At 42.1% G+C, this 288,358-nt stretch overlaps 1 protein-coding gene across 2 annotated transcripts; it reads left to right on the top strand.

Moving 5' to 3' along the window:
• Positions 1–85,099: 85,099 nt before the first annotated feature.
• Positions 85,100–218,242, top strand: LOC126251869 (sialin-like). 2 transcript variants are annotated; one of them, XM_049952556.1, is made up of 12 exons: positions 85,100–85,293; positions 99,038–99,201; positions 117,870–118,035; positions 127,044–127,249; positions 144,090–144,323; positions 158,613–158,697; positions 170,050–170,267; positions 178,710–178,862; positions 187,779–187,911; positions 200,954–201,195; positions 207,635–207,755; positions 217,201–218,242. In XM_049952556.1, the coding sequence occupies exons 3-12, from the start codon at positions 117,951–117,953 to the stop codon at positions 217,290–217,292; spliced, it is 1,569 nt and encodes a 522-aa protein (XP_049808513.1). In that variant the 5' UTR covers positions 85,100–85,293; positions 99,038–99,201; positions 117,870–117,950; the 3' UTR covers positions 217,293–218,242. The 2 variants fall into 2 exon arrangements, with proteins under 2 accessions (XP_049808513.1, XP_049808514.1); XM_049952557.1 differs by lacking the exon at positions 99,038–99,201.
• Positions 218,243–288,358: the final 70,116 nt, after the last annotated feature.

Raw genomic sequence — 288,358 nt, 5'->3', positions numbered from 1 at the left:
GTAGTGTATTTTGTCTTCTCTTGTCTGATTATTTTATTATAAACTTTACGTGTTTCTAGAAAGTTTTGGTGATTCTCCTCATTCTTATTCGAGCTGTATTTTGCGAAAGCTTTTTTGCATAATTCAACTGCCTTTTCACATTCTATATTCCTCCACGGATGTTTGGGTTTCTTCTTTAACGGTATTTGTTCCTTGGCTATTTCCGTGATTTTTGTCTTGAATTTTTCCCATTTGTTTGCAGGAGAATTTTCCCATTTTTTAAAAATATTATTAATATCTTTGTGAGTGTCATCTATTTTGAGTTAAAGATCTGAATCACATCCGCGTATGATTAAATATTTATTTTAATTATATTACTGAATTTAAATGGCCACAGGATAAATGTAAACATGCAGAAAAAGAAGCAGGCAAAAGGGAATATAGATGTGTATAAAATAAGATTGAAACAGTGCAAAATGGATAAGTAAGCCTGTAGAAGGAGGCATAACCATGGGGAAAAGAGATGTCGCCTAAAGGAAATTTAAAGATAGATTTGGAGAAAAGAAGCATCTATGAATATCACTACTTCAGATGGTAAGCCAGTACTAAGCAAATAAGGAAGTCTGAAATGTGTGAGCGATGTACTGAAGGGCCACGCAAAGCAAATTAACCTGAAGGCTCTATTATAATAAGGAAGAAAAAAGTTTTGCAACGGAGGCGCAAGATACACGAGACAGGTGGAATGCCCTTATACTTCGAGAAGAATGTAATAATTCCAAACCCAAGACAGGTATTTATAAATGTAAATGATACCGAAAATCATTTAATAAGTCATGGGAGCAAAATTATGACACGAAAATTGATAGAAGTCGACCTCTGGGAATATCAGTCTTGATTCCAGAGAAATGTAAGAATGAGTGAGATACATTACAAAAAAGGAAACGTCTGTAGTGTAGCATTTATAGATTTAAAGACAGTTTTTTTTTTGTTTTTTAAATCCAAAGGGACCAAACTGCTGAGGTCATCGGTATGTACACTTACACACCCGTTAAACTAACTTAAAGTAACTTATGATAAGAACAACACACACACCCATGCCAGAAGGAGGACTCGAACCTCCGGCAGGAGGGGCCGCGCAATCCGTGATATGACGCCTTAAACCACGCGGCCACTCCGCGCGGCAGAGAAAGGTTTTGACGACGTTGACTGGCATATACTCTTTGAAATTGCGAAAGTTACAGCTATAAATTACAGGAAGTGAAAAGTTATTTACAAACCTTACCGCAGCTAGAAGAGTTTAAGGATACGTAAGAGAAGCTGTGGTTCATGTCATCAGTCTGCCCGCGATGTTATTCGCTCTGTGCATTCAGCAAGCGGCGAAAGAAACCAATGTCTCCCCGTCTTAATCAGGTACCTTGGGGGCGGGTTTGAATGAAGTGAGGTTCTCCAGTCATTCCCGTGCTTACCCGCTTCTTTAACGTTTACCCTGAAAGTGTTACCAGCGGTCGTGTTCTGTAGGCGAAAGATAACTGGACTCAGAACTTCAACTTTATAGGGACCAATAAAACGTGGCAACATTTTCTAAGAAATCTTATCCATGGTCTTACTCTGGACCAAAAAACTTCACAAATACTGGGTCTCCGACTTTCGGCGAAGTAGGTCGCCTTCCCCGATTGTACCTTTCAGCCTCCATGCGATGAGCAAGCTGAATACTTTCTTCGTAATCTGAGTCTACTTTCTCGGAAAGTGAATCATTGATATTCCACATTAGTGATGAGCGAATTAATCGCATATGCTAACATTAATTTAGCGGGGGTGGTTTTGTACGCTTCGTGGACTGCGGAGTTGAAGGCAAAGTTCACCCAACCCAGGGACTTGTCGCAGTTACATTGAGAGTTACCATGAAAAACAATCAATTTATATTTCAAACTCCTATTTACTCTTTCGGCACAGGAAGGCTGCAAATAGTAAGGGGCAGTAGTGACGTGGAAAATGCCGTTTCTGAACTAAAACCTGTGTAATTCTTAGACGTAAACGCAGGAGCATTATCGCTTACAAGGACCTTAGGCGGCCCAAACCAGGATTGATGCTGCTGCTGCTGATGATGATTATGTGGTTAAAGGGACTAAACTAATGGGTCATCAGTCCCTCCATTTCATGAGAAAAATGTGTAAAAATGTGGGGACTTGGCTGCTCCAACTACATAAGCAAGTACAATAGTTTAAAAAGGGCGTGACAGTAGTTGTAACACGATGGGGAAAAAATTGAGATAACCTAGGCAGCTTTGTGCACAAGACGGTGAGGGTGGAAGAAAGGAACCTGCAGTAGCATGGGGGATACCCGTCGCAGTGGAGGCTCTCTCCCCCACAACCACCCCTAACACTGAAAGTGGGCGAGTACTATAGTTCGGTGAAAAATCCGCGCTCTCTTAGGAGATGCAACACTTTGCTAGTGGCTATCTCGTCATCTGAGGTAGTGAGGTGGGCAAGCTGAGAGCAGCACGCAACAAGAACGTGCGCTGTCGTCGGTAGACTACCCCAGCTGCAGAGAAGAGGATCCACCCGATGCAGAAGGAACCCTTGTGTGAGTTTCGTGTGGTCGATGTCTAGTCGGCACAGCTCAGTGGCATCTTTCCGAGATGCCTGGAAAGATGTATGCCACACCTTAGAGGACCCCTCAATCGCTCTTAACTTGTTTTGGGTCGTAATAGCCTGCCATTCCAATTCCAAGAGCCTCAAAGTATTGCATCAAAGTCGTAATTCTAAGTCTGTGCCCGGTATTCTAATGTCAAGATTATCTCCTGAAGTTGTGTCGCTGACCAGACGGTCGGCGAATTCATTTCCAGCGATGCCTATGAGGCTCGGTGTTCAGATGAAGGTCACTGGCTTTACAGACCTGTAGAGGTCAACCAGTAGGTTCTGGATGTTGACAATTAAAATATTTTTGGAATAAAACATGCATATGCCTTTTAAGCAACTCAGGGAATCGCTACAGATCAGAAAGTTCGTCGTGGCCGGGGATTTGACGTACCACAAAGCCTGAGATGTAGCCATCAACTCTGCAGATCACACAAAGCAGGTATTCAGTAAAATGTGCTTCTCATGTCCCCTTGATGTGCACTTGATGTGCAAAAGAGTAACCAACCCTGTCGTTGACTTTAGATCCATCCGTGTAGATGCATAACGAAGTAGAATAATCGTGAAGCATCGAACGAAACAGTTGTCGGAGAGGGGTAGGATCAGCGCTCTTCTTAGTCCACAAAAGAGATCTATCCATATAGAGGACAGGGTACAGATCACAGGAGGCTGTTGGAGGTCCTTTAGTAGAGTATCAAGCCAGATCCTAGCTGATCTACCCAGTTTTGGGCGATACGTAAACAGTCTGAAATGTTGGTTGTGGAACAGAGTTGAGTGACATGGGTATGTAGGCATCTGACAGATTGTGACTGCATAATTGGTCCAGAAGCTAATGCCATCTAACCTGCACCCCAGCTTCCACCAGGAGGCTGGCATCAGGATTAGCATGGAAGGCCCCCATTGCCACAGCGCTTTATAATATCTCAGAAGAAATATATAGTCCGCGTCCCACAAGAAGTCACTAAGAAAACACAGAACATTTAGCTTCTTCATCCAAGTTGCCTTGAGCCGGCGGACATGTAGCAGCCAAGTTAGCTTTGTTGTCAAAATACCCAAGAATTGAAAAGCTTCCACTACTTCAAGTAACTGGTCACCAAAATAAACTTGTGACTGCGGGTGCACATTCCGGAATAGGCAAAAATGCACAACTCGTGATTTTGAGAAGATTGATAGCCATGGTTCAGGGCCCGGTCATGTACTCTCAAGACGGCCCCCTGAAATTGGCGCTCAGTGGTGTGCAGTGATGTGGATGCATAGTGTAGGCAAAGATCACCCACATGCAGCGACGCAGTGACTGTGGGGCCCACTGCATATATGATACCACTGATGGCCATAGCGATCTGCGTTACGCTCAGAATCGATCCCTGAGGGACTCGAGTTTTCTCTATATATTGGTTGCTGGGAGTCGAACCTATCCGGACCCGAAAAAGTCAGACAGAAATTCTGGATAAAAATGGGTAAACTGCCCCAGGAACCCCACTTGTGCAGTATAAATAGTATGTGATGTCGCTAGGTAGTATCGAATGCCTTCTGTATGTCAAAGGACACAGCAGTCAGATATTGGCGATGCGCGAAAGCATTGAGAACTGCAGATTCTAGATGAATCAGATGGTCTGCGGTGGACCAGAAAGCCCGAAAGCCGCTTTGGAATTATGATATATGCACTCCACTTTCAATGCACCAACAAAGACGGCGGTTGACCATACGTTCGAATAGTTCACACAACCCATTTGTCAGACAGATTGAATGGTTGGTAGTTAAAATATGTTGGTCCTTTCCCGGTTTCAGAACAGAAATAATAACTTCTCACCACTGAGAGAGAAATTATTCTTCCTGCCAAATACAACTGGAAGCCGAACGTTATGTTTCATGTTGTCGGTACGAAGATGTTTCAGCGTTTGGTTGTGGTTTTTGTTGGGTCCAGGCGCCGATCTCGACACATTGCCAAAGCGCTACGAAACTCTCATTAGCTAAAAGGGACGCTATGACAGAAAACCGTGTGCATAGAAGGACAGCGGGTGGCGCTCGGCGAGGCGTTTCTGGGTAAGGTGTGGAATCGCATAGATGAGACATATTCCTCCCAACACACCTGCTTCCTTTTTCTTTATTAAATACTGCGCTTTCACCCGGAGTCTCTTTAATCCTAATAAATTATCTATAGAGGAATGGCCCTTGTGCCTTTGAAGCTTCCTGTGGCGTTTCCTGATTGCTACGGCTATATCTTCACACCTCCATGGCACCGACGGTCGTCGGAATGAGCCGAAGGAGTAGGTTATCGTTGCTGCAGCAGCATGAATAATATTGTCAATAGTATCCTGTACCACTTTGTCGATATCTATCGTACCACTGGCTTCAAAAATGGCTGTAGAGGAGGAAGTCTGCCAGTCAGCTTTCTGAAGCGACCAACATTGAGCATGCTTCTATTGCCTGTGAGCAGAGAGCGAGAGAACGACAGGAAAGTGATCGCTGTCGCAAAGATCGCCATTGACGCGCCTCTGAATCAGGAATAAGATACTCGGGCTGCAAACTGAGATCAATAGATGAGTATGTTCAGTGGGCTGTACTGAAATGTGTTGCAGTTCCAGTGTTGAATAGACAGACGTCCATTTCTGAAAGGAGGTGTTCTACCCTTCCTCTGCGATACAGTGTCGCCGTCCGACAGAGGATTATGGGCCTTTAAGTCCCTCAGTGGGAGGATGGGTGAAGGCAGTTGTTCCTCTAACAGTGTTAATGGAAAGATTTGCCTGGGGATAGCCTGTATAAACATTACTGTCATCCGAACTGACAGACGCTATCGGCCACGGCCTCTAGTTCAGTGATAAGAGGTAGTTGCCCACTGAAAATACCAGAGCGATGAGGGTACAAACTCCACCAGACGCTCTCTAGTCATTCACGCTATTGCTACATTAACGTTTGTAGTTTTTCAGAGCAGGTAGTTGTGTTGCCGTGAACCGTGTTTCCTGAAGTGCTATGCCACTTACGTAATAAATATCCAGTAAATGACGGAGTTCGGTCGGATGGTGATAATAGCCATTACAGTTCCATTGAACGAGCATTGGAGACAGGTCTGAAAAAGTGACGAATTGAAACTATGGGTCTGATTACTTCGATACCAGGTCGCAGTCCTGCTGATTATATGATAATTCATCGAGGTGCATAGGTTCGAACTTTACAGGGGCGAGGAGCGGAACATCCGATGACTCAAAGTGGTTTATCTTTCTGTTTATCCTTGGCCTTGTGAGATTTCGATTTCTGTGAAGATTTCTCCGTTTTTTCAGGAGCGAAGTGGACTGTATTTTTCTTTGGCCCTCAGCCTGCGGCTGCTGGTCTTTGTCTTAAGAGGGTGGCCCTTGACAGGTGTCCTCGTCTGTGACGAGTCCAGAGGATGATTAGGCACCTCTGGCCACACTAGTGATATGGGAACGACCGGGGCTACTGGGGTACGGGGTGTTGGGAGCTGATATTCCCTCCTCCAACTTTGCAGCACGCCCTGGAATACGACCAGGGCCAGGAGACACTGAATTGTGTGAAGCTGGGACTGTGACACAACAGTCGCAAAATTTGAGACCATATCAGTTAGATGAAGTCTTTCAGACTTTTTCTTTGCATATTGATAAGACAGGCGGTCAAATGTTTTATACTCTTGAATTTACTTCTTCTTGAACACTGAGCAACGCGGTGAATGAAGAGTGTGAAATTCCAGACAGTTGACACATTGAGAGGACTGGTCACAAGGGCTGCCCACACGGGATGCCCGTCCACATGCTTGAGAGACAGCCTCATTAGAACAGCAGGAGGATGTGTGTTGAACCTTTGGCACTTAAAACATATCATCACAGGAGGAAAATAAGGCCTGAAATCACACCTGTAAACCATGACCTTAACCTTCCGAGGCAAAATGTTGCTATTGAAGGTGAATCCCTTCCGGATGTGGCGAACAGAATGGACTCCACACCTTGTCAGATTAGTATGCAGATTTTCATCAATTTGTAGCGTTAGGTCCCAATGGAAGATAACACCTTGAGTTCTATTGAGCTTGTTATGAGGAGAAATAATGACTGATATATCTCCCAAGTTTGCACAGGCCTGAAGTGCCTGAGATTGGTTGGCATGCGATGTTTTGATAAGCGAAGATCCATTTTTCATATTTTCTATTGCTGCAACCTCTCCAAACTGATCAATATTTTCAACGAAATGCAGTCGCTTCGTTGTAGCGGAATATTCCGCTGTCAGTTCGGGAACAAACCAAGAACTCGGCAGACTATCCACTTTCACTTCTCCTTACCTGGCTCTCGTCTTGAGGCGTGGTCACAGACGGAAATACCATAGGATTGTGACCTTCTGCATTAAAATCACTGTTCCTGACTGTTGAGATGGCCGTGTTGGCACGGCCACCATTAAGTTTGATGTGTTTCAGTGCAGATCGTCTGCACTGATGCCACTCACTCTTTTCGGAGGCTCTCCCAGTGGATGCCACCCCTTCAAGGCAGACAGTAGCCACTGCCTGGCGCCCCAGTACCCCAAAGTTAATAGGCACCTACTCATTGACTGACACAGGGAGGTTACAGATCAGGCATCGACAGTGCGATCCCTGCGTTGTCAGCGAGCTACCACCGAGACGGTACAAGACAATCCGACCACGACAGACTGGCTACCACGCTGGATTTCGGATGCAGAGGTAGATCCATTGATTGGCAGGTACAAAACATAACAGCGCACAGTGAAGAGCTAATGCACCACAAGAATACGTCCTTCCCCAAATGGCGCGCACTTCTGTAAAATTTGGGAAGTGGAGGTCAAACTCAAAATGGGAACCAGTAAGTAAAAATCCAAAAAAGGTGAGGGGAAAAAGCATTAAAACGAAAAGAGCGAAAACCTTCAGAAGTCCAAAGTATAGTCAAAATACCAAGGTAAAAACGTGACGAAATAAAAATACTTCTATTAGTCACTTCTCACGACAGGATCTGTCCTAACCTTCGACATGCCAGGGGGAGGGGGGGGGGGGTCGCAAACCAGGAGAAAACCTCTTTAAGACGCTGAATGGCCGTTCCATTGGTTTCTTTGGTAATTCTCTGGCTAGGGAAGAGACAGACGAAACGACTAAAGGCGTCTACTATCACTAAGATATACCTATTTCCCCCTTGAGTCCAGGGTAACGGTCCTCAGTAACCTGCAAATAATCTGTTCATAGCACCGCACTCTCCATTAAGTGACGAGACCTGTACGGTATTTTGACTAGGCTTAGAAATCTTACAATCCCTACAATGGGCGATCAATTTTCTGATAGCCGAATACAAGATAGGCCATGTTAGGTGTTCTTTATCCTTTTCGATCGTTTTGTACATCTCCAGGTACTCTTCACACAATGACCAATGAAAATAATGAAAGACGCAGGGGCTAACTGCTTGGGCAGCCAAATTTTTGGACCGAGCGAGGTGGCGCAGAGGTTAGCACACTGGACTCGCATTCGGGAGGACGACGGTTCAATCCCGTCTCCAGCCATCCTGATTTAGGTTTTCCGTGATTTCCCTACATCGTTTCAGGCAAATGCCGGGATGGTTCCTTTGAAAGGGCACGGCCGATTTCCTTCCCCATCCTTCCCTAACCCGAGCTTGCGCTCCGTCTCTAATGACCTCGTTGTCGACGGGACGTTAAACAACACTAACCTAACCAAATTTTTGATTCATTACGGGTACGATAGCATAATACTCCTTTACTTAAACGGTACTTGACGACTTTCCTTCCTTTACCTGTCTCCCGATTTCCCCGTCTGCGTTCGTCCTCCTCCTGCTTGAGGGGCAAATCCTGGAAAAGACTGGGGGTCTCTGTCAACACAGTGGTACTGAATGCCTTGCGATGACTTTCTAGAACTTCAGGCTCAGATTTCTCAACTTCGAACAGTGTCAGGCCAGCGCCTCTCAGATACTCCAATACTTGTCTCAGGTGGTCGAGGTGTTTACTGTAAACAATGACATCTAAATAATTATACACCACTTTAAACTAACTCTCCAAAAACTGAATCCAACAGACGGGACAGGATGCGGCACTTGTGGCTAATATGAAGGGAACTGGGTTAAACTCATACAAGTTCATATCGATAGATAAGGCCTTAATAGGTTTAGATTTTTCAGATAAAGTTTCCTGACAGTACGCCTGATTTAAGTCTAGTACAGTAAAGTATCAAGCTCCACTACGCCAGGAAAAACAATTATGTAAGTCCAGCGAGGGTATCGACACCAGAAGAACATTGTTTAATGCCCGGTAAGTCGATAACCCTCCCCTCCCCTCTTACGAACAAGAAAAATTAGTGTCGCAAAGGATGACTTGAAGGGTCTAAGTACCCTGTCTTCCAACACCTGATTAATCATCTTTTTACGGTATGGCGACAGCCGCACTGGTACCTCATCGGTCAGCTGAATATCTTATTCGATGTTATAAGTCACTTCCAATCGCTCGAGCAACACATCAAGAAACTGTTCTAACAGTTTCAAAACTTATTGTGAATTGACTGCTTCCAAGTGATCTAGCTGAAACTGTTTCCCAAACCAGCAACATTATTCACGTGCTGACCTACGTTCACAAACCTATATTTAAGTTCAGGACAATATAAAAAAAGAAACCTTTTCCTGCGTAATCCAACATACACTGTGACCTAGTTGTAAAGTAGCAACCCAAAATCAGGTTCATAGAAAGGCCTGTAGCGACTGTTAAATCCAATGGGCGGGTAATATCTTGAATCCTAACTTAACTCATACTTTCCTAACTAATAACAGACTCTCCATTTGCAGTGGGGCATTGCTGTTTGAGCGACTTCAATTGGGGGAAACCTGCATAGATGTTTATGCCGTTGGAAACACTGTTAATTTATTAGGGAACAACTACTTCCAGAACCCAAGAGGCTGCACACCCACTCTCGGTTAACGGCGGCGAACGTGAAGGGAAGAGCTCTATTCACGCCACTTATTACAACTTTTAGACGCTCTCCCCTTCTTTCGCCAATTCTGTCAATTATTCGTAATGACCGAGTAGGACCGAATTTTGGAATCTTTTGCAAAATGACCCGGCTGGTGGCAACGGAAACAGTTCTCTGATCGAAGAAACACCTGCTGTCTGTTCTCTTGCTTTGCCCTAGCAGAACTTGTGTCCCTTTCATGCTCGCTTTTCATTCAGCAACTGAAATTTACAGTTGAGATTAATCCATCAACTTCTTTGAAATTATTTGGCCTACCTCAATAACCACCATCTAACGGTCATGTGGACGTATTCCTTCCAAAATATTATTAATCGTTTCCACTTCAGTAGTTTCAAGACAAAGAGCCACAGTAGCGCTAAGATAACTTTCCACATTAGAGGCAAAACTCTCATTATAATGCTGCACCCTGAAATAATGCTCATTTATCAACTCACTCCTACTTCTGTTTGACAGATTTCTACAAATGATGCTTTTATTCAAGTTCTCTATTGAAACTTACTAACAGCCTGGGTAACCAAACCACTTAATCTACTAGACGTCTACTAGATGAGTAGAATAAAAATAAATAATAAATACCTTTTATCATAGAATAAAGTACAAGGGAATGAGAGTTACGAAGCACATCAACTTGTGATTGTAAGTTAACCTACCACCACTAAAACTGTATCATTTCTGACCTTGATTAAATTGACAACACGTCAATCCCTGCTAGTAGTTTTGCTATTGGATTAGGTAACTTATTAAAACAAGACCACGCCCCTTCGTCACCACTCTTCTGCACATAGCTGCGCTCACAGGTCAAATTCACACCATCATCCGAAGATTGCTGCCCCAGGAAGCCGACGCTTAAGGTTTGCAGTTGGGGTACTTCATCTCGTCACCTGTCTAGCGTTACTGCGTTTTCTTATTCACATTACCTTGGAATAGATTCCTGATTATATTACCCAAATGACTAAGCTGAGGGCGGCGCGTGGTAGCCGGGCGGTCTTGGGTGTCTTGCCACTGTTCGCGCGGCTCTACCGCCCCCCCCCCCTCCCCCCCCCAACCTCCCGACGGAGGTTCGAGTCATCCCTTGGGCATGGGTGTGTGTGTTGTTCTTAGCGTAAGTTAGTTTAAGTTAGATTAAGTAGTACGTAAACCTAGGGACCGATGACCTCAGCAGCTAAGCTGAGCCTTAATACGAGTTATCTGCTTAAGGGTGGGATAACTATCTTGGAAGAATTCAATATTGACTTGCACCGCAAAGTGCTGTTCGGAACATAGGGTAGCTGTTGATCTACCTCGCTATCGCTCTATTTAGGCAGCTGAACCGCACAATCTAAGGCGCCGCGAAGCCTGTTTACAAATTCTACGACGCTTCCTTCTCTGTCCTAGTCCCTGATTCTTAATTCATACAGGAGAAATTCCTTTCTCAAATGAGATACGGTAGTCACATCTCGTGCATCCATATTTACCGATGATAACCTGAAGCATACCACACACACAGTACCAATAAGTACAGTTTGCTTAACAATATTCCTTAAAATATTTTACTAAAATGCCAAATTTTCTTTAACGCGAAACCACGCTCTTGCTACCATATGGCACCGAGTGAATTGTTTCGCATGGTAAGCAAGATATCTGGAGTGGTAAGGTCCGGTAGCCCGAAAACAAATTAAAAATTCTCATAAGATTTTTTATTTAAACCCAGACATGTGTTGCAAGGAAATTTGACATGTTACAACAACCAAATGTTGTTGTTGTGGTCCTCAGTGCAGAGACTGGTTTGATGCAGCTCTCCATGCTACTCTATCCTGTGCAAGGTTTTTTATCTCCCAGTACCTACTGCACCCTACATCCTTCTGAATCTGTTTAGTGTATTCATCTCTTGGTCTCCCTCTACGATTCTAACCCTCCACGCTGCCCTCCAATACTAAATTGGTGATCCCTCGATGCCTCAGAATATGCCATATCAACCGATCCCTTCTCCTAGTCAAGTTGTGCCACAAATTTCTCTTCTCTCCAATTCTATTCAATACCTCCTCATTAGTTATGTGATCTACCCATCTAATCTTCAGCATTATTCTGTAGCACCACATTTCGAAAGCTTCTATTCTCTTCTTGTCTAAACTATTTATCGTTAACGTCTCACTTCCATACATGGCTACATTCCATACAAATACTTTCAGGAACGACTTCCTGACACTTAAATCTATACTCGATGTTAACAAATTTTTCTTCTTCAGAAACGCTTTCCTTGCCATTGGCAGTCGACATTTTATATCCTCTTTACTTCGACCATCATCAGTTATTTTCCTCCCCAAATAGCAGAACTCATCTATTACTTTAAGCATCTCATTTCCTAATCTAATTCCCGCAGCATCACCCGATTTAATTCGACTACATTTCATTATCTTCGTTTTGCTCTTGTTGATGTTCATCTTATATCCTCCTTTCAAGACACTGTCCATCCCTTTCAGCTGCTCTTGCAGGTCCTTTCTGTCTCTGGCAGAATTACAATGTCATCGGCGATCCTCAAAGTTTTTATTTCTTCTCCGTGGATTTTAATTCCTACTTCGAATTTTTCTTTTGTTTCCTTTACTGCTTGGTCAATATACAGATTGAATAACATCGGGGATAGACTACAACCCTGTCTCACTCCCTTTCGAACCACTGCTTCCCTTTCATGCCCCTCGACTCTTATAACTGCCATCTTGTTTCTGTACAAATTGTAAATTGCCTTTTTCTCTCTGTATTTAACCACTGCAACCTTCAGAATCTGAAAGAGAGTATTCCAGTCAACATTGTCAAAAGCTTTCTCTAAGTCTACAAATGCTAGAAAAGTAGGTTTGCCTTTCCTTAATCTTTCTTCTAAGATAGGTCGTAAGGTTAGTATTGCCTCACGTGTTCCAATATTTCCACGAAATCCAAACTGATCTTCCCCGAGGTCGGTTTCTACCAGTTTTTCCATTCGTCTGTAAAGAATTCGTGTTAGTATTTTGCAGCCATGGCTTATTAAACTGATAGTTCGGTAATTTTCACATCTGTCAACACCTGCTTTCTTTGGGATTGGAATTATTATATTCTTCTTGAAGTCTGAGGGTATTTCGCCTGTCTCATACGTGTTGCCCACTAGATGGTAGAGTTTTGTTAGGCCTGGCTCTCCAAAGGCTGTCAGTAGTTCTAATGGAATGTTGTCTATTCCCGAGGCCTTCTTTCGACTTAGTTCTTTCAGTGCTCTGTCAAACTCTTCACGCACTATCATATCTCCTATTTCATTTTCATATACATTCTCTTCCATTTCTATAACATTGTCCTCAAGAGCATCGCACTTGTATAGACCCTCCATATACTAACAATCAAATAGTGCAACATATAAAATTCTATGCCTTTTGCAAAATTAAAAGAAGGATTATAATAAGTTTACTTTTATTTACACCAAATCTGACCTGGTACCACAATAAATCATATAGAAAAAGTGCTTCAGCTTCTTGTAACTTGAATCTTAATTGACTCGAAATGTATACTGACTGAATTAAAATGAACCGAAAGAGTCACGGAGAAGTGAAGATAAATGGTTTACTCCCTTTTTTGACAGGGATTACAGGTAATAAACCAACATTTGACCAACATGAGATATGTATTTTACATTATGAAGATTGTACGAGTAATCTATCTTTTCAAGTGAAAACTCTAGATGGAATAGATACAAATGGATTCTTCCGCCACCACACGAACCGGCGAAACAGAGTACAGGAAAGAGACTGACACTTATAAACAACAGAGTCAACCGTTCTTGATACCACAACTCACTAATTACTATAATAAATATTTAGTCAAGTTCTCCATGACATATCAGTTGAGAACAATTAGTAATAACTTTAGCTGACTCACTGCAATTAGTTCAGTCCGTGAAGTCTAGAGTTTGTTTCACATTAAACAATAATACCAATAGTTCACAGAGAAGGTGCAGATCAATTAACTGTAGCCGCAACCGGCGTGTGGCTATTATCTGAACAAGAGCAGGTGCCAACCAGATATCATGAGACACAGTGTTCAATCTTTCAAACGCAAATCCTCACCGGTAACAACGGCCGGCGTGCAGTCACTCTGATGCAGTTGCAGTCCGGACGTTTAACATGGTCTTCAAGCCAGCAACGGACCAACTCCAAAACGATCAGGGGCATGTATAGTAGAAAAACAAATTACTTTGGTACAACGGATTCGATCCGAGCAGACCATTGCTCACAATGAGAAATCTGGAAAAGGTATTGAATTTCAGGGAGAGGGCCGGCCGCGGTGGTCTAGCGGTTCTAGGCGCTCAGTCCGGAATCGCGCGACTGCTACGGTCGCAGGTTCGAATCCTGCCTCGGGCATGGATGTGTGTGATGTCCTTAGGTTAGTTAGGTTTAAGTAGTTCTAAGTTCTAGGGGACTGATGACCACAGATGTTAAGTCCCATAGTGCTCAAAGCCATTTGAACCATTTTTTTTTTTTCAGGGAGAGGTAACGAAAATTATGTACTTTGACGATGGTATCGTAATTTTGTCAGAGAGGGAAAATGATGTGGAAGAGCACTTGAAAGGAATCGACAGTGTTGTGAAACGAGGTTATATGATGAACATCAAGAAAAGTAAAACAAAGGTAATAGAATGCAGTCGAATAAATCAGGCGATGTTGAGGGAATTGTATTAGAAAATGGAACACTGGAGGTGGCAATTGAGTTCTGCAATTTGAACAGCAAAATAACTGATGATGGGTGAAGTAGAGATGATATAAAATGAAGACTGGTTGCACCAAGGAAACCATTTCTGAAAAAGAGGAATCTGTTAACATCTAACATAAATTTAAGTGTTAGGAAGTCTTTTATTAAGGTGTTTGTATGGTGTGTAGCCTTTTATAGTAGTGAAACGTGCACGATAAGCAGTTCAGACAAGAATTATGTATAAACTTTTGAAATGTGCTGCATAAGAATGTTGAAGTGTAGATTGGTAGATCGAGTAACTAATGAAGAGGTCCTGTTGTTCTTGTTATGGTCTTTCCAAAGATTTGTTTGATACAGACCTGCACACTATTCTATTCTGTGCAATACTCTTCATCTCCGAATAACTGCTGGAAGCTACATCCATTAAACCTGTTTAATGCATTCATCTCTTACTCTCTGTCCATAATTTTTGCCCTCCCCCCTCCCTCTACCCACACGCCCAGTGGCACACTGACAATTCCTTGATGCCTCAGAACGAGTCCCAACAACAGATTCCTTCTTTTCGTCAAGTTGTACTGTACATTTCTTTTCTCCCTAATTCGATTCAGTAGCTCTTCATTAGTTACGCGATCTACCTATCTAATCTTCAGCCTTCTTCTACAACACCACGTTTCAAAAGCGTCTGTTTTCGTGTTCTTTTCTTGTCTGAACCTCTTAGAATCCACTTATCACTTTAGTGCTAGGCTAAAAACCAGACAAATACATTTCTAACACTTACATTTTTATTTGATGTTAACAAATTACTCTTTTCCGGAAATGATTTTCTTGCTGTTGAAAGTCTGCATTTTATATCCTCTCTACTTTGGCCATGATCTGTTATTTTGCTGCCCAAATAGCAAGACTGAACTACTACTTTCAGTGTGTCACTTGCTTAACTAACCTCCGCAGCATCGCCCGATTTAATAAGACTATAGTCCATTATCCTAGTTTTACTTCAGTTGACGCTCTGTTTTAATATCTTTCGAATACACTGCCCTTACCGTTAACCTTACAGGTTATTTCGCTGTATCATTATGAGTCTAACTGCAGCAACGATATATGGTATGTACCAGTATCTGCCAAGTAATTTTAAATATTAGGTAGTAAATAAACTTTTTCTTTAAGTAACGTTCAAATCTTATGGAAAACTGCAAAATGTGTGTTTGTTTGTCATCTGTTTCGTGTGGGGCGCAGCAAATAAATAAGTGGCAACCGAATGTGATCTTCACCCATATACGAGATAGTGGCGTCGCAAAACAGTTTTCAACGAACTGTCGGCCCCGGGAAAGAACAAGATGCCACATACTACACTTACTTGCTATGTTCACTATTTTTAACAACGTGAACTTGTGAAAAAATGTAATACGAAACGATTTATTTTCAGTTCTGATTGAGCTTTTTATCAATCAATAACTCTACAAACCATAAATACTTCAACATATTAAGTAATTGTTTAAAGTTTTACATGGCAAAGAATGTATAATGTTCTTAGTAATAAGTCCTTGAAAGTGTTTAAGTGAATACAAACGTGTTTGCGAAGCTATTTTATCACAAGTTACTATTGGAATTACTTTGAGAGGCATATACCGAAGCATTCTTAATATCCATCAAGCATATAAAGTCAAACTAATAATTTGTGGTAAAGCTCAAGAACTGATGGACTACGATCTCTGGCCTTATGAAATTACAACTGCGTGAAACCGACGAGGAGTTTTTGAAATTAGAAAGGATAGAAACTGAATATAATAAGGCACCACGGAAAGATAGGATAACGACAGAAACGTTGAAGGCAGAGATGGAACGCTTCAGAAAGAGATATACAATGTCATAAGTGAAGTAAGGAGAAACGAGGAGATCCCAAAAGAGCGGAAGTCAGCTACCATTATCCCGCTGCACTAAAAAAACAGAAAAAGGAATTGTAGTAGGTAATTATAGAGGTATTCCTCTGCTGAGAATACCGTACAAAGAGTTATCATTCATAATTCTTGAAATGTTGAGGCCTTTTGCTGAAGAGATTGTTGGAGAGTATCAGGCAGGTTTTCATGCAGAAAGGTCAACCGGGGACCAATTTTCACCATGACACAATGAAACTTATCTTAATAACAATAATAAGATTGTTATTACTTATTAAACTTTTTACTCACTGTCAGTATTCTCAAAATGGTTCATTCTCTTTCCTCATCTCAAATGTAATCAGTAAATCAATATAAAAATCTTGTCACAAACCTCAGTTACAAAAGAATGTATCTGCCTTATACAGTCATAAATTGATTTTTTTCTATTTAAAACTCTTTTACGTACTGTGAAGCACATCTACAATAATTGATCTAAGAAATGCTACATTGCAAAATTTTACGAGCTTGTCTAACTACTGGGAAGGGAAGTAGATGAAAAAGGAGAAAAAGTGTTCGTTTTGTTGAACACAGCATGCTAACTGTTTCTATTGAAATAAAAATGTTATTACGGAGTCAGTCATCTGCCTGTCATCTCACTGTCAGTATTCTCAAAATGGTTCATTCTCTTTCCTCATCTCAAATGTAATCAGTAAATCAATATAAAAATCTTGTCACAAACCTCAGTTACAAAAGAATGTATCTGCCTTATACAGTCATAAATTGATTTTTTTCTATTTAAAACTCTTTTACGTACTGTGAAGCGCATCTACAATAATTGATCTAAGAAATGCTACATTGCAAAATTTTACGAGCTTGTCTAACTACTGGGAAGGGAAGTAGATGAAAAAGGAGAAAAAGTGTTCGTTTTGTTGAACACAGCATGCTAACTGTTTCTATTGAAATAAAAATGTTATTACGGAGTCAGTCATCTGCCTGTCAAACGTAAGTAAAATCCGCGGCCACAAGGAGTTCTAATCTACGTATGTACTAACAAAGAAATAATATCTAAGAAGCATCTGCCTAATGTGCTGTGCTATACAATGAATAGTTGATGTACAAAGACTACCACTAAACATCGTGGAACCAACAGCGATCATGTGAAACAAAGTGGTGTTGATCTGCTGAGGAAAACAACTGTAAAATTACGAACATAAACACAGGTAAAATCTCTCATAACCAGAGTGAACAAACAGTCTTCTACAGGCAAAAAAATCGTTTGGAATATCACGAAAAATCAAATGTAGCATCCTCTCCAACACTTATCAATAACCTCCTTTCTCAATGGATACGAAATCCGTTTCTCAGGCAACAAAATTACTAAATATTAATAGTAAGAAAATCACAAGTTCCTTAACCATATTGCCATCTTCCGAGGCATCATCAATACATGGCTTAAAAATATATCACATCAAGCTACTCCACAACATCATGTCATATCCACTATCAAAATTCCTCAAATACGTCATCATTCATCTTCAGATCAACTAAACAAACATTGTTTCTTGCCTTGTTTCTTAAATTTTATGATGGTTACTGAACAATCTTGGTTTTGGGGTATAAGCCCATTTTCAAGTACATTACTTGAATCTGTAATTTACTTCAAAATGGGCTTATAACCTGAAACATAGGTTGCGCACTAACCATAATAATATTAATGAAACAGTGTTTGTGTAATTAATTTACAATGTTTCACCAAGAACCCCAAGTTGATTCAATTAAAATCATCTTCAGATCAATGACTTTGCTCAGAAATGCTGCCTTTGCCATAATGTGACTCAGTAGTCCTTGCATAAAATAGCTAATTCTTCCAGCATTTTAGCAACTCCTTCAAAGAAATGTTAAATGAACTGCACAAACGTCCAATCTCATTTACCATTAACGAAAAATCTACTGTATAACACCGTCTCCCCATAAGAAAAAATTATTAACTTGTTCTCGTACCTGTGATACCATTTTTTAATGTGTTTATCATTTGATTGATCCCCATTTCATTTTATTTTGTTCTCCTGGTTCTATCTTTAAAAATAAATTGCATGACGCATAGTCTGTGAAATGTAATCTTCAACAGTGAAGTAAATTGTATCAAGACATGCACGCGAGGCAGAAATACAAGAAATTATTCACTCTGCATCATCAAAAAAATCAAAATCTACTCTCTAAGGCTTCCACTTACATCTACAAGATAAATAAGATGCATGTGTACGGACTGAAGTAAAAATTTATTTTAATTCTACATATGTACAAATGTTCCAAAATGTTATAGACAAATAGTCTTGCTGGCTGCATTCTCAACTTGTGTGGACTGTATAAAAACAGTAAAAGCAGACATCATTCGGAAACTTTTTACATTGGAAATGTGGTGTATGACAAGGTTGCGTTTAGTCTGGAATGATTCCACCTCAAAAGCATTGTGATGAGAACTTCGACGAATGAGATAAGAACCGTTGTAAGTTAAAAAGAATTTGCTGAAGGTGTGTTTACCTTTGTGTGATATGCGGTGTGAACGAACTAAGACTTTTTCATCTACCTGGAAATTTATGTCTCTGCCTTTTGTCTTTTGATGTGGTTTTCTTTTGTCTGCTGTTGCTTGATGTTTGCTAGTGCAATGTCTATTATTTGGTGATGTCGTAAGCATCGTGGCTTGGTACAGTTTCTGTAGTTCTGTATGGTGGTAGTTTGTTTTTGAACTCTAAGAAAGTAGAAGTAGAATCGTTTGGTAAAGAATTCATGATATTCTGAATAATATTGGTGTATTTGTTCCATTCTCTGTGTTTCTTGTGACAGTAAAGTTTGCACATTTCCCAGTTTCCTTCATGATTCTTAGCTGGATTAGATGAGGCATGGTAGCGGGATATAAAAATTGACTTAATCTTCCTACTGTTCAAGGTGCGAATCCAAAAACTTGATCTAAATTGAGGCCCATTGTCAGAGAAAACAGTTTCAACATGACCCACTTCTCCTAAGAAGTTCTTAACAAATGCCACTCAGACAGTTTTCGCAGTTGCTTTCTTCAATGCTATGAAAGAAACGAACTTGGTAGTAAGCTCTATAGCTACAAAAATGTACGAATAACATTGTCTGATAGTTGTAACAGGTTCATACAGGTCTACGGTTGCTAAATGATATGGTTAACAGGAACGATAGGGTATAACTGAGCAAAGTATGAAGTAGTTGATGTTTTAGTCTTTTGCCATAATTTACATTTCGCTAGAACTCATCGAATCAGTTTTTCCATGTTGAAGTATGTAAAAAAATTTCCGTGCTCCCTAGTGTGCATAACTTAGACGAATGTACCGTATAAGTTTGTTACCTAAATATTCGGGAGTACCAATAAGCCATGTAATACTATCAGGTTTCAGACGTTTGAAAAGAATGTCGTTTCTTACCGTGTAAAAGAGTCTAGCTGAAGAGTAGGTTTCGTCACGCCACTTAATGTTTCTATATATCGGATCTTTGCCCTGTTCCCTTGAAATGTCACTTAAAGCTGATGAAACGTGATTTTAGAATGCTACATGTTGTATGTGCAACACATTGAAATTGGATTGACAAACAATCGCCGCGCGGAGTGACCACGCGGTCTATGGGGGGCGTCATGTCACGGATTGCGCGACTCCTCCCGCCGGAAGTTCGAGTCCTCCCTCAGGCATGGATGTGTGTGTTGTTCTTAGCATAAGTTAGTTTAAGTAGTGTGTAAGTCTAGGGACCGATGACCTCATCAGTTTTGTCCCTTAGGAACTCACACACATTTGAACATCTGACAAAAAATCTGTAGATGAGCCACTTTGTGTTTCTCCAGGAGATAGTGATAAAGCATTAGGTACATTTTCTACACCGGGAATCTATACTATGATAAAGCTAAATTCTTGCCCATCTTATTTATCGCTCATGAGAATCTTGGGCTGTTATGAGAAATTGTAACGCTCGGTGGTCTGTGTAAACTTTAGTGAGTCTTATGGCTAAGAAAAGTCGAAATTTAATGAAACTCCGAATTACTGCCAATTCCTCGAGCTCAGTGATGGAATAATTACGTTCAGAAGGTCATAATACTCGACTTGCAAATGCGATACTTTTTTGAACAGTAACCCACATTCTTTAATCTCTTGGAATAGATATACGCCACCTGCCGTCTTTGAACTGTCAGTAGCCAAACAAAAGTCGCGAAAAAGGTCGGGGTATGAAGGTAATGGTGCACCTAGCAAAGCCTGATTTAAAGTGTCAAATTCCTTTTGAGCACGTTCTTCGCAGCACCAGTTTGCATTTTTACCACTAAGCTGACATAACTGTGGAGTGTCAAGAGCCTTGTAACGAACGAAACGACTGAAGAAATTTATGAGGCCAAGAAAACATCTCACTTGGCGTTTAGTTGTTGGAGTAACAATATCTCGAATGGCCTGAAATTTGTGTGGATAAGGTTTAATTCCAGACGTTGAAATCATATGTCCTAAAAATTTAAATGAAGTCTTTCCACATTCTTATTTATTCAGATTCACGGTAATCCAGTGTTTTGAAAACAAACCTAACATTGAGTTTAAAGTACTATTGTGTTGGTTCCACGTTTTCTCCGCAATGAGTATGTGATCGACTTATGCAGTGATTCTGTTCTATAATTCTTTAGGTAGAATGGAGTTCAATCCTCTGATAAATGCTGCTGAAGAAATATTCAAGATGAAAGAGAGTTTGCGAAATTGGTAACACATTCGAAAGCAAAGAAATGCTGTATTTGTGACGGTTTGGATGCAGTTCAATTTGTCAAAACTGGACTTCAAATCAAGAATAGAAAATACGGTGATACCACAAACTTTCTGTAACAATTCGTCTAAGGTTTGTGATTTGTCTATTTCTGGTACAATGTTCTCATTTATTTGTCTCGAATCCAGAACAAGTTTGAGAAATTCGTCTTTCTTCTGTACGATGTGTTGTGGACTGTTGTAATGGCTCGCTGCTGTTTCAATGATGCCTTGCTGAAGCACGGATGCAATCCCCTCTTTTTCTTCATCTTTATAAATGAATGAAATAGTGTAATGTCTCCCTACAAAAGGATGGTGCGGTTTCACTTGAAATTCGTAAAGAAAACCCCTAATGGTTCCCGGAATGCTGACAAAAAAAAAGGTCAAATGGTTCTGTACACTATGGGACTTAACATCTGAGGTCATCAGTCCCGTAGAACTTAGAACTACTTAAACCTAACTAACCTATGGACATCACACACATCCATGCCCGAGGCAGGATTCGAACCTGCGACCGTAGCGGTCGCGCTGTTCCAGACTGAAGCGCCTAGAACCGTTCGGCCACCCCGGCCAGCTGTAGTCGAAAACATGAGCATGCGTTTGAAGAATCTTCTATAATTGTTATTTGTCGTGGTGAGACGGGGTTTTGCAACTGTCTACTTTAGTCTGTATTACCTCCAAGTACTACTGACGGCCTTGGGAGAGCCAGTCCTGACAAAACTCTACCATCTGGTGAGCAAGATGTATGAGACAGGCGAAATACCCTCAGACTTCAAGAAGAATATAATAATTCCAATCCCAAAGAAAGCAGGTGTTGACAGATGTGAAAATTACCGAACAATCAGTTTAATAAGCCACAGCTGCAAAATACTAACGCGAATTCTTTACAGACGAATGGAAAAACTAGTAGAAGCCAACCTTGGGGAAAATCAGTTTGGATTCCGTAGAAATATTGGAACACGTGAGGCAATACTGACCCTACGACTTATCTTAGATGAAAGATTAAGGAAAGGCAAACCTATGTTTCTAGCATTTGTAGACTTAGAGAAAGCTTTTGACAATGTTGACTGGAATATTCTCTTTCAAATTCTATAGGTGGCAGGGGTAAAATACAGGGAGCGAAAGGCTATTTACAATTCGTACAGAAACCAGATGGCAGTTATAAGAGTCGAGGGACATGAAAGGGAAGCAGCGGTTGGGAAGAGAGTGAGATAGGGTTGTAGCCTCTCCCCGATGTTATTCAATCTGTATATTGAGCAAGCAGTAAAGGAAACAAAAGAAAAATTTGGAGTAGGTATTAAAATCCATGGAGAAGAAATAAAAACTTTGAGGTTCGCCGATGACATTGTAATTCTGTCAGAGACAGCAAAGGACTTGGAAGAGCAGTTGAACGGAATGGACAGTGTCTTGAAAGGAGGATATAAGATGAACATCAACAAAAGCAAAACGAGGATAATGGAATGTAGTCGAATTAAGTCGGATGATGCTGAGGGAATTACATTAGGAAATGAGACACTTAAAGTAGTAAAGGAGTTTTGCTATTTGGGGAGCAAAATAACTGATGATGGTCGAAGTAAAGAGGATATAAAATGTTGACTGGAAATGGCAAGGAAAGCGTTTCTGAAGAAGAGAAATTTGTTAACATCGAGTATAGATTTAAGTGTCAGGAAGTCGTTTCTGAAAGTATTTGTATGGAGTGTAGCCATGTAAGGAAGTAAAACATGGACGATAAATAGTTTAGACAAGAAGAGAATAGAAGCTTTCGAAATGTGGTGCTACAGAAGAATGCTGAACATTAGATGGGTAGATCACATAACTGATGAGGAGGTATTGAATAGAATTGGGGAGAAGAGGAGTTTGTGGCACAACTTGACAAGAAGAAGGGACCGATTGGTAGGACATGTTCTGAGGCATCAAGGGATCACAAATTTAGCATTGGAGGGCAGCGTGGAGGGTAAAAATCGTAGAGGGAGACCAAGAGATGAATACATTAAGCAGATTCAGAAGGATGTAGGTTGCAGTAAGTACTGGGAGACGAAGAAGCTTGCGCAGGATAGAGTAGCATGGAGAGCTGCATCAAACCAGTCTCAGGACTGAAGACCATAACAACAACAACCTCCAACACATTTGTTGGCTATTCATCATGAGCAAGAAAATTGTGTTATTTAACTGTGTTGTATACCAACCAATGCTTTTGCTTGAAGTTGAGAAATGTAGTCTGTTGATGTCTATAAGCTTTGTTCAAATGTTTTATGAAATCTGAACGTCGCTGTCGTACAGTGATACGAAAGAATTATTGAAATCCGATACTGGTTTGTCTTTGTTCAGAAAATCATACCCAGTATTTCTTCTGTTGTAAATAGAGGAACGATGAGAAAATTTGCGAAAAAAGTGTGACTTTCTATCATGAATACCAGATGTGTTTATGGTTTGACATCAACTCATTTTCCTGCAACAGCACCTTTTATTTTAATTTTTTTATTTTATTATTATGAATTCCTTTAACTCCTTATGTGGTGCATAGGGCTGCATCACCATTTTGTTTTGTCTTCTGCTAGTATTTTCATTTCTGACCATCCTATTCCTTTTTGCTAACCTTCTGCTTCAACTAATCGTCTCCACGTCATTTGGGGCCTGCCTCGCCTCCGTCGTCCATGAGGGATCCAAAAAAGTGCTTCTTTCGCAATATGTTCATTTGGTTTCCTAAGTGTATGTCCTAACTATCTCCTCTTCCTGCTTCTTATTTGCAGCTCAACTGGCTTCTGGCTGGTTCATTCCCAGAATGTTTCGTTAGAGATAACATTTGGCCAACGTACCGCCAGGATGTTCCTCAGACAGCTGTTGTTGAATGTCTGCAGCTTATGGACTAGCTGCTTTGTCACTCTCCATGTGTCACATCCATACAGAAGCATAGATACATTACTTTCAAATATCCGCAATTTGGTCCTCAATGTTATTTCCTTCGATCTCCAGATAGAGCGGAGAGTTGTAAAAGCGCCTTTGGCTTTGTTGATGCGGCTGTTTATGTCCTCTGTTGCACCACTGCATGGTGTAATCATGCTTCCATGGTAGCAAAACTTACCCATTCTTTCGATTACCTGGCTTCCAAGCTAAAAATCAGCGGTGTTATTATTTGCCTGCACGTCTTTTGTCATTAATTTTCAAACCGATTTTCTTCGCCACAGAGTTCAGATCTTTTAGTTTCTCTTTCACGTCGTTGAGGCTGTGGGATAGAAGGCAATGGTCATCTGCAAAATCTAGATCTTCTAGATGTGTTACATTGCTCCATTTTATTCCTCTCACTTTATCCAATGCTTGCGCCATTACAAGATTCAGTACTATGTTAAATAATATCGGTGAGAGAATTCACCCTTGCTTAGCTCCTGTTTTCACTGCTATTGGATCCGAAAGCAGACCTTGATGTTGAGCGTCGCACGTGTAGTTTTCGTACATTAGAGCAATTATTTTCTTGGGAATTCCAAAAGTTTGCAGTGAGCTCCATATTTTTGTTCTAATTATACTGTCGAAGGCCTTTTTAAAGTCTACAAACAGCATGTAAAGCGGCGATTGGTATCCATATGAATGTATTATTCTCAAGGTATGGTTCAAATGGCTCTGAGCACTATGGGACTCAACTGCTGTGGTCATCAGTCCCCTAGAACTTAGAACTACTTAAACCTAACCAACCTAGGAACATCACACACATCCATGCCCGAGGCAGGATTCGAACCTGCGACCGTAGCAGTCGCACGTCTCAAGGTATTTATCTGGTCAATGCAAGAGCGACCTTACCTGACTGCTGCTTGTTCTCTTCTTAGTTTCTTGTCTATATATGCTTTTATCCTATTTAGGATTATTCGCGAGACGATATTGATTGGGATTGACAGCAGGGTGATGCCTCTCCAATTATTACAAACCGATAGGTCTCCTTTCTTGGAGAGCTTGATGAGCAAGCCTCTGTTCCAACCATTCGTTACGTTTTCATTCATACATATGGCTGTCAGCAGTGGTTACAAAATTTCTGCTGTAATAGAGGGATCTACTTTAAGTAATTCTGGACTGATGTTGTCCAGGCCCGGAGCTTTTCAAATGGTTCAAATGGCTCTGAGCACTATGGGACTTAACTACTGAGGTCATCAGTCCCCTAGAACTTAGAACTACTTAAACCTAACTAACCTAAGGACATCACACACATCCATGCCCGAGCCAGGATTCGAACCCGCGACAGTAGCGGTCACGCGGTTCCAAACTGAAGCGCTTAGAACCTCACGGCCACACCGGCCGGCGGAGCTTTTCCCTCATTTATTTGTTGGACTGCTTTAGCGATTTATTCTTTGCGTTGCAGTTCTACGTTAATTGACATATCCCGTGGGAGTCCTTCCCCATTCACATTCAGTTGAGTTACATTGTCATCTGTAGTTTCACGGTTATTTCCACCTCTGCACTTGGTCTTCTCGATTTGTGAGTAGTTTTCCTTACTTGTCCTTGATTGGCATATCACCCCATTATTTGACAGTTCCCTTGTGATGCTATATAGTGTCTTGTTATTGTCTCTGTTACTGCCGCCTCCGCCTTAGCACCGTGATTATTGAAGAAGGTTCTCTTATCTTTTCTCAAACTCCTCTTCGACATCTTATTTAACATGCAGCGCTCCTGCTGGATTTATTCTTTTACTTCCCTTATCTGGGCGCAATTTAGCCGGAGATATGCCTTCCTCCTCTGCTGTATTGCATCCCAAGTATGGTCAGAGATCCAGTCTTGTCTGCCGTGGTCCTTTGTTTCCAGAATTTCTTCAGCAGTCCGTGCATGGGTTGTTTTCACTGCATCCTATTGACCCTCAATGTCATTCTCTTCGATTCCTCCGCTAAGCGCTTCGAAACGAGTTCTCAGTTGGATCGAGAACTCCTTTGGGACTTTTGTATCGTCTAACTTTCCAAAATTAAACTTAAACCTCTTTGCCCTCAGTGTCTCTTGTGTGCAGATATTTTTAGATGGACTGTTGCTAGCATAAGGTGGTGGTCGCTACCGATATCTGCTCCTTTTTTATTCCTCACATCTTGGAGTGATCTTCGCCATCTCCTGCTGATTGCAAAGTGGTCTATCTGTTTCTCTGTTCTGCCGTCTGATGAAACCCGCGACGCTTTGTGACACCGTTTATGGGGGTAAATGGAACCTCCAACGATCATGTTAAACGTGCCGCACAAGTCTGTGAGACGTTCTCCATTGTCATTTCTGGTGCCCATCCCATGTTGTCCGACAACCTGCTCTATCCTATGGTTGTCATTCCCAATTTTTGCATTACAGTCACCCATCAGCAGGAGGATATCTCTTTTCCGTACTTTTGCAGTGCTCTTGGAGTCTGCTATACAACTTGTCTTTCTCTTCATCCTGTCAATTTTGCGTAATGGTAAAGTAGGACAAGATTCGTGTAAATTACATTTGTTGAATTCTGAATCGGTGATAACTGTGATGGGAGAGCCTGAGTCTAAAACTACGTTTAAAGTGTGTATGTTCCTGTTTGTATACTGATGACTGGGTGGTACAAGTGTTTCAGTGGTTCTTCTTTCTCTCGTAATTGCAAACCTCTAATATCTTCTAAACAGATCATATTTTCAATAATATTGTCTGAATGAGTAGTATCCTGTGTTGTCTCGTCGAGCGCGTCTTCTGGCGCCTGCACTTCTAGTCATTGTCTATCTCCACTGTCGTGTCTCTGTGCGTTAGCTGACGAAATTTCAAGTATCTGTACTGTTCTTTATTGTTCCAGATTACTCGGATAATGCTGCTGTGGATGAAAACAGCTATCTGGTTTATTTAAAGATATACGAGGGCGGTTCAGAAAGTAACCTCCGATTGGTCACAGTGCGGGTTGTGGGGGGAGTAGCGACGCCATCTGTGCGTTCACGCACTCAACAGGTCAGTCGGCATCAAGCCGTGGTCGAGTGAACGTCGTACCTGCGCTAGTTTAGTTTTTGTGGCAGTTTGAAATGTGTGCTGCAATAGAAAACCCCGCCAAATGTGAAGTGCGTGCTGTCATAAGGTTTTTTACAGCCAAAGGATATTCTGCAGCAGCTATTCATCGTGAGCTTTGTGCCGTGTACGGACCAAGAGTTATGAGTGAAGGAGTTGTCGGTGAATGGGTACGTTTATTTAAAAGTGGACGAGAAAACGTTCATGATGAAGAGAGGAGTGGTAGACCATCATTGGTGACTGACGAACTCGTTCAGACAGTTGATGCAAAAGTTCGTGAAAATCAACGTTTCTCAATGTCGGAGTTGTCTACTGGTTTTCCACAGATTTCTAAGACTCTCTTGTACGAGATAGTGACAGCAAGATTGGGTTACCGTAAGTTCTGTGCACGATGGGTGCCCAAAATTCTTACCGACCACCACAAAACTCAAAGAATGGCCTCTGCATTAGACTTTCTGTCACGTTATGAGGACGAAGGAGAACCATTGTTAAACAGAATCGTGACCGGTGACGAAACCTGGATTAAGTACGTGAACCCTGAGACAAAAGAACAATCAAAGATGTGGGCACATTCAAATTCGCCTACCAAACCAAGAAAAGCCTCGCAAGATTTTTCTGCCAGAAAACTGATGGCAACGGTGTTTTGGGATGCCAAAGGGGTGTTGTTGGTTGAATTCATGGAACGTGGTACGACCATTAATCAAGACGTGTACTGTGAAACAATAAAAAAGTTACGACGGGCTATACAGAACAAACGCCGTGGTATGCTGACTTCCGGTATCGTTTTTTTGCACGATAACGCCCGTCCTCACTCTGCTCGCAGAACAATGGCCCTTCTTGAGTCCTTCAAGTGGGACGTTATCAACCATCCACCTTACAGCCCAGACCTGGCGCCAAGTGATTATCACCTCTTCATGCATTTGAAGAAATGGCTCGGGTCACAGCGGTTTGATGACGACGAAGAGCTCAAAGATGCGGTCACAGGCTGGCTCCAGGCACAAGCGGGTGATTTTTATGCAGAAGGAATTTCAAAGCTTGTGAAGAGATACGATAAGTGCCTCAATCGCTATGGAGACTATGTAGAAAAATAGTGCAAAGATGTAGTTGTAAGATGTATATATTAAAATATTTTTATTTAACTTGGTGTATTTTTTTAAATCAACCGGAGGTTACTTTCTGAACGGCCCTCGTATTTTGTTGGTTACTAAAGTTTCCTCTACTCCAGTTTACGTTATTCTTGTTTCCATAACTGTTATTTTGATTCTGACAGCGTTGTCTGCTGTCGTGTGAGTTCTGATGGTGTGGTCGTTTTCTGTGATTGCACAAACTGCTGTTTCTCTGTACGTCGTTATTTCCTGAATTATTATTGTGTGTGTATGTGTGTGTGTGTGTGTGTGTGTGTGTGTGTGTGTGTGTGCGTGCGTGTGTGTGTGTGTGACTGTGATCATGACTGTTGATGTGAGGAATGGTTCATGTTGCCTCTTGTGTTGAATGTCTGCTGGTTGTTGCGATGAAAATTATGATTCTGATGGTAATTGTTCTGATATGCTCCATTAAAGTTATAGTTGTTATAATTTTTGTTTCGAAATCGTCTGTCGTTGCCAGAATGGTTTCGTCTGTTGTCATTAAATGGCCCTGACTGACCTCTGTCTTTTCTGTCTCCATAGTTCCGGTATTTGTATGAAAAACTATTATTCCTATACTGAGTTTAGAACTCCTGAATCTCCAATAATTGCAAAATGTTTCGGAATGGGTGAATATTGTCTTTCTGGCATCCTGTCAGTAGCGAAATGCGTAATGTTCTTGAAAGTTTCGAAATGCAAAGTTGGATTAACGAAGGTGGACTGTAAGTTTCTAACAAATATTGGTTTTGTTGTACCATGTGTTCAAAAAATTGTGTGAGCGTTTCAAATTGCGAGTTTTCAGAGTCTGATAAATTTAGAAAATTTGACATCATGCTATGTTGTCTCAGACCAACATGCTGCAAGGAATGCGCTCTGAAATTCTTCAACTGAAAAACATTGTCGTGCAATCGGTCTCATTGTCATTGCTTGTTCTTCTTCCAAAAAACTGCAAATAAATTCTAATTTATGTTGACTGGCCAATTAGGTGGTAATGAAAAACTAAGCTGCTGGACCCAGTCTTAACGGGTGTAAGTTGTTTGCTCCATTTCGAAAAACTTTAAATTTCCTTACTGATAAAATGTGTTTGTAGCCAAAGCTGTCGTATCTGTGTATCGTTAGAATTTTGTCTATTGGAGTAAGTGCGAGAATGTTCGTGCGTTTGCACAAAGTCTCTTTCTCTCAAAGATTTGCTTAAATGTTGCTGTCGAATATTTTCCATTTTGCATTCGTTATAGTTTTCTCTGTGGTTGTGACTACAATCCTGAGAAGTTAATCTCTTTTTAATTTCTGCAAGATGAGTGAGAATTTTGTTCAGTACTTGCTTGTGCTGTGTGTCAAGTGCCATCTGTCCTTGTTTGCCGGCCGCGGTGGCCAGCGCGGTTCTAGGCGCTGCAGTCCGGAACCGCGGGACTGCTACGGTCGCAGGTTCGAATCCTGCCTCGGGCATGGATGTGTGTGATGTCCTTAGGTTAGTTAGGTTTAAGTAGTTCTAAGTTCTAGGGGACTGATGACCTAATATGTTAAGTCCCATAGTGCTCAGAGCCATTTGAACCATTTTTTGTCCTTGTTTAAAATTTCCTAACAATTGCTATTCCTTTATTTCTGTAAAGTGTACCAGTTGGGTTCCATCTGACAGGTTATCGCCATTTAACTGTAACTGAATTACTGTACTTGAAAGGTCATCAAGCTGAGCTTTCCGTGTCTCGCACTGCTCCTTCGTTCTGGTATCGATCATTTTTGTGTCTGTTTCTGTTGTATCTTTTCTGAATGTGTGTATGACTTCTTTTGTAAAAGAGGTTACGACTGCACTAGGAATTACCTTTTTGATCTTAGCAATGATTAAAGCTTTGACTTGGCGGTAAGTGTTAGTGATTGCTTTAATCATTTTGTCTACCTCAGCCTATGTTTGTGAAAAACGTTCTATGTGTGTTGCTGTTATTTCCTCGATCCTAGAAGTTACATTCTGAATTTCTGTTTTAATTTTTTGGGTTAAATTCCTTTCAAGCAATTCTGTGCTTTCTTTTTGGAGTTTTGCTAGTTGCTTTTGACTAGATTTGAGTAAAATGTCAAATTGCTTTGCCATTGTTTTGTTATTTTCTTGTAATAACTGCTGAAGCGGAAGAACAAGGTCGTTGTTCTGCGAAGAGTTCGTAATGTTTGTTATGTGATGAACCGATATTATGAATGTAGTATTTGAAAAATTTTGCATTGTTGAAGTGTCTGTGGCTTTCAAAGGAGCTGAATTCGCAACATTTAATCTCGAATTTTGATTACCCTCAGAGAAGGGAATGTTCAGATTTGCAAAACCGTTGTTATCTGGATTCCGAATCGTGTCTGATTCATGAGTGTCGGTATTAATTGTACTTTGACTTCCGGACAGGACGTAACAGCTTCCTGCATTATTGCATCTAAATTAAAGTGGCTGTTATTAGCATCTACGTGATCTGAAATCACATTATTGTTATGTATGAATGCATGGTTTCGCGACGATATGAATAATATTTTTTTTTCTCGGGCTTCCAGCCGCGTCAGGTGGTTAAAATCCCACGATTACTACTTGCAATGTTGCTCGTCGTGTTAGCAAAAAAATTAATACAATGTTCAGATCAAATCAAATGATCAAAAATATAACAGTCAGCTCCTCTAATAGCTGGAAAGAAATACAATTTTGTTAGTAAACGGCGCAGGTATAAAGCACAATTATTATTATGAATAACGTAAGACCATAGCAGTACACTTACCTGATTTCACAAAAAAAAACCTTCCTGACGCCCTATTCTTGCAGGAAAGTTGACATGTGGAAGTTATCTTAATAGAATGATAAGATTGTTGTTATATGTTGGAAGTTTCGCTCGCTGTGAGTGTAAGCTACCTGTAAGCTTACGTAAACTTTGAACATAAGAGTTCGCTAACTTTTAACATAAGAATTCGACTGCGAGAATGTATTGTCAAATTTGACTGCGAGAAGGCAACTTGAATGTACATATTTGGTTCCTTGTCTGTTTAAACATTCGCAATGGCAAGAATACTGTCTGAATTCAACACTGTGACTCATTAAACTTTTAAACTGATAAATTGGCCCTGGAAAAACGCAATATTCCCTTTTTTTATCATTTAATCTTGGCTTACGTTTTGCATCGTAGAAACACCTTGACACTGCTCTCGTCTTGAAAGCGTGTCGCATTTGCTGAGCTACAACTAACTACTGAGGTATGGCTGGTGCAATGCGCTCTCTTTTATAACAACTCTTATTTTAGTATGGACTTTGGATGCGGACAGTGATTTGAGATAAATTATAACATCAAATGTAATTAGTTTTCTGATTAGAAAAGTACTACATTGAAAAATTATCTCTTTTACTGCTTCACAAACATTAATACACAAAAAATACAGCTATTAAGTGGACAGACGTAAGCAGTCTTTAACATCAAATGAGATCTTTTCCGAAATGCGACTTGTAAAAAGACATTAAATATTCAACGGTTATTCCTAGCCCCAGATTCAAATTGAAAATTATTCGTGGCTGTTTACCTTTACTCCAGTCTCTGGAGGTCTGAATCAAGAATGCGTAACTACAAGCTGCCGCAATAAAATGCAAAATCTGAAATGAATTACCTTAAGCCAAATCCTCTTCTAGTACTCATCAAAATAATCATAATAAAATATTCTACTCAAAATGTTTCAGTCTCTTTCCTCATCTCAAATAATTAATCAGTAAATCAACATGTTTTACTGGAAGTTTGGAAGGTAGGAGGTGAGGAACTGGCGGAAGTAAAGCTGTGAGGCCGGGCCGTGAGTCGTGCCTGGGTAGCTCAGTTGGTAGAGCACTTTCCCGCGAAAGGCAAAGGTCCCGAGTTCGAGTCTCGGTCCGGCACTCAGTTTTAATCTGCCAGGAAGTTTCTTAACATGTTTCACTTCCTCAGAATATAACTGCAGCCGTACCACTTGGCTTATGACACATCGCTGCTAACAATTGTGTCTTCTCATCTCAGGATTAAAAGCGCTCATCATCTCCCGCGCATCTTACAGCGCACAGATGGTCTAACCAAGCCTCCAGACGACACAGCATCTCTGATGACACTGCGTGCTTATAATTTCAAGCAGTACAGAGACGTTCATGACAACCAAATACTAGAGAAATGTCCAAAGTGATCTACAGCCCCCTATCAACAAATCTGGGAGAAGTGCTGGGAATTCAGGAACTGGTTCCTGGAAACATTTGTACATTTCTCAAAGGCTTATGATAGTACACACAGATTAAATATGTACATCTTGAGGCAGCCTGGCATACCAAGGAAGTTAATGAACTTGGTGAAGGTTTGTGCAGCGGGGACAAAATCCAAGGTGAAATATCAGGGGGAACTATCCAAGGAATTCAGCATCAGAATAGGTGTGAGACAAGGTGATGCCATTTCACCGTTGGTTTCCAATTTGGGCTTGGGAAAAGTAATTCTGGAAATGAAAAGAGAAGGCAAAGAAGAGAAACTAAGTGGAAGGACACAGCTGTTCGGATATGTAGAAGAAATTGCAGCCACAGGGCTGTCAGAGAAAGAGATGGCAGAGACTGTAGAGGACTTATCAGAGAATATCAGTGAGACTGGACTGAGAGGTAATACGAACAAGACGGAATGATAGAAGTATCTAAAGACGCCCCTAATAATGACACATTAGAGGTTGGAATATGGAACATAGCCTAAGTGAAAATTTTAAATACCTTGACACATCTTTCAATGGGCATAATAACCTAAAATAAGAAATTAATCACCGCACTGTCAATGAGTCAAAAAATTATTTCAATATGAGGCAGACAATGTCAATAAAATGTCGTAATTAACAGCAAACCTAAAGCCTATAACGCATTGATAATATCAGTTTTGTTATGGGATAGAAATCTTAAGCATCACAAAAAAGATGTAGGGAACCGCTCGATCTTTGAACGGAAAATCATGGGAAAGATTTTTGGATCAATCTGCGAAGAGAACGCCTGGAGAAGAAGAAAGAACCAGGAACTGCACCACCCCATGAAACAGCCAAACATCGTGCAGAAAATGGAGCCGCGGAGAATATCCCTGGCAGGGCACGTTACCAGGAGACCAGAGGAGTGCCATGGTACAGCTGTGCTTGCGGGAAAACCTGATGGAACCCGTCCGCTTGGAAGACCAAGGAAGCATTGGGAGGGTGAACTACAGAAGGATCTGCAGCATCTGTGTGTCCGTCAGGACTGGATCCAAAGCGCACAAGATCGCCATCTATGGAGGAACACTGTAAGGTTGGCGGGTCATCTTGATGGTTTGTGGTCGCCAATATGTATGTATGTATGTATGTAGAATGGATAGCCACAAGAGAGTGCTCGAGAGTGCATTTGCTATGAAGTGATTATACTGCGCACGGGATTAAATTAAAAAATGCAGTTATCTAGATGGACTTATTCCCTTTATCAGTGATTGTGCTGAGTGATACCCCGCATTAGGAATTATCTTTCGTTCTCTATCGTTGCGACGGGCTAAGTTTACTACCTGTAAATTTTCAGTTTATGGAAAGACGGGTCTATCCTTTGTCCATCGGCAGAAGTTATGAGATTTACACGTTACAAGTAGTCGATATATAGTTACAGGACTTAACATCAGAACTTTATTTTACGTGAACGTTGATACTGCACGTGTAAAGGCATATTGCAAACAGATACGCGGCATGGTTCGAATACCTGTGGTTGATATAGGAACCGAATCAACTGCGCTTATTAATCGCCACACGTTACGTGATCATATTGATTATACCTCTCTACGAATTAGTACCCACAATGTGACCCCAGAAAAGAGCTTCTTTTAGTACTAGGTGTTGAACTTTAATGACGATCCTGTCTTCTGATTTAGACTTGATTGTGGTTTAGAACATTATGAATTACCTTACAGAAAAAGATATATTGACAAATAGCAAGGATTCAGAAAACATCGTTCTTGTGAGACACAACTAGCTCTTTATTCTCATGAAGCAATGAGTGCTATCGACAGGAGATGTCAAATTGATTCCACATATTTAGATTCCCAGAAGGCTTTTGGCACCGTTCCTCACAGCGTCCTTTGATGAAATTGCGTGCCTTTTGAGTATCGCTTCAGTTGAGCAACTAGATTCGTGAGTTCCTGTGAGAAGGGTCACTGTTCGGTGTAACTTATGGTCAGTCATCAAGTAAAACAGAAGTAATATCTGGCGTTCCCCAGGGAAATGTTATAGGCGTTTTGCTGTTCCTGATCTACATAAACGACAAAGGAGACAATCTGAGCAGCATCTCAGATTGCCTGCAGATGATGCTGTCATTTATCGTCTTGTTAAGTCATCAGACGATCAAAACCAATTGCAAAACGATTTAGACAAGATATTTGTGTGGGGCGAAAAGTGACAGTTTACTCTAAATGCCGGCTGGTGTGGCGGAGCGGTTCTAGGCATTTCAGTCTGGAACCGCAGGTTCGAATACTGCCTCGGGCATGGATATGTGTGATGTCCTTAGGTTAGTTAGGTTTAAGTAGTTCTAATTTCTAGGGTACTGATGACCTCAGATGTTGAGTCCCATAGTGCTCAGAGCCATTTTAACCATTTTTTGACTCTAAATAATGAAATGTGTGAAGTCATCCACATGAGTACTAAAAGAAATCCGCTAAATTTCGGTTAGACGATAAATCACATAAATATAAAGGCTCTCAAGTCAACTATGTACTTAGGGATTACAATTACGAATAACTTAAAATGGAACGTTCACACAGACAATGGTGTGTAGAAAGCAAACCAAAGACTGCGATTTATTGGCAGAACACTTAAAAAGTGCAACAGCTGTACTAAAGAGGTTTCTTACACCAAGCTTGTGGGTCCTCTTCTGGAGTATTGCTGCATCATATGGGACTGGCGAGGGACATCGAGAAATTTCAAAGAAGGGCAGCTCGTTTTGATATCGTGAAGTAGGGGAGAGAGTGCCGCGGATATGATACATGTATTGTGGAGGCAAACATTAAAACAAAGGCGTTTTTCGTTGCGGAAAGGAGATCCTTGTGAAATTTCAATCACCAGCTTTCTCCTCCGATTCCGAAAATATTCTGTTAGCGACCACCTACATGTGAAGAAATCAGCGTGGCCCTCATTATATAACGTAAAAGCCGTTGCCTACACAAACAGGAATCGGAATAAAAGCAGTACATCGTTTTTAAGATCCGTATATTCAGGAGACCAGAAGCATCGGTAAGTCAACTGCACATGAAGCATCCGTCAGTGTTTTCCGGGGACACTGGACAGAGCCGGACAAAATGGCTGAAAGGATTTGACCGAGTCGCCAAATGCTGTTGGTGGGATAATAGTATGTGACATATTCGACAAATGTGCGCTTTTACGGAGACGGCATAGCCCGTCAGTGGTTCGAGAACAACGAAGAGAAGCTCAACAGCAGATACCAATTCCATGCTGAACTGAAGAAAACGTTTGGTGACGACCAGTAGCAAGTCCGCTTAGCGGAAGTACAATTGAAGAACAGCGCCCAACGTTATGGGAAAACGACACAGTCGCACATACATAGTGTTTTAGCTCTACGTCTCTAAATATAGCAGAAAATCCAAAGAGATTCTGATCATGTGCAAAGCACAGCAACTGCAAGTCGCAATCATTATCTTCTCTGCGCGTTTCCAATGGTAATATTACCGGTGGCAGGAGACTAAAGCGAGTAGCTGAACACATATTTCTGAAAGTCTTTCAGGAGGAAGACGAAACAAATACTTAAGAATCTGAATTAAAAACAACTATCAACCTGAGTAACTTAGAAACAGATATCCTTGGTGTAGCGAAGCAAGCTTAAATCACTTAATAAAGGCAAGTCTTCCAGTCCAGACTGTATAACACTTATGTTCGATTCAGAATATATTGATACAACAGCTTCATACTTGCCGGCATATACAACAGCTCATTCCTCGAAAGATCCGTACCTAATGACTGGAAAGTTCCACAGGCCACACCCACACTCAAGAAAGGAAGTATGAGTAATCCGATGAATTACAGACCTTTAACACTGACGCCGATTTGAAGAAGATTGCGGAACGTACACTGTTTTCGAACATTATGAATTACTTAGAAAATAAAAACAACGGTCTGTTAACACACAGTCAGCACGGATTCAAAAAATATCGTTCTTGTAAGACACAACTACCTCTTTCTTCGCACGAAGTGATGAGTGATATCGACGAGATATCTTAAATTGATTCCATATTTATAATTTCCAAAAGCTTTTGAAACCGTTTCTTACAAGTGAGTTCTAATCAAATTGCTTGCCTATGCAGTATCGTCTCAGGTGTGCGACTGTATTTATAAGTCCCTGTCAGAAAGGAAAGTCATCGAGTAAAACAGAAGTGATATCTGGCGTTCCCCAAGGAAATGTTGTAGGATCCCTGCTGCTCCTAATCTATATAAATGATTTAGGAGACAATCTGAACAGCCCTCTTAGGTAATTTGCTAATGATGCTGTCATTTACCATCTAGAAGAGTCATCATAAGATAAAAACAAATTGCAAAATGACTTACACACGATACCGGAACGGTGCGAAAAGAGGCTGTTGACTCTAAATAACAAAAATTGTGAAGTCATTCATATGAGTAGGGGAGACAGGGGATAGTTGGCATAGGTTTTGGTTTTTGATTTTTCTCGTATTTTATTGCGCAACATTTGCAGAGATTCTGGTGAATGTGGTGGAGAGCTTAAATTTTTAACTACAAAATCATGTAGGACCCATTAACTAAATACGTATTTAGGTAGTCTCAAACACCCTTTTCCATGCCAACTAACCCCAGGTGTAGAGTTAGTTGACATACATCTAGTGGTAAAATGGAAATGAGCGTCTGACGTCACTGGCCGGGAGGCCCCTTTCGGGGCAGGTCCGGCCGCCTTGGTGCAGGTCTTATTACATTCGACGCTGCATTGGGCGGCCTGCGTGCCGGATGGGGATGAAATGATGATGAAGACAACATAGTGCCCAGTCCCTGAGCGGAGAAAATCCCCGACCCAGCCGGGAATCGAACCCGGGCCCCTTAGGACGGCAGTCCGTCACGCTGACCCTTTCTTCTTCTTCTTCTTCTTCTTCTTCTTCTTTTTAGCATTCAGCTGTCCGGGCGGACACACCTAATTGTGAGCTGACATAACCTGATATGGACAGGAAATTTAGACGCCACACAGCAGTTTTTCAGGACAAATATTTTATCAGAGCTTGGGTTAACGCTCTTTTCAGTGAATAAATTCTTCAGAACCTAAATTCCACACGAAGAAATAATTTGGGAACAAAAATAAATTCTGCTTAAATGTATAAGCAACAGTATGAACTTGTTGTGTGAACAAACAAGGCATAATTCAAGAAAAAGTTCTGCTTATTAATATATCTACCTGTAGGAATTGAAATAAAATTAGTTCAATGCTTTAAATCAACCTCGAATGTAGGAGTTGGACGCTTGTTTATTTGTACAGATTGGTCGATTTTTCGCACTATTTTACGTTGGTCGTACCAAAATGAATTATTCCCGTCTGGCTATCTTCAGGTTTTCCCCTTTTTGACCGTGGTGGACAAGTGATATTAGTCACCGGCGGTTACGACAGTCTTCCCACTTTATTGACGTGCATGATACTTCACCGAAGCAAAGCCGTGTAAATATATTCGGGGTGATCAGCACGACCTCAAGGGGCATTCTTTATTTGTCTTGTTCATTGTTATCTATTGGTATATCTACGCCAGTTGACACCATACCTGTTTTATACCAACTAGCTCAAATGGGATATCGAAATCAAAATGGATACCACATAAGCTTATGACACATGACTGCAAACACAGTAAACCACTCTTTTCAAAACCGCCAGCATTCGATCTTCATGTTCATCAGAACAAAAAATTTACGTACAAGAACTTTACTAACCCGTCAGAGAAACGACGAAACAGGAGTCCTTCCTTCATGACGTTTCCAACTAGACTGAAGATAGGGTGGGTGGTGCTCCTCTGTTCCCCACTAACAGGAGGGCAGCTTTCTAGTTAAACTGTATCAGGTAGTAGAAGCTGTGTGCCAATTAACCCTTTACACCAACTAACCCCGGTATCCTCAACTGAAAGAAGTACTTTAATTTTAGATTATACGATAAATCACACAAATCTGAAGCCTGCCACTTCAAATAACGAACAGTTCAACTAAAGAGCACTTAGAAGATGCAACAGGCCTACGAAGGAGACTGCCAACAATACACTTGTCCATCCTCTGCTAGAGTACTGTTGTGCAGTATGGGATCCTTACCAAATAGGACTGACGGAGGACATCGAAAAAGTCCAGATAAGGGCTACTCGTTTTGTACTATCGCGAAACAGGCGAGAGAGTATCGTGGATATGATAAGCGAGTTGGGGTCGCAATCATTAAAATGAAGGCGTTTTTCGTTGGAACGAGATCTTTTCGGGAAATTTCAGTCCCAACTTTCTCCTCTGACGTCGATTTACATAGGCAGAAAAGATCAGGTTAATAAAATAAGAGGAAGGGAACGGTAGAGAAATAGTGTGGAGGTCGTCCGATAAGTCTTCTGGCTGGCACTTAAGTGCGGATGGCAGAGAAGTCATGTAGATGCCGATATGTCACATAGTGAGTCCTGACGTGACAAAATCCGACAAAAAGCCATACCTGATTAAAGGAGTCGCAGAAGACATGTAGCAGGCTCTTCCGGGAAAGGGTGTCACAGCGATTGAGGAATTCAAATAAAATGGTTCAAATGGCTCTGAGCACTATGGGACTAAACATCTATGGTCATCAGTGATTGAGGAATTCGTCAGGTGGTGCCAGTAAATCGAGGAAATGAAGCAGAAAAGCCCCGGACAAAGGAGGTATGAGCGACTGGTGAATGTGATCTCTATGGCAGTTTTGGAAGACCACCATGAGCTTGCTTTTCTCGTACACCATATAGCAAGAGAAGAAATACAGCAGTGTATCGCAGCCGGAAATGTTGTACCGAGTACACAATAGCAATCCTGAATGTCGGCCCGATACATCAGGCGGTAGAAGAGAATGTTGAAGAGGTGTATGAGTCTTTAGCAACATCTCCACCACCAGCCGAATGTGCCAGGAAGAGTGAGTTCGTTCAACTTCGATGACACTGCAGCCGTCAAACGACAACCTAACACCCAGTCTACGTAGCTACAACCAACGCCTATGCCAAGTGGATGCTACGTCGGAAACATGCATCTGGAGGCATGAGGACAATACACATCAGCGTGTTTTCGCTGTGGACGCTCTGGACACGTACGCTACTGTAGAGAAAGAAGGCGATGCGTCGATGACTACTTTCATCGCTAGACATCAACCGTCAAACGCTAGTCAGCTGCTGGCGATAATTGTCGACAAAGCGCATTGGCGAACTCTCCAGAACACCGCAGATGTTCTCCATTGTCCTACAGGGGAACCAGTCTCTCACCTATCGGCCGACTTCAGGAAAATTAAGTGAGGAGATCATCTATGGGGGTGAAGCTGTCACAGATGAAAATACTCCATGCACGACACCAAGATGTCAGGAAATCTCATCCACTTCACCATCGACGGCCAACCTGCCTGAACGATCAGGTGCTTCCATATCTCTACTATCGTGTGCTTATCAGCGCCAGGTAAAGAAGATAACGTTTCACGATATGAAAGCGATTGTCGCAAATGGGAAATACGTCTAGCCGACAGGAATATTTATTGCAAGAATAACTGTCAATAACAGAACACAGCCCTTCGAAATTGTTGTTCTGACAGAATGTAGTCATGATGATAATCTCAGGTAGGACTCCTTGCAGGCATCACAAGCAGTTACAGACTGTGGGTGATCAGAAATCCAGATTAACGAAGCTATTCCATCAAGCACATAGAACAAAGATTGGTCTGGATGGTTTTTTGCCATCGGAGACGCTGTTATCCTGCAGCCATCAAAAAGACAAATTACAGTCGTCGATCGAGATGCTCAGTTAAATTTTGAAGCTTTTGTCCATTGCAAAAAGCTACTCTGGTTCACAAGAGAAATCTACATACCAGCGACGATCATAAGCATCATAGGAGGTCAAGGAAAACTTTGGATCACTAATTCTCACAGGCAGCCACAAATAATCCCTTCAGGTATTGCCGGCCGGGGTGGCCGAGCGGTTCTAGGCGCTACAGTCTGGAACCGCGTGACCGCTACAGTCGCAGGTTCGAATCCTGTCTCGGGCATGGATGTGTGTGATGTCCTTAGGTTAGTTAGGTTTAAGTAGTTCTAAGTTCTAGGGGACTGATGACCTCAGAAGTTAAGTCCTATAGTGCTCAGAGCCATTTGAACCTTAAGGTATTAGTGGAAGAACAGCCGAATCAATCCAGGAGGGACAGCTCAATTCCATCGGCGAAGAATCGTGTTTTTCTGCCACTACAGACATTGCAGTAAAGGAAGCTACTGTCAAACTACCAATAGGCTCTGGCCTGACCGAGGAACAACGTCAGCGCCTCTTAGCCATTCTGCAACAATTTTCGGATCATTTCACACCTGGGATGGAGGAAAGACAGACAAAGTGACCATCGGTGAAACACTTTATCAACTCTGGGAATCATCCACCAACTAGTCAGCACTTGCATAGTGTGTCACTGGCTGTATGACGCGTAATTCGGGAGGAAGTGGAGATGATCCCGCTGGATGGCATCATTGAATCTTCAGAGAGTCCTTGATCCTCTCACGATGTTCTTGTGAAGAAGGAGGACTGTACACGACGCTTCTGCGTCGACTACCGACTGATCAAAATCCTGAAGAACGATGTGTCTATGCATTGCCGTGCATTGTCCATAGATTAAGAGTACTTGAAAAGAGCAAAATATTTCTCATCTAAGTGAATGCAAGCAGGCTAATGCCAAAGAAGCTACGAGGCTGACCGTGAATTGCCGGCCGGAGTGGCCGAGCGGCTCTAGGCGCTACAGTCTGGAACTGCACGACCGCTACGGTCACAGGTTAGAATCCTGCCTCGGGCTTGGCTGTGTGTGATGTCCTTAGGTTAGTTAGGTTTAAGTAGTTCTAAGTTCTAGGGGACTGATGACCTCAGAAATTAAGTCCCATAGTGCTCAGAGCCATTTGAACCATTTGTTGACTGTGAATTGTCTGGTCTGTTTTCATAACCCCTGATGGCTTCAATGAATTTAAAGTTATGCTATTTGTACTGTGTAACATTCCAGTCACTTTTTAACACATGACGGAGCACGTCCTTTAACACCTTAAATGGATGACATGTCTTTGCTATCTGGATGACATCGCCATTTTTTCAGAGACATTTGGTGAACGTCTAAGCCATTAGGAGACCTTTTTTTGGGGTGTGTTCAGACTACAAGCCTCTACCTGAACCCAAAGAAGTGCCTCTTCATGGCCCAAGAAATAAAAATCTTAGGGAACATAATTAATGGCGATGGAGTCCATCCCAGTCCAGACTCCTCAGCACATTCATGATGTGAGAAGTTTCTTTGGAATGTGCACGTATCATCAGTGATTGATAAAGAACTTCTGTAGCAAGGCATGTCCCTTGCACAATCTAATGGAGGTAGAGGCCAAATTTTCCTGGACTGATGTGCAAAAAAGATCTTTCTGTGTCCTTAAGGAAATGCTAACATCTTCTTCAGTCCTAGCATTGTATGACGAGAATCCCAAGACAGAACTTCAAACCGATGGCAGGGGTTTCGGGATAGGGGCAGTTCTATTACAAATTCAGCAATGTGCTGAAAAGATAACTACTCTACAATTGAGAAAGAGTGCCTTGGCCACCAACAAGTTCCAGCCGTATTTATTTGGTAAACCATTCACGATTTTGATGGACCACCATGGTCTGTGGTGGCAGACTAGCCTGAAGAAACCGTCAAGTCGACTGGTGAGATGGGCACTGAGGCTTCATGCAAGGACGCTGACTACCTTTTAAGGAATGCTTTGGTAGATCACTGCTCAACAGAAAGAAGATCCAGCATGGCTGAAAACTATAAAAGCTTTGAAGAAGAGGGAACCGACCAAAGGCGAATTCCACTTAATAAATGGAGCATTGTATAAGAAGCACTTTGATCCAGTGGGGTGAAATGGTTGGTCGTCATTCCAGCACATCTACAACCAGTTATCCTGAAGTATTTCCATGATGCTCCATCGTCTGGTGACCTGGGATTTGTGAAGATTCCAGACAAGATCACTGGCCAGGTCTCTACTGATCCTTTAGGTAATATGCGAGGCACTATAAGGAATGTCAACAATAGAAACACGTGCCACAGTTATCTCTGGGGCATCTGGTGCCAATCTCTCCTGCAGCAGCGCCATTCCATCTCACTGGATTCGACCTCTTGGGGAGGTTCCTGAAGAGGACAAATGAGAATCGTCTGCACTGACCACCTTGACTGCTTAGCTGTCACCTTAACTGCTTAGCTGTCACTAAAGCTGAGCAGGTTGCCGAAGATCCGGAAATTGTAAAACCCCTTGTAAAACACATCATTCTAAGTATGTGCATATTATGTGATGATCTCTGATGGTGGAAAACTCTTGTAGTGAAGACTACCATCAGAGATAATTCCACATTAGCTGCATTACCGATAGAACGACAAATACGTACCATCCACAGACCAATGGCCTCACAGAACGCTTTAATAAGACGTTGGCAGGTACGCTGTCGATTTACACTGACGTCGAACAGAGAGATTGAGATACAATACTGTCCGTCATGACATCTGGATCCAACATTGTAAAGCAGTACGTTATAGGCTTCAACACCATTTTTTCTGCTCCACTGTCGAGAGGCCGATGGGACAGTGGATAAACTACTTGCGTTTCAACTGGGCAATTGTTAGGGTGGCTGTGTAAGGCACCTCGTCACCAAGCCTGAAGAAACAAGGCATCTGGCTCTCATGTAAGCGCTGGACATAAAGGCGACTGGCCATGAACACTGTAATCTAAGGAACTGGCCAATGAAGTAGAGCCTGGGAGACTTGATTTGAATTTTTACGCATTTGCGGGAAGTATTACTATCTGAAAAACTTCTAAAGTGCTCCTTGGGGCCGTACGTATCTTTTGTCGATTGTCGGACATTACATATGAATTCGAGGATTATGACCATTAAGAAGACAAAATCACAGAGAGATCGTCCATGTCCTCCGTACGACGAGGCGCAGACGGACGATGGGAGGTTCGAGGAAAGTGTAGACTCATTCGACGACCAACGAGCTTCTACGCGAGAAGCTGCCTTCAGTGCACATCGCAGTGAAGAGTGTGTAACAACAAGATCCAAACGTGAGGATTCGGAAGCCCGCCATAGAGAGGATCATTGCTAAGATGTAGATCCAGGATGCTGTAGTCGGCTCCAACAGCCCCTGCTGGAACAGCAGGTCGCTGTTACTCCAGGAAACGGAGCAATGCCACAAGTTTTACTGCCAGCAGTGTGCGTAGTGTTTAGCATGGCGTGCTGCGGTCGCCAGTTCATATGCAACCACCAGGAATTATTTGTTATTTGGAATTTAGCATTTCTGGAAAGTTCTTGAAATATCTTATGTTTGTATATCCTGGAATATTCGATGTCTGTGTAAGTATCAGCATTCTGGAATAGTCTGTGGTTGTACAAATAGCTTCACTCTCCACTCAGGAGATCAGTTGTGTCATGGTTGTACGTTGATGTTAGTAATAAACGTGCTTTCAGTTTTAAGTGTTCAACTTCGTTGACGGCTCTGCCTTCGAATTTGGGCTTGACTGTGGTTCAGACGTGACACTGTTGTCTTCACTTTAATCGTCTTTGTAGAGCCCCTCTATATCTTTCTTCCACACTTCTTTGCTTAATACTGGCTTGGTATCCAAGCTCTTGATATTTATTCAATTGATTCTCTTTTCTCCAAAGGTTTCGTTAATTTACCTGTAAGCGGTATTTGTCTTTCCCTAGTTATACGTGCTTTTGCAGTCTTGTATTTGTCCTCTAGCCATTCCTACTTAGCCATTATGCACTGTTTGCCAATCTTATTTTCGCGTCTGTGTTTCCTTTCGTCTGCCTCATCTGGTGCATTTTTTTTATATTTTCTTCTTTCGATAGCTAAATTCAAATACACCATCGGTTATCCAAGGATTTCTATTAGGATCATCTGCTGATCTTACTATTCGTCTGTTCTTGTATTCCCTTCCTCTGTTTCAGTAAAACGTATGCTCCCCCTGAAACCGTCAATAATGTTGGGCTCTCAATTTTATCCAGGTCCCAGTTACTTAATTTCTAGTCTTTTTGAACATTCATGAGTTTTAACGTAACGTTCATAACCAATAAATTATGGTCAGACACCACATCTACTCCTGGATGTTTCTTACAGCTTAAAATGTAGTTCCGAAATCTGTGTCTCACCATTACACAATCAGTCAGAAACCTTCCAATGTCTCGAGGTCTCTTCCACAGATAGGGCAACTCGGGGCAGAACGGGACACGTGGCTATGTCTCTAAATGGAAGGGAAGGTGCGTCAGCCATTTTAATTTGTTTTGGAGTGCGATTTGGAAGTGAAAAGTTGTCCTTCATGTTTCCAGTTGTGTTTTTATAGCTTTTGGTGAATTTCAACGCAAGATAGGCCATCAATTGTTAAGCGTACGCCCCTTAAATAACTTGTAATCTTAACTTGCACACCAGTGCAGTATTTTAGTTACATAATACGTTTAAATTCGTGAGTTATTACATCCCATAAAAGTTGTTAACCTGAAATTTGCTTCTGAGGCGGAACGGGACGGGACAGACTGGGATAGTGTCCCATTTGCCCTGTCATTTTTTAATGCAAAGATATCGAACTATATATGTATTTTTTATATTTTTCAGGCGATGTGCATTTCAGATAGAAATTGGATATTAAATCAATGGGAACGGCTGTTTCAGCCGTTCTATCTTCTGAAATAGGAGTTTTGATAGCATCTAAGGAGTTTAAGTACACAGATCGACGTTGCGAAGATATATCCATGAAGCTAAGAATAATCTCAACTACAAAATTTACAAATCAGATGGGAAATTTGAAAAGGTGTTCACTGTAGAACAAAAAGACGAGCTGATAGCATACCTGATGTCAATTAAAGGCAGACGTTTTAGTTCAACTGTGAAATTCGCGTTGTCAAACAATTAAGGTATCAGGTAGCAGAAGGAAATGGTTTACCACGCAACTTTGAAAAAACAAACTTGTCTAGCTGGGCAGGACTGGGTTATAGGATTTGTTACTAGACATCCTATCTTATGTACTCGCAAGTCAGAAAACACATCTGGTGCATGAGCGATGGGATTCAATAAAGTAACAATAACTTGGTATTAAGCATAAAAAAATAATTGTACATTTATCAAAATGAGGTTAAAATATTTTTTTATTGCAACGGTTTTTACAAGATTACGTACTCCTTAGTTTAAACTGTTCTTTAAACAACTTTACGGCTCCGTTTTAAGATGATACTCCTAATAATTTCAATGTGTATGCGATATTTCAGACAACTTTCTTACATTATTCTGAAACCGAGTGTTAGCAATGATTACATTATACCCTGTTCTACCATGCTAGTTCCTCTTTCGTTCCTTGTCCTCAGGCTACATTATCATAATATTTTTCCTTCTCTTGCTTTCCTATTATTGAATTTCAGTCCCCGTCAGACCTAAATTTTCTTGTCGCTTAATCCTTAACTATTTGAAAAATTTCTTCTATCTCATCATACATGCTTTCAATCTCTTCATCATCTGCTGAGCCAACCGGCAAATGAACTTCTACCACCGTGCTACCGTGTTGGGTGTTGGCTTCATGTCTATCTTGGTTACGCTTATGCGCTCATTATGCTGCTCTTAGTAGCTTAGCCGCATACCTACTTTCGTATTCATTATTAGGAGAAAGAAAACTGGCGTTCTACGGATCGGAGCGTGGAACGTCAGATCCCTTAATCGCGCAAGTAGGTTAGAAAATTTAAAAAGGGAAATGGATAGGTTAAAGTTAGATATAGTGGGAATTAGTGAAGTCCGGTGGCAGGAGAAACAAGGCTTCTGGTCAGGTGACTACAGGGTTATAAATACGAAATCAAATACGGGTAATGCAGGAGTAGGTTTAATAACGAATAAAAAAAATAGGAGCGCGGGTAAGCTACTACAAACAGCATAGTGAACGCATTATTGTGGCCAAGATAGACACGAAGCCCATGCCTACTACAGTAGTACAAGTTTATATGCCAACTAGCTCTGCAGATTATGAAGAAATTGATGAAATGTATGATGAGATAAAAGAAATTATTCGGGTAGTGAAGGGAGACGAAAATTTAATAGTCATGGGTAACTGGAATTCAACAGTAGGAAAAGGAAGAGAAGGAAACATAGTAGGAGAATATGGATTAGGGCTAAGAAATGAAAGAAGAAGCCGCCTGGTAGAATTTTGCATACAGCATAACTTAATCATAGCCAACACTTGGTTCAAGAATCATTAAAGAAGGTTGTATACATGGAAGAACCCTGGAGATACTAGAAAGTTTCAGATAGGTTATATAATGGTAAGAGAGAGATTTAGGAACCAGGTTTTAAATTGTAAGACATTTCCAGGGGCAGATGTGGACTCTGACCACAATGTATTGGTAATGAACTGTAGATTAAAACTGAAGAAACTGCAAAAAGGTGGGAATTTAAGGAGATGGGACCTGGATAAGCTGACTAAACCAGAGGTTGTACAGAGTTTCAGGGAGAGCATAAGGGAACAATTGACAGGAATGGGGGAAGAAGTACAGTAGAAAAAGAATGAGTAGCTTTGAGGAATGAGATAGTGAAGGCAGCAGAGGATGAAGTAGGTAAAAAGACGAGGGCTAGTAGAAATCCTTGGGTAACAGAAGAGATGAAAGGAGAAAATACAAAAATGCAATAAATGAAGCAGGCAAAAAGGAATACAAACGTCTCAAAAATGAGATCGACAGGAAGTGCAAAATGGCTAAGCAGGGATGGCTAGAGGACAAATGTAAGGATGTAGAGGCTTATCTCACGAGGGGAAAGATAGATACTGCCTACAGGAAAATTAAAGAGACGTTCTGAGAAAAGAGAACCACTTGTAGGAATATCAAGAGCTCAGATGGAAACCCAGTTCTAAGCAAAGAAGGGAAAGCAGAAAGGAGGAAAGAGTACACTCCTGGAAATGGAAAAAAGAACACATTGACACCGGTGTGTCAGACCCACCATACTTGCTCCGGACACTGCGAGAGGGCTGTACAAGCAATGATCACACGCACGGCACAGCGGACACACCAGGAACCGCGGTGTTGGCCGTCGAATGGCGCTAGCTGCGCAGCATTTGTGCACCGCCGCCGTCAGTGTCAGCCAGTTTGCCGTGGCATACGGAGCTCCATCGCAGTCTTTAACACTGGTAGCATGCCGCGACAGCGTGGACGTGAACCGTATGTGCAGTTGACGGACTTTGAGCGAGGGCGTATAGTGGGCATGCGGGAGGCCGGGTGGACGTACCGCCGAATTGCTCAACACGTGGGGCGTGAGGTCTCCACAGTACATCGATGTTGTCGCCAGTGGTCGGCGGAAGGTGCACGTGCCCGTCGACCTGGGACCGGACCGCAGCGACGCACGGATGCACGCCAAGACCGTAGGATCCTACGCAGTGCCGTAGGGGACCGCACCGCCACTTCCCAGCAAATTAGGGACACTGTTGCTCCTGGGGTATCGGCGAGGACCATTCGCAACCGTCTCCATGAAGCTGGCCTACGGTCCCGCACACCGTTAGGCCGTCTTCCGCTCACGCCCCAACATCGTGCAGCCCGCCTCCAGTGGTGTCGCGACAGGCGTGAATGGAGGGACGAATGGAGACGTGTCGTCTTCAGCGATGAGAGTCGCTTCTGCCTTGGTGCCAATGATGGTCGTATGCGTGTTTGGCGCCGTGCAGGTGAGCGCCACAATCAGGACTGCATACGACCGAGGCACACAGGGCCAACACCCGGCATCATGGTGTGGGGAGCGATCTCCTACACTGGCCGTACACCACTGGTGATCGTCGAGGGGACACTGAATAGTGCACGGTACATCCAAACCGTCATCGAACCCATCGTTCTACCATTCCTAGACCGGCAAGGGAACTTGCTGTTCCATCAGGACAATGCACGTCCGCATGTATCCCGTGCCACCTAACGTGCTCTAGAAGGTGTAAGTCAACTACCCTGGCCAGCAAGATCTCCGGATCTGTCCCCCATTGAGCATGTATGGGACTGGATGAAGCGTCGTCTCACGCGGTCTGCACGTCCAGCACGAACGCTGGTCCAACTGAGGCGCCAGGTGGAAATGGCATGGCAAGCCGTTCCACAGGACTACATCCAGCATCTCTACGATCGTCTCCATGGGAGAATAGCAGCCTGCATTGCTGCGAAAGGTGGATATACACTGTACTAGTGCCGACATTGTGCATGCTCTGTTGCCTGTGTCTATGTGCCTGTGGTTCTGTCAGTGTGATCATGTGATGTATCTGACCCCAGGAATGTGTCAATAAAGTTTCCCCTTCCTGGGACAATGAATTCACGGTGTTCTTATTTCAATTTCCAGGAGTGTATATAGAGGGTCTATACAGGGGCGATGTACTTGAGGACAATATTATGGAAATGGAAGAGGATGTAGGTGAAGATGGAATGGGAGATATGATACTGCGTCAAGAGTGTGACAGAGCACTGAAAGACCTAAGTCGAAGCAAGGCCCCGGGAGTAGGCAACATTCCATTAGAACTACTGACGGCCTTGGGAGTGCCATTCCTGACAGAACTCTACTATCTGGTGAGCAAGATGTATGAGACAGGCGAAGTACCCTCAGACTTCATGAAGAATATAATAATTCCAATCCCAAAGAAAGCAGGTGTTGACTGATATGAAAATACCCGAACTATCAGTTTAATAAGTCACAGCTGCAAAATGCTAACGTGAATTCTTTACAGACGAATGGAAAAACTGGTAGAAGCTGACGTCGGGGAAGATCAGTTTGGATTCCGTAGAAATGTTGGAACACATGAGGCAATACTGACCCTACGACTTATCTTAGAAGGAAGATTAAGGAAAGGCAAACCTACGTTTCTAGCATTTGCAGAGTTAGAGAAAGCTTTTGACAATGTTGACTGGAATACTCTCTTTCAAATTCTGAAGGTGGCAGGGGTAAAATACAGGGAGCGAAAGGCTATTTACAATTTGTACAGAAACCAGATGGTAGTTATAGGAGTCGAAGGGCAGGAAAGGGAAGCAGTCGTTGAGAAGGGAGTGAGACAGGGTTGTAGCCTATCCCTGACGTTATTCAATCTGTATATTGAGCAAGCAGTGTAGGAAACAAATGAAAAATTCGGAGTAGGAATTAAAATCCATGGAGAAGAAATAAAAACTTTGAGGTTCGCCGATGACATTGTAATTCTGTCAGAATTGGAAGAGCAGTTGAACGGAATGGACAGTGTCTTGAAAGGAGGGTATAAGATGAACATCAACAAAAGCAAAACGAGGATAATGAAATGTAGTCGAATTAAGTCGGGTGATACTGAGGGAATTAGATTAGGAAACGAGACACTTAAAGTACTAAAGGAGTTTTTCTATTTGGGGAGCAAAATAACTGATGATGGTCGAAGTAGAGAGGATATAAAATGTAGTCTGGCAATGGCAAGGAAAGCCTTTCTGAAGAAGAGAAATTTGTTAACATCGAGTATTGATTTAAGTGTCAGGAAGTCGTTTCTGAAAGTATTTGTATGGAGTGTAGACATGTATGGAAGTGAAACATGGACGATAAATAGTTTAGACAAAAAGAGAATAGAAGCTTTCGAATTATGGTGCTACAGAAGAATGCTGAAGATTAGATGGGTAGATCACAGAACTAATGAGGAGGTATTGAATAGAAATGGGTAGAAGAGGAGTTTGTGGCACAACTTGACTAGAAGAAGGGATCGGTTGGTAGGACATGTTCTGAGGCATCAAGGGATCACCAATTTAGTACTGGAGGGCAGCGTGGAGGGTAAAAATCGTAGAGGGAGACCAAGAGATGAATACACTAAGCATATTCAGAAGGATGTAGGCTGCAGTAGGTACTGGGATATGAAGAAGCTTGCACAGGATAGGGTAGCATGGAGAGCTAGATCAAACCAGTCTCAGGACTGAAGACCACAACAACAACATGTTAGACCTACTGCAGCACTACCCCTATTTGATTCTGTATGTATAGCTCTGTATTTCATTGACCAAAAGTCCTGTTCCTCCTACCACCTCAGTTCACTAGATCCGTCTATATCTTTCAACCTATCGATTTTCGTTTTTAGCTTCTCTTACCTCCGTAGCCGATTGTAAGATTTAACATTCCACACTCCGACCATAGACTGCCAGATTTGTTTTCCTGATGGCGATATCCTCCTAAGTAGTTCTGCCCAAAGATCCGAATTGGGGACTATTTCATCAGTTTTTTATGCAAGAGGCTGCCATAAACCTTAATCATTCAGAAGAGCTGACAGCCCTCGAGGAACAATAATGGCTATAGGATTCCCCTCACTTTGAGCAGTTTTCAGTACCAGCACAGCACGGCCATGTTGGCTGATGTTACAAGACCAGATCAGTTAATCACCCCGACTATTGCCGCTGAAACTACTGAAAAGGATGCTGGCCCTCTTCAAGACTCATACATTTGTCTGGCCTCTCAACAGATACTCTACTGTTGTGATTGCACCTACGGTATGGCTGTCTGTCTAGCTGAGGCAAGATACATGTTTCACAAGCCGGAAGGGGGAGGAGGGAAGGATGAAGTAGTTGATACTGAATCGAAATGGGAGGAAAATTTATGAGACATCTTGACTAAAAGAAGGGATTGTTTGAGATAAGGTCCTGAGGTTGTATCGAATATTCGAGTTTGTAACGGTAGCAACTGCGGGCGAATAAAATTGTAGAAGGAGGCGAAGGTGTCAGTAAAGTAAACAGTTGAAATAAATATAGGCGTCTGTAATTATTCGGAGATGAAGAGGCTTGCACAGCATAAGCTAGTGCCATCTGCTTGAAGACTATAAAAACAACAACAATGATCAAGCCAAGTGGATAGCAGGAGTTGGGGAATAAAGCTTGAAAATATTCATAAAATATATTTATATTCATATGACAATAATGCCTTGCCACAGTGGTAACACCGGTTCCTATCAGATCACCGAAGTTAAGTGCTGTTGGGCTTGGCTAGCACTTGAATGGTCACCCTTTGGGCCTGTCGAGTGATGTTGGCAAGCGGGGTGCACTCAGCCCTTGTGAGGCCACTTGCGGAGCAACTTTATTGAGAAGTAGCGGCACCGGTCACGAAAACTGCCAACGGCTGGGAGAGCGGGGCTGGCCACATGCCCCTCCATGTCCGCATCCGGTGACGCCTAAGGGCTGAGGATGACACGACAGCCGGTCGGTATCGTTGGGACTTTAAGGCCTGTTGGGACGGTGTTAGTTTTTTTTTTAAACAATGTTAAGTTGAAATTAATAACCAGAAATTGGAAATAAGAAAAGGAGTCAAGACGATAGCGAAAATTTTGCTGGATCGCAACAAAATTACGCCATCGATCAATACTCTTGAAATTATAAAAACGAGAGATAAACTTTAGAAAGTCGCTTATTCTATTTTGGAGACGTGTATAAAAGTTCGTTTGCTTAAAGCTTCATATCGGTTCATGCTAATGGAAATGTTAGATTATTTTCAAGCCTTACTGTATTAAATGTTGACTGCAGAACTGAAGGTGAAAAAATGTCTTAGGAAAGCTAAAGTTTTGGGCTGCTTGCGTAAACTGGATGAAAGTTGGATAACTTCAAAAATCGCCATCAAATTGACAGATATAACTGCCTAGGGCTGAGCCAAGGCGGTCCTTATCTCCTTATTTGACAGGCTACTGTGCAGCGTGTGTAGAATTTGCCTCTGTGTAAGCGTAACCGTATGGCCGCATTTTTGCTGAGTTACACTCCATAGATTTAAATATGATGCCATCTTCCGATGTTGACATCTTTTCCGGCCTTCTTTTATTCTGTTTCCTGCTGCAGAATTTTATTTTCTGTTTCCCACGGTTGCATTTTGGACCTACAAATGAAATACAGATGACCAAGTCTACAGTACAAAATGGCGGTGCTCTTCAGGAACTACAAAAATCTCTCTACCGTGTAAAACTGCGTATAGTTTCACCGAGACACCACTGACCTGACTACGAGAGAAGGGCAGAGAAGGTCAAAATAAATTCAAAGAGCTTAGGGTCAGCTTTCAATGGGTTGAGAGAGTAAGTGACGTTAAAAACTTGGCAGTATGAACTCACTTACCAGTTCGGCGTTCCGCTCCCTGTGGCCTGGATGTATGCACTCATTCGGTTGGGAAGGGCGTCGTAAAGCCGTTGTATCTGCGACTCTTCAACTGCGTCACGGACGCTCCAAGGGCGTGCCCATGTCGCCCACATCTGTCGAGAGGGCGCTCCGCGGCCGCTTCGAAGCTGCTGCCTTCTCGTGTGGCGGCCAGCAGGTGAACACGGCAGGCACAAGTTGGACTGCATGGACACCTCTTGTTGGATGTACCAACTTGCCGCGAGCTGGGAATCGTTAACGGATCCTCCATGCAGGATATGATGACTGGATATTAGCCCCTCTGTTTCTCTTGTCTATATTCACTGTCTGGCTTGCTGAGAAGTTGTACAGTGGCAAACTAAGCTGCGGTGGGCTACTGACACTGGCGTTTAATCACCAAGCTGAATGTGCACTGTAAAAACTGTGGCCACTTATCATTAGCTGACGTTAAGAACGTTAAGAGACTCGCTTTATCTTGCGTTGTCTGATGGATGGCCGTCACTATGCGTTAATTCAAGAACATCAGGTGCGTCAGTTGTATTATTTAAACTGAGGTAGTGTCACATTTAACGTGTGTGTTTGTGGGAGGGGGGGGGGGGGCGATTTGAAGGGATTGGTGTAGTTGTTAACTTGATATTTAAACTATATGAGAGGGTTACATGCCGTTATTGTTTCAAGGCAGTGGGAGCGTCAGCTTATTTCTTTCATTTGTTTCTTGCCGTGAGCTTAATAGACTTTGAAGGGTTGCGCAGCCTCCTAAGTTATGGTATTTCCTACTGTTTAAATCGTTGTACATTTGGGGGTCATTTATGAGCTCATTGTAAAATTACTACGGGCTATTATTAGTGTTGTTTTAAACATCGGAATGCAGGCGCAATGTGATAGTTTACGATGTGCTTGTTACACAATATGACGATCCTCCCTATGTGGTGATCAGACGTAGTCGTCCGGAAACTGGACGGCGAGTATGCTAGCCTTCACGATCCCTTGCAGTAAAAAATCTGGCCACTGACACATCCGAATGGCACACAAATGTGGATAATGCACGACTCCAGTAGAAGGCCATATGGAAACCCACAATGAAGTCCCTTTCAAACTTTGTCGGGTGCTAATAACGCTGTCGCAAACGAATATTTGGCATTTTCGTGTCCTTCACAGTGATAATTCAACATCTGCTGCTGTTCATGCCCCATGAATACCCTATAATACCTAGCAACAATACTAAGCATGATCAACACTAACGCACACTGCTGACAATTCTTCCTGTCGTAGAGTATTGTTATATACCCGCCGGTCGTGCGTACGTGTACGATATTACATTGACATCCGACGATGTCTTTTGAATCCTTCACGTTTTACGTCATGGAGTGTAGCCCAGCTGGCAGATACTAGAAAAGTGGTAGTACCATGCAAAAGGTCTGAATTTAGTGAACTTTTATTACGTTATGTATAGATGGTCTGTAGTTTAGAATCCAAGAATCCAAGTTATCGATCTTAAGAACCCTGTGCAGACTAATGAGAACGTAAAAACCGCGAAATTTTGGCACTTTTTCAATGTTTTATCTATAACCGTTTTGCCTTGCATCATACGGCAAAAGCGTTTAGCTATTTCTAGTAGACCGTTAAATTTGCTACAGTTACCGCTAAACGTGGTTTTACAACACACACTTTCCAAAATACCGAACTCGAAACAAGCGGCAAATTTCTTTAATTATCTAAAAAGTGCAAAAAATGCAAGTTATAACATTTTAACTTTAGCTTTACTGCTTTTTAAAGCACAATGGGAGATGCCTCTAGCAGTCCACGTTTATCATTCCCAAGAAGTCCCTCCCCTGTCAGTAGGATGTTCGCTTCAGCTTGGGTTGGAGAACAAGGTGTTCAGGTAGGCCTGTGTCTTTGGAGAACTAGAAGCGGTCAGCACCCTCCACCCAACATCCACCTCCCTATATCACTGTCTGTGCTCTTACTGAGCACGAGGCTTCTTTACTTAGTGTTATGGTCCTAACGCTACACTATGAATTCAGGACTTTCCCTTGTGTATCCCAGTGAAAAATATCATTAAAGCTGAATTCATGACTGATATGAACCTGCTCACCAAATTTCTCAAAGAAATTATTCTCTGCTCCCATGAAGCAGGCCATTTGAACTGTGCTAACAGTGAACACCTGTACTAACAGTCGTGATCAACATAAAAGACAAAATGGATCGTCAGGTACACAAATGCTACTCCACTATCCGCTGTAATGAAAAATTCTGGTCGAGCGTCTCAGCAAATATGACCAGAGAGCAGTTCCTAGTAATGGCCATGAAAGGCTATGGAGAGCTGACATGATTTTGATGTAACGCGTGGTGTACTGTCTCGATGTACTTTGGGTATGCTATGCCTCCCAACACGACAGTGACCAGATAGAGATATTCACTGGCGTAAGTTCAGGAACATCTGAACAACTTGTAAACATGAACCGTTCCTATGTAACAAGGGGTTATACCAATATTCAGAAGCATGGTTCTCTGACCATTCGCCAATCCTTAAAGCTGAGATTTAGCACACGAATAATGGGTATCAACAGCATGAGGAAAATGGTGGGAAAAATTTGACGACGTGAAGTTCAAAGGAAAGAACAAGGCTGTTACTCCAGCATCAGTTTCATGTATCCTGAAAATTGCAAACAAAAGTGTTGCCATCGATCATCTTTCTTCTAACAAGTTCGCAATGCCCACTAATCTGATGTTGACCTGAGAGAATTGTTCAAATTTGAGTTTGCGCCCTTCCAATGCTTCTCTTCACTGAGGACTATAGACGATACGGACAGCACCACAAAGACTGCGCTATGTGCAGCGTTCACTCAGAGAAGAGCTCGTTGGCATGCTTAAAAAGTGAGTTTTATGAAGAGCTGGGAAGAATAGTGGATAGCATTAGTACCATAAATATTAAGATTTTTTTATTTTAGGAGATTTCAACGCCAAATTGGGACAGGGAGTATATGACCGATAGTAGATCCTACAGAGAGGCTGATGCAGACACGGACCGTCACCCAGTAATCGACGAGCTGCAGCTGCAGCTGTGTCATAAAAGAGAGAGGAACAAAACGGTTTAGAGAGACAATCTCATCTTGAGTAGTGTGCCACCAGTATAATATCAGAGTACATAACAAATTTGAAGTCCGGGTCTCAAGCCATAGTAACGAAATAAGTGTTAATTACCGATGGGAAGATATAAAGACCGCTGTAACTGAAGCAGTGAAGAAAATTCTAGGAGAAATAAAACCAAGAAGAAATTGTTCAATAATAAATCTGAACATGCAATGAAGGCGAGAAAGAGAGCTAGGGACACACCCACACTGGACAGAAATTGTGCTGAGAATCCAGAAGCAGTCTAGAACATAAAAAGAGCAAGAAACAGTATTCTGAGGACAGAGAACAGTTAAATTCATTAAAAACATTATTAATGAAATAGAGAGGGTAAATACAATATTTGACAGCAGAAAAATGTTTCAGATGATGAAATACGTGAGGAGATGAAACATTTGAGGAACAGTCAATGAAATTAATGGTTCAAATGGCTCTGAGCACTATGGGACTCAACTGCTGAGGTCATTAGTCCCCTAGAACTTAGAACTAGTTAAACCTAACTAACCTAAGGACATCACAAACATCCATGCCCGTGGCAGGATTCGAACCTGCGACCGTAGCGGTCTTGCGGTTCCAGACTGCAGCGCCTTTAACCGCACGGCCACTTCGGCCGGCTAATGAAATTAATAATAAGGATGGAAATACGCTAAAAGATAAGGAAATGATTATTGACATGTGGAGGGAATATGTTGAGGTTGAATGTTCAAGAACGTGAAAATATCTTCCCAGAAGGAAGTATTGCAGAGGGTGTAGAGTAAGGGAAAATTGAAACAGGATGCAGACAGATAAATTGAGAAATTGAGGAATAATAAGGCACCAAGAGAAGATAACGACAGAGATGTTGAAGGCCGGAGATGAAACACTTCAGAGAGAGATATACAATCTCGTAAGTGAAGTTGGAGAAATGAGTAGATCTCGAAATAGGAGCGAAAGGAGCTGTGGTGATTATAGAGGTATTTCTCTGCTAAGCGTACCATACCAAGTGATATCATTAATAATTCCTGAAAAACTGAAGCCTGTTGATGAAGTTATTGTTGGAGAATACCAGGAAAGTTTTAGGGCAGGACGATCAAACATGGATCAAATTTTCACCACGAGACGGGAGAAGTACTGGGAATTCAACCACCTGTTTCTGGTGACATTTGTAGGTTTCTCAAACGCTTATAATAATGTACACCGATTAAGTATGTACAACGTTTTGAAGGAGCCTGGTTTCCGAAAGAAGTTAATCAACTTCAACGGAGACAAAAGCCAAAGTGAAGTAGCAGTAGAAACTATCGAAGGAATAAGTTAACCAACTTGGTGGAGGTGTGTACAACGGAGACAAAAGTCAAAGTGAAATAGCAGTGGAAACTATCGAAGGAATTTTGGATCGCAACAACTATGAGACAAAGTCACACAATTTCATCATTGCTTTTTTTGGGTCCTCGAGAAAGTAGTTTGGGAAATGAAAAGAGAAGACTAAGGGATAAAGCTACGTGGAAGACCACAGTTATTGGGATATGCAGACGACATTGCAGCTTTAGCGGTCGAAGGAAGAATAGCTGCAGTACGATTGGGCTGAGGGTTAAAATGGAGAAGACTGAATGGATGAAAGTATCCAAAGAAGTCGCTAATAGCGCTCGATAACAAGCGGGGCTATCGGATATAGCCATACGGGAAAATAACTATGGCACTTGGTTCAACAGGCATCATAACCTAAAACGAGAAATTAATCAATATATTGTAAATGGGTCTGAAACTTATTTCACTCTTAAGCGGATAAGGTCATCAATAACATCTGTCAGCTAAGACCAATATTAAAGACTATATTTCAGAGATAGTACAAGTGTTGTTATATGAGACGGAAACCTTAAACACCACAAAAAAGGCGTAAGCGAATCTGTTGATCTTTGAATGGAAAATAATGAGAAAGATCTTTGGATCAACCCACGAAGAGAAGACCTGCGGACGTAGAAAGAACCAGGAGCAGTACGATGTGATGAAATAGCCGAACATCGTACAGAAAATGAAAGCGTGAAGAATAAGCTTGGCAGGGCACATTGTTAGGTGGGCAGGCACTTGCCGGGACAGAGCTATGCTTACGGGAAAACTGGATGGAACTCGTCGAATTGTAAGACCAGGGAGGCGTTAAGAATGAACTAAAGAAGGACCTTCAGCAGCTGGCTGTACATGAGAACTGGATGCAAAGTGCACAAGATTGCCGGCAATGGAGCAACATCGTAAGATCGATGCATGATTTTCAGGGTCCGTGATCGTCAATATGCGTGTGTGATGACTGAGATAGCAGCAAGGGACATGTTGGGTAACCAGGGAATAGAAGATGCCGACGTTCTGATTTCGATAATGTTACCGTAACAGGTGAAGATGTATATGTCCTGCTACTGCTGGGAACGTGCCCTTTCCCCATCATACACTATCTGCTCAAAAGTATCCGCAGTGCTACGTAGTGCAGAATTGACCTCTAAATGCCACGAGAGGTGCTCTCACCAGTGCAAAAGGAGGGGTGTGAGGGGTGGGGGTGGGGGTGGGGGGGTATTGTGTTGACAGCAGAAAAGCGGTAACAGTAGAATGGGTCGGCCAGAAGAGCTCTGTGGCTTGGAACGTGGATGTCATCTGAGTAACAAATTCGTTAGGGACATTTCAACCCATCTGAAGGTTTTGACTGATGGTGATGTGATTGTGAAGTAAAACCGTCAAGGAACAACCACAACTAAACCAAGACCTAGGAGAGCTTATGCACTGACGAAGAGGAACCATCGAGCATTGCGGAGGGTGATAGTAAAAACCACATGAAATCAGCGAAAGGAATTACTCGTATGTTCCAAAGTGCCATCAGTAGTCCAGCTAGCACAATAACTGTGCGTAGGTAGCTGAAAAGAATAGGATATAATGGCCGAGCTGCCCGTTATGGGCCACACATTTCTGTAATTAAACCTTAGCGACGGTTGAGGTGGCGTAAAGAGAGACGCCACTGAACAGTGGATGACAGGTAATTTGGAACGATCAATCGCGCAGCGCCCTGTGGCATTCGGATGGAAGGGTTTGGGTTTGGCGAAAGCCTGGAGAACGTTGCCACCTATCATGTGTAGTACCAACAGCGAAGTACGCGGAGCTGTTTTATGGTATAGGCGTGTTATTTGTGATTAGGAAACGAGGAAGGACATCAAAACAATTTACAGTACTGGGGTACTGCATACAATAGAGGAACGGCTGGAAACCGATGATTGTATAAGCAAGACAAGGCACTCTATTATAATGCAGCTTCTGTGAGCCACTGGTTTGTGGATAATAACATTCCTGAAATGGAGTGGCCTGCCAACAGTCCAGATCTGAACTCACTGGAACACACGCAGGAATTAGAACGTCGACTTCACTCCAGATCCCAATGTCCAACGTTAGCACCCCCTGTGGTTTCGAATGTTGAGGAAGAATGGGCTGCCGCTCCTTCACAGATATTCAGACACCTCGTGAAAAATGTCGTCAGTACATTTCAGGCCGTCACAAAGGCGAAGGGTGGACAAGCTCCACATTAATGTACACTAATAGTTGTCTGGATACTTTTGATGATCGAATGTAACACCTATTTACAGAAGAGTGAAAGGAGTAATTCCTCGAACATTCTATACTCAGCAATATAATGCAAATTGCATCTACAGGATTTTTTTTCTTTCATGCGGAAATTGGTATGTGACAGTACTTCAACCCACTTCAGACAAAATTGGCTCTAAGCACTATGGGACTTAACATCTGAGGTCATCAGTCTGCTAGACTTAGATCTACTTAGACCTAACTAACCTAAGGACATCACAAACATGCATGCCCGAGGAAGGATTCGAACCTGCGACCGTAGCAGCAGCGCGGTCCCGAACTGAAGCGCCTAGAACTGCTCGGCCACAGCGGCCGGCTCCACTTCGGACATGTGGACAGGGAAATCAGCATGTTTTACGAGATAAGCCCTGCCGCGTCTGATTTAGTTGGTATTTTCATCAACCAGACCCAACAATGCGACAAATTCTAGTAGAAGGTTTCTTGTAGTACTGTACGCTGGAGAAATGATCAGAGATACACTGGACGGCCTATGCTACTAATAATTCTATAAATGTAAAGGAAAGTTCAAATTTCTACTAGCGAGACTACCACATATTCCGAACGCCACCCAGTATCATTCTTTTCGTACCTACCTACAAGTACAGAAGGAGCTGGGTTGTTGTTGTTGTGGTCTTCAGTCCAGACTCTGGTTTGATGCAGCTCTCCATGCTACTCTATCCTGTGCAAACGTCTTCATCTCCTAGTACCTACTGCAACCTACATCCTTCTGAATCTGCTTAGTGTATTCATCTCTTGGTCTCCCTCTACAATTTTTACCCTCCACGCTGCCCTCCAGTACTAAACTGGTGATCCCTTGATGCCTCAGAACATGTCCTACCAACCGATCCCTTCTTCTAGTCAAGGCGTGCCACTAATTTCTCTTCTCCCTAGTTCTATTCCATACCTCCTCATTAGTTATGTAATCTACCCATCTAATCTTCAGAATTCTTCTGTAGCATCACATTTCGAAAGCTTCTATTCTCTTCTTGTCCAAACTATTTATCGTCGACGTTTCACTTCCATACATGGCTACACTCCATACAAATACTTTCAGAAACGACTCCCTGACACTTAAATCTATACTCGATGTTAACACATTTCTCTTCTTCAGAAACGCTTTCCTTGCCATTGCCAGTCTACATTTTATATTCTCTCTACTTCGACCGTCCGCAGCTCGTGGTCGTACGGTAGCGTTCTCGCTTCCCGCGCCCGGGTTCGATTCCCGGCAGGGTCAGGGATTTTCTCTGCCTCGTGAAGACTGGGTGTTGTGTGCTGTCCTTAGGTTAGTTAGGTTTAAGTAGTTCTAAGTTCTAGGGGACTGATGACCATAGATGTTAAGTCCCATAGTGCTCAGAGCCATTTGAACCATTTTCTACTTCGACCATCATCAGTTATTTTGCTCCCCAAATAGCAAAACTCATTTACTACTTTAAGCGTCTCATTTCCTAATCTAATACCCTCAGCATCACACGATTTAATTCGACTACATTCCATTATCCTCGTTTTGCTTTTGGTGATGTTCATCTTATATCCTCCTTTCAAGACACTGTCCATTCCGTTCAGCTGCTCTTCCAAGTCCTTTGCTCTCTCTGAGAGAATTACAAATTCATCGGCGAACCTCAAAGTTTTTATTTCTTCTCCAAGAAACCTTTACAATTTGTACAGAAACTAGATGGCAGTTATAAGAGTCGAAGGGCATGAAAGGGAAGCAGTCGTTGAGAACCGAGTGAAACAGGGTTGTAGCCTATCCCCGATGTTATTCAATCTGTATATTGGGCAAGCGGTAAAGGAAACAAAAGAAAAATTCGGAGTGGGAATTAAAATCCATGGGAAGAGCTGGGTAACAAGAAGATTCCAGCGTTTTCATGCTGGACGCTGTCAGTCAAGGGGGGAGGAGAAGAGAGGTGATTCTTACGACGAAAAATGAGCTCAAGATTCGTCAAGAAAATTATATGTACGATACAGTGAACTGAGGCACAGGATCTCAGGCGCCAAGAAAAGACATTCTCATTATCTTTTTTTGTGTCAGACACTTCGTCTTAGAGTAGCACTTGCATCCAACGGCCTCTGTTATTTGTTGGGTGTATTCCCATCTCTGTCCTAAATGCTTCGTCCGTCTTGTGTTATTGTCCTTCCAAGGGAGCAGAATGCTTTAACTTCATCTGTTTTGTGGTCCCCAATTTTTATTTCAGGTTTATCGGTAATCTCATTTCTGTCACTCCTCGTTATTGACGCCTTTGTTTGGTTTACTCTCAGTGCATATTCTGTACTCATTAGACTGTCTCTCCCATTCAATACGTCCTGTGATTCTTTTTCGCTTTCACTGAGGCTAAAAATGTCATCAGCGAATCTTACCATTGAAATCCTTTCACCGTGAATTTCAGTAGCACTCTAGAGTCGTTCTTTTATTCCCGTTATTGATTCTTCGACATTTACATTGAGCATTAGTCGCGAAAGACAACATCCATGTTTGACACCCTTTGTAGTCCGGGCACCTCGTTCTTGGTTTTCGATTCTTACAGTTTCCTCTTGGTTCTTGTACCTACTGTATATTACCCTCCTTTCCCTGTTGCTCACATCCATTTTTCTCATAACATCTTGCGCAATTTTATGTTTTGAACGCTTTCTCTAGTTTGACATATTCTATGAACGGGTCTTGATTTTTCTTCAGTCTTGCTTCCATTATGCGTCACAACATCTGAAGCGCCGTTCTGGTGCCTTCACTCTTCCGAAAGCCAAACTGATTATCATCTAACAGATACTCAGTCTTCTTTTCCAGGTTTTTGTGAATTATTCTTGTTAGTAATTCGGATGGATGGGCCATTACGCTGATTGTACGATAGTTCTCGCACTTACCTGCTCTTGCTATCTTCCGGGTTTTGTGGATGATGTTTCTTCGAAAGTCTGATGGCATGTCTCCAATTTCATAAATTATACACACCCACTTGAAAAGTCGTCTGCTTGCCACTTCCCATAATGATTTCATAAATTCTGAACGAGTGTTATCTATCCCTTGTGTCTTATTTGATCACAAGTCTTCCAAAGCTATATTAAACACTGATTCCTGCACTAGAGCCCCTAGATCATGCTTGTCAACTATCATTTCTTCCCACTCACGTCGTCGGACAAGGCCTGCCCCTTATAGAGGCCTCCAATGTACTCTTTCCACCTATCCACTGTCTCCTCTGCGTTTAATAGTGGAGTTCCATTGCGCTATTTCTGTTGACTCCTTGGACTTCCATTTCACCGAAATTTGTTTTGACTCTTCCATATGCTGAATCAGCCCTGGCGACGATCATTTCTTTTCAAATTTTTGAAATGTTCCCTGCAGCCATTTCGCCTTGGCTTACCTGCACTTTCTTTTCTTTGAAACGTATGTGACATATTTCTGCATTTCTAAGTTTTTGGACATTTTTGTACTTATTTCTCGATCAGTCGAAGTATTTCTTATATTACTCAAAGTTTCTTCGCTGTTACCTTCCTTGCAACTATGTTTATGTGTCCAACTTCGGTGACTGCCCTTTTTACGGATGTCCATTCCCCTTCTGAACTGCCTAATGCGGCATTCGTTATCACAGTATCTACAGCCTCAGGGAACTTCAAACGTATCTCAACATTTCTCAGCATTGCAGTTTCCCACTTCTTCACACACTGATTCTTCTGGACGGTTCTCTTAAACTCCCCCCCCCCCCCCCTTACATCATTGATCACTCTTGGCTACCCCTGACAATATACTGCCTGATTTCGGAATCTCTGGCTGATGATGATACATTCCGGCTTCACGCTTCCAGTATCTCCAGGCCTTTTGCAAGTATACTGTTGTTGCGTAAAGACAAGCGCCTTCACGACGATGAAGAACGGAGGAGCAGAGAGGGCTGTGAGATGACGTCAGCCAATAGCACGCTGACTAGGACAACACCAAGACAAGAGCGGCCTCTGCAGGAAGAGAATACGTATAAGCGCAGCGCCTCATAGCCGCGGCCGGAGTGGACAAAGAGCTGTCTGACAAACGCTACAGCAGTGACTTATGAACTGTATTGACTGTATTGTTTTGCTTGCATTGAAATTGTGTATACCGAAGGACATTGATTATATGCAAGCCGTCATTTGCTTGCGGCACGCAAACTTAAGTATTGTCAATTTAACTTACCGTAATAAACTCCGTCAATACGATTTGCTTGAATTGCTGTCTAGCGATCCGAGAAAACAGCTTCCTAGGCACCCTATATTAAACGAGTGGGCAGGATACTCCATATACCTTCTTCTTTTATGATTTATGAACAGGGTATTCACTATTACTAACTGAAATGTATTGCAGAACTCAGTCTTTCTCCTGTCTTATTCGTACTACCATGCCCATATTCTCCCGTAATTCCTTCAACCATTCCTCCTCGACTATCTGTTCCAGTGCCCCATGACTATAGTGTCTCTTTGCATAACGAATTATCCATTCAATATACTCATACATTTGCCCTATCTCTTCATCTTCTGCTTGTGATGTCGGAATGTATGCTTGAACCAATATAGTTGGCGTTGGTTTGCTGTCAGTTCTGGTGAGAACAGGCTTATCAGTGAAATGTTCACAGTAACTCACTGTCTGTCCTACCTTCCTATTCATAATGGATTCTGCTTCCGCTCTACCATTTTCTGTTGCTGTTTAAATTATCGTATAGTCGTCTCACCAGAAATACACCGAGCGACGTGGCGTGGTGGTTATCCCACTGGACTCGCATTCGGGAGTACGACGGTTCAACCCCTCGTCCGGTCATCCGCGATTTCCCTAAATCGCTTCAGCTAAATGCCGGGATGGTTCCATCGAGAGGGCGCGGCCGACTTCCTTCCCCCTTCTTCCCTAATCCGATGAGACCAGAAATACTTCATTTCATTCCCACTTCGCAGGTCCCCCACTATGTCTAGACTGAGCTAGCTTCCCTACGACATTCCAACTTCCGACATTCCACGCTCCGGCTCGTGGTGTGTTAAGCTTCCATAAGTTACTCAATATTTTCTCATAATTACGTTTGCCTTGGCAGTCCCCACCCACAGATCCGAATGTGGGACTAATACAGAATCTTTTGTGTATGGAGAGATCGTCATACGCTTTTCCAATTACAGGCCACTTGTCATGTGGTAACATTGTGGCCGAGCGGTTCTAGGCGCTTCAGTCCGGAACTGCGCAACTGCTGCGGTCGCAGGTTCGAATCCTGCATCGGACATGGAGGTGTGTGATGTCCTTAGGTTAGTTAGGTTTAAGTAGTTCTAAGTTCTAGGGGACTGATGACCTCAGATGTTAAGTGCCATAGTGCTCAGAGCCATGTTGCAAGACATGTTGCAAAAATATTTTTAATTAGTAAATTATGTAGGAAATTTTCACGATTTGCAAGAAAGGTCCAAGTGCTTTTTGTCTTGTGACGCTAGGAAAAAAGATTCTCAATGAAAAACTGAAAGTACGCCAAAATTTCGAGATTTTTCGCTTGTCTAAAGCTAGCACAGGTCCTCGAGGCCGAAAACTTGGTTTCTACAAAGCAGACCAACCACATACAACACCGTAAAAACTGAGAAAATCCGAACTTTTTCTGAGGTCCAATGTACCTGAGACGGGACTAAAAAGGCGAAGGACTGGGAAGAAGGATAAGGGAACACCATACCGACAGACTGCAGAGAAAGAGGACTGAAGTGGAGTGGCTCCAGAACACGTGATGATATCGACTTCGTGTCCTTCCAGAAGTCATAAACCGCGAGGAGGACGTAGAATTGCTCGACTGACGCTGTCGAATGACAGCAGCTGAAATCCTGACAGATGTTACAGACGGGGTCACCGCTAGCCATCGGGGATGGATTACTGGAAGCTGGGTTGAGCTATAAAGTTAGCATGCGTCGTCAACCATTGTCTCTTTGTCACAGACAACACTGACGCGTGGTTTAAAGTGAAAGTCAACTGAGACAATGAGTGTCTAACGAAACGGCTCTGAATAAAATTGAAGTATTGAGTTTCCCCCAATAATGTGCCCAAATATTTAACTCAGAAACGCAATGAAATAAAATTCAAAGAATTTAGACTCGGAAGAACTTGGCTTACTACCCAGAGTTACCGTAAAGAACGCGTTAGAATTTAGTAAACAAAACCCCAAGGCAACGCAGATTACAAAAATCTAGAGAATACTTTTGAGAATGATGATCAAAAAATAATAATATTGTTCAATGATGTCTACAATAGAAGTGAGCTCACTCATGGCTGCGATGTGACGAGTTCCAGAACGTAAATATAACCTCCTGTCATTGGGCAGCTGTCAGTTTCAAAGCTAACCCTGTGTTTATATTGTACCTTTCATCAATAGGGGACAAACTGATTTATTATGATTGGTTGGAACTTGGAAACTAATGGCGGAAGACATACATTAAATTATCTAAAAAATTGCTACACACACATATTTGGAAGCACACTTCACCCCCCTCCCCCGCAAAAAAAGGAAAGATATTTAGCATTGCTACCAAAAATAAAAGACGAAGGCAGAGTTATGAAACTGTAGCGACAGAGAAATAATGATAAGGCACACAACGAAAATATAAAATTTTGAGTCCTCTTTCTCTAACGACGTTTGTTCAAAAAATGACCGTTTAGTAAGTGAAATTACATTCGAAAACTTTTTTAAATGTCTTCCGAGTCTTTACGGAGAGAAGGCTTATCTGTGTGTGGTAGGTGATGCGCGAAGTCAACAACCAGCCGGCGTCGGCGTAATCACAGTAGATCCGTCACTGGTAATCCGCAACTGTTACATCCTCTTGTATGATGATAAGCCACTTGACGCTGATATTATTCCTCCGTTGTCCTCCTCTGCGTACAGGCTGATCGGAAACAACTGTTCCATAGTGATCGAAGTTTGTATGTGTACGACGATAACACTTCGGGCGCACTGTGTCAAATATACGGCTTTTTGAAAGAGTTCAAAATTCACTTCGGAAGGCAGACAATGAGATTACATTGCGTCTGTGTTGCCACACGAGGCACATTGGCGAATTCACAGTCTGATGAATGAGTTTCAAATGTAGAGAACTGCGTAACTGTTTTTATAGCATCTGTTGATGTTTTAAGGCATGAGTAACTTCATTAAGTTGCATATGAGAGATTTTGGAATACATTAGTTTTCGCAACTCACGCCACAGTAAACAATATAGCCCAACAGACAACAATTATTGCTCACTCACGTGTGCGTTGCCGTTTGAATTCACGGTACTCCACTGGGCTCGGACCACTCTGAACAGTTTAACACTTTGTTTCACAATGGTCATGCCAGTGTTAACTCTAAGTCCAATCGGAAGGTAAGTGTCCAGCAGTATTAGGTATGTTTTATTCGGACGCGAACCCTATCCGTTATTCACTGCAAATACCCGTAACTCTTTTTTACTGTTCGACTTTCTCACTATCGATACGACTCTCGCGCTCTGTTCGTATGGTAGTTTCTTTTTACACATTAAATTTATCAGAATTACCGCAAAGATTACCAAAAACTGAAATAATTGCATGCCCAAAAACCTAAAATAAAATTTTAAGAAGACATTCTTATCTTAGCATAATAAAAGTGATGTGAGACTCCACTTTACATTATACAACAATATATCTGAATCAACAAAAATGTGTATAAAATGAAATGAAGGAAAAAAGTACCACTCATAATTAGCAGTGTGTAATGTTCCCGTTGTTGTTGATTAATTTGTCGTGAGCTGTGATTACCTGATATTTTGTAACTCATCTCTTTCTTCTCATTGAGCGTGAATACTAGGGGGTTCAGACTACTTCTTCATATTCTGCAGCAGATGCTGGAAATATGGAACTTGGCATAACGTGCAACCGCGTAAATAAATACGTCACTTCTCAAATTAAAGTGGCGTATATTATCGCAATATTATGAAGTTCTCTTCTTGATGAAGGGTGCTTTATCGAGAAACATTACGAATTACTTGACCTCAATCTCAATGTAAAATGTCAAGTTGACAAATAAAAATACAACAAAAGAATGAATACATATTTGTTCGCTTTAACTGATTTCCCTATCGTCATTTGTGGCTGTTATTCCAGAACCGATGAGCTTCTGCGACCTGGGCCTTCGGTTCCTGGAACGTGCACAAACGCCCCCACAAGTACCACCTCTGGGAGAGTCGCGTCGTCCCTGCCGATTACTCGCACAAATTATTCACTATAGCAAAGATGACCGACGTGAAACAAAATACAAGGCGTTGTTTATTTTTAGTTTGCTTCACGTTTTATTCAAAACAATCTCCTCACGAGCAATAAACAACTGGAAGCGGTGGAAAAATCGTTCGAGCCAATTCTGATACTCAACCTTTAAAATTGCCTACGTTACCATGGTCGTAGACTTTTGGATATCGGAAATAGTGTCGAAAGCCTTTATTTCACTGCAATTTTCCGTTTTTGGGAAAGATCAAAGTCACACGGAGACAAATGAGACGAATAAGGAGGGCCTTCAAGTACCACGATACATTTCTGATCCAGTAAATCCCTACGATGTTACTTTTAAACTGCGTCTGTGCATTGTCGTGTAACAAATACCATGGTCTATTATTCCGGTGTTCAAGTCAAACTCCAACAGTCCTCACCCATAAACGATATACAACAGGTAGGTAGTGATCTGCATTCAGCATTTGACCTTCTGGAGCGAATTCTTTAGCGATAATTCATTTTGAATCAAAGAAAATAGTGAGCAGAGTCTGCCGGCCCGAGTGGCCGAGCGGTTCTAGGCGCTACAGTCTGGAACCGCGCGACCGCTACGGTCGCAGGTTCGAATCCTGCCTCGGGCATGGATGTGTGTGATGTCCTTAGGTTAGTTAGGTTTAAGTAGTTCTAAGTTCAGGGGACTGATGACCTCAGAAGTTAAGTCCCATAGTGCTCAGAGCCATTTTTGAGCAGAGTCTTGGCACGGCTTCTATGCATGCGCTTTTTCACAGGCTCGGAGATGATGTATCTTTCTATTCCGAGTTTTGGCCCTTTGTGAGTATCTCTTAGTGGAAAGCCATGTTTCATAAGCGATTACTATGCAGGAAATTAAGTCTACTTCCTTGGTGGCCGATCTTTTCATGTCAGTGCAGTGTTCCGTTCTTCAACTGTTTGATCGTCAGTGAGTGAGTGGGGCAGATCTATATTTTGGCGAAATTTTCGGTTAGAATGCGATGCCCAGTTTTTTTTTAGGAATTTAAGTAAGCTCCTCAATTTCCCTGGTGGGTGCACAACGATCGTTTCAAAAAATTTCAACCACTATTTCAACATTTCTTCGATTCGAACTGTCGATGATGCTCCTGGACGTGAATCACCTTCAATGCTCTCTCTACACACGAAACCTTGCATGCCACTTAAAATTGTTTTTACTACTCGTTGCTTCACTACAATAAACAATCTGTATCATTTCAAAAGTGTCTGTGGTGTATTTAGCTCGTTTAAAACAAATCTTAATGTTCCTTTCCCGACCCAGGTTCAAAGCGTACTGTTTAGGTTTAGATTCGAAGGCAGAGGGGGCAGAAAGGAAATGGAAGGGTAGGAACTAACGATATCAGCTGCGTAGGGACTTTATGCGGAATCAGTGGCGACGAGTGAAAATGTGTGCCAGACTGGAGCTCGAACCCGAGATCTCCTACTTACTAGGCAGTTACGTCAACCACTTCGCAGCCCGAACACTCTATTTATAGCCAATGTGTTAGTTATCTCGGCATTCTCCCACCTAGCGCCATCTATCTGCAGTCCCTGTACGTGTCCTCCATGCTCGCTAATTTTAGATTCACGCTGGAGGTCCGACTTAAATGCGCGTCCGCACTGCAGTTTGTGGATTCATTGCTCACTGAGGCGAATCAATTACGTAAGAATGTGTGGTGCATGTTCTTCCGGACATGTCCGACCACCAGCGGGAATCTGAAATTAGTGAACAGTTTTTGATGTTGCCGGGCAACATTCATACAATAATTTTTAAATGAATACACTGCCATTTGACTGTATTGTTGTTAATTTAATTACGACCCAGATTTCGGACTTTTATATGTCCGTTTCAAGTGATCGAGTTCATGTTATTAACATATATTACAGGACATCAAGCTCAAAATTGGCGATGGCATTTCGTGGGGAGCGAATATTTTTCTTAATTTATGGTCAATTTTGAGCCTGATGTCCTGCAATATACACACATCAGAAAAAGTTTTGCATCACCCCGGTTCCGAGAACTCCTGAAGATAGACGTTCACTGTTGATATTGTATTATTGTATTGACTGTTCAGAAATGTCACTAAACCCGCCCAAAGATGTAAAAAACCATGTATGAGCAGCGCCTATTAGACGGAGGGGGTTCGACAGCTGATCAGTTCGTCATTCCACCAGGAAGGAGGTACACGGCTCTGTTCTCTGTAGTTCAACCATGGCTGGACGGTCAATACCACGGTTCGATCGCGTCCACATTGTTACTTTGTGCCAGGAAGGGCTCTCAACAAGGGAAGTGTCCAGGCGTCTCCGAGTGAACCAAAGCGATATTGTTCGGACATGGAGGAGATACAGAGAGATAGCAACTGTCGATGGCATGCGTCGCTCAGTCCGCCCAAGGCGTACTAACGCAGAGGATGACCGCTAGCTACAGATTATGACTCGGAGGAACCCTGACAGCAACGCTACCATGTTGAATAATGATTTTAGTGCAGCCACAGGTCGTCGTGTTACGACTCAAACTGTGTGCAATAGGCTGCGTGATGCGCAACTTCACTCCAGACGTCCATGGCAAGGACCATCTTTCCAACCATGACACCATGCAGTGCGGTTCAGATGGGCCCAAAAACATGCCGAATGGACCGCTCAGGATTGGCATCACGTACTCTTTACCGATGAGTGTCGCATATGCCATCAACCAGATAATCGTCGGAGATGTGTCTCGAGGCAACCCGGTCAGGCTGAACGCCTTAGACACACTGTCCAGCGAGTGCAGCAAGGTGGATGTTCCCTGCTGTTTTGTGGTGGCATTACGTGGGGCCGACGTAGGCGCTAGTGGTCATGGAAGGCGCCGTAACGGCTGTACGATACGTGAATGCCATCCTCCGACCGATAGTGCAACCATATCGGCAGCATATTGGCGAGGCATTCGTCTTCGCGGACGACAATTCGCGCCCTCGTCGTGCACATCTTATGAATGACTTCCTTCAGGATAACGACATCGCTCGACTAGAGTGGCCAGCATGTTCTCCAGGTATGAACCATATCGAAGGTGCCTAGGATAGCTTGAAAAGAACTGTTTATGGACGACGTGACCCACCAGCCACTCTGAGGGATCTACGCCGAATCGCCTTTGAGTAGTGGCACAATCTGGAGAAACAGTGCCTTGATGAACTTGTGGATAGTATGCCACGAGGAAAGCAGGCATGCATCAGTGCAAGAGGACGCGCTACTGGGTATTAGAGGTAACGGTGTATACAGCAATCTGGACCACCAGCCCTGAAGGTCTTGCTGTATAGTGGTACAACATGAAATGTGTGGTTTTCATGAGGGTGTATGTTAATGACATAAACTCAGTCACTTTAAAATGGCATAAAAGGCCGAAACCTGGGTCGTAATTAAAGAAACAACAATACAGTCAAATGAAACTTCCTGGCAGATTAAAACTGTGTGCTGGACCGAGACTTGAACTCGGGAGATTTGCCTTTCGCGGGCAAGTGCTCTACCAACTGAGCTACCCAAGCACGACTCTTGCCCCGTCCTCACAGCTTTAATTCCGTCAGTACCACGTCTCCGACCAAACTTCGCAGAAGCTCTCCTGCATACCTTGCAGAACTAGCACTCCTGGAAGAAAGGATATTGCGGAGACATGGCTTAGCTACAGCCTAGAGGATGTTTCCAGAATGAACTTTTCACTCTGCAGCGGAGTGTGCGCTGATATGAGTCTTCCTGGCAGATTAAAACTGTGTGCCGGACCGAGACTCGAACTCGGGACCTTTGCCTTTCTCGGTCAAGTGCTCTACCAACTGAGCTACCCAAGCACGATTCTTGTCCCGTCCTCACAGCTCTAATTCCGCCAGTACTTCGTCTCCTACCTTCCAAACTTCACGGAAGCCCTCCTGCGTACCTTGCAGAACTAGCACTCTGGACGTCGGTAGAGCACTTGCCCGCGAAAGGCAAAGGTCCCGAGTTCGAGTCTCGGTCCGGCACACAGTTTTAATCTTCCAGAAAGTTTCATATCAGCGCACACTCCGCTACAGAGTGAAAATTTCATTCTGGAAACTTCCCCTAGGCTGTGGCTAAGCCATGTCTCCACAATATCCTTTCTTCAAGGAGTGCTAGTTTTGCGTAATTAATCTCATTTGTTCGCAAAATACAATTAACCAAAGTAAACCAGTGAAAATAGTGGAGCGCGAAAAATTGTGAAGATGGTTTGACAAACCCTCTGCCAGGCACTTAAATGTGATGTGCAGAGTATCCACGTAGATGTAGATATAGATGTAGTAGGCAGGAGACTCCGGGTTCGAATCCTGGTCTGGCATACCTTTGACTCGTCGCCATTGAAACCTTATGAAGTGCCGAATCATTATCGTAGTACCTTTTCTTTCTCCCCCGCCCACCTTCATCTCAGCGTGATGTCTGTTCTTTCGGATACGTTCTATGGAACAGACACCACGCGTTGATATTAAAAGTTTCTGTTATTACGAGCAGTCTGTGATGTTAGCGCTCTTAAATTTAAGCCGGCCGAAGTGGCCGTGCGGTTAAAGGCGCTGCAGTCTGGAACCGCAAGACCGCTACGGTCGCAGGTTCGAATCCTGACTCGGGCATGGATGTTTGTGATGTCCTTAGGTTAGTTAGGTTTAACTAGTTCTAAGTTCTAGGGGACTAATGACCTCAGAAGTTGAGTCCCCTAGTGCTCAGAGCCATTTGAACCATTTCTTAAATTTAATACGTGAGGTAGTCAAAATACTAACCTAATTAATTTATGCATCCGTTTACAGATAGCGATAATAGTTACGCGAATGTAAAATCAGTCACCTTCCGTGTGGGATGGTCTGTGTATAACAAAAACGCACACAACCTTTGCACTCTCCAAAATATTAAATTATGAGACCGTTTTATAATTCATAAGCATCATTCTTCGAGAAGGTAGAGGCAGAGTGACATGTAACACCGCAAGTTTCTTCACAAGTGGCATTCTTAAATCAATATTACAATAAATGTATAAAAAACTTCACTTTGCAACTTCGATACATTTTTAAGCATATAAGCAATCTAAATTTATTTTTATGCCATATATCTCTTTAATTCGTTTTCCTAGCTGATATAATGTTAGGATAAATAGATAACCATGCAACGCCGGGCATTCAGCTGATAAATAAATAAAATTTCATAAAGGACCATAGGTTTAAGAAGTACACTTCTTCATTTGCCAACAGCGTAAATTCTTCCCTAAACAGAAAGAATTGGAAAATTGTCCAGCAGTCGTCCAAAGCTATAGTCACGTCAGATTTTCGATCTTTGAAACCAGAAATAGGTTCGGCAATGTCCGAAACACATTAAAATATTTACGTGTCTCACAGATTGACCACCGCTGACCACTCCTAAATAGAATGACCATCTAGACCGTCCGCCAAAGACTGAACCCGACTGACGACTCGCGCTTCTACAGGGTGTCTCAGACTTTCTGTGTCAAACTGAAACAGGCGATAGAGGTTTCACAACCGATTATGTGCAGATAGGTAACCAATGGTCGGAAACGCATATTTATTGTGCTGTGGTTCTAAACAGCGTACACGGCATAACAACGACTTAGCTCATAGTAAATGTACAAAGTGACGGCCGCCAGTCTCAATGCATGCATGGCAACGGCGCATGTAATTCTGCCGCACTCTCTCAAAGATCCCTGGTGTCTGTTGTACCAGGAGACAGGACAGGCAGCTTGGAACCTAGCAAGCAGGTCTTCATACGTTGCTACGGGTGTTTCATGCAACAGCATCTCGACGTAACCCCAGAGGAAAAACTCCTGGGAACTACACCATTGCCATAAAGAACGTTTGCAAGCACTGGGACCAACGGATTTTGAGCCCCTCGTTCACTTCTTGTAATGGATTATCCACGGCAGTGTTGTAGTGCCGAACGTCGTACAGTTGTTCACGCATGACGCTTCTGTCATCCGTGATAGTGTTTTCAACAGCCGCAACAGCTATGTCTGAAGTGAGGACAACCCATACTCCACCCACATCGGTGGCCACCAGCACTTTTCTCTCTCAACAAATGGGCGGGCATTGTTCAGGATCCCCTAATCTGATTTTATTTGCTGCCTCCCCGTTTGACCACTCCACGTTGCCTTGTGTTCTTGCGAGATGTGGTGCCATAGCTCTTGGAGACAGTACCCCTTATCGTCCGCGAAAGAACGTGGGTTTCAACACTAAGGTGCACCAGTCCATCTCCCTATTTATGGCCGCGAGCACCTGAACAATACGTACCACATCACTGGATTGTAAGGGAAGCTTCTGTACCGTGGCCAGCACTTTCTTCGTAACTCAAACCTTGGACATTTTCCTCTGGGGTTACATTAAAACGTTGGTGTATGAAAGGCCCGTAGAAACGGATGAAGACCTCCTTGCTAGCGTCCAAGTTGCTTTTCTCCTGGTGCAAGAGACATCAGGGAACTTTGAGAGAGAACAGCACAACTTTATGCGCCATTGCCATGAACGCATTGAGACTGTTGGTCGTCACTTTCAACAATTACTATGAGCTACGTTGTTGTTACGCGGTGTACCCTGTGTACGTCCATAAGACAATAAATATACATTTCCGACCATTGGTTCCCAATCTGAAAACTAAGGTTATTTCATGTTTAATCGTCTATAAATAAAATATGATGTTGCCACTTACCATTACAACAGTACCTCTCTTCATTGCGTGCACAAAAAGTTAGGTGAAAACTGCAACAAATTCTAAGCCGTCTTCAGACAATTTGTTCCTCAACACACGGAGCTCACACCTGAAAATATGGCTCCAAGAGACACGTAGTTAACGCTACAGTCATGGTCCACATTAAGAGGCGATACAATATAGGAAGCTGTCCCCTAAGTGTTTTTACTTATTTTCAGGACTCCTATACATAGTCCAGTTTCCGTAATATTGGTTGTACATAGGAATTTCCGATGACTTTATCTCGTAAATACTAAGATTTTCTGATAGTTTTTATGTAGGTCGTCCGGAACAAGTAGATGAATTTTACAATAAATAATCTGCTGTTCGTATACGGCCGAGACTTGCCACTTCTTCATAAATTTCCACAGCCTCGACCTACACTATGTGATCAGAAGTATTCGGACACCCCCAAAAATATACGTTTATCATTTTAGGTGGGTTGTGCTGCCACCTACTGCCAGCTACTCCATATCAGTGACCTCAGTAGTCTTTAGACATCGTGATAGAGCAGAATGGGGCGCTCCGCGGAACTCACAGACTTCAAACGTGGTCAGGTGATTTGGTGTCACTTGTGTCATGCGTCTGTACGCAAGATTTCCACACTCCTAAACATCCCTAGGCCCACTGTTTCCTATGTGATAGTGAAGTACACGTACAGCACAAAAGCGTACAGGTGGACCTTGTCTGTTGACTCAGAGAGACCGAGAACAGTCGAAGAAGGTCGTAATGTGTAATAGGCAGAAATCTCTCCAGACCATCACGCAGGAATTCCAAACTCCACCAGGATCCACTGGAAGTAGTATGACAGTTAAGCGGGAGGTGAGAAAACTTGGATTTCCTGGTCCAGCGGCTGCTGATAAAGCCACACATCACGCCGGTAAATGCCAAACGACAGCTTCCTTGGTGTAAGGAGCGTAAACACCGGGCGATTGAACAGTGGAAAACGTTGTATCGAGTGACGAATCACGGTACACAATGTGGCGATCCGATGTCAGGGTATGGGTATGGCGAATGCCCGCTGAATGTCATTTGCCAGAGTGTGTAGTGCTAACAGTAAAATTCAGTGGCGGTGGTGTTGTGGTGTGTTCGTGTTTTTCATGGAGGGAGCTTGCACCCCTTGTTTTGCGTGGCACTATCACAGTACAGGCCTACATTTATGTTTTAAGCACCTTCTTGCTTTCCAATGTTGAAGAGCAATTCGGGGATGGCGACTGCATCTTTCAACATGATCGAGCACCTGTTCATAATGCACGGCCTATGGCGGAGTGGTTACACGACAATAACATCCCTGTAATTGACTGGGCTGTACAGAGTCCTGACCTGAATCCTATAGAACACATTTGGGATGTTTTGGAACGCCGACTTCGTGCGAGGCCTCACCGACCGACATCGATACCTCTCTTTAGTGCAGCACTCCGTCAAGAATGGGCTGCCGTTCCCCAAGAAACCTTCCAGCAATTGATTGAACGTATGCCTGCGAGAGTAGAAGCTGTCATCAATTCTAAGAGTGGGCCAACACCATACTGAATTCCAGCATTACCGCTGTGACGACATTATCGTTATGCACAGTGGCCAAATTCAACGATAAATTGTGTTAAGAATTCAGAGAAAAGATCGAACATTGCGCTCGGTTATCTTTCATGACCAAAGATTTGTTTTATTACGAGTGTTGCACGTAGGCCCCGCGACCCTAATCCAGAACTGTTAGACGACTTTCAACATCTTTACTCCCTTGTCTTCCTTTTGTGTTCTGAGCCTTAGCAGTTCTATTGAGGAGTTAGAATAGTGATGTTGTTTTGTAATCGCCAACGAGTTAGTATATGTAAATGCAGAGTAAATGTAAACTTCTTCATTGTTATTGCCCCTAAAATCACGATTTCAGAAACTCTGTAATATATCATAACTGGGAGTATTAACCCCTCCACACTCGCATGTCTCTGACTATCTTCAAGCACTATATAGATAAGCACTACATGGGCCACGTGTTTTGTCGTGATTTAACAAGAAAAGCAACAATAGAAAATCGGCACATATTAGAATGGCTAAGTGAAACTGTTCTGCATTTTTTCGAATAAAATAGAATTTTATCTACAGTACCCTGTGGAGCAAATTTCACATGATTATCCCAAAGAGTAGACCAGACAGCTTGCACAGTATTGATTCAAATGGCTCTGAGCATTATGGGACTTAACATCTGAGGTCATCAGTCCCCTAGACTTAGAAACTACGTAAACCTAACTCACCTAAGGACATCACACACATCCATGCCCAGGCAGGATTCGAATCTGTGACTGTAGCGCACAGTATTGACAAACATTTTGTATAAGCAAGAGATGCTGATGCTACTAGTCGCGGACGCAAACAAGGCCATCTTCAGCTTAACCTTGCCCTTTCAAAAGCGTCCTTTGATCACGAGGACGATGACCTTGGGCGGCCACAGGCAGAGCGACACTTCCTTGCTAGAGGCCCTGTCTCGTGGATAAGGCCCGGCTATCGGAACGATCACAGTGGTGGCAGGGCACTAGTTACACCATGTCGCTCTATAAAATTCAGAGATAACAGCTACCAAGCCCCGAAAATATTTTCTTGTGAAACAGAATTACGGAAGGGTTAATTACTCTGCTGTGTGTCACGAGTCCTCAAAGAACCACTGCGTAGCAGCACTGAAGCCATTTCTGTTGCGCGTTTTAAAGCTGCGCTATCAGTTTGCCAGGGCTTTGCAGACACAGTGAGTGAGGAAGAGAACAAAGGAGATGAATAAAATTCTTTCCCTGTCTACTGAGTGATCAGAGTCTTCAAAGATCATAGTGACATACAGGCTACTGCAAAATCTAAGGTTTTCCTGCCGTTTGTTAAAAGTGTAACGGAAAGAATATGGAGGGTCTTGACGAAGCGGAATATTACCGTAATTTACAAGCCCAACAGGAAGATACAGGAATATGGCGAAAGAGGTAATTTATTGAATAACAATAGTTGGTGTAGAGGAAGAAACGAATCCCACACCCACATTGCTGATCCCTATCAAAGTATAATCACCAAAATAAAGGCAGGTATCTCTTTTAAGTTGAACATTTGTTGTAGTATGACTAGCTAAGATTGCACTAAATTATCCTCAGATCTGTATCGTTGCATAAGTAACTTATTGCGTCAGTATCGGAAAGGTACAGCAGAACACTGAATAGTGAGGTGTATTAATTTTACTACGTACAATGAGGTGATGTGGGTAGATCACATAACTAATGAGGAGGTATTGAATAGGATTGGGGAGAAAAGACGTTTCTGGCACAACTTGACTAGAAGAAGGGATCGCTTGGTAGGACAAGTTCGGAGGCGTCAGGGAATCACCAATTTAGTATTGGAGGGCAGCGTGGAGGGTAAAAATCGTAGACGGAGACCAAGAAATGAATACACTAAGCAGATTCAGAAGGATGTAGGTTGCAGTAGGTACTGGGAGATGAAGAAGCTTGCACAGGATAGAGTAGCATGGAGAGCTGCATCAAACCAGTCTCAGGACTGAAGACCACAACAACAACAATGAGGTGATGAATACTAGAAACTACATATAGTCTATACTAGTACGAAATGAAGTACCATAGCACGAGGACAGATAAATTGTTGAGAATCGCAATTACCTGTCAGTTGAATCTATATATAGTAACAAAATACTAAATGGTAGTAGTGCTTACAACCACGTCTTGCAGGAAAAACTAAAATAAATCTTAGATACCTCCGCAAAATATATAGAAATAATTTCAGCCTTCCTAAACCTTTTAGAAGTATCGTTCGTACCCACGAATAAACGCATACATTGTATATGACAGAGCAATAAAAAACATGTGCGAAGGAAAAAAGAGCACACCTCCACTGCAGACTAAAACATTCTTTCTTCTGTACTTCAGTTTCATTTCTACGTGCATTTCATAAACGTGTCGGTCAGTGGCCTTATTGTATCAAAGACCTTGCGAACTTTTAGTCCTCCTGTGCTTTAATCCAGTTTTATTCGTGGTATGGTGGCAACTGGTCTCCCTAATCTTCTCAGTATCACCTTCATGTAACCAACAACAAGCAGCTCTGTACCAGACAGAACTACAGAATAAATTTACGGAATTAACATGCCTCTACCGGTGTGGTTCTACATGTTCTACTTAGAAGCAGAGAAGAAAAGGGAGCTACAATGGTCTGACATGTTATGGTTACGAGACTGTTTTAGCGAAATGTAGGATAGGAAGTTCCAAAATATAGAACACCAGGAATAAAGCAGATAAACCGCTGAAAGTTAAAAATTGTAATTACATTACTTTAAACAGTAAGTGACTTATTCCTGTACATGCAAATATCCATAACCACATAGGAATTTAAAATATATTATCCTGAGGTATTAGTCCCGCCAATAACTCCACCTAATTTGAAGAAAAAAAGAGTAAAAATAACTTTAAAGAACGTAAGCAGCACAATCATAACAAAATGACATACAATGACCTACCACAGTAAACTCACATACTAAATAGGTGATATATTCAAGGAATAGCGGATAACATTGTTTACAAAACGAAAAATTCAGTACAGAAACACATCCCAAAACTGAAACTAAAATCAGACAGATAGCGATAGCCTGTCATCTACCAGCTCAACTCCATGGACTGTGAGAAAATCTACATCGGGATGATTAACAGGACCTTTGAGGCAAAATACAAAGAACTCATCAGGGCATCGAAATACAGCATAAACCACAAAAATATTTGCAGACCACATTATAAAGGAGTAACATAGGCAAAGTGAAATAGGAAAAGATATGAGCACCATGAAAAATCATAAAAACAAATATATCCTTAGTTTTCAAGTAAGCTGGCACATACAAAGAGCACTAACACGTAGCAAAAAGCTACTCACCATACACATATTTGAAAGGAGACACTACGCAAAATCGTTTAAGACGTGACATAAAAAAATTCTTTCTCTCTCTCTCTCTCCCCTTCTTTTCATCTCTGCTTCCTACCACTTTTTCTCCATCTCAATACCGATACAGTCTGGCTTCTCCTACTTTGAATCCACTGTTCACTACCTTTGCTAGTCTTTGACCCTTCCACTTCCCCGATCCACTCCCTACAGCAGTTCTCCATTTAAATCTTCAACCCCCTCACTACTCCCTAATTTAACTTACATACTAAATAAATACATATTAACATAACTAAAACAACATAATACACATTTGACAAACAGTAGATGAAGAGAGCATTTTTACGTTAAGTGAAAAACAAAACTGGCGGCTTAGTTGGTAGCAATATGTACAGGAAACACGCCGTAGGAACAAGCGATAGTGCTACAATAGTACGTCGTGTTTCACATCAAGAACTGCGTAATGTTGCAAATCAACAAGAGAGTACGCGAAAAACGTCAGTACCAGACAAAAGAATACCTCTAAAATGTGCAAGTAGAGAACACTTGATGTAAGGGAAAATCGGACATAAAATGACATAAGAAAATATCTCTGCTCAGTATCTGTTCTTAGATCGCGAATGAAAAGCAAAACTGAAAATACGATTTACTGCTGACACAGATAATGTTTTATATTAATAACTCGAATCATGTATGGTGATATTATTACGCATTTCCTAGTTGCAAAGACGGAATTTTAATACCTTTAATACTAACCTTACGACTTATCTTAGAAGAAAGATTAAGAAAAGGCAAACCTACGTTTCTAGCATTTGTAGACTTAGAGAAAGCTTCTGACAACGTTAATTGGAATACTCTCTTTCAAATTCTGAAGGTGGCAGGGGTAAAATACAGGGAGCGAAAGGCTATTTACAATTTGTACAGAAACCAGATGGCAGTTATAAGAGTCGAGGGGCATGAAAGGGAAGCAGTGGTTGGGAAAGGAGTGAGACAGGGTTGTAGCCTCTCCCCGATGTTATTCAATCTGTATATTGAGCAAGCAGTAAAGGAAACAAAAGAAAAATTCGGAGTAGGTATTAAAATTCATGGAGAAGAAATAAAAACTTTGAGGTTCGCCGATGACATTGTAATTCTGTCAGAGACAACAAAGGACTTGGAAGAGCAGTTGAACGGAATGGACAGTGTCTTGAAAGGAGGATATAAGATGAACATCAACAAAAGCAAAACGAGGATAATGGAATGTAGTCAAATTAAATCGGGTGATGCTGAGGGGATTAGATTAGGAAATGAGACACTTAAAGTAGTAAAGGAGTTTTGCTATTTAGGGAGCAAAATAACTGATGATGGTCGAAGTAGAGAGGATATAAAATGTAGACTGGCAATGGCAAGGAAATCGTTTCTGAAGAAGAGAAATTTGTTAACATCGAGTATAGATTTAAGTGTCAGGAAGTCGTTTCTGAAAGTATTTGTATGGAGTGTAGCCATGTATGGAAGTGAAACATGGACGATAACCAGTTTGGACAAGAAGAGAATAGGAGCTTTTGAAATGTGGTGCTACAGAAGAATGCTGAAGATAAGGTGGGTAGATCACGTAACTAATGAGGAGGTATTGAATAGGATTGGGGATAAGAGAAGTTTGTGGCACAAGTTGACTAGAAGAAGGGATCGGTTGGTAGGACATGTTTTGAGGCATCAAGGGATCACAAATTTAGCATTGGAGGGCAGCGTGGAGGGTAAAAATCGTAGAGGGAGACCAAGAGATCAATACACTAAGCATATTCAGAAGGATGTAGGTTGCAGTAGGTACTGGGAGATGAAGAAGCTTGCACAGGATAGAGTAGCATGGAGAGCTGCATCAAACCAGTCTTCCTCCGCGCACAACGGTACTTCCACGCGATATAATAAGAGCGTTTTAAGTGTACTCATTGATTGTAGGTGACTATAACGTTTATTTGTGTGGATGGTGCCACGGTTGTGTTGTATGTTGATGAGGAAAAGAAGAGGGTGAAAACTGATACTGACCCATTTCCTACTCATCCCGAATAACACCAAGGAGACCGTCGGACTTAAAAACGTCCCTATCTGACGGACGAATCACCAAAATACTCTCTAATTCCACTTCCTTTGAAATATAGTCATAAACCTCTTGAACTGCCCATATATTTAACCCTGGAATACTACTGGTAATCGATTTGAAGAACACATTCCCCTTCAATAACACTCCCTCCTCCCCACTCCCCATTGATGTGGGTGGGAGGGGTGCGCCGTGCTCGCAGCAGTGCCTGGGGGGTGGGGGGGGGGGGTTGACTCTGTGATACCACCGGCAGAAGTGACCTACATCGCTCTTCGATCAGGTAAACCGTATTTCATCCCGAAGATACAGCGTCGAATCGAGGAAAGTATAGATGCACACGTAAATGTTGATTCGCTGAAACAACTAAAGTGTAGTACTTACGAACAAAATTCACTCGTCGATTCGACGAACGTTTGGTAATGAGCGACTAATTTGCAATAGGTATCTGATCGGATGTTAGTTGAAATGAACGTTTTGGTTTCAACTGGATTGTGGTACCTACTCCATAGGTTTTCATTTTCTTTTCAGGTTCTGACGAATTACCCAAAGCCGAGAGTTGTGGATTCAATGGAATCAAATATTGACATATCATCAGCTGATGATTTTGACGAAGACCACAACGTCGAAGAAGAAGACATAGTTTCCGATGACACTATCGACTCTGCATTAGATTGGAATGAAGATACACTCAACGCAACGGTGGCGCAAATTGAAAAGGAACCATCTGCTGGGAAAATCAAGCAGGAGACAAAACAGTCAACTAATCGCTCCGAAAATACTGCCTGAAAAATGAGCAGAACGCAAGTAAAGAGAATGGTTCGAGGAAGAAGAGTTCCTCAGCACCTTTCCAGTCGTCAGCCACAATGTTATCCTCTGGAGACAACTTCCAATACATCTTGGTGCCATCTAAAGGGAGCTAATGTCCAAGACCGAACTGGCCTGGAAAACGAAAAGTCTGCGTGAAACCACTTGTAAACTGGCATCAATGAACGCGGTCCATATTTGCCAAGGACCGACTCCTTCCACTGGACATACGTGTGACACTCTAAATTGTTTTGAGTTATTTTTATCAGTTGACATTCTTCTTCTTTTGTTTATGTGACTATTATTTATATTTAATACTCCTGGCATTTGATCACCAAAATGCAATTTCTTTTGGGCACTTCTTCCAAAGTGTTCCCGGCGGGTGAAAAATATATATCAACGTCCTTATGTTTGTGAGTCTTGGCGATGTGAGCTTTTGTGATTTATTGGAATGGAAAGACCTTGTAAACCGTGAGGTGAGTATTTTTCTTTAAGTTTCCTACAGTAAAGGGTTTGTAATTCTATCGTTACGTCGCTTTTAGTAATTTTCTTGGCCAAACCTAGGTGTGGTAGTGGAATAGACGAAGGTATAGGTGTGGAAGGGTTCGAAATTGGTATAGTATTCTAGGGTTAAATAATATGATCCTCTTCATTGAGTATATTTTTTAATCTGATCTGTCATTTGCCAACAAGGACGAAAGTAGTGAAACGCTGAAAAATCATAAAAATACATACTTAAGTTGCAAAGCCTTGAGTAATAAAAAAGAATACCTTGATATTCCATCCTCTTAGTTGTATTTGCTGCAGAATCCCTTCACCCTGCAAGGAAAATTAGCCATTTTGCTTCAAGTTTGTTTCTTCCTTCTTTAAAAATTTTGAATTTGTTTGATAAAATATCACCGAATTTATATTACCTTTCCGGCATTTCAGTAGGTATGTTCAAGAAGCGGGCTTCTCAGCACTGAGTGTAAGGTGTTCCAGCACTGAGAGTAACAGTCAACAAACATATGCTTCGATTAAACCTCAATACATTTTCCACTCCATTAGCACAAGGACAGCACTTTGACTCAAAAACTGTCAATCTTGAACAGTGAGGGCTATGCTGCCGCCGATAGGAATAATTGATAGATTCGCTCGTACTCTCCTTGGACACAGATTTTAGGCACATTAATCAAAATTGGTTGCAATATGAAAAAATACTTTTCAACGAATGTGTTATTACTACTACTATTAACACTACTAACTTAAACTAATGATAAAATATTAATGTTACTAATTATAAAATAATGTATAAGATAGACAGAGAGGTACTGGAAAGAAGGGTTATTAGAAAAATAATGGGTGAAATAAAAACTGCAGATGGCTGGAAAATAAGTAATGAGGAGATGTACAAAAATATAGAGATTAACCTTTTTCGGACACCTCTACCGAATGGATGGAAATAGACTAACAAAACAAATACTCCTATATTTCCGGAAGAAGAAATTGACAATAGCATGTATTACAGAAGTAAGGAAAGATCTAGAAAGAAACAACATCAAAGAATCAGAAACAGAAGAAAGGAACCGTTTTAAAAATAAAATACTGAATTTGGAAGGTTTTCAAATCAGAAGAAATAAAAAAATCGGGAACGACATGAACAGATGAAAGGAAGAGACTTCATGGGGAGAAAATGAGGGAATACTGGGAAAATAGGAAACAACAGCAAAGGAAGAAGATTAACTGATGTTGTTAACGTGATCCTAGTTGGTCAATACGATTGTAAAAAAAAATAATAATACAATATAAAAGCTAAGTTCATATGTAAAATTTCTAAGCCTTTTAAAATACTAAATTATAAAACAAATAGATCACTTATCTCCAGTCCTTTTCAAAATTAGAAAGAATTTGGAATGAAAAATTATGAGACTATCAAATATCACAAAGAAGGGATGAAAGAAACAATGCGTTGTAATAAACTGATCGGCATTTACAGACGATGTTTCTCTACTACCTGAAAATCTACGTAGTAGATGCAAAAAAATATGAGTCATTCTTGGCACAGACAGTCTGGGTAGCAAGTTTGAGAATTTCTGCAGAGAAAATCAAATTTACCACTAAAATACAAAAAATATCAAAAGCTTACTGACAGATATTGGTCAAGTAGAAGAAGTCAAAAACTTCAAGTATCTATGAGAAGTAATTAAACGATCTAGGTTAAAAAATCGTTCTTGAATGAAAGAATACACAGAATAGAATGGGAAAATGAAATAACAAAGCTGGCCGGGGTGGCACAACGGTTCTAGGCGCTACAGTCTGGAACCGCGCAATCTCTACGGTCGCAGGATCGAATCCTCCCTCGGGTATGGATGTGTGTAATGTCCTTAGGTTAGTTAGGTATAAGTGGTTCTAAGTTCTAGGGGACTGATAACCTCAGCAGTTAAGTCCCATAGTGCTCAGAGCCATTTTTTTTTAAAATAACAAAAAATATTTTTTTCAAAAACAGTGTATTCAAGAAATATAAAAATAATGTATTACGGTTTGGCAGTGAATGCCTTGCAGTGGAATATAAATTAGGGAAATTAGAAATATTAAGAAGAGGAAACATCAGAGAAGTTTTAGACCCAATAGAAAACAAACAATCCTGGAAACTAAGAATCAGTAATGAAATATGTCAAAATATTGAAAAAATAACAGAAACAATAAGAGAGTAGAGAGTAATATTTGGCCATATATAAAGGATGAATGACAAAAGACTGACAAAAGAGAGCTTCAGGTACTTCTGGGAAAAGAAAGTAACTGCAAACTGGGTCGGAGAAATTAGAAAAGATATAGTACTACACAACAAAAAGCAGAAGAAGCAGCAGAAAGAGATGTTTTTAAAAGGAAAGAAATTTAGGATTCCATAGGAGAAGAAGTAACCAGTGTTGTGTTGAGATCTGACGAAATAAAAAAGAAACATGGCCATAATGTGAAAGAATTAGAGGAAAAGAAAAATCGAGAAGGAATTGAAATTGTGTTGTTCCTAGCTGGCAAAAACAAAGGAAAAATAACTTCACAACGAAGGACATTCGGGATGTTTCCTAAATTCTTGTCAGGTAATGGACAGAAGGGATTTCTCAAACGTCTGGTAAGACGTAGTAAGGATACATTTATGTAGTGTGACAAGCGTCTGTAACCGGCGTGTAATGCAAGTTACGTCAGTTAACAGAGTACGTGTGTTACGTCATCCCCAGCGCACTCTCGGCCGTTGACGTCCGCTGCCAGCTCCCGCCTGCTTGCTGAACCAATAGCGTTCCGCGTCGGTCTTGGCTGCTGGTGCTGCTGTTTCTCGACGTCCGTAAAAGACGCGCGACCCGAAGTCAGAGGCGTCTGAGTGCGCTTTCATATAGGAGAAAAGATCTGACCATGTTTCCGTTCTCAGAGTACTTCCGTCTTCATGCAATTATAATTTGCTTATTTCGTGGTTGTGCGTAATTTTGTGCGAACTCTGCATGGGAAACTTCATGACAGTGATACGTACTGTAGCAGACAACAGAAGAATATTATGGTAAGAACCTCCACATGCATTAAATTTTCAGTATATTAAATATACTATTCTTATTGGATGATTTGTGAGTAGGGCCTGCATATTTTTCGTGTGCTGCGAAATCCAATACAAATCCTATATATTAGTGTATGCTGTGTGATATAAATTTATATACAAGCTAGGCGCTGGAATTATGTGATAACTCGAGCTTTTTCTTTTATATCACGTAAAGACAGACACCACTTAAAATGAAAATCACAGTTTCCTTTTTTGGAGGAACTATGAAATCCACATAGACATATAATGATTATAGCAAGGCCTGTAACATACCTGTTGATCAACTTACGCTTCTTTGCTTTCGATATTTACTTCGAAAACACAGAGAAATGATTTAAATGCAAATTTTCCTGCACTTCTTGCCTTCTCACCTCGTTTCTTTATTAATGATTGTGGTATACCGTTTTACACTTATTAAAATGTGAGAGAAAAGTTAAACAGTTTATTTCTAAGAACGTCCTGCAATTAGACACATATTCGGCATAGTGGTACGCCCGTAATTTTGAACGTTCGTATAGAACTAATAATGAACGTGACATAGTGCTACGCATTAACTGTTAAAGTGTGCCTCAGTTTGCGAAGCATGACTCTGTTGTCCAATAGCAACAAATAAGCTCATGTTGTCGTAGTTACTGTAATTGAATCATTGAAGACCAGTCTGCATACAAAAGGGAAGAATGTGTTAGACGAAAACGTTCGGTGCAAGCGGGATAAGAGCGAGTGAAGCCTTGGGAAGTTCTTAAAGAAGGCAACCCGAACTTGGAATGAATACATTTAAATCCAGACCGCATATCAAGAAGCATTAAGTGCAGTTACAGTAAGTGTTTCATGCTGGCAAAAACCAAAAAGTCGTTACGGTTTGCTAGTCGTTCTTCGAGGATGCGAATGAGAATAATGTTACGAAGATTTGTTTTTGTGACTCATAAATCCATGTCTCTGCTAAGGTTATTTGTTGCGGTTTTCGAACTAAAGGAAGTAAAACGTTAGGATCGCGAACAAACGTAAATGAAACTTTCCCTGTGATAGTGTATTTACGTTGTTATTTGACATAGACAAACACGGAGACAGGCTGTCTGTTACGTTAAAACATAAAAATGCTAAGTCAATATCACAAAAGTTCCTTCACTGAAAACTAGTTGATCTTCAGATCAATAAAAACTGTTACTTATTTCAAAGTGTATCAGCCACCAGCCGTGTAACAGGTACTTCCTTGTTTGTAACTGTTATCGCTGTCGATCGCCTTGTATTAAAAAGCAAGTGTGGCAGTATGACCACTATATATATGGCTAACGTTATAAATTATGTAACCATGACGACCCTACCATGTGCTTATAATTATACTATTGGCCATTAAAATTGCTACACCAAGAAGAAATGCAGACGATAAACGAGTATTCATTGGACAAGTATATTACAGTAGAACTGACATGTGACTACATTTTCAAGCAATTTGGGTGCACAGATCTTGAGAAATCAGTACCCAGAACAACCACCTCTGGCCGTAATAACGGCCTTGATACGCCTGGGCATTGAGTCAAACAGAGCCTGGATGGCGTGCCCATGCAGCTTCAACACGATACCACAGTTCATCAAGAGTAGTGACTGGCGTATTGTGACGAGCCAGTTGCTCGGCCACCATTGACCAGCCGTTTTCAATTGGTGAGAGATCTGGAAAATGTGCTGGCCAGGGCAGCAGTAGAACATTTTATTTATCCAGAAAGGCCCGTACAGGACCTGCAACATGCGGTCGTGTATTATCTTGCTGAAATGTAGGGTTTCGCAGGGATCGAATGAAGGGTAGAGCCATGGGTCGTAACACATCTGAAATGTAACGTCCCCTGTCCAAAGTGCCATCAATGCGAACAAGAGGTGACCGAGACGTGTAACCAATGGCACCCCATACCATCACGCCGGGTGATACGCCAGTATGGCCATGACGAATACACGCTTCCAATGTGCGTTCACCGCGATATCGCCAAACACGGATGCGACCATGATGATGCTGTAAACAGAACATGGATTCATCTGAAAAAATGACGTTTTGCCATTCGTGCACCCAGGTTCGTCGTTGAGTACACCATCGCAGGCGCTCCTGTCTGTGATGCAGCGTCAAGGGTAACCGCAGCCATGGTCTCCGATCTGATAGTCCATGCTGCTGCAAACGTCGTCGAACTGTTCGTGCAGATAGTTGTTGTCTTGCAAACGTCCCCATCTGTTGACTCAGGGATCGAGACGTGGATGCACGATCCGTTACAGCCATGCGGATAAGATGCCTGCCATCTCGACTGCTAGTGATACGAGGCCGTTGGGATCCAGTACGGCGTTCCGTATTACCCTCCTGAACCCACCAATTCCATACTCTGCTAACAGTCATTGGATCTCGACCAACGCGAGCAGCGATGTCGCGATACGATAAACCGCAATCGCGATAGGCTACAATCCGACCTTTATCAAAGTCGGAAACGTGATGATAACGCATTTCTCCTCCTTACACGAGGCATCACAACAACGTTTCACCAGGCAACGACGGTCAACTGCTGTTTGTGTATGAGAAACCGGTTTGAAACTTTCGTCATGTCAGCACATTGAAGGTGTTGCCACCGGCGCCAACCTTGTGTGAATGCTCTTGAAAAGCTAATCATTTGCATATCACAGCATCTTCTTCGTGTCGGTTAAATTTCGCGTCTGTAGCACCCCATCTTCGTGGTGTAGCAATTTTAATGGCCAGTAGTGTAGATTGCACCTACTCACAGACCGAGCGAGGTGGCGCAGTGGCTAGACACTGGACTCGCATTCGGGAGGACGACGGTTCAATCCTGCGTCTGGCCATCCTGATTTAGGTTTTCCGTGATTTCCCTAAATCACTCCAGGCAAATGCCGGGATGGTTCCTCTGAAAGGGCACGGCCGACTTCCTTCCCCATCCTTCCCTAATCCGATGACACCGATGACCACGCTGTCTGGTGTCCTTCCCCAAAACAACCAAACCAACCAACCTACTCACAGAGTTCCAGTGTCGGCTGTAATCGTAGTATGACAGCGAAACTTGGTAAACAGCCTAATCCGTTAATGAGGAACCGATTTACGCTGAAAAAAAGTTCCAATTTTGGCAACTTGGTGCAAATCTGGCGCTGTGAGTGCAAGAAAGCCTTGTTGTTGTTGTTGTTGTTGGTGTGGCAACTTGGTGCAAATCTGGCGCTGTGAGTGCAAGAAAGCCTTGTTGTTATTGTTGTGGTCCTCAGTCCAGAGACTGGTTTGATGCAGCTCTCAATGCTACCAAACTTGTCCCCGGTGGGATCAGGTGATCTTTTAGGTCATGAATCTGGAAATCTTCTGGAGATAACATGTTCGTGGAAGGTTGCATCAAGGAGATCTTTCAAAGGGCGAGTGACGTGAGGTGTTGTCCCATCTTGCACGAAACCATGGTTTCTGTACAGTTGCACTCTTCCAAAGCAGGAGCTGAAGCCGTACAAGGAGGTTCTATAACGTGCAGGCGCCATGGTATGTGTGGCAGACGTATTCTCTTCAAAGATGAACTCCTTCGCGCTCCCTGCCCCTTCCCCCTTTCTCTCATCTTTTCAGGCACAGATGAAACAAAAGAAAACTACCTCTTCTTCTTTTCGTAGGCGTTTACGATATTTAGTACGGACTCCACTGTACTCAGGTTAGTTAACTTTGTGGTCAGGTGGCCTTCCTTTCGCCGTAGTCGTGAAGGTTACCTAAGGGAGTGAAACAGTGTGCGCCATCTGTCAGTGAACTGTGTGTTATCGCGTTTTAACTGCTGGTGTATCGTATTTTCTGAGACGGAAAGCGAGAACCAGCCCAGCATTTGCCTAAACGACACTCAAGCTGTCTGATGAACCGGCCATGAAAGTTTCATTATTTTGCGTTTGCTGTATAGTAAGTAGAATCCATGATTAAATTTGTAGGTTATTTGGGTGTAGATAGAGTGCTGCATGTGGCAATGAAACCCTGGTAACAGGTTCATGATAGGAAAGGATCAGCAATCAACACGTGAAAGGGAGACCCATCAGATATCTCGTCGTTTTCACCAAATTACCATTTATTTAAGAAAAACATACTGATCAATTAAATTTCAGATTAATAGCAACATGAAAACCATCAGGATTGTAGTGATATATAAAGTGACAAAATACTGAAATTTACCAATATAAGCAAAAGGAAACAATATTCAATAAACACAAAGCATCTGAGGTTATGGACTGTAAGAATGAAATGTGAATCTCTCAGTAAAGGGAAACTACATTTACCAAATAAGAGCACATTCGATTTTACGAAGAACAGTTAGTAGAGAATTGAACACTCGTCTTTTATGAGCATTATGAAGGTCAGCAGCTTGATTATAATTTACAAAAGTTCATGAATTAATCCCGCTAAACTGCACAGCCTACAACCCTGGCGGCAATCGCTCAATCCAGGTACAGCTCCAAGGGACAAGACAACTATTCAACTTTTGCTAGGTATGACAGGCGACACTGCAAAGCGCTCCCACGGTAATAACTTAGACGCCCGCATCTCGTGGTCGTGCGGTAGCGTTCTCGCTTCCCACGCCCGGGTTCCCGGGTTCGATTCCCGGCGGGGTCAGGGATTTTCTCTGCCTCGTGATGGCTGGGTGTTGTGTGCTGTCCTTAGGTTAGTTAGGTTTAAGTAGTTCTAAGTTCTAGGGGACTGATGACCATAGATGTTAAGTCCCATAGTGCTCAGAGCCATTCCATTCCAATAACTTAGACGTTGGGCGGAATGCCGCCAAGGTCGCGGCTCAGAAGTCACAGCTGCAAACACCCAGGTAGACTCGCGTGTTTCGCAATCAACTGTGAACTAAATAACACGCGTAGCAGTATCCTCAAACAGTAACAGAATATACACTAACAAATGCTGAGACTCGCTTTGGCAAGATAAATACAACGCGTAACCTCAGATAAAATAAATAGTTAAAGCCAAACTAAAATAAATAAACTTATAATGGATTTTGTTGTACACTATAAATAGATACACCTCTGTCTAGGTAAGGTGATAACCGAGAACATGTAACTGATAAGGTACAGGTACAAACAGAGCAGTTGCAGTTAAGCCCCCTGAGGCATGAATATGTTGCTAAAACGCCTTAAGAAACACTAGTTAATGTGAGCTTAAGCAAAGCAGAAAATTTCAGTTAGTATTAGCCCTACGAAATTCAGTTATGGCTAAAGCACGTCAACGTGGGTTAGAATAAATGCATTTTACTAAATCACAATTAGATTTCAAATTCATAGCCAGTACCTGATACAGTACCACGACACTGCCACCGGGTACAGTACCACTCATCAGTTTTACCACTTCAGTTCATAATATCGCACCCCAAGCAGGTGCACACAAGCGGTTTACCAATTAACAGAATCACGTGGCTTCAAAGAAGATGGACTGACAACTATTGGCGCCGGCCGCGGTGGTCTCGCGGTTCTAGGCGCGCAGTCAGGAACCGTGCGACTGCTACGGTCGCAGGTTCGAATCCTGCCTCGGGCATGGATGTGTGTGATGTCCTTAGGTTAGTTAGGTTTAAGTAGTTCTAAGTTCTAGGGGACTGATAACCACAGCAGTTGAGTCCCATAGTGCTCAGAGCCATTTGAACCATTTGACAACTATTGGCCGCTCTCAAATCAAGGCATACTGCGGAACAAACTAATACATATTATTCACTGCACAATAGTACTGCGCCAATTTTTCCTTTTAAACAATAAAACCACAGGGCCAGGATATCAATAGGTAGTATGTTACGGTGCATTCTCCCCACCGTCAATTATCCTTTTACCTCCTTTTCAAATAACAGAAGGAGGCCCCCGTCACCAGAGCTCCAGAGCACGACCTTCGTCTCCTTCTTTAGCGGCTGCCCATCATTGAACTAGTCGCTCGGCGGTCCGCCTAGATACATGCGTTGTCAAATCCAAATCTACCCAACCAAACCCCGCCGCCAGACACTGCTGCTCCAGCCCTCCTCCTCGCGTCACGTGCCGTTCACAACTCACTGCTTTCGCGCTGAGCCTCCACGCCTCAACCAGGAAAACCAAAGATAAGTCACAAGGGAGCTGACTATCGATACCGGTGCACAGAGGTAGTTAGGCCAGCAAACCGGGCCGCCACGGCTCAGCGGCAACAATGGGTTTTTACGCGGTTTTGCGTCGAGTCGAAATGTGCTTGGATGACTGATACGAGTGCGTCATTCGATGCTGCTTCAACTCTGTGCTAGAGTTGATCAACCCCTGTGGATGGCGAAATGTGGCGTGCTAGTCTCTTGGGAGCCCATAACGAGATGATTTCTGTGGGTGAGAGATATGGAGAAGGTGTGCCTGGGGCAACAAACATACGACGTGCATGAGGAATCTAATGAGACTGACTTTTTATGTGCCAGAATTTTAATTTTTTCAAACAGCAGTATTGTCCTCTTCAGAGTAGTTTCCTCCGGCAGCTGTACACCGGCGGGGTCGTTGTTCACAGTTTGCAAAAACAGACATAATGTCTTATGGGATAACAGCAATCAGTGATTTTATAATGTTACTTAAAATCCGTCTTGATTGCAATTTTTTTTATTATTCATATGACCGGTTTCGTTTCATTCAGAACCATCTTCAGATCTGATATTTCATTTACAGGAGTAACCCGTCCAAATCCAGCAACTTTCACATGTGACGTAGCATGTGAAAGTTGCTGGATTTGGACGGGTTACTCCTTTAACTGAAATATCAGATCTGAAGATGGTTCTGAATGAACCGAAACCGGTCATATGAATAATAAAAAAAAAGAAAAATTTGCAATCAAGGCGGATTTTAAGTAACGGTTGTTCACAGTCTTGGTAGCAGTGTTCAAAGGCTTCAACTGGTAAGGCCTATAACATATCGGGTCACATTCTTTTGAATGTTCTTCAGGGTCCCAAAACGATGTTCTTTTAAGACTGAGCCGTACACGGCTCGTGCTCATGCCATTTATTCTTTGTCATCTTCCATTACGGTACCCCGCCGCCTCGTGCTCTTATTCCATTTACTGGTGTCACTAACTTCCTGCCTTACTTGCCCGTGAGCGGCAGCAGCAGCGTGTATCGATAAGTGCACTGTCGTACCATCTCTGGAGCAACCGACAGAAATTTCCGGGTCGCCGTGTGTCTGGCAGTCGGTTGGAGACGGACCAGGAGGTCGGTCGGGACGCAGCAGCAGTGCAGTCGGAGCTCCAGTGAGGTCCGCACAGCCAGTATAATTTTGGGAGGAAACCCATTGTTATAGACAGTTTCAAAATCTCGTAAAACCTTTTATGCTTAGGAAACACTAAATCTCTATCTCGATCACTATTCACTTGATTCTAAGACATATTGCTTAAAACAAGTGCACAATAGCTATTCTAAACACTGCTGAAATGTACACCGATTTTGGACTTCTAAGCAAAAAGCTTGACATACGAGGTGCGTTCACATATTAATTTTTATTTTTTGGTAAGAACTTTATTTGTTAATCTACATCATTGTTATCCTCTTCAAAATATTCCCCATTACATACTATACACTCATGCCAGTGCTTTTTCCAATTCCCGAAACACTTTAGGAACTATTTCTTCGGGATAATTTATACATCTTTTAACTGTGCATTTTTAATCTCATCCATGCTTGTAAAACCGCTGTCCTTTAAGGCCTGCTTTGAAATGTTTATACCACTTGTCTGCCCTTGGTTTACTCATAACAGGATCCTCAAAAGCAATACTTACCATTTCTAAAAATTTCATACACTTTATTCCATTCTTATAACAAAATTTAATACAGGTTCTCTAATTTATTTTTATGGGAAACAAATAATCGTTGATGCCACCAAAACAAATGAAACCTTTCTGACAGCTGACAACAGAATAAATACCCAATATGCATAACATTGAACACATACTTTTGAGGTATGTTTACGAAGAGAGTGGCAAAAAAGTTGTGCAAATCGGAGTAATACAACACACAAAACTATAAATTTCTGCTTACTTTTTAAACACTCTTGTTGCAAAAATTGTTAAGTTTCAATGCAGTCCTTCAAAGAAAACTTCTACCTTTTAGTAGAAACACAAATAAGAACAAGCCTTAAATTATACAGACTGATTACATTATATGGGGCTCGTTTTACGAATAGAAATAGGGGAACATACATTCACATGAACAGGCATTTGGTTCTATGTCTGTAGTGGAATCCTGACTTCCGTTCTTATGTTATTATTTACTCTGTAATGTTGAGTTTCCGAAGAAGCTATCGTTATTTGTATACCTTATGGTCATAATGCATTTCTCTAAAAATAAACGCAGCCGAGACGTATCTGTACACGGCTTCGCCACAGATTTGAAGCGCGCGCCGCAGCAGGGCCGGTACTATGTTGTGAAACAGCCTGTAGAAGCGCCTTGTGACGTAGTTGGGTTGGCAGAGTGGGGACTGGCTCGCTCGCTCTTCAGTTTACCGACAGACTATACCAGAGGGGACGGCCGTTGGTTGGTCGTTCGGTCGCTCGCCTCATCGAGACGTGTATTTGGGTCGGTTCCTTCCTGTGCAGAGATCTCGGTTGTGGTCCCACTGCATGATTGGGTCCGAGTCAATGTCTCCGGGACGTCGTCTGTCCGAAGGAAGTCAGTTCAGTAGGAGACGGAACAGGAGTGCAGTCAGGCACGGGTCAGTGAGTCAGCAGTCAGTTGGAAGGCAGACAGTGCGAGTATGCGCCGGGACCATGGCTGACGCAGACGGAAAGCCGTTGGTGGGTCGATCTGCTGGTCGTCGCATGACGACATGTGGTCTGCTGAGCACTGACACCAGTATCAGTCGGGGAAGAGTTGGCAGCAAGAAATAGTCGGGTCCGTATGGTGTTAGTATTCGCCGGGACCGCTGTCGGCGAAGGTGGGCTGCCGTTGGTCGTTTTCTCGGCCGGTCGTCTCATTCCACGACGTCTTGGATCCTCAGGACGAACACGATTTTCCGAGTTGGGATGTGGTTGGTCCTTGTTGGTTCTTTGGAACTGAGCAGCGACGCAGTCTCCACAGCGTGAAGCCAGGGCGGGGCTTTTGGCGGCGGGCACGCGCTGTTCCATCAGGAGGCGCTAGCTGCGCGAGCGACTTTTCGCTTTCATCCGAAGCACGATCCGCAAGTTGAGTAATTAATTACATGTTCTTCAAACTCGAATGTTACGATTTCTTCGTTATTTGTCGACTGTTGTTTTCTCAGCCCATAGCACGTGTGATAACAAGTCGTGTGTTTTCTTGCCTAGAATCTGCTGCCTTCGGTAGTGACTTTACAGTTGTTCGGATTCTTTTAAACTCGTCTTGGGTGATGTTTGATGCCTTGATCTTGGTGAGGCCCAGTTGAACTTATTGGTATCTCGGATTATTCTTCATCGGCCGATATTTCCATTATCTGTGCAGTTGGATCTGACCGTTGGAAATTGGTCAGATGTTCGGTCTGTCGTGAACCGTCCCTTGGTTGTGTTGCCTTCCAATTAAGAGGTTGTCTGTCTGGCTGCCTGTCTCACCTAAACGTGCGTTAGTGTTACTTCCCAGGCCGACACTTGGAACCTTCTGATCGCCGCTCCTTGTGTTTTACATAGTGATCTCCTTTTAGTCTTAACTGCTCTGTGTGGCCTTCAGCCGAGTTTTAGCTTATTGAAATTGTAGGTTTTTTTAGGACTTAAGCCGTGAAATTGTTTTCTTCATGGTGTGTGGCCTTCACCGGAGTTTTAACCTCTCTTAAACTGAAAATTCAAAAATCTTGTTCTGCCCTTAAGTCATAACATTGCTATTTTTTGGGGTATAAGGCCTTCAGCGGAGTTTGCATGAAACGTTTTAAGCTAAGGCCCTCAGCCTTTTCAAATTGAAAGCTCTTCTTCTTAGGCCTTAAGCCGTAAAGTTGTTTTGACAAGGTGTGTGGCTTTCAGCCGATTTAAATCAAATCAAAGGAGCTCTTTCGTTAAAACCTTGAGAGTTTTTATTCTTGCTTATGTTACTGTGTGTTTTAACTAATAAAATTTATATGTTGAGTGTAACTGACAGCAACTTATTTTGGCCCCTTTCCACAAATATAACCTCACCTGCTCTGTTCTGCTAGTCCAGGGATCTCAAAGAGATTTTTCGATTTCAGGAAAAGAAAAATGTCACAAGGACTCAGATCAGGTGAATAAGAGGGCTGTGGAATAACAGCAGTGCCATTTGAGGTCAAAAATTCCGTGATAGAAGTGGCCATGTGACATGAGGCGTTGTCATGACGCATCCACTTGTCAGCAATTTCCATTCTCATTCGATTCAACCTTTGCCTCAGCCTTTCGAGTACATCTTTCTAAAACACTTTGTCGGTAAAGAGGGAGGAAAGGGCTACATCTAAATGAAAGGAAAAATGCAAATAAAATTGGTGGAAATTAATTTTGAGAAAAGGGTAAAATTAATAAAGAAAGTAAATGTGCGACCGTTACGTTAAGAAGTGCAGGTTATATCAGAACTCGCGAAGTCTGACGCTGGCCGTGAGAAATGTGCTGATTCGGAATTACTTGGTGCCATAGTTAAGCACTTGGATGCCAAAGAAGATGATATTAAACTTCTTATACAGATCTGCCGAGCTTTAGGCAACATCTGCTATGAGAATGATAAAGGAAGGACACTTCTTTTGGAGGCACACTGTTTGCCACCATTAATACAAGTTTTGGAGAAGTTTTCATCTGAGGCTGGTGAAGAGGAAAGAAATTTACGTGCTGTAATTAGATATTTGAGATTTGGGGAAAATTACGGTCGCCAGTCCTATGGACAATTACTATAGTAACTGAAAAAGAAAGGTTATTACACATATAATTAGCACTAGAAGCGTGGCAACTGAAGGTTGACACGTGTAGTGTGAAAACTGGTAGTTTGTCAGAAATAATAAATTTCGCTACACTCTGACTTAATTTAGCAAAAGAATTAATAAAACCGGAAAACTGAAAGTTAATTTAGTGACTGAAATTAATAGTGAGTTTTGTTTCTGAAGCACATCGAAATTCAGTAAAATACGGTTAGTCTTGGGCTACCTCAACAATCATTTCAAAAGCTACTTGAATCTACGCAATTTAGGAATAAGAGATTTAACTTTGAACTTGAATTAAATGATTCTGAACAATTAACAATAGTAAAATTTAGTACGTACCAAGCTGACCTGCAGTCACAGGTAAGCTAAAATACGGTAACAAAACTCGCACTCTTAACTTGTGCTTGTGTATTCTAAATATTGTAGCCAGCTATGAATACCTTAACTGAACTTTGAAATTAAAGCAGTGAAATCGAATGATATTACTTTAATGCTGGCGTTTGAATTTCAACGACACTCGGGTTCATTCCGGAAAAGGAAGGGACCCTGCTTGGTAATGCAATTGGGATAATGAGCAACAAAGGTTCATGCTACGTTGCTGTAATTTAGTGAGAAAAATTTAACAGTTTGAAAAGCTGCGGTCTGCCATACAGTTCTAAACCTTTACGTGGTACTAGTCTTCCTTGTTGGTTGATTGAAGGTTTGAAGTCGTCGATCGAGGAGGTGGCGACAGTCACTCATTGTCGGCCGTCGCTGTTGCAGAAACTGGATGTTGGCGCGCCTTCTTCTCGACACGGTCTCCAGGCGAAACGCGCTCTTGATGTGCGCCAGCTAATGCTTCCCGTGTCAGAAACTAACATAGCAAGTCGAGCGCAATTACATGCTGCCAAACCCCGAAAGCGCGGCAACTCGCGGGAGCGTCACACAACACACCTGCTCAACCGCACTACTCCAGCCAGACTCTGCTCTGCAAGCGCTCCACGCGGCAGAGTTAACACTACCAAAGATCCTAAACACTTTGGTTCTCCACACGACCTATCAATGTAATCGTTCGATAGCATAGTTTTCCCTAGGCAAGACCCAGCGTAAAAATACAAATAATATTTACAAAACAAACCAATTATACCACGACATAAATGCATAAATATATATATACAAATAGTAAAACAATTACGATATATAAAGACACAGAAATGTTATATCTTCGCCCGCATCTCGTGGTCGTGCGGTAGCGTTCTCGCTTCCTACGCCCGGGTTCCCGGGTTCGATTCCCGGCGGGGTCAGGGATTTTCTCTGCTTCGTGATGGCTGGGTGTTGTGTGCTGTCCTTAGGTTAGTTAGGTTTAAGTAGTTCTAAGTTCTAGGGGACTGATGACCATCGATGTTAAGTCCCATAGTGCGCAGAGCCATTTGAACCATTTTTTTTGTTATATCTTCAAGTAACAAAATAAGGAAAAAATTTGCAGTACAATAGATGGAAATAGGAGGATATGCATTTCCGACATTAAGACTTGCTTGATACTTTGTTCTGGAGGTCTGGTATCACAAGAGCAGGTGCACTTCGACGTTTCCGTCGGTTTTTGAAGTTGAAGGTCAGCCTGAGCGAGGTTTACTTTCAACGTGCTCTCGGCCTTCCAAAAATGATTTGTGCAGCGAAAAACTAGTCCTCTTGATAAAGGATGTTCTCTATAAGCCTGTTTCAAGTTTTTAAAGGTCACACTGACAGATTGCCCAAGTTTAAAACAGAACTTGATGATATAATGTTGATCTAAATTTCGGTGTTCTGTTTTCGTAACACACGGCGAAAGCAAAAGCTCAGTGACGGCGCTCTCAAAAATCGGTTGATAGCTGTATGGACCTAAAGCACAGACTGAACAGCTGGAAGGGATGAACATACCGGTCTACACAGGAACAACACTGCCTTGCCAGATCGCTCGCAGTGTTGTCAGTCTTATTACTTTTCTTACTCACCTCAAATTCTGTATCGAGGTTAATCGGGACAGCGTGGACAACACGCAATCTTGCGTTATAAAACTTTCATCCATTTTGGACGGGGAACACTGCGACTGTGATGAATAAAGATTTCTTGAAATTACTGCAACCAGTCGCGTCTTGTTTTGTTCTTCTATTATTTTTGTTATTCCATTACCTGTTTCGAACCGTGTAGCGATTCATCATCTGATGGTACATATTTATTAATTGTCTACAGCAGTTTGTAGGAGCAGTCGCGTAGAGTGATTAGTATATAGTATCCGTTGGTTGGGTGTTAGTGTACACAGTATTCTGGAAAACATAAATAATGTTTTCCAGTGACGTTAATTGTACTGCACTTCACACACTTAGCCACAGGTAACACGATCCACATGCTTTACAAAACGTAAATAATTTATGTTTTGTAAACCAACCAACCAACCAACCTACTGATACTAATCATGCTACACGAGTCCTCCCCCACTACTGCAGACAAATAATAAATATGTACAGTCTGATGATGAATCGCTAGATGGTTCGAAACCGGTAATGAAATAATAAAAAAGTTGAAGAACAAAACAAAAGACGACTCGCTGCAGTATTTTCAAGAAACCATTAGTTTTGTTGAAATATAATGTCGCAGAGGCCTGAAAGATGGGATCTAACCACCGGATTTAAGACGTCAAAAACTAAGACGTCCAAAATAAGGCTATGCACAACAGATGTGACTGTATTATGTACGCACAGGTACCCCATACCATCACAGCAGTTGCTGAGCCTGTACTACGATGACGGATGCAATTTGCTAACACCCGTGCTCGTCAGAACTTGAACACACAGATGAAACCCTTCGTAATACCGTACCAGAACTGGAGCTCTTCTGAAAACAATATGTGATGCCCTCTTATGTCCAGTGTCGCCGCTAGGAGCGCCATTGGAGGTGCGTCTCTTCCTGTGGCCTCCTCAAGGGAATCCGCAGCTACAGCCCCGTGCTGACCGCCCACTGTATTCCAGACGTCGTCTTGCAATGCGTGTGGCTGCTCGTCTTGCTGAAAAGAAGCCCATTTCCTGACTGAAGGTGCGTAACTTGTCTGTACGATCGTGCACGTCCGAGAGAAAAATACACTGCTGGAAAAGAAACCGCAACGCCAAAAAATATTTAATGTAGAGTAATGAAATTTCTGGAATACATTTGTCTAGGTAACATATTTGAGTGATTAACATAGCAAGATCAAAGGCTAATGTAAGCGCGAGATAAACCATTGAAAATTTGAAGTGCTGGTACATTAACAACCGGTGTAACCTCCAGAATGTTAAATGAAAGCACGCAAATGCTCATGCATTGAGTTTTGAAAGTGTCGGATGTCAGTTTGGGGGATGGAGTTCCATGCCTGTTCCAATTGGTCGTTCAATGCAGTGACGGTTAATGCTGTTTGTGGATGGTGTTCGAGTTGTCGTCCGATGATGTCCCATATGTTCTCGATTCGATACGGATGTTGTGACTTACCAGACCAATGTAACATGTCGACACTCTGTAGAGCACGTTGGGTTCAAATGGTTCAAATGGCTCTGAGCACTATGGGACTCAACTTCTGAGGTCATTAGTCCCCTAGAACTTAGAACTAGTTAAACCTAACTAACCTAAGGACATCACAAACATCCATGCCCGAGGCAGGATTCGAACCTGCGACCGTAGCGGTCTTGCGGTTCCAGACTGCAGCGCCTTTAACCGCACGGCCACTTCGGCCGGCCACGTTGGGTTACCATAGCGGTATGTGGACGAGCGTTATCCTGTTGGAAACACTCTGTGGAATGCTGTTCATGAACGGCTGCTCAACAAGTCGAATCACCCGATTGACGTACAGATTTGCAGTCAGATTCCGTGGGATAACGAAGACAGTGCTCTTGCAGTCATAAGAAGTCACCCCCAGACCATAGCTGCAAATACAGATCCAGACAGGTTGGTTGCAGGTCCGCAACTGACCTCCACCGAGGGGGAACCAGCTTTCATTAGAAAACACAACAGACCTCCAACCTGCGCTCCAATTCTAACATTCTGCGTGGTGTCTGTTCTATATCGTGTATCCCTACCACTTCCGCGCAACGACGCTCTGAGCGTGTTTTTTAGGGAATTGACTAGTTTGAACCTGGGACCTGTTGCTGGTAAGGAGACGCCAGACCACACATGACATGTAGAATTCAGAAGAGTTCAATGAGACTAGCGATGATATAACCAAATACTTAATGATTTCAGCGTCAGCTCCGCTGCACTCCCTGTAAAAGAATCTTAATACTAACTAAATTTAGTGGAATGGGTTCAAGGCTTTCCTATTTTTAGTTAGCTGGTAAAATAACGTCGAAAAAGCAGTTAAGTTTACCATTGGAAATTTTATTCTACTCACAAAACATTGTTTATAAATTTCAATATTGATAAAAGGAAATGTTTTAATACAGGATGGTAAAAACCAACTGCGTTCAACAAAAATGTGAACGAATATTCCCTGAATGGGTTTCCAAGTTCTACAATGGATCGAAGGATGACCTATGCCATATCACATCTATAATCTAGGTTTAAATTAAGTTTCACAAAAGAGAAAACTATCAAAATGGTCTACAGTGACCCTCAATTATCTTTAATTACTTATCTAACTTGTCGTAAATTACAGTGGCTGATGTGGTTTCTCAATAACTATATAACAGATAAATCATCGCGTTTCAGATTTTTACTTCAAATGGCAAATGTGAACACCATGAGCTTTAATTGACGATCGACACTAGTATTACGCAAAAAGCGGGTGTAACAGATGAGACTTCTGTAGTTCTGAGTGAAGCTTTATGCGCTGTTATGCGGCATCGCGTGCGTTCATTACCTTGTCGGTGTTCGTCAGGGGGCGACGGGCAGCACAGCTCCACTCACCTCGCCGTCTCCGAAGCAACTCTTCTCCTAACTTCTCCTTACTACAATTTACCGAAGTTGGTTTAAAAAAACTATCTGGCTGTGTTTTCATCAGGGTCTCGATGTTAACCTTAAGCTCCGCCTACAAAAATTCTGTCTATCCAATGAGAAACATTATACTTTTCGTAGTGGGGCAATGTTTTTAAAGTTTGCAACGTAACAGAGACGCGAAAAAGTCTCACGCTAAAACTTGCGGGTGGTGTGGTCCTAGCGGTTAGCTGGCGACGTGGGTGTCCGTCCCTTATCGTAGGGCCTTCTCGCTTAACACGGTTCTGCTCTCGGCTTCTGTTCTCGTTTCTCCCCTCGGAACTGCGTCTGTCTCACGGTGGGAAGGTATGACATGAATTTAGGCATTCTTGTGTTAGTCTGTGGTATTCCATTTGCTCACTCGTTACTCGTATTACTTTGGTTAATTTAATGTCACGATTTATTCGGAGCTATGTGACATACTACTGGATTTGATTATCATGTCAGGGTTTTCATGGAAGGTGTTGGATTTGCCTGACACCTTACACAAGGAGATTTCGTTAGATACTACCGATGTCGCAAATGGTGGTGGTGGAATGCACGCTGCAGGATGTCTTGCTCAGAGCTGTCCTCGAAGTAACCGATTTGTAACAGTTCGTTGTATCGCTATGGTGCCAACTGCTGCTCATATTGCTGCTGCAGATTCAGTAGGATGCACCAGAACTATACGCAGAACATGATGGTCTCCCGTGACCACCATGACCACCACTACTAGTAATCTTGTACAGTAGCTAATTGCTAGTAAGTCTTTCTGCAATATCTCAGGACAAACATCCAACTTCTAGTGGCAATATTGTTACACAACCTCGTTCAAACTCAGTGTGGTGTTGATAATAGCGTGTTTGTCTCCTTAAAGGAATTCTTGACTGGCATCAATTCACCACGTCCAGTCTGAAAGGTGACTGTTACAGCGTGTATTTAAACCGAATCTGATTTGCAGCCTCATAGTGACGCTGCTAGCTCCACTCTTATGCAGCTGGCGCGAAATCTGAATAGACATCAGATGTGGAAACACGCCAACCATTTTTCGTTTATGTCGCACAACTCCTTCTTGGTGACAAACAAGGAACGACAAGGAATGGGATTGTTGCAGATGTCGAAGTGCTCCTGTGTGGTCTGGCATTGTCATGCTGAAGCAGGGGATGATGCATGTGTCGACGAAGGGCTTCTGAGATTACAGCACGCTGTTTCTCACGCACCGACATAGTTACCTTACGCACCGCCATGTTACTTACAAGCTACAATACGGAGCCCTCTGGTCGCAGAGGGTTGCAACTTCCATCAGCGAAGCGGGAAAGTCGACCGAGTAATGTTTGTAACACGTAATAGCTCACCGAATATTGAGAAGGGAATAAAAAATTCGGAGGCATTACTTTTCAGCACGACCTCGTGCTTCGGCCATTTGCTGACAACCTCCACATGTCAAAAAAAGTTTTGCATCACCCCGGTTCTCAGAACTCCTGAATATAGACGTTGACTGGATATTGTATCACAGACACAGTCCCTTTGATTGTTCAGAAATGTCACTAAACCTGCCCAAAGATGTAAACAGCCCTGCATGAGCAGCGCCTATGAGACGGAGGGGGTCCGACAGCCGATCAGTTCCAGTCAATCCACCAGGAAGGAGGTACAAGGTTCGTGTTGTCTGTAGTTCAACCATGCCTAGACGGTCAATACCGCGGTTCGATCGCGTCCGCATTGTTACTTTGTGTCAGGAAGGGCTCTCAACAAGGGAAATGTCCAGGCGTCTTGGAGTGAACCAAAGCGATGTTGTTCGGACATGGAGGAGATACAGAGAGACAGAAAATGTCGATGACATGCCTCGCTCAGGCCGCCCAAGGGCTGCTGCTGCAGTGAATGACTACCTACGGATTATGACTCGGATGAACCCTGACAGCAGCGCCACTATGTTGAATAATGCTTTTCGTGCAGCCACAGGACGACGTATTACGACTCAAACTGTGCGCAATAGGCTGCGTGATGAGGAACTTCACTCCCGGCGTCTATGACGAGGTCCATCTTTGCAACCACGACACCATGCAGCGCGAAACAGACGGGCACAATAACATGCGAATGGACCGCTCAGGATTGGCATCATGTTCTCTTCACCGATGAATATCGCATATGCCTTCAACCAGACAATCGTTGGAGACTTGTTTGGAGGCAACCCAGTCATGCTGAACGCCTTAGACAGACTGTCCAGCGAGGGCAGCAAGGTGGAGGTTCCCTGATGTTTTGGGATAGCATTTCGTGGGGCAGACGTACGCCGCTGCTGGTTAAGGAGGGCGCCGAACGGCTGTACAATACGTGAAAGCAAACCTCCGACCGATAGTGCAACCATTTCGGCAGCGTATTGGCGAGGCATTCGTCTTCATGGACGACAATTCGCGCACCCATCGTGCACAGGATAACGACATTGCTCGACTAGAGTGGCCAACATGTTCTCCAGACATGAACCCTATCAAACATGCCTGGGATAGATTGAAAACGGCTGTTTATCGACGACGTCACCCACCAACCACTCTGAGGGATATACTACGAATCGCCGTTGAGGAGTGGGACAATTGGACCATCAGTGCCTTGATCAACTTGGGGATAGTATGTATGCCACGACGAATACAGGCATGCATCAATGCAAGAGGACGTGTTACTGGGTATTAGAGGCACCGGTGTGTAGAGCAATCTGGACCACCACCTCTGAAGGTCTCGCTGTATGGTAGTACAACACGCAAAGTGTGGTTTTCAAGAGCAGTAAAAAGGGCGGAAATGATGTTTATGTTTATCTCTATTCCAATTTTCTCTACAGGTTCCGAATCTCTCGGAACCGAGGTAATGCAAAACTTTTGTTCATGTGTGTATTATCATGTTACTCCCTGGCTGGACGCCAAAATAATACACTATTTTCGCCCCGCAAATCACTCGATCGCTGCAGCACATTATGCATCAGTCCCGTCTATTTTCAGAATTTTACAGCTTACAAAGACCTTGCGACCAGATAGACATTTATCACTCAATTTGGAATCTGCAAGACTCCTATATGCCGATTTTATTGCTTGCCTTATAGGTCAGGCAATAAATATCCGTTATTACGTTCCATGGCTGTAGCATCACTAGTCCACTTGCAGAGTGATATCTCCCCTTTTGGGCACAGTCCGTTCGGCAGATTCTGTTCTACAGAAATTTTAGCGTACCAAGGTGCCCAGACAATCCTTCTCATGTTCTTCCTCTTGTTGCTAGTCTATAATACGATGTCAAATTGTTTATTTTACTTACATAAGGCGATCAGGCCTTGCTATATATTTTCCGTCTTAAGTTTCTTCTACTAATGTCGTTAGATAGCATCGTCAGCCATGCTCCCCCTTGGTGTTGCAAATGTCTTAAATGCTCCAGTTCCGGCACTTTAACATTATCGTATGGTCTGTCATTAACCACACTTGCATGATCTTGCCACGCGGGGCAGCCGCTCGGTCTACGGTGTCTTGTCCGCGTGGCTCCCCCCGTCGGAGGTTCGAGTCCTCCCTCGGGCATGGGTGTGTGTGTCGTTCTTAGCGTAAGTTAGTTTAAGTTAGATTAAGTAGTGTGTAAGCTTAGGGACCGATGACCTCAGCAGTTTGGTCCCATAAGACTTTACGACAAATTTCCAAATTTTTTTGCATGATCTTCACAGTCCCCGTGTTTAAGAAGATTTGTGTTTGGAATCATGGAGAAATCATCCTTGGAGTCTCTGGTGACTGCTAGAATTTTATGTTTGCTCATGTCTGGTGTTAAATTTCTTCTTTCTTGCCCTTTTGAGCACCACAGACAGAAAAATAAAATCGGGAAAAGCAAAGTCACACTCGGCAGATGTTCACAATAGAACCTTAACTTACAATAGCAAAGACTAAGATAACGTGGATATAGCCTCTGTGAGTAATTGCTGCCTTCTTGGAAAATGTCTGTGGAAAGGTGCTGTCATTTTGACTGCCAGAACTCGAGAGGAATCAATTTGCCATACATCGTCACTGAACTGAATGGAGTATGGCCCAAAGCTATGTTTTATTTAAAGTTCTTTCAACACCAAACAGATATTGCAAATTGTAGTAAACTATACATTTTAGTGAGAAGAAATTGTTTATTCTCTCATTAGTCATGGTTTAGCACATAACATCAATCATGAAATGCGTAAATTTCGGAAAGTATCTGCAATATGGGTGCCACGGCAGCTCACTCCAGAACTGAAAGAGCTACACGTTGGCATCTGTGAAGAACTTTTCCGGTGATCTGAAGCAGGTGTTGACAGCGAGTGATTACCGGATGTCGGGACCACTCAAATAGACGATGGGAGGAAAGAAATTTCGTTCCGATGAAGAGTTAAAGTAGGCGGCACGAGTGGTTGCGCACAAGACCGAAATGGTTTTTTTTTCTTTTTTCAAAGGAATCCCCGGACTTCCTACGCGCTGGAGGAAGTGTGTCGAACGACAGGGAGATAATGTCAAAAAATTATACATTAGTGTTCCACATTTGTTGAATGAAAAAAATTCAAAAATATTTAGTTATTATTAGACTCCTCCTCGTAAAAAAAACTAATTTTTTCGCTCATATTCAAGCCCACGTTCCCTCAGCATGAGTGTCCTAACAACCGATCATTTCTTTTAGACACGTTAATCCGTAAATTTCTTTTCCATCCAATTAGATTTAATTAGGACAAAAAAACACTAGAAAATGAGCTTCATATCGTGTTTGAAAACCTAAAAACCTATAATGTTTCGCAAATGCAACCAATATATACACACGTAAAAGATTTTCAATTCTGTAGTCACAAGTTACTGATATGACACAATTACGGTCGTTCTTCCAATTCATTTCTTTGTAGAGCAGTGGGAACATTTCTTATCGCCTCCTTATGCGAGTGAATGCGTAACATACTAGTATTACTTCTACTACTACTACTACTACTACTCGGCTCTACAGCCCTTGGAGGGCCTTGGCCTGCATCACAATATCCTGCCATTCAATCCGGTCCATGGCTTTCCGTCTCCATCCTCTGACACCCAGCTTTTTCATGTCTTCTTCAATTCCGTCCATCCATCTCTTTCTGGGGCGTCCCTTCCGTCGCCTGCCTCCAGCCTTGCCATCAAAAATCTTCTTACATGTTCTGTCTTCCTCCATTATGACCACGGGTCCCGCCCATCGCAGTCTTCTTATTTTAATGGTAGTGACAATGTCTGGTTCTTCAAAAAGTTGTTCTAATTCTGCATTCGTACGGATGCACCAACCTTCTCGATAGTATATTGGGCCGTATGTTTTACGCAGAACCTTTCTCTCCCAAATGCTAAGGATCCTTTCCTCGTTTGCAGTCATGGTCCATGTCTCGGCAGCATACATAACAACTGGTGTTATAATTGTTTTGTAAATAAGGATTTTAGATTTTCGTGATAGAAGTGAGTTCCTAAGCATGGGTAGTGTGGCAAAGTAGCATCTGTTGCCTGCTGCTATTCCAGCTTTCACCTCGCTGCTGATGTAATTTGTCTGTGTGATAGTCGATCCGAGGTACTTGAAGTCTCTCACTCTTTCAAACTCCTTGTCGGCTATCCTGAGATTTGGTAGGTTTCGTTGGTTGGTCATTGCCATATATTTGGTCTTTTCGACTTTGACTACGACGCCAAGTTCCCTTGCACCTCTCTCCAGTTGTTGATAGGCATCAGCCATCACAGCAGTGTTTAGTGTAGGCCAGGTACTGTAGTGAACGATTAAAAATGGTTCCTCCTCTATTTATCTCTATCTGACTTATGACTCTTTCTAGGCAGAGGTTGAGTAGCAGTGAGGAGATATTGTCACCCCGTTTCAGTCCCTTCTTTACTTCCACTTCTCTGGAGATTTCGCCTTGTATTTTTACTTTACAGTTGGTTTCACTAAGGGTCATCATAGTAAGTTTAACGAGCTTCTTAGGTGTTCCTGCCTATTCCATCACATTCCGCAATGTCACTCTTGAGATATTATCATAGGTTTGTTTAAAATCGATACAAAGCTAATGGATGTTTATTTGATGTTCGTAACATTTTCCAAGTAGCACGCGTAATGTGAGTATTTGGTCAGTTGTTGACTTATTTTTTCTAAAGCCACTCTGATAGTCTCCAATTCTCTCTTACACATATGGAGTAAGCCTCATAGTCAGGACCTTCGAGAACATTTTACATGTAGTATTTAGGAGGGGTATTTTTCCGTAATTCTGGCAGTTTAATTTATCTCTTTTTTTATGTATGAGGCACATAATAGCCGTTTTCCAATCCATAGGCATGCTCACCTTCTGCCAGACGTTCAGTATTACTTTATGTATTGCTTTCCACAATGCTTCCCCACCATATTTGAGAAGTTCCGCCTGGATCTGATCTTCTCCAGCTGTCCTATTATTTTTCAAGGTCTTAATGACTTGTATCACTTCTTCCAGTGTGGGTTCTGGTGTTAAGACCTCTGGTCCATAATAAGTTATTTATTCCACCAGTTCTTCTTGTTCTAACCCTTCTACTTTTGGGTTCAGTAACTTTTGGAAGTATTCTGCCCATCTGTCGCATATTTTATTACTCTCCGTTATCAATTTCTCTTCTTTATATATATATATATATATATATATATATATATATATATATATATATATATATATATATATATATATATATATATATATATATATATTCTTGCTTAATTTGGGAATATATATTTGATGGGACACAATAGCATTTCCCAAGTGCGATTGTGAAGCTGCTAAACTAACTGTCAAACACAAAATTGAAGCTTGCCCATTGAGAATCCTGATTGGTGACCGCTTCGAATTCTTGCACCAAGCGAAACGGCAGTAGAATGCATCAGTAATGTGGACAGTTGGCTGTGGTTATGTTCCTGTAAATTTTGTTGTTACATAATTCAAAGCTACCTTCGATGAAATTAAAAAAAAAAAATGGTTCAAATGGCTCTGAGCACTATGGGACTTAACATCTGAGGTCATCAGTCCCCTAGACCTTAGAACTACTTAAACCTAACTAACCTAAGGACATCACACACGTCAATGCCCGAAGCAGGATTCGAACCTGCAACCGTAGCGGTCGCGCGGTTCCAGACTGTAGCGCCTAGAACCGCTCGTCCACCCCGGCCGGCGTTGAAATTAAAAGCAAAGGTGGTATCATTGAGAGTGTAATAGGAATTCCACTGTTAAAGTCAGGGGTGAGAAGAGTAGGTGAAAGAACACATTGAAGGCCTCTATTAGGGGGAAGAATAACCTGGTGACATGATGAGGAAAAGTGGACGAGAGGGAGAAAATAGGGGATCCAGTATCAGAAACAGAATTTAAAAGAGCTTGGAACGACATAAGATCAAATAAGGGAGAAGAGACAGACAACATTCCGTCGAATGTCTAAAATTATTGGGGGAACTGGCAACAAAACGACTAATGACTAATCAAATTGGTATGAAGAATGTACAAAAACAACATCTACGCAATTCCGAATACAGCAAGAGCCGACAAGTGCGAGAATTATCGAACAGTCAGCTTAGCAGCTCAAGCATCCAAGTTGTTGACAAAAATGATATACAGAAGAATAGAGAAGAAAATTGAGGATCTGTTAGTTGACAATCAGTTAGGCTTTAGGAAAGGTCAAGGCACCAGAGGTGCAGTTCTGACGTTGAATTTGATAATGGAAGCAAGAATGAAGATAAATCACAGCACCTTCACAGGATTTACAGATCGGGAAAAAGCGTTCGACAATGTAAAAAGTACAAGAATTTCAGTGTGACGGGAGGCATGCTAGGGTAGTCCGAGCGTTTCTGGCGACCACTGCGTCTGGATGGCGTAGTGGTCCACGCATCTGTCTGGTATGCACCCGTTCCGTGTTCGAATCCCGGTCCTGCACAAATTTTCAGCTTGCCCCATTAATATAAATCAATGCTCAGTGGCAGATAACACCTTTAATTCCTCTGTATCTTAATTGGGAATGTTTGACAAAAAGATGATATTGTTCTCATAGAAGTTAGAGAATCCGTATTCGAGGAAGTCTGAGCTGTCGCTACCGTACATCTAACATAGTGATATATGTGAAGATACCATCGGTGACCACGCAGCTCGTTAGAATGAAATTACAATGAAATGAATACCCATAGCTGCATACAGGCGTTGATATAAGTCAACGGGGATAGTTGAAAATGTGTGCCACGACCGGAACTCGGCCCGGGATCTTCTGCTTACATGGCAGACGCTTTATCCATCTGAGCCACCGAGGACACAAAGGATTGTGTGACTGCGGGATTTATCTCTGCCACGCCTCCCAAGAGACCCACATTATCAGATTATTGTCCCGCACTATATGCATAGTGCACCTACCCAATAGTGCGACTGCAGGGATTTATCTCTGGCACACCTCCCGAAAGACCCACATTCCCAGCCTACTGTCCCGCACTATATGCATAGTGCACCTACCCAATAGTGCAACTGCAGGGATTTATCTCTGGCATACCTCCCGAAAGACCCACATTCCCAGTTTTTTGTCCTGCACTATATGCATAGTGCACCTGCCCAATAGTGCGACTGCAGGGATTTATCTCTGGCACACCTCCTGAAAGACCCACATTCCCAGTTTTTTGTCCTGCACTATATGCATAGTGCACCTGCCCAATAGTGCGACTGCAGGGATTTATCTCTGGCACGCCTCCCGAAAGACCCTCATTCCCAGTTTACTGTCCCGCACTATATGCATAGTGCACCTGCCCAATAGTGCGACTGCAGGGATTTATCTTTGGCACACCTCCCAAAAGACCCACGTTCCCAGCTTACTGTCCCGCACTATATGCATAGTGCACCTGCTCAATAGTGCGACTGCAGGGATTTAACTCTGGCACACCTCCCGAAAGACCCACATTCCCAGCTTACTGTCCCGCACTATATGCATAGTGCACCTACCCAATAGTGCGACTGCAGGGATTTATCTCTGGCACACCTCCCGAAAGACCCACATTCCCAGCTTACTGTCCCGCACTATATGCATAGTGCACCTGCCCAATAGTGCGACTGCAGGGATTTATCTCTGGCACACCTCCCGAAAGACCCACATTCCCAGCTTACTGTCCCGCACTATATGCATAGTGCACCTGCCCAATAGTGCGACTGCAGGGATTTATCTCTGGCACACCTCCCGAAAGACCCACATTCCCAGCCTACTGTCCCGCACTATATGCATAGTGCACCTGCCCAATAGTGCGACTGCAGGGATTTATCTCTGGCACACCTCCCGAAAGACCCACATTCCCAGCCTACTGTCCCGCACTATATGCATAGTGCACCTGCCCAATAGTGCGACTGCAGGGATTTATCTCTGGCACACCTCCCGAAAGACCCACATTCCCAGCTTACTTGAAAGGGTACAGTACCACCCGACATTGAAAATAGGTACAAAATACTTCATTATTTTTGTCAGAACAACACATTTTTTTTGTAAAATAACTCAATTTCAATTAATACAGCGAAGCCGGATACCAGTGTGGGAAAGAATGACAATTTATTTATTTAATTGATCGCATGTGCACTCCCACAAAGTAAATCCCTACATCCAGTTTGGTGAGATCTGTGAAATGAATGAATGTATGGTCGTCTGCTAACCACAGATAGTGAATGTGAATATATGATCATCTTTGAGTCGATCCTTTGGCCACCTTTGATGGGACCAAAGAGATGAAATTTACCAGAGCTTTGATGCCTGAAATGTGGCTGACCAATAGGGTACCAAGGTGTTTCCCCCACCTCGACAGAGATGGGAGAGGACTTAGAGAACGGCCATATTTCAGCACTCTGCCGCTGGATCTTCTGCTGTTAAGACCTGTTTTAGTTGTGCTCAGTAATGACGAAAGACTGGAGGCATGGTATGCATGTGGAATATTTAAGAGTAGTTTGAATTAATAATTTCTCTTTCTCAGGAACTTTTGTGGGGAGAATTAAATGTCAGGCAGGTAATATTAAGGGGATTGTAATAATCTTCGGAAGTGACCAACGGTCACAATGAAACCACGTGTAGTTATAAGTTGAGATACTTCCGTGTGCTTAAGTTAAGCTGAATTACTAGCGTGTGTACAATAAGTTGAAATATTTAAGAAATTACGTGTGCAGGACTTGAAATTAGAGACGAGTACTTCCACGTGGTGAGTACTGTGTGAGTCTCAATCTGTGTATGAGACAAAGGATAAAGAGAAGTACTCGTCCATGGTATCAGTTGAGGACTCGCGTGTGTGCTTAATATTAAACTGCATGATATGATTCCGTGTGACGCTAGATTTAAACTCTGAGAGAGAATCAAGGTGAGTCGGCCGTCTATCCAGCAACGCCACTTGGCTTGCATTGCACAGGAAGACGTGCATTTATCTCTAGAGTTCACAGTAGGAAAGTAGAATTACAAAGTGGGGCAGTGTCGTGTGAAACTGGGATAAATATTGATTGAAGTGGGAAAGCTGAAAGTGATAATGTTGTAACCATTCTTTGTGTAGTATTTCATATTGTTGTGTGGTGTATGTCATGTAATTTGGGTATGCGTCGTTTGCATGGGGGAGTAGCAAGGTAGTTTCAAAAGATTTGTGGGTTATGCTTGTTCCTTCTGTACCGCTCGGTCTGGAGGAAAGTTTCGTGATGATGATTGTGAGAGTCGAAGCGTGAGATATAATAAAAGATCCACCATCCTATCCAGAAAGTGCACTGTAGCCTTAAATAAATTACGAGACCATAATATAGAGATTCACTAATGTAAAGCCATGCCCACTGGGCGGAATTTCTCATGTGATATTGTTGTAGGTTATAGAATTTGTGTGTTTAGGAATAAATAAGATAGTGAAAAGAAAAAGATTGGCGGCCTTTTCCTTCGAATTGTATGTTATCATAATGTCCCAAATTTATAATGTGTGCGCCACTCATTATCAGTGCGATGGCCACGTGTTAATAAAAGCCGTTAAATAAAAGACAAAAAGAAAATGTGGTATTGCCAGTGCGTAGTGTACAGTCAGAGTTCTGTAAATCACTGATAGTCAGATATGCGTTTCCGTTGCGTAGTAATCATATAGGAGGATAACTTGTAACTAAGTGTGAGTACTAGAGTTCATGTTACTCGATAAATTAAGAAAGAATCCACTCGCTTGGCTGACCACTCATCTTGCAGGCCTGACTGCTTGATGCCACAGTATGAGTAAGGTACGTGGGTGCCTCTCATACTGTCCCGCACTATATGCATAGTGCACCTGCCCAATAGTGCGACTGCAGGGATTTATCTCTGGCACACCTCCCGAAAGACCCACATTCCCAGTTTTTTGTCCTGCACTACATGCATAGTGCACCTGCCCAATAGTGCGACTGCAGGGATTTATCTCTGGCACACCTCCCGAAAGACCCTCATTCCCAGTTTACTGTCCCGCACTATATGCATAGTGCACCTGCCCAATAGTGCGACTGCAGGGATTTATCTCTGGCACACCTCCCGAAAGACCTACATTCCCAGCTTACTGTCCCGCACTATATGCATAGTGCACCTGCCCAATAGTGCGACTGCAGGGATTTATCTCTGGCACACCTCCAGAAAGACCCACATTCCCAGCTTACTGTCCCGCACTATATGCATAGTGCACCTACCCAATAGTGGGACTGCAGGGATTTATCTCTGGCACACCCCCGAAAGACCCACATTCCCAGCTTACTGTCCCGCACTATATGCATAGTGCACCTGCCCAATAGTGCGACTGCAGGGATTTATCTCTGGCACACCTCGTGAAAGACCCACATTCCCGGCTTACTGTCCCGCACTATATGCATAGTGCACCTGCCCAATAGTGCGACTGCAGGGATTTATCTCTGGCACACCTCCCGAAAGACCCACATTCCCGGCTTACTGTCCCGCACTATATGCATAGTGCACCTGCCCAATAGTGCGACTGCAGGGATTTATCTCTGGCACACCTCCCGAAAGACCCCCATTCCCAGCTTACTGTCCCGCACTATATGCATAGTGCACCTGCCCAATAGTGCGACTGCAGGGATTTATCTCTGGCACACCTCCCGAGAGACCCACATTCCCAGCTTACTGTCCCGCACTATATGCACAGTGCCCCTGCCCATTATACTCATTACTAGCGGCTTTATCGCTGATTCCCGTAAGAGTTCGGGCACTGCATCCGTACAGAAGAAGATGGTCAAATGGCCGGTGAGCCTTAACTATATGAAAATGGTATTTGTTCTTTCATACATGTGCAAAAGAACAGATACCATCGGTGACCATGCAGCTCGTTAGAATGAAATTACAATGAAATGAATACCCATAGCTGCATAAGGCGTTGACATAAGTCAACGGGGACAGTTGAAAATGTGTGCCCCAACCGGGACTCGAACCCGGGTTCTCCTGCTTACATGGCAGACCCTCTATCCATCTGACCATCTTCTGGTGTGCGGATGCACAAACAGTGCCCGAACTCTTATGGGAATTGGCGATATAGCCGCAAGTAATGAGTATAGTGGGCGGGGGCACTATGTATATAATGCGGGACAATAAGTTGGGAATGTGGTTCTCACGGGAGGCGTGCCGGAGATAAGTCCCTGCAGTCGCACTATTCTCTGTGTCCTCGGTGGCTCAGATGGATGCCGGCACAGTAACTCAGCGTGTTCGGTCGGAAGGTTAGCTACACTCTGTAACAAAAAAACTGAGTGAATGGATCAACGAAGAAAGTACAAGGGTGTCATCGGACGTCCGCCTCGAACAAACTCAACGAATAATATCAAACAAAATGAGATAAAAAAAAGATGGGTAGATGAAAGCAGGAGATCCCGGGTTCGAGTTCCAGTCGCGGCACACATTTTCGACTGTCCCCGTTGACTTACATCAACGCCTGTATGCAACTAGGGGTAATAGCGTAGTGATCATTGGAATAAGAAAAGAGAGCTTAGAGCGCGAACTGAATCACGTGGACAGTCTCTTTTTTTCCCCTAACACAATACGCGAACGGAACACGACAACAGATCTTCAACACTGGTATGAAGTTCCACCTAAGTACTGTGCAGTGGTTGGTGAGTAGATGTCGACCGATTTGGTGCTGTTGGGACAGTGAATCAGAAATCACATTCTAAGATCGAAATGGAATTTTTCTGTTCGACTGTTACTAATAAAAACCGTTTATTCACTTATTATTAATACAGAAGGATGTGGCCGAACTGGTAGCAGAATAGAACGTAACGAAGTACGATCTATTGACTGTAATTGTGGAACTGCTTTTGACGAACTGGGGTGTTTTAGTGGAGATAACATCTTTGGCAATGATTAAAACGCTGGTGACGCCCTACTCCAGTAACAGCTCAAGTGACTGAAAACAACACACAGTGTGTACGAAACAGCTCAGCTTGCATGAAGGACAAGAGGCTGTAAACGCAGTATGTTGTGAAAGGTTTACAGGTATCATTTGCTCTTCGTTTCAGGAGAAAGAAATACTAGAGTTTAACGTCCCGTCCCCAACGAGGTCACTAACCATCGTCCAGAACTCGTCTTGAGCAATTTAAGGAAACTAAATCTGGACGTCCAGACGAGGAGTTGAACCACCGTCCTTTTGAATGGGCGTACTGTATCAAGACATTGCGCAACTCGCTCCGTTTCCTCCACAGACTTCAGCCACGAGAATAATAACGCGTGGATCGTCCGTATTGAGCTGTATAGCGTTCGAGGAAGGCTTTCTGCTAGTTTAATTATCCAAAATGACAGTCACAATCACATTATTTATTTTGCCGCCAACCGGTTTCAGCCTGTGATAGGGTCATTCTTCAGGGCAATTTACACTGTAAAATTATAATATTAGTAAGTAATCATGAACGTAATCTACAAGTAATTAGTCGAAGTTACATAAATAAACGGAGTTTTATACCCATCTGCCTGTGCACGGTTAGTAACTGTGCATGGTTGGCTCTCTGCATGAGCTTAAATTTGTTTATCTCCATACAAGTATGTTGTCTAAAAATTTTCCGCTAGTTTCTCTGAAGCGGGTGGCATAATAGTTCACTCTCCCCAAAATATAGCGAAGAATTACGGAAAGGTGCTAAAAAAGGATGACTGGGGTTTGACATTATAAAAGACAAGTGTATCGTCAGGATCCGTCAGGGAAGTGTGACAGGACCACTGTTATTCCTTATACCGCGTGTACCTCCTCAGAGTCGTCATTTTCCCACGTGTTTCTCCAGACATGTGCAATTTCGTTTTTAACTGTGTAGGTGGAGTCAGCCCACTGTCAACAGAAGGCATTGGTTTGTTTCCCGTTACAAAGAAAATTATTATTTTTTAACTCTAAATTTCACGTGTCCTTTCGATAGAATTAATCTCTATTGGTCCAACACGGCCAGGGGTCATCGGCTGGTAAGTAGTTTTCAATGTCAATAAACTTAACCTACAGCCGTATAATTTACGATCTTTCATTTTATTCTGAAAGCAACCAGTTTCGGCAATTTATTTTGTCATCTTCAGGCCCCTACATAATAAAAGAATATACATTTAGTATATAAGGGTGTACAAAGCAAGTGTACAGGAAGTGACGGGTAATCACAATACTGCGTGAGCTTAAAAATAAATGTAGTAGCGTTAAATAAAATCTTTGTGTACATCCAGCACATAGACTAAAACCATGTGTACATGCAAGGTTCGCAGGAGAGCTTCTGTAAAGTTTGGAAGGTAGGAGACGAGGTACTGGCAGAAGTAAAGCTGTGAGTACCGGGCGTGAGTCGTGCTTCGGTAGCTCAGTTGGTAGAGCACTTGCCCGCGAAAGGCAAAGGTCCCGAGTTCGAGTCTCGGTCGGGCACACAGTTTTAATCTGCCAGGAAGTTTCATATCAGCGCACACTCCGCTGCAGAGTGAAAATCTCATTCTGGAAACATCCCCCAGGCTGTGGCTAAGCCATGTCTCCGCAATATCCTTTCTTTCAGGAGTGCTAGTTCTGCAAGGTTCGCAGGAGAGCTTCTGTAAAGCTTGGAAGGTAGGAGATGAGGTACTGGCAGAAGTAAAGCTGTGAGTACCGGGCCTGAGTCGTGCTTCGGTAGCTCAGTTGGTAGAGCACTTGCCCGCGAAAGGCAAAGGTCCCGAGTTCGAGTCTCGGTCGGGCACACAGTTTTAATCTGCCAGGAAGTTTCACCATGTGTACATGTTTGTTAGGCATAAAACTCCACAGATTTACAAGGGAACATGTAAATTCATTAAAAAGATCAGAAATAGACAGTGTACAATCAAAAGCTCCGTTGAATCAAAACTCGTCTGTTTTTTGTATTTTTTATATAAAATGCTATAAAATTCTTTTAGATGAGGAACCGCCTAGTATTTATGAGTACCAATCTTTATTTAAAGTAAAATGTCACACAGTAAGCTAAGAAATACAATAGTATGCATATTTACAGCCTAGGCCTTATCACGGATGGTAAGACAAATAGTTGTCACAGCATCAAAAATAACTTGACGCAAAACCCAACGGCAGTCGACATATTAAGAGAAAATAGCACGCATAGCGAACGCTAAGAATATTCACGACTATCTTGTGGTCTAGGTTATACAGCAAATCGGAACAAAAAGATATGATTTGGTTTTCTTTATATCACGTAACAGGTCGGCATTACCACAGTAAAACAAACCAACAAGAATGTCAAATCGTGCGTAAGCAAGGCGAGTCCTCTAAGTTGTCGACTGTGTGTCTGCAGCGTAGTTTGAAACTGATTGTGTTGCGTTGCGCTGATTCTGTTATGCGCTGGAAATATTTCTACTTCGTCTAAATGTAAAACAGTTGGTCATTTGTGGAACGCGCCATCTTTAGTTTGATAAAGGCTAGCCTTTGTCAGGAACAAATGCCAAAAATATGGCATCTACTGCTTCAACAGGAGCATTTTTAGTCATTGTATGTGACAGAAATAAGTAATACCTTCTCTTACACCAAGACTTTATTAGCGAGATGATTGTTTTAATACTCCGTATTTTTATGGTGGATAGAAGGAACTCAAACCTCTGTGCTATCATCCAGTTTTATGTCTCCGTAAATCATCTTAGGGGGCACAGGTTTGATGGAAAGGGTACCAGTGGGCACACAATAATAATAATAATAATAATGTGCTACCTCAGATTTATGACTGTTTCTACACACCTGTGACTGTTGTAAGTCACAATTGTCAGAGGTTATGTCTATTTAAACACTTAGGCGTTTAAAAAAATTGATCTACATATGGTGTTCGGCCTTTTAGTACGTAGTCTGATGTTGTACAGACAACAGTTTCAGGATGTAAATCACAATTCTAAAGAGCAAACTGTGATTTTTCTTGTCGGTAGCGTATCTGGATGACGTTAGTAGCGGCGTTGGTATCTTTCAAGGAATACTTTCGCGATAGCAAAATCGTGGGCGTGAATTTTTCATCGTACCAACGCCGCCTTCCCGCGCTTCATCCCTCAGATAGTACCGCTAAGTCCCGCATAAAGCTGTTGTAAATCACTTTTGATCCGTTTATCTTCGCCCAGCCGGTATTGCTAATTGTATGATGAGGCGGTGGACTTAAATCGTCTTTTGTGTCCAGAGGATCAGGAATGCATTTGTTCGGTTACGAAATAATCACAGCGCGGTCCATAGTTTCGAAAGTGTCGCGGGTATAAAACGTGACGGGCCGTGACGGCAAGGGGGTCTGTCTCACACAGTATCTGCGCGAGTGTGGATGCGGTGGGCAGCTTGGCGTTTGATATTAAAAATAAGACTGCTGTCTTTTGTTGAAGGCTGCAGCCAGTGTGCATTCGTGCTACCCACTGCGACCGTTTGAAGAGCGGACTGCTGTACTTTGCTACTCAACCTGAAAGATGGGAGCAGCAAGGGAACCAGGAAATGAAGAGAAAGGCCACGGAGGGCTGACAGAAGCCGAGCTGGATCTCATTGATACTACAGGTAAGCTTGAGTGGAACAACAACTTAAATTTTTATTTCAATTACGAGGGGAAGAATATGTGCGTCTGGTTATGTAGAAAATTTACTGCCGGCTTGGCGTACACATTGTGAGTGTTACAGGCAGCGGTTCGAAACGTGGTCAGACAACTGATGGGTTGTTAAATAAGGAACATACTGTGGCTGCAAGGTATAACTTCATTTTTGATGACTAAAGGCTGTCAGTCGCTGCATTTTACGACTTCAAAAGTTTTTCCTGTCAGGCAAGTGCCGGGACACATGCCCATCTTCAGAGGCACACTAGCCAAGGCCCTGCTTCGTTGAATATACCTGTTTTCGTCATATCATCGAGTTAAGAGACGTCGGGCATAGCCACTGCTTGGATGGATAAGCGCCTGGTTACGTCACGAGCTGTTGGCAGGAGGGATGGTGCTGCAGAGTCGCTGATCATTAGTCTTTGCACCAATGTCCTGGATTCAGTCCCAAACGTCTCCGCGCTGACTGATGGAACGAGGGCATGTAACGCTGTTGATTATGATCCGTCCGTCATATGGGGAGTTAAGTTCGGTGGCCTCCTTGGTGCTATTCGAGAGAAGTGAGATGTGCCGGTACCGGATTTCACCCTCTCCCTTCTCTCATCATCATCCAACATGAGCAGGACGCTGCACTACACACACACACACACACACACATTACAGTCACCGAAACTTACGTGATACACTTAAACACCCAAAAATCACACTCCGCAAAGGAAAGGTACCATTGCGCGGGAAGGAATCGTAAAGCCTTTCTGGTTAGGTGGCTGAACCTGCCCGTCGCGCCATATGACTTTACATATTAGAGGCATACTGTGGAAATTGTTACTTCATCGGAACAGACTCTAAGAAACACCCTACAGACGATGGTACACACGTATATGGCAGTATACACAATCGATTTTACATTATGGTTGGTGAAAATGGGAAAACCAAGATTAAAACATGTGATTACAATGAAATTTATACAAACGACCAGAATTACAGAACTATAAATGTGTGCGAATTCCTAAGGGACCAAACTGCTGAGGTCATCGGTCCCTAGACTTACACACTACTTAAAGTAACTTATGTTAAGAGCAACACACACATACATCCATGCCCGAGGGAGGACTCTATCCTCCGGCGGGAGGGGCCGCGCAATCGGTGACATTGGGCCTCTAACCGCAAGGCCACTCCGCGCGGCTCAGATCTGTACACTGAGCTGCCAAAACATTATGACTACCGTCCTACTATCGATATAAACCCGTCCAGGTGACAGCAGCTCACCTGGCGTGGAGTGACTGCTAATCGGGCACACGCACTGAGTATACAGTATCACTGAGTGTGCTGTCTGTGTGTACAAGGCGCGAGATCTGTTCACGTTTGACTAGGCCAGATTGTGATGGCCGGAGGCTTGGCATGAGCCTTCAGGAAACTGTACGACTTTTCGGGTGTTCGAGGAGTACTGTGGTGAGTGTCTTAAACACTGGCGAAACCAAAGTGAAATCACGACCAGATGTCGCGGGGTTAGGCAGCCACGCCTCATTACAGATGTCGGACGTCGTAGGCTGGACAGACTGATACAACAGGACAGGCGGCGAATGTGGTGGAACTAACATCAGCCTTTAATACTGGGTAGAGTACAAGAATGTCTGAGCACACAGTGCCAGAGTGGCCGAGCGGTTCTAGGCGCTACAGTCTGGAACTGCGATACCTCTACGGTCGCAGGTTCGAATCCTCCCTCGGGCATGGATGTGTGTGATGTCCTTAGGTTAGTTAGGTTTCAGTAGTTCTAAGTTCTAGGGGACTGGTGACCTGAGAAGTTCAGTCCCATAGTGCTCAGAGCCATTTGAACCATATGAACTCCTATTGATGGGCCTCCGCAGCAGCCGACCCATGCATGTGCTAATGATAACACCACGACATCGGCAACTACCATTGAACTTCGCACGTGACCATCGGCACTGGACGCTGCCGCAATGGCAGAACGTTGCATCGTCTGATGAATCCCATTACCTTCTTCATCATGCCGATGTGAGGCGCGACTCCGTCGTCTTCCAGGGGAACAGCTCCCTGACACCTATGCTATGTAACGGAGACAAGCTGGCGGCGGCTGCATTATGCTCTGGGGAACATTCACGTGGGCATCCATAGGTCCAGTGGAGCTTGTGCAAGTCAAGGAGTATCGTACACTGGTTGCAGACCATGTAAACCCCTTCATGACGATCTTGTTCCCGATGGCAGTGGAACTTTTCAACAAGACAATGCACTATGTCCAAGGCCAGGAGTGTGATGGAATGTTTCGAGGAACACAATGGCGAGTTCCAGTTGGTGTGCTGGCTCCCCAGCTGGCCAGATCTGAACCCGATCGAACACGTCTAGGATGTGATTGAACGTTGTGTCAGAGCTCATCGCCCACCCCTCGTCGGAATTTACAGGAATTAGGTGACATGTGTTTGAAGATGTGGTGCCAACTCCCTCCAGCGACCTACTAAGGCCTCATTGCTTCCATGCCAATATGCGTCGCCACTGTTATCCATGCCAAAGGTGGACATACAGGGTATTAGGTACGTGGTATTAATGTTCTGGCTAATCAGTGTACACGCGCTTTGACCGTGCGAATCCAGTATGCTGTGAAGCTGCCATGTGCCGTTATCAGAGATACTAAGACGCCGTGGCATGGAATCAAAGAGGGCCTGGCTATGCTATGGGGATCACATTACGACACGATTTGTGGGAGCGTCCACAAAGCACCGACGGTGGTTACTGGAGGACCAGAACAAGCATATACCATACATGTTCCATGGGTGAGGTGCCAGGCAAACGAGCAGGCTAGGATAACAGCGGTACCTCTTTCTTCGAAGAAGGCTTGCATATTCCTCGCCATATGTGGATGGACATTTTCCATCTAAAATATGGAATGTGGAGATACCTGCAGGAGGGGCAGTGCCTCAGGGTCTAAAACCTTCCTGATGTAGCTGTTGCTATGCATACTGTCCTCGATACGTAGGACGTGGGATCGCAAGTAACAGCTAATGGCGAAACAAAACATCATATTAGACCTTCGACCGCTATACCACTCAACAATGCAGTCTGTCCGACTGCGTTCACCAAGGTGATGTCCAACAAGTACAGGGCCATTATTGTAGGACAGACGTAAGCGGGACTCGTCAGAAAACACTACACTTCGCCATTCAGTACGCCAGTGACGGCGTCCAAGCGTCCACTGCAATTTGAGATATTGGTGGTTTTTGGTCAGTGGAAACCGACACAGTACGATGCGTCCCACCAGTACAGCCCTCAGCAGGTGGTTTCAAACCTTCGAAGCAAACATGTCGACACCTGTTGCAGTGCTCCAACGTCAAGCTGACACTGTGCACAAAGCAACTCTGTGGGTTTCAGCTATGCACACAAGATGGCAGTCATCCTGTGCTGTGATCGCAATGTGTGTTCCAGTACCCGTTCATTGATGTTTGACTTTCCTGTTCTATCCACTGGTTCTATACAAGCTTCACTGTCATAGCAGCATGCTCTGTGCGAGCCACAATGTCACGGTACGAAAAACCTGTTTCCCTGAGTGCAATCAACCTTCCCTGTTCGAACTAACTGACATGCTGATATTGCGGCCCTTGACGTTGATGAGATATTCCGTCACTTGCTTGCACGTTTCCACTTCGCTGGACGCTTCCGCACCGATTGAGCGTGGCGTAACACTGACCTGTCCGATAACATAATAGAGGACGCTTCTTATCCTACGTGAACGCCATCTCTCTGCAATCTTAATTACGTATCATGGTTTCACTGCCCTACACATTCTCCGATTCTAGTGATTCAGACGTTTCCTTCCAGGTGTCGCAATTTTCACAAACAGTGAATCTTAGAGATTGTTTATACAAGGCAACGATTTTTACACCTGGTCTCTGAGGATGGACGTGTGTCGCGATACTTGTCCGGCAGAATAAAATTTCAAAAATATGTTTTACGCAGCCGATGACGACTTCTAGTTGCCAAAAATAAAGTTTTTGAGTTTAGTGCACGCTGCTGAGCTCCAGGTTTATAAAACATCTATAAAACTGTACAATGTTTAAAAAAGTAGACTGGTTCTGTGTGGTCTGGTGAGATAGATTACGAGAGACCTAATACTCGTACTAAAGAATTAAAGAAGTTTCGGTTTAACGTGTCCTTGAACATGCTTTTGACTCCTAGATACGGTACAACCACTACTCTGAAATCAAACTATTTTGTTGATCATTCAGATTAATTTTATACCCTTTGATAGTATTAGTCATTAACACTGTTTATTACTTTCATAATTACTACAAATTTTTATACTCAGTATAGAGATTGTAACTGTATCTAAGCGTCACGAAGGATTTAAATTTTAATATAAGATATTGAAATTTTTCTTATGTGTTCTCCATGACCAAGAGACAATGTTGTGTTAACATATCACAACGTGTTTCGGTGCACGTATTTCATCCTCAAATGGTTTTGTAACCGACATGGATCTATTTTGAGGTTTTCCATCACCATGTCCTATACGTTTGTCGTGGTGTAGAAAAGTAAGCCTACAATTAATGCTACTACGGATACAGCGAAAGATAAAAGTGCTTCTTTGCATAAGTGATATTACATTCTCGGGATAGTAGCTTCCATGGGTGAAGTGGCAGATTCTGATTGAAGCTGTTTCTATCCTCTATCGCTAAAGGACCCATGTACGCATGGCGCAAACATTTTAATAATTTTTGCCAAACAGTACTCGTATTCCTTTATAGGCATAATAATTTGTGTGTCAATGTTTTCGCCTTCGTCTACTGCTGTGTCATATATTTTCAGTAAATTTTGCGAAATATTGCACTCTCTTTTGCTAAGAATAACGGGAACCAGCCCGCATTCGCCGAGGTAGATGGAAAACCGCCTTAAAAACCATCCGCAGGCTGGCCGGCACACAGGACCTCGACACTAATCCGCCGGGCGGATTCGTGCCGGGCGGCGGCACGCCTTCCCGCTCAGCAAGCAGCGCGGTAGACCGCTCGGCTAGCCAGGCGGACAAAACCACATAATTTACAAGTGATAGGAGTAGTAAATCTACTTAGAAACTACTCACATTGACTTTCAACTGTCTGCTGAAGGTCATCATATTCTTATCACGTACCCAATTCCATGTGTTAGTTGACAATGTACCCCTTATCTAACATGTGACAAATCACATCACCCTTATCAATGATGCCATCATCATTATGTAACAAACTATACCCACCCCTCTGCCTGCTATCCTCTCCCCTCCCTCCCATCTTCAGCAAATCAGAGTGCAGTATTTGGGTGGCTATTAAAATAAACAAAATCACACTGTAGCCCCACAACAGTTGTCTTGGCTGTGCTCAAAAATCTCTGAACGATCGAAAATTTTTGCGTCATGTTCAAAAGTATTTCCCAAAAATTGCATAACAGGTGTAACTTACAGAATTTTTACATGTAAAATATGTCATAAACTTACAGGCTTAACAGAGCTTGTGAATGTCCATAGTTTGGTCTCTGTACCATACTTGGTGGAAGACACAACAGACCCTCAAATAAAATATTTTCTGCATCTACATTGTTCTTTAATGCTTGTAAAGTGTGACAATGTTACTTCAACCTAAAATGTCTGAAAAATAGATCTATAACGCAACAATACAACGCTTAGGTCAAATGTTGCACTGTTATTTTGACACACACACACGCCCGCACGCACCTGTCGAAACTGATGCCTAAAACATGATTTGGACTCTCATACTAAATGCTCCAATGATATTTCCATTATCTAAATTGTTACAAAACGAGCATGCTAAAAATAACTTCCTAAGCAGGTAGCTAATAGAATGAAATTTTCACTCTACAGCGGAGTGTGCGCTGATATGAAACTTCCTGGTATATTAAAACTGTGAGCCGGACCGAGACTCGAACTCGGGGCCTTTGCCTTTCGCGAACAAGTGCTCTACCAACTGAGCTACCCAAGCACGACTCACTCCCCGTCCTCACAGCTTTAATTCCGCCAGTAGTTCGTCTCCTACCTTCCAAACTTCACAGAAGGCAAAGGTCCCGAGTTCGAGTCTCGGTCCGGCACACAGTTTTAATCTGCCAGGAAGTTTCAGGTACCTAATATTCCACTTTTAATTTTAAACGGTACGATGTTCCAAAATGGACATGACCATATCCATAACTGTAGAGACACATGTTGGATAAAATACTACACTAAGCAGTCAGATACCCAAACAAATAGGTAATCTGAATTAGTGACATCTACTGGAAGAATCTAGTTTATTTCATTTTTGTCAAAGTGACACATCCTCCTTTAGTCATGTTGGATCTACATGAACACTCAGATATGTTAGTTAGTTACACGTTTCATAGGTCATTTGAACAATTCTTTCATAGAAGTGATATGGAACAGGTCAGTTTATAAGATATAAGATATGTATACGTGATTAGTGTTAACATTAATGAACACATGCCGGCCGAAGTGGCCGTGCGGTTAAAGGCGCTGCAGCCTGGAACCGCGAGGCCGCTACGGTCGCAGGTTCGAATCCTGCCTCGGGCATGGATGTTTGTGATGTCCTTAGGTTAGTTAGGTTTAACTAGTTCTAAGTTCTAGGGGACTAATGACCTCAGCAGTTGAGTCCCATAGTGCTCAGAGCCATTTGAACCATTTTTGAATGAACACATGTTATTTCAGTCTTGGCCAGGCAACTACACTTAAAAACAAAGTACCAAACTTGTTGTCAGTTATTAAGTAGAAATTCGTTATTGAAATGGAAGGGGTTGCTTTGCTACCTGCCAGAAATTTTGTGTTATTGGGAAAATAATCAAATACTTTTGTTGCTTCATATTGAACTCCTTTCTGAGCCACTGGCAGCTTTGACAATGAGGAAGGAAGGTAATTTTTCCCTCGCATTGTAGACATGGATATCACTGTTCTCAAATTGTGACAGATTATTTACGACAAAATTCATTAGCGAATATATGTACTGTGATGGTGCAATATAAATACCTAGTTTCTTGAAGAGGGGGCTATGTGATGTCCGTGGATGAACACCACATATTATTCTTCCTGCTCACTTTCGGGCAATCAGTACTTTCTAAGTGATTAGTTACCGCAGCAGATTATTCCATAAGACATTACTGAGTGGAAATATGCAAAGTAAGTCTGCAGGTTGATTCGTTTGTTTCCAAGATCAGCAGTTATACGAAGAGTAAAAGTAGCTGAACTTAATTGTTGTAGAACTCAGTAATATGCTCCTTCAAGTATTCATTAACACATACACCTAAAAATCTGGAGCATTGGGCCCTAATTACTTACTCTTGCTCTTGTGCCACATCAATTGTTGGTATCACCCTATTTCTTGTAAAGGACTGAATACTGTGTTTTTTGTTTTTTTTTCAAACTTTAGGGAGGGTCCATTTTCTGAGCACCATTTCACAATTCTTTGGAAAGTGTTATTTACCATCTTTTCTGTTACTTTCTCTCTAATGGGATTTATTATAGCACTAGTATTGTCTGCAAAAAGTATCAATTCTGCTTGATGAATGTCAAGTGACAGATGATTCAAATGTATATAAGGAATAGGAGTGGACCAAAAATTGAACCCTGTGGGCCTCCCTTTGTGATTTCTCTCCACTCTATCCTTCCAACATTGTACCAATTATTCAGCACAACTTATTACATTATGTTTGCTAAGTACAATCTAACCAGCTGTGTGTAAAGCTGTTAATTATATAAAACTTCAGTTTTTCTGAGACAGTAACATGATCTACACAATCACATGCCTTGAAAATATCACAAGAATAGCAGCTGGAAACATTTTGTTATTTTAGGCTTGTACTAGTTGATGAGTGAATGTTAAAATAGCATTCTCCTTCGAACAGCTCTCCTGGAATCCAAACTGTGATATGTTAAGTAAATCGTCCCCGTTGCAGTGTGAAAGTACTCTTGAGTACATTAATTTTTCGAATATTTTGGGAAAAACATATCAGTAAAAAACTGGACGATAATTGTTTAAAACTGTCTTGTCACCTCTATCATAAAGTGATTACTTATGAAGCTTTCTGCTGGATTAAAACCTTGCGCTGGACTGCAACTCTGATCTAGAACCTTTGCCTTTCATGGGCAAATGCTCTACCTACTGAGCTATCCGAGCACGACTCATGATACGTCCCTGTAAAGGAGATATTAGTTTCGCCAACATTGGAATCATTTGAAACAAATATTAGTAAGTCCCGATGATAGATAGATAAATCTGGGTGGTTTTCGACATTATCAGTTACAAGATGTGCTTCATTAATGTGTTTCGATATGTATTCGTAGGGACTTCATTCTAACTAAACAAATACATCGAACCATGTAACTTTCTGAATATTAATCTTATATGCAGCGAATCAAAATTTGGAACAGAAAGACATAAACACATGTTGTTGACCTCTGACAATTTTATTTGTTATTGTGGACTTACTATGTTGCATCGCCATACAAATATAACTAGGGCTTTTGTCCCTTTGTATCCTGAAAGAACGAATTAAATCATGATGTGACATGACCTGGTGAGCTTGAATAATTCAGATCACGGTCGAATAACGGAATATCCTTTATGTGAAATGTACAGAGTGACTCATAATACTTCTTAATGAATGAGTAGAGCAATAATAAAAGAACTGGTGTAATCAGTCACAGATGTTCTTCTGGGCTAACGATACAACTTGACTGTAAATAGTAGGACACACTCATTACAATTTGTAATGGGACCCCCATCTGATTTTGTAATATTCAGATATGCATTATTATGAGAGTTTCATGGTTGCACAAAAAAATACAAATTCTATGAATTGCCCATACTATTTCTTTACGCAATTTATGGACATGCATTCCAGTAGATAATTTGAAATACACACGTAAATGCTTTTCATTACTGAAGAAAACTTTTCCTCTCTTACACAACGCTCGGCGCATTTGGTATTTCAGATAAGATCAAGGCTCGGTACATCCTGGTGGCGCTGGGCATGAGCGGAATCGCCATCCTGTACTCGCTGCGAGTCAACCTGTCGGTGGCCATCGTGTCCATGGTGAACAACACGGCCATCTCCAGCGGCAGCTCCGGCAGCGACAACAACACCTATGGGGAGGACACTTGCCCGCCAGCCGGCGGCGCCGAAGTGGTCTACCGCGAGGTGAGTCCCCCGGCTCCTCTGCCGGCAGGGCTATCCAGGCACGCTCAGTTCAGAACGCATGCCAACCTGAACCATGTAAGCGGTACGTTTGGGTCGGGATTGCGACATTTAGCCTCGACCTCAAGGGCTCGGTACGAGGAAGGAACGAAGATTGGGTGTAACGTCCCATTGACATGGAGGTCCTTAGAGACGGAGCGGAAGCTCGGATCGAGTCAAGGGTGGTTAAGGAAATCGGCCGAGCCCTTTCAAAGAAACTATTATGGCCCAGTGCATGGGGAGAGGTGTTGAACCTTAAGGGTGGTCCATCTGAAGTTTCGGATGAGATTATCTCGAAAACTATACATCGGGTAAAAATAGTGGGTAAGACAAGTTCGTAAGCTCAAAGGGGGGCATCAAATGATACTACACGTGATCTGCAGTCCCCGCCCCCTTGGGTGGGGTGGGGTTGGGGGGCAAGTTTAAAATCTTAAATGGAAACACCCATTTTTTTATTGCAGATTCGGTTTCTCCATAAAAAGTAATCAAGTTTTGTCTGAAACATTTTTTTAAACTATTGACAAATGGCGCTGAAATCGAGAAAAAAGTAAAATAGGGGAAGAATTCCGATATATTTAGAATTATCCGAGAAAGACGCATCAAACCGATAAAAAATGTGCACCAATTCTTTCGTTAAGCCAAATTAAACTATTTTTGTACAAAATGTACTGTATCCTACTTTTAGCGTTACCCAGGAACAACTACATGGACCTAGTAGAATGATGTTCCCATAGGATGCTTCATTAGTGTGAGTTCCCTTGCCTCTCGCAATTTGGGGTGCTTATTTAATGAAATTAGCCACGAAGAAATAGTTCAAAATTATCCCCATTTGCTTCAATGGATAAAATCAATCGTCTGCGAAAGATGTCCACAGTTCTGAGCAGTACATCCCGTGGTATGGCTGCACACGCTCTTCGAATGCGTTGCTCCATATCGTTTCTGGTTGTGGGGTGTCTTTCATAAACAATATTTTTTAAATAACCCCACAAGGAAAAATCAGGAGATGTTAGGCCTGGTGAATGTGGTGGCCACTGAATTGGTCCGCCACTTCCTATGGTGAGCTGCTCCGTCCTGTTGGAACCACATTCGTTGCCTAGACACTAAATCAACATCTTCCATTAGCTCCAACAAATCATTGCGGAGAAGTTGTCAATAAGATTCCCCAGTAACCATTTAAAATTCCACACCAGACCATTAACGACCATTTGTGTTGATTGTCAACGGGACTGTGCCAGTGTGGATTGACACGAGAACAATAATGAAAATCATGGCGATTTAATTCGCGATTGTTTTTGAATGTGGCTTCATCGGTGAACATAACGTATCTAAAAAAACCATTGCCACCTCTTATCATTTCCACGGCCCACTGACAGAAATGCATGCGTATTTGTATATCTTTCGACGTTAATGCCTGTGAAGTGTGATATGATACGCATGATATGTGCCTTCAAAATCCTCTAAACAGCGGATTCCGGTATTCCAGTTTGTCCCTGAATCACACGACTACTAATTTCGGGATCCAGTTGAACACAGGCGAGAACGGTAAGGCTGCGGTGTCATTTTCATTGTATTCGCGATGACGAGGTGGACTGTGCATGTATCCATTTCGAGCTCGTTGAGTGCAATTTCGATTAACGTTTTCGCTTGGATGTCGTCTGTTTGGGAGACTATCCGCATTCAGTTGCGCAGCTGCAGTATAACTGTTAAGGCATTCACCTAAAATTAACATTATATCAACAATCTCTGTAGGAGGATAGTGAGCCATGTTCCGCTGAAGAATAATTTACTTTGGTCTGTTGATGTTTACGGTTCACAATCTGAAATTGAAGTGATGTCTCATCGTATTGCACTGACCTTTACACTGAGTCATAGTTCGCAGTTTGGCCACGATAGCGCTACAGTCTAGTGACTAATGCAATTGTGAAGAGTTCCCTAATGAGATTTTAATACCATTCCGCCTCCCTCCATCAAAAACTGTAGCGGGTCGGATAAATTTTTTAAAAAATAAATAGCTTAATTTGGCATAATGAAAGAATTGGTGCACATTTTATATCGATTTGTTGCGTTCTTCTCGGACCATTCTAAACACATCGGAGCTCTTCCCCAATTTTAGTTTTTCTCGATTTCAGCGCCTTCTGTCAATGGTTTAAAAAATGTTTCAGACAAAACTTGATTATTTTTTTATGGAGAATCCGAATCTTCAATAAAAATGGGGGTTTCCATTTAAGATTTAAAAGTTGCCCTCCACCCCACCAAAGGGGGCGGGGGCTGGGGTCACGTGTAGTATCATTTGATGCCCCCCTTTGAGCTTACGGACTTGTCTTACCCACTATTTTTACCCGACGTATAGTTTTCGAGATAATCTCATCTGAAACTTCAGACGGACCACCCTGTATATATCAATTCTTGTAGCAGGTGTTAGGCACTTACCTAATTGGATGTATATGAATCTTATTTGCGGTAACTCACTGTGATGTCGTGCGTCTCATGAGGTTTAGAAATGAGATACGTTTGTTTGAAATAAGTCACTTTGCTTCAGGGGGCTATTTTTTACTTGAAGTAACGACGATCGCATTTCATTATCTTTTGATTTTGAAACTCTGGCAGCAGCCGTGTACGCAGAAAAAATAGTGGAATCTTCTTATTATTCAATAGCAGTTCTTTTTAATGTTCAAACATGTTTGGGCATCTCTGTGCCCTCATCAATAGGAACTTTTGTTAATGTCTCATTCTCTAGAACGTCAGTTCTGCAGCAGTTTGTTTACATTATTACATACCTTGTCATAGCTGCTTTTGTGGTTTCTATACTCATCTACAACTTCGTCTGACACGTATAACTATGCTATTAGTGAAATTGCTGAAAAGTATTAACGTTGTGCTTTTCGAGTTACGAAATGTTAACTTGCGAGTGTGGTTCAGTGATTGTGTGTATTTCTACAACAAACGTGCGGGCAGATTAGGACAGGTGTCATCAAAATTACTATAGTAAACTGTACAGGATAATTTAGCTGTTCCCAATGCTGGATTTTATACTACCCGCAACGCCTTCAGATACCTCGTGCAGTATTTTCATATTCTCTCGCTCACTGTGCACAAACTATTAGTCCTACAGAGCAAATGAACAGGACCCTTTTGTAGGTAATTCAATGCAGTTAAATTCTGTACTGGACTGCGTTTTCGCTAGAGGTAGTAGTTTTAGAGTTATTCAAGAAAAAATACAAAACTGACACTCAAACTCGTTTTTCTTCAATAACTAAAATTGCGGCCTCCAGCGAAAACGTATCCCAGTTCGATATCCAACTGCATTATATTTCCTAAAAAAAAATCCTGTTTATTTATTCTGTAAGTTTAATAATTAGTGTGTAGCGAGCGAGAGAATACGAAAATCTTCCACGTGGTTTTGAAGGCATTGCAGGCTGCGTAAAACCAACTGGTGGGGTAACTGAACCACACTGTATAACAGTGCAAAGAAAGTCCTACGGAACCTAACGTTCTAGACAATGAAACATTAACAAAAGTACCCATTGATTATGGCACCAATGGGCCGAAAAATGTTTGGACATTAAAAAGGAGATCTGTTTACATAACAGGAGAACTTAAATTCCCATACATATTTCATTTACGATCTGCTAATTTCAACCCCTTGGTCAACAGCAAGAGACATCACACAAATAATTACGTTACATTTTTACAGCACGTAATGATCGACACAATAGTGCAGAAAGAACGAACTGTCACGGCATCCCTAAATAAGAATGCACCACAACCATCGTATATTTGGGAACAACAATAACAGATACGACGTTCCATACGTAGAACGAAAAAGGCGCAACACACATGCGGGTTTACTCACCGTACCAGCAAACAAAATACTTTAAAATAGATCAGGAAGCCTTCCGAACAAAAGCACAGATGGATGGTCTGCTCAAAGTCCTAAACTCAAATGGGAACTATTCGAGTTTAAGACATTAGGCAGATCGCGTGTGTTTTTATTCAAAAGTTGTGCTGATGTGTTCTGACGTGCTGTAGAACTTAACATCTGTGATAGACGTAACTCTTACTTACTATGGTTGTGTTAGAGTCCTGTTAGCGATTACAAAATTGTATTGATCACAAAATAAAGGACGAGATTGATAACCAGTTCCAGCGGTTGAACAACTATCTTCAGGCATACAAAAACCAGAAGGATATGGTCACCAGTGGCAAGAAGCTCAAAATATAATAAATATTTTTTTTAAATTTAAGAAATCCTCCTAATGCAACTGGTGTCATAACGCCCACTATAGAATGTAATCAATAAGGGTGCATTGCAAAACGTAAATTGTCAAGGCGCGGAAACTATGCCCAATGCACTGTCAGCATGATAACTGTTTGCCCCTTTGCATCATCAGCAAGAGTTTCACTACTCTGCAAACAAGGGTAGCGTAGACTTTTGCAGTTACAATATAAGTAGAATAGGAGCAAGTATAGTCAGCATTCCAATTAAAAAATACAAAAAAATCGAAATAAAGACAGGCGGAATTTTTGAAATTCTAGTAAAACCGAAGTATTAGAAAACTGCATGAGAAATCATCTAATAAATTTATTAGAGAGTATGACAATTACGTAGGAGGAGGCGAAACATGGAATAATAGATGCTTCATAGGAGAGGAAGTAGAAATGTAACCACAGGCGCTATTGACTACTGCAAAGTAAAACTGACTACAAACGTCTGTTAACAGAGGTCCGAGCATATGGAACAGGAAAGACTCCTTAAGTAACAGAAGCCATAACGTGGTCCTGGATGGCAAGCGTTCATCAGAGGTAAGGATATAACAGACGTGCCCCAGGGAAATATGACAGAACTGCTCTTTTTTTTCTGTACACAAATGATCTGACAGACAGGGTGAGCAAAAAAAAAAAAAAAAAAAAAAAAATGGTTCAAATGGCTCTAAGTACTACGGGATTTAACATCTGAGGTCATCAGTCCCCTAGACGTAGAACTACTCAAACCTAACTAACCTAAGGACATCACACACATCCATGCCCGAGGCAGGAGTCGAACCTGGGACAGTAGCAGCAGCGCGGTTCCGGTCTGAAGCGCCAAGAACCGCTCGGTCACAGAGGCCGGCCAGGGTGAGCAGAAATATGTGAGTGTTTGGGACAGCAGCTGTAAGTGGATACAACATTACTTGGAGAGATTTTCTGTTTGGTGTGACCAATGAAAGTGGGCTCCAAACGTAGGGAAATGTAAGATGATGCAAATGAGTAGGAAAACAATCGCGTCATGTTCGAATATTAATAGTGTGCTGCTTGACAATGTTGCTAAGCGACATGAAATGGAACAAGCACATAAGATCGGCTGTAGGAAATGGGAATGGTCGGCTCTGCTTTGTTGCGAGATGTCTTGGAAAGTGTAGTTCATCTAGAAAGGAGACCACATACAGAAAATCTGTTCTTGAGTACTGCTCGAGTGTTTGGGATTCTCACCAGGTGGGATTAAAGAAATGCATCAAAGCAATCCAGTGGAATGTTGACAGATTTGTCACTGGCACGTGCAGTGTACACGTGAGTATTTCAGAAATGCTAAGTGAAGTCAAATGGGATTCACTGGGGAGTAGAGGGCGTGCTTTTCACGAAACACTGTTGAGGATGTTTAGAGCATTGGCATTTGCAACAGACTGCAAAACCAACCTACTACCAGCGACATAATCTTGCATCAAGGACCATGAAGACAAAATAAGAGGAAGCTACGGAAGCACATAGACCAGGGGCGACCAAGATTTCGGCTCGCGGGTTGTGACCGAACAAGAACGCCAAAGCGCCCAGGCTCGTTTCACATTTGCCACACCGCCACACACGCTGTCTGAGCGCGAGGAGGGGAAAGATGGCAAACTACGAACGCTCCGCATTTAATTCCGGTGCAGTCACTCTGCATACTACTTGGTTTTATATTTCACACAAACAAAGCAAATTTTCAGTATTACTTAATTATCTTTGGAGCGCTGAAGACATAAAATAATTTTTATTTGGTAAAAACTATCGGGGCATACGGACCGATGCAGACAATTTCACAGAGTTTGGCACTCAAGTTGTGATGTAATCATGACTTATTTAGTTTCATAATAAAAAAAGGTCTTTCACACAAATATGTCGATCGAAATATTGTAGGGGTTTTGATACCTCATTATGCAGATTTGGATACTCTACCTGAAGAAATATATGTAGACGTCTTAGACAGTTTTAACTTAAAAATATTTGTCATTAAGACTGGAATTACCTTACAGATCGATCAGTTACATCTGCTGATGCACAGGGTTGCTTTCAACTGAAACGGAAAATTGTCTCGGAAACAGATGTAAGATTAACAGTATCCTCAAAATCTTAATAAAACTATCCATGTAATTCTTTCAAGGCCACAATGAATTCTTCAAACGTAGCGTTTTCTTTAACACCAGTGAGCTTAGGAAAACGGATGTTGAAGTATGTGGTGGGATGTATCGAACTACGAGATAAGTAAATATCCTGTGTATAGTACATTCCTACCTGGGAATTCCACGATCTAATTTTTTTGGGGCAACCACCATGGTCTACTGATTAACGCCTCTGTTTAAAATGATTCTCTTCTCACGAAGATTATCTGTCTGGCTACGGTATAAACAAGATGTGAAACTGTCTACGGTCGCTTCATAAATAATAAAAACCAAAGTAAACATTTTACTATAAAATAAAACCCTCGCGAGATTTACGAGGGTCGTTCAGTAAGTAATGCCCCACATTTTAAAAAAAAAGCCATTAATATACATAGACAAACGTCCTTGTTGGTGCTTCACATTTGATGCTTGTTCTGTGCGCCGGCGAAGTTTCGAACCGTTTTGGCAGATGGTAGAGCCGTAGTACAGCGTCAAAATAGCGTCGACATACGACTCACGTTAAAACAAAGCTCCATGTTCAGCCATGCTCGGGACGTCCTGTCACAACCACTGCTCCATTCATGCTTAATGGCTTTTGACACTGGCCGGCCTTAGTGGCCGTGCGGTTCTAGGCGCTACAGTCTGGAGCCGAGCGACCGCTACGATCGCCGGTTCGAATCCTGCCTCGGGCATGGATGTGTGAGATGTCCTTAGGTTAGTTAGGTTTAATTAGTTCTAAGTTCTAAGCGACTGATGACCTCAGAAGTTAGGTCGCATAGTGCTCAGAGCCATTTGAACCATTTTTTTTTGACACTGTACCACACAAGCGGCTTGTAGTGAAATTGTGTGCTTATGGAATATCGTCTCAGTTATGTGACTGAATTTGTGATTTCCTGTCAGAGAGGTCACAGGTCGTAGTGAAACGTCCCCTTAGAAAAATTAATGAATTACTGTGCTGATAATCCTCTTACGTTATTCGATTTTCAAACAGCTGAGCAGAACTGAACTTACTCAGACATTTCGCTCTTTACCTATTCAGATCATCAATAAACTGACATACAATATGTTTAGCGCAACGCAATCTGACTTTCAATAATCCGTACAAAAGAATGGCCCTGACTAACAATAACCTATACCTTTCATGAATCACTTACTTCACAAAAATCTTCATTACTGGAACTACTGCAAAACAGCGTGCACCAATACTGCCAGCTGAATAAAAGATTCTAACTACTGAAGACACTAACTACTGACAGGCACAGTTAGCAAATGAAAGATTTCGATAGAGAATAAACAATGTATTTACCTCAATAGCGTTCCAAAGCCATTATATATATATATATATATATATATATATATATATATATATATATATATATATATATATATATATATATATATATATATATAACCACAACGGAGGGGTATCTGTTGAGAGGCCAGACAAACGTGTGGTTCCTGAAGAGGGGCAGCAGCCTTTTCAGTAGTTGCAAGGGCAACAGTCTGGATGATTGACTGATCTGGCCTTGTAACAATAACCAAAACGGCCTTGCTGTGCTGGTACTGCGAACGGCTGAAAGCAAGGGGAAACTACGGCCGTAATTTTTCCCGAGGGCATGCAGCTTTACTGTATAATTAAATGATGATGGCGTCCTCTTGGGTAAAATATTCCGGAGGTAAAATAGTCCCCCATTCGGATCTCCGGGCGGGGACTACTCAAGAGGATGTCATTATCAGGAGAAAGAAAACTGGCGTTCTACGGATCGGAGCGTGGAATGTCAGGTCCCTTAATCGGGCAGGTAGGTTAGAAAATTTGAAAAGGGAAATGGATAGGTTACAGTTAGATATAGTGGGAATTAGTGAAGTTCGGTGGCAGGAGGAACAAGACTTCTGGTCAGGTGACTACAGGGTTATAAACACAAAGTCAAATAGGGGTAATGCAGGAGTAGGTTTAATATTGAATAGGAAAATAGGAACGCGGGTAAGCTACTACAAACAGCTTAGTGAACGCATTATTGTGGCAAAGATAGATACGAAGCCCACACCTACTACAGTAGTACAAGTTTATATGCCAACTAGCTCTGCAGATGACGAAGAAATTGAAGAAATGTATGATGAAATAAAAGAAATTATTCAGATAGTGAAGGGAGACGAAAATTTAATAGTCATGGGTGACTGGAATTCGAGTGTAGGGAAAGGGAGAGAAGGAAACGTAGTAGGTGAATATGGATTGGGGCTAAGAAATGAAAGAGGAAGCCGCCTGGTAGAATTTTGCACAGAGCACAACTTAATCATAGCTAATACTTGGTTTAAGAATCATGATAGAAGGTTGTATACATGGAAGAACCCTGGAGATACTAAAAGGTATCAGATAGATTATATAATGGTAAGACAGAGATTTAGGAACCAGGTTTTAAATTGTAAGACATTTCCAGGGGCAGATGTGGACTCTGACCACAATCTATTGGTTATGACCTGTAGATTAAAACTGAAGAAACTGCAAAAAGGTGGGAATTTAAGGAGATGGGACCTGGATAAACTGAAAGAACCAGAGGTTGTACAGAGTTTCAGGGAGAGCATAAGGGAACAACTGACGGGAATGGGGGAAAGAAATACAGTAGAAGAAGAATGGGTAGCTTTGAGGGATGAAGTAGTGAAGGCAGCAGAGGATCAAGTAGGTAAAAAGACGAGGGCTAGTAGAAATCCTTGGGTAACAGAAGAAATATTGAATTTAATTGATGAAAGGAGAAAATATAAAAATGCAGTAAATGAAGCAGGCAAAAAGGAATACAAACGTCTCAAAAATGAGATCGACAGAAAGTGCAAAATGGCTAAGCAGGGATGGCTAGAGGACAAATGTAAGGATGTAGAGGCTCATCTCACTAGGGGTAAGATAGATTCTGCCTACAGGAAAATTAAAGAGACCTTTGGAGATAAGAGAACCACTTGTATGAACATCAAGAGCTCAGATGGCAACCCAGTTATAAGCAAAGAAGGGAAAGCAGAAAGGTGGAAGGAGTATATAGAGGGTCTATACAAGGGCGATGTACTTGAGGACAATATTATGGAAATGGAAGAGGATGTAGATGAAGATGAAATGGGAGATACGATACTGCGTGAAGAATTTGACAGAGCACTGAAAGACCTGAGTCGAAACAAGGCCCCCGGAGTAGACAACATTCCATTGGAACTACTGACGGCTTTGGGAGAGCCAGCCCTGACGAAACTCTACCATCTGGTAAGCAAGATGTATGAAACAGGCGAAATACCCTCAGACTTCAAGAAGAATATAATAATTCCAATTCCAAAGAAAGCAGGTGTTGACAGATGTGAGAATTACCGGACAATCAGTTTAATAAGCCACAGCTGCAAAATACTAACACGAATTCTTTACAGACGAATGGAAAAACTAGTAGAAGCCGACCTCGGGGAAGATCAGTTTGGATTCCGTAGAAATATTGGAACACGTGAGGCAATACTGACCTTACGACTTATCTTAGAAGAAAGATTAAGGAAAGGCAAACCTACGTTTCTAGCATTTGTAGACTTAGAGAAAGCTTTTGACAATGTTGACTGGAATACTCTCTTTCAAATTCTAAAGGTGGCAGGGGTAAAATACAGGGAGCGAAAGGCTATTTACAATTTGTACAGAAACCAGATGGCAGTTATAAGAGTCGAGGGGCATGAAAGGGAAGCAGTGGTTGGGAAGGGAGTAAGACAGGGTTGTAGCCTCTCCCCGATGTTATTCAATCTGTATATTGAGCAAGCAGTAAAGGAAACAAAAGAAAAATTCGGAGTAGGTATTAAAATCCATGGAGAAGAAATAAAAACTTTGAGGTTCGCCGATGACATTGTAATTCTGTCAGAGACAGCAAAGGACTTGGAAGAGCAGTTGAACGGAATGGACAGTGTCTTGAAAGGAGGGTATAAGATGAACATCAACAAAAGCAAAACGAGGATAATGGAATGTAGTCGAATTAGGTCGGGTGATGTTGAAGGTATTAGATTAGGAAATGAGACACTTAAAGTATTAAAGGAGTTTTGCTATTTGGGGAGCAAAATAACTGATGATGGTTGAAGTAGAGAGGATATAAAATGTAGACTGGCAATGGCAAGGAAAGCGTTTCTGAAGAAGAGAAATTTGTTAACATCGAGTATAGATTTAAGTGTCAGGAAGTCTTTTCTGAAAGTATTTGTATGGAGTGTAGCCATGTATGGAAGTGAAACATGGACGGTAAATAGTTTGGACAAGAAGAGAATAGAAGCTTTCGAAATGTGGTGCTACAGAAGAATGCTGAAGATTAGATGGGTAGATCACATAACTAATGAGGAGGTACTGAATAGGATTGGGGAGAAGAGAGGTTTGTGGCACAACTTGACCAGAAGAAGGGATCGGTTGGTAGGACATGTTCTGAGGCATCAAGGGATCACCAATTTAGTATTGGAGGGCAGCGTGGAGGGTAAAAATCGTAGGGGGAGACCAAGAGATGCATACACTAAGCAGATTCAGAAGGATGTAGGTTGCAGTAGGTACTGGGAGATGAAGAAGCTTGCACAGGATAGAGTAGCATGGAGAGCTGCATCAAACCAGTCTCAGGACTGAAGACCACAACAACAACATATATATATATATATATATATATATATATATATATATATATATATATATATATATATATATATATATGTTGTTGTTGTGGTCTTCAGTCCTGAGACTGGTTTGATGCAGCTCTCCATGCTACTCTATCCTGTGCAAGCTTCTTCATCTCCCAGTACCTACTGCAACCTACATCCTTCTGAATCTGCTTAGTGTATGCATCTCTTGGTCTCCCCCTACGATTTTTACCCTCCACGCTGCCCTCCAATACTAAATTGGTGATCCCTTGATGCCTCAGAACATGTCCTACCAACCGATCCCTTCTTCTGGTCAAGTTGTGCCACAAACCTCTCTTCTCCCCAATCCTATTCAGTACCTCCTCATTAGTTATGTGATCTACCCATCTAATCTTCAGCATTCTTCTGTAGCACCACATTTCGAAAGCTTCTATTCTCTTCTTGTCCAAACTATTTACCGTCCATGTTTCACTTCCATACATGGCTACACTCCATACAAATACTTTCAGAAAAGACTTCCTGACACTTAAATCTATACTCGATGTTAACAAATTATATATATCAGTTCATGACATCCAGTGTTACAAATTTACTGTCTCTGATGGACACACGTCCAGATCATCCGCTCTCAAAACTCCGCCATCTCTCTCCCCACATCCAGCACTGCTGGCGGCTCACCTCCAACTGCGCAACGCTACGCGCTGTTCAAATCCAACTGCCCAACACTACGATGGTGAATATTCCAACAATGCCAACCAGCCACAGACTGCACACAGCACAGCCAGTGATTTTCATACAGAGCGCTATGTGACGTTACCAATATAAAAACCGAAACAGCCTACTTACTGTAGTAATTGACGGAAAGTCATCGTGTAAAACAGAAGTGATTTCTGGTGTTCCCCAAGGAAGTGTTATAGGCCCTTTGCTGTTCCTTATCCATATAAACGGTTTGGGAGACAATCTGAGAAGCCGTCTTAGGCTGTTTGCAGACGACGCTGTCGTATATCGACTAATAAAGTCATCAAAAGATTAAAACAAATTGCAAAACGATTTAGAAAAGATATCTGCATTGTGCGAAATATGGCAGTTGACACTAAATAACGAAGAGTGTGAGGTCATCCACATAAGTGCTAAAAGGAATTCGTTAAACTTCAGTTACACGATAAATCAGTCTAATCTAAAAGCCGTAAATTCAACTAAATACCTAGGTATTACAATTACGAACAACTTAAATTGGCAGGAACACGTAGAAAATGCTGTGGGGAAGGCTAACCAAAGACTGCGTTTTATTGGCAGGACACTTAGAAGAAAATGTTACAGATCTACTATGGAGACTGCCTACACTACGCTTGTCCGTCCTCTTTTAGAATACTGCTGCGCGGTGTGGGATCCTTACCAGATAGGACTGACGGAGTACATCGAAAAAGTTCAAAGAAGGGCAGTACTTTTTGTATTATCGCGAAATATGGGATAGAGTGTCACAGAAATGATACAGGATTTGGGCTGGAAATCATTAGAAGAAAGGCGTTTTTCGTTGCGACGAAATCTTCTCACGAAATTCCAATCACCAACTTTCTCCTCCGAATGCGAAAATACTTTTTTGACACCGACCTATATAGGGAGAAACGATCACCACGATAAAATAAGGGAAATCAGAGCGCGTACGGTAAGAAATAGGTGTTCGTTCTTTCCGAGCGCTTTACGAGATTGGAATAATAGAGAATTGTGAAGGTGGTTCGATGAACCACCCTCTGCCTGGCACTTAAGTGTGATTTGCAGAGTATCCATGCAGATGTAGATGTAGAATCGTGCGGACGCCATTATTCGTGCCGATCGGCGCATCATAACTCGACAATTGGCTCTACAGCTGTTGGTCAGCATTGGAAGTGCGTCTGCAATGATCGAGACTCACGCATATTCAAAGAGGTGCTCACAGTAGGTTTCACGAATGCTCACAGCGGACCACAAGATTCAAAGAAAGGCCATTTCATCTGAATTGTTAGAGTGTTTTGAGACCGACGGAGAGACCTTTCTGTCACGGATCTTTACGGGGACGAAAGCTGGGTGCACCACTTTGCGCTTTTACTAGCAGGGAATACATGCTCTTCCACAACGTTGGCGTACGGCCATAGAACGTAATAGAGACTACGTAGAAAAATAGGACATGGACAAGACATGTCGATGTATATTGTCACCAAATTCTGACTCTTCACACTAAATACGTTCTGAGAAAAAAAAGTGGAGCATTACTTATTGAACGACTATTATAAAAGCTTTCTTGAATAGAAAATGACTTCTTGCAGCTAAATTCTTCCTGAGCTTCCAAGTCTTTTACTGTTTATTCGCTGTTTTTCTTTTGTTAATATGTATTGCTAGCGATCCGCCCCGGCTTCGAACAGGTGGCACTAAGTGTCTACGACTTGTGTGGCGAAGCGGTAATAGATTACGCACGTACGCCAACCTTCCTTATGAATCTATCTGTTCGTAAAAACCGTATCAAAATACCCACAATAGGGTCTGAGATTATCCTTCACATACAGACAGAAAAACGCGCCGGAGAACCCTAACTTACTTCAGGTATAGATAAATTTTGTTTTTTAAAATAAGGTATGCCCTGTAAAAAAAAATACAGTTCAAATAACGAGGGTGGTAATGCTCTTATCGAAGTTCCATTTCTTTAATAAATGTTAATAACTTAGTCGTTTAAACTGCATGTTTTTGTTCACAGGGGAGGTCTTATTTCATGGAGCTAAGTAATGCATATTATTAAAGCAGTCAGTGACTGAAAAGAAAAAGACTTAGCTGCTCATCGGTAATTTAACGGCAAGAAGTGTTTTTCAATTTTCAGGAAAGGAAGGTATGCAGTTAGCTTTTTACTACGAGGGAGTGCTAGAACGTAATGCCTCCCAATTTTTTGTGAGGAAAATCTTACAGCTTTGTTAATGAAACAAACGTTGTTAACATTCCGCATATTTATTCTTCGTTTCTACATATTCTGCAGCCCTCTGCCGCTAGAGAGCTCCGGACTTTAGCGTGTAACTTGGTGGTGTGTAAAGTAACTAGTCGTCAGAAACAATGTGAGAAAATCGAGTTTCGATTTCGAAGAGTTCGTCCACAAATGGAGCTGCCTCTGTTTCAGCATTACAAGGCTAGAACACATACGAACACTGCGACATTTACAACAATCCGATGTCGTGAGTTTACTGTCGTCTATTATCTTCAATGCAGTTCCGACTTGGACTCATCCGATTTTCATCTGCTTCCGTAACTTAAAGAACACTTTCGAGGAGTTCATGTTGATAATGATGAAGCGGTGCAACAAAGGTGAGGTTGTGGCTCCGTCAACGAAGTGAAACATTCTGTAGTTCAAAAAAATGGTTCAAATGGTTCAAATGGCTCTGAGCACTACGGGACTTAACTTCTGAGGTCATCAGCCGCCTAGAACTTAGAACTACTTGAACCTAACTAACGTAAAGACATCACACACATCCATGGTCGAGGCAGGATTCGAACCTGCGACCGTAGCGGTTGCGCGGTTCCAGACTGTAGCGCCTAGAACCGCTCGGCTACCACAGCCGGCAACAGTCTGTAGTGATCGTATCAGTAAACCGGTCTATCGTTGGGAGAAAGGTGTTCGTCGTCAGGGTGACTATGTTGAGAAATAAACAAACAGGCACGAAGAATGAAGAAGTAGATTCTTAAAAATCTTAAAGAGCTTCGGAGGCATTACGTTTCAGAACCACCTCGTATTTGTGTTTCAGTCGCACAAGCAGAACCCTCGACGGACTATTTCACACGTCATTACTATCGTTATCAGAAAGATAAACGTCGCGAGAAGAGCACTATTTTAGACAGGAAATGACGCCAAAGAAGGCGTCGGGTTCGACATTCGGTAAACATTTTAGGTTTTCGTTATGATGCCAACAACGTATATCTCACTTAAGGAACACAGGAATTAGATAATAAAGGTAACAGTGCGAACGAACGCGTATGGACAATCATTTTTCCCTCGATCAGTACGAGAATAGAGTAGGGAAGAAGACCAATAATGTTGGTACGATGTAGTCCCTGCCACGCACGGTGCAGTGGCTCCTGCGATAAATATGTACACTACTGGCCATTAAAATTGCTACACCACGAAGATGACGTGCTACAGACGCGAAATTTAACCGACAGGAAGAAGATGTTGTGATATGCAAATGATTAGCTTTTCAAGAGCATTCACACAAGGTTGGCGCCGGTGGCGACACCTACAACGTGCTGACATGAGGAAAGTTTCCAACCGATTTCTCATACACAAACAGCAGTTGACCGGCGTTGCCTGGTGAAACGTTGTTGCGATGCCTCGTGTAAGGAGGAGAAATGCGTACCATCACGTTTCCGACTTCGATAAATGTCGGGTTGTAGCCCATCGCCATTGCGGTTTATCGTATCGCGACATTGCTGCTCGCGTTGGTCGAGATCCAATGACTGTTAGCAGGATATGGAATCGGTGGTTCAGGAGGGTAATACGGAACGCCGTGCTGGATCCCAACGGCCACGTATCAGTAGCAGTCGAGATGACAGGCATCTTATCCGCATGGCTGTAACGGATCTTGGAGCCACGTTCGATTCCTGAGTCAACAGATGGGGACGTTTGCAAGACAACAACCATCTACACGAACAGTTCGACGACGTTTGCAGCAGCACGGACTATCAGCTCGGAGACCATGGTTGCGGATACCCTTGACGCTGCATCACGGGCAGGAGCGCTTGCGATGGTGTACTCAACGACGAACCTGGGTCCACGAATGGCAAAACGTCATTTTTTCGGATGAATCCAGGTTCTGTTTACAGTATCGTGATGGTCGCATCCGTGTTTGGCGACATCGCGGTGAACGCACATTGGAAGCGTGTATTCGTCATCGCCATACTGGCGTATCACCCGGTGTGATGGTAAGGGGTGCCATTGGTTACACGTATCGGTCACCTCTTGTTCTCATTGACGGCACTTTGTACTGTAGACATTTCAGTTGTGTTACGACTCGTGGCTCTACCCTTCATTCGATCCCTGCGAAACCCTACATTTCAGCAGGATAATGCACGATCGCATGTTGCAGGTCATGTACGGGCCTTTATGGATACAGAAAATGTTCGACTGCTGCCATGGCCAGCACATTCTCCAGATCTCTCACCAATTGAAAACGTCTGGTCAATGGTGACCGAGCAACTGGCTCGTCACAATGCGCCAGTCCTCTACTCTTGATGAACTGTGGTATCGTGTTGAAGCTGCATGGGCAGCTGTACCTGTACATGCCATCCAAGTTCTGTTTGACTCAATGCCAAGGCGTATCAAGGCCGTTCTGGGTACTGATTTCTCAGGATCTGTGCAGCCAAATTGGGTGAAAATGTAATCACATGTCAGTTCTAGTATAATATATTTGTCCAATGAATACCCGTTTATCATCTGTATTTCTTTTTGGTGTAGCAATTTTAATGGCCAGTAGTGTATTATAGATGTAAACGATTCGCTACTATAGTACCTAAAGGAACTTCACTGAAGTTCCATGTCGTGCAACTCAACAACCTGCTGCATCATGTCCAGAGCTTCATGCCGTCCCTTCAGATTCATTGGAGTGTTGCAGGCTGACAATAGTGAGTTGGATGTGATCAAGATCTTCTTCAGCCCAAGCATTCTAACGAACTGGAAAGCTTGCATGAACCAGAAACGTGGCTGATGGCGGAGTCTAGGAGAGTGATCTGTCAACAAATGTCTGGAGGACCGCTGCAGCGACTGGTCGGTGCGCCCCGTGTTGCAGGACGGCTCGTTCGTGTGGGACGAGGAGATGCAGGGCATGATGCTGGCGGGCTTCTTCTACGGCTACACGGTGGGCCAGGTTCCGGGCGGGCTGCTCGCCGAGCGCTTCGGCGGCAAGCTGGTGTTCGGCCTGGGCGCGCTCGTGCCCGCCATCATCACCGTGGTCAGCCCCTTCACCGCCTGGGTCAACGAGTACTTCTTCTTCACCATGAGGATCCTCGAGGGCCTCGTCGAGGTAAGCCGGCGCAAAGTGCAGCGACCCTGGTAAACTGGAAGTATCGGTCCATCAGCATCATCCGCCATGTTGACGTTCTCTGTCGTCGAAGGTGTCAGCTAGACTTTTGCATGCATTATGGTTTCTAGCATTTGTAGACTTAGAGAAAGCTTTTGACAATGTTGATTGGAATACTCTCTTTCAAATTCTGAAGGTGGTAGGGGTAAAATACAGGGAGCGAAAGGCTATTTACAATTTGTACAGAAAGCAGATGGCAGTTATAACAGGGGTATGAAAGCGAAGCAGTTCTTGGGAAGGGAGTGAGACAGGGTTGTAGCCTATCCCCGATGTTATTCAATCTGTATATTGAGCAAGCAATAAAGGAAACAAAAGAAAAGTTCGAGGTAGGTATTAAATTCAATGGAGAAGAAATAAAAACTTTCAGGTTCGGCGATGACATTGTAATTCTGTCAGAGACATCAAAGGACTTGGAAGAGCAGCTGAACGCAATGGACAGTGTCTTGAAAGGAGGGTATAAGACGAACATCAACAAAAGCAAAACGAGGATAATGGAATGTTGTCGAATTAAGACGGGTGATGCTGAGGGAATTAGGTTAGGAAATGAGACACTTAAAGTAGTGAAGGAGTTTTGCTATTTGGGGAGCAAAATAACTGATGATGGTTGAAGTAGAGAGGATATCAAATGTAGACTGGCAATGGTAAGGAAAGCGTTTCTCAAGAAGAGAAATTTGTTAACATCGAGTATTGATTTAAGTGTCAGGAAGTCGTTTCTGAAAGTATTTGAATGGAGTGTAGCCATGTATGAAAGTGAAACATGGACGATAAATAGTTTAGACAAGAAGAGAATAGAAATTTTCGAAATGTGGTGCTACAGAAGAATGCTGAAGATTAGATGGGTAGATCACATAACTAATGAGGAGGTATTGAATAGAATTGGGGAGAAGAGGAGTTCGTGGCACAACTTGACTAGATGAAGGGATCGGTTGGTAGGACATGTTCTGAGACATCGAGGGATCAACAATTTAGTATTGGAGGGCAGCGTGGAAGGTAAAAATCCTAGAGGGAGACCAAGAAATGAATACACTAAACAGATTCAGAAGGATGTAGGTTGCAGTAGGTACTGGGAGATGAAGAAGCTTGCACATGATAGAGTAGCATGGAGAGCTGCATCAAACCAGTCTCAGGACTGAAGACCACAACAACAACAACATGGTCTTCATCTGTGAGTTTTCACGTTGCTCCTACATTTTCTCATCGTCTTCTTTTTTCTGTTAGCATCATATTTAAAGTCATGCAATTTTGTCGTATGATGACATGGTTCGAGACCGTGGCTGTTATTTGAAGACAAATGTTGATGGTGTTGAGACAGCAAGTATTCAGTGAGAAAAATTTACGTGTGCAACGATAAGAATGCAGTGGGAATGTATTCACGTCTCTTGGACTATGAGAACAAGCACTACAAACCGACATTTCACGTAAGTCACATCCAATGCAAATCTGTAACGCAACCATCTATGTGGCGTGCTTATAATTATGTATTATTTATATTTTAGGACAATTAATCTGTAAAAAAATACGCACCACATGTAATGAAAGCATGAAAACCGTCTTAAGATTAATCGTAATGATTCGAAACCGGTAACGGTACCTTTTGAGTAAAGGAACTGAAAATAAATTTGTGGCTGGTGGCTGTCTCAACACCATCAAATTGATCTTTAAAGTCATTCCTATACCAGAATGAATGAATGACTTTTAACTATTTTATTGCGGTATTATGTGCTAAAATTGAAAGAGTTGTCTAATTAAATTTAAATTAGCTGTAGTAGTAATCTGGTAATTAAAAGGATTGCTCAGACATCCCTTGGTATGATATAAGCAATGAACCGACTTTAGACGGAAAAATTCGGGAATTATGTCGCAAAATTATTGCACTGTATGATAAACATGCTCCTCAACGCACTGTCAAGATAAAGAGAGCTCCCGCTTAGTGGCTCACCACTGCATTACGCCAGTTAATGAATAAACGTGATGCTGCACATAGGGCCTTCAAGCGTAATCCAACTTCCGAGGCGTACGAAGCTTATAGGAAATTCCGAAACAGAACCAAGCAAAGCGTGAGGAATGCCAAAATCAGACATGCCCGCTCTGTCGTACGCGGCATTTCAAAACCTGCTGAACTGTGGAAAAAGCTGCGCAGTTTCGGTATAGGGAAGCGAAGATCTAACGCTGTTTATCAAGCGTCTGCAGAAGAATTAAACGATTTCTTCTCAACAGCTGTAAACTGCCACGCAGCGACAAATTACCAGCCCCAAGATATTAATCTCTCGAGAGACAAGTTTTTCCTAAAACATGTCACTACCGGCACAGTACACAAGGCAATTATGAGAATCTCTTCCGAGGCAGTAGGAAATGATGGAGTGAGCATTGGCATGATTAAGAACGTCGTAGACACTATTATTCCAGTTATCACAGACATCTTCAACCTGTCTCTTGTCAGTAGTACATATCCTACTGAGTGGAAGCAAAGTTTAATCCAACCTATACCCAAGACTGACAACCCTAAGTCGCCAGGTGACTACAGGCCGATCAGCATACTACCTGCAATATCTAAAGCCCTAGAATACATCGTCCATGAATAGCTGACGGATTACATCAAAACTCATAACATCCATGACAAATATCAGTCAGGCTTTCGACAGCACCATAGTACAGCAACTGCATTAATCAAAGTAACTGATGACATTAAACATGCTATGGACAGACGTGAAGCTACCATCCTAACACTGCTTGACTTTAGCAAGGCTTTTGATACCGTTGACTTTGATATATTACTAATTAAAATGAAACAGCTGAATTTCTCAAACAGCGCAATACACTGGTTCGACAGCTACCTCAAAAACAGAAGTCAACAAGTCATTTGTGGGTCGGAAAAGTCATCATGGAAAAACGTGCGCTCTGGAGTTCCCCAAGGCTCCGTCCTTGGTCCATTACTCTTCTCATTGTACATTAATGATATTTCTTCAGCGATTCACTCCTGCAACTACCATCTATATGCCGACGACATCCAACTGTACATAAGTGCAAGCCCCAAGAACATTGCTGACGCAGTAGCGAGTATGAACGCAGATCTTTGCTCTGTTTCTCGATGGGCACAGAACCTAGGTCTAAAACTAAACCCCAAGAAATCCCAGGTCATACTTATATCTCATCCAAAGTTAATCAACCGGTACTTTCGCGAAACAGTCTCTCAAATACTCCTCAATGGTACCCAACTACCATACCAAAAAACAGTAAAAGACCTTGGAATAATCTTGGATGAACACCTAAACTGGGAAGAACAAACAGTCACAGCTTGCCGGAAATCGCTCTCCTCCCTACATGCAATTCAAAAATTTAGAAAAATATTTCCAACCAATGTTAAACAGAAATTAGTCCAAACACTAGTCTTGCCTAATCTTTACTACTGTGATGTAGTTCAACACGGCACAAATAGTGAAAATTCGAGATGCCTCGAGCTAGTGATGAATGCTTGCGTTAGATACGTGTGCAATATACGGTTGTATGATCATATCAGTCCTTCATACTCTCAGCTAGGTTGGATACGCCCACATAAGGCACACGATCTCCACACGATGTACTTACTTCATCGATTTCTTAGCCACTGGTGCCCCCAATACTTATCTTCTCACATTAAACACCTATCATCATTCCACAACCGCAACACCAGATCGGATACGTCTAGCATCTTGGCTGTACCTTTACATAACACAAAATCTTTCTCCGTGTAATTCTGCATCTCAGCCATACGACTATGGAACGCGCTCCCCTGTGATCTGCGTCTTATCCAGAACCACTCAGCATTCAAGAGGGAACTCAAGACTTACATATTAGGGACGGTATAGCCACCATTGTTGTGCCCCTCTCATCTCTTTCTTTCTCCTCTCCATCATAGCTTCGAATTTTACCATTCTATTTCTCTTCCTCTAACCTATCTACCTCTTCTATATCTCTTTCACCCCATTCTATCGTCTTATGTCTCTGCTCGATGAGAATAACTCACAAGCTGCAAGAACATAACGAGAAAATTCCCAACTAGCAATAGGACTGACATTCATAAAAGAAAAATATGTTTACTTTCATATACATAGTCATTATTATTATTATTATTGATTGTTATCATTATTTTTTTGATTGTTATAATTGTCATTGTACTAATGTTATAATCTCTTTTTTTTCTTTAACATTAATTCTGTATAACACGTTATATGTCCTTAATGTTCCGTAGAAACTGAAATTCGTTTAATCTGAGTATGGGAAGGGCCCTCTAACCAGCTCAGGAGTAAGAGAGGGCCTGAAGGCCCTAATCTTGCCAGATAAAATAAATGCGTAAATAAATAAATAAAACACTGCATTCACACATACACACGTGAAACACACATCAGTCACACAACAGAAATATTTTCACCGTTGCTTACGGCCTGTAAGTTTCAGCTAACTGATACACATACAGTAAGAAAAAAAATTAATTGGAAAGTGTCACTAATCTGCGCAGCAGAATACTGTAATAAAACTAGAGACAAATAAAGTAATATTTGTAGTCAGCGAGTTCTCAGATGGAACTGTTTTCAATATTTTTTATTAAAGATAGCATCATCTCGAGTGATACATTAACCCTCGATTCCTGAACCCTCGTAAAATCAAAGATTGCAGTAGGGTATAAAACAGCACATTTTGTAGTCCATTACAATTTTTTTTGCGCGGCTGAATGCCCGAAATTTAATGGACTATTCATTACGACGCGAGAAGTTGAAAATGCACAGCACATTTTGTGCTTAATTTGGTATGTAACATACCATTGGAGATCTAATAACTGTAATTAACTGAAGCATAAACTACAAATTATGACTTCCTGTGAATAAATTGTGGCATAGTAAACCTTACGATGGTTTAGTAGCAATGTAGAATTTTCCCCCTATAATGTTCTAGTGTTAAACAGAATCACTTCTTTTTTTTCAAGTACATCTCTATTCCACGCCGGAGGGTCCCACAGCGAGACAACCACTACTCATTATTATCTTTACAGCACTCATATCTCTCACAACAAAAACAAATAATTTTTCCCTTCTTCTTTTCTAGCAGTTTAATACTTTATATTTGTTTTCTTAAGTGTAATGATTTAAAAAAGACTTTTCGTCTTTTAAAACAGACTAATTTTCTCATTTCCTATCATACACTTCACTGCAGTTTCGTCATGAATGTTTTTTTTTCTTTTAACGGAATTAAATGGGAAATAACGGTAACAGATACCTTACTACAATTAAACATGAAGATAAACTGAAAAATTAAAAAAAAATGTGTGTGTGGTGCAGCATATATTAATTTTCAAATTCCTCAGTTAACTTTCCGAGAAAAAAATAACAAGAAAATTAGGAGTCTCGAAACTGGCAAGCAATTTTAGAAATTACAAACCATATTTAACAGCCGGCCGGAGTGGCCGGGCGGTTCTAGGCGCTCAGTCCGGGGCCGCGCGACTGCTACGGTCGCAGGTTCGAATCCTGCCTCGGGCATGGATGTGTGTGATGTCCTTAGGTTATTTAGGTTTAAGTAGTTCTAAGTTCTAGGGGACTGATGACCTCAGATGTTAAGTCCCATAGTGCTCAGAGCCATTTGAACCATTTTGAATCATAATTAACACCGAAACACTTTTCTCTCGTTCATGTGAGGGCCTGCCCACGTGGACAGTCTTGTGATCTGACTGCCCTCCTAGAGAACAACACCGCCACTGACTTATCGAAGTATACAGAAATGACGGAAGAAACAACATTACCATGTTTTACACGATCGCACAGCGATATTCTACAGATTTGAGGTCATAATCGTAGTGTTGAGTGACATACTAATAATGGTGAGTGCAAACTTTGAACTTCGGTTTTACATTTAATTAAAAAAATAAAAGAAACACGAAGGAATTATCGGAATGTGTCGGAAATTGGTAGACGTGATGTACACTATGTGATCAAAAGTATCGGGTCACCTGGCTGAAAATGACTTACAAGTTCGTGGCGCCCTCCATCGGTAATGCTGGAAATCAGTATGGTGTTGGCCCAACCGTAGCCTTGATGACAGCTTCCACTCACGCAGGCATACGTTCAGTCAGGTGTTGTAGGTGATACCTGCCACGAAGTCGGCTTTCCAAAACATCCCAAACGTGTTCTATAGGATTCAGGTCTGGACTCTGTGCAGGCCAGTCCATTACAGAGATGTTATTGTCGTGTAACCACTCCGCCATAGACCGTGCATTACGAACACGTGCTCGATCGTGTTGAAAGATGCAATCGCCATCCACGAATTGATCTTCAACAGTGGGAAGCAAGAAGGTGCTTAAAACATCAAATGGTTCTGAGCACTATGGGACTTAACTTCTGAGGTCATTAGTCCCCTAGAACTTAGAACTACTTAAACCTAACAAACCTAAGGACATCACACACATCCATGCCCGAGGCAGGATTCGAACCTGCGACCGTAGCGGTCGCGCGGTTCCAGACTGAAGCGCCTAGAACCGCCCGGCCACTCCGACCGGCTAAACATTAATGTAGGCCTCTGCTGTGATAGTGCTACGGAAAACAACAAAGGGTCAAGCCCCCTGCATGAAAAACACGACCACACCATAACACGACCGCCTCCGAATTTTACTGTTGGCGCTACACACGCTGGCAGATGACCTTCATCGGGCATTCGCCATATCAACACCCTGATATCGGATCGCCACATTGTGTACCGTGATGCGTCACTCCACACAACTTTTTCCACTGTTCAATCGTCCAATGTTTACGCTCCTTACACCAAGTGAGGTGTCGTTTGGCATTTACCGGCGTGATGTGTGACTTATAAGCAACCGCTCGATCATGAAATCCAAGTTTTCTCACCTCCCGTCTAACTGTCATAGTACTTGCAGTGCATCCTGATGCAGTTTGGAATTCCTGTGTGATGGACTGGATAGATGTCTGCCTATTACACGTTGCGACCCTCTTCAAGTATCGGCGGTCTCTGTCAGCCAACGGATGAGGTCGGCCTGTACGCTTTTGTGCTGTACGTGTCCCTTCAAGTTTCCACTTCACTATCACATCGGAGACAGTGGACCTAGGGATGTTTAGGAGTGTGGGAATCTCACGTACAGACGTATGACACAAGTGACACCCAACCATCTGACCACATTCGAAGTGCGTGAGTTCCGCGTTGCGTCCAATTCTGCTCTGATATGGAGGCTGGCAGTAGATGAATGCACCTAATATGAAAAACGTATGTTTTTGGTGGTGTCCGGATAACTTTGCTCACATAGTGTACATGAATAGACAAACAAATGATTACAATTTCAGTCATGCAAGCAGTTATTTGGCTTGGCATTGATTGGTAGAGTGGTTGGATGTCCTCCTGGGAGATATCGCGCTAAATTACGTCCGTTTGACTCTTTAGATTGTCAAAATCCCGAGCTGGTTAGAGGGCCCTTCCCATAATGCTCCAAACCTTCTCAATTGAGGAAAGTTCCGGCGACCTTGCTGGTTAAGCATTAGAAACTTCCCGCATGTGCGGGCGGGCATTACTTTCTGAAATGTTGCCATGAAGGGCAACAAAACGGGGCTTAGAATATCGTCGACGTCCCACTCTGCTGTAAGAGTTACGCGGAAGATAACCAAAGGAGTCTTGCTATGGAAGAAACGACACTCCACACCATTTCTCGTGGCTGTCGGACCGTATGGCGGGCTACAGACACCACTGCTCTCAGGGGTGTTCCCAGACACGTCTTTGGTGTGGAATCTCACTGAACAGAGTAGAATTGTCATCAGTGTTTAATCCGTTTCGAACTGAGCCGCGATGACCAGCGAAGACGAGAATGGTGCAGGACTCTGCGCATGCCCATACCATAGACCAGATTTTGCCAGACGTTTACATTGTTCGCTGATCTATTATGGATATGAGTATTACTTAATGGAGCATATGCATTTCCGCGACATGAAGGTGCCTGTCAGTGGGGACCGTTTTCGCCCAGCGTTTTCTGCCATACAGTGCTACAGTTTCTTGGTCTTCAAGTGCATTCTCATTTGGTTGCAACACAGCATTTCAGTGAGCTCCCGCCCTAGCTCCCTCATAACAACTGACGCTGTCATCACTTTGCACGTACTATCTAACGTATAGCACGTGCAAAGTGATGACAGCGTCAGCTGTTATGAGGGAGCCTACAGGAAAATTAAAGAGACCTTTGGAGAAAAGAGAGCCACTTGTATGAATATCAAGAGCTCAGATGGAAACCCAGTTCTAAGCAAAGAAGGGAAAGCAGAAAGGTGGAAGGAGTATATAGAGTGTCTATACAAGGGCGATGTACTTGAGGACAATATTATGGAAATGGAAGAGGATGTAGATAAAGATGAAATGGGAGATACGATACTGCGTGAAGAGTTTGACAGAGCACTGAAAGACCTGAGTGTGAAACAAGGCCCCGGGAGTAGACAACATTCCACTGGAACTACTGACGGCCTTGGGAGAGCCAGTCCTGACAAAACTCACCCATCTGGTGAGCAAGATGTATGAGACAGGCGAAATACCCTCAGACTTCAAGAAGAATATAATAATTCCAATCCCAAAAAAGCAGATATTGACAGATGTGAAAATTACAGAACTTCAGTTTAATAAGTCACAGCTGCAAAATACTAACACGGATTCTCTACAGACGAATGGAAAAACTGGTAGAAGCCGACCTCGGGGAAGATCAGTGATTAGATTAGATTACATTAGTTTTTCGTTCCATAGATCCGTGCTGAGGAGATCCTCGTGGATGTGGAACATGTCAATTTTTTTTAAGCTGAAATAACAATACTAATAGTATGAATATATACAATACATCATTTGTTTCTATTAAAAAATTCGTCAATGGAGTAGAAGGAGTTGGCCACTAGTAAGTCTTTCAGGCTCCTTTTAAACTGATCTTTATTTTAACTAAATTTTTTATGTTTACTGGCAAATTATTGAAGATGAGTGTTCCTGAGTAGTGGACCCCTTTTTGAACTAAAGTAAGTGCTTTTAAGTCCTTGTGCAGATCATTTTTGTTCCTGGTATTGTATGTATGAACTGAGCTGTTTGTTGGAAAAAGAGATATATTATTTAGGACAAATTTCATTAATGAGTAAATATACTGAGAGGCAGTAGTTAGTATACCCAGTTCTTTGAAGAGGTTTCTACAGGACGTCCGTGAATTTACTCCGCAAATAATACGTATTACACGCTTTTGGACTCTGAAAACTTTTGTTTGACTTGAAGAGTTACCCCAAATATTATACCATATGACATTATGGAATGAAAGTAGGCAAAGTATGCAAGCTTTTTCATTTTTATGTCGCCTATGTCTGCTAACACTCGAATTACAAACACAGATTTGTTAAGGCGTTTCTGCAGTTCTGTGGTGTGCTCTTCTCAACTGAATTTATTATCGAGTTGTAATCCCAGGAATTTAAGATTCCGTAGAAATGTTGGAACACGTGAGGCAATACTGACCCTACGACTTATCTTAGAAGAAAGATTAAGGAAAGGCAAACCTATGTTTCTAGCATTTGTAGACTTAGAGAAAGCTTTGGACAATTTTGACTGGAATACTCTCTTTCAAATTCTGAAGGTGGCAGGGGTAAAATACAGGGAGCGAAAGGCTATTTACAATTTGTACAGAAACCAGATGGCAGTTATAAGAGACGAGGCACATGAAAGGGAAGCAGTGGGAAGGGAGTGAGACAGGGTTGTAGCCTCTCCCCGATGCTATTCAATCTGTATATTGAGCAAGCAGTAAAGGAAACAAAAGAAAAATTTGGAGTAGGCATTAAAATCCATGGAGAAGAAATAATGGACAGTGTCTTGAAAGGAGGATATAAGATGAATATCAACAAAAGCAAAACGAGGATAATGGAATATTGTCGAATTAAGTCGGGTGATGCTGAGGGAATTAGATTAGGAAATAAGACACTTAAAGTAGTGATGGAGTTTTGCTATTTGGGGAGCAAAATAACTGATGATGGTTGAAGTAGAGAGGATATAAAATGTAGACTGGCAATGGCAAGGAAAGCGTTTCTGAAGAAGAGAAATTTGTTAACATCGAGTATAGATTTAAGTGTCAGGAAGTCGTTTCTGAAAGTATTTGTATGGAGCGTATCCGTGTATGGAAGTGAAACATGGACGATAAATAGTTTATACAAGAAGAGAATAGAAGCTTTCGAAATATGGTGCTACAGAAGAATGCTGAAGATTAGATGGGTAGATCACATAACTAATGAGGAGGTTTTTAATAGGATTGGGGAGAAGAGAGGTTTGTGGCACAACTTGACTAGAAGAAGGGATCGGTTGGTAGGACATGTCCTGAGGCATCAAGGGATTACAAATTTAGCATTGGAGGGCAGCGTGGAGGGTAAAAATCGTAGAGGGAGACCAAGAGATGAATACACTAAGCAGATTCAGAAGGATGTAGGTTGCAGTAGGTACTGGGAGATGAAGAAGCTTGCACAGGATAGAGTAGCATGGAGAGCTGCATCTAACCAGTCTCTGGACTGATGACCACAACAACAACAACATCTAACGTATTGGAACAAGCCAACACTCCTTACATATTCATCTTTAATTTGAAGCGTTCCAGCAGTAGCAAATGTTTCTAGGTACTCTATCGGAGCTCAAACTGACGTAGACGATCATATTGCACTTAGGTTTCTGCTGCAGGTGGTGATGTACAAGACTCAGAAGCAAGTCATGCTTTGTCAGATTGGACAAAACACAGGGTGCAAGTTTTGTCCAACTACACATCCACTGGCGCGGAACGTCTGGGTGCAGAGTTGGCAAAGTTTACTGTAATGGCTCGATTAACATTTGCCTTTACTTAAAAGATGTTCTAAAAAGCTCGTAAAAACGAATGCCTTTACAAACGAGTTCTAGAAGAAGCTTAAAAACAAGTGTAATACATAGATGAGTTCGGATATTAAAAACGATATCTGTAAACTTCAAGGTAAAATTGCTGTGAGCTAAGCTTTTATGAAACTTAAAGGAATTCAAACGAAAAACCACAGGAAATTTACTTATCAGTACCATCAGCTATAAATTGTATCATGTCCTTTAAAGAAACCACACTGATATGTAGTTGTGAAGGATTAATGTAAGGTGAAAATATGGCATCTTAGGATAGACATGTGTTACAAAAAGCTTTTGAGCTGATCTTATTAGTAAATAGTAACTGAGGCAGTAAACTGTGTTTAATATGAAACTTCCTGTTTCTCTGCCTCGTGATGGCTGGGTGTTGTGTGCTGTCCTTAGGTTAGTTAGGTTTAAGTAGTTCTAAGTTCTAGGGGACTTATGACCACAGCAGTTGAGTCCCATAGTGCTCAGAGCCATTTGAACCATTTGAAACTTCCTGGCAGGATAAAACTGAGTGCCGGACCGAGAGTCGAGCTCGGGACCTTTGCCTTTCGCGGGCAAGAGCTCTGCCAACTGAGCTACCCAAACACGACTCACGCCCCGTCCTCACAGCTTTACTTCTGCCAGTACCTCGTCTCCTACTTTCCAATGTTTACAGAAGCTGTACTGCGAACCTTGCAGAACTAGCACTCCTGAAAGAAAGGATATTGCGGAGACATGGCTTAGCCATAGCCTGGGGGATGTTTACAGAATGAGATTTTCACTCTACAGCGGAGTGTGCGCTGATATGAAACTTCCTGGCAGATTAAAACTGTGCGCCGGACCGAGACTCGAACTCAGGACATATCCTTTCTTTCAGGAGTGCTAGTTGTGCAAGGTTCGGAGGAGAGCTTCTGTAAAGTTTGGAAGGTAGGAGACGAGGTACCGGCCGAAGTAAAGCTGTGAGGAGGGGGCGAGATTCGTGCTTGGGTAGCTCAGATGGTAGAGCACTTGCCCGCGAAAGGCAAAGGTCCCGAATTCGAGTCTCGGTCCGGCACACAGTTTTAATCTGCCAGGAAGTTTCATATCAGCGCACACTCCGCTGCAGAGTGAAAATCTTATTATGTAACATCCCCCAGGCTGTGGCTAAGCCATGTCTCCGCAATATCCTTTCTTTCAGGAGTGCTAGTTCTGCAAGGTTCGCAGGACAGCTTCTGTAAACTTTGGAAAGTAGGAGACGAGGTACTGGCAGAAGTAAAGCTGTGAGGACGCTTGGCGCCGGCAGCGCTAATTCGGATTACTTCACTTGTCGCCGGCCGCTTGTCACCTTCCCGTTGATGACAAGCTTCAAACACATTGACTTTTGCGCACTTTAATTTTCCGGAAATCCTCTATTTTGGTGTATCGGTCCACAAACTCGAATATTCTCTGCAGGTTCTACACTGTTAAAATAATTATCCATGCAGAGGTGATGCCACTTTCCATCAGAAGGTGTCACTAGTTCCATCACTGTTTTTGCTAAAGGCTGTCCAGCGCCCAATATATCTTGAATGAGGAAATGTATCCCGTAATCGAACCACACAGCATCCGAATGAGTATGCCGTATTTCGGAATTTTCGACGGATTGTAAACTTTAAAATTTAATCGTCCACGCCACGATATCATTCCTTCATCAATAGAGATGTTTTGACTTTGATTAAACGTTTCTTTAAACTTTTTGGCAAAATAATCAATTAAGAATTGCATTTTGACAAACCGGTCGGCATTATCCGGTTTATTGTTGCTGTCGGAAAAATGTAAAAATGATAATATTTCTCAGAATCGTTTGCGGGACATCGTTTTGCGAAATATCGGTGTGTCTATCAACGGATTCGTTGACCAATAATCATCGATCCTTGCTTTTTTAAAAAAATTCCTAAGGATAGCAAGCCCAAACCATTTTCTAAGTTCGGGTCCCATAACGTCGACAAATTTGGCATTTTTTTAACCCACCATTCTTCTATTCCAATTTTGACTGTAGTACTTGGTTTCGTTGCTAATATATTCAAATAGATCCTTCCCAATATATAATTATATGACATCTTCGACGCTCTGTGTATCTTTGGGAAAAAAGTTTTGGAGCCGGGGATCCTTCAAATTTATTATTGGTCCTCGGTAAATCAAAGTCTGACCACTGTACACTGCCTTTTTCCTCTGATTCAGCCGATCAGTTGGCAACCGTAGCGTTCGCCGAATTCTTCTTGGACGTATTTCACTAGCTTCCTATGATTCTGCTTCACTTTCATTTTTTTTTTTTTTTTTTTTTTTTACATCCAATGTCTTCTTCCTAATCGGTCAAGTCGTCCGTAACGTCAGATAAGACTTCCAGGCATTCATCGTAAATAATCCTATTGTGTCTTTTGTCCGCCATGATGAAAGGGCACAAGTACTTATAAAAAAAAAATTGTTGACGTGTGTAACTTATTGTCACCTAAACAAAACACCAACAGAATGCAAAAGATACTAAAGTGCTGTCACCGGCCACTGCGTGATACCATGTTCACGACACCGCTGTGGTGTCGCCGGACGGCATAGTGTTAATGTACCAGCATTTCACATTTGCAATGACTTATCTCGCGCTTACACTGACCTGTGACCATACGTCTGATAATAAAACGTCTTTTCCCAAAAATGAACAAAGTGCTAGGGAACTCTTATTCGAATAAGTCACATTACGCAAATCGCACAGGGAAATCTGCTGGGATTCTTTTATACTTGGGATAATTGAAGAACGAGATAATTTTACAGTACACCGAATCGCGTGGTTCCTAGTATAATCAGTTTTCAAATTCCGTCCCCAGATGTATCAGTCTTCCACCGAAACGCGGACATCTTTCTTGAATTTATACGGCAAGGGATCCTCGTTTCCTTAGAACCACTTAGATACTGAATAATAATGCCCAGTTCGCAGTTGATATTCCCGCCACAAGGTTAGTGTAGTTAGCGAGTGGGCGCTAATATTCGCATCCAGAATACTTCCCGGTGTTTGTTTTCAATTTATCTTTGCGCGTCTCACGTATTAGCTCCTACGCGTCGGCTGTACTGACGCCTGCGCTTTAATAGCGCTAAACGAAAGGGAAACGAGGATAACGAGTTTGTTTAGTAGACCAATTACTAGTTGCACGTCCCAGGAGTTTATCTCGTTACATCTCAGAGATAAAGTGCAAGCTTGAAAGTTACTCATTTAGTTACTAACCTCTTTCTTTCTTTATGTTGTGAATAATAGATTAGTTTTCGTTTATGTACAAGCAAGGGAGTTGTTTAGTTTTACTACAGGATACGCATTGAAAAAGCATCTGTGTAAGTTCGTTCACGGTGTTTCTCATTTCTCAGGGGGTGACTTTCCCAGCGATACAGCTGATGATCTCCAAGTGGGCACCTCCACAAGAGCGCAGCCGCTTCTCCATCATCTACTCTGGTAAGCCATGCCGACAGCTTTACGACGAATCTTGTGTTAGCAAAAGAAAATCTCTAGTCACATCACATAAGGCGTGCACTATATATCAGAGCATAAATTTAAGTACAAGTTTTTCCTTCATATAGCTATTGACATCTTTACCGGAACACTGACCTTTTCTGATGGGACCTTTTCTGATGGGACACCAGTTACATTTCATTAAAGATACAGGTTGACAGTGACACAGGAAGTACTGGAAAATTACATGCCCAGAGATAATTTCCTGTTAAGCTTTACAACTATGATTTCGTCTCCTGTGCCCATATCGTCATCTCAGAATATCACTATCCTTCGACCTCAATTATTTGTTGTGTGTATCCCAAACTGTTATTTCCCCTTTAATTTTTGTCCACCACATTTCCCTCTCACCGGGCGAAGTGGCGCAGTAGTGAGAACACTGGAATCGCATTCGGCAGGAAGACAGTTCAGGCCATCCAGATATAAGTTTTCAGTGATTTCCCTAAATAGCTCCAGGTCAATACCAAGATGGTTCCTTTGAAAGGGCACGGCCGATTTCCTTCCCCATCCTTGAAACATTCCGAGCTTATGCTCCTTCTCTAATGACCTCGATGTCGACGGGACGATAACCTTAAATTTTCTTCCTTCTCTCTACGGTTTCCTTTAATAGCAGGTAAGTTTTCCGTCGATGTTTTTACTCTTGTCTTGTCGTCCTATTCCTTGTTCTAGATAGTGTTTTCCACATACTCCTTTTGTCGCCGATTCTACGAATTAAGTCCTCAATCTTACCTTATTAATCCACTTCTTTTTTCAAGTGATATAAAGAGTTGAACACTTCACAAAACACAAAAAGCATACTGCGTACAGGCTAGAGGTAAACAAAAACATTTGTTCACATTTCAGTATCTATCAAGTTTTATAACATTATTTGTCCAAAACTGTACACAAGAGTTCAAACATTTTTATTCGTTTTAGTACAGTTTAACGTGGGCACCGTTTGCAGTTCGGCAGAGTTCGAAACGATACTCCGCTTCTCGCCACATGTTCATAAACATGACAAGTGTTATGGCCTCTATTGCGACGTAAATTCGTTGTCTCAAATCTACCAGATCTCGAACCTTTGTTCTGTAACTGTGTCCTTGACTCTGCACTGCACTGAAATCTAGCGCAGTCAGATCGGGAGACCGAGGGACCAGTCAATGGGAGCCCCCTTCCCCCTTCCGATCCAACACTCGGGAAATTTTTCATGGAGAGATGTGGTGCGTGGCCGAATACAACAGCTCAACCTACAGGCTTGTCTAGCATCGCCGGCCGCTGTGGCCGTGCGGCTCTAGGCGCTTCAGTCTGGAACCGCGTGACCGCTACGGTCGCAGGTTCGAATCCTGCCTCGGGCATGGATGTGTGTGATGCCCTTAGGTTAGTTAGGTTTAAGTAGTTCTAAGTTCCAGGGGACTGATGACCACAGATGTAAAGTCCCATAGTACTCAGAGCCATTTGAATCATTTTGTCTAGCATCTGCCTTTATGTTGAAGCAAGCATTGGCCGACGCCGGGATGGTTCCTTTCAGAGGGCACAGCCGATTCCCTTCCCCATCTTTGAAACAATACGAGGTTGTGCTCCGTCTCTAACGATCTCGATGTCGACGGGACGTAAAAGCCTAATTTTTCATCCTTCTTCCTAAGTCTCACTCTAGTGCCATGGAGGTTTCTCCCTAATGTCTTCACTTACGTCCTGTCGTCCTGCCTCTTATTCTAGATAATGTTTTCCACATATTCTTTTCGTCGCTTATTCTACGAAGTAAGTCCTCACATATTATCAGTTTAACTGTTCAAAAATGTAAAACTGTGCACTTCACAATAATCAGAAAAATACAGGGTGTCCAGGATGGAGATATGCAAAAACATTTGTTCATATTTCAATACCTATTAAGTTGTATAACTTCATTTGCACAACGGTGTACATAGGAGCTCAAACATTTTTATTCATATTGGTACAGTTCAGTGTGGGCACCGTTTGTAGTTCGAAAGATATCGAAACGGTACTCGACTTCTCGCCCCATGTTCATATGCATGACAAGTGTTATGGCATAAATCCTTTGCCTCAAATCTGACACGTCTCGAAACCTAGTTCCGCAATGTCCTTGACAAACCCCAATGCATGCACTGAAAATCCAGCGGCGGAGGCAGATCGGCAGTCCGAGAGGCCAGCAGCAGCAAGCAATGGGACCCCCCCCCCCTCTCCACAATTTTGAGGAGATGTCTCATGGAGATATGTGGTAATATCTCCATGGGGCACCATACTGTTGGAAAATTACGTCCGGAGGCGTCTGTGAAACTGCGTAGTTCGCTAACAAGTCGAGATAAGTGCGCCCTGCCACTGTAGACTCCATAAAAAGAAAATCGACGAATCACAGAATGTTTATGTAATCAGAACCACACATTAAATTCTGAGGTGTCCTTTCGTACTCAGTCACCTCTGCTAGGGTCTCACTTACTCATATTTGACAGTTATGTCGGTTAACTTTGCCACAGATGTGGAAGGTAGATTCATCACTGAACAGGGTTGTACTGAGGTAGTCATTGTTTTCGTTTGTACGATGCAACATTTCAACAGCAAAATCACGTCGTCTGTAGTGATCCTCAGGCTCAAAATGACGCAGAAGTTGGAGTTTGTAAGCATGCAACAGGAGACGTTTGTGCGTAATGTCGTGCTAGTTCCCTACTGGCTTGTCTAATGTATTTACGTGGCCTTCTAGCCAATGCTTCGCGAACACGTTCCACGGTCTCTTCATTCACATGCGGTTTAGGACGTTTTCCAGCATTTGAACGCACGCTTCCCATTTCTCGAAGAGTTATGTCCCCTTCATAAATGGATTTACGTGCGGGAGGAGCCACGTTTCATTTCCTTCTTGCACGCCCCTGAACAGGTGTTACATACTTTAGCTCTGCACCTTTCATTGTTTCGTCTACTTGAAGTAAACATTTGAGCGCATGAGCCATACGACTCAGCGATTTTCATGAAATGGTAAGAATCACATTTTGGAGAGTGTCTCTGTCAACTGGATATATACGCAACAACATAAAAAATCGAGTTTTTTAGTTATAAGCATTGGTTTGTGTACACCTCTAGCCCGGACACCCTGTAGTATCGCACGACTACAGCTGCAACTCGTCACAGCTGGAATCAGTCGACTTGTAGAAATACCTATGTGTAACAGTTCATTGTCGTATAAAATGAAACGATTACCTAGGATCATTCGTAGGTGATGCAAGTGGTAAATTTCGATACATTGGTACGATACTGATAAACATACGTATAACAATTTGTTGACATGTGTAATGAAACGATCACTCGTAAGTGATGCAGGTGGTAGATATTGATTAACTGGTATGATACTGTGGGAATTCAGTCTCTCTATTGTTCAAGTGCGTGTGAGCCATACCAGGTAGGACTAGCAGGGGATAATGAGCGTATATAAACAAACGCGGCACGAATGGTCACTCACGGGAGAGCGGCAAGTATATTTTGAATAACATGAACTGACTGACTGACTGACTGAAGATAGACATTCAGTATCATAAGGAAACTCACTCACTAAGTTTCGAGAATCAGTATTAAGTTAAGAATCAAGTGACATTCTTCAGACCCCCATTTATTAAACCCAGAGGTACGACGCAAACAGGATTAGACCCATTGCAACGTAGACATAGGCACTGCAGCAGTCGTTCTTTCTGTGCTCCTTGCGCGAACGCGCTTCTCAATGATTTGCGAAGTATTTACAGGGGTGGACAAAAATATGAAAATACCAAAAACAAAACACGTTATCGTGCCTCAATCAGTGTAGAATAAGCGTCGGCTTTCAAGACAGCTTCCAGTCGTCTAGGAATGGATAAATACGGATTTTCAAGGGAATCTTATGCCATTCTTTCTGCAAAATAGTCAAGTTGAGGTAACGGTGACGGAGATAAATAGCGATCCAACACACTTCTCTCCAAAGTAGACCACAAAGGCTCAAGAATATTGAGATGTGGTGACTGTGGTAGCCAGGGAGTGGCGACAATTCGTCCTCGTGCTCACAAAACCAGTTCTCGACGTTGCGTACTGTGTGAGCAAAGGGCCTGTCGTCTCGGAAGACAGCATCACGATTGGGGAACAAACATTGTATGAAAATGTTCTTATATACCTTGGCAGTAATGTCCCCTTGCAAAGTACCCACGGAATACTACGGTATGGCTGCCCAAATCATCACCGGACCCTTCCGTGTTACACTCCGACCATTGCTCCATAGCCCAGGTTTTATGGTTTCGGCACCACGTTTTCGTGTACTGATCACTGGTGAGTTGTTTTTGGAAGTACAGCTTGCAACCTCCCCCTCACTTATCGACCTTAACGACAGTACAAATTAAAGCGCTTGTACCTAATGGAAATTTGGGAAAAGCAATCGTCAGCGAAGTTAATCTGTTGGTAAAGAGCGAGAAAAGGGTTGCATCTAAATGAAAGGAAAAATGCAAATGGAACAGGTGGAAATTAATTTCGAAAAGGGGTAAAGTTAATAAAGAAAGTAAATGTGTGGTCGTTACGTTAACAATTAACTGGCGTTAATTAGATATTTGAGATTTGGGGAAAATTACGGTCGCCAGTCCTATGGACAACAACTATAATAATTGAAAAAGAAAGGTTATTGCACATATAATTGGCACTAAAAGCGTGGTAACTGAAGGTTGACACGTGTTGTGTGAAAACTGAATGTTTGTCAGAAGTAATAAATTTCGCTACACTCTCACTTAATTTAGCAAAAGAATTAACAAAACCGGAAAACAGAAAGTTAATTTAGTGACTGAAATTAATAGTGAACTTTGTTTCTGAAGCACTACGAAATTCAATAAAATAAGGTTAGTCTTGGGCTATCTCAACAATCATTTCAAAAGCTACTTGAATCTACGCAATTTAGAAATAAGAGATTTAACTTTGAATTGTGTTAAATGATTCTGAACAATTAACAATAGTAAAATTTAGTACGTACCAAGCTGAGCTGCAGTCACAGGTAAGCTAAAATATGGTAACAAAACTCGCACTCTTCATTTGTGCTTGCGTAATCTAAATATTGTAGCCAGCTATGAATACCTTAACTGAACTTTGAAATTAAAGCAGTGAAATCAAATGATATTACTTTAATGCTGGCGTCTGAATTTCAACGACACTCGAGTTCATTTCGGAAAAGGAAGGGACCCTGCTTGGTAATGCAATTGGGACAATGAGCAACAAAGGTTCATAACCTTTTTGCTGTATTTTAGTGATGCTAATGGAATAATTTGATAATCTGAGGTCTGCCATACAGTTCTAAAACTTTACGTGCTTTCAGTCTTCCTTGTTGGTTGATTGAAGGTCTGAAGTCGTCGATCGAGGAGGTGGCGACAATCACTCATTGTCGGCCGTAGCTGTTGCAGAAGCTGGATGTTGGCGCGCCTTCTTCTCGACACGGTCATCAGGGGAAACGGGCTCTTGATGTGTGCCTGCTAATGTTTCCCGTCCGCGACACCATGCCAGAAACTATCATAGCAAGTCGAGCGCAATTACATGCTGCAAAATCCTGGAAGCGCGGCAACTCGCGGGAGCGTCACTCAACAGACCTGCTCCACCGCCCTATTCCAGCCAGACTCCCCACTGCCCGCACTCCACGCGGCATAGTTAACACTACCAAAGATCCTAAACACTTTGGTTCTCCACACGACCTATCGATGTAATCGTTCGATAGCCTAGTTTTCCCTAGGCAAGACCCAGCGTAAAAATAGAAATAATATTTACAAAAAAAACCAATTATACATCGACATAAATGCATAAATATATACATAAAAATAGTAAAACAATTACAATATATAAAGACACGGAAATGTCATATCTTCAGGTAACAAAATAAGGAAAAAAATTTATAGTACAATAGATGGAAATAGGAGGATATGCATTTCCGGCGTTACAAGCTTGCCCTGAAATTCCCTGCTTCTGGAGCTCCCATCGTGTTGTTTCGGTGCTGACAGGCTTCGCCAGTACGATCTTTAGCTCTGCAGTGACTTTTGCAGCTGTCATTCTCCTATTTCTCGTCGCAATCCTCTTCAATGCCCATCCGTCGTCGTCACTCAACAAACACTATTGCCCGCGTTGTGACGTAGCGGATCACGTTTTTCCACTTTCCCTGTATGCGGTATAAACTTCCGATCTGGTACTTTTAGAAACACCAAACACTTCGGGCACCAACAGTTTGCCCACGTTGGAAGTCACTTAGCTCCGAAGTAAGGCACCCGCAACTACACAGAACTCTGCTCTGACCACGAATGACACTTGCAACGTATTGAGGACATTGCACAGGGGCCGTTCGTGGCCAAATACAACAGCGCAGCCTACAAGCATAGCTAGCATCTGCATTTACGTTGAAACATGCATGTTTACGGTTTTTCCATGTTTTTGCATAATCTCTGTATTGAAATGTGGATATGATCCGCAGAACGTGCAAATAGCTAAAGTAAGCTAAACAGCAGTACTGGAAACTAATGTTAATGATTAATGAAAACCATGACAGCTGTACTGGTACACATTTTCTGTGTCAAAAACCGGTTTCTTTAGTCAGAACCTGATGGAGCTGCCGAGTTGTGACAGTATCATATTCTAGTAGGTCTAGTTCTCTTGATATCAGTCATATAAATACACTACGGGCCATTGAAATTGCTACACCAAGAAGAAATGCAGCTGTTAAACGGGTATTCATTGGACAAATATATTATACTAGAACTGACATGCAATTACATTTTCACGCAATTTGGGTGCGTAGATCCTGAGAAATCAGAACCCAGAACAACCACCTACGGCCGTAATAACGGCATTGAGTCAAACAGAGCTTGGATGGCATGTACAGGTGCAGCTGCCCATGCAGCTTCAACATGATACTACAGATCATCAAGACTAGTGACTGGCGTATTGTGACGAGCCAGTTGCTCGGCCACCATTGACCAGACATTTTCAGTTGGTGAGAGATCTGGAGAATGTGCTGGCCAGGGCAGCAGTCGGGCATTTTCTGTATCCAGAAAGGCCCGTACAGGAGCTGCAACATGCGGTCGTGCATTATCCTGCTGAAATGTAGGGTTTCGCAGGGATCGAATGAAGGGTAGAGCCACGGGTCGTAACACATCTGAAATGTAACGAGCCGGCCGTGGCGGCCGTGCGGTTCTAGGCGCTGCAGTCCGGAACCGCGCGACCGCTACGGTCGCAGGTTCGAATCCTGCCTCGGGCATGGATGTGTGTGATGTCCTTCGGTTAGTTAGGTTTAAGTAGTTCTAAGTTCTAGGGGACTGATGACCTAAGATGTTAACTCCCATAGTGGTCATAGCCATTTGAACCATTTGAAATGTAACGTCCACTGTTCAAAGTGCCGTCAATGCGAACAAGAGGTGACCGAGACGTGTAACCACGCCGGCCGATACGCCAGTATGTCGATGACGAATACAAGCTTCTAATGTGCGTTCACCGCGATGTCGCCAAACACGGATGCGACCATCATGATGCTGTAAACAGAACCCGGATTCATCCGAGAAAAAGACGTTTTGCCATTCGTGCACCCAGGTTCGTCTTTGAGTACACCATCGCAGGCGCTCCTGTCTGTGGTGCAGCGTCAAGGGTAACCACAGCCATGGTCTCCGAGCTGATAGTCCATGCTGCTGCGATAAACCGCAATCGGGATAGTCTACAATCCGACCTTTATCAAAGTCGGAAACGTGATGGTACGCATTTCTCCTCCTTACACGAGGCATCGCATCAACGTTTCACCAGGCAACGCCGGTCAACTGCTGTTTGTGTATGAGAAATCGGTTGGAAACTTTCCTCATGTCAGCACGTTGTAGGTGTCGCCACCGGCGCCAGCCTTGTGTGAATGCTCTGAAAAGCTAATCATTTACATATCACAGCTTCTCCTTCCTGTCGGTTAAATTTCGCGTCTGTAGCACGTCACCTTCGTGGTGTAGCAATTTTAATGGCCAGTAGTGTATGCTGCCGAACCACTGCCAGAAGCAAGGCGAGCAGTCTGATGTCCACATCACGCCGTGTCGCATGCACTTGCTGCTCGCCTTATTTCTGCCAGGTGGTCAGTCGAACGTTTATATGATCATCCGTTTCAGATTTTGTCTCATGTTGCGTGAGACAGCGAGACCCGTCAATTATGATACTGGCACAACTCGATAACCCGATGTTCTAACGAACGAAACCGATCGTGACCCGATAAATGTGTTTCAGTACAGCTGTGGGGGTTCCCTTAATTATTCATATTATTGGGTTGGTGCATACGTTCGTAGCGTTTTCCATAAGTTTAGCAAACACAACAGAGCCTTTTGTCATTCATAATATATTCTCTTTCGCTATTCACAAAAATCTGTCAACTTGGGGTAACTGTTCGACTCCGCGACTGTAGGAATCACTTGGATCTGAGGCGAAGAACTCGTCGAGTCATTTCCGGAGCTCATTTTCATCTGGGAAGGATGTTCCTTGAATGTTGTTCGATAGAGAGGGTAAAAGGTCAAAATTTGAGGGCGCAAGATCTGGTGAATAAGGTGAGTGCGAAACGACTTGTCAACCCTACTCCTGTGTAGTGTATCTTGTCAGTATAGAAGAATGCCGGCGGACTTTTTCGTGGAGTATCGTCGCTTTTTGCAGTCTTCCTGGTCCTTAGTCTTGGATTACGTCTCCAAGACGTCTCATTTGTTGACAATAAATGTCGGCAGTTACGGTTACACCTCGGAGAAGCAATTTGTACTACATCACACCCTCGCTGTTGCACCAGATGCATAACATTTCCTTTTATGGATGCGCGCAGGTTTTTGTACAGGAAGTTGCTGCTTTGTTTGGGCTCAGCTACCCCTTTCCTTTCCTTTTGTTGACATAAAGACACCATTTAGCGTCACCGGTAACGGTACAGGACAGGAATGGTCGGCGTTGGTCTCGAGCCAATTGACTGCGAGCTAGCAGAGTTAGACATATGGTCATTCTCTGATTTTTTGATTTTGGGTTAGAGCATGCGGTACGAATACACCAGATTTCTGAACTTTCTCCATTGAGTGCAAATGTCGTACGCTGGTGGAATGATCACAGTTCATCACATTTGCTAGTTCTCGGGTACACTGAGGTGGATCATTGTGTATTAATGCTTTTAAACGATCTTCATCAAAACTCGAAGGTCTTCCTGAAAGTGAAGACTCTCTGATCTCAAAATGATCCTCCTTAAAAAGAGAAACCAATTTACTGCCGTGCTTTGTCCAATGGCGCTACCCCCGTACATGGCACAAATATTTGTGGCTGCCTCCGCTACTGTCACCCCTCTACTGAACTCAAACAGAAGAATATGTTGGAAACATTCCGATTTCTCCACATGACACTCCATTTTCTAGCGTCCACTGCTCCACTCACTATCCGCAAATGACGAAATGACAATTTGTGAACTCAAATAGCAACAATGAACTACAAATAAAGAATGACGATTGATAAATAAACCCATAGTAAGCGGAATACCATCATCCTAAACAAAAACGGTAAGAAGTTATGCATCAACGTAATAGCATCAATCAGGTGTGGAGTTCGAATGATCAGGATTACTGCTGCAAATTCTTTTACTGACTGACCCTTCAAGACATCGTGTCCCAAAAGGTATGTTACTTTGTACACTGATGAGCCAAAACATTATGAACACAGGCCATTGCAAGGCTGAATGCCTGCTAGTGGTCTTGTGGACACGTGAAGCAGTAAGGAAAGAATGTAAACGAAAGAGAAACGAATGGGCAGTCATTAAAGTGAAGATGCGGGTCGCAAATGCGAAAGTCCACTAAAAAACGGCTCTGAGCAATATGGGACTTAACTTCTGAGGTCATCAGTCCCCTAGAACTTAGAACTACTTAAACCTAACCAACCTAGGGACATCCCACACATCCATGCCCGAGGCAGGATTCGAACCTGCGACCGTAGCGCTCTCGCGGCTCCAGACTGCAGCGCCTAGAACCGCACGGCCACTCCGGCCGGCAATATGTAATTCTGCAGGCTTTCGTGCCCGTTGTCGCTGTAGGTAAAATCTTCTGGGTTATTAGGCCGCGTCATATTTCTACTAAAATAATCGATTTTTCGACCCCCCTGCTGGGATCTTCCTCAAGATCTCCTGGTGTCCACTACTGCTAGAACACTGTCAGAGACGAGTGTCGCGTCCTCTTATAAGGGGGAGTTTTCCCGCGTTCGTGCTGGAGAAATGACGGTATTGGTTGAAATTCATATGGCTACCATTGGTGGTCCATAGTCACAGGCTAATATTCCCTCTCTGATGCAGAAGAAGGGGCGTTGTTGGCTAATCTACTGTGGACACCATTGGCGGCCCATCGTCAATGGATAGAAAGGCACTATTCCACACTTACACTGGAGAAGGGGTATTGGTTGAAATTCCTGCTACTGCTACTGGTTGGTCGTCATCATTGGCTAGATTCGAACCGGACAGCGCAAGAGAGGGGGAATTTCTATCCAAAGTATTATAGTCCGCCGAGGTGACTTGCAGCGGGTTGTTTATGTCGCTCGCACACCGCAGCCGCGTATTCACTTCCTTGATGGCGGGGAGCCATTATGCTGGAAGCCCGTATCCGTCCTCTCTACTGAAGTTACATGCAGTCTTAGAAATTTCAACCTCTTCTTGGACTTTTCTTCTATAAATATTTGTTTCCTTAGCCAGTACACGTACGTTATTAAAATCGATGTCAGCGCCACAGTTCTCATTACGTTCCGCTACTGCTGAATGTGCGCTTTGTTTTAGCGGCATGTGCCGTTCGTGTTCCTTAATGCGTTCCTTAACAGTTCTTCCTGTTTCGCCCTATATACACTTTGCCGCAGCCACATGTCACTTGATAAACGCCTGACGATGGGCCGCCAATGGTATCCACAAGAGTAATGCCAACAATGCCCCTTCTCCTGCATCAGAGCGGGAATATTAGCCTATGACTATGGCCCACCAATGGTAGCCATATGAATTTCAACCCATACCATCACTTCTCCAGCACGAACGCGAGAAAACTCCCGTTCATAAGAGGACACGACACTCGTCTCTGACAGTGTTCTAACAGTAGTAGACACCAGAAGATCCTGAGGAAAATCCCAGCAAAGAGATCGAAACGTCGATCATTTTAGAATAAATATGACGCGGCGTAATAACCCAGAAGATTTTACCTACAGGTGGTCATAATGTTTTGGCTCAGCGGTGAGTGTACGTGTGTGTATGTGTGTGTACCCTGCCTGGTGCAGTGATGAGCGTGAGTCACTGGACTGAGCGCACTTGTTTGTTGTGGACAGGCGGCTACCTGGGCACGGTGATCACGATGGCGCTGTCGGGCGTGATGTGCGACAGCGAGGTGGGCTGGCCGCTCGTCTTCTACGTGTTCGGCGGCCTGGGCATCCTCTGGAGCATCCCCTGGTTCCTGCTCGCCTACGACACGCCGGCCAAGCACCCGCGTATCGACCCCGCCGAGCGGCGATTCATCGAGGCTTCGCTGGGCAAGGTGCCCGCCAAGGTGAGTCCAGTTCCCATCACGCAGCTCGGTCCTTTGTCTACTGGCACAGAGGAGGAGACGCACTATGGTGTACTGCAGTGGATACTGTGCGCCAGAAATGCTCATCTCACTGTCGTCAACTGTGTGACAGCAAAAAAAAGCGAAAGTAACCGAAAATGCAGTCAAGTGAGGAGATTCTATTTCACCAAAACAATTCTTGACAGTCATACAGGAAGTTTTTATAAGGTGCATGTGAAAAGTTCGGTGACAGGTCTCATAAACTGAAGAAAACTGTCTAGAGTCACAAACAAAATACCTACACTGGCCTTCAGTGTAATCAATGTTAGCTAAAACACACTTCTGACAACTGTTATATAGCTGTAACTCTTCAGACTTTCCCGGCGAGACCTTGACATGTGGAATAATTCGGTCTACTGCTGGATGTTTGTGACGCTCAGGCACAATATTTACGACACGTAACTCGTTGCCTTCATCAGGTGCTACCTGAGCCTGCCTTATTGGAGGACCTTGTCCAGTATTTATGCCCAAAGGATGCTGGGCGCTCTCTTTGCCGACCGCGCCCGCCTGGCGTTGCTTGTAAGGTGTTGTCTCTTCCCCGGTGCTCCCTCGAACGCCATCTGTGGCAGCTCTCTGAGGCCCGTCCTGTGTCGAGCACTCCGTTCGTGGTCCGGCCCACCTGCTGCTGCTCCTGCGGTTTTGCCCCTTCCCTGGTGCTCCCACGGACATCCTCGCCCTGCTCTTCCACCATCTGTGGTCGTGGCAGCTGTCTGAGGCCAGACCCGCGTATGGCGTTACGTTCGCGGTCTGCGCCCGCTTGGCGCTGCTCGTGAGGTGTTGTCTCTCCTCTGGTGCTCCGTCGGACGTCCGCGCCCGCGTCGTCCACCATCTGCTGTTGTGGCAGCTGTCTGAGGCCCGTCTCGCGTAGGGCGCTCCGTACGCGGTCCATGCTCACCTGGCGCTCCTTGTTAGCTGTTGCCTTTTCTCTGGTGCTCCGTCGGACGTCCGCGCCTGCGTCGTCCAAAATCTGCTGTTGTGGCAGCTGTCTGAGGCCCGTCTCGCGTAGGGCACTCCGTACGCGGTCCATGCTCGCCTGGCGCTCCTTGTTATCTGTTGTCTCTTCTCTGGTGCTCCGTCGGACGTCCGCGCCTGCGTCGCCAACCATCTGCTGTTGTGGCAGCTGTCTGAGGCCCGTCTCGCGTAGGGCGCTCCGTACGCGGTCCATGCTCACCTGGCGCTCCTTGTTAGCTGTTGCCTCTTCTCTGGTGCTCCATCGGTCGTCCGCGCCCGCGTCGTCCACCATCTGCTGTTGTGGCAGCTGTCTGAAGCCCGTCTCGCGTAGGGCGCTCCGTACGCAGTCCATGCTCACCTGGCGCTCCTTGTTAGCTGTTGCCTCTTCTCTGGTGCTCCCTCGGACGTCCGCGCCTGCGTCGTCCACCATCTGCCGTTGTGGCAGCTGTCTGAGGTCCGTCTCGTGCAGGGCGCTCCGTCCGCGGTCCGCGCTCGCCTGGCGCTGCTTGTTAGGTGTTGTCTCTTCTCTGGTGCTCTGTTGGACGTCCGCGCCCGCGTCGTCCACCATCTGCTGTTGTGGCAGCTGTCTGAAGCCCGTCTCGCGTAGGGCGCTCCGTACGCAGTCCATGCTCACCTGGCGCTCCTTGTTAGCTGTTGCCTCTTCTCTGGTGCTCCCTCGGACGTCCGCGCCTGCGTCGTCCACCATCTGCCGTTGTGGCAGCTGTCTGAGGTCCGTCTCGTGCAGGGCGCTCCGTCCGCGGTCCGCGCTCGCCTGGCGCTGCTTGTTAGGTGTTGTCTCTTCTCTGGTGTTCCGTCGGACGTCAGCGACCGCGTTGTCCACCATCTGCTGTTTTGGCAGCTGTTTGAGGCCCGTTTCGCGTAGGGCGCTCCGTACGCGGTCCGCACTCGCCTGGTGCTGCTTGTTAGCTGTTGCCTCTTCTCTGGTGCTCCCTCGGACGTCCGCGCCCGCGTCGTCCACCATCTGCTGTTGTGGCAGCTGTCTGAAGCCCGTCTCGCGTAGGGCGCTCCGTACGCAGTCCATGCTCACCTGGCGCTCCTTGTTAGCTGTTGCCTCTTCTCTGGTGCTCCCTCGGACGTCCGCGCCTGCGTCGTCCACCATCTGCCGTTGTGGCAGCTGTCTGAGGTCCGTCTCGTGCAGGGCGCTCCGTCCGCGGTCCGCGCTCGCCTGGCGCTGCTTGTTAGGTGTTGTCTCTTCTCTGGTGCTCTGTTGGACGTCAGCGACCGCGTTGTCCACCATCTGCTGTTTTGGCAGCTGTTTGAGGCCCGTTTCGCGTAGGGCGCTCCGTACGCGGTCCGCACTCGCCTGGTGCTGCTTGTTAGCTGTTGCCTCTTCTCTGGTGCTCCCTCGGACGTCCGCGCCCGCGTCGTCCACCATCTGCTGTTGTGGCAGCTGTCTGAAGCCCGTCTCGCGTAGGGCGCTCCGTACGCAGTCCATGCTCACCTGGCGCTCCTTGTTAGCTGTTGCCTCTTCTCTGGTGCTCCCTCGGACGTCCGCGCCTGCGTCGTCCACCATCTGCCGTTGTGGCAGCTGTCTGAGGTCCGTCTCGTGCAGGGCGCTCCGTCCGCGGTCCGCGCTCGCCTGGCGCTGCTTGTTAGGTGTTGTCTCTTCTCTGGTGCTCTGTTGGACGTCCGCGCCCACGTCGTCCACCATCTGCTGTTGTGGCAGCTGTTTGAGGCCCGTTTTGCGTAGGGCGCTCCGTACGCAGTCCGCACTCGCCTGGCGCTGCTCGTGAGGTGTTGTCTCTTCTCTGGTGCTCCGTCGGACGTCCGCGCCCGCGTCGTCCACCATCTGCTATTGTGGCAGCTGTCTGAGGCCCGTCTCGCGTAGGGCGCTCCGTATGCGGCCCGCACTCGCCTGGCGCTGCTGGTTGGGTGTTGTCTCTTCTCTGGTGCTTCGTCCGACGTCCGCACCCGCGTCGTCCACCATCTGCCGTTGTGGCAGCTGTCTGAGGTCCGTCTCGTGCAGGGCGCTCCGTCCGCGGTCCGCGCTCGCCTGGCGCTGCTTGTTAGGTGTTGTCTCTTCTCTGGTGTTCCGTCGGACGTCAGCGACCGCGTTGTCCACCATCTGCTGTTTTGGCAGCTGTTTGAGGCCCGTTTCGCGTAGGGCGCTCCGTACGCGGTCCGCACTCGCCTGGCGCTGCTTGTTAGCTGTTGTCTCTTCTCTGGTGATCCGTCGGACGTCCGCGCCCGCGTCGTCCCCATCTGCTGTTGTGGCAGCTGTCTGAGGCCTGTCTCATGTAGGGCGCTCCGTACACGGTCCGCGCTCGCCTGGTGCTGCTCGTGAGGTGTTGTCTCTTCTCTGGTGCTGTGTTGGACGTCCGCGCCCACGTCGTCCACCATCTGCTGTTGTGGCAGCTGTTTGAGGCCCGTTTCGCGTAGGGCGCTCCGTACGCGGTCCGCACTCGCCTGGCGCTGCTCGTGAGGTGTTGTCTCTTCTCTGGTGCTCCGTCGGACGTCCGCGCCCGCGTCGTCCACCATCTGCAATTGTGGCAGCTGTCTGAGGCCCGTCTCGCGTAGGGCGCTCCGTATGCGGCCCGCACTCGCCTGGCGCTGCTGGTTGGGTGTTGTCTCTTCTCTGGTGCTCCGTCGGACGTCCGCGCCCGCGTCGTCCACCATCTGCTATTGTGGCAGCTGTCTGAGGCCCGTCTCGCGTAGGGCGCTCCGTATGCGGCCCGCACTCGCCTGGCGCTGCTGGTTGGGTGTTGTCTCTTCTCTGGTGCTTCGTCGGACGTCCGCGCCCGCGTCGTCCACCATCTGCCGTTGTGGCAGCTGTCTGAGGTCCGTCTCGTGCAGGGCGCTCCGTCCGCGGTCCGCGCTCGCCTGGCGCTGCTTGTTAGGTGTTGTCTCTTCTCTGGTGTTCCGTCGGACGTCAGCGACCGCGTTGTCCACCATCTGCTGTTTTGGCAGCTGTTTGAGGCCCGTTTCGCGTAGGGCGCTCCGTACGCGGTCCGCACTCGCCTGGCGCTGCTTGTTAGCTGTTGTCTCTTCTCTGGTGCTCCGTCGGACATCCGCGCCCGCGTCGTCCCCATCTGCTGTTGTGGCAGCTGTCTGAGGCCCGTCTCGCGTAGGGCGCTCCGTACACGGTCCGCGCTCGCCTGGTGCTGCTCGTGAGGTGTTGTCTCTTCTCTGGTGCTCCGTTGGACGTCCACGCCCACGTAGTCCACCATCTGCTGTTGTGGCAGCTGTCTGAGGCCCGTCTCACGTAGGGCGCTCCGTACGCGGTCCGCACTCGCCTGGCGCTGCTGGTTAGGTGTTGTCTCTTCTCTGGTGCTTCGTCGGAGGTCCGCGCCCGTGTCGTCCACCATCTGCCGTTGTGGCAGCTGTTTGAGGCCCGCCTCGTGTAGGGCGCTCCGTACGCGGTCCGCGCTCGCCTGGCGCTGCTCGTGAGGTGTTGTCTCTTCTCTGGTGGTCCGTCGGACGTCCGCGCCCGCGTCGTCCACCATCTGCTATTGTGGCAGCCGTCTGAGGCCCGTCTCGCGTAGGGCGCTCCGTATGCGGCCCGCACTCGCCTGGCGCTGCTGGTTGGGTGTTGTCTCTTCTCTGGTGCTCTGTCGGACGTCCGTGCCCGCGTCGTCCACCATCTGCTGTTGTGGCAGCTGTCTGAGGCCCGTCTCGCGTAGGGCGCTCCGTATGCGGCCCGCACTCGCCTGGCGCTGCTGGTTGGGTGTTGTCTCTTCTCTGGTGCTCTGTCGGACGTCCGTGCCCGCGTCGTCCACCATCTGCTATTGTGGCAGCTGTCTGAGGCCCGTCTCGCGTAGGGCGCTCCGCATGCGGCCCGCACTCGCCTGGCGCTGCTGGTTGGGTGTTGTCTCTTCTCTGGTGCTCTGTCGGACGTCCGTGCCCGCGTCGTCCACCATCTGCTGTTGTGGCAGCTGTCTGACGCTCGTCTCGCGTAGGGCGCTCCGTACGCGGTCCGCGCTCACATGGCGCTGCTTGTTAGGTGTTGTCTCTTCTCTGGTGCTTCGTCGGAGGTCCGCGCCCGCGTCGTCCACCATCTGCCGTTGTGGCAGCTGTTTGAGGCCTGCCTCGTGTAGGGCGCTCCGTACGCGGTCCGCGCTCGCCTGGTGCTGCTCGTGAGGTGTTGTCTCTTCTCTGGTGCTCCGTCGGACGTCCGCGCCCGCGTCGTCCACCATCTACTATTGTGGCAGCTGTCTGAGGCCTGTCTCGCGTAGGGCGCTCCGTATGCGGCCCGCACTCGCCTGGCGCTGCTGGTTGGGTGTTGTCCCTTCTCTGGTGCTCTGTCGGACGTCCGTGCCCGCGTCGTCCACTATCTGCTATTGTGGCAGCTGTCTGAGGCCCTTCTCACGTAGGGCACTCCGTACGCGGTCCGCGCTCGCCTGGCGCTGCTTGTTTGGTGTTGTCTCTTCTCTGGTGTTCCGTCGGACGTCCGCGCCCGATTCGGTCGTCATCTGTGGTCGTACCAGCTCTGTGAGGCCCGTCCCACGTTGGGCGCTCCATTCGCTGTCCGCGCCCGTCTGACACTGCCCCTCAGGTTTTGGCACTTCCCTGGTGCTCCGACGGTCGTCCGCGCCCTGTTCGTCCATCGTCTGCAGTCGTGGCGGCTGTTAGAGGCCCGGGAGTTGCGTTCGCGGTCTGCGCCCACCCGGCGCTGGCTCCTGCGGTATCACTACTTCTTGAGGAGTTTCTTGGTTCCTTTCGTTGCGCTCTGGTAGGCTCCAGAGCCGGACTCCACGCCGAGCTGAGCTGGTAACCTTTTGACTCGGTTTATTAGGTTGTCTGTGACCTTGACCTCGATGGCCTCCTGTATGACACTGTCCCAAAATCTTGGTGTCTTTGTCACAAGTTTGGTGTTGTTGTAGTCCACTGAGTGACCGAGCTCCAGACAGTGCTCCGCTATGGCTGATTTGGTTGCCTGTCCGAATCTGGTGTGCCACTGGTGTTCTTCGCCCCTGACGTCCACTCTCCTTGTTGTTTGGCCAATGTATGACTTTCAACACTGGCACGGGATGCTGTGAAGGCCTGGTTTACGTAGTCCCAGGTCGTCCTTCACACTCCCTAGCATTGTCCCAATTTTGGAGGATGGACAGAAGATACTCTTTATGTCTTATTTTGAAAGAATTCTGCTGATCTTTGCAGAAATAGGTCCAGCCACCTTCTTCGCCTCCTCTGGCTCCTCTTCTGTACCCTGTTGGCTGTTGGGAACTGTCAGCAAATATTTTCTTGTGGAATCACTCGAAACACCGTGCTCACGCGCAAAGCTGCGAAACGTAGTAATTTCAGGACTAACGTAAAGCGCGGAAACAAAAACAAGTCTGCCGACACCAAATCTGTAGAATAAGGAGCGTGTTGACGAACAGTCACCTCGCGTTTGTGCGAGTGAGCACACAGTCATTGCGGATATCCAACAATGCGTGACCACAGTGCTTCGAGCGACTGCACAAGAAGCATTTACTGGCAGTTTCCAACAGCTTTACAACAGATGTCAGAAGTATGTTGTACCCATTGTGATTACTTTGAATGCCAGTGAAGCTATTTTGTTTGAAACTCCCGTTTCCTTCATTTCCTGAGGCCGTATACTGAACTTTTCAGACGCACTTTGAAGTTCCCTAAGCTGGGAAAATGAAGGAGGTATGCGTATTAATGGATCATGCCATAATCATCATCGTTCTGCTGCTGACATTGAATATAATGGGAATGAAGACTTTCTCGACGAATTACACTGATAAAGTCTTCTCGGATTTTTAGCCGAGTGGTGCAGTCGTGTGGTCGCACTGTCGCAACATTTGGACTTGTATCCTGCTCGCCGTGTTCAGGCGAAGTGTCGGGCTTACGTCTTTTTTTTCGCATTTCGCATTTCACGAGGACCGAATGGAACGTGGGTAGATGGTATTAGAAGACGTGCCGGAGGAACGCGAAGCCCCTAATGGTTGGGAACGTCTAGAGAAGACATTCGTCCAACAGTGGAGTGCTGCTGATAATTATGAATTCACGTCCTGTCTCACACGCTCCCCCCTCCCCCCTCCACCCTTCTCCTCAGACACATACCATACACCTGCTGCGAATAGTCAAAATGGTTCAAATGGCTCTGAACACTATGGGACTCAACTTCTGAGGTCATCAGTCCCCTAGAACTTAGAACTAATTAAATCAATCTAACCTAAGGACATCACACACATCCATGCTTGAGGCAGGATTCGAACCTGCGACCGTAGCAGCTGCGCGGTTCCAGACTGAAGCGCATAGAGCTGCTCGGCCACAACGGCCGGCTGCGAATAGTCCTCCTTCCCACTTGTCTCACGGTTATGTGAGGTAAAGCCTATTTGCTTGATTCTTATCTCTGACCTCGCCACTGTATTTTTGTGTAAAATAAGCAAACGCATTTAGTAGAGAGTAATTTTTTCGTAGGAACAGATTATTACCATTTTGTGAGGAACAGATTATTACCATTTTGAAAGAAATCTCCACATGATGAACGATGTCTTTCTCGGAGATTCCGCCGGCCGCTGTGGCCATTCGGTTCTAGGTGCTTCAGTCTGGAACCGCGCTGCTGCTACGGTCGCAGGTTCGAATTCTGCCTCGGGCATGGATGTGTGTGATGTTCGTAGGTTAGTTAGGTTTAAGTAGTTCTAAGTCTATGGGACTGATGACCTCAGATGTTAAGTCCCATAGTGCTTAGAGCCATTTGAACCATTTGGAGTTTCCCTTTAGACCTCTCGACGAAGTCCGCCTAACTCAGCTGATCAAATGGATCCATCGCAATTTACATATAAATTTTTTACTTTTTATGTGTGTATTTTAGTTGAACCACATTCCAGTGGTCCCGCGAAGAGAACTCTTTCGGATGTAGAAAGTCTTCAAAGCTTGTGAGTTTGACCATTCAATCGCCAAAGTACTAACGGCAGTCTATGATGAATTTGGCATAGCACCTTCGTTTCACAGAAAGAGCAGTCACTAAAGCTGCAAAAATGAATAAAAGAATAATTAACATTCAAGTGAAGCCTTTTGAAATAATTATTAGCTTGACATTGGCACTTTGGCAGCTGATCGATTACGTTGATGCGCAGTAGCGCAGTCCCTGTGCAGATTTAGAATGCATCTTTAAGATATATCATTATATACCGAAGAGGTGTTAAAATTTAACAGTTATAATAAAGCCGATGAGATGTAATCTGTACATGATTTACAACATTTATCAAGCCAAAAACAACTGTTGGCTGCTTGGGTTACGCGCATGTGAAATATGGAAGGCATTCCAGGAGGCTGCTGAAATTCTTCTTGCTGCATTACCTCAGTATTTGTGTTTTGCTTGTAATTTCAGACTTTTCGTTGAAACCAAACCAAATAAACTTCGTGGCTGTTTTGGCTTTCTTACCACATTTGTGCAGCAGTAAAGTGTGAGAGAGTAAGTCATCTATCATAGCGCAGTCACTAAGTATGGTGCCATGTTTACAGAGGAAGCTGCCCATCCCCTGGAAGAAGCTGCTGTCTACGCCCGGTCTATGGGGGTGCGCCTCTATGCACTTCGGCATCGGGTGGACATTCTTTGCGCTGCTCACATGCGGGCCTACCTATCTGGCCAACATCCTGCATTTCAACATCTCCAGTGTAAGTCAGCCCACTCTCTGAAATACACACACACATACACACACACACACACACACACACACACACACACACACACAAGCACCCATGCTCTGTGTCTACACATTAGTCTTAAATCTCTTTTAGGTTACAAAGCACGTTTCCTCAGTTAGTGTAAGACTATGCTAAATTTTTACTGGTAGAAATTTAAATCTTTGTCAGTTAGCTAAGGAACGTCCGCGCTGGTCAGCGCGGCAGAATGTCAATCCTAAGGGGCCCGGGATCTATTCCCGGCTGGGTCGGTGATTTTCTCCGCTCAGGAACAGGGTGCTGTGTTGTTCTAATCATCATCATTTCATCCCCATCGACGCGCAAGTTGCCGAAGTCGCGTCAAATCGAGACTTGCACCCGGCGAGTGGTCTACGTGACTGGAGGCCCTAGTCACACGACATTTTTTTTAGCTAAGGAGCGGGATGTCGAGACTTCCATGCTCCGACTAGAAGAAAATGCATCCTGGCAGACGATGAAGGCTGTTCACCGTCGACGCCATAAGATACCATCGCTTCAAGGTGGATATTTTAAGAGGAGCCAAATGGCTAGGCCAACACTCTGGCCGACGTCTTCGCCAAAAATTTAGGCTTTCCGCGAAATAAGCTCACTTACAAGTGGTCGAGGAGCCGCTTCAGCGTTGCCTGTACAGGCTGTAGGCGACCTGATGGACACAGTCATTCTTGATGACATGGATCATCGCCTTCGCTCCCTTAATCATAGATAAGCTCCAGGAAGTGAATAGCAACATCTAAAGTAGCTGTCTCCCAACGAAACCACCTACACTATAGCTCTTTTCAGTGGAGCACTCTGTACAGGTCACTATCCAGTGGCAGGGAAACCTGCCGCTACAGTGGCCCCACCAAAGGTGAACAACTATTTGCGCCTTCCAAGGAATTGTCGAACAATTACTGCTGGTGATCTCAAAAGTATTTGAGAGGCTTTTCATGTAGAGACTGTTGGGGCACATGCAAGTGCAATACATTATTCCAGGTTGCTTGGTTGATTTGGAGGAGGGAACCAAACAGCGAGGTCACCGGTCCCATCGGATTAGGGAAGCATGGGGAAGGAAGTCGGCCGTGCTCATTGAAAGGAACCGTCCCAGCATTTGCCTGAAGCGATTTCGGAAAATCACGGAAAATCTAAATCAGGATGGCCGGCCGCGGGTTTGAACCATCGTCTTCCCGAATGCGAGTCCACTGTGCTAATCACTGCGCCACCTCGCTCTGTACATTATTCTAGGTAGTAGAGTGTCAGCGCAGCAACTCCACAACCAATCAACTTCTGCGGATATGTAGAAGGCGATGGATGCAATGGAGCACCTTGAATTCTCAGGATTCGCCGGCTGGGGTGACCGAGCGGTTCTGGACACTACAGTCTGGAACCGCGCGACCGCTACGGTCGCAGGTTCGAATCCTGCCTCGGGCATGGATGTGTGTGATGTCCTTAGGTTAGTTAGGTTTAAATAGTTCTAAGTTCCAGGGGACTGATGACCTCAGCAGTTAAGTCCCATAGTGCTCAGAGCCATTTGAACCATTTTCTCAGGATTCGACTTCCTGGACGCAGCCCTTTCTTTCAATATCGTGTGAAATGGCAGCTTCCTCCTCAATCTGTATTAATCGTGGGAACCCTGCGTCTCACGTCAGTCTGCTTGATACATACCTCCAAGAAAAACGTTCCATGTGAGGCTCTCTGCAGACTTCAATATCAGTTGTGGTGTGCCGCAAGGTTCAATGCTGGGGCCAATCCTCTACACTCTTTCCACAGCCACAGTGGCAATTGTAGACTGAATGTAGCTCGCACTATATGCAGACGACACGGCTGTCTTCTGTTGGAGCATTAACATCCTGCAGATTGACTGTCACCAATAAGGCAGTTGATCGCATAACCACATGGATACTGAAGTGGCGTCTGGTTTCAACGTAGAAAGAAGGCCGCTATTACTATCACTCTTCTATACGTATTGGCCATCTACAGTCTGTGCACTCTAATGGAAACACAATGTGAAGGAGCAGGACTACGCGTTATCTCGACACCACGTAGGTCACTCGCATCAGTACATGCAATAATTGCTGCAGAAAGTGCCGGATCTCCACTTTGCTCCCATATGTAGAAGCAAACAGAACATCTCGGCGTCACTCTGTTTAAGTTGCTGCCACGACCGGTCCTCCAGTGAGTCGTCCTAGTGTGGCGTAATGCAGCGAACTTACACATCCAGTTGCTACTAGCATACCATATCAACCAAGGGACCTTCTCGCAGCGATATTTGATCATGTCACAGACAGACGAATACCCCCCCCCCCCCCACCACCCCGCTACTCCGCCTCCCTCACCTCCCCAGACGGGTGGGTTTCCAGTGAAACGCACGATTGTCTTTATCAGAAAGTGTGGCAGTCACAGAGTCGTCATATCCAGGCACGTGGGGCCAAAATACATGGTAGTACCCATATAAGATAATCAGATTTAGTGACAAGACCACCAGCAACTAACGAGTGGACTGGTTAAGCCGTTAAGGCAACCACAACAAGTCATATCTAGTTAAAATGAAAAAAAAAACCGGAATGTTACGGTTCTCAGAACAAGCAGAGCATACTGACGAATTTCTGCAATGATAAAGCCATTAATCCTGTCCTTCTGCATGTAGGTTAAAGAAGGGAAATTGTGCCGTTTCTCGCAAGCTTTTAAGCTTCTAATACAAAAACAATGTCCTACCTCACTGACCATTGGTGACAGCTGAAACTGTACGTCGAATATATCGCGGTTACCGCTCTTGCAGTAGAGAATGAACGGTAGATGAAGATTTAAATCTGTCTCTGAAAAATGCTCAGGTGACTCAATCAGGAAGACAGTTATCAGAGTTCGAGGTCAATTAAATAGCACCATCTGTGGTGATATCTCGCTGTCGGCTGTATTCATAGTCACTGGGACGAGAGAGCCTCTCTGAAGCTCGCAAAATACGGAGAGGCGACAGTGGCTCTGACAAGGAATGGTCCAATCCAACATGTCGAAACTTACTCTGGAATTTTTCTCACAGGAAGAATACACGCAAAGAAATGCACTGCCAGAATTTTAGTTGCTAAGGCGTACTGCAAGTATTTTAAAAAATGTCGAAGTTACTGATTTCTGCCGCAAGAAGAATCGCTTATAACAGCGATTCGTACAGCCCTTCCTGCCCAGCGCGCGAGTCAGGGAGTAAGCAGACGTAGCGCCCCGTAGCGCGAAGTTTGAAGTTCAGACACGCGAAGTTTAAGCACTTAAACCACACCAGAAATGTTTCAAATAATTAATTTTTTGAATAACTTGCAGTTCATATAGACAACTAAGCTGCTGCAGATGTCACTGTTACATTGTTGTTGTGGTCTTCAGACCTGAGACTGGTTTGATGTAGCTCTCCATGCTATTCTATCCTGTGCAAGCTTCTTCATCTCACAGTACCTACTGCAACCTACATCCTTCTGAATCTGCATAGTGTATTCATCTCTTGGTCTCCCTCTACGATTTTTACCCTCCACGCTGCCCTCCAATGCTAAATTTGTGATCCCTTGATGCCTCAGGACATGTCCTACCAACCGATCCCTTCTTCTAGTCGTGCCACAAACCTCTCTTCTCCCCAATCCTATTAAAAACCTCCTCATTAGTTATGTGATCTACCCATCTAATCTTCAGCATTCTTCTGTAGCACCACATTTCTAAAGCTTCTATTCTCTTCTTGTCCAAACCATTTATCGTCCATGTTTCACTTCCCAACCACTGCTTCCCTTTCATGTCCCTCGACTCTTATAACTGCCATCTGGTTTCTGTACAAATCGTAAATAGCCTTTCAATCCCTGTATTTTACCCCTGCCACCTTCAGAATATGAAAGAGAGTATTCCAGTCAACATTGTCAAAAGCTTTCTCTAAGTCTACAAATGCTAGAAACATATGTTTGCCTTTCCTTAATCTATTTTCTAAGATAAGACGTAGGGTTAGTATTGCCTCACGTGTTCCAATATTTCTGCGGAATCCATACTGATCTTCCCCGAGGTCGGCTTCTACCAGTTTTTCCATTCGTCTGTACAGAATTCGCGTTAGTATTTTTCAGCCGTGACTTATTAAACTGATAGTTCGGTAATTTTCACATCTGTCAACACCTGCTTTCTTTGTGATTGGAATTATTATATTCTTCTTGAAGTCTGAGGGTATTTCGCCTAGTCTTGTTTCGACTCAGGTCTTTTAGTGCTCTGTCAAACTCTTCATGCAGTATCATATCTCCCATTTCATCTTCATCTACATCCCCTTCCATTTCCATAATATTGTCCTCAAGTACATCGCCATTGTATAGACCCTCTATATACTCCTTCCACCTTCCTGCTTTCCCTTCTTTGCTTAGAGCTGGGTTTCCATTACAGCGCTTGATATTCATACAAGTGGTTCTCTTTTCTCCAAAAGTCTCTTTAATTTTCCTGTAGACAGTATCTATCTTACCCCTAGTGAGATAAGCCTCTACATCCTTACATTTGTCCTCTAGCCATCCCTGCTTAGCCATTTTGCACTTCCAGTCGATCTCATTTTTGAGACCTTTGTATTCAGTTTTGCCTGATTCAATTACTGCGTGTTTATATTTTCTCCTTTCATCAATTAAATTCAATATTTCTTCTGTTACCCAACGATTTCTATTAGCCCTCGTCTTTTTACCTACTTGATCCTCTGCTGCCTTCACTACTTCATCCCTCAAAGCTACCCATTCTACTTTTACTGCATTTCTTTCGCCCATTCCTGTCAATTATGCTCTCCCTGAAACTCTGTACAACCTTTGGTTTAGTCAGTTTATCCAGGTCCCATCTCCTTAAATACCCACCTTTTTGCAGTTTCTTGTTTTAATGTACAGTTCATAACCAATAGATTGTGGTCAGAGTCCACATATGCCCCTGGAAATGTCTCACAATTTAAAACCTGGTTCCTAAATCTGATACTTTCTAGTATCTCCAGGCTTCTTCCGTGTATACAACCTTCTTTCATGATTCTTGAACCAAGTGTTAGTTATGATTAAGTTATGCTCTGTGCAAAATTCTAACAGGCGGCTTCCTCTTTCATTTCTTTCCCCCAATCCATATTCACCTACTACGTTTCCTTCTATTCCTTTTCCTACTATCGAATTCCAGTCCACCATGACTATAAAATTTTCGTCTCCCTTCCCTACCTGAATAATTTCTTTTATCTCATCATACATTTCATCAATTTCTTCGTCATCTTCAGAGCTAGTTGGCATATAAACTTGTACTACTGTAGTAGGCGTGGGCTTCGTGTCTATCTTGGCCACAATAATGCGTTCACTATGCTGTTGGTAGTAGCTTACCCGCACTCCCATTTTTTTATTCATTATTAAACCTACTCCTGCATTACACCTATTTGATTTTGTATTTATAACCCTGTATTCACCTGACCAGAAGTCTTGTTCCTCCTGCCACCGAACTTCACTAATTCCCACTATATCTAACTTCAACCTATCCATTTCCCTTTTTAAATTTTCTAACCTTACTTGCCCGATTAAGGGATCTGACATTCCACACTCCCATCCGTAGAATGCCAGTTTTCTTTCTCCTGATAACGACGTCCGCTTGAGTAGTCTCCGCGCGGAGATCCGAATGGAGGACTATTTTATCTCCGGAATATTTTACCCAAGAGGACGCCATCATCATTTAACCATACAGTAAAGCTGCATGCCCTGGGGAAAAATTACGGCTGTAGTTTCCCCTTGCTTTCAGCCGTTACATAACTGACTAGAAAATGAAGGTGGCATGTGACGTTACATTACAGACGACTTTCATCTATCGGGACTTTAATTTGTTGACAGAAAATATTTTGTGACAATTCCTGTAGCATAGTTTTAATGACAACTTATGAATAATGTGTATTTTACTAACAATGAAACAGTTCCTTGTTTGTTTCCTGCAGTCGTCTATGATGTGTCTATTGAATGAGGAAAACAAATACGTTCCTACATCAGGAACATCTGATAAAATCAGCATTAATGCTTGCAGGCATTTTACAATAATTGTTAGTTATATTTAGACAGCATTGAGATGGAGTAAGAAATGACCGAGGACATTCTACTTGTAGTGTTCGTACCAGGCATACTTGATCAAATTCGTAAAATGTGGTGATGCCAACTGACAATGAACAAATGACTGACGTTTAGCAATATTATCAGAATTTATATTTGCCCGGTAGTTTTTTAAAAAACACTGTGGAAATATTTCTTTATCGAGAGACTGAATCACACTATTAGTTCCGGGTGGAATCCAAATAATATTAACAGTCTTTTCGTCGTCCTCCTAAAGAGAGAGATGATGTTATGTCCAGGCCAAGAATCCAACAAAAGCAATGAATCGATTTCTGCAGCTATATGAAAACGTTTCCGCTGTAAAATTGAAAATTATTCTCCATTTTTATAGATTTTGCTACGTAGACTACAAGTTTTTTGCCACTAAACAGTTCTTCGTTTAAAATGTTTAGTCCTAATGTGCCTTGAGGTTCGTGAAGACAGATATAAATATTGCAAACATTAATCCACCGAAACAACTGCCCAGGTGGTTCTTTTTTTCGCTCGAAATGATAAAGTGGGGTTTGCACTTAGATCTTGCATGAAACCTTTCTAATTGCTTTCATTCAAAGCATTTTAAGGGGTAACAAGAAGCTTCATCTTCACGACCGCTACGAATTTCTGTACAGAATTACATTTTTATGACATCTCTACACATTTACTTTTAAAAAAAGAACTGGGTAATTTTGCGACTTCCTTTTCCATGTAATTTCCTTAATCTGTGTAACCAGAGGGCACAATCTCATAGATCTCCCTCAGTGAGTGCACTGAGTATCATGAACAGTTCTAATAGTTTTTCTTTCACACTTTTGCGAATTTCATTTTGTCGCAATATTTTATACTTTATGTTTCCTCCATTTGCACAAATCACGTTCAGATTTTACGAAACGAAACTGGCTTTGCACACTACTTAACTTTATGTGCTTCCCCTCTCCTTCGTTTAACCAAAAAAATTTTCAGCCTTTTCTTCGTCAATAAAATCTGTTAAAATATGGTTCTTCTTTCAGCTTGAAAGATGCTGTATTTTTGTTCTGGACTTCAATTAGCACAACAATCATCATTCGAGCTACAATTCACGGAAGTGTCAGAATTACTTCCGGTTTTTTCTAACGTTTGCGCAACTTCGAACGAAATGTCGACACAATTAGAATGAATTGTCAAGAAATTAGCTAATAAATAACACGTGTAGGTCTTCAGGAGAAATTTGATTGCATACAATATTCTTCATATTTCATTTTTCCAAAGTTTAGAACATTAATGGATTTCACATTACTGTGAAGCTCTGGAACCTTCACAATGACAGATGCTATTAGCAAGTATATACGAAAAGAAAAACACATAGGAAACTGGTGGTTTCGTCTCCATTCTTAACACCTAGCGATACCGCAAAGGGACTGTTAATTACTACGATTTAAATCAGTTGTGAATTCTGGTGAATAGTAACTGTGAACAAATGTGACAGAGAAACTAATGAAAACTGAAATTCTCTTTACAAATTACGATCGCATAGTTTACCAATGAGCCGTCAACCAAGGATGTGCGGCTGACTTGTTGAGCATGCACTGTCTGCTACAACTATGGTAGGAGTGTAGATTCCTCAATCCTCCTGGCGAGCTACGAATTTGGCAATTTTCAGCGGTTTATCTTAGCAGCTAAAATTTTGGCGTTGTGTTTCCTTCGGTATATTCTGCCTGCGTAAAAAATTTCAGGCAGGTTTCGAGATGTCGGTTCGTGCTGCTTCCCACAAGGGTCACGCGTTTCAGTAAGAGGTGTTAGAATTTTCACCACAGAAGCTATCGATATCAAAACAGCAGTCTGTACTGCCTTAGAAATTGGGAAGATTCCCTTTAATTAATCGTTGTTTCAGTTCATTATCTATGGCGTTAGCGTCGTGAAATTTGTGGGACCGCATTGATGCAAACACTTCGTTTGTATCTCAAAACTAATGCGATGACACTGCTGAAATGTTGAAATTTTAGTTGAGATAAATTTGGTGAAACCCTTACGTTAAAAGACAGTTGACTTCCTGCCATGAAGTAAAATATATTGTCTATATTTTACATAATTTTTTATAATACGAACCGTCAACGAAGCTATGCAAATTTGTTGGAAATACATTTTATACCACAGACAATAAATTTTACAAGATACTTTGTGAGGCTCATTATTTTCCTCTCAGGAGAAACAACAGACGTATTCAGCGTAACCTGGTCCATTGCCTACGATCTGAAAGCAGATAATGTGGCTCATTATCACCACGTTCAATAAAAGTTACTGCACTTTATGCCTCAAATCATACGTTACACAAAAAGATGGTAGTGAAATATTACAATTTAACTTCCTCTTCATTACCTATTTTCACTGTTTGGTATCTAATGCAGTGCGGAAGATTTTCTTTTTGCATGCTAATGACACTATAAGTTGAAACTCCATCCATGACTTACTATACGAAAGTATTATTCCCAAGAATAAACTTACAGAAATGATGTAGCACTTGATGTAGTACAGAAACTCCAAGCCTACATAGGAAACATGGTTTCATGTTACTGATTGTGTTTCGTGTTTGCGGGAACGCCTTACGCTACAGATAAATGCTAATCTATAATCCACTATGTTTCGTATAGGTAGCCATACAGTTTATTAACTTTCTTGGGATGTTTCTCAGTATTTACTGGCTACGCGGTTGGCCGTCTCTTTTTATCAATTGCAGACATAGGCGGACGGTTCTCGAAACGTTAAGTATATGATTCTGGCAGCTGAAATGGAAGTTTATCAGTTGATAATATTTGGATGTTTTGTTGCTTTGCAGAACGCCGCCCTGTCTGCGATCCCCTACATAATGGGCGGCTCCGCCAGCGTCGTTTTCAGTTGGATACTCGACTACCTGATCAGCAACAAGATTGTCTCCAAGATGAACGGCTACCGCATCTTCAATGGAATCAGTGAGTGAAAAGAATATTTCCTTCAATCAAAAATGTTGTTGTGAAGTTCTATTCTGCCCTTACCAACTGCTTGTCTCTAACGACTTTACTCTTTCATTTTGCAATTTGTTTACCTACACTTGTCCGTATACCTCGTTTCTAATAATGTCACATTTTCTGTTCCTCCCGAGGAAGACTTCATAAATATATATTTTTCTCTGGTGATCCATTCTGACCCCACTTAGAATTCATTTCAAGCTGTCTGTATCATGGAACCCCATTTACTCTTGTTCTCATATCATTCCTAATTCCTCTTCTACTCCTTTCTTCCATAAGCTCTTCGACAGCTTAAACAATTCATTTGCATCTTTTATTCTAGATCATTTCTGAATTTCTTTGAACTGACTTTACGCCTTATCTGGCTCTTATCTTAAAAGATAACTTAAGGTTACCTCGCTATACATTAGAGGCCTTTTTTTCTCTGCTTTACCCCTGCCTTATCGAACACGGCGTATTTTTCAACAATAGGTGACCCTTCTTCATTGTGTTTTACTGGTATTATTAACTATTTCTTAACTGGTCTATTATAAAGGTTATCATTCCATTCATTTTTGTGTTATGTGGTCCCTATTGTAGTTCCCCCTTAACATGAGTCAAGAAATGTCTCAACGTTCAGAGCTCCTGAACTGCCGTGTCCATAACACTTGGACGCTCTTCCTCTTGTTAATTTCTGTGCCATACTGATACATCCCTCGAACACTGCATTAGTCATTAGCCATTTTCCATGTTCTCTGTACGCTACGTCATCTGAATGGAGGCAAACTTTGCTCACACTGCAGTACGTCTATTGCACGGTTTTCATAGCACAACGATCTTCTCCACTGTATTAATATTGTTGTCGTTGTTAATTTGCTTGTTACTGTGTCTCGTCATACCTAACTCCCTATTTTCTTCTTTATCTCTTATTGTCAGGATTTTCCATCCCATTTCAAACTGATGTAAGCACATTTCGATAAAAACCCATTAGAATCGTATATTAACTTTTAAATATGATTTCGTCCAAATGACAACGTCGAAGCAATAAAGCGTAAGGTTATTTTCAATTTTTTTGTGTTTCTTGAAGTTTTTCCGGCGAATTCGGAATTCCAGGAGATTATGTGATTCAGCCAGATGGCGTAGACATCTAGCTTTGATACTGCGACAGACCACCAACCAACCGTCTCCAGGTGAACTTAATGACTGATGTCAACAAAGCGACGCATGCTAGTAACCTCTGGTCGCAAGCGAATTTTTAAATTCTTCGATGGCTCACCTGAGGATAACTGGGAGGTGCCGAGTTGAAATATCGTGGTATGTGTCGAACGACAACCGGCAGGAAGCCTGAAATTTTCTTGAACATGCAGTTGTAAAATTCACCTGAAGAGAACTGTCTGGTTGTCAGCCGAAACAACGAGGCAAAAAGTTAACGTGACGCTGCTGGAATCGTAAAATTCCACGGAACATATTTCTTCTGTTTAGTTTGTTTATTTTGGTACAGTCATTAGAAACACAAACAAAATACTGTCAAAGTCAGTCCACTCCCTTGTCACAAAAGAATATTAAGAGAAGCCATCTTTCGTATCTGCTGTTTTCATAGGGTGACCAGATGCAATTGTTTAAAAAGGAGGACAAACAGATTCAAAAAGCAGGACAAAGGAAGAAAAAAGAGGACACATCAAACGGGTCAACTGCAGATGAGGATACCACCCGTCAGCTGACGGTTAATCTGTCTAGTTATTTCTTACCTTTATTAGCCACTGAGACGTACGTTCCAGCTCCACATATCTTACATTCCGCTTCAAATTCGTTTCTCCCTTTCTTGAAAGCCGGATATTTGCAGGAAAGGACATCAGAAAATGTACACTTTCGTTTAGGCATAGCCAAATATGTTACGTAACTCACTGGGTTAAAAATTACAATCACAAATCACACGTGCACCACAGGAAGCCAAGCCAATACAAAGCGAAGATACGAAATGAAAATTTTAAGTAATTGATATTTGCATTCGCTTATAGGTCGATCAACGATAACATCGACGATTCTGGTGCCACCTACTAATACCGCCTTCGTGCGTGTTTATAAGGAAGGCTGTGCCAATAGTTAAAGTATTTAAGAAAAGAGCAATAGAACGGGACGAATTGTAAATTTAACTGTATTACGCTCAGCTTTGCGAAAAAAGCCGGACACTGTAAAAATCCGCCCGGACCCCGGACAAAGAGCTAAAAAGGAGGACATGTACGGATTAATCCGGACGTCTGTTCACCCTATGTTTTCACAGATCTACCAACATAAAACGTGCGCATGCTAGAGCCACGGACGTACGTGCTTCCTGCAAACATCGTTTATGTTTTTGCTAAAGGCTAGGCACCTGCTGTACTGAAACTGCTGTACTGAAATTGCTTCAACATCTTCAGATAATATGTATAATACATTGTTTTCCTTTCTAAAAAAAATACTGTCAATTTCAGACAGGGGCTCAACTTGATGATGTGAGACCCTGCCCACTCGTCTCTTATAGGGTGCCTAGGAAGCTGTTTTTTCGGATAGCTAGACAACATACAAGCAGATCATAGTAATGGAGTTTATTACAGTAATTGAACTGACAATACTTAACTTTTCGTTGTTACATGATGGATCGGAAGCATTTGGCGACATGCAAATAATCAAAGTCCTTTGATAGATACAGTTTCCATGCAAGCTAATCACACAAGTTCCCAAGTCACTGCTATCGTTCATATCACTGCAGCTCTTCTAGTGCGGCCGAGGCTAGGCTAGGCGGCGCGTCGCTTTTATTCTCTTCGCGTAGAGGCCGCTCCTGCCTGGTGACTTCCAAGTGCTATTGGCTGGCGTCGTCTCACAGGCCTCTCTGCTGTATCGTTTTTGATCTTTGTGTCGGCGCTTGTTGTTACACTGGAACATATAATAGTGACGAATATGAACAAAGCAAGGTGATCAAATTAACTACTCCCATTTAAACATAAAAGCACGTCCAACAACAGAATTTGCTATTATGAACCATAATCCACAATAAAAAAACAAGCAAAACTGACGGCCGAAAACAAATTTCAAAATAGGACATTTCGTCACTTTCACTAAAAACCTGTTGTTGTGGTCTTCAGTCCTGAGACTGGTTTGATGCAGCTCTCCATGCTACTCTATCCTGTGCAAGCTTCTTCATCTCCCAGTACCTACTGCAACCTACATCCTTCTGAATCTGTTTAGTGTATTGATCTCTTGGTCTCCCTCTACGATTTTTACCCTCCACGCTGCCCTCCAATGCTAAATTTGTGATCCCTTGATGCCTCAAAACATGTCCTACCAACCGATCCCTTCTTCTAGTCAAGTTGTGCCACAAACTTCTCTTCTCCCCAATCCTATTCAATACCTCCTCATTAGTTACGTGATCTACCCACCTTATCTTCAGCATTCTTCTGTAGCACCACATTTCGAAAGCTTCTATTCTCTTCTTGTCCAAACTGGTTATCGTCCATGTTTCACTTCCATACATGGCTACACTCCATACAAATACTTTCAGAAACGACTTCCTGACACTTAAATCTATACTTGATGTTAACAAATTTCTCTTCTTGAGAAACGATTTCCTTGCCATTGCCAGTCTACATTTTATATCCTCTCTACTTCGACCATCATCGGTTATTTTACTCCCTAAATAGCAAAACTCCTTTACTACTTTAAGTGTCTCATTTCCTAACCTAATTCCCTCAGCATCACCCGACTTAATTTGACTACATTCCATTATCCTCGTTTTGCTTTTGTTGATGTTCATCTTATATCCTCCTTTCAAGACACTGTCCATTCCGTTCAACTGCTCTTCCAAGTCCTTTGCTGTCTCTGACAGAATTACAATGTCATCGGCGAACCTCAAAGTTTTTACTTCTTCTCCATGGATTTTAATACCTACTCCGAATTTTTCGTTTGTTTCCTTTACTGCTTGCTCAATATACAGATTGAATAACATCGGGGAGAGGCTACAGCCCTGTCTCACACCTTTCCCAACCACTGCTTCCCTTTCATGCCCCTCGACTCTTATAACTGCCATCTGGTTTCTGTACAAATTGTAAATAGCCTTTCGCTCCCTGTATTTTACCCCTGCCACCTTCAGAATTTGAAAGAGAGTATTCCAGTTAACATTGTCAAAAGCTTTCTCTAAGTCTACAAATGCTAGAAACGTAGGTTTGCCTTTTCTTAATCTAGCTTCTAAGATAAGTCGTAAGGTCAGTATTGCCTCACGTGTTCCAACATTTCTACGGAATCCAAACTGATCTTCCCCGAGGTCGGCTTCTACCAGTTTTTCCATTCGTCTGTAAAGAATTCGCGTTAGTATTTTGCAGCTGTGACTTATTAAACTGATAGTCCGGTAATTTTCGCATCTGTCAACACCTGCTTTCTTTGGGATTGGAATTATTATATTCTTCTTGAAGTCTGAGGGTATTTCGCCTGTCTCATACATCGTGCTCACCAGATGGTAAAGTTTTGTCATGACTGGCTCTCCCGAGGCCATCAGTAGTTCTAATGGAATGTTGTCTACTCCCGGGGCCTTGTTTCGACTCAGGTCTTTCAGTGCTCTGTCAAACTCTTCACGCAGTATCTTATCTCCCATTTCGTCTTCATCTACATCCTCTTCCATTTCCATAATATTGTCCTCAAGTACATCGCCCTTGTATAAACCCTCTATATACTCCTTCCACCTTTCTGCCTTCCCTTCTTTGCTTAGAACTGGGTTGCCATCTGAGCTCTTGATATTCATACAAGTGGTTCTCTTCTCTCCAAAGGTCTCTTTAATTTTCCTGTAGGCAGTATCTATCTTACCCCTAGTGAGACAAGTCTCTACATCCTTACATTTGTCCTCTAGCCATCCCTGCTTAGCCATTTTGCACTTCCTGTCGATCTCATTTTTGAGACGCTTGTATTCCTTTTTGCCTGCTTCATTTACTGCATTTTTATATTTTCTCCTTTCATCAATTAAATTCAATATTTCTTCTGTTACCCAAGGATTTCTATTAGCCCTCGTCTTTTTACCTACTTGATCCTCTGCTGCCTTCACTACTTCATCCCTCAAAGCTACCCATTCTTCTTCTACTGTATTTCTTTCCCCCATTCCTGTAAATTGTTGCCTTATGCTCTCCCTGAAACTCTCTACAACCTCTGGTTCTTTCAGTTTATCCAGGTCCCATCTCCTTAAATTACCACCTTTATGCAGTTTCTTCAGTTTCAATCTGCAGTTCATAACCAATAGATTGTGGTCAGAATCCACATCTGCCCCAGGAAATGTCTTACAATTTAAAACCTGGTTCCTAAATCTCTGTCTTACCATTATATAATCTATCTGATACCTTTTAGTATCTCCAGGATTCTTCCAGGTATACAACCTTCTTTTATGATTCTTGAACCAAGTGTTAGCTATGATTAAGTTGTGCTCTGTGCAAAATTCTACAAGGCGGCTTCCTCTTTCATTCCTTCCCCCCAATCCATATTCACCTACTATGTTTCCTTCTCTCCCTTTTCCTACTGACGAATTCCAGTCACCCATGACTATTAAATTTTCGTCTCCCTTCACTACCTGAATAATTTCTTTTATCTCGTCATACATTTCATCAATTTCTTCATCATCTGCAGAGCTAGTTGGCATATAAACTTGAACTACTGTAGTAGGCATGGGCTTTGTGTCTATCTTGGCCACAATAATGCGTTCACTATGCTGTTTGTAGTAGCTAACCCGCACTCCTATTTTTTTATTCATTATTAAACCTACTCCTGCATTACCCCTATTTGATTTTGTATTTATAACCCTGTAATCACCTGACCAAAAGTCTTGTTCCTCCTGCCACCGAACTTCACTAATTCCCACTATATCTAATTTTAACCTATCCATTTCCCTTTTTAAATTTTCTAACCTACCTGCCCGATTAAGGGATCTGACATTCCACGCTCCGATCCGTAGAACGCCAGTTTTCTTTCTCCTGATAACGACGTCCTCCTGAGTAGTCCCCGCCCGGAGATCCGAATGGGGGACTATTTTACCTCCGGAATATTTTACCCAAGAGGACGCCATCATCATTTAATCATACAGTAGAGCTGCATGTCCTCGGGAAAAATTACGGCTGTAGTTTCCCCTTGCTTTCAACCGTTCGCAGTACCAGCACAGCAAGGCCGTTTTGGTTAATGTTACAAGGCCAGATCAGTCAGTCATCCAGACTGTTGCCCCTGCAACTACTGAAAAGGCTGCTGCCCCTCTTCAGGAACCACATGTTTGTCTGGCCTCTCAACAGATACCCCTCCGTTGTGGTTGCACCTACGGTACGGCTATCTGTATCGCTGAGGCACGCAAGCCTCCCCACCAACGGCAAGGTCCATGGTTCATGGGGGGGGGGGGGACTATGTAACGATATATAAGAAAAAAATGGCTCTGAGCACTATGCGACTTAACTTCTGAGGTCATCAGTCGCCTAGAACTTAGAAATAATTAAACCTAACTAACCCAAGGTCATCACACACATCCATGCCCGAGGCAGGATTCGAGCCTGCGACCGTAGCGGTCGCTGATATTTAAGAAAACATATAATGTAACTTAGGAATAAAAAATAACTCAGTGAAGTCGGTATGGGCCAGACGAAATATCTTAGGTTATTAAAAACAAAAATAACATGCCTCGACAGACTGCAAACTTATTTATTATTTTTGCAGCAAAGTAAGACAAAGTGACTGAAATCAATCGTCCAAAATACCGACAGTAGCAACACAGAGCGTGTATAGTAACATAAATGGGAGAATTTTGATTATTAAGCAACGAAAGCAACTTTAAGATCGATTTTGACAATAGCAACCAAGTCTAAGAAATTTCAGACAATCGTAAACCGAAATGCATCGAACATTTTCTATAGTGCAATACAGACCGCAATTTAATAACAAAGTTCTGCTGCCGCAATGCGCGTACTTCATTACATCAGAGATGGAGATAACACATAGCAAAGGTAGAGCAGTTGCTCGAAGCAAGTAATAATTTCTGTTATCTGCATCGAGTCTCGTCGTGTAGCACTTGTCCCTGGCAACGTTGCATCTTACAGCGTGATCAGAGCACACACGTGTGGTGACTATTTCATGTTCATATTGAGCGGTCCAGATCTGATTTACGGTGCTATTCGAATACTATCAAAGTCATATCGTCAAAATTCTTCAAGAAAGAAAAATTAGCACTATGTTCTGTAGTAGCAATTCTACACACTGACGACTGAATATTTAAATTAGCGGAATGTGCTGCTGCATAAACTAGATAAACCTCCGTTACTCTTAACACTCTGTACGTTACCTGAATTCCAAGTCATGTCACGCTCTTCGTATTTATTACAACTATGTGCTTTTAACCACAGCATTCCATAAATTTTTCATATGCAGCTACAAAATTATTACAATTAGTATACGCAGTGTCTGCGTTTAACTATCTAGACCTACTATGCAATTCTTCATTCATGCATGTCTGAAGGAACAGACACTGCTACGATCGACAGCTTAATGAAATGGAAGAAACGTATTCAGAATTGTGAATATGATTAGACTACTGCCACACGGTTTATGAGTGACAAATGAAAATTGCTTTACCGGGACTGGAAACTGGATTTCCCGCTTTACACTAGCGGTAGCCTTAATCGCGTTGGTTACCTGAACACGCCTTCAGGGCCGCCCCAAATCTCCATACGTCACTAAATGTCTACGTCTTGCATTCACACAATTGCCGTTACTCCCGCACAGGAAGAGACTTTTTATCATTTTTGCAGCCTGTCTGGGCATGTACTGCTGTTTGCAGTGTCTGTCTGTGACGATGTACTACGTCATAAATTGATCAGCAGTCTGATCGTATTCGCAATTTCGAATAGACTTCTTCAATTTTATTAAGATGTCGATCGTAGCAATGTTTGTTACTCCTGGCAGGCATACATGTCTGAAGGACATTACATAGTACATCGGTAAACAACGAAACTGCCAATAATGCTATATGACTAGACAGGCTGCGATAATAATAATAAAAAGTCTTCCTGCGCGGGAATCTCAGCAACTGTGCGAGGGCAGGACGCAGACTCTGTGACATATGGAGATTTGGGTCGGCTCTGGAGGCGTGCTCGGATGCCCGAAGCGGCTAAGACGACCGCTCGTGTAAAGCGGGAAATCCGGGTCCTAATCCAGGTCCGACAAAAATTTTCATTTGTCTCTAGTAAATTGTGAAGCAGTAGTGTAATCATATACACAGTTCCGAATACATTTCTTCCATAGAAAATTATTCTTCTTTGTGTGGCATTAACTAGCTAAGCCCATGGCAAATTACCAATTCCCCAGTCGGCCGTGTCTACTTTAGAGAAAGTTTTTAGGTAAGTCAAAATTTGGCGACAAGGCAGGGAAACGAACACCGTTCTTGCCTTCTGTGAGGTCAGTGCAATGCCTCTCGTCGTTCTGTTACTCCAGTGAGTTAGTGTCCGTCTCTAATGACAATGAAGTCGACAGAACGATCACTTGCTTTGAACTGTCGGCTCGTTCTTTAAAACAATATTGCAACAAATTTTTATTTGACAATTACACAATTTCCTATCATTTGGATGATTGTACATGAATGTATAACGAGTCTGACTCTATTTTACACTTGGTGTACTAGTTGATAGCCGGATAGCCGTCTTTAAACGCGAATCAGTGCACAGTAATATCTGTAAACAAGAGAAAGTACTCTATTGTTTCCGACTGCGAGGTACGTGGTTAAGCTCTGGTACCCCTTACATCGCTTAGATGCAGCAATACTGTGAAGCTGTGAGAGGCGGTAAAAAAGTTTCTTGTCGAAAGCCGTACCATCCAGAATCGGTACGCCAATCAGTCGAAATCACTATGAGCACTGCTGCAACCATCTCACCGAGTTGAATATGTCCATATGGTAAAACACCAAGTCCTGTTGCGTGAAAAAGTCTGTAACTGCGTACTTTACAATCTCGTGCGACGAGAATCGTCGACACTTCAAGGCCTCTTTTAGCGGACGGAAGGCGAATCAATCATGGGAGGGGGTGGGGAGGGGGGGGGGGACACTATGTATAGTTTCTCACATGAGTTGCTGTAACTTCTGCATTATGATATTTATGATGTGAGGACGTGCGTTGTCATGAAACTGCTGTTCGTCGCACCAGCGTTTGTCGCCTACAAGAATGCGGACAAGGAATGTGTTGCCTTCAACATTGAAGCACATTAGGTGATTTAGGCAAAACAACAATGATTGAGGCTGGCCTCCCAGATCGAGGGTCGTCTTGTGTCGAACCCGAACCAGCACGGAACTTGGCTCACCATTACTCAACGGTGGCTTTCGACAGACATGTTACTCCAAACACATTCTTCATTCTCCGATGGATGTTACCGGCAAGCCAAGAAGACTAATCAAGAAAAGAAAAACAGCAATTTGGCCCTGTTTGTACGCATTTGGCAATAACGTCACCATAGTGACCGCACACACGTCGGAAAGACACGAATGCCACACTAATCCCCTGATTACATACCGGTGCTTAAATAATCGCATCGGAGTCGCACTAGGTTGATATACGCTGCAGCGATACCCTCAAACGAAAACTTTTTGTTAACTCCTTATATATGAAATGAAGTCAACTCGTTAAATCAACAGCAGAGGTGGTGAATGAAAGTCTTCGATTTGTTGGTAGGATTCTGGGAAGTTGCGTTGCGTCCATTGACGACACCGTATACAAGGCACCAGTGCGACCTGTTCTATAATTCTGTTCTAATGTTTAGAGTCCTTATTAACCCTGATTGACAGCAGATACCAAAGATATCGCAGTAATTCTGAGGCGTATTTCTGGGATCGCAAAATGGCAGTATAGTCCATTAGGTAGTGTAACGGACATGGACAGAACAGGAAATCTTCGGAGAAATGTATTTCTTGTCTTTCCTGCCTTTCTAAATTGTCTTTCTTTGTCTGCCAAGAAAGACAATACAAACTGGGCAATCAGGAAGATTCATTTCGGCCAAGGAGCTATCATCCTAACATTACTTCGTTAATTATTGTTATTTTCACGATTAAATTAAATTACACGTAGTAACTTCTGAATCCAACCTTGAGAACTGTACTATGGCTTTTCTCTTTCTTCTTTTAGCCGTTTAATTAATCAGGAATTAAGTTTAGTCTTACCCTAGTTTTATGAGATGCCATTCGTATCATTACCATCTGCTGCTTCCCATCCTGGGTTTGGCCTTAGTTGGTGCCAGCAAGCCTCGCCCTCTCTACAGCACCGTAACAAATCCTGTATGACAGCTGGACCCATCTCCATCGCTCCCCCTGAACATTGGCTCTTACGTCCGCTGTGGGATCCTCTGAATGACCTTCCCACATCATCGTAGTAAAATCGGCAATGCTGTGAATGTAGTTTAAATTACCCTGTTATTTCGCGATTAACTAAGAATAAATTAGGTGAGGAAGGATGACATCAACTAATATTATGTTGTATTATGTTGCAGTTGATAACTCTGGTCTGGTCAAATTTGTGTTTGCCTGATAATAATTCCAAAATAGTATCAGGGAATCCGTGTTCATAGATGAAGAGTTTCGGACATTACACATAAACGTCGTTCTTCTTTTTCAGAGTTTTTAACTATAGTAGCTATGATAATAGTTTACTAGTACGTCCATATTTCATCTGAAGTGAACTCATTTAAGTATATGCCGCAACTGTGCAACTGAAAAGGACTCGTCCAGTTCCGCTTCCCATCCTTCTCCAGTCCCAACTTGTCTCTGACGTCCTAACCTCCATACCTTCGAAGAAAGCAGTAAACTTCTTTTATTTAAACATTAGTGACCCTATGAGGTGGTGCACTGGGGTCGTATTAGGGAGGGGAAAAACTTTGATCTGGCCATATAGATTCAGATTTTCCATGGTTTCTCTAAAACGCTTAAGGCAAATGCCTAGATGGTTTCTTTGAGAAGTATAAGGCTGATTTCGAAGTACAAGGCCGATTTCGAAGTACAAGACCGATTTCCTTCCCCACCCTTGTCTAATCCTTGCTTGTGTTCCATCGTTGTAGAGTGCTCGGTTTACATAGACAAAATAAGGAATGTCTATTTACAAATGTCTTTATTTACAACAATTACTTTCTTTACTCTTTTCTTAGAGCATAACTAGTTTAGAAATATATAATTTTACTGTCAAGAGCACACTGTTTTACATTTACGATAGCCAAAAGTGTCCATAAAACATTCAGCCATAAATAATTAGCTGCAGGAATACCTTTTTGTACACGTTTCGAACAGAGGTCTTCTTAAAGCTCTCTTGGCTATGGTACACGTACCATAGTGTGACCTTGAAAAAATTATGAAGAAAAGAGTAAATAAAATGGATGTTGTACAAACTGAAATTTCTCCATATACAACACTGTTCGGCTGAGGGCCGAGCACCCTGTATGTAGTTAATCAAACAGAAAACATTATGACGGTAACGTAAGATGTAGTCTTCTCGATATTCGCTTCTCTCGACAAGCTGAACACAATGCAGTTGTAGCCATATGCTTCCTAGATACCTAGTCATTTGTAAGCTCTATGGCGCATGTTCGAAATATATTTCTATGAGGTGAAAGTGCTAACTGATTAACTAAAATAATGATTTGTTACTGAATGTGAATACATTTACATGAGTGACTCTGATTTATAGTCGTATTAAGCTGAACCAAAATTTTTTATTTTAGAAAAAATAATAAAAGCCTACTACCGTCTTTTTAGTATTTCTCTATGGCAGCTTCTTCATCAGGGCTTCTGTTGCTATGAAAAACATTCATTATATTGTTAATAATCCAGAGACTCTTGTCTGTGGATGCTATAATACATTGTTAATCGCTATTTGCGAAACTGAGGTGGTACGTATACAGACTTGCAGAAGAAAAATTTGCTAAGATTCCTTTACAGTTCAATCAGTTGTTTTTTCCTTCCCACGTTTGTTCTTTCTTACTACTCACTCTCGTATTATTCAGTCTGGTTGCGCCTATGAGTTCATTATTAACGAACTCTGTTAATCTTTCATATTAATTAATAGTTACTGCGTATCATAGAAAATATTTTTGCACAATGTAGTCGTATTTATTTCTGCACGAGAGCTACAGGATTGTTAAATAATTCACTTATATTTTCAACCTGTAAAATTAATTATTATGTTTAATTTCAACCATTGACAAGGATAGATATCATTATCGTTCTTTCTGAAGAGCATGCAAGTAAAATAGTGTTTGACGATAAAGTTGTTCTTTGGAACATATAAGTTATTTATTTTCTGTATAATACTGAAATATCCATGCAGTTTGTAATGCTGTTTCAAACTTGTAGCATCATCTTTGAATACTGTGTATAATGAACACGTGGAAGTAGCTTCATTCACTTGCAAAAATAAATAAATAAATAAATAAATAAATAAATAAATATATATATATATATAATATATATATATATATGACTTACATAAGTTTTGACAGAATTTTACATATATTATTCTGTAATACTGCATATATTCAACCAGAATTTCGCTATTTGCAGCCTATTAAGAATAGATTATAATTCCTATAGATACGCGTTTCTGGACAGTTGACTTCGCAGTGGAGGTCTTTATGTAAAATAGAAGCACTAATGACCAAACTGTGACTTAGAAATGCACATTGTCATAGTAAAAATGCTATAAAGACACTTAACAAATGTTATTACGAAGTTAACGATTTATCTCATTGTCTCGGTTTGCCAAGAATAACCACTATGTCTACCCCGACATTTTCTTTTGTTTCTAAGTTGTTGGTACTGACCTTTATCTGAAAGTACAAGTAAGGATTAGTCATTGTAATACTCAGTAAGTGTAAGATGTCAGCAGACACGACACCCACTCTCATATACTGTTAGCGAAATCTGGGCCAACACTGTGCTAGCTCGGACGCTGCAACTGCGTGCAGAGTGTACCTAAGAGCAGAGAGTTGAGAAAGCGCTTAATCGTGTCTGCAGCGAACGTGGGTCCGGCGATTACGCTGATCATCATCACAGTGGTGGGCTGCGATCACGTGGCCATCCTTGTGCTGCTGGCCATCAACGGTCTGTGCCTGGGAGCCCAGTACACGAGCAACTCCATCAACCTGCTGGGCATCGCGCCCAACTTCGCGGGCACCATGCTCGGCATCTCCAACACGTTCGCCAACGCCGCCGGTATCCTGGCGCCGTACGCCGTCGGCTGGATCACCAGCGGAAACGTAAGTACCCCACCACTGGCTACGAGGCCTCCGAATGCGACCCACAGACGTGACAGTTACTGGGAAATAACTCTTATTTGCTATGATTATGGTATTTGAGAAGTTAAGAGTATGTGCAGACGGGGACTGCATTTCGTGGACGGTACTTTATACATTACCAGCTGTACCATACTTCTCTCTGTTGGGTCTCCCTCCTCTCCTGCTGCCGGTAGAGGCACTCGTCAAAAGTTGCCTCCACAGCAAAAGCTCTAATCTTGAACTAAAATTTCTGCAACCAGATAATCAGAGAAGTTACATAACAAATTCACAGTTACACCTAACTCTAACACACTCCAGCAACGTGCTGACAGCTAGAAAAAGCATGCGCGCTCGAATCAAAAACATCGCATCGTGAGCACTACAATACCCAACGGTTCTCTGTTTGGCTATGGAAGAACCTGGTTTATGTAGATATGCTACAGTTACACGCCGGCCGGTGTGGCCGTGAGGTTCTAAGCGCTTCAGTTTGGAACCGCTTGACCGCTACGGTCGCAGGTTCGAATCCTGCCTCGGGCATGGATGTGTGTGATGTCCTTAGGTTAGTTAGGTTTAAGTAGTTCTAAGTTCTAGGGGACTGATGACCTCAGAAGTTAAGTCCCATAGTGCTCAGAGCCATTTGAACCATTTTTACAGTTACACCTTTGAACAGCCGCCTGGAGTTAAAGGGGACTGGTCGAAGCTTGGTCCGGAGCACGAACATTTCTCTTAATAAGATGGAGGTTAGATGACTTGGGCGACAACATGACACACAAGTGTTATCATGCCTATGTAGTGTTCGTCAGATCGTTCTGTACACATTTCGGTAGCGGAGGGATGGATCTATTGTCATGCTGAAGGTACAGGTCACCTGCAGAGTGCTAAAGGCAAATAATTTACCTCTTGGTTGTAGCGCACATTGTACTTTATTGACTAGAGAATACTTACTGGGATCTTCAATTTTCATCGGATAGTGACAGTATGTAGAAAAATATTATGTTATGGAAATTCAGTAAATGGAAGATTCAGTCGAGGCAAGTGGACATGATCGTGAAGCAGGTTCCTGTACCAATTGCAAGAGCCACTAGAAAATGTATCACGGTCCATTTAATCTTACCTAAATAACCCTTCTGCTACCTCTCCGCCGGCCGGAGTGGCCGAGCGGTTCTAGGCGCTACAGTCTGGAAACGCGCGACCGCTACGGTCGCAGGTTCGAATCCTGCCTCGGGCATGGATGTGTGTGATGTCCTTAGGTTCGTTAGGTTTAAGTAGTTCTAAGTTCTAGGGGACTTATGACCTCAGCAGTTGAGTCCCATAGTGCTCAGAGTCATTTGCTACCTCCCCCCCTCCCCCCCACCCGGGAGATAATACCCATCCCCCTCCTGAATGGCGCCAATGCTGGCAAACGGCATACTGTCCGCCACAAACTAAGATGACATTCGGCGCGGTGGCTGATGGGAGTGACCTACATCTACATCTACATCCATACTCCGCAAGCCACCTGACGGTGTGTGGCGAAGGGTACCCTGAATACCTCTATCGGTTCTCCCTTCTATTCCATTGTCGTATTGTTCGTGGAAAGAAGGATTGTCGGTATGCTTCCGTGTGGGCTCTAATCTCTCTGATTTTATCCTCATGGTCTCTTCGCGAGATATACGTAGGAGGGAGCAATATACTGCTTGACTCCTCGGTGAAGGTATGTTCTCGAGACTTTAACAAAAGCCCGTACCGAGCTACTGAGCGTCTCTCCTGCAGAGTCTTCCACTGGAGTTTATCTATCATCTCCGTAACGCTTTCGCGATTACTAAATGATCCTGTAAGGAACCGCGCTGCTCTCCGTTGGATCTTCTCTATCTCTTCTATCAACCCTATCTGGTACGGATCCCACACTGCTGAGCAGTATTCAAGCAGTGGGCGAACAAGCGTACTGTAACCTACTTCCTTTGTTTTCGGATTGCATTTCTTTAGGATTCTTCCAATGAATCTCAGTCTGGCATCTGCTTTACGACGATCAACTTTATCTGATCATTCCATTTTAAATCACTCCTAATGCGTACTCCCTGATAATTTATGGAATTAACTACTTCCAGTTGCTGACCTGCTATTTTGTAGCTAAATGATAAGGGATCTATCTTTCTATGTATTCGCAACACATTACACTTGTCTACATTGTGATTCAATTGCCATTCCCTGCATCATGCGTCAATTCGCTGCAGATCCTCCTGCATTTCAGTACAATTTTCCATTGTTACAACCTCTCGATACACCACAGCATCATCTGCAAAAAGCCTCAGTGAACTTCCGATGTCATCCACAAGGTCATTTATGTATATTGTGAATAGCAACGGTCCTATGACACTGCCCTGCGGCACACCTGAAATCACTCTTACTTACCTTAAAGGCACTTCCCATTTACCGTCGCTCCGGACAGTACATAGCCTTGCGTGGTTTTCGACATACTCGTACCCTGCCAAACGTACCACTGTGTAGCATGACTTATTCATTCAGGCCTCTTCTCATATATCTGTGACCATCTAATCTCTGTGCACTGTGACGTATGGTGTGCATAATTATACGTCTAGTTGCGGATGATGTGGTCGCTCTCTGGTTGTTGTTATCCAGCACTGAACTGGCTTTAAAGTGCTACTCTATTTCCTGTTGCGATTTACAATAGTCAAAAAAATGTGTGTGAAATCTTATGGGACTTAACTGCTAAGGTCATCAGTCCCTAAGTTTGCACACTACTTAATCTAAATTATCCTAAGGACAAACATACACACCCATGCCCGAGGGAGGAGTCGAACCTCCGCCGGTACCAGCCGCATTAGTCGATCACAACACCTATCATCATTACGTTGTTGTTCGTGGAAGTCGTTTGTGGTCGTTGTAATTTTACTCGAATCGAGCGACTCATGGTACACCAAAAAAATGGTTCAAATGGCTCTGAGCACTATGGGACTTAACTTCTGAGGTCATCAGTCCCATAGAACTTAGAACTACTTAAACCTAACTAAACTAAGAACATCACACACATCCATGCCCGAGGCAGGATTCGAACCTGTGACAGTAACAGTCGCGCGGTTCCAGACTGTAGCGCCTAGAACCGCTCGTCCACCCCGGCCGGCCCATGGTACACCCTTGAGATAGTGGCATATCAATCACTCAGTGCTGCTAGACTTCGAAACTGGAGTTTCCTTGTATCTGTCAACCATGACATGAACACAGTCGGAAGACTTGTAACAAAATACGTTATATAAGGTGTTAATAGTATTCAGTAGAAAGATACATCCCACCCGAACACAAACTTTGGCCATTCGAAAGTTCGTCATTCTTTCTGTCATCAACTAACAACATGCAATATTGTACGAAAATATGAAAATGACTTTCTCTGAAAATATTCCCTGTCATATCTCAAACTGGGATCCAGCACATGTGATACCATTAACATGAATAATTATTAATCACAAAAATTAAACTGTCACCTTTAAAAGAGAATTCAGTATAGGAAAATATGACCAACATTTTATTTAGGGTTGCTTGGAACCAAAAGGATATAAATGTACTTACAGTACGTGTTGACTATCGCCATTCACTATGTTACTGATTGCTATTCCATATCTATAAATATATGACTTTGCTGGGTAATTTCAGATAGAAATTTGTCTGCAAAATTAATTTAATATAAGACTCTTATATTCTTAATTCAATCACACTGTCGTCAAACGTTTTGCAGTGGTAGCAAAAAAAAAAAAAATACTGGGATAGTTGCTTAACAGTTAAATTCCATTTTATGGTTATGTTGTCGTCCATACATGTAATTATAGTAAACAAATCTCCAAAATTAAATAGATTTTCGATCTACAGCCTTCATAAAACAAACAAAATATCACATTTATGCAAATTCATGCAGAGTAACAAATCAAAATCATTATTCACGCAGTCTCACTATTCGTCATTTCGCTCCGCTCCATTAGACCGCCGCTTCCTCTTCTCTCGATAGTGCAGTCCATTGTCGACATTTCGATACTCCTCGGCCAATCGCCTTCATTCGTAGATCAGTGCTGCCCTCCAGTGGGAGTCATCCGAAGTGCAATTTGCGAATTTCTTATGCCATTCCACCCTCTTATTAGTATTTACGTGAAACGCCGAACTAATCCATTCGTTATGATGGTAGTAGGACTCTATTTCATTTAAAGCAACTACATGTCGCTAAACTGCTCAAGAGTTTTTTCTACTCCCTAAATGGTATGACCTGCCTACCAAGAAATCCTCAAACCTGTCACAAAATTTGTCTGATACCCTACATAATCGTAGTTTTGCAGGTGAACGGTTGTGTGACGCCGAGTCAAATGTTTCCCGAAAGTCACTAAATAATGCAGCTATAGATTTCCTTGACACATGACTTCAAGAATATCAGTTGAAAAAGGCGCAGTTTGGGTTTCGCATGATCGATCTTCCTGGGTTCATTATTGGTTGAATGGAGGAGATCATTCTGTTCGAGATACATCATTATGTTTGAGTTCAGAATCTGTTTTAGAAATTCTATAGCAGATGAACATCAAAGAAAGTGGATGAAAGTTTTGTGACTCAGTTCTATTACTCTTCTTGTACTCAAGTGTGACTTGTTGTTTCATCCAATCACTGAGCTCGGTTTATTCTCAAGGGCTTTACTATATATTTGATTTAAAATAGAAGATAACTCAGCCACATATTCTCTATAGAATCTGAAAGGGATTCCATCGGGACCTGTAGCCTTGTTTAATTTAGCAATTTTAGCCGTTTCTCAGCGTTAGTCATATTGGCTCTGAGCACTATGGGACTTAACATCTATGGTCATCAGTCCCCTAGAACTTAGAACTATTTAAACCTAACCAACCTAAGGACATCACACAACACCCAGTCATCATCAACGTTAGTGACACTAGTATCTACATCACTAATGATTTCAATGGACAAGAAGTAAACTAGAGCACTACATACGTATTTTCCTTAGTAAAGGAACATTTGAAAACGGAATTCGATATGTTTTTGCTTTGATACCCTCAGTTTCTGTTCCTGTATCATCCGTCAGTATCTGGTCATTAAGCTTTGTGGTACTGACAGCCCTAAAACATCACTAGAATTCCTCTGAGTTTTGTAAGGAATCTTCTGATGACATTTTACTACACTGAGTGTTGAAGGCATCGCCTATTGCCCTCTTGACAACCAAAAGCGTTTCTATATACTGAAATATCCCCTTAGAAAAATTATGAATTACTGTGCTGGTAAACTTCTTAGGTTTTTTGATTTTCAAACAGCTGAGCAAAACTGAACGTACTCAACCTTTCTCTCTTTACTTATTATGATCAACCCTAAACTGACACATATTTTTAGCGCAACGCAATCTGACTTTCAATAGGTCCTGCAAAAGAATGGCCCTGACTAACAATAACCTATACCTTTCTTGAATCACTTACCTCACAAAAATCTTCGTTACTCGAACTACTGCAATACAACGAGCGCCAATACTGCCAGCTAAATAAAAGATTCTAACTTCTGAAGGAATTAACTACTGATAGGCATATAGTTAGCAAATGAAAGATTTTGATACAATGTGTTTACAGTTTTCAAAAGTCATATATATAATTTGTCACATCCAGTGTGGCAAATTTCCTTTTTCTGACGGACACACGTTCAGCTCGTCCGCTCACATTAACATCTCAAAAGTCTGGCTTCTCTCTCCCCACATCCACCACTGCTGGCGGCTCACCTCCACCTGCACAACGCTACGCGCTGTTCACATCCAACTGCCCAACAGTACAATAGCAAATATTCCAACAATGCAAACCAGCCACAGACTGCACACAGCACAGTCAGTGATTTTCATACAAGGCGCTACGTGGCGTTACCAACATAAAAACCTAAACAGCCTACTTACAATACCTCCCTATGCTCTGTTTTACGTCTGTTATGCAGCATGGCTGTTGGTCTATTCAAGAGGAGTGGACCATATGCCAGCACTGGATTTCACACTTCCTCTTTTCTCGTCATCATACAAAACAAACGGGACTCAGCACTGCACACAGTAGTGTCACCTGCACTCAATAGGTAAACGCAAGACAGAACTCCCTCACACCAGGTGTGGGGAAAGAACACTCTTTCTGTTTAGGTGGTTGAGCCTACCTACCCAGCGAACAAAGTCATTCCACTTTTTCTTTATTTTTTCCGCCACAAACTATTTTTGAAGAAAGAAGTCAAATGATGTGTTTTGATAAAATGACCTCTCGTCATTCTGAAGAGGATAAGTCATTGTATAAACACTCATAATTCCGTAGGATGGCTGTCTTCACTCTCATAGTTTCACAGTAAGAGGTTAGTTTACGTCTCTGGAAACATACCCACCATATGTGTTGTAGTTGATGGTGTACTTTGTTTTTTGCCGCAGCAAACGAGAACTGCGTGGAACACGGTGTTCTACGTGTCGGCGGGCATCGGAGTGGCGACGTACCTCGTCTGGCTGGTTCTGGGCACGGACAAGGTGCAGCCGTGGAACGACCCTCCCCCAGGTGAGGGCCGACAGCAGTCCTGGGCACTCGCTGCTCGAATTTTTAAAATTATTTAACGCCGGTGTTTCAGGATCTGCCCGAAACACCACCATGAAATGTAGATGAGCGTGTTGAAAGTAAGCTAATCAAACTGTTTGAATATTACAAACAATCCTGTTGGAAGAACATCCGCAACTGAGCATTATAGCAGAGGTTGAAAATACCGCTTCAGTTGTAAATTACTTTATTTTCACACGACCGGTTTCGGACTGTTATAAGCCCATCCTCAAGTGTCGTAGCTGTGCTCTGGTCCCCGAGCGCCGAGCGCCGAGCTCCGCGTGTACCAGGCGCGGTGTGCTGGGAGTGACTCCCTGTTCCGTGCTCATAGGCAGCACACCGCGCCTGGTACAATCGGCGCTGGGGGACCACAGCACAGCTACGACACCTGAGGATGGGCTTATAACAGTCCAAAACCGGTCTTCTGAAAATAAAGTAATTTACAACTGAAGCGGTATTTTCAACCTCTGCTGTTTGAATATTGATTTGCTTTGACTGAGGGTGGGAATTAATAAAAGATGAGGCTGCTACCACTACGGGATAAATAGCTTGGAACGAAAGGGATTAATAGAATTTGAGACTGATCTTAGATACATGAACATTTTAACTCTTGATAATTTGGTTCTGTTATGTTAGACATCACCATCGAGTAGGATGGGTCAAGTGGTGTCGAAATTGCAAGGCACGAGTTTTGTTATAGTTCTGTTGATACACAAATATCAATTTATAATGCTTCCCTCCACTGATTCAAGGTCTCAAGAATTTATTATTTATCTTTAATACTAAACACGAAATTCGTGAGGCCTTGAAGCAGTGGAGTGAAGCGTTAGAGAGTACCGGAAAGTGTATCAACACAACTAGGTCAGAATTCATGCTGTGCAACTTCTAAAGGTAGCTGGACAGTGCTGTGTTAAAATTTCTGTTTTCTTACATCTATGACAGTTGGGTAGCTTTGCAGAATCTTGACTACCTCAATTTCAACTAAAAAGGAGAGGCTGAACCTTGTAGTCCACTAGTTTTGGCGAGCTTTGAGGTACCAGTTTTGGGGTGAGGGAGCAGGGCGGAAGGCAGTAACTCTTCTGAAAGAATTTGGGTCGCTGTGTTTTCGATTTAGTGAATTCGAAGTCAATGGACAAGACGCAGGATCCCTTTCAGCACGTGAAATCTTTCTAACACTCGAAATAAGGAAATTTTATTGTATACAGCCTAATAAAAACGAGGCATTAATGATTTTATTTCATTATAGATATCTTGAGAACGAAATTCCTAACTAACCAGTATGCTGAACAAGGAAACTGTACTTTCAATCTTAAATCACAGGCGTAGATCGGATTAACTGATTTAAATGTAAGTTCAAATAGCAAGGCGTAAGCTTAATTTTAGTTAAAAATATATGCCTGTAGTATATTTATGTTGGCTCTGACCCATAGTTCAAGTTTCCACCATTAGTCAGCACTGCAGTCACTGTTGATGCCGAGTAACTCATAAATCCAAGGTGGTAGCAAGCCATGCTCCCTGATCTGTCATGTGACAAGGCCAGCCCCTTTATCAAATACCTGATCATTATAATGTAAGAACCCACATATTTCCCCCACCCTCCACCCCTTCCTCCCTCCACCACCTTTTCCCTTCCTCTCGCCACTCATCCACTCACATCCCACTACCTTGTAGTTCATTAAAGTGAAATAGCCAATCACACTGTAGCCCCAGACCAGCAACTTGACTGTGCTCAGAAGTATCCCAAGGATTTGAAATTTTGCACCATGTTAGAAAGCATTTATACAAAAATTTGTGTAAGGCCCATATCTTGCAGTATTTACACATTTGATGTATGTTCTGAACTCTCAAATGAAGCATCCGAAAGCGATTTTCATCCCTAAATACCCAACGTTATGAAACACATGTGAACAAATACATTACAGGTAATTTATAGGCCTGCACTTGGTGTAAGACACAATGGACCTTCAAATTAAATATTTCGAATCACAATTGTTCTCTGATCCTTTTCAACTGTTACAGTGGTAGCTGTTTGTCTAAAATATGTAAAGGGTGCTAGCATTCAATCTGTGGTTTACACACCGAACCGACATCATCTATCATTTTTACAAATTTTTCCGTAACGGTTCGTCTTAGGAAGTACCACTTTAGGTGGGATCAAAAATAATGTACCACGTTCTGCTCGAGAAAATAAAACTGATGTTATTAACAACTGAATACAGCGTTTTAATTGCATTTGAACTAGATTTACTAGATATTATGTCCCAATTGAACATCCAAGGAATGCTGCACTATTTTTGGACGGGCGCTACAGTGCCAAGTCTCTCTAAAATGTTTAGAGACTATATTTCCTATAACCAACAACTAAATAACACCAAAAAATTGTTAAAATTATTTATCGCAATAATTAATGTTTTAGAGTAGAAATCACACACAAACACACACTCATTTATTGTACTCTAATTATGACTGTTAATTTGAACTTTGTATCAAACTGAAATTATTTCTCGAAATATGGAAGACGTAGAGCACAATAAACATGTGGCGTGGCATTGTCGCAGTGGATACACCGGTTCCTGTGAGATCATCGAAGTTAAGCGCTGTCGGGCGTGGTCGGCACTGGTCGGCACTTGGATGGGTGACCATCCAGGCCGCCATGCGCTGTTGCCATTTTTCGGGGTGCACTCAGCCTCGTGATGCCAATTGAGGAGCTAATCGACCGAATATTAGCGGCTTCGGTCAAGAATACCATCATTACGGCCTGGAGAGCAGTGTGCTGACCCTACGCCCCTCCTATCCGCATCCTCCACTGAGGATGACACGGCGGTCGGATGGTCCCGGTAGGCCACTCGTGGCCTGACGACGGAGTGCTTACATATAGCACTACTGATAAAACTTATAGCTTAAGTAGCACTTGTTGACGGCCGAAATCGGAGTATCACACCACCATTTGCAAGTACAGTGACTCTTTAAATTAAGTATTTTCACATCTGAATTGTTTGTATTACTTATTAAAATACGTGTGACTTACTTACTGGCACTACTGAAACAAATTAGGTATGTAGCAATACCAACTTACCCCAATACTTATCAACTTGTCCTCAAAACTTTAACAACTTGCCCTGAAAACTGTATAGTTTGGACCAAAACTGTATCAATTTGCCTGAAACTCTAACAACTTACTCCCTGCAAGTGTATCGACTTGCCACTCCCAAACTGTAGTAACTTGCCTTCCAAACTGTAACAACTTGCCCTGCAAAGTGTAACAACTTGCCCTGCAAAGTGTAACAACTTGCCCTCACAACTGTCACAGATTGCCTTGAAACTACCAGGATTTGATCTAAAATTGTAACATTCTGCTACCACTACCCCTAACCTCCACATATATTGTTGGGGAGGGGCAATGATGTTCAATTCTATGGCCAGTTGTCATAGTTTCAGGGAAAATTTTTACAGTTTTGGGGCAAATTGATACAGTTTTGGAGGCAAGCTGACACAATTTCAAGGAGCAAGTTGATACAGTTTTGGCACAAATTGATACAGTTTTGGTGCAATCTGATGCACTTTCGTTATAAGTGATACAGTTTTGGGTGGAAAATTGGGGAAAAGCTATTACAGTTTTGAGGGCAAGTTGTTATTCTTTTGGGGGAAGTTATTGCAGTTGCAGAGACTAGTTTGTACAGTTTCAGAGCAACTTGTTATAGTTTTTCCGGACGGGTTGCTACCGTTTTGGGGACGAGTTGATAATGTTTCAGAACGAGCTAATACAGATTTGGGTTACAAGTGGTTAATTTCAGGGCAAGTTGTTCCAGTTTCCAGGAAAATTATCATAGTTCCAGAGACATGCTGTTACAGTCTGAGGGCAAGTTGTTAGCAGTTTTGAGGGCAAGCTTCTACAGTTTTGTGGCAAGTTGTTACAGTTTTTGGGCAAGCTCATAGAGTTTCAGGGGCAAGCTAACACTGTTTTGAGTGGCAAGTTGATACAGTATATGTGTATACACAATAACAAAAAGTTTTGTACAGTATATATACATGTGTCTCATCATCATACTTCTGATTTACACATCTCAGTAAATTTTCTGAGTCTTTATCACTTTAATGAGGCAATAACATTATAATAAATTACAGAAGACATAAAAATATAGTTTTCCTCAGTAGCTGATGCTCACAGTAGCTGAAACTTCCTCAATCCCAGTTGCACAGATCCACTGCACAAACACACTGTTAACTTGTCATGGAAACAAGTGTTGACATGATAACTCTTAGCTTGGTAACTAACCACTTTTGGTTCTGGGAACAAGTCACAGCTTGTCAAAACAAGTCCCATCTTGCAAGAACAATTTCGAACTTTCTTAGTTGACATCATGATCAGTCTTTCTGAGTCTGAACGTGTGCACTGATGCTATCTCTAGGCATATCATATTTCATGGGTCGAGATAAGTGTCTATAAACTGACCATCATTGACACCCACTAGTATCTGGGGGGTAATGGCAGTCACCTTGTCAACTGACCATCATTACCCCAACCCAATAGCATCTGAATACAATTACAGCACTTTGTCAATTGTAAATAATTGCAATATTACCTAGGCAGTTGCCAAAAATATTATTGCAACTTGGTGATGTGACAGAGCTAGTTGGAGTAGTCAGATATAGTCAAAACTACACGACACTATTTGAAAGTATTCGGAGCTTGCTGAGTGAAGTAAGGAAGACCAATCTAAGGTGGCTGTATATGCTTATCTGGGGTAGTGGCAGTCACCCATAAATTGACCCTTACTCCCACCCCCTTGGAAGCTGCCTTGCCTGCTTAGCATCATCAGTGTAAGACGACAAACATTTTGCTCTGTAAGAAAAATTAATACTCTTGTGTGCATTCACCGTAATGTTTGGGTTACTTTAAAAGTGTAGTAACCCTCCTTTCGTAATTGTATGAATGTGTATTACAACTTTTCCGTATGTTATTTAATCAAAGTATCATGTAGTTTCCACTGTGTAACAGTAGAAAATGACTAATGTTTTGAACTGTAAGATGAAGTAAATACTCTAGCAAGAGGTCACTATAATGTCTGGCTGACTTTGATTTCGACGTCTTTTTGACTGATTTAGACATGGGAATAATGTAGTTTCCTTTAGTAATTCTCATCGATAAGTCCACTTTAAGCTCTAAGTTAGATCAGTGGTTGTGGTCATGTATGTTTTCCATTGTTATAGAAACAATTTTTATGTTTTTGACCAATTTAATGCGTGGTACAAAGATTGTACTACGCCAATCTAGTAACCTATAACTTGTAAGTGAGTTACATGTATTTCATTAAGTATTACAGACAGTTCGGATGTGTATTTGAAGGTCCAAAGTGCCTGAAAAGTGTGGTATCACAATCGAACTCTGGTCATTGACAAGCTTATCATTGGTTCCTATATGCAAGCCAGACATATTTTTAAGATTTATAGAACAATTAAATTGTGACAGTTTGCCAGGTGTGTATTGTGGTCAAAGTCTTCTGTGTTTTTGGAAATAATTTTATTTCGCTGAAACTCGAAGTTTCATTCACAAGCATACATCAATCATCATACTTGTGTATTACGATAAGCAACCTGTGTGTGTGTGTGTTTGAGGAGGTAGGTGTGGGGCTATGTAAGTTTTTATATTCGAAATCATTATTTACTATGATAGATAATTTCATCCCTCTCTTGTACCGCCACCACGACCACATTTGATGCTTTGTGATTAATGTGTACAATACAGAAGTTCTTGTAGTGTATTACGAAAATCTGCAGTGCTATATCGCAATAAAAATCACACAAACAACTTTCTTCCTTTCTTCTAAAATCGTGTTTGGTCACTTCATTTGGCTATTTATTATGTTGCGTGTGTGTGTGTGAAAAAGAGAGAGAGAGAGAGAGAGAGAGATAGAGAGAGAGAGAGAGAGCTTAAATCACTTGTTTTACATAGATTTTGGTGTTACTTAGTGGTTGATTATAGAAAACGTTTTAGAGCCACTTGGCACCATTGTTCCAGTCGGTAAATATTACAGCATATCTTGAATGCTCATTTTGTATGAATACATAACCTCTAGTACACTTAGCTCAAATGCTAATCAAATGCATTATTACGCTGTTTATAACATCATTTATGATTTCTAGCGTAGAGCGTGATGCATTATCTTTGTCCCCCCTACAATGGTGCTCGCTAAGGTAAAAAATCACCGAAAAACTTACAAAAACGATAAGTGAAGGCAGTCTGGTGTATGAACCACCAATAACATCTCAGATTGAAATGACAACGTCCTTTACATATTTTAGATGTGGACATACCATTGTAATACCTGAGAAGCATCATAAAACAGTTTACATGTGGAAATATTTAATTTGTCTAATTTGAAGGTGTGTTGTATTGTACACCAAATATAAGCCTAAAAACTACCTGTTCAGGATGCTATTTTTTTATCCAGATCTGTTTCATAACGATTTAGAATGTAAATAACTTGGGACATGCATTTTGAGAATTTACAATCATATTGTAGGAAGTAATTTTGAATGATGCGTGCGTGTGTGTGTGTGTGTGTGTGTAAAATAAGACTTCTAGACTTGACTCAAAAATTTCTTTTATTGTGTTGTGGACGTATTTTTCAGACATTCTAAGACACTGAACTAACATTGTGGCACTTGAAAAGCACCATAAAACGATTTAGATGTGGAAATATTTAGTTTGAAACCTCATTGTGTCTTAACGAATTGTACGGCTGAAAGCTACCTGCTTAGGGTGTTATTTTCGCCAGATGTGTTTTTATAACTATTTAAATGGAGCGCTCTACTTGATAGTTACTCGTTTGAAAATTTACTAAAAGGAATGAGCTTTTAACATCTCAATTTGTTGTATCGTAAGGCAGACACCCAGTCATTATTACACGAATACTTCCAACTTCCCACCATAAGAAAATGAGAATAACTATTTGAATCGAGTCAGTTTAAAAATAAAATATGACTTAGTTTAACTAGCTCACTAACTGAGCTCAGTGGTTTATTGTCATAATGGTAAATACAATATGGCTTAAATAGGCGCCAAGACAGACAACAGGGGAAAATGGGTTCTTAACAAAGATGAAATTTCTCTAACATTTTTCGTAATGGAGCGAGGGGTAAAAGAAGCGCTCAGAACTTTTTAGGATAAGGTCGCGACGGCAGAGATTACTACGACCACAGATTCAGAGATTTTGGTCAAGTGATGTTGCACACTGTGCCAGTAATAATTTGAACCAGCAGTTTCGTAACTCATGAGTTAAAATACTGACTGGGATTATTTATAGAACATTTCACAAAGTAATAGAGACTGACCTCAGGGAAGACAATTTTGGGTTCCAGACAAATGTAGCAACACACGAAGCATTACCGTCACTGTGACTTATTTTAGAAGATAGAGCTAAGAAAGACAAAGCAGCGTTTCTGAAACGCACAAATTTAGAGAAAACTGTTAAAAACGTTGACTGGAATACACTCTTCGAAATTTTGAAGGTAACATTGATAAAATACGGGGACTGAAAGCTTACTTACAACTTGTACAGAAACCAGACTGCTGTCAGTAGAGTCAAGGACATGGAAGGAAGCAGTAGCTGAGAATGGAGTGAGGCAGTGTGGTAGACTATCCATGATGTTATTCAGGAGCTATAGTATTTCGAGCAACCAGTAACAGAAACTATGAGAACTTAGGAAAGAATTAAAGTTAATAGAGAAGGAACAAAAAGTTTGATGTTTGCCAACAACATTGTAATTTTGTCATAAATGGCAAAGGACTTGGAAGCACAGCTGAACGGAATGGTTAGTGCCTTGAAAAGAAATTATAAAGTAAATATCAGCAAAAGTAAAACAGGAGAAATGGAATGTAGTCGAATTAAATCAAGTGATGCTCAGGTAATTAGATTGGGAAATGAGGCACTAAAAGTAGAAAATGAGTTTTGTTAGTTGGACAGCAAATAAAAGACGATGTCCGAAGTAGAGAGGATGTAAAATGCAGGCTGTCAATAGCAAGAAAAGCATTTCTGAAAAAGAAATTTGTTGACGTCGTATAAAATTTAAGTGTTGGAAAGCCTTTCTGAAAGTATTTGTATGGATTGGAGCCTCGTGCATAAGTGAAACAGGCGAGAAACAGACAAGAAGGTATTTATACTTTTGACATGTGATGCTGCAGAAGAATATTCAAGATTAGAGGGGTACGGTAGATCGAATTAACAATGAGAAAATACTGAATCGAAGTGAGAAAAAAGAAATTTATTCTGAAATTTGACCAAAACTAGGTCTCGGTTAATGGGACACATCCTGAGCAATTAAGCAATATCCAAATTGGTGTAAGTCTGAGGGCTTTCGTGGCCATTGTCACTGAAGTTAAAATGTTAGGCCACGTCTTTCTTCTAAACGGTTGACGTTTCAATCCGTCTGCAGGCATCTTCTTCAGGATATTGTTGTGGTGTCCACTGTTGACTGAACCAGTGTCGCACTCCCTTATAAAGTGGAGTTTTTCCACGCTTGTACAGGAGAAATAGGATTGTTGAGTCAAATCCTTGTGGCTACCATTGGAGCAGCCTTCGTCATTGGATAGTAAGTGAGGTATTCCCGTTTTAAAGCCGAATGAGTGGATACCACAAGATCCTGAAGAAGATCCCAGCAGAGCGGCCAAAACGTCGATCATTTGGAAGAAACATGACTCGGCCTAACAACCCAGAAGATGTTAACTTCTGTCAATTTGGTGTTGGACGCATGTGTGACAGTTAAATGACGTAGAGGAAGACGATGGGTTGACTACAGAAAGCAGGTTCAAATAGATGTATGCTGCAATAGGTTTGCGAAAGTGAAAAGTATTGTACAGGATAGACTAGAGTAGAGAGATACACAAACCAGTCTTTGGTCTGAGGACCACAACAACAAAACAACAACAAAAACGTTGTGATGATAATTGAGATACGTCATTAACTTGTGAACTTCCAAAGAAAGCGTTACATCTAAGCTACATTCGAAGTTAATCGAAATAATTGGTGAAATGATTTAGAGATAACTTTACGGAGTTTTATTTAGAGAGTTGCACCACGTCTAAACACTGATTCTGTATTAGTCGCTGTGCCTGTAATAATTTACGTTAGGTAGACTCACTTCAGTGCATCGCTTTCTTCTCCAAATGCATAAAGGTAGAACGCAGCACAGATATATTCACTTGTGTGACTACTCACGGGAGCTCCATGTTGTTTCCATTACCCACTTTCTTCATGAATGTGGATTAGTTTTATCCTGTGCTCTTTATTCAGTGTGTGCGTAAGGTGCACATCATGAGAGGAATGTGCAGAAGCTATCGTTTCTCTTTGCATTCGACGTTGTTGCGCTGAATGGTTTAAATTTTAAAAGTCCGTTACCCTTGTTGCAGAGGCGGTTCCTAAAGAGGCAGACAAACCAGGCGACCACGCTGCTGTCTTTGGGAAGGGCGTCGACGACAAGGGATTCGACGGCGAGTACTGAGGACGCTGCTGACTCTGCGAATGATGATGCTCGCCCTTCAACTGGGACACTTCTACAAGCAGATATCAGCGCAATAAACTCGCCTGCTACATCTTGGAATCCGTGCAGTGCACGTGTGTAGTACATGTCCAGCTAACTAGTGGATCAGTGGAAAGTTCAAATTGAGATGCGATAGTTTCCATTTTAACGAGTGCCAGTGTCGCTTGAAAAGGAGTTTCCCAGCGTGTGACCACCTTTACCCACGTGAAAGTTGAAACGGTTTGAACTCTGTTAGGACATTGAAGGGCGTATTGTGCTCAAAATACGTTGATTTGTTTTGGTCACAAGAGAGATGTGACTATTGTGACAAAAAAAACTAAAAACGCCTTCACTTTTAATCTGAGACTAGCTCTTATACACGTATTGGCTTCCCTGTAAACTGACAAAACCATACTTATTATGCATACGACATCGACTCGGATATTTCGCTGATGAACTGGCAGGTAGGATGATCCGCCAACAGAGTACGTAGGAGGTGTTTCTCTTTATGCTACATTAAGTTTATATGTCCGTTGCCTTTCATTACACATAGGTGATCTTCGGTGTATATTAAGAACTTTACAGTGTGGAACTTCGGTATGTAAAAAGTCTTTAGTTTCTGTTCATCTGATATGAGCTGTAATTAACGCAGATTACAACCACTGGAACAGTTTTACAAGACTTGTTTCCAAATGCGGTGAAGCAATGTCTTAACGTGATACAAAGTGGTCTAATGTCCGCCGTGCAGAAGGTAACACATTTTGCTACGTGGTAGAATCTCAAGAACAACTGCAACTAGCAGGAAGCAGTTAACCGCCGATGCAAGATCGTCGCCAGTAACGCACCCTAGTGTCACTGATTGACAGCTCTCACCTCCAGTGAGTGATTATTCCCTTTGACATGTGTCTGAGACTTTATATCGTATGATAAGATAGTTTAATGCAACAATAAAGAAAACAAATGTTTCATAAAGCACTGTTTTTCTGTCCTACAGTGTTCGATCACTGTTTTTCTGTCCTACAGCGTTCGATGACATAGCTGTTTGTCGTAAGTGGGAGTATCTAGGTCAAGATTGTAATAGGTTTATAATTTTAAAGGAATTGCCTAGTTTACTGATAAATAGTTAAGGTGTAATAGTTGCAACAACAGTGAGTTTACGTGCGAATCTTTCTACGTTTTGATGCGATATGGTAAGTTATCTGTTCCCAATCGGACACTAGGTCAATGCAACAAGGTGTGTGTGTGTGTGTGTGTGTGGAAACCAGATTACATCTGCTGTGCTGTGAATAAGGTTCCACAGCAAAAAATTGATCTATAAAATCCCAGAGTCAACACTAACAATGATTCTAGAATGCAAAAATAATGATAATAATAATAAATATGTGGTGTCCGTTCTTTCAGACAAGCGCGGAAGAACAGACACCACATAAATAATTAAGACGGGTCAGCCAATGAGCTCTTCAGTGCAGATGCACACTAGGTTTCCTCTTTTACGGTAATCGGCGAAATGGCGCGAGTAATGAGGATGGTGGGCAAGCGGCAGTAGGTTAGTAGCGTGTAGGTAATTTGAAAATTTGGGCCTTACGGGACGCATGCTAGGGTAGAACGCACAGTTGCAGTGACCACTGTGGCCAATTGGCTTAGTGTCAGAGTATCTGCCTAGTAAGCAAGAGTCCTGGATTCGAATTCCGGTTCGGCTCAAATTTTCAACTCTCCCCATTGATTTCAATTGATGCCCACTTGGAGTCAATGTCTGTAATTCCTTTATGATGAAAATAATGCTGAGTTGGCCTATTAGAGACAACCAACATGGTATTTTCCTGGTATAATGAGAGACAGCTGCACTAGGTAACTGCTGTCTCTTTCATATGTTGTTTACTGTTTGATTCGTTCAGTGAATTGTGTTACCATTAAACAATCAAATGGACCTAGGAAGTCAATTTGAGTTCACCAAGTGAAAAATCTTGAAGATGAGTTTGAAACGTTGCACTCTGTCACAAACAGCCTTCAACTCTTCTTGTGGGAAGATGGTAAAAATTTATCTTTCAAAATGCTGCATACTTCCTGGTAAAATAGTTAAGCATATTTGAAATGTCGAAAAACACAGATTATGATGAATGAAGTTGAGTATCTTGCAGTGTCCACGTATTAAAGTTTCAAAACACCTTACACATACACAATTTATATTTCTTATAGTAATATTTGGTAATATTCAGTGATAACGTTAACTCGATGCAAGCAGCTGGGAATTTACATTTAAATCACCGAAGACGACACTACGTTTTCTCGACAAAACTTGAAATTAACAGTGACGTCTCAGAGGTGTGTATTTTATGGTAATATACCATCGGTGATGTCTACACTTCTGGGAATATACGTGGAGAACATATTTATAATAATTGGTCTTAAACAGGTATAAAATTGTGAGTGCATTCGATATGGTGGTTAAATAATAACACAGAAGAAATGCTGTATTTGTCTCATATATTCTCTGTGTCTTTCAGTAACTACTTCCAGCAAAATTAGTTCATCAGTGCCTCTGCTTCTGGCTTAGAAGTGCAGCACTTAAGAGTCCAATATTTTCTCAGTCTAGTAGTAACATAGAGCATCGGCGGTTTCTGTCCTTTTTGCTCAGATACCAACTCGAAAAGAAGGGCCAGGAGACAATGAAAAATGTGCATCATATAAAATAAGTGAAGAACGCAATTATTTCAGTGACTACTTAGAAATGGGATAAATGTCTCTTGTCTTTGAAAGTAGGTCTCTGGGCACAGAAGAAAGTTTAGTTAATTTTATGGGTCTGACGTTACAGTGGCCCTAAGTTCTATGGGAATCATATGTGTAACGCACGTGTAACTTCAACCTAAAGTCAACACAGGAAGTTCACTGATGACGTTAGTATCTTCTGATTGGTAAATAACAATATTGTAAGAGTAATCACATTCACACTAAATTACAGTGTTCGTATACATTCGTTTGTCCTACAGGCAAATCGAAGCCATTACCCATTATAGTCATCAATATACTCGTAGTAAGTGGTCTGTTCTGTAGTGTATCTATCTGAGCATATCAATAATTATACATGTTCAATACTATGTACATACCGAAAACAATTACATTCGTACAACATGAAAACAGATCAAATAGTAAGCAATAATATTTGTGTTATGCGGACAGTATATCGTGGCAGTAGCCAAACGAGAACTCGGATCGTCCGAGGGAAGAGGAACGGTACGGGGGAATAAACTCGCCTTCCTCTCAAAGGGCTGCCATCCTACATCCGCGTTCTGCGCTTCCACGAAAAAAGAACTGACATAACGATCATAAGAATCGCTGATTCCTTTTCTTACGATAGTCTCATTCGAATCCTTTTATCACCAGGATTTGCTTCTCCACTCATTTCAAAATAAGAAAAGAAAACAAGCAATCCACAACACAAAGTAAAATGCAGTACACAAAGCATTATGTAGTGGCTACAGCACAGTTGTTTGCTGCGGTTGGCAGTGGTAATTCAGGCCTGACATCTACCAGTATCTTAAGCAACCATAGTTTAAAACACTCCCCAGTATATATATATAAGCCTAGGCGGCCTGGATATTGTTACAAAGTCGTTATTTCTCAAGCCGCAAGACGGTGGGAATGGCGTGAACCTTTGATTGGAGTGGTGACGTCTCTCCATTCACCCAAGTCCCACAGGGAATCAACCGAAAACTGGCGATGGCTGCTCCCATCCGTTTAAGCTAATAATCTCCTCCTCCTTCCTAATTCCAGTTATTGTCTACAATAAGCAAATTCTTTTATGAAAAATGAGAGAGGAGCGAAGATTACAATAAACTTTCTAGTTTACTTAGCTTTTCGTGTAGAGTTGGCTCCAATTTTTCTTGTCTAGGGGTCTGATTCTTGAAGCTGAAGTTCTCACAATTGATCTCAATAAAACTGAAGATTGCTATTGCGGAATTTTTGTTGTTACGTTAATATATTTTGTCACATTTTAGTATATCACATAGTCTTTTGAATTTTCACATTAACAAAGCCGAAATTACACTGTTCATGCTTACTAACACTTCACTCTGCGGTAATAACAATATTCCAGAGGGTTTACAAATTTGCTTGACAAATGAATTTTTATTAGTTTCGATTTTTATTTCATAAATGAATACAGAAATGAACATAATTAACAGTACTAGATTGCGTGATTAATAATAGAAATTTTAAGGGTACCAAATAACTCATATTTCAAATGTTTCTAAAAAAATTATTTTAACTGTACATTCTGATATTCATCGATTAGAACATAAAAAAAGTAATTCCTTTCCATAAATTTTAGCTAGAAATATAACATACTGTGTATAAAATTATATGAAAGTTATCAGAAGAGCAGCTGAAATAATATTGATCTGTCCACAATTCGAAAAATAATACTGGTATCGACAACTACTGTTAAGGAAAAGTAATGTGAGAGGAGAATGTCCCGTTACAAACTCCTACCGCGTCCAGAGATATAGCAATTGGTTTGTTGGCAGAGTAGCCAGAATGACGTCAGCTAGATGAGGTCAGTGACTGGTCCGATTATGGGCAATGGTTCCGGCATGATGTGACATGAAACATAGGAAAAAATGCTACTGCAATGATTAAAGCCCAAAAAAGAGCTTTCTTCCTGAAAGGAAAGTATATTTGGTTGGAACACAGACTCTTATAACTAGAGACGTGCAAGGAACATTGGAAAATATAGCACATCTAGAAATTTAATCATCTGGTGTAACATCAAACACATGATATTCAGTAGAAGAGTTATGTTATTCGCTACTAGTGACTGTGTTCCATCTAGCTTATTTCTCACTGACACTGAGGAAGACACTGTTCAACGTTCCAGGAGTGGCACTACGTTTTTAAACGCATGTTTATACCCATGTGTCACTTAAAGTTTATGTTCAAATACAGCAGATAGCCCCCACGTTCTGCATCGGCGGAAGCTGGCGTTGGCTGCGTAGGGGAGATATCAGTTATTTATTATCTCTCACTCGAAGTAGTACGTTGATTTCACGCCAAAAGTTGTCACTCCAGAATGTGAATCTCACATGGACGATTGAGCAGTGAAACAGTTAGTTTAGTTGGTGCTTACAGGGCTTGTGGCATCTCATGTATGTATGTGCCCGTGTGATTTCGTGACACTTCAAACATGGATAGTGTTCCACAGGAAATCGTCAACTGCACATTGGATTCTACACCACACGCTTCTCCTTCGGCTATGATAGAATCTGAGTGGCAAGTACCCTTAATATGTTTCACTTCCGTTAGTGTGAAGCAAAGTCTACTCGTCGTTCCAGCATTGTTCATAGTTTATTTAGATAAAGGCGTTACCGTGCGTCGCATGGAGTACCAGAGTTTCTCCAACTACGCTTAGTAACCCAGTTGTCTGAAAACACTAATTCTCACCAAAAATCTTGAGACAAACGTTGCACTGAATGTTAGTTTTTAATGTCATTGACTATAAGAGAATGCTAAATAACATATCCGAACAAACAGTACTCATGAATGCACTCAAATTCAATAGCAATACTTCACAATGCACTTCTGTGTTTAATTACATGTTAATCTTTAAAAATTTCAGTGAATACTCATGCTTCATCATAGCTGACCGACAGCTGCATTCAATACTCACGTGACCTGAGTCGAACGTAAAACACGATACCTTTCTCTTCATCAAGACGCAAATTTTTACACAGAGCTTATTGCATCTGTCAAAAGAAAGGCATATCAAGGTAATGCAAAAAGCTTATGGTATTTGGAAAAAGGAGTGTGTTCTCGCATGAAAATCTCATCGGATCAACTATACTATTTGAAGCAATGCTAGCTTTATTGACTGTGTCTAATTAAACTGTGTGTCTACTATGCACACAGTAAATATTTCAAACACTCAGTAGTATGTATCACTGAACTGAGATTCTGCGAGTAGTGCATTACAAGTGAAATATGCTACATTATACACTATATATTTATTTACAGCTAGATACAGACATTAATATAAAAATGTAGTGTTGCTGTTTATGTTCAGGTCCACACATCTCTTTCTGTAATATTTACATATAGTCTCTGACTGTAATATGTGGAACAGTTTTAAATCCTCAAAGATATACAGCCTCTTTGCACTTCCTGATTCGGATAGGCTAGTAAGTAGCAATCAGGATTTGGTATTCTGGCCACGACATAAATGAGAATGAAATGGAAACATAGAGATACTGTATACTGGCCCCTAAACTGATGTTTTTGATTTCCTTTGCGTGATCAGTCCAGAGAATAATGTAAATGGAGTGACAGTACGTTTTGTGGGAGTAAACATCAGGTTTACATTCACAACCTCGGATAATTCTGGGATGTTCATCGAACACAGTGACGTAGGCTGTTAGTACCTGTTCTGAGTCGGCTTATTGGATGGCATGAAGATAACCTGATCTTGTATTTTACTATAGATAAATTCCTGTACAGGGCTGCCCTGATTTTCATTGCATAACTGGCGAGGGTAGGTGAAGTCACCGAAAAATCCAATTTGTATTACTTGGCAGTATTTACCAAGGCCCAATGTAATTGGAACTAAGTCCAAGGTTACATCATCAGAGCCTACGCGGGCATGCAGCTTACCGGCAGAGAGATCTGTTATTGTGTCCGTCTCAGCCCAAAAATCTATGCCTGCAATGGATTCAGTTATTACACCACCTATTGTGAGGAACGAGTGCGCACACTTCATTTCCCCTAGCTACATACTGTATCCCTTGCGTTCTTGGCATGTAGACTATATTCCATATCCCTACAGTTCGAGAGAACAAGCCAGTGGGACTCCAGCTGATATGCCATTCCGATTTGTGTTGTGCCTATGCTCCGATCACTCATCATCATTTTCATTTCATGTCCGATGCCGGGGACTGTGTTGGTGTGACCTTGACTATTTATGCTTCTCGTGCCTGCTGTGGCGGTTTTCCACATAGTCGGAATATTGATTGTCAGCATAACATGATTGCCCACTGTTATTTGAATACTGAGGCCATGTGGTCTGCACTCCATCCTCTTTATCATATATCAAATTTATAATATCCACCACTGATAATAAAGCATCCAGTGCATTCAGTAATTTCTCTCATGTTCCGACAGGCAATTTGGTCTTAAAATCATCTCACCACAGTTCTTTGTTGCATTCACATGTTTTTCGATGTCCGGCAGAGACTTCCTTGTTCATTGTAAGGTTCCAGGTTAAACATTTCATTCTGTAGCTTTACTTCGAAATCCCTTGACCCATGTTTGGCCAAAAGGAACGTTGAGTCTCCATATGTCTGCAGCCTCCGTGGCCCAGAGTACTTCGTACTTAAAACCACCCAGGAATTTTATCTTTTGTATATCACTCCTTAAATCAGGTACTATGCCACTAAACGACTTAAAGAATACAACTGGGTGGGTAGACTTCTTTTCTGCTGAAAACATGTTGAACTGCCAATGTTGAACCATGTTCTCCTCTAGCACTGCATTCGCTTACATTATTAGTAGATTGCTGCTCTGTGTTTGGCCCACCACATGGCACAGAAATACCAATGGGTGCAAATATTGTTAACTGAAGTAATAGATGGGTCATCACTCTCTATTACCTGGTTCACTTTTTCTATGTTTTACTGCAGTTTCTCACCATTACTTCGTCTCATTGGCGACAGGATCTTTCACATCTGTTACTTTAGCAGATAAAGTTTTCACTCATAATTCGTGCTCCCTTTCTGTAGGTCTCAACTGTTTTAAAACGAATTCACCTACGCACTTGTCGGTTTACTGATAGAAGTACAGAGTATTGTTCATTACATGTATGCGGCTCTTTTTCCAATTAGGCAATGTTATTCTCCATTGTTTGATCAAACTGTTCTTCTTTCTCTTGCAACCAAAAGGTTATTTCTTTTTTCCATCAACTCCTTATGTTGATGAAACTGCTATTTTATGGGCTTCTCCTGCTCAGTGGTAAGATTTTGTAATTAGCTTAGAAGCTCATTTTGCGACTTTTCATTTCTGCATTTGACCCAATCTTGTGCATTTGCATTTTACTGCAGAACAAGAGAAATCTCATTCTTTTGCGTTACTATCTTCCTTTGCGCCACAGATGACCCGTGATGAGCGCATGCTATTTCATTAATTTTTGCAGTCAAATTCACTTGCGCGATGGGAGATTCGTCCTGAACGTGTACTCTCTCACTAATTTTTGAAACCATTTCTGTTTGAGTTCGTTCTTGCGTTTGCAAACAGTACACATGGCCAGTAGCAGTGTTCGAGCTTTCATAACGTCTAGTCAATATGACAACTAGGAGATACATTCTGTTTCTGTTCTTCAAACCCAGACTCCGTAATGGATAATCGATAAAAAAAAACACAAAATGATAATAAGAATTAGGCTGCTAACCACTTAAGGACTTTAGTCTACGTTGAATACTTTCGTTATAAATGTTGTATTCTGTACACAAATACCACGTAATGGAGCCCAATTACAAAATTTAAGAAGCTAATGGTGCCTCAACCTTAAGCTAGCCAGAGCAACTTTCTGCGTACTGAAACATTTGGAAATAATTAATGTTACTGCTCTGTGCAGTAAAGTGACTAGTGATAAAAATAAGGTTCTAACTTTTTTTGTATCCAGCGACGGTTGCTGTCGGCTTCTCTTCTGGAATTCTTTCTCTTTCTTGGGAGTTGGTGTATCTCTGTTCACTCAATATCGTTGGAATCGAAGTTTTATTCATGAAGAAGAAAACAGTACATTATTATTACACAACAATTAAGTTCTTGAATAGAGTCGCTAGTGTGGCATCCTTGAGTTGAAGTTTCAAAAGGCCTTACACATACACAGTTTATATTTCCTATCTGTAATATTCACGCATGTTCCAGAGACTATTCTTTCGATAATCAAGTCCCATATTCGAGCAATATTTTTGCTTTCTTTGTATAGACTTTCCATCTTCATTATTTCCCTTTTGTAGTGAAAAAAATAGTTTGTCCACTTATCCAGACTGTGTCCAGGTTACTCAGGTATGACGGTCTTTTTTGTGCCTTTACATCATTCCTTATAAGGGCCTACATTTCTCAAACCGTTTTTTAGTCTCAATAAGATAAAAAAAGATTAGTTTCATCTTTACCATAAGGAGATATATGCTAACATTTCCAAATTCGTACCCTCCTTACAAATTCAAATCTCAAATTTATGGTCAATATGTGAGGAAACGTGACTACAAGTGCCCAGGTAAGGGTATTATACTTCCCCTATTTTGGAGAACACTTCAACAACGTAAGTAGTGATCACGGAACTGCTTCGTATCTCTTTATGAGCTGTGCTTGCACCTTATTCTATGGGCAATTATCGATACGAGTGTCCCTCTCCTCACCTGTCCACACAAATGAAATGATACAAGTCATTCCTTTCATGGATTCACCCGACTTAGGCACAGACCATCCGTTCCATGGATCCACCTACCCTTTAATCTCCAATACCAGCCGAAAATCGGGCACACCCCACTTAAATCCTTAACAGTATGCACAGTCTCTAACCCCTTTTCCTTCTTCATTCTAGCCATGAAGTTTCTTCTAAGTATATCGAATCTACCCAATTATTTAAAGGGTGTGTTTCCTAACTCCTTCTTTTATAACTTTGACCTTTTTCTTGCAATCTTATAAATTACATGTAATAAAATAAGTAATAAGACGCCTGCTCTTACGGTATTCGTCCCATGTTTCTAACTTTATTTGTGATTGAAGACATTCCTGCACTTCTCTGAGATAATTACACGCTCAAATACAGCTGCTGGACCATTTTCTCTCTGGGTTAATGCTTTACCTTTATTTATATGTTAGTCCGTTCCATCTATCTTCAGTAAGGGAATGATTTCCATTCTCATTCTTCCCCCCGTTTTTGTGACGTGACTACTATATGTATTTCTCCCAAATACACCATTTGTGTCAGTTAACAGCATGTGTCTCCTGTCGCTGTTCGTGTGTTACTGCCCCAGGCTACCCTACGTTGAAAGATTGAAGTACTGCGATGTGGTATACGGGAAAGAAGAATTCTTGTGATAGAAACGTATGAATGTGGAAAGAGGGATGATAGAATAGGTACTTCATTCAGAGAAGTAAGAAAAAGAAAATTAAGAAAGTATGTTTTTGGATCGAAAGAAGAAAGAAGATAGGAGCCCCAAAGACCTTCTCGTATACCACCTCACCCCAGTATCCCTTCCCTTACGGGTTCGTAATCGAGACGTCGGAGGATGAAATATAACAGGGCGTAACAGTTAATTAGCAAATATTCATCGTCATTTATCGGCGATCTCCGATGCTGCAGTGGCTGTGAAAGAGTTTACGAGTGTCTGCGCCACCAAAATTTGCTGCAACGTGCTGAGTTCTTGACAGTGTAGCTAATGATTGGTAACGCCAACAGAAATTTCAAGAAATTCAGGTTGGCACGACGTTCTCTTCAAGAATTCCATGTTTCTTGCACGTTACGGTTACAAAACTGTAACAAAGCTGGTTCAGATAAACTGTCAGAAAACTAAGACCCTGATGGCTGATTCGCCGCTCCTTATAAATTATTTCAACAATTCCTGGTTACGTCATCCATTATTAGATACACGAAAATTTATTAATTACAATAAAGAACATGCTGGTATATACAGGCTGACATCACGGAATTATGTATTAGTTCGCCCCTCTCATAAAAATATTTTCGGTAACAGTGCGTTTTAGTTAGTTTCTTATATCACGAAGATTATTTGTTGGAAAGTGTTCCTAATATTTGAATATGTTCATTCCATAAATACTAAAGAAAAGCAAGTTTCACTTCTTCTGAAAGGTATTTTGGAATTACAAAATAAGAATTGTTTATCTTTAATGTTCAAGTATCGATTAGTAACAGTCAAACCAGCACAGAAGTATGTGCATGCTTGCTAAAGTCGAAACGAAATTAATGAGAAAAATTTAATCAGTATAATAAATTGAGTTATAAAATGTCCAGATAAATGAAATAAGATTGTTACCAAAATTTTTATAAGCCTGTAAATGTGGCAGCCTGGCAAGTGATGTGAGCACTCCAAGTTATACTTATTCTAAGAATCATACAGTGGTACATTTGACGCTGCGGAACGGACTTTTCTCAGTGTAATCCACAGAGTTCCCGAAAATTAATCCTAACATATGCGCACCCAGTGATGCCTGAGGGCTGAGGATGACACGGCGGCCAGTCAGTACCGTTGGGCCTTCATGGCCTGTGCGGGCGGAGTATAATAGTCCTATTGCAAGCATAATACAGAAAAAGTATGAAAGCCTCATTGTATGTCAGTTATACAGGGTGTTACAAAAGGTACGGCCAAACTTTCAGGAAACATTCCTCACACACAGACAAAGAAAAGATGTTATGTGGACATGTGTCCGGAAACGCTTAATTTCTATGTTAGAGCTCATTTTAGTTTCGTCCACCTACGCTAAATGGAGCACGTTATCATGATTTCATACGGGATACTCTACCTGTGCTGCTAGAACATGTGCCTTTACAAGTACGACACAACATGTGGTTCATGCACGATGGAGCTCCTGCACATTTCAGTCGAAGTATTCGTACGCGTCTCAACAACAGATTCGGTGACCGATGGATTGGTAGAGGCGGACCAATTCCATGGCCTCCACGCTCTCCTGACCTCACCCCTCTTGACTTTCATTTATGGGGGCATTTGAAAGCTCTTGTCTGTGCAACCCCGATACCAAATGTAGAGACTCTTCGCGCTCGTATTGTGGACGGCTGTGATACAATACGTCATTTTCCAGGGCTGCATCAGCGCATCAGGGATTCCATGCGACGGAAGGTGGATGCATGTATCCTCGCTAACGGAGGACATTTTGAACATTTCCTGTAACAAAGTGTTTGAAGTCACGCTGGTACGTTCTGTAGCTATGTGTTTCCATTCCATGATTAATGTGAATTGAAGAGAAGTAATAAAATGAGCTCTAACATGGAAAGTAAGCGTTTCCGGACACATGTCCACATAACATATTTTCTTTCTTTGTGTGTGAGGAATGTTTCCTGAAAGTTTGGCCGTACCTTTCTGTAACACCCTGTATACTACATGTTCATTCTACAACATCGTATACTATGATTGTAAGACTATGTTTATATCATTATTTTCATTTCTTTCATTTAGTAGAGAATTACGTTAAGTGTCTCTCCAACTGGATAGCGGTAATGTTAATGTTGTTCTACGACTAAAATGAGGATAGGACATTGAGAGATACAATCAAGTAAAGTATCATAGGACAGTAAGAGTAGAAGAAACTGCTTCAGGGAAAAGAAATATGGACGTTTGAAGCAGCTACCTCGGAACCTGATGGTAATCAGTCCGCCTAATCTGTGGATTTGTACTTCTTTAACAATTAAACAGCGGCGAGCTCACTGACGAATAGCAGCCGATTACACAAGAGGATTTTGCAGGGTGCACTGCTGCCACTGTTGACAAAGTCAATAAATCTGCCTACCGTAACGCCACACAGTGATGTGTGAAGAGCACCCTGGGGTAAAACACGTTTACGAGTGTAAGCTATATGTTTATCCACACAAGACCTACTGTCATGCCTGTTACAGCGTTCTCGGCCCAGAGGACCACCAGCGACGACAAGAGAAATTAGGAAGATGTTATCTTGTTCCATAATTAAGAACTATATATCATATTTAAGTGTATGTACACATGTTTTGGTTGTGTTTGGGGTAAGATACTAAAAAGGAAAAGTTGTACTGAGCACTTCAAATAATAATTTATTTAAAAAAAATTGATGCAACTGTTTGTCGATTAGTGTCGATATGTACACGATTAAAAATTTTGACATTTTGTAACTTACAAATTGAATGTTTTTTAAATATGTATTACTTTGAGAAAAGAATAAGATTAAACATTGCTTAAGAACTGTAAATGACTGCACCATTTGTAGTGAAGTATATGTTGAGAAAGACTAATTTTAAACATTTAATCACATAAGTCAAGGAACCTGATTGGGTGATTGTGTGGATGGCTTTGATGAGTTTGCTGGTGGCGTGTGCAACACTAGCGAAAAGAAAAAGCTAGCTAGACGTTGGTCAATGTGGAAGTGTTCTTGATGGCAGGGACTGTGGATTCACTTAAAACTAAATTTAATTATGTGCCGAATTGCTACTAAAGTTGTGTGTCTTTTATTTGCACGCTAATACGTCGTCCCTGAAACTCCTTGGTCGCAGATGCAAGAATTCACGGACTTATGATGTTCAAAAGTATTTTGAGCCATGGGTGCTGTTGGACCAATGGCTCTGGAGAGCGTCATGGCCATCTACATTATTTTTAATTTTGTCAGAGCCATGAAGAAGCTGCATGAGATTGTTTGCCACAGTTTATTTCGACGACAGAACAAATACAAGGAATGTCTTTTATATCAGTTGATTGACTTAGAACTGTTACTTGAGCGGCAAGTCATCTTAGTGCAAGTGCTAAATGAAATTGAATATTAATTCACAGTAAATTTAATAATTATCTAGGGGAAATTAGCTCCTTCAGAGCTTGCCAACCGTAAAATCATAGTTGCAGTATTTATTTCAGTAGGTTAATTAAAGTGAGTTAAAAATGCACCTCTATTTCTGTGCGTGCTGAGGGCAAATGTTGGGCTGGCGTTAACTAAAACGATAACGAAGGTAGGCAGTGCTACTTATAGTAAGGTGTATTTATGTCTGTGTGGAAGATACGATGCTACCCCTATGTCCACCAGTTACTTTGGGATTTAGTAGTTGAAAGTCGTTTCTTGCGTGCCTCAGCGAAACAGATAGCCGTACCGTAGGTGCAACCACAACGGAGGGGTATCTGTTGAGAGGCCAGACAAACGTGTGGTTCCTGAAGAGGGGCAGCAGCCTTTTCAGTAGTTGCAGGGGCAACAGTCTGGATGATTGACTGATCTGGCCTTGTAACAGTAACCAAAACGGCCTTGCTGGGTTGGTACTGCGAACGGCTGAAAGCAAGGGGAAACTACGGCCGTAATTTTTCCCGAGGGCATGCAGCTTTACTGTATGGTTAAATGATGATGGCGTCCCCTTGGGTAAAATATTCCGGAGGTAAAATATTCCCCCATTCGGATCTCCGGGCGGGGACTACTCAAGAGGATGTCGTTATCAGGAGAAAGAAAACTGGCGTTCTACGGATCAGAGCGTGGAATGTCAGATCCCTTAATCGGGCAGGTAGGTTAGAAAATTTAAAAAGGGAAATGGATAGGTTAAAGTTAGATATAGTGGGAATTAGTGAAGTTCGGTGGCAGGAGGAACAAGACTTCTGGTCAGGTGACTACAGGGTTATAAATACAAAATCAAATAGGGGTAATGCAGGAATAGGTTTAATAATGAATAGGAATGCGGGTAAGCTACTACAAACAGCATAGTGAACGCATTATTGTGGCCAAGATAGATACGAAGCCCACGCCTACTACAGTAGTACAAGTTTATATGCCAACTAGCTCTGCAGATGACGAAGAAATTGAAGAAATGTGTAATGAAATAAAAGAAATTATTCAGATAGTGGAGGGTGACGAAAATTTAATAGTCATGGGTGACTGGAAATCGGTAGTAGGAAAAGGGAGAGAAGGAAACGTAGTAGGTTAATATGGATTAGGGCTAAGAAATGAAAGAGGAAGCCGACTGGTAGAATTTTGCACAGAGCACAACTTAATCATAGCTAACACTTGGTTCAAGAATCATGAAAGAAGGTTGTATACATGGAAGAAGCCTGGAGATACTAAAAGGTTTCAAATAGATTATATAATGGTAAGACAGAGATTTAGGAACCAGGTTTTAAATTGTAAGACATTTCCAGGGGCAGATGTGGATTCTGACCACAATCTATTGCTTATGAACGGAAGTGCAAAATGGCTAAGCAGGGTTGGCTAGAGGACAAATGTAAGGATGTAGAGGCTTATCTCACTAGGGGTAAGATAGATACTGCCTACAGGAAAATTAAAGAGACCTTTGGAGATAAGAGAACCACTTGCATGAACATCAAGAGCTCAGATGGGAACCCAGTTCTAAGCAAAGAAGGGAAAGCAGAAAGGTGGAAGGAGTATATAGAGGGTCTATACAAGGGTGATGTACTTGAGGATAATATTATGGAAATGGAAGAGGATGTAGATGAAGATGAAATGGGAGATACAATATTGCGTGAAGAGTTTGACAGAGCACTGAAAGACCTGAGTCGAAACAAGGCCCCCGGAGTAGACAACATTCCATTAGAACTACTGACGGCCTTGGGAGAGCCAGTCCTGACAAAACTCGACCGTATCGTGAGCAAGATGTATGAAACAGGCGAAATACCCTCCGACTTCAAGAACAATATAACAATTCCAATCCCAAAGAAAGCAGGTGTTGACAGATGTGAAAATTACCGAACTATCAGTTTAATAAGTCACAGCTACAAAATACTAACGCGAATTCTTTACAGAGGAATGGAAAAACTAGTAGAAGTCGACCTCGGGGAAGATCAGTTTGGATTCCGTAGAAATGCTGGAACACGTGAGGCAATACTGACCCTACGACTTATCTTAGAAGCTAGAATACGGAAGGGCAAACCTACTTTTCTAGCATTTGTAGACTTGGAGAAAGCTTTTGACAATGTTGACTGGAATACTCTCAAATTCTAAAGGTGGCAGGGGTAAAATACAGGGAGGGAAAGGCTATTTACAATTTGTACAGAAACCAGACAGCAGTTATAAGAGTAGAGGGACATGAAAGGGAAGCAGTGGTTGGAAAGGGAGTGAGACAGGGTTGTAGTCTCTCCCCGATGTTATTCAATCTGTATATTGAGCAAGCAGTGAAGGAAACAAAAGAAAAATTCGGATTAGGTATTAAAATCCATGGAGAAGAAATATAAACTTTGAGGTTCGCCGATGACATTGTAATTCTGTCAGGGACTTGGAAGAGCAGTTGAAAGGAATGGACAGTGTCTTGAAAGGAGGGTATAAGATGAACATCAACAAAAGTAAAACAAGGATAATGGAATGTAGTCGAATTAAGTCGGGTGAAGCTGAGGGAATTAGATTAGGAAATGAGACGCTTAAAGTAGTAAAGGACTTTTGCTATTTGGGGAGCAAAATAACTGATTATGGTCGAAGTAGAGAGGATATAAAATGTAGACTGAAAATGGCAAGAAAAGCGTCCCTGAAGAAGAGAAATTTGTTAATATCGAGTATAGATTTAAGTGTCAGGAAGTCGTTTCTGAAAGTATTTGTATGGAGTGTAGCCACGTATGGAAGTGAAACATGGACGATAAATAGTTTGGACAAGAAGAGAACAGAAGCTTTCGAAATGTGGTGCTACAGAAGAATGCTGAAGATTAGATGGGTAGATCACATAACCAATGAGGAAGTATTGAATAGAATTGGGGATAGAAGTTTGTGGTACAACTTGACTAGAAGAAGGGATAGGTTGGTAGGACATGTTCTGAGGCATCAAGGGATCATCAATTTTGTATTGGAGGCAGCGTGGAGGGTAAAAATCGTAGAGGGAGACCAAGAGATGAATATACTAAGCACAGTCAGAAGGATGTAGGTTGCGGTAGGTACTGGGAGATGAAGACGCTTGCACAGGATAGAGTAGCATGGAGAGCTGCATCAAACCAGTCTCAGGACTGAAGACCCCAACAACAACAACAGTCTTTTCTACCAATACTTCAGTCTAGGGTACACACGGTTTGAATTTGACAAGCAGTGCTTTTAGTAATAAGCCAACGTAATAACGTTTATTATACTTTACTGAAAAGTGGAATAAATCTTTTATATGTGCTAAATGTTCTTGTGAGAGCAAATTTACGAAACTTTCAAAGTCAAGATCACCCACCATGATTGCGCACACGGCCGGTGTAGCGTCCGTTTGCGTGCGTAGCGCTTGCAGACGTGGAATTGTGCCTTTCGTAGCTCAGTATAAAAGTTTTGATCACGTTTGGCATGTTTAATCGGTATCAATAGACGGAACAAAGAAAACATAAGGTTAAATGTTCGTAACTTATCAATATTTTAACAACTGTTACGTAATAATTAGATGCAGTTATGCACAATTTGTTAGCAGATAAAAGTAGAAATTTATGACACTTGTATAGCCGTGAGTGCTCGGTTACGGCACCCCTCAATACTCCTACCATATTACAGAGTTTATACACTTACTAGTTACTACTATGCCAAGATGTAAGAGCTTTTTTTTAAAAAAACATATACATTTCTGTGTACTCAGGTTGAGATTGTGCATTCTTTGTACTAGCAGACACTGAGCTCAATGACTATTGTACAATGTCTTCTATGATAAGTTCATTTATTAGTTATTTCTTGTGCGTATATTACCTTAGAAAGTAATTTAATTTGTGTTTAGCCTTGTAACTACCTATTCAGGCTGGATGCCTATTTATATCTCTCGCAGTTACGTTCTATAGAGGATATGATTTAGCTTCTGTCAAGAAGTTGTCAGAAAAGATTTGTAATATGGCCATTGAGTATTGACAGTATTACGAAAGAGCTTCGAGGCTCAAGAAAAGTGATTTTCAGATGACTTTACAAAGAGGATAAATAAAAATGAACACAAATTAATAAATTAGAAATAAAATTGAAGAACGCGGTACAGCAGTTAGCATGAAAGTATCATTGGAATGAGGCGCTACCATTGGCAATTTAAGGTTAGTTTTCCTGAAAAGAAATCACCATATCCCATTGTATTCACAAAAAGTTGTTAAGGTGTGCTTCTTCATACTTGGACAAGACAATGAAAGATTAACTTGCTACAGCATACATTGAAGGAGACGCAGCACTCTGGGTGACACAGGCTGCCAAGTACTGCGAAACGTACGGCCAATTTAAAATTGGTTTCCTGGCGAATTATTGGTTGACGTGTTGTAAGTAGCTTGTTTATATGTTGGCAGCGCTATAGACTGCATTAACACCACTGACAGCGCTGTGCGCCCTCTTAAGAGACTCTTTGGCTGATCGGACTGGGAGTTGGAAGTTAATAGTTTGCCGTGTTGGAGGTTAGCAGTGAGCGAGCGGATGTTCTGGACGTGTGTCAGTCATGGAGATTTAGTGTTGGTTGGAAATGGATTGTAAAATTATGGTTGATGTATTTGATAATGTTGGGTAATGGAATTATTGACGATTATAATTTTTGGAACTGGATGTCACATGAATAAGGTAAAGTCTGCTAAATACATTGTTTGCTCTTCAACAAAATCTTTCCTTTGCTAACCACATGCCTAGTAGTTGCCGGCCGGAGTGGCCGTGCGGTTCTAGGCGCTACAGTCTAGAGCCGAGCGACCGCTACGGTCGCAGGTTCGAATCCTGCCTCGGGCATGGATGTGTGTGATGTCCTTAGGTTAGTTAGGTTTAACTAGTTCTAAGTTCTAGGCAACTGATGACCTCAGAAGTTAAGTCGCATAGTGCTCAGAGCCATTTGAACCATTTGCCTAGTAGTTAGAGCCTATAGTAGTTAGAATCTTTTTATTTAGCTGGCTGTATGATTGCTGTTGCTATAGTTCGTGTCATGAAGATTTTCTGTGAGGCAAGTGACTTATGAAATGTGTGGGTTACTATTACGATTTCTTCTAATTCAAGGCCATTCTTTTGTGTTAATTATTTGCAGTCAGGTTGCATTGCGTTTGTATATTGTGGGTCATAAATGAATAGAATAAGTTTGAGTTTGTATTTGTCAGGGAAAATTCTATAGGTCAGCATTGAAAAAAAAAAAAAAGCAAAGAGACAGGAGTTTAAGTAAAAACGTAGAAGTTACAATGTGTTCAGGAACGCCATTGTAAAGAAGTTTTTAACCTCGAAAAATGTAACAGTAGGCAAAGAAGCTTGCGTATATACTTTGAGCAGTACCTGAACAAAACACAAAACGGGGAAGGGTCCATTTCTCAGAAATATGTACTGAGAAAATTGAAAGCTAAATTACCGATAAATACTAGAGAGAAGTTGGTACATGTACCTGACACAAATTCAGAACATTTTGTGTCTGTCCTAGAGTCAATAGATTTAATGATCTGGCACTCAGTCAGACAATCAGAACAGCAATGGCGATTACTGCGTCCATGGTGCAGCTCCACCTCGTGAACCTGTAACACAAGACCGACTCTAGAATAATCAAAATTCACCGCCCTTTAATAACAGGCGGTGACTTAATAATCGTTTCAGTCTTGGTTATAAGACAAACCCCAATGTGGCCACAGAAACTCGTGACAAAACCAGTATGCAAATCAATGGACTCGCAATATGGGTAACCACATGTCAGTAAATACGAGTAATCCAGAAAAGGGGAACGTGGGACTTGAATTTTTGGCCCTTAATTGCGAGGTTATCAACGGGGATGCACGAGTGCATAATCACAATGTGACACCAAATCGACAGGCTCATAACCGTGCTGTAAGAGTAATAAAGCTGACAGAAGAGTGCTCCCTGTTACGAGTAGTCGGTGAAACTAACTCCGAACACAGTCGACTCCTTAATACAGGTCGTGGCATGGAACAGGGGCAACAACAGTTATTAATGTTTGTATATGGTAAGATACAATGCCTATAGTGACATAAGAGACGAGCTCTTCAATGAACTTGACGTGTTCAAGGAGTAGAATAAAGAACTTGTTCAAGAGTCTGTCAGTGCTACAATAAAAGGGATATCAGTCACTGTCACAAATGTCACTGGAGCTACGGTGAACGTTTTGTCAGACAATCTTTCAAACAGAATAAATGAAGCACATAATATACCCACCTTGCCAGACAAAAATTGTAGAATTTCTGGTGACATTGTCACCAAATCCCAAGTTATCAAAATGCAGGTGCAGAACGGGGGAGATTTTGGAAATGAAGCAATAACTCGCACAGCTCTAATTGTGAAACGGTTATCTGTAAACTGCGTAATTGGCATGGTTTCTTGCATGAGAGGAATGCCAAGATTCACCTTTTATTTGGGATATGTTATTAGACAGTTGATGATAAAATTGATGTTTTACATTTACTATAAGCTAGGACCCAGCAAGCCAAATTTCGCCATGAAATGAGGGTTAAGCTTTTAAAAAGGAGGTGCTGTATACAGACAGTCACCTATCTTATTCTGTGACTAGCACAACATCTATTCAGTTCGGATGGTGATGTTCCATACCATTTGAGTTTCATTAATGAAAAGGTGCTTGAGTCAAGGTGTCTAAATGAGTGACAGAAAGCCGGATACTTACTGTTATGGAACATATTCCATCCCGTGATCGAAGAGAGGAGCTGTTAAAAAGGAGATAAAAAAGGAGGAGGAGACAGACTGAGAGAGGGTGGAAGAGAAGATGAACAGAGAAATGGTAGAGGAGGAGATGAACACAAACATAACACAGATGGACACATAGAGGAGAAGGAGGAGCTGGACTGATAGAGGAGGCACGAGTATGTGGACAAAGAGAGGGTGGAGGAGGACATAGAGAGAGAAATTGGGGAGGAGGAGATGGGCAGAGAGTAGGGGGGAGGAGGAGGAGGATATGGACAGAGAGAGGCTGCAGAAGGAGATGAACAGAAAGAGATGGAAGGAGTATGTGCATAAGGACGAAGGTGTAAGGAAAAGGCTAGTTCAGCACATTTTATAATGGGTTTTGGAGATTTAATTTAGTAAGTGAAAAATATGTTAAGAGTTTACACAATCTTCTATTGAGGGAGCGGTAATAATGAGACATTTTTTACTGTTTTGAATGCACTGAATGCTATGGTTGGATTTATATACATTTTATTAGGGGAAGGTAGCTTAACCCAGAATAAGTGGTCAAGCTAATTGCATACATCCACTCACGTAAATCACTTGGAATTAAACCAGTCATGTAGCTTATCAGTCCTTTTTGTGGTTAGCTCACATATCACATAAAATGTATGTGTAGCTTACAGACGAGAGATTCTAATGCCTTAGTATCAAAATGGCACTTTAGATTTTGTTGAATTTATTTTGAAATGAATAATAATGAAATGACATACATAATAAGGATAATGTAAAGGTACTATATTGTTATACAGTTTAAACTGACTGGTACCACTGAGTAAGATCTAGTTGTGTTGCTACTTTTTATGCTTTAGCTATGAAGTAACGATAATAGTAAATGAATATATAATATGTTTTTTAAGACAGATGATTCCAATGTACGAAAATATTATACTTAAACAAAACTGATTCAAGTAATAGAACTCTTTTGTTGAGATCCATGTTTCTATGTGACTTTGAAAATAAATAAATAAATAAAGATGATTATTGTACATAATTATACAAGAAAGGAAAAGGAATATATTTATGTGATATAAATAGAACTTACAGCTTTTAAAAAGCAAGGCATAACAGTATGAATCTTTTAGGCAGATGGCTAATTCACTATTGCTGAAAATTTCATGTATAATTATGTTCAAACATAAGAATGGAAAAAAAAATTGTATAGACTAAAATTTAATGTTTGAATTAGATTACAAAAGACACAGTAACACATTTACTCATTTTTATGTGGCAACATGTGTGAGGGTATGGTATTTTTGCATACGTAAACTCAGGATTTTTCCCTAAAACATCAGAGTTGAGAAGTTTTCTGTACCCTTATCATTGAATATAAATGACTAAACTTGTCATTTATAAATGTTATGTTAAGGGGTGTATTTCAGATAAAGTGTAGTTCTGCATTTTTGCACATGATTTATTTGTCATTACAAACATTTGTTTCTGCTGATTTATCGTTATTTTGTTTGAGGTAATTATTGGGTAGCAGTTGGAGTTTGCCAGCAGGTCCATTTACATCAGAACAAGAATGCAATGGAGTTTCTAGCATCGCATGGACCGTCAAAGGAGAGCCTCAAAGTATGTGACGTTAAGATTCACCAATGAATGTTATCCAACCGTAAAGTCATAAAAACATTTACAAGTCTTGTAGCTCAAATTACGATACCCACACTCATATCATACTGTGTATGTTCACATAGTATGCGCATATGGATCTACAAACAAGTGGTACTAATTACAAAGTATGGAAGAATAAACAATACGTCAGATTCAAGACTGCATCAAGAATATTTTTTAGGAATTTGCCATTCAAGACACTCTCAGGGTATTTTCAAGGTCTTAAAACACTGCTTTAAAACAAATCAAAAGTAAAACTACCCAGTCATTCTGTTTATATCGAGTTTTTCGAGGCTGTTGACAAGAAAGCCTGGAAGGTATTGTAATTTCTCACTGTATACTTAGCAGACACGAATTAGTAAGTACTCTAGAAGCCAATCCCATATAACAGTGATGATATGGTGGTGGTGATATGCTGCAAAGCATGAGCACACAGCTAGTACGGATAAGGTTACTGTACATGAACCACAGATATTCTGTCCAAAGAGGCCTCTGAAAGACCAATGGCACCGATCATCCTCAGTCTAAAGGTGTCATCAGATGCAGATGTGGAGGGGCGTGGTATCAACGCATCTCTTTCCCAGCCGTTGTCAGCTATCGTAACCTGGAGCCACTACTTCTGAATCAAGTAGCTCCTCAATTGGGCTCGCAGAGACTGAATGCACCCTGCTGGCAACAGTGCACAGAAGACCCAGTCAGTAATCCATCCAAGTGCTACCAACACCTAACGTTGTTTAATTTTGGAGATCTGACGGCGTCCAATGCGTCAAATGGCAAAGCCATTGAGAGCGATACATAGAATGGTGTACAGTACGCCAAATTAAAGGTACAAATATCGAATAAACACTTTTTTCATTCAGATAATTGGTTAGTGTGGGAAACCACAGACTGATGAAACTTGATGCGAAAATTATGCTACAATTCAGCATTCACTCGAGTTATGATGATAGCACGATGTAATCCCAAACTGTTCCTTTTATTTTATGTGCCAATAGTTAGCTTTTAGATGCATGTAGTTAATAACTTTATAATTAATTGAAACAGACATTAATAAATTAATTATTGAAGAATAATGTGGTGTGTGTAGAATCTTAGTACACCACTGAAAAGCACACATAATGCAATTGAAGACGAACAATTCTTGATAACTGATACAGTAATTTTTATACGTTCACTTCCATTGCTTAAGGTGTTGATTAATTTTCTTTTTACTTTTTTTTAAGTAGACTACTGTACTTTGTAAGATTTTGAGCTGACCAGTGGGGAAAGACTCTCAATGTACCTTGTTGCTTAAAAATCGTTTACGCACATAATTTCAGTCATGAGTCAATGAATGATTTCATAGGGAACTGTTGAGTTTGAGTGACAGGAGTAAGATGAGAAAAGGCAGCGAAAGCATTTAAGATAGCAGATTAGCGTGCTCGGGTACCACTGGAAGTGGTCGTTGTCCGCTGTTAGCGTGCCTCTATTATACGTAATAATAACAATAAAAAATAAAGGAAAAACAATCACGTAGTTTTGGTTTTATGTTAGTGCAATCATCTGTGTGGCAGCTACGGTGGCAATACGTACGAGAACGCGCTGTAAAGTAGTACCTCCAGACTCTTTATTCTATTCTCAATATCAGTTGAGGTATCATGCGTATTACTCGGTAGACTTCCCTGCTTTGCTGACTCAAGTTGCAACTCTCTGGTGGTGGAGGGCTCCGAACTGTAGGATGTAGCATGGCGGTGTGTAACGTAATTATGTCGGCGAGGGAGAAGCAGCGTGTTGTAATCGAGTTTATAATCGCGAAGACGTTCGACCACAGATGCAGCTCCCTCTGCTTCACCCTGTCAATGCCAGAGAACACACGAGCACTGTGACGTCTGCACCAGTCCGACGGCTTGGGTTCACAGTCATCCATCACTCTCCTTACGGTCCTGACCTGACCCCATCCGATTTTCATCTGCTTGCAAAACTTAAAGCACAACCTTCGAGGACTTCACTTTGATAGTGATGAAGTGATACAAGTGGAGCTGAGGTTGTGGCGCTCGACAATGTCAAACATTCTACAATGACGGTACCAACAAACTGGTCTCTCCTTGGGAGAAATGTGTTCATCGCCAGGGTGACTATGTTGAGGAATAGATATGTAGGTACGAAGAATAAAGATGTAGAATGTTAATAACATTTGTTTCATTTAAATAGCTATAAGAGTTTTCACATGAAAAATTCCGAAGCATTACTTTTCAGCACGCTACCACACTTTTGGTCTTGTCTTGTTGCAATACTTTAATGGTTTAAGTGATCGCCACACCAAAGATTCTCGGATGATAATCTCGTTCTGGCAATAAGACTTTGAAACTTCGTAGGACTCTGTTACTTTATGAAGTGAATTAGACAGTTGCAGCTGCAGTTGAGACACAATATATAAACATTTAGCTCCACTCGTAAATTATTGCAGTGAGATCATGTTGGTGATTTAATTTTTTGAAGTTAATGTTTATTGCAACATAAATATTCTACGTGACTCTGGAATTATTTATTTATTGCTTCCTACAGATCTGCTCTCTCTTTGTATGTATAACAGGCTGTATTGCAACATTTGTTTGAAGTTGTTATATGTTTTGACCGACTACAAAAAAATGAGAATAATAACGTAATAATAATGATATCATAACAAAAATAATAAAAATAATGATAATATTGATGACGGTAGTGAGTGAGTAACAGTTAAGGAAAGAAAGGAAATGCGTATTTATATGTCGATGAATGAATTATGTATCAGTATCAATATTCGTACATTTATATATAAATATGAATATGCTCTGGAATGGCATCATAGCACGTTACTATTCTATCTATGCTGTAGCAATAACGATTTCTTCTTTAATAATTTTTTTGTGTTTGAAAACAGCCTCAGGACTGTTACACTTTATGTTGTATCCATGACCTTTGATGTGCATCTCTTCATCTCTGTTGACGAAGTTGAACTGGAAGCTGCGCCGATATGTGGATGATGTGGTACTGCGCGTTCTGCCTCATGCCTCGCTGTGATCTTGTTTGGACACGCACATTCTGTGACGTAGCACACGCGTTCATATCTTCCACAGCACTAACTGCACTCGTTAGCAGTTTGTTATCCAAGTTGACACTCCTATATTGCACTGTGCAGGGCGGGAGGGGCTCTAAATGTCACACCCTGTCAAATTTGTCATTTGCATGCCAGGAAATGAAGTTAACAAAGTTTGTCTATCATTGTCCGCCATTCGTTATTTTCATAAGCTCGAAAAGTGGTTGGTTATTCTCTATTTTGTTCCCTAATTACAGGCGTGTTTCAGTATGACCACACTGGCAGATTTCATTTTCTTTATTGTTGAACATGCACAGGTAAGCTGGATATGGGCCGTGTCCTGTCTGATAATGTACGCAGGAGAAGGTTACACAGTAGCGGGGGCTGTGTGGCGTGGGTTGGGAGGTTTTTTTTTAGGTTAGAGGGCCTCAGGGACACACAAAAAGGGCTTTAATTTAGAAGGGTGTAGGTCGAACATAAAAAGAACGTACATCTAGGAACCATCGGTAAAACAATTGTAAATTGTCGTAGTTGTGTTGGGAAAGCACCAAAGCTCCAAGCTCTAATAGAAAACACTGATGCTCAAATACACTCCTGGAAATTGAAATAAGAACACTGTGAATTCATTGTCCCAGGAAGGGGAAACTTTATTGACACATTCCTGGGGTCAGATACATCACATGATCACACTGACAGAACCACAGGCACATAGACACAGGCAACAGAGCATGCACAATGTCGGCACTAGTACAGTGTATATCCACCTTTCGCAGCAATGCAGGCTGCTATTCTCCCATGGAGACGATCGTAGAGATGCTGGATGTAGTCCTGTGGAACGGCTTGCCATGCCATTTCCACCTGGCGCCTCAGTTGGACCAGCGTTCGTGCTGGACGTGCAGACCGCGTGAGACGACGCTTCATCCAGTCCCAAACATGCTCAATGGGGGACAGATCCGGAGATCTTGCTGGCCAGGGTAGTTGACTTGCACCTTCTAGAGCACGTTGGGTGGCACGGGATACATGCGGACGTGCATTGTCCTGTTGGAACAGCAAGTTCCCTTGCCGGTCTAGGAATGGTAGAACGATGGGTTCGATGACGGTTTGGATGTACCGTGCACTATTCAGTGTCCCCTCGACGATCACCAGTGGTGTACGGCCAGTGTAGGAGATCGCTCCCCACACCATGATGCCGGGTGTTGGCCCTGTGTGCCTCGGACGTATGCAGTCCTGATTGTGGCGCTCACCTGCACGGCGCCAAACACGCATACGACCATCATTGGCACCAAGGCAGAAGCGACTCTCATCGCTGAAGACGACACGCCTCCATTCGTCCCTCCATTCACGCCTGTCGCGACACCACTGGAGGCGGGCTGCACGATGTTGGGGCGTGAGCGGAAGACGGCCTAACGGTGTGCGGGACCGTAGCCCAGCTTCATGGAGACGGTTGCGAATGGTCCTCGCCGATACCCCAGGAGCAACAGTGTCCCTAATTTGCTGGGAAGTGGCGGTGCGGTCCCCTACGGCACTGCGTAGGATCCTACGGTCTTGGCGTGCATCCGTGCGTCGCTGCGGTCCGGTCCCAGGTCGACGGGCACGTGCACCTTCCGCCGACCACTGGCGACAACATCGATGTACTGTGGAGACCTCACGCCCCACGTGTTGAGCAATTCGGCGGTACGTCCACCCGGCCTCCCGCATGCCCACTATACGCCCTCGCTCAAAGTCCGTCAACTGCACATACGGTTCACGTCCACGCTGTCGCGGCATGCTACCAGTGTTAAAGACTGCGATGGAGCTCCGTATGCCACGGCAAACTGGCTGACACTGACGGCGGCGGTGCACAAATGCTGCGCAGCTAGCGCCATTCGACGGCCAACACCGCGGTTCCTGGTGTGTCCGCTGTGCCGTGCGTGTGATCATTGCTTGTACAGCCCTCTCGCAGTGTCCGGAGCAAGTATGGTGGGTCTGACACACCGGTGTCAATGTCTTCTTTTTTCCATTTCCAGGAGTGTAGTTACATACGATATTGCACTGCCTGTGTTATTCCGAATTACGATGCAAAGTTTCTTCGGACATGCATGCATGTCCGAAGGAACAGACACTGTGGCAACTACAGCCTTTATGAAATAAATGAAATGTACTCGCAGTTGCGAAGATGGATAATCATCAGCCATGTAATGGAATGACGACAATAAAAAATTATGCTGGACCAGCACTCGAACCCGGATTTCCCGTTTATCGTTAGCGGTCGCCTAATCATTTGGTTATCCAAGCACGAGTTACGGCCAGACCCAAACCTCCGTAAGTTGTCAACAATGTATCTACAACATGCACTCGTACAAGCATTATATACATATTCCCGTACAGGAGAGATGTTTTACTTGAAAGTCGCTATCCCGGTGTCGGCGGATAAAAACGATATTGCAGTTCCTATGTCATTCAGAATTACGATGCAATATTCATTCGAACGTGCATGCATCCCATATGGTAAGGCGACAACTCACGAAAAGCGAGAAATCCGGGTTCGAATCCTGATCGGCACAAATTTTCATTGCCGTCATTCCATTACACAGCTGATGGTTATCCATATTCGCAACTGCGAAACATTTCATACAAGACGTTATAAGTACTGAAAACTGGATAAAGCCGGAGATAAGTTCAGCCGAAATTTTTGCGAAGGACCTAACGATGTTCTGAAAGGATGGGCTGAATACAATAGACGATGGCGTGTTTGTTGCTGTTAGTAGTAGTTTATCTTGTAGCAAAGGTGAAGTAGACAGTTACTGTGAGTTGGCATGGGTAGAGGTTATTCTTGGCAACCGAAAAAAAAAAAAATTGGATCCTGTTACCGACTTCCGAACTCAGATGACACAGTTGCTGAAAGATTCAAAGAAAACTTGAGTGTAATCTTAAAAATGTACACGGCTCATACAATTACAGTTGGTGGTGACTTTAATTTACTCTCGATATGTTGGCGAAAATACATGTTAAATCCGGAGGTACCGATAAAACATCATCCAAAACGGTGCAAAACGCATTCTCTGATTATTTCGAGCATTTATTTCATGAATCTATTCGAATAGTAAACGGTTGTGAAAAGCATATTTGACCTCTTAACAACAAATAAACCTGAGCTAATAACGAGTATCAAAACGGGTAGAGGTATTAGTGGACACGGGATTGTCATAGCGAGACTGAATACCATAATCCCAAAATCCATCAAAAATAACCGTAAAATATATCTATTCAAAGAAACAGCTAAAAACTGGATTGAAGCCTTCCTAAGACACATTCTCCGCTCCTTCCAAATTAACAACGTAAATGTAGACCAGATGTACCTTGAATTCAAAGAAATAGTATCGACAGCAATTGAGAGATTTATACCAAATAAATTAATAAACGACGGCGATGATCCCCCATAGTACACCAAACAGGTCAGAACACTGTTGCGGAAATAACGAAAAAAGCATGCCAAATTTAAACGAACGCAAAATCCCCAAGATAGGCGATCCCTTACAGAAGCTCAAAAGTATCGCGGACTTAAATGTCTCGAAACCTGGCAGAAAATCTAAATAGATTCTGGTCGTATCTAAATTACGTTAGTGGCTATACACAATCAATCCCTTCTTTGCGAGATAGCAATGGAAATACTGTCGATGACAGTGCTGCTAAAGCGGAGTTACTAAACACAACCTTCCGAAATTCCTTCACCAAAGGAGACGAAGTAAATATTCCAGAATTCGAATCACGAGCAGCTGCCAACATGAGTAACTTAGAAGCAGATATCCTCGGATTAGGGAAGCAGCTCCAACCACCTAATAAAAGCAAGTTTTCCGGTTCAAATGGCTCTGAGAACTATGGGACTTAACATCTGTGGTCATCAGTCCCCTAGAACTTAGAACTACTTAAACCTAACTAACCTAAGGACATCACACACATCCATGCTCCGGACTGAACCGCTAGACCACCGCGAAGTTTTCTGGCCCAGCCTATGTACCAATTAGATTCCTTTCAGAGTATGCTGATGCAATAGCTGCGTACTTAACACTCATACAGAACAGCTCGCTCTACAACAGATCCGTAGCCAAAGACTGGAAAGTGCACAGGTCATACCCATATTCAAGAAAGAAAATAGGAATACTCCACTAAACTGCAGGTCCATATCATTAACGTCGATATACAGCAGGATTTGGGAACATATTTGTTTTCGAACATTATGAGTTATCTCGAAGAGAACGGTCTGGTGACACATAGTCAACACGGATGTCATTGTGAAACCCAACTAGCTTTTTACTTACACGAAGCGTTGAGTGCTATCGACAAAGAATTTCAAAATTTCAAATTGATTCCGTATTTGTAGATTTCCAGAAGGCTTTTGACACCATACCTCACAAGCGGCTTGTAATCAGACTGCGTGCTTATGGAATATCATCTTAGTTATGCGACTGGATTCGTGTTTTCCTGTCAAACTAGTCACAATGAAATGAATACCCCTAGCTGCACAAACGCGTTAATATAAGTCAACGGGAACAGTTGAAAATGTGTGTCCTGACCAGGACTTGAACCGGGTATCTCCTGCTTACATGGCAGACACACTATCCATCTGAGCCACCGAGGACACAGAGTAGAGTGCGACTGCACGGACTTGTCTCTGTCACGCTTCCCGTGATACCCACATTCCCGACTTTTATTCATAGTGCCCCTGCTCATTACACTCATTACTTGCAGCTCGCTGCCGATTCCTGTAAGAGTTCGGGCACTGTTTGTGCATCCACACAGAAGAAGAATGTCAAATGGCCGGTGAGCCTTAATTATATATACATGAAGATGGTACTATCTTCATATATAAACTAGTCACAGTTCTTAGTAACTGACGGAAAGTTAACCAGTAAAACAGAAGTGATTTCTGGCGTTTCCCAAATAGGCTCTCTGCTGCTCCTTATCTACATAAACGATTTAGGAGACAATCTGAGCAAGCGTCTTAGGTTGTTTTCAGATGATGCTGTCATTTACCGAGTCGCAAGGCCTCTATACCCAGAGTGATTATCGTTATACATATCCGCTTTTTCAAAAAAAAAAAAAAATAAAAGTGTGGTAGTAATGTTTTTACTGAAATCTATTACAGTACTCAGATATAAACTGACTGTCGAAATTAATGAGTTTAAACTGACAGAATCTTACTGGATTGTTACAGCCTTTCAATCTTCATTATTATTTCATTTAAAAAATAATTCAGTCCACGGTAGTAGATACATTGTGAAGACGTAGTTACTCAAAAAGTTGGATTCCGTACTACTGAAATAATAAGTTGTTTGATAATTATTGGTGTAACTTGGAGTCCAAAAGAGTTTATTTGAATTTTTCATACTGTCGTCAAACGGTCTCAAATTTTCGTCAGACGATATGGATGGTAAGATGGTACAGTGTCGTGAGGATTGTAGAAAGGTTGGATGGACCATGTGGAAGTTGGCGGATTCAGGACTAGTGGTGGACGTCTACGGCAATAGCCTCTGAGACCATGATGGGAACGGCTCACCAGGGCCATATAATAAGACTGATTGTGACATGAAATGATCAGATGACGATATCAATGGTGGCCTGTGAGAAATGAGTTAGTTCCTATTCATTACCATATTCATATAACAGATCTGTCATTTTGGAGATTTGGATTCAGTTCTTTAGATTGTGACATCAATATCACACAGACTTAATCACAGTACAGTTGCACTTGTGATGTTCATTGACTGTAGGACGCAGTCAAGATGCATATTCGATTGCGCCACAACACACTTCACGTGTTCATCCTACACAAGTTAGCATCAGTTTTGTTGCAACAATTCCAGAGCATTCAAACACATTGTCAAAATGCAATGTTTTTTTATGCCGTGACAGCAATCGTGGTTTATGAATTGAGAACAAATCACATAACATGACACTGAATTGTGCATTCATGTGAGAATCACATTACATATTTCTTGTTTGCAAAGTTCAAACCTCCGCTACGAATTAAGTATATGGCAATAGTTTGTTCTTAAACATAATTTTTGTCCATCGTTGTTCAATGTATTTTACACAAGGAAGAGATAAATGCACCGAAAACAACAAACACTACATTGAATGGACACTTCGTGCACAAATTCATGTGGATCCACTGCTTCCAAATTTCCTTTGGGTTCAGACTGTTCTTCATTCATCAACATCATTCACCACAAATACAACATAACATACAACAATATTCATAATGATTGAGAGTTTAGCTCTCTAACTATTTAGCAATGACTGTACTTGCTTTGCAGTAGGGCTCATGTCTGAGCTTGTATACACCCATGTCATGATCCATTAGCCAGTAGCAAGGCGATGAGTTTTGACTGCATCTTAGTAACTACCCACAACTGTGAAAAGACATCACAAAACCTTACTGAATATCCTTTGTATACTAACAAGTTAGATTAGTAGATTGACATTATGTTAAGGTGAAGTCAAATTGGATTTTTACTTAAGTATATAATCAGTACAATTCTAATAATCTTGATCAAAACCCATATTTAACGACAAACAGAGGAATTTAAAGTCAACATAAAAGAAGCATAGATGGATATTGACCTAACATTTATTATTCAAACTGTTGCAATGCAGTCAGCTGCTTTCTAATTAGCTGGTAAACTTATGCTATGTACTCTCCATATTTACATAAGAACAATCTGCATGATCATTTAGATATTGCTTGCAAATATTCCAACACTGAAAGAGGAACCAATATCTAACACTTACCAATTTATAGCTAATTACTCTCACCATTTAATATATAGACAGTTTTATAGTCTTTGAATAGAAACTTAGGTGTAATATCTTTTTAGGCCTTTATGAGGATGCAGTACTTTAATCCTTATACTGGCTTGATATGCCAACAAATATGCACTAGGATTTGGGATATCTATGATTTTATAGGGGCTCGAATACAATAGCTGCCATTCCTTATTTTTATGTTGCGATAACTATGACTTTCAATGGTATTTTAACAGAACTTTAGTCCCACCTTCGTAGCTTAGTCCCTTCTTAATTCGTTTGGTATGTTGCAGTTTCCACTGATGAGCTTTATGCATCAGTGTAATTAGCGTATCACAAATTTTCACCTCCCAGCTCTCGACTTTATTCGATTATTGCGGTAGTCGATTAAGCCACTCGTTCTTTTGTATCCTTATTAACCCTGATGGGTCAGCATAGTCGAAGTGTGTGTCAAATAGTTGCAAGTTTCTTCGAACTGGCGAATGTAATTAACCCACAAAATTTGTTTGTGGTGGCAAAAAGTACATAGAAATCGATTTAGTCCCAAAAAAGAAGTTCAATCGGGTTACTTTCAGGATGATAGCACGATGTGATGATTTCTTTGATATTATTTGCTCGTAAAAACTTTCGTCAACAGTAGCTAATGAAATTAGTAGCATTATCAGACAATAATGCCTGTCGCTTGCGAATGTGTTGAATGAAATCGTTCACCAGCTTGTTAATAATTAGTTAGGTGGCAACCATTTAACGTATTTAGTGAATAAGCCATAAAATTCTACAATGTATTTCATTCCTTCTCTAGCCCAAAGAAGGGGTCCCATCACACCCACACTGTCGACTAGCAGAGATTTGTCTGTTATGATCGAATTCAGAAAATCTTTTGAATCCTGATTGGCACATTGCAACACGGTCGGATTTTCTCTGAACACAGAATAATTCCACAGTGACCACAGGTGATACAGGAATGCCACATTAGTTTTTCTTCGTAATTAGATGGAATACATACAGACCATTATTCGGATTGTGGATGTCCCCTACGGAAAACACTTCTTGATAGAATTAGTACAAAGTAGTAGTAATGTTCTGATTACCTCCAGTGCGAAGCTGTTGAATCACGTGATTCTAACGATAACCTGCCTTCTGTAAGTCGGACAGTTCACTGCACATTTATAAATAGTATTTGCGATAATCTGTGTTCTTCATCAAGAGAATCTGGAACTTGGACATTTGCTCATTAGCATCCTCTATATTCCTCAATCCTTCTGCAAGCCGAGAAAGAATGCTGGCCATGACATTATCCTTTACTTTTACATACACTATTTCAAAACTGCATCCATGTCGGATTAATGTCCAAGATAGTAAACGTGGATGTGACAGCCTACAGATCTGGAGGTAACTAACTATTTTATTTATTTATTTTTATTTTATTTACACGTCAAGCTCCGTAGGACCAAATTGAGGAGCATATCTCCAAGGTCATGGAAAGTGTCAGTACATGAACTTGCAACATAAAAGTAATAAACAAAAAAAATAAATTTTCATGACCTGAAAAAAGTCAGTCTATAAGTTTAAGTAAACGCTATCAGCAATACAATAAGAATCAGTTTAATTTTTCAAGGAAGTCCTCGACAGAATACAAGGAGTGACCCATGAGGAAACTCTTCAGTTTCGATTTGAAAGCGTGTGGATTACTGCTAAGATTTTTGACTTCGAGTGGCAGCTTATTGAAAATGGATGCAGCAGTATACTGCACACCTTTTTGTACAAGAGTTAAGGAAGTCCGATCCAAATGGAGGTTTGATTTCTGCCGAGTATTAACCGAGTGAAAGCTGTTTATTCTTGGGAATAAACTAATATTGGTAACAAGAAACGACAATAAGCAATATACATAATGAGAGGCCAATGTCAAAATACCCAGACTCGTGAACAGAGGTCGACAAGAGGTTCGTGAACTCACACCACTTATTGCCCAAACCGCCCGTTTCTGAACCAAAAATATCCTTCTAGAATGGGAAGAGTTACCCCAAAACATAATACCATACAACATAAGTGAATGGAACTAAGAAAAGTAGAATAATTTACGTGTCGAAGTATCACTCACTTTTGATACCGTTCGAATAGTAAAAATGGCAGTATTAAGTCTTTGAACAAGATCCTGAATGTGGGCTTTCCACGACCGCTTTCTATCTATCTGAACACCTAGAAATTTGACCTGTTCAGTTTCACTAATCATATGCCCATTCTGTGAGATTAAAACGTCAGGTTTTGTTGAATTGTGTGTTAGAAACTGTAAAAACTGAGTCTTACTGTGATTTAACATTAGTTTATTTTCTACAAGCCATGAACTGAGATCATCTACTGCACTATTTGAAACCGAGTCAATGTTGCACACAACGTCCTTTACTACCAAGCAAACAGAAATATTTTAGAGTTATCCATAATACTAGAGGGCATATCATTTATATAAATAAGGAACAGGAGCGGCCCAAACACTGATCCCTGGGGCACCCCGCACTTGACAGTATCCCACTCAGATCCCTCATCACAGCCGTTATCAACATTGTAAATAATGATCTTTTACTGCCTGTTGCTAAAGTAAGAGGTGAACCAATTGTGAGCTACTTACCTTATTCTGTAATGGTCCAACTTCTGGAGCAATATTCTGTGATCAACACAGTCAAATGCCTTAGTTACATCAAAAAATACGACAGGCGTTCGAAACTTTTTGTTTAGCCCCTCCAGTACCTCGCAGAGAAAAGAGAATATAGCATTTTCAGTTGTTAAACGACTTCTAAAACCGAACTGTACATCTGATAGCAAATCGTGTGATATAAAATGATCAATTAACCTTACATACACAGCCTTTTCGATAACTTTTGCAAACACTGATGGCATAGAAATAGGTCTAAAATTATCTACATTATCCCTTTCTCCCTTTTTATAAAGCGGCTTTACTACTGAGTACTTTAATCGCTCAGGAAACTGGCCATTCCTAAAGGAAAAAATTACAAATATGGCTAAATACAGGGCTAACATGTGCAGCATAGTACTTTAATATTCTGCTAGACACTCCATCATAACCATGAGAGTCCTTAGTCTTCAGTGATTTAATTATTGACTCAATCTCACTCTTGTCTTTATCACAGAGGAGTATTTCAGACATTAATCTCGGAAAGGCATTTGCTAAGAAATTTATATGATTTCCCATAGAAACGAAATTTTTATTTAATTCACCAGCAATGCTCAGAAAATGATTGTTAAATACTGTACATATATCTTATTTATCAGTAACAGAAATATTACTGCAAACTGACTTTATATCATCAACCTTGTGCTGCTGACCAGACACTTCCTTCACAACTGATCATATGGCTTTAATTTTATCCTGTGAATTAGCTATTCTATTTGCATACCACATACTCCTTGCCTTGCTAATAAAATTTTTAAGCACCTTAAAATACTATTTGTAATGGGCCACTGTTGCTTGATTGTGACTACATTTTGATATAATTCCCACTTTGTTCTACATGATATCCCACTAGTTAGCCACCTGGGCTGTCCATTACTGCTAGTACCCCGTTTAGAATGTTGTAATGGAGAGCAACTCTCAAAGAGCATGAGAAATGTGTTAAGGGAAGCGTTGTATTTATCATCTATATTATTGGCACTATAAACATCTTGCCACTCTTGTTCCTTGACAAGTTTTAAAAAACTCTCTTTTGCTGTTGGATTAACTTTCCTATGTAGTTTGTAATTAAACATGACATTGGTTTGAGTACAAAATCTTTTTAGTGTTAGAATTTGTGCATAATGGTCTGAAAGGCCATTTACCCTTTTACTAACAGAATGCCCATCTAGTAATGAAGAATGAATAAAAATATTGTCTATGACTGTGCTACTGTTCCCCTGCACCCTAGTTGGAAAAACACAATTTAGGAGATCTACCAACATCCTTTTTCTTGCACAATCATATACAAAATTAATACTGAAGTCACCACATATAACTACTTTCTGGTACTTCCTACAAAGTGAATCAAGAACCCTCTCTAGCTTAAGCAAAAATGCTCTGAAGTTGGAGTTAGGGGACCTATAAACAATAACAATTAGAAGTTTAGTTTCACTAAATTCAACTAATGCTGCACAACTTTCAAGTATCTGTTCAGTGCAGTGTCGTGATACGTCTATGGACTCAAATGAAATACTGTTTTTTACGTACAGAGCCACTCCCCCCACCCCACAAGGAACTCCTTGAGAAACAGCCAGCTAATCTGTAGCCTGGTAAACGAAGCCTCTGAATTATCAAATTATTTCAGTGGTGCTCTGATATACCAATAATTTCAGAGTTAATCTCTATTAGCAGTTCACTAACTTTATCTCTAATACTTCTTATATTTTGATGAAATATGCTAATTCCTTCTCTACTTGGAAACATTACATCCTCTGAAGGTGAGCCCTTAGTTAGAGGGACTTCCTTTAAGCAGGTATATGTATCAGCTGGCAATCTAAAAAAGGTGCAGCTCTAACAACACCAACTACTACAGGAATTTTTCCGTGAGTGACACCACAACCACCACCACCACCCACTACACTGTCACCTATAAGCTTAGCCAGCCTCCCCTTCCCATACCTATTGAGGTGCAGGCCATGCCTAGTGAAACCCCACCTACTGATAGACCCAACTGGCACCACCGAGATGTGATCCATGCCCTCCGCCATCAGTGCCCTCCCCAGCCCCACATAAACGCGCCTAACAGCCTCTTTAAGGTGAGGCCGATCATGACGCTGAAACAGTTGCACGAAATGCACATTGGTGCCACCAGTTTGAGTAGCTATCTTAACCAAGTCACCACTGACATCATATTCCCCGTCCCTATCGAGACTGTTCCCTGCTCCACCCACTATCACTACCTGATCCTCCTTTGTAAAATTCTTACATAACTGCCCTGTGCTTTCAGTCACCTGAGCCAACCCTGCACTAGGCTTCACAATGCTGGTGACCTGGTACTCACTCCCCAACACTTCCTGCAACTGCTGGCCCACACCTCTACTGTGGGAACTACCTAGCAGCAGAACCTTCTTTCTGCTAGACTTTGCAACTAACCTAGGCCTCCTAATTGCTGAGCACTGCTGCAAGTTCCCTACATTTACAGCTATACGAGGCTCCTCTCCACTCAACTCTGACAGTTGGTCGTATCTATTGCATGTATGCAAAGTAAAACTGTCTGAATATCTCCTCTTCCTAGCTACCTTCTTGCAAACTGCCAGTTCCCATTCCCTACCACCCTTCACCCTCCTCAGCCTATCTAGTTCCTCCTTTGCGCATTGTAACTGCACCTGAAGGGCACAGATCTTACGCTCCTGCTCCTCTATTAACTTGTTTATACCACAGACTCTACATTCCCAGGAGAGGATCTCCGTAAAATGACCACTGGCTACCCCACTGCATTCATCCCAATGAAAAGACTTTGAACAAATCCCACACCGTAATCCACTACTCACAAACCCACGACAGAGCCCACACTTTTCACTCATGGTAAAATTTTACAGTTACTGAAAAAAAACTATATGTCTACGTTACCAAAGTTCAGTTAGACCAGTAGAACTATTTAAGAACTAACAATAATGGTCTCGAAATTCTCTGCCTACTAAGAAAGCCGCTACTTGTATTAATACTACTACAACACAGCCAATACCAATACCAGCAAAATTTCACAAAATTTTTAGCTAAAACCAAAAAATTAAAACGATCACTGTAACACTAAGCGAAGTTAAAACACTGAATGAAAATTTTACTGAAATATTTCACTAGAAATAATAATAAACGTCAGTTGAAAACTAAAGCACGAAATTTACTAAACGACTTCAACACACTGAAAACTCTAAAAAACACAGCGAGCGAACGATTACAAAAGTTTATTAAGTCGTTATTTCGCCACAAACGGAACGCAACACCGCTATTAAATTTAATAACTGTATTACAGAGCACAAATAATTTTGTCAGTACTTAGCTTATAACCGCTACAGCTGTAGTGAACGCCGCAAAATGTAAACACTCTACTGAGGCGCGAGGCTTAGACGAACGACGAAAGCACACTCACAAATAATAGACCTCTCGAGTCAATAACACAGGAAGAAAGACTGAGATTAATGAAAATCCACCAATAAGTTACTTTTACGGCAAATATTAACACAAACTTTAAGTAAATGAAGTCTAAAATTTATAAAATATTAACGAGCTATCTCAATAGCAGTGCAGCACACAGGACGTCACACCCTGACCACAGTAGACTTTGGTATGTGTACCAGCCGGATTACAGCATGTGTGCTCACAGTCTGTCGAGATTGAACTAGCAAATGCTATAACATAGAATTTTGAAATCCCATTCAACTTTCGAATGTGAAACAGAGAGGATCATAATTCATAAGAAGACGCAGCAGTCCTCAGTCTGAATTAAATATTCATATCAGGGTTATACGACAATGGTGCATGCACCAAGGCGCTGTTAATCTGATTCAAAGCGTGCTGGCATTCCAAATTCCGTTGCCAGGAAACATTCCTCTTTAACAAGCTTAGGAATGGCTCTGTGTTTATACCTTGATCAGGAATAAAACTCTGGTAGAATGATGCCAATCATAGGAATCCTTTTAGTTGTTTTTTTGGTCTTTGGAGCTGATGGGCTCTCTATGGCGCCAATCTTCTTTCTGTAGCATAATATGCTTGTTGATGATGTAACATGTCCCAGGAAGTTGATCACAGTGAGCCGAAAAGTTGTTTTCGTAAGATTCACCGTTACTCAGTGTAGCACATTGATATGTGGTTACCATGTTTGAGATACAATCAACAACTGATCCATAAACAGAGTGACAACTTTTATATTGTCAGGACCTAAACTTGTATCAAGTGACAAGATAAAAGACACCAGAATCATATTTGGGGCAACAGGTAAAACAGTAAAACGATAACGCCATCCTGAATAAATAAATGCTGTATATTTTCGTGATTCCGGATCTAGTGGCACCCGCCAAAATGAGGAATGAAAGTCTGCACTAGTTAGATATGTGACTACAGAAAATTTTGAATTAAATCTTCTATATTCCTGGATCTTGTTTGTACCAGCAGTATGATCTTGCTAATTTATCTGGCGTCTAATACCAATTATACATTGCCTCCTGATTTGGCGATAGCCAGCAGTAGATTGTAGTAAGTACTGTAGCAGCATGGTTCCCTAATACCTCGCTGAAGCATTTGCCTGATTTCCTGGTCATGGATGATCTCAACACCGAAGGAATTACATAGTTGCTGTGACAATAGATTTGATGAGGTGTCACATTTAGGTGACAAATATACCATTTAATGATTCCAAGCTTTTCCTCTGATGCCTAGCTGTGCTGTTGTAACAGAGTATATAATTCTGTCTCCTGTGAAGACAAAAGTGCTGTTTACTCCACTGTTTTAGGTTGCTTCTAATGTCAGTCTGTGTACTGTCATCTGTTTTATCTTCATGGCATTATCACAGTTCATTCAATTAATAATCAGTCCTTGGAAATACCTACCAAGGAACTTTTTCTTAACAATCAGGTCAACTGTCATGAAGACTCCACTGTTAATGGAAGAGAGTTTTCCTGACACAATGTCGATTATTGGGTCCATTGCTTTCAGCCAGTGATATCCAAGTATCCAGTTCATGACCAAGTTTGGTGCTACCAGGCATGTGCAACTTGTGCTCCATTGCCCAGGGATAAAAGTAGTCATCTTTATTTTTATGAAACTAGAAGAACCTCCTACATTGCCTAAAACACTATTTCCTGTATTAATTTGAACAATGCCATCAATATGCATTTATGCATGAACCTGTACTGAGAAAAGTGATTACCTCTAAGCCATCTGTGATTACTTTAATGACAAATTAAGGTATACTATTGTAGTGGGTCAAAGAGGGTTCTGGACCATTTTGTTTTTTGTTTATGCTGCTTACATACACCAGAGCAAATTAGCCCCCTCTCCCTTAACCTATCGTTATTCTAATTGATTTATGACATCCTGGAGGTTGATTTATGAACTCCTATGGAGAAACAGTCCTTCTGGGAAACTCTCTGCCCCTTCCCCTCCCCCTCGCCTCTGGGAAATCCACAAACCCCCAACTCCTTGCTGATATGAGCACACTTTTGGTATCAAATAAATTAGATAATTAATTACATTGATCAATTATTGCCCTTTCCCCATCCTGAGAAATCTCCAAGCCCTCCCCTCCCCTGCTTACCCTATCCTATCATCTGGTAATTGGCAGGAAAAAGACTCAGTCTGTACTGGAGAGAAAGGACCTCATGACACAAAATGCGAATCAATGTTAGTAATAACACATTGTTCAATTCAATTTGCATATTTTTTGATCAGTTTGCGGGAGACAGGGCTCACCCTAAATTATTAGAGCCCATGTCTGCATCCCCCATCTCCACTTCCCATGATGTAAAGACTGTAAGCACCAAGGAATAGAGTGAAGTGTGGTATATTAGTCGCTGTTTTGGGTTGACTGTAAGTGCATTTCTCGTCCAGGCACTGCAGGGCACTGAGTGCACATCTGCGTGCCATGGAGTGTCGTAATCACATATCATGATCTGAATACCACCGACCCCAGACCAGAAATCGGCGTCCTTCTATAGGCATATCTGATACCTGGGAAATCACCTCCATTCTCTTTAAGGTCTCTACTTCTGTGCCTCAAACTCATAGGCCAACACGAGGTGCCTACCCATTCAAGAGACCTCTATTTGTTCTCATGGCCCCCAAAAAATACATCAGATGGCGGCATTCCTTTGTAAAATCACAGATTTGCTACCTGTCTCTATCTTTCTCAAATGGTTACTTCCTGTTTGTGTGAACACATGCATGAACCAACATATCCAAACAAGCAGACAGAAATTTTCACCCCTCCTCAGAATAATGTATCCTATTGGTTAATGCTGGAGAAAAAGGGAGAGCTGGCAAAAATGGCGAGAAATAGTCAAATTAATTGCATAACAATTTTAAAGGGTGAAATAGATAACTTAATACACACACCACCATCTTGCAATGATACTTCTCCATAATAAAATATGTTTATAACATTTGAGAATCATGTGAAAAGTTTTTGCAAATTAAATAATTAAATTTCCGCCACAAATAGATTGTAACGCCGGAAATGCAAATCCTCCTACTTCCATCTATTGTACTATAAATTTTTTCCTTATTTTGTCACCTGAAGATATGACATTTCTGTCTCTTTATATATTGTAATTGTTTTAATGTTTGTATATATATATATTTATGCATTTATGGCGATGTATAATTGGTTTGTTTTGTAAATATTATTTGTATTTTTACACTGGGTCTTGCCTAGGGAAAACTATGCTATCGAACGATTACATCAATACGTCATATGGAGAACCAAAGTGTTTAGGATCTTTGGTAGTGTTAACTCTGCCTCGTGGAGCGCGGGCAGAGCAGGGAGAGTATGGCTGGAATAGGGCGTTGGAGCAGGTGTGTTGTGTGACGTTCCCGCGAGTTGCCGCGCTTTCGAGGTTTGGCAGCATGTAATTGCGCTCGACTTGCTATGATAGTTTCTGACACGGTGTCGCGGACGGGAAGCATTAGCTGGCGCACACCAAGAGCCCGTTTCGCCTGGTGACCATGTCGAGAAGAAGGCGCGCCAATGTCCAGCTTCTGCAACAGCGATGGCCGACAATGAATGACTGTCGCCACCTCCCTGATCGATGACTGCAAACCTTCAATCAACCAACAAGGAAGACTAAAAGCACGTAAATTTTTAGAACTGTATGGCAGACCTCAGCTTTTCAAACTATTTCAAAATTACAGCAATGTAGCATGAACCTTTGTTACTCATTGTCCCAATTGCATTACCAAGCAGGGTCCCTTCCTTTTCCGGAATGAACCCGAGTGTCGTTGAAATTCAAACGCCAGCATTAAAGTAATATCATTCCATTTCACTGCTTTAATTTAAAAATTCAGTTAAAGTATTCATAGCTGGCTACAATATTTAGATTACACAAGCACAAATTGAGAGTGCGAGTTTTGTTACCATATTTTAGCTTACCTGTGACTGTAGCCCAGCTTGGTACATACTAAATTTTACTACTGTTAATTGTTCAGAATCATTTAATTCAAGTTCAAAGTTAAATCTCTTATTTCTAAATTGCGTAGATTCAAGTAGCTTATGAAATGATTGTTGAGGTAGCCCAAGACTAACCTTATTTTATTGAATTTGGTAGTGCTTCAGAAAGAAAGTTAATTATTAATTTCAGTCACTAAATTAACTTTCAATTTTCCGGTTTTATTAATTCTTTTGCTAAATTAAGTCAGTGTAGCGAAATTTATTACTTCTGAAACATTCAGTTTTCACACAACACGTGTCAACCTTCAGTTGCCACGCTTTTAGCGCTAAATATATGTCCATTAATCTTTCATTTTCAGTTATTATAGTAGTTGTCCACAGGACTGGCGACCGTAATTTTCCCCAAATCTCAAATATCTAATTAACGCCAATTAATTGTTAACATAACGACCACACATTTACTTTCTTTATTAACTTTACCCCTTTTCAAAATTAATTTCCACCAATTTCATTTGCATTTTTCCTTTCATTTAGATGTAACCCTTTCCTCCCTCTTTACAGACAAATTAACTTCGGTGACGATTGCTTTTCCCAAATCTCCATTAGGTACACACGGTTAAATTTTTCACTGTCATTAAGGTTGATAAGTGAGGGGGAGGTTACAAGATCATAGTGCTCAATATATCCAACGTCTTGTATGCACCTACATCTGAGAGCACAAGCACCCGTCTCCACCACAATGTTTCTGCTAAACATCTCTGGTGAAAAGAATCTTCAGATAGCATACATTCTCGATCATGAGTTGTGGCAGAGCCGATCGGAAGAGCCCCACTCATGCATCAACCATGCCAGCAGTTGCATGCATATCTACAGGTATCCAAATGCTGACTGCACCAGACACTCAGAGGCCAGAGAGACTGTCACAATGACCACACAGTTCAGCACTTAATTAAGCTATAATTTTAAAGCAGTGTTGTTTCTAATATATTAGCTGTGTGGAATGTAACACTGCTAATATTCCAGTGCAGGAAATAGATTTCCAACAGCTGACATACATTCACCCTGCAAGTTTTCTGTTCCACTCACTAGGGTGAGAAACTTTTAAAATGATAGAACTACTACCTTCTACAACAAAGGAAAAAAAGCATAGATTCTTTGTGATACATGTACTATATACCTTTGAGGAGTGGTGTACGAGCCATCGTTCACGTCCGATTACAATTCACAAATTATGCACTGCTCACATCAGTGCTATGAAATAATTGTCAGCAATGGAAAATGCATGGAATTATGACATCTTATGAGGAAATAGACAAAAACATAGCAGTGGTGTCTGACATATGAAATTATGCTCCATGCTGCAGTAATTTGATGAAAAGAATACAGTCTCTTTCAACACAACAAATGTCATGTATATGCAGGGATTGCAGTATCTCATGATCATCTGTCACTGACTTAGAATCACTGCAGTTATAAAACTGAAGACTCGATTTATGTCCAAGATGTGGCAGGGAAATGGAATACTTCACCTACATCTTCATTCATCTGGAGGAGGGTGCTGAAATAGGTTTTCCATCGGTTTGGTAGATATTATTCATAACACATGCATGTTAGATATAGGTTATGTGCAAGAATTTTCCTGCACCAAGCAGACATGTAAGTACTCCTTAATTCTCCCAAGTAACGATAATTTAGTGATATGAAAACCCGTGTATGCCCCACTTTCTTCTATCTTCGAAAATAACTCACATAGAAGGGAGGTATCGACATTTCTTGTGAGACATTCGAAGTGTGTGGACAACTACATTTCTGTCTCGGATTGGGAAAGGGGAATTTTTTTTTTTAGCTGGTGAGTCAGTGTCGGGAGTGGAATTATAGTTAGAACTATACATCCAAGTCATGCCAGCTTGTCTCACAAGTGCCACAGTCAGTGGCAGGGGCAGTCATGGGGCTCGGCAAACTGGAAGCCTCTGCTTACCCTCATGTACCTGTCAGGTACAAGGAATGCTCCTACCTGTTGGCTCTTGGCCACAGCCATGGGGACAAGTCACAGTGGTGGCACTCACAGTGTCTTCTGAATGGCTGAATTGTCAACTAGCCTGTATGCTAGTTGAGTGGCAGGAGAAACAGATATGTGTGTTGCACAGAGAAGATTCAATATGCGAGTGTTTGCAATGGGCTATTATTCTCCCATATAAATTTATTGGTTGACTACTTGGTGGTCATTGTGACAGTCACTCTAGCCTCTGAGTGTCTGGTGGAGCCAGCGCGTGGATACCTGTAGATCTGTGTGCAGCTGCTGGCGTGGGTAATGTGTGTGTGTCTCTCCCTTTTAGCACCATGCGGCCCCCGAAATCATCAGGCAGCACACACTTCATGAACCGAAGTGTGTGCAAGTGGAAGGTTCTTTCGCCAGATATGTTTAGTAGACATGGTGGAGGCGAGTGCTTCACAGCTGTAAGCGCTGTAGGTGCATACAAGCACTACAATCTATTTGTGGCGACTATTTAATTACTTAATTTGCAAAATGTTTGCATGTGGCTCTCAAACATTGAAAAAATGTTTTGTTACGAAGAAGAGGTATCGACATTTCTTGTGAGACATTCGAAGTGTGTGGACAACTACATTTTTGTCTCGGATTGGGAAAGGGGAATTTTTTTTTAGCTGGTGAGTCAGTGTCGGGAGTGGAATTATAGTTAGAACTATACATCCAAGTCAAGCCAGCTTGTCTCACAAGTTTTAAGAGATCTATTTGACTCCTGTACATTGTTAAGCAATTAATTTGATAGGGTAGTGCAAATGGACTATTTCTCACCATTTTTGGTATCGCAATCGCCCAACTCTCCCTATTCCCAAGCTTTAGCCAATAGGAAGACATAATTCTGAGGATGGATGAAAATTTCCATATGCATGTTCGGATACATTGGTTTGTGCATGTATTCACACAAACAGGAAGTAAGCAGTTAAGAGAGACAGAGACAGGGAGCAAATGTGGAATCTTCCAATCAAGGGAAAGCCGCCACCTGACACTTTGTTTGGGGGCAATGAGAACAAATGGATATCTCTTGAATAGGTAGGCACATCATGTAGGCCTAGAGGTTTGAGGCGAAGAAGTGGCAATAGGAAGCAGCGACCTTACAGAGTATAGAGGTGGTTTCCCAGGTATTAAATACCAAAGGATGTCTATTCCAGTCCATGGCCGGTGGTATTTACCGCCCAGAGGACAGACACACGCACGGGCGACCCAAAATGACATCTCATATACTGCACTTAATTCTACACAATGCTTACAGTTTTATCATCATGGGAAGTGGATGTGGGAGCTGCAGACATGAGATCTAACTAGATGGGGAAGCCCTGTTTCCTGCATACTGATTAAATAAAGAATACGCAAATTGAATTGAATAGTATATTTCTATTGGCAGTGCTCTGAATTTTGTATCATGGGATCCTTCCTTTCCAGCACAGACTCAGTCTTTTTTCTCGCCAATTTCTAGGTTTGAGAGGGGAGGGGTGAGGTTGGGGGAGGGAAGAGCTGGGGTATTTCAATGAATTTGATATCAAAAGTGTGCTTATATCAACAAACGGGAGAGAAGGGGTTTCCCAGAGGGGAGGGGGAATCATGGGGGATTTCTCAGAAGGACTGATTACCCCCATGGAGTTATAAATCAATTAGTATAACAACAGGTTAAGGAGAGGGACTAATTTGCTCCTGAATGTATGTTTGCCCCTAAATGTATGCAATCGATACAAACTAGCCCAGAACACTCTTTGTCCCAATACTTACTATGAGAGTCATATCTGTATGGATTAGGATCTCATGCTAGTTCTTCTCCAATATTCTCACCATCATCGTACTCAGTCTTTGGGTGTTCTTTTCACAGCCCCTCTCACAGCTCTCAACCAGCATCTTGAGGCTACATGAGGTTGTATGTAGTTTAATGGTCCTCGAGGAGCAGCTCGTGACCTCTACTACAATCACTGGTTGGTTTCGCCAGTCTACTATTGTGGTTAACAGGTGTAATGTTATTAATGAGATGGTCCCACATTTTGCTGATAACCTGAACAGATGCTTCTTTCATTATGTTTATCTCAAAATGACTTGCTGTGATAGTTCTCATTTCATGAATTATTATTGTTGTTATTCTATTGCTTCCCAAATGAATGGTTTGGAGCATCATGTCCGGTTCCATTCATGTTCAGCCTAACGTGATTCTTGCCACTGGATTGGTTAAAGAGAGTTAGTTCAATTTTGACTGTCTGTTGACTTGAATTAGATACCCTGGCTTTAGAATTTTCATATAACATGTCAGTGTTGTCATTCACAGACAAAAATTCTTCCAAGTGTGTATCATTGGTGTGATTGAGTTACTCTCTAATATCTATGAGTAGCTTAGCTTCCAAAATATGCCCTAGATCCTTAGGCGAGATTGATTCTGTCCAGTAACATGTTTTATTGATATATTTTTGAAAGTTTTTTTTTAATTCCACTGCTTTGTGTTAAAAGGTTCAGAGCTGAACACTTCTCTTCAGAGTCTTTCTTTCATGGCAGATGCTCAGTATTTAGCTATTAATGCTTTCTGAAATTCTTGGTTTGTATTACAAGGTTTTCTTTCCTCTACCATCCATACTGCACCTCTTCCATGAGTATATCCACCTACATATCCTGCATTTTGGAATTCGGTCCATGTAAGTGGTAATGCACATTTGAATGTTGCATGAACACAGTTTGGTTAATTGTCTTTTTATCTTGAGTGAAGACTTGGAATTGTTGTTGTTGTTGTTGTAGTCTTCAGTCCTGAGACTGGTTTGATGCAGCTCTCCATGCTACTCTATCCTGTGCAAGCTTTTTCATCTCCCAGTACCTACTGCAACCTACATCCTTCTGAATCTGCTTAGTGTATCAATCTCTTGGTGTCCCTCTACGATATTTACCCTCCACGCTGCCCTCCAGTGCTAAATTTGTGATCCCTTGATGCCTCAGAATATGTCCTACCAACTGGTCCCTTCCTCTTGTCAAGTTGTGCCACAAACTCCTCTTCTCCCCAATCCTATTCAATACTTCCTTATTACTTATGTGATCTACCCATCTAATCTTCAGCATTCTTCTGTAGCACCACATTTCGAAAGTTTCTATTCTCTTCTTGTCCAAACTATTTATCGTCCATGTTTCACTTCCATACATGGCTACACTCCATACAAATACTTTCAGAAATGACTTCCTGACACTTAAATCTATACTCGATGTTAACAAATTTCTCTTCTTCAGAAACACTTTCCTTGCCATTGCCAGTCTACATTTTATATTCTCTCTACTTCGACCATCATCAGTTATTTTGTTCCCCAAATAGCAAAACTCCTTTACTACTTTAAGTGTCTCATTTCCTAATCTAATTCCCTCAGCATCACCCGACTTAATTCGACTACATTCCATTATCCTTGTTTTGCTTTTGTTGATGTTCATCTTATATCCTCCTTTCAAGACACTGTCCATTCCATTCAACTGCTCTTCCAAGTCCTTTGCTGTCTCTGACAGAATTACAATGTCATCGGCGAACCTCAAAGTTTTTATTTCTTCTCCATGAATTTTAATACCCACTCCGAATTTTTCTTTTGTTTCCTTTACTGCTTGCTCAATATACAGCTTGAACAACATCGGGGAGAGACTACAACCCTGTCTTACTCCCTTCCCAACCACTGCTTCCCTTTCATGTCCCTCGACTCTTATAACTGCCATCTGGTTTCTGTACAAATTGTAAATAGCCTTTCGCTACATGTATTTTACCCCTGCCACCTTTAGAATTTGAAAGAGAGTATTCCAGTCAACATTGTCAAAAGCTTTCTCTAAGTCTACAAATGCTAGAAACGTAGGTTTGCCTTTTCTTAATCTTTCTTCTAAGATAAGTCGTAAGGTCAGTATTGCCTCACGTGTTCCAGTGTTTCTACGGAATCCAAACTGATCTTCTCCGAGGTTGGCTTCTACTAGTTTTTCCATTCGTCTGTAAAGAATTCGTGTTAGTATTTTGCAGCTGTGACTTATTAAACTCATAGTTCGGTAATTTTCACATCTGTCAACACCTGCTTTCTTTGGGATTGGAATTATTATATTCTTCTTGAAGTCTGAGGGTATTTCGCCTGTTTCATACATCTTGCTCACCAGATGGTAGAGTTTTGTCAGGACTGGCTCTCCCAAGGCCGTCAGTAGTTCCAATGGAATGTTGTCTACTCCGGGGGCCTTGTTTCGACTCAGGTCTTTCAGTGCTCTGTCAAACTCTTCACGCAGTATCATATCTCCCATTTCATCTTCATCTACATCCTCTTCCATTTCCATAATATTGTCCTCAAGTACATCGCCCTTGTATAGACCCTCTATATACTCCTTCCACCTTTCTGCTTTCCCTTCTTTGCTTAGAACTGGGTTTCCATCTGAGCTCTTGATATTCATACAAGTCGTTCTCTTATCTGCAAAGGTCTCTTTAATTTTCCTGTAGGCAGTATCTATCTTACCCCTAGTGAGATACACCTCTACATCCTTACATTTGTCCTCTAGCCATCCCTGCTTAGCCATTTTGCACTTCCTGTCGATCTCATTTTTGAGACTTTTGTATTCCTTTTTGCATGCTTCATTTACTGCATTTTTATATACTCTCCTTTCATCAATTAAATTCAATATTTCTTCTGTTACCCAAGGATTTCTACTAGCCCTCGTCTTTTTACCTACTTGATCCTCTGCTGCCTTCGCTACTTCATCCCTCAAAGCTACCCATTCTTCTTCTACTGTAGTTCTTTCCCCCATTCCTGTCAATTGTTCCTTATGCTCTCCCTGAAACTCTGTACAACCTCTGGTTCTTTCAGTTTATCCAGGTCCCATCTCCTAAAATTCCCACCTTTTTGCAGTTTCTTCAGTTTTAATCTACAGGTCATAGCCAATAGATGGTGGTCAGAGTCCACATCTGCCCCTGGAAATGTCTTACAATTTAAAACCTGGTTCCTAAATCTCTGTCTTACCATTATATAATCTATCTGATACCTTTCAGTATCTCCAGGGTTCTTCCATGTATACAACCTTCTTTCATGATTCTTAAACCAAGTGTTAGCTATGATTATGTTGTGCTCTGTGCAAAATTCTACCAGGCGGCTTCGTCTTTCATTTCTTAGCCCCAATCCATATTCACCTACTATGTTTCCTTCTCTCCCTTTTCCTACACTCGAATTCCAGTCACCCATGACTATTAAATTTTCGTCTCCCTTCACAATCTGAATAATTTCTTTTATTTCATCATACATTTCTTCAATTTCTTCGTCATCTGCAGAGCTAGTTGGCATATAAATTTGTAATACTGTAGTAGGTGTGGGCTTCGTATCTATCTTGGCCACAATAATGCGTTCACTATGCTGTTTGTAGTAGCTTACCCGCATTCCTATTTTCCTATTCATTATTAAACCTACTCCTGCATTACCCCTATTTGATTTTGTGTTTATAACCCTGTAGTCACCTGACCAGAAGTCTTTTTCCTCCTGCCACCGAACTTCACTAATTCCCACTATATCTAACTTCAACCTATCCATTTCCCTTTTTAAATTTTCTAACCTACCTGCCCGATTAAGGGACCTGACATTCCACGCTCCGTTCTGTAGAACGCCAGTTTTCTTTCTCCTGATAACGACACCTCTTGAGTAGTCCCCGCCCGGAGATCCGAATGGGGGACTATTTTACCTCCGGAATATTTTACCCAAGAGGACGCCATCATCATTTAATCATACAGTAAAGCTGCATGCCCTCGGGAAAAATTGGCAGTGTTTAATTAGCTTCTCCTTCATACACAGTGTTGCATAATCATATGCCACCTCCTTGCTAACGGTGCTGGCAGTGACGCATTTGGTTGTAAGTCTGTTACCAAAAACTTTGACAATTAGACATATACATAATTGTCTTGAATCACTTCTCTGATTGTTGAAAGTTTGAGATTCATTCACTCAACGTGATGGTGGACTGCAGATTTCCACTGGGCAGAGTCAACACCCAGTCGGGTTTTAACTTCATGTATACTATTAAAAAATTCTTTTCTTACATGTTCTTTACTGGGCTTCATTTCCTCAACTACCGTTTTGACTTTCTTCTGTACTGTATTTGTCAGTTGTTCATCCTTTTCAATGAGCCATGACACCTGGAAATTGATTGGCTTGCCATTTCAGTTGCTTGGATATTTATTTCTCTTGATCAATAGATATTTGGTCGACAAATGATCGACAGTTTCGCTTAAGGTTCCCTGATGTCAGATACTTAGCTCTTAATACTTTCGATTTCCAGAGGCAAGTTTATGTGCCTCAGAAAATTCATTTCATATGGTAATGCAGTTTGACTATTAGCAAGATTCTTTTTCGTTGGCGTTTCTTTCACTAGAAATGGAAAGTTTTTTATCTTCCGTAACAACAAAGTAATCGGATCGCATGCTTACTACCTTGTCGAGGACTGCTCTACCTCTTCCACCACCTCCTGAATGTTCAGTTCCTCTCGTTTGGCCACTTTGAGTTGATATCTCGTCTTTACCATAATAGCGTTAATCTACTTCTGTAACTGATGAGTCCACTCTAAGCCACTAGTAATAATTACTAACAACCTGTATGATACCCTTTAGCACATTCACTTTCAATTATATCCGTTTGTATTACATTTACCAGAGACCAATGTAGCTGGTAACATTATGTGATTGCCTTATCATTTTAAATCATTCACTAATCGAGCAGTCGCTCGGCAACAGCTACAGTTAGCAAATAATGTTGCGAGAATGTAAAAGGTGAACGACCTGTGACGTAACTTGTTTATTGTCGAAGCGCCGTCAGAGATGCAGTGAGTTATTGACTTTGAGAACCGCGGCGCGAAAAACGGACAGAAGAAGAACACTTTTACACATTTTTTTTTTTTTTTTTTTTGATGTAGAGCTATTCGCGATGAACGGTTACTCACTCTTCTCTTGTCTCTTGTAACTTGTGTCGGACGCGCATGTCTTGCCGCCGTATTATTATCGTTAAAAATAATATTGTTTTAGTGTACAGAAAATGTGTAATACTAAAAGTGCCTAGCAGTAGATTTATTGTGCGACGTGTATGTGAAAACGTCAAAGGAATTGTTTTCATTACGAGAAGTGCCAGTCAAAACGGCATCCATGTTAAATCCTTCATTGCAGTGTAAGTTCGTCTATTAATTGCCATAAATTCAGAGTTAAATGGAACTGGTGTATGGACTATTTATTTAATATAGAATGTATGTCTCACTCCTTCATGAAGTTATTTAATTTTCTTTATGTTTCTGCCAAATAGAGAGTTCACAGTCACGAATTCTTTCGTCGAAATCGGACGGAAGTTGTATGCGGCGAAATATTTTCTCCGCGCCATACTCTACTGGTAAATGCATGATAAACTACGGTCCCTTAGGAAATTCATGTTGAGCTATCCAAAAATAATTATATTTTGAATAGGCATTTACTCTCCTCTGCAATGCAACTTCCGACTGATCAGACGATCAAACAAGAAACAGCCGCACACGGCTGGCGTTCGCAAATATGTTTCCACCGCTGATTATAGCTATATGTTACAGCACAAAAGTAAACATATTGTTATAATTAGCGACTACGAACGGGGACATTTATAACTGTATGTTTATGTATACACATTACGCAAACATATCGTTATAATTGGCGCCCGAACAGGGACGCGAATTAAAAAACAAAACAAACAAAAAACTGAAAGGAATAAAAATTTATATAAGATACGCATTGTGGGAATATTCATAAAGAATTGTAGCTAATCTTGTGCTTTTTATTTGTTACATGGCATCAAACACCATCCAATAAAATTTCCATTGAGCGAAAGAAACGAGATATTCAGAGTACATTACGGAAGAGAGATTATTTTTTTGGAACCGAATTTGTGCGAAAATCTAGTTGCAACGCCCAAGGCAGTTATCAGTAACGTAAGTGAAAATTTCGTTAGCCGTAGCCAAGCTTCCTTAATTTCAGCCGACATTAATCAATTTGTGACGATCTTTAGTAGTTACAGTAAAATTTGCTTTGAATTCAGTAGATTGCAATTAGTAGATTGGTAATTTCTTTAAGTATTGTTTAAGTTACATTGTTGTGCATTGCATATCATTTGTTTTTAAATGTCTGCTGCCTGTTCACGGAGCTGAGCAGCCTTAGTTTTCATTTGTTTTGAACAGTGTGCAGCCATACTTTCTTTACGGTCCAGAATAGTCTCTTGTTCTCGTGACGTGCATCTCCCGACATTCCGATCTTGTGACGTAGCAGTGACAACTGACTCGCAACCGATAAATTACATCTCTGTCGACAGCTGACGGCCGTAGCTCAAACGAACTTCATTGACTTACTGTTTGTAAATAAGTGAGCTATGGCAGACGAAACAATTGTAGAAAGTGAAGTGGGAAATCTTACGGACTTTAGTGCCTCACACCATAATGTTACTGGTACTGAACTAGACAATGCCAGCATAGTTTCTGCCACTAGTAGTCGTAGCCATATACCGGTTACAAGGGAGGCAGGTGAAAGCAATTCAGGGGTAGTGACAGACGATGTATTTAAACAGCTACTGAGTCAAATAAGTCAAATGATGCAGGACGGAAATCGCCAAATGGTGAATTCCATTAAAAATGATATGAAAGACGAAAATAGACAAATGTTAGCCTCGCTTGAAGATAAACTGTCTACAGTAAGCGAAGAAATAAAAACTGTTAGAGAAAACGTAGCCAAAGAAGTAGCAAAGCAAGTTAAGGATGCTGTTTCTCAAATGCGAAGTGGAATAATTTTCGAACTGAATGACACTTTAGCTACCATGCAAAGCGAGGCAGCTGACAACCGAAACGCAACCAAGAATCTTGACTCCACGGTAATCACGGTTAATCACAGATTAGACAGAGTAACTACGCAGGTAGAAAAACTAACCGAGGGAATGTCAAACTTGACTCTGGAAACGGAAACGAAAGTAAAGGAAAGGCTAGATAGTCATGAGAGAGAATTTAGAGAAAAGTATGAGAACTGGATTGCTGGAAAGGACAAATTTGTCGAAGATAAAATTAACAAAGACCTAGTAGAGACTGTGAAAGCAACCACTCTTGGTATCTTGTCAGCTCCTGGAAGCTCCGGAGATACCGTAATGTCTGAACTCGGTAGCATTAGGCGTACCCTTCAGCAAGAATTACCAAATTGGAAGCAAGAGGTAACGGAACAGCTAAATAACCTGAAGGCACAAGTGAGTAGTATTTCCCGAATACAGAGACCGAATTATCCTAACTCTTTAGCCTCAGAGGAAGAATATGAATTATTTCAGCAATTCCGAATACCTGTTGCATCTAATGAACACACTTCACCACCACATATTCCAGTTAGTCACCGAAACCAAGAATCTGACTCAGTAGTAAAAATGATGAAGGAAGAAAGCATGATAAAGCATCGAGTTTTTCAAACCTTTAACCCGGAAAAACGAAATATCCACCCAATTGTTTTTCTTCGTGGGTTCTCTGGCATTTTTCCAAATTCGTGGACTGATAGACAGCGTATCCAATTTGTTACCGGATATATAGGTGGCGAATCGGCAATATGGGGAACCGAAATGGTTGATAAGTGTCGAACATATGAGGAGTTTGAGCACTGTTTCCTCAGCAAATTTTGAAGCGAAGGTGTTCAGAAGCGCCTTCGTAAAGAAGGCTATAATGCAGAACAATTTGACCCCAGGAATAGTAGCCTGAGAAAGTACTTCGAAAAATATCTTGGCAAAATCAGGTATTGGGATAACCCTATCAATAGTAAAGATGTAATTATGATTCTCAAGTCTAAATTACCCATTTCGATTCGTGAAAAGCTGATAGCCATACCAGATGATGATCCAGATACCTTTCTGTCGATATTAGATTCCCTAGACCTGATCTATGAGGACATAAGAGCTAACAAACCGCGGAATACTCTGCACAATGCTTGGCCACAACATTACGAGAGTAAAGGCTACTATGAAAAGCCAGGGAACGGTTACAAAAATAGTAACGATTGGCAAAACGGAAATAAAGGCAATGGGTATCCGCACAAAAGGAATAGACATAATCAACACAACCGATTCAATCCCGTGTATAATACGACTGGTAACCAGTACGGCAATCAATCGTACAAGCAGAAGTTTGGAAACGGTTTCAGTCAAAAAGGTTGGCAACAGCAGAGCGGATCGCAATGGAATGCACCGTACTCGCGCAGCCAACACTCAAATTACGGGCAGCAACAAACAGCTGATAACGCCCACTCATACCAACACTACTCCGCGCCTAGTAAAAATCAAGCGCAGGGAATGCACAGAAACACACAGTTTAACGGCAAACCACAGTGTGAAGGTGGATTTCACAGTAACAATTCCGGAAATCATAATAGTAATAAAAGTCATCAGACCCCGCAAAGGTATTACAATCCCCCTGTATTTTTCGCAAACGCGGAAGACAGTAACACGTATTGGACACCAGAACAAACGCAGCAACATTTTGACACGAGGTTTGTGCATAACAGTAATTTTGTTCCTCAGTGTTTTGACAATTTCAGATTGGTCGAACTTTCTAATGATGAAGGCCAATCAAAACCACACAAGCAGGAAAACTAAGTTCAGCATCTGAAAGCTCCCTAAGAGATGCTGTGAGACAGAATGGGGGCGACCACTTCGACGGAGAGACTAACCATGACGTACTTGTACTGAGATACAATGACGGGATTGACATGAGACAAGAATTATTACAAGAGAAAGAGACGACTGACGGTGATGAACCGATAGATGACCAAGTGCAAGCTATGACAAAACTTCCTATAGCCGGAATTTTGACGACTGTAATCCTAGATACAGGTGCAAATATTAATGCTATGTCCTTATGTTTCTATAAGCAAATTAGTACATTAATTAAAATTCCAACATTACCCGTCCGAGGATGTTCAAGGTCAATTCAATTCCTAAGTGTAACAACACAAGCGCTAGTTTAGACGCCAGAATAAGACAAGCTCTAACAACGTTGACCACCCAAGCCAATTTACGCAAGAAGGCGTAAGACAAACATATTAATAAGGTGTTAACTTATAAAGTAGGCGAAAAGGTCTTGCTAAAAACACACTTTAAACCATCGTTGCTCTTACACAAAAATCGAAAATGGTAAAGTCTTTTTGAGGGACCTTACGAGATCCTTCGTATACCGCATACAGGTTGTTATCTGATTTCTGATCCCGCAAATGGAAAAATAAAAGGGTTATACCATCACTCTGATCTTAAAAAATATCATGCTATGCTTACTTAGAATAAATTACACGACAGTGAGTCTATCTTGCTATACAGCAGAGAATTTAAAATATGTTATCTTGAGCCATAATTTAAGTACAGACAAGCTGATAAATAATAAAAAAAAATTCTTGTTTAACAAAGAAAGTGATCAACTCCATGAACTCTAGTTTTAAGATTTAGTTTTAAGGAGATAATATTTAAGAGAGAAAAATGAAATATAACGCGATGGATGTGCCTAACAAGCCGGTTTCTGCGATATGAAATTCTAAAGAAGTGAAAATAAAACATAGTATGTAAGAAATTTTTTTTTTAAGTTCAAGGAGCAAAGATCGAGAAATGAAATTTATTTTCGTCAAGGACAAGGGTCTCTTGACAATTATTGGTTCCTGAACACACTAAAAAGGAAAACAAGTAACTAGTTTATAAGTCAGCTGTGTCTAGATTAAGTTCTAATGTACACAGAAATCTGGAACAGGTTCATCTCTGCATTAAAATAACGTAATGTTTACGAAGCATGTGAGTTACTTGTAAGTACCAACATGGCCACGAAAGCGCTATCCTTCAGCTAGATAAACAAAGTAGCATTAATTGTAATTGCAATTCGCAGGTCAGATGCATTAAAAGCCATAAGTGAAATAAATACCAAGTATAAGAGCGTAAGTGGCAAGGACAAAGCAATAATGACTTAAGGTCATATATAGAGGTCAATGCAGTGTAGCGCAAGCAGGCGTCAAGGCGAGAATAAAATGACAATGAAACAGCCGGCAAAACAACGCAACTAGTTCTTAATTGGAGCGCGTACGCAGACGTACGGCGCAAAGGAAAATTAATTTCTAAGTCATAAGGAACAAGGAGTTGTTTGCTTGATTTCTTCTTCTATGTACTATTATATATATGTCTTTCCTCTGAATTTGTGTAAATATCCTAACCCGCCTAAACCCGTCCCGTAGACTTGACGTCACAGATTGAGAAATGCGGTTGACGTGGAAGGCTGGCTTGGCATACGATTTTCAAAAGGAAACGCGTGAACGAAATCGGGAAAAGCTAGTTTTGAAATGTCTTTATTTTTCCTTTTAAAGTCAATCCGAGACGCCAACCGAGATCGCGATAAGGAATTTGAATATTTTCTTGAATGGTGTTCTGTTCTCATGTGAGAGGGCGATCAAATGTGGCTGATTGATCCTCACATCTAGTAAAGAGGAAATTTTTTTTGAAATGACAGTGATAACTTTAATGAATCTAATAAATAAAAAGAACGATTCAAATGAATTAAAATAATAATAATAATAATTGCTAACAGATCGGAGAAACTAATTTATTGTGACTGTGAACTAAAAGTATAATTAGTCTTAGAGAAAGATGAAGAACAATGTAAAGCGAGATGTTAAGGTAGTTACCAACAAAGCAACAGAAATTGAAATGGACATGATAATCAAAGCTCTCAATTAGCAAGCTTCAAAGTGAGACAAACTATTTGATTATAAACTGTAAAAAAATTTGTGAACATAGTAGTGTATAAGTAAAGGCTTAAAATGCTGTGGAAGTCTGCCACAGACACGAAGCACTGCATCGTTGTTATAAGTAAGTGATAATTTCATTCACGATGAAGATAAAAAGGGTTAAACGTGCAGATAGGCCGACGGACAGTGATAGTCCGGTTGTGTAACCGAAGGCGGTGATGTGATTACAAGCAGTGCATCGGAAACCAAGTGTGTTAGCTGCTTTGCAAAGTGCGAGCGCTAGCCTATCTTAAAATCTTCAAAATCGGCTGGAAAATGTGGAGACAGGGATGGTTTCAATGGAGTCTCTGTCCCTGGTAATCCTCGTCCCTCCGCACCAGCTCAGCAAACCACAACACCATCGACGCAACGTGTTCGCTTAACCGTGCGCGGAAAAGCTGAAGTACCGCGTGGAGGCTAGTGAGAGCCTCGAGTTGCGATTCAGCTCTAACAATCAGCCTGTGTCAACGTCCATCGACGCAACAAACGCGTTAAATTTAAAGTGATGTACTATCACAGCATTCCCGCTGCAGTTCGACGAAACGGACTTTCCATGAAAGCCGCTCCCAAAATAAAAGACTCTTACATGAGTTCACAACATATCACATACTATGCTAATGTTATATCCCGTGAATGAAATGCGAACAGCCAAACCACACGCGAATAGTGACAAAGTCAAATTCCTATGAATCCCAAGTCCTAAAAGCTTAGATTTTTGGCTAATGGGTATTTATATTTTTTTGTTACATGTAACGTGAGTACGTAACGTGCGAGTGAGACTCGCCCGCCAGAGCTGATGAAAAGTTTTCTACTCGGAGACCGCAAAGTAGCGATCCAACTTCTCAAGGGATAAGCTTCACCTGGAGAAGAATCAAATTTTAACTTACCTGTTAAATACACAAATAATGAAAGCGTAAAAATCATGACAACTAGTGAGCAATGGAAAATGGACACGTATGAGAAATTCCATGTGTGAGAATTATATGTGTATAAAAATGGACATGTGTGAGAAATTCCATGTGTGAGAATTATTTGTGTATAAAAAGATGAATCTTATGTGTTTTCTTTCAGGAGCAAAGAGCCTATGAGCTCTGGACAAGAACTTGAGGCCACAAAGATGGTAGGTATGAACTCTGTAAAAAAAGGACTGTAATGAGTATAATGTATAATGTCCATTGTAAACTTCGTAGATTTACTGCCTTAGTTTTTAAATTTTTTGTGTATCTTTACCTTAAGAACTGTCTTTGTCTATGAATGAGAGATCACCATATTTGTGTAATCCTAATAATCAAATGACAGGAATACTGGGTTTGATCAATGTAACTCTGTAAAGTACTCAATCCCATAATGTTAACGGCGACATGTGAATCTTGGTAATCTCGTTGATTTCCAAGATTCCCATGGAAGCCAATGTAACATTATGTGATTGCCTTATCATTTTAAATCATTCACTAATCGAGCAGTCGCTCGGCAACAGCTACAGTTAGCAAATAATGTTGCGAGAATGTAAAAGGTGAACGACCTGTGACGTAACTTGTTTATTGTCGAAGCGCCGTCAGAGATGCAGTGAGTTATTGACTTTGAGAACCGCGGCGCGAAAAACGGACAGAAGAAGAACACTTTTACACATTTTTTTTTTTTTTTTTTTTTTTTTTTTGATGTAGAGCTATTCGCGATGAACGGTTACTCACTCTTCTCTTGTCTCTTGTAACTTGTGTCGGACGCGCATGTCTTGCCGCCGTATTATTATCGTTAAAAATAATATTGTTTTAGTGTAAAGAAAATGTGTAATACTAAAAGTGCCTAGCAGTAGATATATTGTGCGACGTGTATGTGAAAACGTCAAAGGAATTGTTTTCATTACGAGAAGTGCCAGTCAAAACGGCATCCATGTTAAATCCTTCATTGCAGTGTAAGTTCGTCTATTAATTGCCATAAATTCAGAGTTAAATGGAACTGGTGTATGGACTATTTATTTAATATAGAATGTATGTCTCACTCCTTCATGAAGTTATTTAATTTTCTTTATGTTTCTGCCAAATAGAGAGTTCACAGTCACGAATTCTTTCGTCGAAATCGGACGGAAGTTGTATGCGGCGAAATATTTTCTCCGCGCCATATTCTACTGGTAAATGCATGATAAACTACGGTCCCTTAGGAAATTCATGTTGAGCTATCCAAAAATAATTATATTTTGAATAGGCATTTACTCTCCTCTGCAATGCAACTTCCGACTGATCAGACGATCAAACAAGAAACAGCCGCACACGGCTGGCGTTCGCAAATATGTTTCCACCGCTGATTATAGCTATATGTTACAGCACAAAAGTAAACATATTGTTATAATTAGCGACTACGAACGGGGACATTTATAACTGTATGTTTATGTATACACATTACGTAAACATATCGTTATAAGCTACATTGCCAATCATATTGGTATCAGTAAGTAGAAAAGGAAACAGATTTATGTGGCTTGCCTTTCGTGAATTCAGCGAGCTGCCCTTCGAATTATGCAAGTCCAGGGCTCTGTTTCTGGATTACAACTCAGTAGTTCATCGATTATCCATCAATATTTTAAACATAGCTGCACAACAGCAAAGGTTTCACGTAATAAAATTATAAACAGCCGACCAGTTGCAATGGATAAAGAAATTCTTGACCTAGGTTTAGACAAATATTGTGAGCTCTGCAAGATCCATGAGCTATTTTATAACGTGACAAACCCTAATTCTAGGGCTATATTTTATTTTTGACACATGGATCTATGCCGACAATTGTTAAAACTGCGATGGTACATTAGTCCTTACTAATGTAAAATTTGTAAGTACCAGTCGTCATTATCATACTTCTGTAATGCAAGAGTTCCCTAATTTGTCTTACAATTTATTCTTGGCTTATAAGTTTCATTCTTTTCTAATGTAAGCTATGATGTTTATTGCCCTTAGGTTACCTTCTGAAGAAGACAAATTTATATTCGTCGAAACCTAGGTAAAGAATTTCTTTAACCATTGCAATTCTCCATCAGTTACTGGGCATGAAACAATAAATTTACATGAATTAGTTACTATTCTAAACCAATAAAACGTAAAGAATATTTTTACAATAATATGTGGCAATAAAAGTGTACTATTTTATTTTGGCGTCCGCTCACACGCCGCCACTTTTACATCATCCCTTTCCTCTCCTGTAATAGTTAAGTGTTGACTCAGTTTCTGTATTGTATTTAAATAGTAATGTCTTTCGCAAACTTTATATATATGTTTCAGCATTCTTAAGAACGTAGTACTAATTTTATTAAGACCAAGCGAAAAATGGTTTGGAATGGGCAGGAGCGGCTACACAGTCAGCATACACGCTAGGATATTGAGGCGGGGTAATCTGTTGCTGTAGATGAAGTAACATTTGCGACCGTGTGCAGGCTTGTCGCAGCCGGCTCAGTCTTTTTCCACTTCCATGCTGTGTATTCTTGAAACTGTTACAGGTTTAGTTGAATTGTGAAGAGATAAGTATTGGAGTCAGCCTCACCCTAAATTTCCAAATGAGTCTTCAATTTATTCAGTTGTATTCATAATATTTCACAATAATATTAATGGTGTCGTTTATTCCATATATTTTCACATCCTAGCCGTTCAAATGTAAGTTAACAAAGAGACTGAGAAAATAACTGCTTCCTTTTCACTATGCCGTGAACACAAGAACGTAGCAAGGCACAAAGTTAACGTCGAATCATCATTATTGTTGGCCAGTAGTTTGACACTAAAGAAGTTTGTCGATAAACATTGTTGAATGATACTTTTGCAAACTCACAGAAAAGCTGAATTTACAGTGCTACCGAAGAAGGCTGAGGATTAGATGGGTAGATCATATAACCAACGAGAAGGTACTGAACAGAACTGGAGAGGATAGAAATTTGTGGCACAACTTGAGTAAAAGGAGGAATAGGTTGACAAGACATATTCTGGGATAGCAAGGAATCACCAGTTTAGTGTTGGAAGGAACTATATGGCTAAAAACTGCAGAGGGAGACTAACAGATGAATACAGTCGGTAGGGTCAAAAGGATGTAGTTTGAAGATCTATTCTCTTATTAAGAGGCTTTTACAGGACAGAGTACAGTAGAGAGCTGCATCATGCCATTCTTTGGACTGAAGATCACAGTAACAACCATATTTATTTATTTTGAAAATAAAACCGCTTCAGCTCTAAGTACTTTATTTGTGGGCACGACGAATTTTACAACATTTTAGCTGCATCATCAGGCGCAGTCTGTACAAAGAAATAGACAAAAACTCATGTAAGGCAAGAAACAGAACTAAAATCAAGAGGTATACAGAATGAACACACTAATAAAATCAAGTCATGTTCCTACATGAAAAAAGAGTGGGATGATCCAGCGTGAAATAGTCAACAATTTTTACTGAGTAGCGGACGTCAATCGTAAAGTAGCATAAAACAACATAGAACTCTTCCACTATAAGTTCCCGTGATACCTGGAAAGGACAAAAGCTAAAATAAGAACTTGCTAATAACAAACTATCTGGTATGTAAAAAACTAATAAATTCCACTCATTATGCTACCGGTATTTGCCGAGCTAACAGATCCCCATATACTGTAAAAGTGACCAAAAAGCGACCTATATGATCACCTATGGGATTATGTGAAATTAAGCAGTACTGGTCCCTCATTTAACTTAAAGGGATTGAGAAAAATACTGGTAAAAACTCCAGCTATTCAATCTTAATTGTGGTTTATTCCCCAAAGAATCCAAACTATTTTAAGGCTTAACACGAAACTGACATGAAGTGAGACAAGGTTGAATATCATGTCGTACATAAACAGCTAGTATCTTCGTCCTTCCTAATCGGCCTACTGGACTGCGATACAACCATCCGTCATCGCATGTGCCTAATGAAATTTTACAGTGAGTAAGGTTATCCTTACCGAAGGAAAATAATACCGGTTAGATGGAGGAAAGTGGAGAACAGACTCTACGGAAGGAAGAATCTGTTCTAAACTTAATCTAAATAATTATCATAATTATGAAAGGGCTGGACTATAGTGCAATCGCTCGGGAACCACACAGGCGGGAAAAGGGTACCACGTAATATTTACTACAACGAAAACACTGATTAGCTAAAAAGGGGATAATTAAACGGTCACCAGCCCGAGAGGACAATGAACCTCCAGAATCTTAAGAAAGGTAATGGCAAAGGAATATAAGCAGATTATCACTGGCGTGGCAGCTGAAGGTTGCCACGCTTTTCCACAGCACAACAGTTCATGAGAAAATAAATGAGTCAGAAAGCACTGACTCTGCACTTACTTATTCTGAAATCCTAAATTTTGAAAGTAAAGTAAAACACAGTTACTGATTAAATAAATGACTGGCTTAACATAAACTCTATTGAGTAAAAAATGGCTTTCAGTAACCTCAGTGTAACGTAATGCAAAATTTAGGTTGGTTGGGTTGTTTGCGGGAAGAGACCAAACTGCGAGGTCATCGGTCTCATCTGATTAAGGAAGGACGGGGAAGGAAATCGGCTGTGCCCTTTCAAAGGAACCATCCCGGCATTTGCCTGCAGCGATTTAGGGAAATCACGGAAAAACTAAATCAGGATGGCCGGACGTAGTATTGAACCGTCGTCCTCCCAAATGCGAGTCCAGTGTGCTAACCACAGCGCCACCTCGCTCGGTTGCAAACTTTTGAAAAAGCCTAGCAATTTACGTGTGATTATTGAAAGACTGAAGTGAATTTAAGCAAATGAGCAACTTATTTTACTTTTAACACAACAACAAAATAAGATACATACCAAGCCAGCAGAAGTCACTCGTTAAGCTAAATACAGACTAAGTGAAATGTGCACTCTTAATTTGTGCTGTTTCTTTAGTTATTAGTTTTGCCAGTGAAATTGTACGTTACTTTAAATTGTAAGTAGGCTGTTTAGGTTTTTTTATTGGTAACGCCACCTCTGTATGAAAATCACTGGCTGTGCTGTGTGCAGTCTGTGGTTGCTTTGCATTGTTGTAATACTCACCATTGTAGTGTTAGGCAGCTGGCTGTGAACAGCGCATGGCGTTGCGCAGTTGGAGGTGAGCTGCCAGCAGTGGTGGATGTGGGGAGAGAGATGGCGGAGTTTTGAAATTTTTAAAATTGGATGTCATGAACTGCTATGTATATTATGAGTTTTCAACATTATTAAGGTAAATACATTGTTTGTTCTCTATTAAAATCTTTCATTTGCTAACTATGCCTATCAGTAGTTAGTGCCTTCAGTAGTTTGAATCTTTTATTTAGCTGGCAGTAGTGGCGCTCGCTGTATTGCAGTAGCTTGAGTAGCGAAGATTTTTTGTGAGGTAAGTGATTTGTGAAATGTATAGGTTAATATTAGACAGGGCCATTCTTTTGTAGGGATTATTGAAAGTCAGATTGCGTTGCGCTAAAAAAATATTGTGTGTCAGTTAAAGCACAGTCGAGTATAATTGTTCAAAGGGGACGTTTCAAAATGAATGAAGTTAATATTCAAAATAGCAAATTAGTTAAGCCTCTGTTATGCAGTACAAGAATGAACAGTTACTGAGGCAGAAAATTTGGGCTGAAACTGATCATTAGCAAACACACAAAGCTGGCAGTAAATAATTAATCAATTTTCATATTCTTACGACACTCGGTGATTGCATGGAAAGGAAAGGGACCTTGCCTGGTAATAATGTCTGAGGACAATGACAACGCAGGTGCTCTACAAGTTTTAACTATTGCAGGTTATTATTCAAGTTAGTCGTACTCTGTGAAAGAAATGTCACTGGTTAATGTCTACGTAAGTTACTAATTTTTCACTTCACAGTCTTACTATGTTGTAGCTGTGCGGACGACGAAGAATTAACCAACGACAATGGTGAGCTGCTGCTGTTGCTGCTGGATAAGAACCCCGAATCGTCTCCAGAGCCAGGATGATTATGGGACAGGAAGTAGTTTGATTTGCAGCTTCCTCCGGCCGTCCACTCGTACCGTGCTCTCAATAGTCGCGGGTTAACGAATTACGCGAGCCTACACCGGCGACATCATAGCTGCACGCCGCTACGACGGGAGCGGCCAACAAACACTTCCGCACCCTCTCATCACTGAAGCTGCTCTGCTTCCTCTCTGCTCGAAACGCGACAGAGGCTCTCCATACGCATAGGTAAACAACGGCAGAGCCACTGCCATTTCGTCGTTGATATCGATACATCTAAACGAAGTTCCCTCGGCTATTACACAGCAATTTACAATATTTTCGTCGTATTTACAATAAATTATATTAAGTCAGAAACAAATACGCTATTACACCGATTACGTATTAAATATATTTTCTATAATAAAGCTTACAGATTCAAAATCAGAACTACAGTACAAGTTGCCAACGGATATTAAACGGCGAAACATTTTGAATGTTGCAGAAGGTATTTTATCTGCATTTTCGGTGTTACAAGCTCAATCGGCAGAAAGTAACGCATTGCATATTGAGATGGCAAGAGGCTCCAGATACCACCGCAAGTACTCGGTGTGTAATAACAGGCGGCGTGTCAAGACGGAACTGCTGAAGCGCCATGTAGCGAAATGGAGAAGGTTCATGTGGATGTGCATGCGCATCTGCAGTTAACTAGACATGTAGAGCCATGATCGGGCTGATGGGAAAGTTGAGTGATCCCTTACAATGTATTAAAACAGACGTAAATTCTTAAAAATTATTATTAGTAACAGTGTTGTCCATATAAAAAAAGCACGTTAATGTTTGTAAAATGGTCGAAGATGGTTAAGTGCAACGTATTGTTATCTGGATTTGCAATGCGTTGCTTTTTGCCGAGTGAGCTGTTTAGGTATGACACGATATTCCGTCTTGGTCACTTCATGTCAGTTTTGTGCTAACCCTTAAAATAATTTATACGGGATTCTTTGGGGAATGAACCACAATTTAAGATTGAATGACTGGGGTTTTAACCAGTACTTTCCAGTCCTTTTTAGGTAAATGAGGGCCAGTGCTGCTTAATTTTACATAGTCCCATAGATGTGCTTTTTGAGACTTTCCCGAAGTAGTAATTGCTTCACTGATTGACGGGCTTCCCGTCGCATAATGTTGCGGAAGCTGCACAATATTTCAACGAGACAGCTGCTCATCATCTTCAGGTGCTTATAGACGTGTTGCTGCAATGGCTCACCAATACAGGGTGTTACAAAAAGCTACGGCCAAACTTTCAGGAAACATCCCTCACACACAAATAAAGAAAAGATGTTATTTGTCCGGAAACGCTTAATTTCCATGTTAGAGCTCATTTCAGTTTCGTCAGTATGTACTGTATCCAGTCTCCGGCCATCCTGATTTAGGGTTTCCGTGATTTCCCTAAATCGCTTCAGGCAAATGCCGGGATGGTTCCTTTGAAAGGGCACGGCCGATTTCCTTCCCCATCCTTCCCTCACCCGAGCTTGCGCTCCGTCTCTAATGACCTCGTTGTCGACTGGACGTTAAACATTAATCTCCTCCTCCTCCCAATATGTACTGTACTTCCCCGATTCACCGCCAGTTGGCCCAATTGAAGGAAGGTAATATTGACTTCGGTGCTTGTGTTGACATGCGACTCATTGCTCTACAGTACTGGCATCAAGCACATCAGTACGTAGCATCAACAGGTCAGTGTTCATCACGAACGTGGTTTTGCAGTCAGTGCAATGTTTACAAATGCGGAGTTGGCAGATGCCCATTTGATATATGGATTAGCGCGGGGCAATAGCCGTGGCGCGGTACGTTTGTATCGAGACAGATTACCAGAACGAAGGTGTCCCGACAGGAAGACGTTCGAAGCAATTGATCGGCGTCTTAGGGAGCACGGAACATTCCAGCCTATGACTCGCGACTGGGGAAGACCTAGAACGACAAGGACACCTGCAATGGACGAGGCAATTCTTCGTGCAGTTGACGATAACCCTAATGTCAGCGTCAGAGAAGTTGCTGCTGTACAAGGTAACGTTGATCACGTCACTGTATGGAGAGTGCTACGGGAGAACCAGTTGTTTCCGTACCATGTACAGCGTGTGCAGGCACTATCAGCAGCTGGTTGGCCTCCACGGGTACACATCTGCGAATGGTTCATCCAACAATGTGTCAATCCTCATTTCAGTGCAAATGTTCTCTTTACGGATGAGGCTTCATTCCAACGTGATCAAATTGTAAATTTTCACAATCAACATGTGTGGGCTGACGAGAATCCGCACGCAATTGTGCAATCACGTCATCAACACAGATTTTCTGTGAACGTTTGGGCAGGCATTGTTGGTGATGTCTTGATTGGGCCCCATGTTCTTCCACCTACGCTCAATGGAGCACGTTATCATGATTTCATACGGGATACTCTATCTGTGCTGCTAGAACATGTGCCTTTACAAGTACGACACAACAAGTGGTTCATGCACGATGGAGCTCCTGCACATTTCAGTCGAAGTATTCGTACGCGTCTCAACAACAGATTCGGTGACCGATGGATTGGTAGAGGCGGACCAATTCCATGGCCTCCACGCTCTCCTGACCTCACCCCTCTTGACTTTCATTTATGGGGGCATTTGAAAGCTCTTGTCTGTGCAACCCCGATACCAAATGTAGAGACTCTTCGCGCTCGTATTGTGGACGGCTGTGATACAATATGCCATTCTCCAGGGCTGCATCAGCGCATCAGGGATTCCATGCGACGGATGGTGGATGCATGTATCCTCGCTAACGGAGGACATTTTGAACATTTCCTGTAACAAAGTGTTTGAAGTCACGCTGGTACGTTTGTTGCTGTGTGTTTCCATTCCACGATTAATGTGATTTGAAGAGAAGTAATAAAATGAGCTCTAACATGGAAAGTAAACGTTTTCGGACACGTGTCCACATAACATATTTTCTTTCTTTGTGTGTGGGGAATGTTTCCTGAAAGTTTGGCCGTACCTTTTTGTAACACCCTGTATATTTGCTGACTGGCTAGAAAAGCGCAGGTGCCAAGTGGTGGGACTATAACGTCATCGTAGACGAATCACTGACATCCAGTGCCCCCTGTCGGAGAAAAGGGCCACGGTCTTTGCAATCGCGACGCAGGAAAAGCGAGGTCGCAAGTAGCGGCCCAGTACGCAAGCGGGCAGTGTGTTGGCACCCACTTTAAGTGTGCAGGCTTTGATTCTCCGTCTATGTCGACTAGGATTCAGCTTCCACAACATCATCCGATGCGACCCCCGTGAACCAATGAACCAATCCCATAGATGATGATATATGGTCGGTTTGGGTACCCGTTAGCTCACCAGGTACAGAGAGTACTCTACTGCATTGGCTCCTTACTTAGCTTGCATTTATCGCGAATCTCTTGCCCAACGTAAAGTCCCGAGCGACTGGAAAAAAAGCGCAGGTGACGCCTGTATATAAGAAGGGTAGAAGGACGGATCCTCAAAATTACAGACCAATATCCTTAACATCGGTTTGTTGCAGGATTCTCGAACATATTCTCAGTTCGAATATAATGAATTTTCTTGAGACAGAGAAGTTGCTGTCCATGCATCAGCACGGCTTTAGAAAGCATCGCTCCTGCGAAACGCAACTCGTCCTTTTTTCATATGATATCTTGCGACCCATGGATGAAGGTTATCTGACGGATGCCATATTCCTTGACTCCCGGAAAGCGTTTGACTCGGTGTCCCACTGCAGACTGCTAACTAAGGTACGAGCGTATGGGATTGGTTCCAAAATATGTGAGTGGCTCGAAGACTTCTTAAGTAATAGAAGCCAGTACGTTGTCCTCGATGGTGAGTGTTCATCGAAGGTGAGGGTATCATCTGGAGTGCCCCAGGGAAGTGTGGTAGGTCCGCTGTTGTTTTCTATCTACATAAATGATCTTTTGGATAGGGTGGATAGCAATGTGCGGCTGTTTGCTGATGATGCTGTGGTGTACGGGAAGGTATCGTCGTTGAGTGACTATAGGAGGATACAAGATGACTTGGACAGGATTTGTGATTGCTGTAAAGAAAGGCAGCTAACTCTGAATACAGATAAATGTAAATTAATGCAGATGAATAGGAAAAAGAATCCCGTAATCAGAATGAGATTTTCACTCTGCAGCGGAGTGTGCGCTGATATGAAACTTCCTGGCAGATTAAAACTGTGTGCCCGACCGAGACTCGAACTCGGGACCTTTGCCTTTCACGGGCAAGTGCTCCACCAACTGAGCTACCGAAGCACGACTCACGCCCGGTACTCACAGCTTTACTTCTGCCAGTATCTCGTCTCCTACCTTACAAACTTTACAGAAGCTTCTGTAAAGTTTGGAAGGTAGGAGACGACATACTGGCAGAAGTAAAGCTGTGAGTACCGGGCGTGAGTCGTGCTTCGGTAGCTCAGTTGGTAGAGCACTTGCCCGCGAAAGGCAAAGGTCCCGAGTTCGAGTCTCGGTCGGGCACACAGTTTTAATCTGCCAGGAAGAATCCTGTAATGTTTGACTACTCCATTAGTAGTGTAGCGCTTGACACAGTCAGGTCGATTAAATATTTGGGCGTAACATTGCAGAGCGATATGAAGTGGGACAAGCATGTAATGGCAGTTGTGGGGAAGGCGGATAGTCGTCTTCGGTTCATTGCTAGAATTTTGGGAAGATGTGGTTCATCTGTAAAGGAGACCGCTTATAAAACACTAATACGACCTATTCTTGAGTACTGCTCGAGCGTTTGGGATCCCTATCAGGTCGTATTGAGGGAGGACATGGAAGCTAGATTTGTTACTGGTAGGTTTGATCATCACGCGAGTGTTACGGAAATGCTTCAGGAACTCGGGTGGGAGTTTATGGAGGAAAGGAGGCGTTCTTTCCGTGAATCGCTACTGAGGGAATTTAGAGAACCAGCATTTGAGGCTGACTGCAGTACAATATTACTGCCGCCAACTTATATTTCACGGAAAGACCACAAAGATAAGATAAGAGAGATTAGGGCTTGTAATATTATTGGTATTTCCGTCCTATGAAAGCTTTGAGTATTCTTTGAAAGACATTTGTTTTGTATAATTTACATAACTGTAAAGATGCGCATCTAGCGCGGACGCTAATACATCGATTGCGCAGTCAAAGAAACATTTTAACAGAAGCTGAACTGTCGTTCCGCTTCGATCTAAATAAAAGATGACAGTAGAAAACGTTTGTAGATCTTCAGATTTTTTTAATGTACTTCTGCTTGTGATGTGAAAACGTAAAGGAGGTCGACTTTAAGCTAACAAAGTGAGCGGTCTTGCCAGCGTGCAGACAACATTCTTAATTAATAACATTCAAGTAATTTATGTTCGAGACTGTAACTCAGCAAGCTATTGTTATCAGAGGTGTTGAACAGTGCAAGAATTGTCTTTAACGAAGGAGGAAAAGTGACTGTAATTTGTGACAAAAACGCGAACATAGGAGCTAGTACAGGACAGACTGAAATCTGCTCGCACCATGGAGTTAGATAATTACTTATGTAAGTTATGCTGTCTATAAAGTAGCTCTAATTGCTTGTGAGAATTATTAGAATATATTTAGTGTTTACCAGACTTCTTATTCTGTTTTTTTTCCTTTATACTTTTTTTAATCTCCATGCCATATTATTTTTATGAATGTCAAACAGCTTTTACTACAGCAGAGAATACTGCGGCGTCCTGGTCGTAGATAGAAGGCCGCTCCTTGTCTTCTATACAACTCATAGCTGCCCCATTTATGAATGATTTCATTTGCAAATGCATTTTTTTTTACTGTTCATTGTTAAAGGTCCCTTAGGTAATTATAAAATTCATACTGATTACGTAAAGAAATCCGGGTTGTTCTTTTCCAAGTAATAAAAGTCTTTGCGTAATCAAAAACTAGCCTCCTTCTGACAACGATCAGGAGCCGACCAGAAGACGGACGTCTTCGACCGCTTTCGTGTCTCCTGTGGCAAAGCTGTGCCAAACTGGGAACACGACATTCTAGTATGAAACACAGAATTAAATTGAAAGAATTGAAATATATTTAATAGTAATAATAATTTTTTTATCATACTAGAGGCTCGTACAGAGGCATATAGGCAGTCATATTTTCCTCGTTCTGTTTGGGCGTGTAACAGGGAGAGAAGATGCTAGTTGTGGTACGAGGTACTCTCCGCCACGCACCGTATGGTGGATTGCGGAGTATGTATGTAGATGTAAATGTCTAGGGTGAGTGGAATTTAGTAGTAATTTGCCTACCAGATAGTGCGTTATTAGGAAATTCTTATTTTAGCTTTTGTTCTTTCTGTGTATCACGGGAGCGTATCGCGGAGCGACTATGCTGTTTTATGCTATTTTATGACTGACATCCTCTACTTAACGAAAAATTGCTGACTAAGAGTACTGGGTCACCCCATTCTGTTTTCTGATCAGAACATGATTTTGTGGCTATGTTAATGCCGTATATCTTTCCATTCTGGTCATGTTTTCTTGCTTTGCATGAGTTTTTGTCTATTGAGTCACACAGACTTCACCCGATGATGCAGCTAAAATGCTGTGAAGCCGGTCATACTTACAAATAAACTAGTTACAGCTGAAGTGATTTTATCTTCAAATCGATATACAGAGACCAGTCAGAACGTTATAACTACTTACCTAAAAGCCGGTATGTCCAACTTTGACAAGGATAACAGCAGCGACGTGTCATTGCGTGGAAGGAACGAGGCCTTGGTAAGTCGCTGGAGAGAGTTGGCACCTAATCACCTAATTCCCGTAAATTCCGGGGAGGGGGACGATGAACTTTGGCGCCAAGTTCAGTCACATCCCAGACGTGTTCCATCGGGTTCAGAATTGGCGAGTTTTTTTTTTTTTTGGGGGGGGGGGGGGGGGGAGCTGCAGCATATCAATTGGAACTCGCCACTGTGTTCCTCGAATCACTCCATCACACTTCTGGCTTTGTGAAATTGCGCATTATATTCTTGAAAAATGACACTGCCTTCGGGAACATGTCATGAAGGAGTGTACATGGTCTGCAATCAGTGTACGATGATAGTCTTTGGCCATCACGGTGACTTGCACGAGCCCCACTGGATCCATAGAGGGCCTTGTGAATGTTCCCCAGAGTATAATGGAGCTGCCGCAACATTGTCTCCGTCCAGCACTAATGGTGTCTAGAAACTGTTCCCTCGAAGACAACGGATTCGCGCCCTACCATCGGCATGATGAAGAAAGTATCGGGACTCATCGGACCATGTAATGCTCTGCCACTGCGCCAGTGCCGATGGTCAAGTACTCATTTCAATCGTAGCTGCCGATGTCGTGATGTGAACATTGGCACATGCTTGTGTCGTCGGCTGCGGAAGCCCATCGTTAGGAG

This window comes from Schistocerca nitens, chromosome 4, assembly GCF_023898315.1.
Source record: "Schistocerca nitens isolate TAMUIC-IGC-003100 chromosome 4, iqSchNite1.1, whole genome shotgun sequence".
NCBI classification, from domain to species: Eukaryota; Metazoa; Arthropoda; class Insecta; order Orthoptera; family Acrididae; genus Schistocerca; species Schistocerca nitens.
The sequence above is the reverse complement of the archived record's forward strand: the minus strand, read 5'-3'. Positions and strand labels throughout refer to the sequence as shown.

What these genes read in the sequence shown, in the direction of transcription:
- LOC126251869 (XM_049952557.1), top strand. Translation starts at nt 117,951, where the DNA reads ATGGGAGCAGCAAGGGAACCAGGAAATGAAGAGAAAGGCCACGGAGGG. An exon ending in CCGAAGTGGTCTACCGCGAG is followed by an intron (nt 127,250 to 144,089) that starts GTGAGTCCCCCG and finishes CCCGTGTTGCAG; the next exon opens with GACGGCTCGTTCGTGTGGGA. An exon ending in GCTGGATCACCAGCGGAAAC is followed by an intron (nt 201,196 to 207,634) that starts GTAAGTACCCCA and finishes TTTTTGCCGCAG; the next exon opens with CAAACGAGAACTGCGTGGAA.